At 40.3% G+C, this 283,637-nt stretch overlaps 18 protein-coding genes, 1 long non-coding RNA gene and 20 other non-coding genes across 47 annotated transcripts in view; 12 read left to right on the top strand and 27 right to left on the bottom strand.

Annotated features, from left to right (window-relative positions):
• The window catches only part of LOC128354029 (keratin, type II cytoskeletal 8-like), a 3,144-nt gene extending 1,306 nt beyond the window's left edge, over positions 1-1,838 (bottom strand). Inside the window, exons 1-5 of the mRNA XM_053314274.1 lie at positions 1,680-1,838; positions 796-1,004; positions 647-707; positions 434-529; positions 182-346 (exon numbers count right to left, since the gene is read on the bottom strand). Of these exons, the coding sequence (XP_053170249.1) occupies positions 182-346; positions 434-529; positions 647-707; positions 796-1,004; positions 1,680-1,838 (690 nt within the window). The remainder of the gene's footprint in view (positions 1-181; positions 347-433; positions 530-646; positions 708-795; positions 1,005-1,679) is intronic.
• A 382-nt stretch (positions 1,839-2,220) lies between these two features.
• Positions 2,221-6,100, top strand: LOC128354027 (keratin, type I cytoskeletal 18-like). The gene is made up of 9 exons (XM_053314273.1): positions 2,221-2,589; positions 2,733-2,815; positions 2,983-3,139; positions 3,250-3,411; positions 3,506-3,631; positions 4,355-4,584; positions 4,849-4,910; positions 5,655-5,882; positions 6,087-6,100. Exons 1-9 carry the CDS (start codon positions 2,221-2,223, stop codon positions 6,098-6,100), a joined length of 1,431 nt encoding a protein of 476 aa, XP_053170248.1.
• Positions 6,101-7,147: 1,047 nt separating this feature from the next.
• On the bottom strand, positions 7,148-16,305 carry arpc2 (actin related protein 2/3 complex, subunit 2). The gene is made up of 10 exons (XM_053314738.1): positions 16,109-16,305; positions 14,227-14,261; positions 13,277-13,389; positions 11,896-11,941; positions 11,421-11,607; positions 11,014-11,107; positions 9,828-9,954; positions 9,633-9,733; positions 8,581-8,681; positions 7,148-7,653 (listed from the first exon to the last, which is right to left on the bottom strand). Exons 1-10 carry the CDS (start codon positions 16,180-16,182, stop codon positions 7,632-7,634), a joined length of 900 nt encoding a protein of 299 aa, XP_053170713.1. The 5' UTR covers positions 16,183-16,305; the 3' UTR covers positions 7,148-7,631.
• Positions 16,306-22,892: 6,587 nt separating this feature from the next.
• On the top strand, positions 22,893-23,986 carry LOC128354512 (C-X-C chemokine receptor type 2-like). The gene has a single exon (XM_053314736.1). It carries the CDS (start codon positions 22,893-22,895, stop codon positions 23,961-23,963), a length of 1,071 nt encoding a protein of 356 aa, XP_053170711.1. The 3' UTR covers positions 23,964-23,986.
• A 1,565-nt stretch (positions 23,987-25,551) lies between these two features.
• Positions 25,552-34,416, top strand: slc19a1 (solute carrier family 19 member 1). The gene is made up of 6 exons (XM_053314733.1): positions 25,552-25,598; positions 26,663-27,329; positions 28,768-29,548; positions 30,817-31,012; positions 31,749-31,890; positions 32,666-34,416. The coding sequence occupies exons 2-6, from the start codon at positions 27,027-27,029 to the stop codon at positions 32,864-32,866; spliced, it is 1,623 nt and encodes a 540-aa protein (XP_053170708.1). The 5' UTR covers positions 25,552-25,598; positions 26,663-27,026; the 3' UTR covers positions 32,867-34,416.
• A 3,150-nt stretch (positions 34,417-37,566) lies between these two features.
• LOC128354513 (uncharacterized) lies at positions 37,567-42,769 on the bottom strand. The gene is made up of 11 exons (XM_053314737.1): positions 42,571-42,769; positions 41,144-41,293; positions 40,916-41,041; positions 40,585-40,745; positions 39,639-39,783; positions 39,467-39,565; positions 39,340-39,360; positions 38,782-38,802; positions 38,634-38,657; positions 38,470-38,532; positions 37,567-38,367 (listed from the first exon to the last, which is right to left on the bottom strand). The coding sequence occupies exons 1-11, from the start codon at positions 42,650-42,652 to the stop codon at positions 38,342-38,344; spliced, it is 918 nt and encodes a 305-aa protein (XP_053170712.1). The 5' UTR covers positions 42,653-42,769; the 3' UTR covers positions 37,567-38,341.
• Positions 42,770-44,128: 1,359 nt separating this feature from the next.
• On the bottom strand, positions 44,129-48,721 carry LOC128354509 (cytochrome P450 4F3). Its single transcript, XM_053314734.1, has 13 exons — positions 48,436-48,721; positions 47,982-48,126; positions 47,746-47,799; positions 47,386-47,513; positions 46,879-47,000; positions 46,639-46,785; positions 46,082-46,211; positions 45,935-46,001; positions 45,524-45,653; positions 45,235-45,368; positions 44,634-44,698; positions 44,467-44,549; positions 44,129-44,383 (listed from the first exon to the last, which is right to left on the bottom strand). The coding sequence occupies exons 1-13, from the start codon at positions 48,637-48,639 to the stop codon at positions 44,179-44,181; spliced, it is 1,614 nt and encodes a 537-aa protein (XP_053170709.1). The 5' UTR covers positions 48,640-48,721; the 3' UTR covers positions 44,129-44,178.
• A 14,139-nt stretch (positions 48,722-62,860) lies between these two features.
• On the top strand, positions 62,861-64,292 carry LOC128354516 (uncharacterized). Of its 2 annotated transcripts, none has more exons than XR_008321072.1 (4): positions 62,861-62,897; positions 63,778-63,815; positions 63,945-64,003; positions 64,177-64,292. It is a non-coding gene; the product is annotated as an uncharacterized LOC128354516 (long non-coding RNA). The 2 variants fall into 2 exon arrangements; XR_008321073.1 differs by lacking the exon at positions 62,861-62,897 and adding an exon at positions 63,294-63,309 and having other exon boundaries at positions 63,778-63,838; positions 63,942-64,003.
• Positions 64,293-73,126: 8,834 nt separating this feature from the next.
• Positions 73,127-79,145, bottom strand: LOC128354515 (NF-kappa-B inhibitor zeta-like). Its single transcript, XM_053314739.1, is given in 12 exon segments — positions 73,127-73,484; positions 73,684-73,851; positions 73,979-74,089; positions 74,212-74,373; positions 74,375-74,530; positions 75,656-75,802; positions 75,909-76,014; positions 76,101-76,402; positions 76,601-76,692; positions 78,378-78,522; positions 78,610-78,701; positions 79,103-79,145. Coding segments are annotated over 10 exon segments (1,356 nt in total). The 5' UTR covers positions 78,451-78,522; positions 78,610-78,701; positions 79,103-79,145; the 3' UTR covers positions 73,127-73,445.
• A 1,969-nt stretch (positions 79,146-81,114) lies between these two features.
• Positions 81,115-90,075, bottom strand: gk (glycerol kinase). Of its 2 annotated transcripts, none has more exons than XM_053314397.1 (20): positions 89,958-90,075; positions 88,482-88,555; positions 88,221-88,327; positions 88,020-88,097; positions 87,754-87,833; positions 87,007-87,144; positions 86,795-86,904; positions 86,625-86,691; positions 84,183-84,218; positions 84,006-84,073; positions 83,876-83,918; positions 83,671-83,751; positions 83,511-83,589; positions 83,285-83,381; positions 83,098-83,182; positions 82,888-83,008; positions 82,213-82,356; positions 82,003-82,089; positions 81,706-81,792; positions 81,115-81,432 (listed from the first exon to the last, which is right to left on the bottom strand). In XM_053314397.1, exons 1-20 carry the CDS (start codon positions 90,048-90,050, stop codon positions 81,422-81,424), a joined length of 1,686 nt encoding a protein of 561 aa, XP_053170372.1. In that variant the 5' UTR covers positions 90,051-90,075; the 3' UTR covers positions 81,115-81,421. The 2 variants fall into 2 exon arrangements, with proteins under 2 accessions (XP_053170372.1, XP_053170373.1); XM_053314398.1 differs by having other exon boundaries at positions 81,115-81,426.
• A 676-nt stretch (positions 90,076-90,751) lies between these two features.
• Positions 90,752-90,823, bottom strand: trnae-uuc (transfer RNA glutamic acid (anticodon UUC)). The gene has a single exon. It is a non-coding gene; the product is annotated as a tRNA-Glu (tRNA).
• Positions 90,824-91,250: 427 nt separating this feature from the next.
• Positions 91,251-94,322, top strand: wbp4 (WW domain binding protein 4). The gene is made up of 10 exons (XM_053314465.1): positions 91,251-91,319; positions 91,484-91,556; positions 91,657-91,719; positions 92,146-92,269; positions 92,352-92,546; positions 92,660-92,730; positions 92,835-92,910; positions 93,028-93,236; positions 93,342-93,556; positions 93,643-94,322. Coding segments are annotated over exons 1-10 (1,230 nt in total). The 5' UTR covers positions 91,251-91,317; the 3' UTR covers positions 93,845-94,322.
• An 823-nt stretch (positions 94,323-95,145) lies between these two features.
• Positions 95,146-99,531, bottom strand: mtrf1 (mitochondrial translational release factor 1). The gene is made up of 9 exons (XM_053314272.1): positions 99,147-99,531; positions 98,778-98,875; positions 98,604-98,685; positions 98,414-98,521; positions 97,908-98,080; positions 97,658-97,775; positions 97,442-97,578; positions 97,261-97,359; positions 95,146-95,521 (listed from the first exon to the last, which is right to left on the bottom strand). Exons 1-9 carry the CDS (start codon positions 99,529-99,531, stop codon positions 95,408-95,410), a joined length of 1,314 nt encoding a protein of 437 aa, XP_053170247.1. The 3' UTR covers positions 95,146-95,407.
• Positions 99,532-99,810: 279 nt separating this feature from the next.
• On the top strand, positions 99,811-102,977 carry LOC128354025 (coiled-coil domain-containing protein 122-like). The gene is made up of 6 exons (XM_053314271.1): positions 99,811-99,838; positions 100,205-100,308; positions 101,183-101,581; positions 101,815-101,931; positions 102,457-102,530; positions 102,905-102,977. Exons 1-6 carry the CDS (start codon positions 99,811-99,813, stop codon positions 102,975-102,977), a joined length of 795 nt encoding a protein of 264 aa, XP_053170246.1.
• Positions 102,978-123,976: 20,999 nt separating this feature from the next.
• Positions 123,977-143,640, bottom strand: zgc:65895 (uncharacterized protein LOC393546 homolog). Of its 2 annotated transcripts, none has more exons than XM_053314637.1 (3): positions 140,976-143,640; positions 126,357-126,408; positions 123,977-125,063 (listed from the first exon to the last, which is right to left on the bottom strand). In XM_053314637.1, exons 1-3 carry the CDS (start codon positions 142,964-142,966, stop codon positions 124,794-124,796), a joined length of 2,313 nt encoding a protein of 770 aa, XP_053170612.1. In that variant the 5' UTR covers positions 142,967-143,640; the 3' UTR covers positions 123,977-124,793. The 2 variants fall into 2 exon arrangements, with proteins under 2 accessions (XP_053170612.1, XP_053170613.1); XM_053314638.1 differs by lacking the exon at positions 140,976-143,640 and adding an exon at positions 126,753-126,952.
• A 3,844-nt stretch (positions 143,641-147,484) lies between these two features.
• trnam-cau (transfer RNA methionine (anticodon CAU)) lies at positions 147,485-147,557 on the bottom strand. Its single transcript has one exon. It is a non-coding gene; the product is annotated as a tRNA-Met (tRNA).
• A 702-nt stretch (positions 147,558-148,259) lies between these two features.
• trnam-cau (transfer RNA methionine (anticodon CAU)) lies at positions 148,260-148,332 on the bottom strand. The gene has a single exon. It is a non-coding gene; the product is annotated as a tRNA-Met (tRNA).
• Positions 148,333-148,981: 649 nt separating this feature from the next.
• trnam-cau (transfer RNA methionine (anticodon CAU)) lies at positions 148,982-149,054 on the bottom strand. Its single transcript has one exon. It is a non-coding gene; the product is annotated as a tRNA-Met (tRNA).
• A 777-nt stretch (positions 149,055-149,831) lies between these two features.
• On the bottom strand, positions 149,832-149,904 carry trnam-cau (transfer RNA methionine (anticodon CAU)). The gene has a single exon. It is a non-coding gene; the product is annotated as a tRNA-Met (tRNA).
• A 1,022-nt stretch (positions 149,905-150,926) lies between these two features.
• trnag-gcc (transfer RNA glycine (anticodon GCC)) lies at positions 150,927-150,997 on the bottom strand. The gene has a single exon. It is a non-coding gene; the product is annotated as a tRNA-Gly (tRNA).
• Positions 150,998-164,104: 13,107 nt separating this feature from the next.
• trnag-gcc (transfer RNA glycine (anticodon GCC)) lies at positions 164,105-164,175 on the bottom strand. The gene has a single exon. It is a non-coding gene; the product is annotated as a tRNA-Gly (tRNA).
• A 2,784-nt stretch (positions 164,176-166,959) lies between these two features.
• trnag-gcc (transfer RNA glycine (anticodon GCC)) lies at positions 166,960-167,030 on the bottom strand. The gene has a single exon. It is a non-coding gene; the product is annotated as a tRNA-Gly (tRNA).
• Positions 167,031-168,635: 1,605 nt separating this feature from the next.
• On the bottom strand, positions 168,636-168,706 carry trnag-gcc (transfer RNA glycine (anticodon GCC)). Its single transcript has one exon. It is a non-coding gene; the product is annotated as a tRNA-Gly (tRNA).
• Positions 168,707-169,090: 384 nt separating this feature from the next.
• Positions 169,091-169,163, bottom strand: trnam-cau (transfer RNA methionine (anticodon CAU)). The gene has a single exon. It is a non-coding gene; the product is annotated as a tRNA-Met (tRNA).
• Positions 169,164-173,473: 4,310 nt separating this feature from the next.
• Positions 173,474-173,544, bottom strand: trnag-gcc (transfer RNA glycine (anticodon GCC)). The gene has a single exon. It is a non-coding gene; the product is annotated as a tRNA-Gly (tRNA).
• A 1,802-nt stretch (positions 173,545-175,346) lies between these two features.
• LOC128354024 (transcription factor Adf-1-like) lies at positions 175,347-176,827 on the top strand. Its single transcript, XM_053314270.1, has 4 exons — positions 175,347-175,476; positions 175,620-175,892; positions 176,271-176,384; positions 176,532-176,827. The coding sequence occupies exons 1-4, from the start codon at positions 175,347-175,349 to the stop codon at positions 176,825-176,827; spliced, it is 813 nt and encodes a 270-aa protein (XP_053170245.1).
• Positions 176,828-179,310: 2,483 nt separating this feature from the next.
• Positions 179,311-179,381, bottom strand: trnag-gcc (transfer RNA glycine (anticodon GCC)). Its single transcript has one exon. It is a non-coding gene; the product is annotated as a tRNA-Gly (tRNA).
• A 1,838-nt stretch (positions 179,382-181,219) lies between these two features.
• Positions 181,220-181,291, top strand: trnad-guc (transfer RNA aspartic acid (anticodon GUC)). The gene has a single exon. It is a non-coding gene; the product is annotated as a tRNA-Asp (tRNA).
• An 845-nt stretch (positions 181,292-182,136) lies between these two features.
• trnag-gcc (transfer RNA glycine (anticodon GCC)) lies at positions 182,137-182,207 on the bottom strand. The gene has a single exon. It is a non-coding gene; the product is annotated as a tRNA-Gly (tRNA).
• A 1,386-nt stretch (positions 182,208-183,593) lies between these two features.
• trnad-guc (transfer RNA aspartic acid (anticodon GUC)) lies at positions 183,594-183,665 on the top strand. The gene has a single exon. It is a non-coding gene; the product is annotated as a tRNA-Asp (tRNA).
• A 286-nt stretch (positions 183,666-183,951) lies between these two features.
• trnam-cau (transfer RNA methionine (anticodon CAU)) lies at positions 183,952-184,024 on the bottom strand. The gene has a single exon. It is a non-coding gene; the product is annotated as a tRNA-Met (tRNA).
• Positions 184,025-184,319: 295 nt separating this feature from the next.
• On the bottom strand, positions 184,320-184,390 carry trnag-gcc (transfer RNA glycine (anticodon GCC)). The gene has a single exon. It is a non-coding gene; the product is annotated as a tRNA-Gly (tRNA).
• A 4,907-nt stretch (positions 184,391-189,297) lies between these two features.
• On the bottom strand, positions 189,298-189,370 carry trnak-cuu (transfer RNA lysine (anticodon CUU)). Its single transcript has one exon. It is a non-coding gene; the product is annotated as a tRNA-Lys (tRNA).
• A 349-nt stretch (positions 189,371-189,719) lies between these two features.
• trnam-cau (transfer RNA methionine (anticodon CAU)) lies at positions 189,720-189,792 on the bottom strand. Its single transcript has one exon. It is a non-coding gene; the product is annotated as a tRNA-Met (tRNA).
• Positions 189,793-194,492: 4,700 nt separating this feature from the next.
• Positions 194,493-211,443, bottom strand: LOC128354164 (N-chimaerin). Of its 4 annotated transcripts, XM_053314428.1 has the most exons (14): positions 211,361-211,443; positions 208,944-208,982; positions 208,572-208,627; positions 204,150-204,181; positions 203,784-203,897; positions 202,282-202,408; positions 201,639-201,800; positions 197,847-197,924; positions 197,098-197,182; positions 196,351-196,524; positions 195,370-195,447; positions 195,123-195,260; positions 194,787-194,892; positions 194,493-194,664 (listed from the first exon to the last, which is right to left on the bottom strand). In XM_053314428.1, the coding sequence occupies exons 1-14, from the start codon at positions 211,377-211,379 to the stop codon at positions 194,493-194,495; spliced, it is 1,380 nt and encodes a 459-aa protein (XP_053170403.1). In that variant the 5' UTR covers positions 211,380-211,443. The 4 variants fall into 4 exon arrangements, with proteins under 4 accessions (XP_053170403.1, XP_053170400.1, XP_053170402.1 ...); XM_053314425.1 differs by lacking the exons at positions 201,639-201,800; positions 202,282-202,408; positions 203,784-203,897; ... (2 more) ...; positions 208,944-208,982; positions 211,361-211,443 and adding an exon at positions 198,080-198,203 and having other exon boundaries at positions 197,847-197,998; XM_053314427.1 differs by lacking the exons at positions 201,639-201,800; positions 202,282-202,408; positions 203,784-203,897; ... (2 more) ...; positions 208,944-208,982; positions 211,361-211,443 and adding an exon at positions 198,090-198,203 and having other exon boundaries at positions 197,847-197,981.
• Positions 211,444-212,110: 667 nt separating this feature from the next.
• On the top strand, positions 212,111-212,184 carry trnai-aau (transfer RNA isoleucine (anticodon AAU)). The gene has a single exon. It is a non-coding gene; the product is annotated as a tRNA-Ile (tRNA).
• A 7,145-nt stretch (positions 212,185-219,329) lies between these two features.
• Positions 219,330-269,136, top strand: LOC128354366 (FERM, ARHGEF and pleckstrin domain-containing protein 1-like). Its single transcript, XM_053314602.1, has 27 exons — positions 219,330-219,503; positions 240,414-240,518; positions 241,896-241,938; positions 242,054-242,132; positions 244,460-244,557; positions 246,831-246,945; positions 248,773-248,920; positions 249,669-249,764; positions 249,873-250,042; positions 250,145-250,213; positions 250,357-250,432; positions 250,796-251,006; positions 257,322-257,530; positions 258,269-258,358; positions 260,414-260,547; positions 261,798-261,879; positions 262,004-262,065; positions 263,130-263,305; positions 263,411-263,541; positions 263,654-263,722; positions 263,848-263,937; positions 264,184-264,266; positions 264,766-264,878; positions 266,375-266,535; positions 267,426-267,533; positions 267,657-267,808; positions 268,016-269,136. Exons 1-27 carry the CDS (start codon positions 219,330-219,332, stop codon positions 268,089-268,091), a joined length of 3,120 nt encoding a protein of 1,039 aa, XP_053170577.1. The 3' UTR covers positions 268,092-269,136.
• A 1,152-nt stretch (positions 269,137-270,288) lies between these two features.
• Positions 270,289-272,910, bottom strand: LOC128354471 (gamma-glutamylaminecyclotransferase-like). Its single transcript, XM_053314702.1, has 2 exons — positions 272,849-272,910; positions 270,289-270,785 (listed from the first exon to the last, which is right to left on the bottom strand). The coding sequence occupies exon 2, from the start codon at positions 270,757-270,759 to the stop codon at positions 270,289-270,291; it is 471 nt and encodes a 156-aa protein (XP_053170677.1). The 5' UTR covers positions 270,760-270,785; positions 272,849-272,910.
• A 2,320-nt stretch (positions 272,911-275,230) lies between these two features.
• Positions 275,231-283,280, top strand: arl13b (ADP-ribosylation factor-like 13b). Of its 3 annotated transcripts, none has more exons than XM_053314701.1 (10): positions 275,231-275,397; positions 277,672-277,742; positions 277,902-278,151; positions 278,689-278,794; positions 278,987-279,189; positions 279,622-279,736; positions 279,846-280,005; positions 280,604-280,726; positions 280,898-280,966; positions 281,823-283,280. In XM_053314701.1, exons 1-10 carry the CDS (start codon positions 275,339-275,341, stop codon positions 281,834-281,836), a joined length of 1,170 nt encoding a protein of 389 aa, XP_053170676.1. In that variant the 5' UTR covers positions 275,231-275,338; the 3' UTR covers positions 281,837-283,280. The 3 variants fall into 3 exon arrangements, with proteins under 3 accessions (XP_053170676.1, XP_053170675.1, XP_053170673.1); XM_053314700.1 differs by having other exon boundaries at positions 281,682-283,280; XM_053314698.1 differs by lacking the exon at positions 281,823-283,280 and having other exon boundaries at positions 280,898-281,770.
• The last annotated feature ends 357 nt before the right edge of the window (positions 283,281-283,637 follow it).

Raw genomic sequence — 283,637 nt, 5'->3', positions numbered from 1 at the left:
ATCAAAACTAATCTGCTAATCCACTGCCATCCATATTTCAAATATGCCCAGATTTGCCCATTTCATCACTAATACTATATGGGGTTGGTATATGGGAGATATTGTATAAATAGGTTTAGGGTCAATAGTTGTTGTATTAGCAATCGTAGTGTCTTTTTTTTGTAATCATCCTCTTTCTCACCTTTTTCTGGTTCCAGAGTTCGGCTTCCTCCCTAGTACGGGTGGCCATGTCGGCATACTGCCTCTTGACATTCTCAATGATCTCGTCCATGTCCAGCGACCGTTTGCTGCTGTCACGTATCACCACTGTCTCGTTCTGGACAAGCGACTGCATCTCTTTGATCTCCTTCAGGGAGCAGATGTGAGGACAGCAGAGTTAGGTGGGAAAAACAAACAAAAAATGAACTTAAAATACAATAAATCTCATCATTACCTCATCATAACCAGCCCTTCGGAAGTCCAGCTTCCCCGCCAGGTCTTCCAGCTCCAGAGCCTGATCTACTAAATCCAACTGACCTTCATCGACCTCCTATTACACACACATTAAACACACATGTATGCATAAGTAAAGGATGCCCAGATGGCATAAAGTGAAGAAACTGCTTGCAAAACAATACAACAATTGATCAAGAATAAGCAAAAGTACCTTTTTGGTGACAATAAATTCATTCTCCAGATCAGTCTTCTTTTTCACCTCATCCTCGTACCTGAAAACAAACAACAATAAAGATTAATTTGCTGACATATACTTGGGTTCTTGAAGAAATCAGCCATTCAATCAAATCAGCTGCTGACTTATTTTTGGTGTCCATCACTTCGTCCTGGTTCTTGAGCAGCTCAGCCTTCAGCTTCTCTTGGTCACGCAGCAAGTTCTCGATCTGCTGCTCCAACTCGATCTCCAGCTGCCTCACTATGTCGTTGACCTTCCCTTCGTAGTCCTCCTGCTCCTTCAGGATCTTCAGCTTCGTGTCCAACTTTTGGTTATCGTCCTCCTGCTTTTTCATCTGAGGCATGAAGAGAGAAAATTGACAGGAGCATAAATGCAGGAGGAATTCATCCAATACTTAAAATTAAAATTAAAATATATTATATTCTATTAAAATGAGTCTTACATGCTTCAAGAAGTTGTTTATTGTAAAATATATTAACTACATTATGTCTTTCTCTTTGTTGCCACTCAGCAACAATGAACTGAAGCTTGAGCTCAAATTTGAACACAAGGTGGCGTCCTCCATTCACTTCAAACACTATGTTAACTGAAGTTTGCATATAGAGACACTTCATGTCCTCAGGCAACACATTTTACTACGGACTAAGGCTGGAATCAATCCAGACTCCAGCATCAGAAGTGGGTTTACAAAGACTTAATCCTCTTTAAAGACCTATTCTGGCTTTGAAAAAAACACAGAAGCCCCTATATAAAAAATAAACTTAAAAAAAATCTAATTAAGAATAGGCCTACACAAGTTACATAAAATAATAAGAATGTTTATAAAAATAATAGCTAAAATAAAATAAACTACACTAAATAAACTAAATAAAAAAGAATAGTTTACCTTCTGTTTTTGAATTAATTGATTGATTAGTCAAATTGAAAGTAATTATAATTAATTTAGCCGAAGAGAGACATTTAGCTTGTTATTGATCAATTTAATCTTGATGTAAATTTAAGAACAAACCTTATCAATCAACCTGACGAACTTGTCATTGAGTCCAACCATGTCGTCCTTCTCCTTGGATTTGCCAGAGGTGTCGATTTTTTCAATCGGTTTGCTTTTGACCGGTCCTGAACGGCCGGGGTTGTAGGACTGGCTGCTGTAACCTCCTGGTTTAGACATACTGAAGCGTTGAACAGCGAGATGAAGTCTCAAAGCTGGGTAGGTGAGCGGTGAAGGTACCTCCAGAGCGACACATCACCTGCTTTTAAGGTGAGGAGGACCACCCATCACCTCCCCAAAACTCTGCTGGCATCCAATCGAAAGAAGACAAGTACACAATTACAGTGAGAAAAACAAAACGGTCAAGATGAAATACTTGTATTTCGACCCCGAACCTGTTTGTTCAGGTGTGGTGTTGGGTACCAGGACCAATGGCATCACTTAGGGGCGGACTCGTGCGTAAAAAAACAAGTATAAAAACCCACCTGTATCCTTTACATCCATCAGTTGACTTTCAAGCTTGAAACACTGTGTGTCATTGTCAGCCCATCCAGTAATCATCATGCCTTCAAACACCGCAGCGAGCATGTTTGGTGGAGCCGGAGGAAGGGGCTCCAGAGCATCTGTGGCGAGTCTGGAGGGGCTGCGTAACGTGATGCGCAACGACACGGAGACGGACTCTGCCCCCAAGACGTCCGTAGCTCCAGCAAAACCTGCAGCTCCCGCCATTCCCGCCGCCCCTGCAGATGACAAGCAGACACTGCGGGGTCTGAACGACCGGCTGTGCGGTTACCTGGGCAGGGTGAAGCAGCTGGAGAGGGAGAACAAGGATCTGCAGGACCAGATTGATGAGATTTTGGCCAAAAGGAAAACACCTGCAGCACGCGACTGGGATGAAGTCGAGAAACCGCTGGAGGAGCTCAAGAAGAAGGTTAGTCATCTGATTTATTCTCTCTCTTCATTTTTTACATCCATCCATCTATTCTGTTTTTTTTTAAAGTTCTCTATAAATAAAGATTATTAATAATATTTCATTAATAACAGGCTAAATACATCATACATTTATGCCCTTAGATCAAAGACATTGCCATGGACAATGCCAAGCTGCTGCTGCAGATTGACAACACCAAACTGGCCAATGATGACTTCGAGAATAAGTGAGTTTCATGCAGTCTCCATACAAAATAAATATGGTTTCAATTACACAATGACAGCTTTAATAACTGATATAGTCATAATGAAGTGATTTCTACTTGTACTGTTGAAGATGATAGTCAGTGATTTAAAGCTGAAACACTGAGGCAGGGGTGTTTTCTTTGTGCAGGCTGAATGATGAGAAAAAGGGACGGAAGGCGATAGAAAAAGACCTGGAGGACATGAAGAAGTCCATCGAGGATACTAAGCTGAGCCGCAAGCAGACCCAGAAGGAGATCGACTTGGTGAAGGAGGAGCTGGCTCGCCTCGACCAGGAACACAAAGATGTGAGGCTGCAAATAAACACAAAAACTAACACTTCAAGATCGACTAACAAACAAACAAAAAAAGTATTATGTGAAATTTGAGGCAAATGTGCTGTTCTGTGTGTTTGTAGGAGGTGGATGACCTGCGTGACAAGATCAAGGACTCTGAAGTGAATGTGGAGATCGACTCACAGAACTCCAATCAGGCCGAGATTCTCAACAAGATCCGCAACCAGTACGAGAAACTGGCCAAGAAGAACCTGAAGGAGACCGAGGACTGGTACAAAACCAAGGTACGTTACCTGCAGCATCTTCATTTGTGGTATCATTCTCTCTCCTTTCCTTCTGTGTATCTCATCATCTCTATTGTGTTTCCCCACTTTTTAGTTTGAAAACATCAAAGTGGAGGTGGCCCAAAATTCTGAGGTCTTGCAGTCTGGAAAGGGTGAACTCCAGGATCTGATCAAACAGAAACAATGTCTAGAAATCAAGATCCAGACTCTGCACAGCATGGTAAACCACACACACACACACACACACACACACACACACACACACACACACACACACACAAGTCTAATTACATAAATGACTTTATACATCACCACAAAATACAACTAAGGCTAACAAAAATCCGCAGCCTGCCACAGAGATGCAACAGCTGTGTTTTAGTGGGGTTTTGAATAGCACCTCATTCTCAAGACAAGTTGGGAGCTGCCCATTTTGACATAACTCGACAGTAACTTCCTCACACAACAGTTCATGCAAATCTCTGTGACATCATCGTAAGCCGACCTGAATCCTAGTAATTGATGCAGTCTTTTAGGATATGTTCACAACAAAATATCTACCAAAATCTTCTTTTCACTGTCATGTCAGAAATGATTAAAAAAAACGCCCACAGGAGTGTTTGCCTGTCCTTTAAACAAACATTCCTGACTCCTTTCCTGTCATTATACTGTCAACATGCTGCCTTCAACCAGACAGACTTGTGATCTGTCTGTCTGTGGTCTGATGGGCCACCTGGAGCTGATCTTACATCACAAAATAAGCCATTGAGAAGTCAGAGTGATGTACAATTTCTTTGAAGTTTGTGTGTCCTTGCTCGATGTCCAAAAACAGAAGTACAATTCAGAGTATCCCAGAAAATGTGGGAATCCAAAAACACGCCAAAGAAACTACAATGATGCTTCTCATTTGCGCTCTTGATTAGTTAACTGTATGTCTTTCTCTCAGATCAGTAATCTAGAAGAAACCATGAGGATGACCAAAATGGAGTATGGTCAGCGGCAGGCTCCATTGAACAAGATGATCCTGAACCTGGAGGCGGAGCTCAGGGAGGTGAGGTCCCAGGTAGAGCAGCAGGGGGATGTTAACCAGGACCTGCTGTGTGTCAAGATGAAACTGGAGGCGGAAATCAATAACTACCAGCAACTGATGCCCGCCATGACCAACGATGGTGACAGGTGAGAATACTTAGAAATACTTCATAATGGTTGTAGCTGTTTGATAAAAATCTGAAACCCCAGTCAGGTATTAACGTGTCTCTGCTCAGAGGAAATGTAATATACTGATAATTAGGCACAAAATAATGAGAAAATTAGGACATTTCTCTGATGAAGGGTGCAGATTCCTTGCCTTCATTGTCCCTTTTGCTGGAAAACACTGTCTGAAGTGATTTTGTTGGCACCTATATCACCAAAACACTTGTTTCGCACCCGGTTCGTTAGTGTGCTTATCCTCTTCTTCCCCGACAGCTCGGAGTTTTCTTTAGAGGATGGTCTGCACAGCGGTAAGTTCTGGATCCTGCTGAGAAAACATTGTTGAAATCAAATCTGAACAGCTTCAGCATGTTTGTGCTGTCACCTGTTAAGCAAGTTTAGCTCTATCGCTAAAGTAGACCTGGGTCAATTACTGACTGAGATGTTTTCAGTAGTAGGTTGGTCTTGTAGATTTGAAAGAGTCAAAAAGTGTAAACAATATGATTGATGGCATTCTTCTTTTGATAAATGTGTATTGCAATAAAATGTGTTTTACACCTTTATATTCTTTTCAAATCAACAGGAGAGCTAAAAGCGTAGTGTGCAGAGTTAAACTTGAAAACACCCTCACATCACTTTTGATTGAAATTCAACATTTTGGGAAACACATTTATTTGCCTTCTTGCCAAGAATTAGACGAGAAGATCAATACTGCAGCCATAGTACCAATAAGCACAATTCCCAAAATGTTGAACTATTCCTTTAAAGCTAGCTGCACCACTAAACTCAGTTTTTTATGTCACGTTGCACCAACTGCATGCAATCACAGCTGATTTTAACACCTGGTGGGAATCACAAAAAGGCCTATAATGAATGAATGAAGTAAATCAATCACAAATAAGATGATATAATTTCTTTGATCTGTGTTTTCTACACACTGTAATCACCTGTAGACTATCTGGCAGAAGCACAACAGACAAAATGAGAGCTGAAGGACTAAAAGGAGGTTAAATTCTTTTTAAAAATTTGATTAATCTTTTTGTTTCCTCCTAAAGATCAGCAAAAGCCTAAGAAGGTGCCCAAAAAGCAGGAAGAGGTAAAAGAAGGAGGCCTTGTGAAGCAGGAAAGCACCCCGTCTAATAAATCGACTCCCCCTGAAGCCCCTGCAGCAGATAAGGAGCTCATCAAGGCAGAAACAGCTGTTGACAACAATAAAGCTGACCCGGTCAAGCCAAGCAGCGACCCTGCTAAAAAGAAGAAATCTAAGACCAAAACTAAGAAGGGTTCATCCTCTTCATCATCTTCTTCTTCTTCTTCCTCCTCCTCCTCCTCCTCCTCCTCATCTTCTTCCTCCTCTGAGTCTGAGAATGAAGATAAAAAGCCCAAGAAAGAGATCAACGCCTGATTATGATCAATGTTACTCAATCACTTGTCCTACTGTCAAACCTGCAAAGTTACTTTGACCCTGTTCATTTGTCTTTTCTCAGATGATTATCAGTGAAATAAATATATTTTGATTTCCTCCAAGAATGCCTCATTTGCCTGCTTTTGAGTTATGTGTTGTTGTTTTTTAATTACTACAGTATATAACCACTTATTGCAAACAAGTGCAGTGATTGGGTACATGTAAATATTGGAAGATATACACATATTTGTGTTTAGGAGGAAAGTAGGATCACAAATGGCTGCAATAACATTTCGTTCCATTATTGATCTATTGTATATCACATTATAAAATTCAGAAAAATGCACATTTTCATAATGCACAAGCTCAGTTTTATTCAGTTTATGATCATACTGTGTGTAGGTTAATAAGAAAACCAGTAAATAATCTAGTTTCAAATAGTGTAAACTGGAATCAATCATTTAGTTTGAGCATTTTTGCTTTAAATTTAAATAAGATCATAATTGTTGTAGATTCATCTCTTGTTGGTTGATCAATCCAATGAATAGTGTCAGCTCTTATGTGTATTATATTAATATCAGAAGTCAGTAAACTACACAGGACACACCTCATGCTAACCAGTTTAAGTGTGAAAACTACTTAAGTGAGGAGAGTAATGGAAATAAATAAAAGTAATTGATCAGTCGCTGAAATGTACAACTTATGCCACTCAAAGTTGATGTTGTACAAATGCGAACAGGACTAAACCTACTTTTTTTTTTTTTTTTTTAAAGGGGCCAAACCAAATATTTACAAATCCAGGATCATTATGTCCTGTCCAAAAAGATGAATTAAGAACAACCACTATTATGTAATTCAATAGAATTCATGGTGTGAAGATGGGATTTGGGCTGCATCAGACATCACTGACTGTGAATGAATTAAAACATGTCACCTATGAGAAATGCAGCAAGCACCTTACATAACACTAACCATAACTACTACTTTCCTAAATTCTACTGTCTGACCCAAAAAAATCTACTTTTTACCAGCTGTTGTCTTGTTGGACAAGCCATGCTCAATCAACTTGTTTTTAGTCTGAAATATGTCCCTGAAAGTAGCCTATGACAACAGACACACACAAATGTTTTTTTTGTAAGTGTTTTATTTTATTTTTTCAAATGACAATGGTACAGACGACATGAAAGCACAGAGAGGGGGGGGGGGGGGGGGGGGGAGAGGAAAGGGTTTGAAATCATCCAATACAATGGACATTGCGTGGTGAAGGTTGAGGGGCAAGCAAGAGTACCAAATGGAGTAAAAGATATCGTATCAAAAATTTCAGTTTTTTTTCATATATATATTTATATAGGACTAATAATTCTCTTTAACTATGCAAAGCAAGGAATGCCCTTTTTCATTATCTCGAGCCTTGGCTTTCCCTAAGTAGAGCCAACTTTATTATTCATTTTTTTTTGTTTTAAGAAAAAAAAAAAAAAAGAGTGGACACGTGTTTTGGGGAAGGGGTGGGGCTGGTCGGGGCATTTCCTGTCTTGGAGTCCTGTCCGATGTGGCGTTGAGTCTCAGTGTGGCGCGTTTGGGGCGTGTCCACGGGGGGTTTTGGATTTGTCTGATGGGGACATCGGCCTCAGCGGGAGAAGGTCTTTCCACTGTAAAAAAAAAAAAAAAGAAAGCAAGCAAAGACACATTAGAGGATCAGACACATGCACAGGTTATTGTCATTCCTAACACTCCCCTAACCCCTTCCAGAGGAGCTACAGCATGTCCCAACACACGACTCTGTCAGCTACTTCAAACTAAAAACAACACCATGGAATAAATTGACACCAGGAAGTCACTGCGGCCCCCACACAACACCCTGGTGTATGTTACTTTATTGTGTTTCTTGTTTGTTGGCACGTGTAAGTACATAGAGCGCAACTCTTATCATCTGTGACCATCACTGGCAAATAAACCTGATACTGACAAATCTTTTAATCTGTCTCATGACTTCAGGTATATCAACAATACGTGACTGACACTTCTATTTTCTATTTCTGTTCTGTATTTGAGAATTTACATTACTTTTTGTTCCTTGTAGCCAAACGAACAAAAATGGCAGCCTTTTAGGTTCTCCTTCTTGTTACAGTTACACATTAACCAAAGAACAAATACTCCCTGTGCTCCGACTGCATGGACTTCCCAATTATTTGTTTATAAAACTGTATATGTGCGACTTTTAAAATTCCTCCTGCGCTCACTTCAAATACTGAGAAAACAGCGCTTGTCTGCACACACCTCAAAAACACACAAAGATTCAGACCTGCAGATTGTAGTCGGCTCACAAATAGAAGACAAATACGCCCATCATAGAAAACACAGGTTCTACAGTGTGTTGCATTTTGTGTGGAAAGTAGGAAGGTTATTAAAAAACTGAATCTATTTTGCTTTAAACTCAAAAAAAACTTGAGTATTGCTTCAGCTCAAACTTTGGTCTTTACTGTGGAATGCACTGGATCACAAACTGTAGATGTGGATTTGAGTGTCCAGTAGGTGAGGGTCCATAAGAGGCAGGGCGGGGAGTGATGGCTACTTACGAAATGGTCTTCATCTCCTTCTTCTCAGCGTCGGGTCGAGCGCGGTTCAGCACCTTGAGGAAGTCTGACGTCTTGGCCCTCATGCGTGTGTGAATGTAGGCCTGCAGAGGAGACATGTACATGCCTGAGCCAGAATCTCAGAAGGAATTTCCAGTGAAAAACACCAGTGATTTTATCTTGGAATGACTCTTAAAAAAGGAAGGTAAGATAATGAGATGCTTCATTTGTTTGCTGTGTCATCTCAGGATGGTCATCTAACCTTTGAAATGTCAAACATTTTTTTTCCTTTGATGTGTCAGGTGCAGCATCTTGAGAAAAATGCTTGAACGGTGGGTTAAGACATTTCTCAAACTTAAACCGATCACACCTGTCCATAAATCCATCTGCTGTGTCGCCCCCGCTGTTTCACTGATGTCTGATGTGAAAGCAGCTAACATCTAATTATAAAATAACACAAAAGTATCTGAAAAGCAAGCCATCTTAAAAATGGCTTTGATTGGGGGTTTAGTCATTTGGGGAGCCATTTAATGCATTTCTAAACGCCCACCTGCAGCCCTACAAAACCTGTATGACTACTGAAGGTGGTGGAGCCAGTTCTCGTCTGGTGGGGCCTTCCTTTAATCTCACCTATGGCTGTACACACTGTGGAGAAGGTACTGTGAGACACTAAGATGGAGGGTGGGACATGCTATTAAAAGGGAGGACTTTATGACTTGGTGTAGCTTGTAATTAGAACAACAACAAGACTTTCAGCTTTTTTTGAGTGTTTGACATTCACCTGTGTTGAACTGTCAATTAAACATATCAGACCTAAAATCTCAGCTTAAGTTCCAAAATGTATTTATAATTTGTTTGTAATACCAAGAGGAAAACAATTAAATGTATCACCTAAAAGCCTAATTTGAATATCAGCTTCCTAAAATGTTGTAGATGACATCTTAAACTCAATTTCTCTTTTTGTGAACTATGCCCCAAACAAAACTGTCCTGACCTCCTATTGCATAGAGAAAAAAACATATGTAAAAGAAATCACTCAGGAGGTCTCCACTCACCTTGGAGCACTTTATGTGGTAGTGCAGGTAGTCCCTGAAGGTGTGGATGAGGTTGATGGTGTTGTCTCTGGCATTGGCATTGGTGTGACGAGGGAACAGGACTGAAAAAAGAAATGAACAAAAAAAAAAAAATCATTAAAATCAAATTATTAGCTGTGTAATTAGTGCAATTGAACGATGGTGGTTTTAACTGACCGAAGGTGATGTATCCAATGTTGTCCCCGACGGCAGCGCTTGTATCCTTCAGCTCCAGAGGAGGCTCCCTGTGGTTGAACAGCACCTGTGGAGCTGTGTGGCTAGCTCGCCGACCCTCTTTGAACTCCTAAACAAAGAATGTAAGTGTACAGAACTGTTTTAGCTAATGTTGTTTAAAAGTTATCTCTTAAAATAATAACAAAGACAACATGGTGCAGAATAAACATCACTTATAATTCATGTGTGTAAATGTATGCATTATTTGTAGAATTGGAGTTTTAGCTTAATTTTTCTTTCATGCTAACATAATTTCACTGGTTGAGTTTTTCTGAGAAGTTAGCATTATCATTTTTCTGAAAAAGTTAGCTTTATAGCAAAGAAAGAAATTTGGTTTCTCTTTCATTCATTCAAGGTGAGCATCTTACATACTTAGCTTATTTCATTAGCTACTCTCTGTTATAATTAAATAGAACTAAAGGAGCTCAGCTAAGCCCAGTATTTCCAGCTAGTGGTGAAAGAGCTACATATTAGCTTCTTTCTTTCCTCCCTTTCAGCTGCGTCTAAATTCAATAGTACAAGCTAAGAAACAGTCTAACTTAGCTACTTTTAATTGTACTGTAGCAGTTCTTTAACAAGTCAACTCAGTTACATGCTAACTGTGTATAGCTCATTTTCTTAATTAGCCTAATTGATCAAAATAGAGTTAGTATTTGATTTTAATTAAGCGCTGGTCATTTTTACTACTTTTTTTTGAGGCGGGGGGGGGGGGGGGGGGGGGGGGTTTAGTGGGGGTTTTCCCTCACCAAGTGACAAGTACAAGTACAATTGCTGTGTTGTTGATGTAAACTTTTGTAAAATAATACATAAAAAAAACAACAAATACCACTCAAGTAATTTTGGATGGTGGTTAACCAGCTAATACCACAAAAAAAAAAAATTGCTGTGTGTTAATCACCAACTGCTTTCTCAGGTTGTAGTTTGACTGATTTGCATTAATGCAAGTTTTTTCCCTGTTGGATAATTTTTTTTGTGCAATAATGGCAAAAAAAACCCAAAGTATATTGCAAAGATTACTAGAGTATACACTGGATGCAGTCAGTTTGTAGTATGAGCCCCAGTTCAGATCATTTGAACCTCACCAAATGACCTCATTGACCAACTTTAAAGTTCTTGTAGCCTCACACACCTGCATGAACACTTTGCCGATGATAACGTCGTCGTCGTCTTTGAACACAGTGCTGAAGACCACCGTCACTCTGTCTTTCTTGGCCTCCACATACCTGAGGAGAAGACCAAACATGTCAGACATTTAACAACTTTTGAAAAAGGTCAGGAGGATTACCACAAAAATTACAGTGAGATCTAAAGTATGTGTTCTTTGACAGTGAAAGACATATTGAAGACCATATGCAACCCCCCTTTGTGCTTTCAGAAACACAGTCACACATCTCAGCTGAACAAATACTTTTGTATGATTAGCTAAATCTTCTATTTAACCAGCTTTGCATGTATACATTGAAATGAAATACTTCAAAGTTCTGCCTCTGAAAGAGATCTGAAACTGAAATCTTTCAAACTCTCCCCCACACGTACATGGACTCATCATCTCTGTAGTGGACCACAGCCCTCTGCTCGCCCTCTTTGCCCTCCTCCTGGAACTTGAAGTACTTTTCAAAAACGGAGGCGAAGCAGTTCCTCTTGAGCATTCCCGCCTGGTGGACAACCTCATCTTTGTTGGCTGGTAGAGCGTCCAGGTCGTAGAGGAGGGACACATTGTAGCCTGAGACAAATCATAGTGAGGAGTAGATCAGATGGTGAAGTGAAAAGTCAAACCTAACTTTTACTTATAGTTTTATTAAAAAGGAACAAGTGTGCCACCAAAATTTGACAAATAATGGTAAAAAGATGTTCTAAGATATAATGTGGCAGACAGACCCAATAACATGGGTCTTTACATGGTGTATAACAGTGTCATGATGGTGCCATAATCTGAAAACTGATCTGACGTTGACTATGCGACAGCCTTAAGGTGTTATTTAGACTCTTTGTGAGCTTTGTGAGAACTTACCAGCTTCTGTTGAAACCAGGAAATTCCCATAGACCCTTTTGAGAAGCTGAACAAAAAACAAAACCCACAGAACTTTATTTGTGTAGCACTTCTCTAAATGCAGTATCCAAAAAAAGCACTTCAGAAAAAAAAACATGACGCAAAAGCAAATGAGTAAAGAGTATTAAAAGCATTTTTAAAAGTGAATAATGCATGATGAAAGGTATAAGATAAAACTTTAAGAGCTCATTTAAAATCAGATTATGACTTAAGACTGTAGGTTTTGCTAGGCCAACTGTAGAGAAAGAGCAGAGGAAATAAATGAAGTATAACAGGTACTTTTAAAGACATCAACACTTGAGTGATTTTCATAGCCTGTGGGGACCGACAAGAGTCTAAGCAATGTGGTTTAAGAGAAGGGAAGAAACTAACACAAATGCCAACACCAATAAAAGCAGAGACGGATGAAGAACAACTCAAAGTATAACAAAAGACTTGTTGTAAAAGGAGGAAGGGGGTGGTGTTTTTCTACAGCTAATTATCAGGGTTTTGAGGTAGTGGGGGGGTGTTTTGAAATAGACACCTGTCATTTAAGAATGAACGTAAGTAGACTGACTAACTCAGGTATGGTAATATTGCATCACCAAGTTTCGACAGGAATTCCTCCCATATTTAATCAGTGGAGTAATTCGGCAGCGAAACTGGCAAAAGAAGTGTGAGAGAGAAAAAAAGCCCTTTAAGTGAACCAATTTTCCTCCTGGACTTACAGAATAACTGAATGTGACACTGTGGGGCCATTCATTTATCCCTTTGCTCTTGTGTTTTAGGGAACAAGGAGGGAAGTCATTGGAAGGCAGCCAAGACATTCATAGAGCAGCCGCTGCTCGCAGTCAGCACTTCCTCGCCTGGGGTGAGTCACACAAGCTCACTTCCTGTTTCTACCAGAAGCCTCGGCAGCTGCTTTCTTCCTTACATGGCAACAGAGCTCTTGTGGTGGAGGTGTACGAGACTAGATGGTCATCATGATCTCATTCTGCTTTTTATCATTTCCTATTAACCCCAAAACGCAGCGAGTAATCGACGTAAATGCATTCCTGCATCGACTGCTCGATGACAATGTTTTTATTTTTTCAGTTAATTTCTGCAGGTTTTAAAACTGCTTACCTGCATTAGAAAAGAAAACAAACTATCAGTGAAATCAAGAGTATGACACGTAAGCAGCTGCTGACCTCTTGAGAACATAAGTCTACGTGATGGGTTATTTTCACACCAGTGCATCAGCAAACCACAAGGGTTGCTTGCTTGTGCTGTGTTGGATGATTTAAGATTTAAGAGATGAATCTCTGTGAGGTCTGGGTGCAGAGGAAAATGTATGTTCTTGTTCTCATTGTGTGTGTTGTACCTCGTCAGCACCGTGCTCCTGCAGCTCCTTGTAGAACTTCAGGGAGATGCTGACCATCACTTTGGTCTTGTCCCCATTGGGGTTGGAAATGTGGTACAAGACGCCATCAAAATCTGTGGCAGAGAAGAAACATTAATGACTGATAAGCCTCTAACTGCCTTTACACTTAACCCCCAATTCAATTCATGTCGGCACATCAGACTATTTCACTCCATTTCTTGACTTTGTGTCATCTAGCTGTGATTACTGGAAGGCTGAACATGTGCAACAGGTTACTTGCATCATAAGATGACTGTCATGATGTTGCAGCACTTAAAATCAGTATCACCACCAGAAACAGAAAACTTTATAAAGTAGAGGTAGAGGTAATATTGCATAATGGATACAGCACTAATAAATAAACAGGGTAAAGTGTTGTTGACAGCCTTTAATTGTCTGTTATTAATCCAGTAGAAATAGCAAACAAAAGTGCTGTTACCTGCATTTTAATAACAGTATTTTGTTAAGGCAGTAAATGTAGAGAGGCCCATAACAGCAGAAACACCTCTCTTCTCAGGTATTAAACTAGTAAAAACTACTGGATACTGTACAACATGATATAAGTCACCACACAAAATTACAGGATGGCTCTCAAGGACAGCTGTGATGCAAGTTATACTGTCTCAATTCAGCTGCCGCGCACATGTTGGTGCTAGTTTTATATAAATGTTGGATCTTATTGGCCGAGTTTTAAAGAACCTGTGTGTGACTGAGACATAACACAGCACAGTGGACTGAGAAACTACTAACAATGTAGTGGCTTCACTTAAAATTGCATCATAATGCTGACAGACATTACCAAATCAACACCTAGAAGGTAGCTGTTAAGAAAGTATGTGGGCAAAAACACAACACAAGTAAATCCATCGGTGGGAAACTTTTTCACACTGTAAGGAGATGTAAAGACTCACCTGCAAACGTCACATCGACAGCCTCTGGCTTGGTTCTGCAAGGAGGAAACAAAAATTAACAGATGCAGAATTATTTTTACAGGAAACTCCCAACTCATCACACATCAGATGCACAATACGGCATAGCTCAGATTTACTCCCCTTCACAATGATTTCCAGATTAAAATCTCAGACCTGCTTCATAGACAGTGAATATTGAAAGGACTGCAGCTAACGAGCATTTTCATTATCAATTAATCCGATAATTAAAAGCAATAAATCCTCACATTTCAGGACCTGGATCTAGCAACGTTTATATTTTAGCTTTTAATAACATTAGTTTGTTGCATTATCCATCACAGTTATTGTATTCACAATACTTTCCTTAATGCATGAATCTATATAATTTGACCTTTAATTGCATTCATGTCTTTTGCCATTTTAAAAAAAAATTTTAATCAGATTTAAGTTGGGTGGCTGCTGTGGCATTTTAATTCTCCTTTTGTATAGTGTTTATCTTTCTTTCTGGTACATTTTCTGGTTGCTTTAGTCTTCTGTTACCTGTCACCTTGAGCATTGGGAAACAGTGATAGACACATTTCAACATTTTATGGAACAAAAAACCAAATCAGGTAATCAAGAAAATAATCTGAAGATGAATCAATAATAAAAGTAAGTATTAACTGCAGCTCTAGTTTGTTGATATTATATTTCCGCTACAGATCATCAATATAGGACACCATCAACACCATTTTAGAATGACTTTTCAACTTTAAATGATTCACCCAGATAAAATCATTCTTCCTTTAAACCTGCAAAACACTATTTTGGGGTTGCACAGTAATAAATGACCCTGGAGCTGGATGCTGCTGCGACTTGTCCAGGCTGCATACTGTAATGTGCATGCTGCAGGAAGCTGCAGACTTGACTCAGCTTGACTACAGGAATGCGGAAGTCGGAGAGAGGGGCGATGGCGGCTGTGTGAGCATATAAACGATATTTATTTGGAGTAAATACCAATTTAATGTGTTGAAGCATCAACAAAACGCATATACATGTTGAGTAAGTACGAAAGGACGCCATATGTGTGCAGTTTCTGCCATGTTGACAGACCTGCTGTGTCAAAAACTACAAAATGTATCTCAGTAGCGATTAATCCTGGTATAATCCCCTCATGTATTCATTCAGGTGACATTTCAAAATAAAAATAATAATGTCTACACAATTATTTATTAACTGGATGCTCTTTTAGCTGTATTATGGAGAAACGGCTATATTTCAGCTAACCCTACCCCTAACCCATTTGTAAGCTGTCAAGCTCGTAAAACGCCTTAAAATGCTTGGCTGTATATTTTACAGGTATATAGGAGCAAATAAATGATCAGTGGCAATAATAATAAATGTTTAGACCAGATATTCATAGACGTATCAAACAGGAACCGCCGCTCATTCAGCTGACGTTACGGAGAATTTGGTTATCAGCTATATTTGGGCTACTTTTTTAGCTGTGAAAGCTCCTAAAACGCTTTAAGATGTTTTATTATGTATTTATCAGGTAAAGTAGGAGCAAAATAATCTTGTTATTTTACGTCTCGGAGATGTGGGCGAACCGCCAGAGGGGATGAATTAATCGGGGTTACCAATTCTGTCGTAACACCGCCCGTACAGACACACCGCCCGTACAGACACACCCCAGCTCAAAGCAAAGCAGCCGCGGTGTGTATCTTCGTAGTTTACACCCACAAAAAAGGAACACAGCTGACTTTTTCAACACTTTAAGCGGTTACGCACTGCATCCGAAATCGATAACGCACGATTAAACGCTCCTATCGTCTTGAATTAGACGCTAAAGGGGAAGCTAGCAGTTAGCGGCGCTAGCCAGGTGTAACAAAGATTTTCTCACCCGTTAGAAGCGCCGTCGAACTTCAACGACAGCGTCTCTTCTATAATACGGTTATTGATTTCTAACAGGATCATCGCAGCGGGCGCCGGTGTCGAGGAAAAAGGGGGGGAATGATCGGTGCTATTTGATGGCTCTTTGTGTCAAATTCTGCAAAAAAATGTTCCTCCCTTGACAGATCAGACCGCTTCCGTCGAGGCTCCTTCTTCCGCCTACCACTTCCGCGTATTTTACACTCAGGACCCCAAAAGATGAGGATGCCCGCGATGTTGCCTGTAATAAATTCGTAATGACATTTTTTTTTCATAATTGAGGAACACTGAATAGAAACAACATATATTAGGTCACTGACGTTGTTGTCTATTAACTTATGAACAGTTCAAACGACCAAATAATTATTGTGTGATATCAAACACATAAATAATCAGAATACGATTCTTTCATCTACTAAAATATAGTAAATCTGGTCCAGATGTCAACAGAAAAAAACAAGAAACATGCACATTTAACAATGAACATAAACACACACATCATAGTGTAAGAAAGGGACAGTACTTACATTTCTGTGAAGCAGGATGAACTATGATACAAACTTTGTGTGTGCAAAAAGCAGAATATAAATATAAGTATGAACACCAATGTAAGCATAGCCCAAATATGAATTTGAATGTATCAGTGTGTATTAACAGGATATATATGTACAGTTAACAATAAACTCAAATAAAATCCATAAACATCTACACAATGCAGGACAGACACAGATGCAGGATACACATTAGAGTGAGATATGGAGGTGAAGTGAAGTTGGTATGTTTACAGACTTTTACTGTCCTTGTAAGAAATGGCTTTGGCCTGGGGAAAGAAATATTGGCAGGTGGTCATATTTCATGGGGCTCTCAGTCCAATTTTCCTCTGAGAGGGGATTTTTTGGGAAGGGACTGGTGGCTGGCAGGGGTGACAGGGGTCAGACACACCCACTCCTTTTCTTACCCAGGAGCTGCAAATTATAGGGAGAAGATAGTGAGTCCAGTAACCTCTGCAATGCGCAAAACATTTCTTGTCCCCTTGGGGGAATTTTTCTCAAGTTAAGCTGCATCCCAAAACATGTATTTACAAAAAATATTTGCATGCATACATACCTCACATCAGTCATACAAGACAAAACAGACGGAAAAAAACATCCAAGTTGTGGACCTTAATTACCAACTTGACCCAAACTTAACTGATGGCATCTTGCTTTTTGACAATTTTTAAAATCAGACAAACAAAAATACTATTATTTCCTAGGCTGATAAGGCCTCACATTTTATGATCATAAATGGGTTTCGTGTTCCTCTGAAGAACTCTTAAGATACATTTTCAGCCTATTAAAACCATAGGCCATAATTCCCTTTGATTTATATTTAATTTGTGTACTAAATGTTAGTATAGTAAATGCAGTACCAGTCAAAAGTGACTAGTTAACTGGTGCTGTATTTATCACTATTATAGTTACATAAGTTAATATGATGGCAAATGTCTCATGTTCTTGTCCTTTTCTAAAATGGAAAATATGCTGCACTGAAACTTAAATAAAGTTCAGGGCGAGAGAAAAGAGAGAGAGATATCTGGAGCATCTGAACATGTAATTGTCCTCTGTTCATTTCCTGTTTCTGACACATTTTCTTTTGCAACACCACTGCGATAAACACAGAAGAAAAAAGACCTGCAGGTTAATGTTAGTTGGTTTTCGGTCATTTGATCAACTGTATGTACATGTTGTAAGTTTGTACTGCATCAACTAACGTGGCTCTTGCATTATATTTCATGTTGTGGTTCTGTTTTCTACATGCCTTAACCCGGTTTGCAGACCTTTATTATTTTGGTTCATAATTTATTGGTGTAACATTCTGCATGATCAAACATAAAGTGTGTTTTAATCAAAATGCAGAGGCTAAATGACACAGAAAATCTTCAGCACAGGTGTACTGGTTGTTTTCTGGGTCAGGTGTTCATGGTAAGTTATACCTGATGTGAACTTAGGGGTGACACATGCATGCACAGAGAATGCATGAAGGTCAATGGGGGCTCAACACTACTTTGTTCCCCCACATTTGACGTTTTACAAAAAGCAATGTGTAGTTGGTACTATATTTCAGATGTCTGAATTCAGATGAGTTGTTAGCAACTCCACCAAAGAGTAATTTGTCCCCCTAAACTTCTAACATGATTTCATTTCAAATTATCCAATTTTCCTTCAAAAATCAGAGATTAGAGAAAAGTTTTCGTTTTTGAAATTTCGTCTCATATATTTTCTTCCCATTGTCATGCACTGACCTGGAGGGGGTTACAGGCTAACAAGACTCACTCCCAGCAAGACATTCTTTCACATGTAAGGCTTTTGATTTGTGCAACGGGCCTCATGGTCTTAAAAGTTAAATCTGATTTAGATTCATGATTCATGTGATATTGCAGCTCAAAGTTTTTACATTGAGAATAAATGATGTAAAATAATTTTAAGTTTAAGTTTAATTTAAGTTTAAAAAAGTTAGGATGCTTTGCTTTTAAGAATATATAATGCACACTACATACAGTTAAATACATTATTCCAATCTCATTGTGATGGATTTTTTTTACTGTTGTATTTTACATTTTGCATAAAATATGAATTTGACAAATTTCCTTTAACATGACGAGTGAGAAGCAGTGAAACAAAATATAAGGGCTGACGTTTCCTGCTATCACTGCAAGGTATGTCAAAATTGTGGATGATTTCAACACTGACACAATACAGGACGGTTTGTCTGGTAATTCTGGGTTTTTAGGTACAGTGGTTTGATGGAAGGAGAAGTTCAAGAGTGTGATGAAGGAACTGCTGTAATGTTAAGGACAAAAACATAAAAAATCAAAGGGAACTAATGGTCTCAGTTAGCTTTCAGTTATAACCAAAGACATACTTGACACATCAATGACAGATATAGTTCATGTGTTCAGGTTCACAGCAGCATGTATGCAAATTTATAGGAAGACAAACAAGAGGAATCACATACTGAACATAGCATCAAATACAAAGTACAATTGAGTCATGGAAAATATATGTTCATGTATCCTCTATAATTGTAAAGACACCTGCAATCTCTTTTTATTATCCCCCCTCATTATACTTTATTTCTACTTCACTCCTATTTGAATCTTAAACAACTGGTTCACATGTTTTTAAGTGTATGTTTTCATCTGCTGGGAAGCACAATAGTGGGACCCACTGCCCCATTTCACCACCTAGTGGTGGATGTTATGTGCTCTGTGTGTGTCATATAATTGTATAATCTGTAGAAGCTTGAATAAAAAATAAATATGGAGAAGCACTGAAATTTAGTTGTACAGTTCAATTACAATAAACATATTCTAACTCTAAATGCACAGGAACAAATGAACTGACTCTTTAAACTGCAGTTTTTTAGGGAAGAAAAGAAAATCATAATGTAGGCTACTCATTATCAATGCACATTTTTCAAACTGGTTTAATGATTAAAATCAATGACAGCTATATTATACTTTTATGTTTCACTCTTTCCAGTTTGTTGTTCAGTTTCCTGTTAGAGGTTTTAGATCTGTCCTCTAATGAACATAAATCCATTCTGCACTTCCACAACAAATGATCCTTCATCAGTTTTATCTAGAAAATATCTCAAAATATAAATTATTACAACTTTGGACTTTAAACCTAAAGAACATTCAGAGAAAACAGAGCAGAGAGGATGGTGGGAGGGTGGTGACAGCAAAATTTATACAGACGAGTCAGGTGATAAATTAAAGACCTGAATAAATGAGTGGAGAAACACAGGTGCACCACATAGATAGAGATAGGCAATTAACGTCAAATCATAATCTGTAGTATGTATTAAAATGCTGAGCAGACCCATTTTATTCTGATTTTGATAAAAAGATTTCTAGTTGGTAGTTTTAAAGTGATTATAACCCACAAGAATGATGGAGTCGAACAGGCGATGTTTACAGCCCCAGGAATGGAGGGGACAAATATTTTCTCTTTGCTGGAGGAGGATGAAAAAGAATCCTGATGACAATCAAGGATTTCCAGAGAAGGATGTGTTATCTTAGTTTCTGAAGAATCACCTGCAGATTCACATTACTGTTTACATGTTTTATTGAAAGTCCACGATCCGGGTTTGTTTGTAAGGGGAAACTCAGGTGTGCAACAGTTGGCACAACAAACATGCCAAGTCCCAACGTTCAATAATTCTAGTTTAGTTGCTTTCTTAGGAAAAGTAATGTATTTTAAATTTCATAGCTTTGCAAATATTAACAAGGTATCGCTGTTTTTACCCCTATTTGAATTACTTTTGCACACTTAATCTGATTTATCTGAGAGTTATTCACTTTCTGACGTAGGTTATGTTTATGTGCGTGGTGTTTTTGTAGTGTATGACACAGTTCCACCTCATTGCCAGATGGTAGTATTCATCCATGCAGTTTGTCACGTTTCTGGGCAATTGAAATTGGTGCATGTATCTAGTACCTGTTTCCTTGTGCCCACATGACTCTAGCTCCTGTCTCAAGATCCCTATCTCATCTGTCTTCCTCATTGGCTCAGAAGTACTCCCTGGTCTTTGGATTACACTCTGCCTGGTTCCCGTCAGCCCTGCTTGGCCTATTTTTTACACCCAATTCTCAGCCCCTGCATTCGAGCTATACCTACCCAAGCCCTTGCCCCAGTCTCCCTGCTAATGCAGCGATAAAACTATCTTTCAGTCTACTCACTGCCTCCTGCCTCTGTGTTCTACACTTGGGTTCATTAGGCTCTCAATAACAGGAGGTGTGCAATTTAAGCAATGAATAGTAACCTTTTTGTTATTAATTTGCATGAGCATAACATTATTTTAAACCTTGACTTAAAACAAAACAGCCAAAACTACAAGAAGAGATGAAACTGTAAAAGCAGCTCAAGAAAAGTCTGAAACATTTTTCTTTATGTCTGCTTCACACTGTCTTCTTCATCTTATACTATATTCTCTTTGTAGTATTTTTCTACATTCAACACTTGCATAAGCACATACAGTATGCACACACATATTTGATTGAAGTCAGTGCTCTCCAAGTGTGATATACACTATCACACATACATGACCACACCAATGTTTGCCAAAGCAACCTCTAATTGAAAACAGGCCATTCTTGTTAGGGGACCGTCATGCTTTCTGACAGAGGCGGGCAACTTGGCAGCCCTGTCATTTAGCGTTGTGGAGCCTTCATGTCTGCCTTTTATTTACAGATACATGACAAGGGCGATGATGCTCAAAGGAATGCATGAAGTAATTTATGGAGACAAAGAAGCGGCGGGGAAAATACTTGTGTATCGTAATGCAATTCAGTTAATTTTTTATTTATTTGTATAAAACCATCTCATACAAAGGTGGTTAAAAAAAAGAAACAGCACAGGTTTGTTGTTGAAAACATAAGTTTATGTTCAGCAGGCAAACTCTTCCATTCCTTTGAAAGTGCTTTAGGCTCATGGAACACATAATTATGTAGATTTTAAGAGATAGTTCACTGAATCCCTCCTATCAGCTCACTCTCCTGTGATAAATGATGTGTGATTAAGTTTTTCTTGTCATGCTGACTGATGTTTGTCACAAACATGTAACACTATTGCTGCAGGCCTCATCTAGTTCACAGGAAAATGCTCATCTCAACTTAATATCTGCATGATTCATAATTTTTTTAAGCTCCAAAGATAACAAAACAGTGAAATAATACTGGATGATTGCAGCAACAGAAAGAGTGAACAAATTGTTTGATTTCCAGAAAGTGACCCAGCTGACATCCTGGCATGATGATGTGTAAAACACCTTACCACACACCTCATTACTCAATTACTTGCATCAGTGTCACATCATGTCTTTGTGCATCTGCCTGGCTGACAGCTACTATTCTAATATATATTGCTAATTGAGGCCAATAATAAGTATTCGGGCAATGAAGGATTTTAGATAATTCATAAATTAATATTCAATTCAATTCTTTCAATTTATATTGAATAATAATTCAATTTATATATAAATTGTGGTTTAATAAATCAAATACATTCATGAAATGCTATCACCCTCCTAATTCAAAAGCCATATTGCCATTTAAACCTAGTCCATTTTGACTTGTCATATTAGTAGTAAGCACAGGTGTTACTAATCACATGAAGTGTCCCAGTAAAGCTCTGACAGTGTGACAATCAACAGCCACAAAAACAGGAACCAGAAACTGAAGCAGCTAAATATAATTCACCCATCATTGTTTATAACATTTACACCTGTGCCTTTACTAATGTGCCATGTCAAAACATGACCCCTGTGAGAAAGTACCATTGCAGCAAAAACATGATGACGCAGGTATATGGGTAATACAGGAAGGAAACATGACACATTAGTCAATTCTCTATTTTAACATCGCTCTTAAAAGGATGCTTTTAGACATTGGCTCATTTCGGTGTCTCTTGATTTTATCATCTTCATAAACTACACCGGAGTCAATGCAGAAAGAAGGTGAGTGTCAGAACTTCTTTTTGTTCTTGTTGTAAAAAAAACTTTTTAAAGCAGAAATTTGCTGATTATAATTTTTAAAGCTTTGAAAAGTCATAATACTGGATACATGCCCCCACTGCTGATTTAGAGGCAGAATCTGTGAAGTTTAAAACTGAGATTGCCTGCTGCTGCTTACAATCTTCATTGTTTTGATTGGTGTTATGACAATTTATATTATCCATCTGTTTTTTCAATTTTTTTTTTTATCCGCAGTAATGGCATCATTCATTGTTGATTTTGACGATTTGTATGACCTATCCAATGACACCACTAATGCCACACCCTACGTTCCGGATCCAAATACGTTTATATGTGAGATATCACCGTTGCATCCATCAGCAACTGTGGCCCTGTGTGTCATCCTCATAACCATCTTTATACTGGCAATACCAGGAAACCTATTAGTGGGATGGGTAATCAGTACCAGCCGGCAGTCCCTGACTCCGTCGGATGTGTACCTGCTACATCTGACAATAGCAGATGGTCTGATGGCTCTTACCCTCCCATTCTGGTCGACAGCACTGATCCAAGGGTGGCTCTTTGGAGACTTCATGTGCAAGCTCGTCAGCCTCATCACTGAAGCAAACTTCTACACCAGCATCCTCTTCCTGGCCTGCATCAGCATAGACAGGTATCTTGTGATTGTGCGTGCCAGTGACTCACCTAAGAGTCGCCAGAGGTTGTGCAGCTGGCTTCTCTGTGCATCTGTCTGGGCCCTCGGTGTGGGCCTCGCCCTGCCTGCATTTTTCAATGATGCTTTCAAGTTTGGTGACTCAGACAGGATGATTTGCGCTGAGCGCTTTGACATTGGCAAGGCATCCTCATGGAGGATTGCCACACGTGGGTTTCGGCACATTTTTGGCTTCTTGCTCCCTGTGACTGTCATGATAACCTGCTACAGCATCACCATTGCAAGGCTGCTGCGCACTCGTGGTTTCCAGAAACACAGGGCCATGCGAGTGATCATAGCCGTGGTGATTGCGTTTCTGCTGTGCTGGACACCGTATCATATAACCATGATAGTAGATACGCTCCTGAGGGTTGGTCTGATATCGGACTGTGCTATGAGGAGATCAGTGGACGGGGCTTTGGTTATAACCAACTCCCTGGCTCTAGTGCACAGCTGCATCAACCCTGTCCTCTATGCCTTTGTGGGACAGAAGTTCAGGAAAAACATGCAGATGCTTCTTCAGAGGAAAGTCAGACAGGAGAGGATGTCAGAGAGGATGACAAAGTTCAGCAGGTCCACATCTCAGACTTCAGAGGGCAATGGAGCTGTTCTCTGAGGCATTGGTGGATGCCCAGAAAGGACCCCCCTCTTAATAAAAGAAGTAAAGGCAGGACATTGTGTAAATACTTCCTTCAGCCTGTGCATTAGATGGTAAATGGCTAGAAATGAATGAGAAATACATAGACTTGGCTTTATGTCCTAGCTTCTGCTCAATAAAAGGACTTTTCTGATGTTTCAAAAAGTTTCATAGAACTAAAGTTTTCATTTAGGATGATAGAAATAAGTGGAAACAGATAAAATAGAGAGTGGTTAGACTTCCATGTGCAAATAACCTGTATACTTTTTAATGTTTATAACCAAACCACCTTCAAGTGCATGTATTTTAAATAGTGCAGGTTTTAAATTCCTATTATTCTACCATGTTTCTATGTTTATTTATGTGCGCTATAAATGTTGCTGTCTTTTTTGGGGGGGTAAAAGTCAGGAAATGTCTGAATGCTTCAAGTCTTAATGAGTTAATCAATCAAAAATAAAGGATTTGCACTTTCTCCTGCACTGAATCATTATTTTTGTGTTATTTAAAAACTCCCCTCTCTACAAAAAATAACCAATGATAATTTAACTTTTTGTCTTTTCAAATAAAAAATTGAACATGTATGACAAATTAGTGAAAGACAACTTTAAGTAACTATATGTTGTTGGATTTGGATGACAATCAAGTTCACAAGTCAGATTTTAACTATGGAGATTGAAAGGAAGAGACCTTTTAATGAACTTTAACCCTCAAAGCTAAAGCCTAAATCTACTGTGTAGTTTCCTGATAGCTGTGCAAACTCCATCTGCTGATGAAGATCATGTGATGTGATTGAAAGCTCCAGATCAGTAACGAAGAGCCTTGGGAGTGATTTTTGACAATAACTTTTAAAAAATGTTTTACTTCTGTAGGGAGCAACAGACATCTTGAATACGGATACAGAACATGATATATTTTATTTTAAGTAACATTTCTCAACAGTGTCACAAAAAACGATCAGTCGGCTGTATTATTATTATTATTAGTAGTAGTAGCAGTAGTCATAGTAGTAGCAGTAGTAGGTAATAGTAGTAATAGTAATAGTAATAGTAGTAGCAGTAGTAGTAGGCTAGTAGTAGTAGTAGTAGTAGTAATAGTAGCAGTAGTAATAGGTGATAGTAGTTGTATTATTAGTAGTAGTGTTTAAAAGAGAATTTTATTTTCTACTCTGTAGCACTTTGAGATTGCTGAAATGTAAAGTGCAGTACAAATTAAATGTATTATTATTATTATTATAGTAGTAGTAGTAGTAGTAGCAGCAGCAGCAGCAGCAGCAGCAGTAATAGGTGATAGTAGTAGTAGTAGTAGTAATAGTAGTAGTAGGTGATAGTAGTAGTAGTACTGCACAAACACGTTGTAACATTGTTTGTCCAGCAGATGGCGAGCATAATCTTGCTCAACATATGGCTGTGAAATACAACGTGAATTGTTGCAATTATTTTGTCTTTAAATAATTTCATCTTAGTAAAAACAAATCAAATACTGCTGTGAAAAGGGCGAAAAGAAAAAATATTATTCAGTTATTTATTTCAAAGTGTCAAAGAAGTATGGAAGTCGAACTACATTTCCCAGACGTCAGCGCGAAGAAGCACCCGTCAATCAGATGGAGCGCACGAGGTATGTAACTGCATTAACCTGCTATAAATTACATATAAAAAGAGTGAATAAATAATGCTTTTTAACAGATAGCCAGCTTGTAATTGTGTAAACGGACTGTCGGTTACTTGCTATAAGGATTATGTTTTATGCTTTTGTCAGCAGCAGTTATAACAGGGCTTGTTGTTATACCCATTGCTGTTAGCAGGCTAGCTAGCTGCATTATAGTTTTAATTATTGTGCAGCTTTGCAGCTGTGTCATTAATTAATAAGTTCCAGCTTCGTGTTTGTGTGTTTGGATGTGAAGTTCGTGGCAAGCTTAATACTAGTGTATGGTTTAGTAACTGGTCTGCATGACGACACGTAACTCAGGCCATGTAGGTGAGCCTCAGGAGAAAGTAGTGTGTTTATTGGCCTATTTTTCACTTTTATATCATTAATTAGAAAGTGCTAAAACACTCAGGAAGAATCTTTAACTTACTGAAAAGATAATTGGCAACTCCTGATGTGTCTAAGTATGCCCATTATATATCCGGCAGATACAGTCTGACTTGTTGAACGATTAGCCATTTATTTTGATATATTGCGATTTATTTCTACCAACTTATGATTGACATTTTTCATATTTAGCCATGAGCAGAAATCAGAACACATTCAAATTTTAGAGACTTGAATCAAATAATTTGGACTTTTTTTTATCGTCATTATGTATTATAATAGTTGGAAGCTAATTTATTGATCATTGCAGCTTCACTTGTGTCCTTCATTTGTTGACAGTTATTGATCTATTGATAAGACCAATTACTCTGCAGTGATTAATTAATAGTTTTATAGATTTTTAAGCAATAAAAGTACCAGGCTTTAAAATGTGAATATTCCCTTTTCACATTTTTCTGAGATTTTATTGTCCAAACAGCAAAATAAATAAGCGGCACATTGACAGATGACAATAAGAAGTTACAGTAGCATGCCATACTCTTCCACAGTTTTGCCCCAAAGTAGAAAACACAACATTGCTCGAATGTCAGCTGCAGTGTCCGCACTGTGTCAGAATGATCTAACTGACAACATTGTTATCTTTTCAGGTTAACAATGACACCAGACCCAGCTGCAGGATAACTCGCTGTCGGACATTGTCACAGTGTGGAATGGAGCAAAGGTCAACGTTTTCTCTTACATGCGAGTGACAGCATGTAGCACTTTAACTACCTTGTTAAATGTTTCATTTTCACCATCTCAGTGTTCTCTGGCATGGAGAGGCAGAAGAGTTGAGAGGAAACCACAGTTTCATTAAAGCACCCAGAGCAATTGGGTTCTAGCATTTCTTTCTTTCATCCAAAAAAAGGAATTTGGCAGCTTTTTGCATCAAAACAAGCCCTCACATGGTGATTTGACACCGCAAAAAGTTACACTCTGCATCAGAGAGTGGCCCACAAGCCAGCTGACAAAATGGTAGCAGATAACACAGGGGGCAATGGGGACCAGTCCGAGGAGGAGAAAGAGATGGACCAGACGGAGCATGCATCTGAAGACAACGGTGGACAAGAAAATGGAGACATAGAGATGGCTGTCTCTGCTTCAGAGATGCCGTCTCCCTCTGATGGGACCCCTGACGAAGTAAAGGAGCCAGAGAAACTGAAATGGGCTGTGATATTCTTGTGTTTCTATGGGTTTATGGCATCGATAAAGCCCGGGGAACCCTTCATTACACCATATCTACTCAGTCCTGAGAAGAACTTCACCAGGCAGCAGGTTTGTTGACTCAAAACAGGTTTGCTGTGTTATAATCGTGTTTTTAAAACCATATTTGTCTTGGAATGCTGGAAAAAAACCTAAGTGCAAGCACATTTATACAAAAGGTTGTCCCAGAAAGTGCAGATGGAAAGTTAACATCTAAGACTCTTTGCTCCATGCAGTTATGCACTCATTACGCCGTCAAATTAATGAGTGTCCAGCAGGGAGGTTTGCTGATCCATCTTACTGTGGTCAAAGTTCACATTCCTCCAAAGAGGGTCAGTTCAACAAGTTCAAGAAGATTTATAATACAGGAATGGCTCTGTAGATATCAATGAGCTGACTGGGATTAGTGGAAGGCATTTTGCTTAGATACATTCAGCAGTGATCATGACCTTGTGTGAAGGGTTGGTGACCTGTCAGTGTTTTGGAGCGGGGAAAAAATGACCTGTAGCTCCAGAATTTGTTTATCTGACCCAGCTCAGGGCTGTGTGGGGAAAACTTCATCACATTAAACTGAATGACCAACACATATACTATACCGAACACACATTTCACCTCAAAGTCTGTTTATATCTGAGGCAGTGGTATTGACATACTCCATAAATCTTTCTCTGTTATTGCTCAGATGCCGACATCAAACACAACTATATGTGTGTTGTCAAGCCAAGCATTGTTTTCGTAGGTGATATTGGAGTCAGACAGTCTGTATCTACCAGAGAATTTAAATACTCCAATGCTACAGTTCCAGTCTCAACTTTTCATTATCAAAAAAGTCAAAAGTAATGAAAGAGAGTAGTTGTGACTTGATACATTTTAATAGGCACTGATTATATTTATTTTGTGGGATTGTAACATGACCATATAATGATGTTATTAAAAATGATCTTGTTCAAATTAATGACACCAAACAAATTGTAATTAAAAATGAACAAATGTGTAATCAAATATGAGTTTTAGTGTGTTACTCACAATTTTATGACTATGGTTAAATAGTCATAACAATCTATACAAATAAGTACATTTTATTATTAGTATTCATATGTATATCAAAGTAAATGGAGTTGCAACTTGTGATTATTTTATGTTATTAATTAATTATTTTGTATTATTAGGTTGATATTCTATAAAATGTCACTAAATAGTAAAAAATAACCCTGATAATATCTGAGTCTAAGGTGACATCTTTTTTTGTAAAACCAACAGTCCAAAACCTAAAAATACTCAGTTTACTTTCATAAATGACAAAATAAAGCATTAAATCATCATATCTGATAAGCTGAAGCCAACACATATTCGACTAAAACAATTATTTGATTGTCAAAGTAGTTGCTGATCAATTTCCTTTTGATCAACTAATCGAGTAATTGTTGCACCTCCTAATATTTTATCATATTAATAGTAACTTCTCATCTTGTTTCAAGCTGTATTGGATTAATTTTACTGTCATTTCCAGGTGACCAATGAGATCACTCCAGTGCTAACGTACTCCTACATGGCCGTGCTGGTGCCGGCCTTCCTTCTGACCGATCTTCTACGCTACAAGCCCGTACTGATCATGCAGGGCATCAGCCAGGTGGCCATATGGCTCATTCTGCTCCTGGGCACCTCCCTCATCGAGATGCAGTTCATGGAGTTCTTCTACGGCATCACCATGGCGTGCCGTGTTGCGTATTCCTCCTACATCTTCTCCCTGGTCAGCCCGGCCCTCTACCAGCGAGTGGCCGGCTATTCGCGCTCCTCAGTTCTCTTGGGGGTGTTCACCAGCTCTGTGCTGGGTCAGCTGTGCATGTCCTTCGGCAACATCAGCTTCTACACTCTTAACGCCATATCTTTGGGTTTCGTCAGCTTTGGTCTGCTGCTCTCTCTGTGCCTGCCGTGGCCCAAACGCTCCTTGTTTTTCAACCGCAATCAGGGGCAGAAGGAACTGACCACCTTGGTAGCCAACAAGTCCGAACTGGACAAAATGAACCCAAAAGAAGGCGTCTTGTCTTCGGCAGCGCCCCCGTGCTCTGCGTTGCGCTGGAAGGATTCTGTATTATTGCAGATGCTGCTGGAGGTGAGAAACGTTTTGAAGAAGCCCAACCTGAGGTTGTGGTCCCTGTGGTGGGTATTCAACTCCGCAGGGTACTACCTGGTGCTGTTCTACGTTCACATCCTGTGGAACAAAGTCTATGCGGCCACTGAGAACAAGAATGTTTACAACGGGGGAGTGGAGGCAGCTTCTACCCTACTGAGTGAGACATTTCTGGAGCTACAGAATAATAACACATTTCATTTATTCAGGGCTTTTTAAAGGCATTCAAAGACACTTTGAAACAAATGTTTTCAGTCACACCCAACTCCTGTTTGAATTACATGGAAATACTGAAAACAGCTCCTCAGTTTGGTTTGTATTAACAGTAGCTTCTTTGTTCAGAAATGCTGTTAACTGCAGTTAAGACTCTTTGTGAGGGATTTACAAAACGTGGCCCAGCACACTGAGTAAGCATTTAAAAAAATCTGAACAGGAACGGGGAGTATTTCAGGGTGTCTTCCAGATGCCTTAAAGACATGGTTGTGTTATGAAATGAATAAAGTCTAAGTCAAATCATATGGGACACAGTTCACTAATTAATGAATCTCTTAATCACCTTGTTGCACTGTTCCCATGCAGGTTTTAGACTGAAAAAGTCAAAAATCTAAATTTGGTGATGTGTTTGTTTACTGAAAATTAATTCAGTACAGAAGTTGGCACTTAAATGGTTAAACAAAAGTGTGTTATGTCATTCTGTTTATTTGATTCATTTTTAACTCTCTATGAGTCCATTTATTGACTTTGTTTAAGGAAACAAACATACTGAGCTCATTTAAAAAAACAAAAAAAAACACCCAACTGAAATTTAATGTAGGAGAAATTTGCCATTGTCCTCTTTTTTTTTTTTTTTTTTTGTAAGTGTCTTTTACAGTTGCATACAATGCTCAGCACACAATATAGCTGCTTAGTTCTGATATAAATACAGCTGTCAAAGAACAACCATAGTTTATGGTGTTGAGCTTAAAATCAGTGCAGATCAACAGGTTGAAGTCTGGAAAAGGCAGCTTTCTTGGCACCTGTCTGCAGTTATGTCACTAGTAGTTCAGAGGTTGAATAATAAATCTGCCACCTTCATTCTGTGCAGTGATTACAGCAGCATCAGACAGTAACTGCACCCTTAACAGCTGTAAGGCACAAAGGTAGCAGCTTGTTTAAATCAGCTGTGCGTCATTTCCAAATAGGTGGGTTGTAAAACAGAATCTGATAGTAGGTAAACGATAAGGAGGTAGTACTTAACATTAATGTGGTGCCAGTTTTTTAATAATGTATTGATGATTAAAAAAAGAGTACACTGATGAAAGGGACAAAAAAAAGAAAGATCCAAGTAAAATAAATGACAATAGCTAAATCTTAGATGTTTATGATTTTTCTGAAGTTAAAATTTGATCAGCCTGGAGAGTCTTGATTGATTTTGTATTTGTTTGGCAGGTGCTGCGACTTCCTTTGCAGCAGGCTTTGTGAAAATTCGGTGGAATGTCTGGTCCGAGCTGGTCATCTGTGTCATCACATCAGTGCAGGCGGCTCTGCTGCTCCTCATGGTGCAGGAGACAACGGGCATTTGGGGGTGCTACATCTCTTACGTCCTCTTCAGAAGCTTCTATCAGTTCCTGGTGCCTATTGCCACGTGAGTTCCAACAAATATTTTTCACTTCCTAAATGCTACAAGCTACAAAAGTCAGATTTGAACTGTGGAGGGCAAAGATCAAAGGTTCCCCAGAAGCCATGGGAAGTAATCATGTTATCACAACTTTGGAGGATTTGATCATTTTAAAATTGAATATTTGGCTTGATGCCAGCACTGGAAGTAAACTAACCAAGCTAAACACTTCCGCTTCTTCAATTGCACCTTCTTAACAGAGTTTCATCATACAAAAAAATGTCAACATCACATTTTTATTCAAGAAAAAAAAACAGTAAAGGCACCATGTTAAAAACCCAGTTAAATGTGCAGTGTTTTTGGGGTGGAAGATTCAACATATTTGAGTTTGTAATACTACAGTGTGGTTCTGTACTGATACCGTTCATGAACATAACTTCAAAGACTTTTAAGTAGCCTAATTATATCTAGAAATATGCAACAATGTGCTTCTGAAAAATACTGAATTTGACCAGTGACTTTAACATGTGTGTGTCAGCTGTAGTGAAATCTTACTGAAGGGGTGCTCTTGTTTTAAAAAGTTTAGGGCAGTACTTTAAGTTCAAGTGCTTTAACTTTATTTCATATGTCAATGCAAATAAGGTGTAGAAGTAAAACTGTATTTTAGAGGAAATGCTGCAGAACAACTATTTTCTTAATATACCTCCTAAAGCTCAGATTTAAAATAGCAGCGTCAAACTCATCCGTCTGGTCCTATCTGCAGTTTCCAGATAGCCTCGTCACTCACCAAGGAGCTGTGTGCCCTGGTGTTCGGCATCAACACCTTCTTGGCGGTCATACTAAAGAGCATCATCATCCTGATATTTTCTGACAAGAGGGGCATGGGGTTGGAAGTGCACTCACAGGTAAAATTAAGTCATTGGCACTGTTATTACTTATTGTTATTATGTCTTGATTAAGACAGGTTTATGTGTAGAGTAATAACTAGACTAAGGAGTTTTTTTAATCAATTGTTGGACGTGGCAAGAAAATATGAAATTAGATATATTAGTAGATATGTACAGACTTAAAGGAAAGAATAAAAATATGAAATTGACGACTTTAAACAACAGTGAAGAATAATATGTTTTCAAGTTTGCTTAAATGTCTCACAGCAGTTACTTTCACCTGTCTAACACAGTAATTGCTGCCGTGTGTGAACAAAAGCATTGTAGTGTTAGTGGTTAATAAGGAACTTTTTTGCAGATATTTATCGGATTTAAACTTTTTTTAGACCAACAATTTGCCCATTCTTACAAATAAAATGGGTGATGAGTAAGTTAGTATAGTGAAACACCTTTTTTTAGGACTGCTGTCTGAACTTGTGTAGTTTTTATTATTTTTCATGGTAGTTTTTATTAGATGTAGTTGTGTAAAAATAGTAGTACTCCCTTTTCCTGCCTGTCACCTAGCATAGTGTTTAGGACCATAGTGGAAATAAGTCATGTGACTTTATTGTGATATCCTGATGAATTTTAGGGCTGTATGCACATTCTGTGTGCTGTACTTTAACTTATTGAATAAAGCCAACTAATCAATCAGCAGCAGCACAGGAAATGGTCAGTTTGTCCAGTCAGGTGCAGAAAAAGGATTCGATAATGTTTTATGATACTAGCAACTGTCTCTGCTTTTGTGTTACAGTTCCTGGTCTACTTCGTTTACTTGGCTGTGCTTTCTGTCGTCTACCTTGTTTGCGCTGTCGTGGTCATCACCCGTCACTATAGAAACCAACCCAATGGAGGAGGTGGGACCAATGATCAGACCACGCCCACAGAGCTCAGTCCTGTGGCTGCTAATTCGGAGGAGGAACCTTTGTCAAACGGCAAAAGTGCCAAGGCATAAGAACTAGGAACATGTCTTGCCTTAAACAACCTCTACATCAACATCTTATCTTATCGTTGACCCCGGTTTAGTCTACTTAGCTTTTCCGACACAGTGGGATGAATCATTTTAACCCTCTGATGTTGATGGAGAGGTTTGTCCAGTGTTAGCTGCTGAATCACAGAAGTGCCTCGTTTGCTGCATTAAGCTCCTACAGGCTGGAGGTGTTTTGTATTTGTTTTGATTGATCATTGCACAAAAGAAAAGAAGTAAATTCTTCTTTTTTTATTTAATGCAAAAACAGTAAATGGCACTATGTTTTAGTATTGTGGAGAATCATATTGACTATTGAGCGGGACCATTAATGTGATGGCTGGAGTTTAGCTTGTTTTGTATGTACAGGAAACAAAGAAGAGTAATTTCAGTTGTCAGTAGGTGCAGAAACTACATGCTGAACTGTCCTGGTTCAGTGACAGTGTTTTTCCCCTTCAAACAAAGACTCATGATTACTATGTGATCTCTAAAAAATTACTTTAGTCTGCATTTTCAGGGTCGACACTTTTTAGTTTTCTTATCCACCCTCCTGTTGTACTTAATGTTACAGCTCGATTATTGTATGTTGGTGTCATCTGAAAAGAATTTGACCATATCAGTATAATTGCTTTTTTTTCTCTGTGTTGATAATCAAATGTTCACATTTCACTTTGTTATAAAATCAGATTATTTTTCCATCGGTTCATTTGAGCAGGTAAACTGCACTTTGTATGCAGTTTGTCATTTATGGCACTTTTCCACTACACAGTTCCAGCACGACTCGGGTAAAACAGATAATCAATGGAGGACATGGAGGCGATGGTGTACTTGCTGCTGTATTCTCTTGCTTTCTGTCACACACAAAGCAAGAGAAGAGAGCTGTATGGCTGTTACACTGTTGCTGGTATTTAAAAATGTCGGGTTTGATTCTTGTGTGGGACGGCTCGTGACTCTTCTGACAACTCCTTCCGACAACTCTTCTGACCAATCAGCGGCCAGCAGTCTGTCGACGTCACATTTTAGTATCGGCTCGGCTCGCTTGGAACCTCAGCAGAGCAGGTACTAAAAAAGTACCAGGTACCAGGTACTATGCCTAGTGGAAACACAACAACAAACCAAGTCGTGCTGGAACTGTGTAGTGAAAAAGCACCATTAGTGTGGCTAATTATAAATGATTGTATTCTTGCTGTAACACTGTTAAAGTTCATGTTTTGCTCATTGGAAACTAGTTGTAATGTATTTGATACATTCCAACTGGCTGCAGAAAGTGATGCTTAGGTGAAGTAATGTTTAAGGACGCTTTTATGCACATGTATGCTGGTTATGTAAAAATGTGATATTTCTACTTACTGTTTATTTATCAACAGTATCAAATGATCAGTCACCAGGACGTTTGTTGACTTTGTTTTAGGTTAAAGGACGTCTACTTTTATGTTCATCAAAAACTGTCAGAAGCATTTGTGTTGGTCTTTTAGACAATTATAGGAATCCAATTTTACTTGATGTAACAGGAGCTACAGTGCAAACATTCAGGTTTTGTTTTTTTAAAAAGTCAATTTACTTACTTAAAAGAACACAATTGACCCAAATAATAGACACAACAGTAGTTTCTGCAACTAAGGCCAGAATGTCTAAATGAACATTTCACATAAAGAACAGTTACATAACCATGTTATCTGGATAAAGAGCTTTTACTAGATAACTGGCTAATATATGTGTCATAAGTGAACAGCCAACTCAGCCTTTGTGGATCACCCCTATTTACAAAATCTTTTATCTCACTAAACAAATAATTGCTGAGAAATGATGTGACTGTGAACCTGTCTGAATGCTGTAAAAAGAGGAAAACACTGACTTAAATCAGATGTTAATTTTATATTCACAAATAAATGACATTTGGGGGATAAAAAGGCAAGTTGGTAATTTATTATTGTCTGGACTCAACCACACTATCATCATCATTGATTTATTGACATCTGAAGGAAACAAATTTGTGCAGATATGAACTTCCTTTAAACTTTAAAGCAATGTTTCCCAACCTTGTTGATCGTTGACGATTTAAAGAAGAGCAACATCATCTTTTGACTTCTTGTAACAGATTTTGTCAACTACAGTTTATTTAATGCACCTGACCCCTGTACAGAGTCTCTGTACACTTAACAAGTCAATACAAACAACAGAAAAAGTACACACACATAAAGAGGTTATGATGTTAGTGTTACAACAAGGCTTGGGTCAGTATTTTAAATTTCAAAGTGACTTTCACATTTCAGATATTTTAATTTAAAAATGAATTTAAAGCCCTGAAGTAGTAAAACTTGCCACTGTTTTACCAGATGACTGAATCATTTTTCTTCCTTACCTTATCAGTTATCTCATAGCTCTTGCAGCCTCTAGTTCTGCTTTTAAAAAACATGGAAGATAAGCAGAAACCTGAGGAAGGACTTTTCATTTTCTCATAGAAGGCAGCACATTATCAGCTGAATACATTACTTGTTTTTGCATCAAAAGAGAAACAACCCTCCCGTGTGTGCCAACAACAATGTGAACAGGCTCAAGTCTGAAGATAACAAGACAAAACATGACACGTTGCTGTGTTTAAGGTGCTGGATTCATAGACTTTTTTTTTACTTTGCCACTCCAGGATGAATATTGTGAGTTGTTTGGTCAGCTGCAGTCAGCGCTCGCGGCAGGAAGACATGCTGGTTTTCATTTGTTTCTCTGCAGTTCTTGTCCACAGTGGGGGTTCACTTTTTAATCTGGACTATTTCTACAGCTGCACTCAGTGACGTTCCCTCTCTAGGATAAATGTAACTCTATTCTGAGTGCATGTATGAAGGCATGGTTCTAGTGGAAAAAATGGCTGGTTTTAAATGTCCAGATCTAGAGTAAAGAAACTTTTTTGTTTTGCTTAGCTTGCTGTGGGAAATTCTCCCATCTCACCCTTTAGCTCTGGTGTCAGAGCAGTGAGTCAGCAGCAGCTGCTGTTGTGTTTACTTCAGTTATTGTGAGCCTGAATACATTTAGAGTTTAACTGACATCTCAATACCAAATTAAACTTAACTTTAAATTTAGACTTGTTGTAAAGAGAAAATCATTAAGGTAGGAGTTATGTGTACACAGATTAGATGCAATAAAGTTATTTCAAATATTTTAGTTGCTACAAAAGGATGCTGGGATCTAAATTCACCTGCCAACATCTCAAGAAAAGAAAGGAACATGCTCCAAAATCTGGAGAGAAATTAATCTATCAGAGTAGATAAAGTAAACATTCTTTGACATTCAAAGCATGATAAATCTTTTAGAAAATGTTGTAACACAACCAAAATGCAGAAAACACCATACACATCCTTACTCTAAAGCAATGCTGTGAACTGGGGTTGGAAAAGACAGAAAGAAACAACATTCCTGTCTCTAACAACTGACAGGAGAAGATGTTAGCAGGTAGGCCGTTGAGGAAATCACGACTCATTAGGTCAACATAGATAACTCACAGCACCATGATAGAATGAATGATAGCCCATACTTTTTTTAGGTTGAGATCGGTTCAAGGATTTTTTTGGCACACTGCAGTCTCTCTGCATCTAACAAGGAGGGGTTAGGATTAGGGGTCTTATATGGTCATCAAAGGTCAGCTGAGGGTCAAAGGTAACACCCAAATTAGTGACTAGGGGCGAGGAGGGGGGGTGACCCGGGTTATGAAAGGTGAGATGAGGTTTGGAGGACCACTGACTCTGACCTGCTGTGCCATTAAGGAGAGCTTTAGCTTTGCTGCTGTTTAACTGGAGGAACTTTGTGCACATTCAGGTCTTTAATTATATCAGAATATCATATATCATCATAAAAAACATTCATCTGTAAGGTGCCACTGGCCTGGTCCAATGTGTTTTGGAAAAGTGATTGAACCTCCAGCACGTGACTCAGCCTTTCCTCAATGACAGTGAAATATGTTGATCTGCTGCCCCCAAGTGGTCAAAACAGCTTCAAGCGTGTCAATTTCCAAAATACCAAGCTTCATAGCAGGTTGTTTTTTCATTCTGTTGATTTTTATTAGCCCATATAAACAAATATAGTACAGGTATATATACACACGCATAAACATTCTTTAGGTCCTGGAACACAGCACCAAAACACAATAAAAACTCAGCTAACATAGCATGATTATTCCAATGTGATGAAGTGTTGAAACATAGGAGTGTTTGACTTTTGTTTTTAGTGTTTGGTTGATATTAATGACTTGGTACTGCTTTATAGTTTGCTGTTTTTTTTAACGGCGCTTTACAGACAATTTAATAATGATAGAAGCATGCAATTATCTAATAGTGTCACCAAAAAGAAAACGTAGAAAAAAAGTGTCTTTAGAAAAAAAAAGAAAAGTAAGTGCAAAAGGAAACCCGTCAAACTCATTTTTAAACATGCATCTACTGCATGGACTAACAGTGCATCTAAAGGACACAAAGCATTACATTTCAACCTCAACATTTAAAAATATAGTATGAGCATTTAAAGAGTTAAGTAGGATGAGTGTTTAAAAGGATTAAGGTTTGCAGAGGAGGTTGTAAACATTCAATTACAAAAACCTAAATTAAGGAAAGGAAAAATAACTCTGATTGACTTTGTTCGAACTTGAAATCTCCTTCAACACACATACGCACAAACTAAGTACGAGTAACAATGCAATGCAAACCAGACAATGGCTTTCCTTCCCCGCTCACTCTGCTGTCAGTTAAGCCCCCCCACACACACAAAGAGGCTGCATGGATCCACACCAGACCTGGCTCAGATAGCACTCACATATCCTCCCCAGCCTCTGCTTAAATGTGCTGGAGGTGCCAGCCGATGTCAGGTATGGTGTGTGTCACAGGAAAGCTCACTTTAATGGGCTTCCTTGCATTGTCTAAACTTTAAGGCACTTCATTCTTTATGTCAGTGCTTTTTATTCACTGCAGCACTATTGACTTATAAACTATACCTGAACTGTCGTGCTATTCTCTTATTATTTCACTTTTTAAAAAATATTTAGCTTCATATTTCCCTTCTTAGTGTCTTTTAGTGTTTTCATACATAACTCATGATGGTAACAGCTAGATGAACTGATGCCAGCAGCTGCACCATAGTCTTAAAAACATATTTTTAATGCATCTGTTGATTTAGTGTCTTCACATTAACAGAAAGATCCCCAAAATACCTTTAAATCCACTTTTGGTCAGTTTAAAATATCACTAAACTTAAAAGGTAGTGTTAAAATACAATTTACTGTCACTATCTGCTTTGCTATTAATGTTAGACTGATTTGAAAAATAAATATTCTAAATTACATTTGTTGGACTGATCTCATAGTGTTGATTTTAAGTGTTATTGTTTGTATTATTTGGATACCCACTTGTAGCAAAATCACACTCCACATGAGCACTTTCTAAAACACCTCAGCATCACTCTGGATCTTGCAGATGGTCTTTCCATCTACTCTTCTCTCATCGGTGTTTCCTCTGCCAAATGAACAGACATAAATGAAAGGAAACACAGGTTAACAGAGGAGGTTGTAACTTCAAAATATGTAAAAAGGTCATTTTTTTTCAGTACTGTCTTACCATCATCTATTTGTCTCTTCTCTGGTCGAGCAGTGGTGCCATTAGATTCAACAGGATCTCTCTCTGGATTAATAGTGAAATAATGGATGTCAACTTCTTTCCATAAAAGCAAAGTATTAGATTAAATAAATAATACAGAAAATAGACTGTGAGCTGACACTTACGTTCATTGTCCTTCCTCCAAAAGTCTGCAGTGGTGGAAAAACAGACAGTGAGTTTAACAGGTGTCACAGCAAAGAAACAACACAGTGCCACAGAAACACTTTCAAAGCATAAATATGCATAAAACTCTAAGTTATGTTAGTTACTGACCTGCTTCCCACGGCATAGATGCTGCACAGAGAACAGAAATAGGTTTGAAAAAGTTCATGTTTATCATTGCTTGCTTCATATAAACAAGAAAGAACTTACAAAGTGCAAATCTTCAAAGCTCAGTTGAAATGTAAGTAGATTTAATGCCAATTCAAGTAAAAAATATATTAAATTATGTACTTTGGATATTCTTAGAAGTCTTATATAATTCTTATAAAGAGCAAGTTGTTTGAAAGATGACATTTTGCTTCAGGAATTTTGCCTCTGTGTGTGTCTCAGTCTGCCACCAGCACCTGTGATGTGTATTTTTGGATGTGGAGCCCCAGCTCAAGAGGGAAAAACTTTCACTCATTGAATTTAATTGGGTGAAGTTAAAAACCTGGTGTTCACTGTGAAGGCTCAACATGAAAAATCTGCTGCTGTCAACAACTGTCAGTGAGTAAACACGGGATCAACTTGCCCATTTATAGGTGAAAACACAACTAAAATTCCCTTAAGACTATAAAATACTTTTTCTATCAGAAATATTTCTTTTCATAGTTTTAAATTACTTCTTACCTTTCTGGAAGAACCACATCCCTATAGGAAAATACAGAAAATGATTAAAATCTCATCATCATCAGTCTAACTGCTAATATGAATGAAATGCAAATAATTGAGTGAATACAGGATAACAATTTGTCACCTGCTTTCCATCTGTGAATGAGACCCAGCAGCACTACAGTTGTCAGAAGTGAGATGAACACTGTGAGCCCTGTGTTGATTTTCAGACCTTCTGCAGGCACTGTAAAAGCACAACAAGCAGCGCTGAGTTGCCTGCCACAGAAATTCAGAAACATTTCACTGTGATAACTCACTGTCAGTATTTGGGCCTGGGCCTGGGCCTGGGGATGGGGTTGGACCTGGACCAAGGCTTAAAGGATTCTTGATGGGTTTGCTGATCTCCTCACTTATTTCATTCAGCAGGACACAGCTGAACGTTGTAATGTTTGAGCTGTTCTCCTACGAGTTGAGATAACAGAAAATATTACAGTAGATCACAAAACTAAACATTTCAACACATTTAATGTATGTTCAAATTCCCTAAAGATAACAAGCCTTGGGGAGACACATGCAACCAAGAGGAAGGTACTCAATCACTCACTCACTCAATACTCCATATATTGCCTAACACACTCCTTGGTTAAGTGAGCAGTAACATGAGATCTCATCCCATAGAAGTCATCCTGAATTTAACTCTCACATTGTGGGATTGTTCAAAGTAGTGTACCTGCTACAGAAACCCCTGTTTTTGGGTCCATGAATATGACCGATGACTAAACCTTTTGATCAGGGTAAAAGATAGACAGTTAAAAATTGTTTTGTTTTTTTTCTTTAACAAAGAAAGACATATTTAGTGTTTTTTATCCTCCAATTTCCAAATTCGCTGCTTTTTCTTGTCTTGCATTATAGTGAATTAAGTATCTGAGTTTTGGACAGTTTTTCACACATAACGCATTTGATGACGTCAGTTCAGCCTCAAGAAATTGACATTTTCAAAGTTTTTGATGTGGTAAAACAAATAACTGATTCATCAAAAAATTATGGGAAGATAAGTTGATAATGAAAATAGAGATCATGATCGGCCAATGCAGTGCTTTGAAATAATGCTGAATTGTAATAAGGTTGATTGATGTTTTAGGTTTTCAAAAAAACTATGAGACACACACACACACACACACACACACACACACACACACACACACACACACACACACACACACACACACACTGACCAACATGTACGTCCTCTATAAACAATACCTTTGTAATAGTGTGTATCTTAGACGTCTGGCTCAATGAATCGTCCATTTTCCATTTGTAGGTGACGTCTCCAGTGCCGGTGGTGTTCCCATCACAGGTCAAAGTACATGTGGTCTTATCCTCATTGCAGGATTCAGAGACGGTGGGTGTAGGGACAGGAACTGTTGTTATTTAGAGAAAAAAAAGTCACATTTTTAATATCTTACTCCCAGTAAATGATTACCTTAATGTTTCTCTCTCACGATCAAGCAAGCAGATTATTTTTGACACAATTTAACAGCAGTGGGACAGGAGTGAACTTTGATAAACCTTACTAAACACTACTACTTACAGATGACAACCAGTTTAATTGAACTTTCGGCTTTGTTGTTGATATCTGGTGTGTATACGCCGGTGTCTTGTAGAGTCAGGTTTGTGATAGTCATCTCTCCAGTTGAAACGTTCAGTTTACCTTGTACTATCAACACACATGGATAGGGTTAGCTTATCAACAGAGGTCTTAAACTCACAAATAATTGAAAATTTAAGCAAGACTTAAGCTAATCTCGGCTCAGTATACCTTTAAATGTACGATAAGCGTCGATGTCCGTTCCCGGTCCATCCCACTGCATGGCAAGGTCAGCACCATGTTTCCACGTGATACTTGTGATGGGGCCCGACACATCTGGTTTGAGGACAACTTCATCACCCACCTTCTTGTAGATAGACCCTACAAGGACAAAAAGAAGCTCAGTGTGCTGTTTTTATTAACACCCTTTAAATGCTTTTTGAATGGGACTTTAGACACTGACTGTCAAGATATAGACATAAGTAAGAGGAAGAGTGGACTGAAGAGGTGATAAATAATAAAATCGCTATAAGGCTGCAACTGAACCAATTTATTTTCATGATTGATCATTTGGTAAATATAATGAAAAAATAAAATACAAACATCTGCCATTTCAAGTGATTCAATTCTCGCATTTGAGAGCACTGTTGTTTGACACTTTTGCTTGAAAAATTACTTCAACGATTATTCAATTATTAAAATAGTAGCTGATAGTAGTTGATCATATTGCTTTTTACAGTGGTAAACAACACAACATTTCAGAGGGAAATATTATACTTTCTACTCAATTTATTTGACAGCTTTAGTTACACAATGGATAATATAACAAGGTTTTAAAATACACTTCTCACATGGTTTCATTTCAATAAATATTAAAGTGCATTGGAACTTAGTTAATTTCTTGTTCCATCTCCCATTAATCATCTCACATCCCTCAGATTGATAGGGTGACCTTTTGAGTGCCCCCACCCCTAGGTTGGAACTATAATATCTGTTTTAAGTAGTGTAAACTAGCTCCACCTCCAACAGCTACAACAGTAACATGCTGCTTTAACACTAATGCTTAAGTCTTAATAATCTCATGTATAATAATATATCAGTCAGAGGGACCAAACCACTATTTCAATTCAATTCTTTCTTTATTTCAGACCCAGAGGGATCCATATCACATTAAAAAACAGCACAGTACAGTACAAAGCTTAAAAAAGAAAACAGGACAGTCAAAAAGAAGAAAAAAAAAACAACTTTTACTGCAATACTTTTACTGCAATACTTTAACTACATCAAGCAGGTAATACTTCAGGGTACATTTACCTAGGATGTATTTTTACATTGCTGAATACTTCTTCCACCACTGATACTTCATTGTACTGTTTTCTATTTTTATTTTGTGGTCTTCAAATAAATGTTCAGTTCAGTACTCTTTTCCACGCTGTTATAATGTCCATTCACTCTTCTGCCCTTCATTTATACTTTCAGTATTACTGACAGTTGACACCATTAATGTAAACCGCCACAGTAATTCATGCCAGTCATTATTGGGTGGGGCCATATGCAGCAAGTCAATACTCCATCATAAAGACAGACAGAGAGTTTAAACAGATGCCAAAAAGCTGTAAGTCAGCTGATAGTAAAATACAAACCGCAAACACACTCACCAGAGGCTGCAGAAACATCTCTTAGTAGGCCCAGCAGCACACATAAACAGACGCACAGTATCATTGTCACAGATAGACGCATTAATCCTCGTTAATTAAAAGACCACAAACGGGATAAAAAACAATCTGCTTCGGTCGTGAGCCGAGAAAAAGCATGACAAACAATATAATTTCAACGCTTAAACTGTTAAACGCTGCATAAGTCTCGCTAAAATATAAATGGAGTGATACGAGAGTTTGGAGCAAGCTGAAAGTGAAAGTCCTGTTTATATGGTAACCCCAGATTGGCTCTCGCGAGATTTCCTGCACCGGTTTTAAGTAATTATTTTTAACCTAAGCACGTGTTTATTGTCCTCAAACATAAAAAGATATCAAACCTTGCATTGTCACTTAATAAAAAGGGGAGACTAGAATATTTTTAATTAGCTCGCAAGACTTTGGCAAATCTAGGGTTACCATCCAGACCCTTCAACTGGCTCCCCGCATCCACATGAGGACATGCTGTCATATAAATTAATATCATTATAAATGTATTTTATTGTTGGATACTTATCACAGTAGTGTTTAATACTCATCCAAATCACTATTTTACTTCTCAATAACTGCATATAAAATGTATTGTCCCCGATTTCCCCCCCACTACACATGACACAACCCCCTCCTACTGCCCAATGACTGTTACTGCAGCTGGACTCCTCAAGAAAAAACAAAAGCACTTATCCCACTCCTGGTAAGAGAAAAATCAAAACTCTCCATCATATAATTACAGCCCATTTATAAATTGTAGCCATTTGAGCACTACAGCAATGATATAAAGCTGTGATTAAAAGATGTCCAAATTGTCTGATTCCAGTTTCAAAGCTTTTAGTTGATCTTTGCATTGTGGACAAAGCAAAACATTTGAGGGCTCATTTAACTCTGACGAACCTTAACCCTAACCCCAAATAACTACAAAATAATTGAGAAAATAATCCAGATTAGTTGATAATGAAAATAATTGTTAGTTTCAGCCATAATCTGACACACTGAAAGCTTCATTTGTGAAGATAAAAAGGTTCAGTGGTGTGTGCTGTTGTCTTGTCCCTGCAGAAATGTTTGCAGCCACATACACTGTCTCACTTTCACACTTGACAGGGTCAAACCTGACTTGTAAGATGCTATCGCAGGCCCCTATTATGCATGTTTTATATCATTTCCTTGTTTTACACAAAGAATAATAGACTGGCCTGGAGATTGTGGACCTCATTTGACAGGGCCCAATTCATCCAGGCTCTAATATGGCTTAGGTCCCTTTGGATAATCAAGGTTTTATTTGTCCTAAACCTGTATTTTAACTTCACATGTCTGTTTTCTTTCTATGGAGGAGATTTTAAGGAGAGGAATGTGTTTTTTCAACTCAGGATTTATTTAAACCAAATTTAATACATAAAAAAATAGTTTCTGAACAGTGTGCTGTATACAATATATATGTATTGCCCTCAGTGGTTTCCTTAGAATCTTAAATAAAAGTTGAAAAAGCTATTATACACTGATAAAAAGGACACACTGCAAACTCCAAGGTGTGTGTTCTGTGGTTAATAATAAAGCAAGTGAACATGGCAGCTTTCATTATTTTTCCTGCGGTTCCTCCAAGTTCTCCAGCTGCAGCCACAGGCCTCCCTCTGCACGCAGGACAAGTTGGGGGAGACGGCGAACGGCCCGGGAGCCGCTCCCAATTTCAGGGTCCACTCCCGGGGTCAGGCGGAACCTGAGCAGCGTCAATGCAACGACGACTCGAAGCTCTGCCAGGGCGAATTTTTGACCGATGCAGTTCCTGTGAACACACACACACACAGAACATTTCTAATAATGGTAGATCTTATTCAGCTTAACGTTGTAACATTGAAGATAGTTTACCTGGGGCCTGAGGAGAATGGGATGAAGGCATGAGAATTGCGGCCTTCTGTGTTGGTCGGGTCAAAACGCAGAGGATTAAACTCCTGGAAGAGTTTAAATCACACAGGTCAAACATGACAGATTTTTAAATGGAAAGAAAATTGAAGCACATAGTGTTTATTTCTTACATGTGGATTTGTCCAGACAGCAGGGTTGTGGTGTGTACCGTAGATACTGACCAAACAGATGACTCCTGGGGAAGGTTCACAGCAAAAAAGAAGTATTTAGAGAATAGTTTGCATTCACTGCTTCACTTACTACTCCTTATCACAAACTACTATCACATACTACCTCAAGAACAGTAAGCTGTCTGAGAACACTGTTCCTGAAATTGTGAGTTGGTATCTACTTTTAAATACAGAGGGTTTTTAATTGGTGACCACTTGTCTTTTAAGGCACATGTTCAGTATGTTACAAAAAAGCTGAAGCTGACAGCTGTTACTCGGGTTTTACTCCAGAAACAAGTCCTGCTTTTCTTTGACCTTTTGTTTATATAAAGAAAAGCTTACAAAAACTATTCTGATCAGTTTCACTTCCAGGTCGAGGTTGGATTTATCTGCCCTTCTCAAATTGAAATCTCACAAATAAAACCTCTGAATTATGAAGTATGTGATTTAAAATGGGTTGCTGATATGCAAGATTATGATCAAAACTCTCCTCTTTAAGCCTCTAAAGTCTATTTCACAACATTTTAAAGCCTTCTTTGGAGCAAGAGTCTCTCCCTCTCACCATCTGGTACTGTTCGACCCTCTGGTAGTGGCATGTCCTGGGTGTACTTCCTTGTTACAGCCTGTACAGGTGAGTGCAGCCTGAGAGACTCTCTGATGCACATGGTGGTGAAGGGAAGGTTGGACAGATCGTCCCTGCAGATGCACACATAATGCATATCCACTTTTAAATACTGATTTTCCATGTCTTACAGTGCAGTTTTACAAAGAAAATTAGTATCAAATGTCCAGAGGTTGAGGTTGTGCGTGTGTGTCTGTGCGTCTGTGTGTGTGTGTGTGTGTTTTCTAACCACTCTATTTCGTGGCTGTCTCGTCCCTGCATTAGATCCATCACTTCCTGCCGGCATCTCTCCTGATAGTGTTCGTGGCGTGCTAAATTATACAGCGTCCAGCAAATCGCACTGGCTGTGGTGTCATGACCTGTGGAAGAAGTAGGAGGGTTGTTATTGTGATTAAATAGCTATTTGAACATTTAAGACTGAGAGCTAGCTGCATCTTTAAAGTGACACTATGCAACTTTTGAGGGAAAAATAAGTTATTATTCATCTAAATGAAAAGTGGAATTTATAAGCAGTACACTCAGTGGTTTTATTGGTAATGGCAGGTAATTTGAGCAAAATTGTGGTTAGTATTGTTGTGTACATTACAGAGTCAGCTCGCTAAGTCTATGACTGTTCGCCACTTGTGCTTTCCACCTGTACCTGCAAACATGAAAGTGTGGGCCTCAGCTAGTATCTCCTCATCGCCCAAGCCTTGTCCGTCCTCATCCTGCAACACAAACATACACACAATACAGAATTATATCAATCATTTTAAGCAATATATCTTGTTTTTTTCTTCTGTCCCACTTTTGACAGCAGTATGATGTCCACGAAATCTTTCTTCCTGTTCTTTCTTGTGGTGAGATTAGACTGTGATTGTGTCTCCGCCTGTTGTTTGATGAGGGCACGACGCTGCAGCACCACTTCCCTGGTAAACCTGCAAACACCAAACACAGAATGTAATATAATAAAACAGACATCACTATAGGATTTGCAATATTAAAATAAGTTACTGTACTATATGACAAGTTATGATAGATCATGATATGTTAGGTGCAATATATTATCATAATGTGATACTGCACAATGTAATAAAGTATATTCAGATGCATTTCAATATACTTTAAAATAATGCTTTCAATATGACAGTGAAGTATAATGAAATAAAATGAGATTTTCTATAACCAGAATACAATATAAAAAATATACTGTGGTGACACAGTACATTATAAATCAATTTAATATGACACAATATAATAGATTACAAATAATATTTAATGCAAAAAAGTACATTGTATGAGACTTACAGTATTTGAGCTACACTGCTGCATAAAAACAAGGTCACACCTGTTCATGTACTCTACCTGTGTACAATGCTTAAGGCCTTTTTAAACTGTCTCCCCTGCTGTGTCTTCCAGTAAAACCAGTCCCAGTGGTGTAAGATCCTATGGCGCCGAGCTATTACCAGATCGCTCAACTCAACTATGGCTGACACATACTCACTGGGAGAGCTGGAGAAAGAGGCATAATTAAAAAACAAACAAAACAGAAGTACAACAGAAATTAAATGTATCAGTGGAAAATAGTTAAGTGTGTGTCCTCACTGCTGACAGTTGCTGTTGTAGCTAAAGGCACATTGCAGTAAACTGTCCAGTGTCATCAGGGTGACATGGTCAAACATCTCTATATTGTTTCTGCCTTCTGCCACCAGGTGCTGCCACTTTTCCTAAAAGATGAATACAGAGAGAAACATGTAGTTTTAGCTCTGATTTTGGTAAAAAATCAAAAATCTGACAAATAAAGAATAAATTAGACATTTAGTAACTTCTGGGAAATTATAATATAATTTATACCTAACTTAAGTCTATAATATCTCACAGAAGATTATATTTTTGTGGATGTGACTTCAGTTTTAATAAACTTTGACCAACAATATCCTGAGGCAGCCACATAACTCCACCAAAGCAAACATATAGAGACAGTTGCATACAGTTATTGTTGCAGACACTAAAGGCTGTAGACACATTTTACACTGGCACTGGTGTATAAAATCCATATTGATCATACAACAGAAATAACATAACATTAACATTACATGCATTTTGTCTTACATGCATGGTGTCAGCTGAGGTGTTGAACTTGACAACGTAGTTCTTCAGGATATCAAAATGAAAAGCTGGAGTAAGCAGCCGCCTCTTGCGGGACCACTCCTCTCCATTGCTTAGCAACAGGCTCTGTCCTATGACATGATAGCGATATTATGATTTACAACCGGGGATGGCAGTGAATTGTAATGATTAAATGGATAGCATGTCTTTATTAATATTAGCTTATTAGTCTTAAAAAAACCAGGGTGACTTTTATCAATCAGACAGAAAACCCTATGAAGTGTGGAACCATCATACCAGCATCAACTGTGAGAAACCCTGATATTAGACTTTCAACAAACCAACATGGCCTATTAAACTCACCAAGCCATGGACGCAGATGCCCATAGATAAGCTCATCTTTCACTGTAATGCTGGCTGGATGGAGAGAAGGAGTGAGGAGCGAGAAAATAACATTAAACATTGGGCCTTGGGGAAATGTGGTTTGATAATGCAGTTCCAATAACCACTGATGCAAAAACAGAGAAACTCATACGATAAATTTAAGGAGATAATACAGATATAACCAATTTAATCTGACTGATGGGGTGTTACTCTACCAGGTGCCATCAGCAGAGGCTTGACGTAGTCAGGGTGGAAGAGTCTGACAAAATGATAGAAAGGACCGAAGAACCAGCTGCAGGAGTGTGTGTACGTCTGCACCAGCTCATCCACCTGGAGGAGACCTTCCTCTGTGCTCTGCATCTGATGCACGAATAAATATTACAATACATTACAATACATATCATGACTCTATCTTTTAAATTAAAGGTGAATAAGTGAGTTTGCCGAATTCTTGTGCACCATTTTAAAGAAGATTTAACTTAAAGAGGATATTATGTAATAATACTGTTGTGCAACACAGACCACTTCCTGTACATACTGTGAAATGTGTAGTTAGGTTTCCTGATGTGTTGTTTCAAAATGACAAACTTGCATTTCAAAAGCGACAATATGGAAACATTTGAAGGTAAGGTGCATGAGTGTGTGTTTTACTAGATATGAGTGTCCTACCTGGCCCAGGTGGCCTATCAGCCAAGAATGTACAGGAGGCTTGCTGAAGCAGGACAACTTGTGTGTGTACCAGGCATGTCGTATCAACAGCTTCGCCATCCACGCTGCAACCAGAACGACGAGTCCTGTACTGATCAGAACCAGGATCTGATAGAGGCTGATCCAACTGAGCACCTGAGAGAGGACACTCTTGAGGAGGGACATCCTGGGACAGAAACAGAGGCAGAGTATCTAGATGTCCAGCTTGCTTGACACTTGTCCTACTCTGACAGTGGCTTTGCTTGCAAGTGAGGTTGTTGGTGTTGAAATGTCCAGAAACTGTTCCACCCATTATTGCAAGTACGTCAACGGGAACAAATGTTGTAAGCACTGATTCCTTTCTTTTTTTTTAAAATAACCTTGTTGTCTATAATGTTGATGGAGGTTAGAAGTGAATATAAAAACAGAAGACTGAATGACTGAATGAATGTAAGCTACAGTGATATGATCAATATACTGTTTGTGTGTCACAACCTGATAGAAGGATATATTGGATGCTACTTATTTTTTATTTTTTTTATCATTATCAGAGCCTTGCTGCTATTTTCTTTGTATTATTTTGTGTTGCAAATTTTCATCTTTTTTCATAGCCACAATTGTACCGACTATTTTACTCTAGGCACTAATTTGTGCAAAAACATGTTGGTGTTTGTATTATAAATGAAATTTAAGGCAATGAATGAAGTTGCACTGTTACATGATGTCTTTCCCAGCATTTCTGACTTTCCTGAATAGGAAGCTGGATTTTACGAGGAGCTCCTGAAGGCCTCAGTGATTGGGCACACCTGAGCGGGTAGACGATCGATACCTGTAGCAGAAAGCGACGAAGATGATTTTGAAAAGCGTTGTTTGACTACTGAAGACAGTCTGAAATGAAAAGCAGGTGACTCTGTGCATTTTTCCAGACGTAATAAATACCTGTCAGTTTCAGGTGAGTTTTAATTGAATAAATGTGACTTGGGTTTTGGGGGAGGCGACAAAGCTGGCAAATTTAGCTAATTATCCTAATTTCGAGCCAGCCAGTCGTGGTCCTTTGCATTTTCAAAGTTTACGTAAAGAAATAAAAGCTTTCTTTTGTAGTCTCTTCTGCCAGCTTCGACTGAGCTACTCCCCACACCTAATTTATTCGATTAAACTGTCAGAAAATGGTGGAAATGTTCCCAGGTGCTACATCTCTAATTTGCTTACTTTTCCTGTCCAACAGTCTAACACTTTAAGGTATTAGTGTTATAATGCTATGCCAATTACGTGTTTGAGCGCTAGAAACATACTCCTGTTACTCTTTTCATCAATATAGGAACTCAGGGGCCTTGAAGGTAGAATAAAGGGGTAGAAGGCACCTAGTGGGGAGAGCCCAGAATATGTGTAATATGGTCCCTCTCCCGGATAGCCTACCTGTCAGGAGCCTGGCTGCAGCATTGTGGACCAGTTCCAGGCAGGACAGGGACGACTGATTAATCCTAGTGTGTACAGGGAGTCACAGTAGTCCAAGCGGGTTGATCTAAAGGTGTAGATAACGTTCTTGAGATCTTTGAAAGAAACAGCTTGATTCGACAGTTGTAAAAAGCTAGAAAAGACTGGCTTAACTTGCTTGACAAGCTTAAAAACCGCAATCAAATATCACGTGTAACCACAAACGCTGGTTTAAGAGGTTTAAGAGTCAAGACTGTTGGTACCTGGTGGCCAAATAGGACAAGTTCAGACTTGCCTTCATTCATCTAGATTCATAAAGATTGATGATCTTAAGGAAGTTTTGTGCCACTGTTAAAGTCATTTAAAGCCATTTCTTTTTCATTATAACAAACCTATTTTGTTGCTGTCTTTTCAGCAACTAAATCTTTTTTGTTTCATTAGATGCTTATTTGTTATTCTTTATGTGTGCCTCTGGCAGGTTTTCAGATTGACATGAATGAGATGGCTGATGAGCGGGACAGGTTTGACAACCAAAGGAGGTCTCCACCTACTTCCAGCTCCCCTCTGTCATCCCCCTGCTGCAGCTCCACACAAAAATGGCTGCCAGTCGCATCACCTGTTTTGCGGCTTTCCTGGAGGGATCGTCAGATGGAGCAAGATGAAGATCTAGGGGAGCCTGATGTTGGGATGCAGACAAGTGAGCTTCCTTCATCTGGTCTCTATGAGGAGCTCTTCTGTATCAGCCAGACTTCCATCCCTCTGGTGCCTCTGACAGGTGCCCTCATGACCTCCTCCAGGGCACAGAGTGATGTGGTGAAACAAGGTTACCTGGGGAAGCTGGAGCGAAACCACAGGAGATATTTTGTCCTGAGAGCAGGAAGTCACACTGGGCCAAGCCGACTAGAGTGGTACAAGAGCCAGGAGAAGTTCACAGCACTGGAGAAGTCTACTGGTAAAGCTGCGCTGTTTGGGTCGGGCAAGCAAGGGTTGGTAAAAATATCTTTCACTGTTTTAAGGCTTTAGATATATCTTTACAGATATTGTCAGTCACATGTTCTCAATTTGGAGAAAAATAACTGCACTGGAGCTACCTTTTAGTCATATCACATGGTCTTCCTCAGCAGATGGAGTAGGTGCAATTATAGTTACATTAATGGAATTACAGATGTTCAAATTTCCTACTTTTAGGAACTCTTGGGGGACTTTTTCCCATCTTCAAGAGAAAGAATGAATGTGTGTATAAAAATGTAAAATGTAAGATTTCTAATGCATAATTAATTTTTCATGGCAACTGGGTAAGCTCCATCTATTGAGGAAGATTGTGGGGAATGATTGAAAGCTCCAGAACAGATTCTGGATGGAGGTGGTGGGATTTTTGTGTCTTTTTAAATTATTACAGTATTAGATTTATATTTCCCACCTCAAAAGTGGTTGTTGGCCCAACATGGTAGTTTAAGATTCTTGGTGACGTTGGCAATATTTCCCTAATAAGCACTTCTTAAACTGACTACTGAATTCACTGGGGTGAGAAAATGAGAAATGTTTTCTACATTGACTACAGAAAGATTACACTTTAAAATGAGATTTAATTCATTCCCACTTCCCAGGGTGATTTACCTGAGGTGTTGTCTTGGTGTAAGCCGCATTGGCAGTTCCAGAAAAGGCCATACGGTGGCGTTGTATGCCAAGGATCAGACAATGGTGTTAGTAGTTGGGGACCAGTGGGAACAAGAAGAGTGGTACATGTCCATTAAGAAACTGATGGAGGAAGAGCAGAAGGATGAAGAGCATGTGTTTGATGAAGAGGATGATGGGTATTGTACTCTGCCAACTGCTGCTTTTGTCAAAGAGGTTAGACCTGATTGGTATTTGTTTTTGTTGTTGTTGTTTTTCCTGGTGGATGCAGTAGTTGCAAAGGGAAATTGTATTTAAATCAAAGTTTAGCTCGTTCAGCTATAGTATTGGTATTTTGTTGTTTTGATTTGTGTACAATTTGCCTTTCCTGACCTTTTAGGAATTAGGAAAATATTTAATTTGTTCCATCATGGTCATTCTATATATTTTATTCCAGCGAGGCACTGTTGTGTTATACAGTATAGTTTCTTAAAATAACAACTTTCATAACTACTTAAACTAAAAAGTGAATCAATTTAAACTTTAATTAAACTCTCACTAGCTAATAGCACTATAGCAACAGAATTAAAAAAACCTTTTCAAGCCACAGTTCTTGACTGGATATAAAAAAAATTCCTGCCCAATCATCGCCTAGCTCACTTCATGTTGTTGTTAAGGTTTGGCCTGTCACAGTGAAGCCCAGAGGTCTGGGCCGCTCCAAGTCTCTGGCAGGGGAGAGCCGGCTCTGCCTCACAACTTCAGCACTCCTCTTGGTCAGAGTGGGCGCATGCAATGATTTGCCATCGGTTACGATACCTTTGCTGAGTGTTCGGCGTTTTGGCCACTTGGATGGTTTATTTTTCTTGGAGCTTGGCAGATCAGCACCGAACGGGCCCGGAGAGATCTGGGTGGAAGCAAGAGACCAAGGTAACTTGGAACAAAAGGATGTGTTGAATCTAGTCATTACTGCCTTACCACAGGACTGTAACCCCCTCCTTTTTATGTCTGTTCTGTACAGGAAACTCCACACTGGCCCAGCACATTCACGAGGTGGTTCGGGAGACTGTAAGGGCACTACGAGCTCTTCCAGACTTCAACAGGTCACCAACCTCCAACCATACCAACCACAGTCAGCTTCAAACCCTTATAGCGTCTAAACGCTGCAGACCTAAATACAGAGACAAACAGGTGAATGTGAGACCACTTGATTCTCCCCTGGCCCTGCCCCCCAGGAGCCCTGAAATCCAGACTGGTATGATCCAATGTGACCTTGAGCCCCAAAAACCAGACAAACCTGGGCCAGAATCAACTCTCAGCTTCTCCTCATATCTCAACTCTCAGTGCTCTGGGCCTGAGACTGGCAGCTACATGGAAATGAAGATGGATCATCACCTCCCAGTGAAGAAAGAGAGGGAAAACGACTGCAGCCAGATCACCATGGTGACAGGGGACCACAGCAGTGTTGCACCCTGTAGGATGGAGGGCTGGGAGCCAGGTGAGCAGGAGGGTCCAGGGTACATGATGATGTCACCACAGGTTCGCCACACTTTGTCTGTGCTGCCTCAGGATGACTATGTAACCATGACAAGCCCACATAAACTTGACTGGCCGGCCTACTCTTCCTCCTCCTCTTTGCTTCAGACATCCTTCAGCAGGTAAGTTTAGTTTGAGAGTAGTTTTTGGAAATCATACTGAATTGTTGATACTGAGCATTGGCACAGAGAAGATATAACACTGAAATCATAAATAATTGTTACACTAAGTAGCTCTCAATCAATTTTAGTACACTTTATTGCAGTAAAACACATGACAACACAATTGTTAGTGCAGTCAATAATTGAATAGAAGTACAGTTATGGTCTTTCCAATTTTTGACACATCCCTTCATGGTTTTAGGGACTTTCCCCTGGAGAAATTACATCATCATACAGTGTTTGTGACTGATGCACTCATAATTAATTCTGTTACTTGGCCTCTTTATCTGAGGTAACCATCAAGAGTCACTTATACTTATTAAACTAGTGATTGTTAGAGCTCCATTAAAAGTGATATTTATTGCTATTTGGTAATTGTTTCAAATATGTTCCCCCTCTTAAGGGTGAGATTTTAGAACACATAAATTAAATTTAATGAACTAACAGGCTTTGAAACTCAATTGCTGGTCCACTAGTTACATGCTGCAAAATTATGTAGGTGGGAAAAGTGTCTGATATATGATGCATGCTAAAAACAGGAAGTAAAAAATATCACAAAGACACCAGACTTGGTTTTCCTAAAAATAATAAAAATTCACCAAGACGTTATGCTAACATTAATCTTGTCCACACCCTTCATATTATTTAGACTACAGTTAATGAAATGCTACTTCTCTCTTCTTTGTAGCTCCACGTCTGACAGCTACTCTCCTGTGCACCTGCCACATCATCAGACCAGTGAGCCCAGTCAGTTGCACTGGCTAGTGACCTCAGTCCAACAGTCAGAAACAGAAGGGGGCCAATCACAGAGGAGGATCAGCTGCTCCACTCAGCCACAGGGTGATGCAAGGCAGGAGCAAAAATTATCTCAGCACAGACGACTCCCATCACAGACCAGGGCCTCCTCTTCAACTGTGGGGAGTGTTGATGGGTCTGGACTGATGACTCCGCTGTTCACAGGTGGACAAAGCTGTTCTAGACCAGTCCAAGCTAGTCCACACTCAGGTTCAGCCCGGTCTAAACAACTGCAGGATGTACCAGACCAGTGTGCTGTCAGAAGATACAGACTGTCGTCATGTCTGCCTTGCTGCCGGCAAGCGACGACAGATCCTGAATGTGTGTAATAATTAACTGATTTGTTTAAATGTCCTCAATAACCTGAACTGAAGCTACTTACTTATTCTGGTGCAATCACTGGCCACAAAAAATTAAACTTACTGCACTGAGCTGATGAAAAATATTGTATTTGATGTGTCAATGTGACTTTAAGGTTGTAACATTATGAACAATATGTTTAAGAAAAGAGTAGTCATCTCTGTAGACATTAAGTCTCCTATATATGCTAATGTTCATTTTGCCTCTTATTGTCTGTTTCTATTTTGGTGCAGTTTATTTGATCAATCATGGACTTTGGGCCACAGCACCTGAAGATGTTATACTGTTATATAAAATAATTAAAAGAATAAAGGCACATGAATGCAGATTTTTTCTTTACTTTTGCTCTTCATTTCGCACATTCATATAGTGATTAGTGATTAGTGGCACTATGTGTAACAGCACTGAAAAAGTTAAAGTACTGTGTGACCTGGGACCTACAAGCATGTAAGAGAAGATGACTTCACTCTAAACCATGGCAGAATATATCTGAATTTACCTGTTGGTAAACTGACAATTATAAGTTTTCTCCACATGTTTGGTACTTTATCAGTAGTGGCAGAAGTATTTAAATCCTTTACTCAAGTAAAATGAGCAATACAGCAATGTAAAAATACTACTAAAGTAAAATTACATTAGTCATCAGCTTGATGTAGTTAAAATAGTACAGTAAAAGTAGTGGTTTGGTAGCTCTGACTAATATATTAGTATATATAACATCATTAGATTATTAATGCTGTTGTAGCTGTTGGAGGTGGAGCTAGTGCGAGTCAACCACTTTATATACAGTTTGCTGGTTTAGTTCAGTGTTTCCCAGCATAGGGGTCCAGCCTGCCTAAAGGGTCAATAGATAAATCCTAAGGATGTGAGAGGAAAGAAGTTCTGATACACAAATCTGTTTTTATTTTTTGGACTTTACCCTTATCTTTGATTTTTGGTGAATAAATGTTGAATAATTTGAACATTTAATGGAATGAAACCATGTGAGAAGTTTAGAGGGGAAAATCACTATTTGGAGCTTTTAACAACTCAGACATCAGGAATGTGACCCAGACTAAGACATCAGATGACAGACAGGTTGAAAACCACTGGTTTCATCTTTAACAATGTGTTTTTAAAAGCTTGTCATATGATCCATTGTATCAGATCCTCATCTGAAAAGCTGCCAAGTAAATGCAGTGGACTTCCTGTTTCACTTAATAATTGAAAATGTAGGTTACGAACTGACATAGGTGTCCCTGTCTGTCCTACGTCTGACCTTTTCTGTTTCACTACTACTGCATGATATTGTGAACATTGCTGCTTACAGTATAATCACAATTTAAGCAAGCTGTTGGTGCTTCCACTGTTTCATTCAAGTGGTCATCATGTTTTCATTACTGGATATTCAGAGTTGGATTTAGGTAAATTACCTTTAATGTTCTTGTGGTCAGTTCTTTGCTAAAAATGGTAGTTACTATTTCAAAAAGTGTGCTAGATAAGAAGGTATTTGACTATATGAACAGAACAAGTCCCAATTCATGCCGACATGTTTTTGTCTCGTTGAACTTCCATGTTTTGTATAACTCACTATTATATGACACCTGGATGTATAATATCTCTGTTCAAATACAATGAATACAACTCATATCCCAGTGCATGCCGTTATCTTCATTATAAATGGCCCAAATGAGGACTACATGCAAAACCATTCATGACTGTTGTATTCAACCGTTTGAACAGCTGACTGATAACAGAGTGCCAAGTGAGGTGCTTTGAAGGTGTAAGGGACAGCATTGACACAATGTATTGCAATGTGTGGGCTATTACCAATTGGATTTGTTCTGTTGTTTTCAAAAACAGAAATTAAACAAAATGAATGACAATATTGATTTGATATTCATTGTAAAATCCAAAACCATGTTTTATTCCCTGGTCAGAAACCACAGATACAAAGCTTCTCAGCTTTGTCAAACAAAAAAAAACAAATATGAAGGTGCTTGTTCCACACAAGAGGATGGATAAGTAAAATGGGCTTTAAACATATTTTCTGTCAACAATATACTGTTATTATTTAAATGAACCGTATCTACCTCTCAATACCTCTGTGCTTTCTTATTAAGAATAGTGATGAATATCTAAATGAAGTACTTTTATGAATGTTGTAACAAACGTTTCTGACCACAAACTCTATTTATCATATTTTTAAGCCATATATGGATAATCCAGCCCAGTCCATACATGTAAAGGTCTTTAAGTCCCTCACTGTGACTTAAAGACACACAGTCAGCACTCACAGTCAAACATCATAGTCCATTTCAACCCTCTGTTAGAAATTACATTCATGTACATCTAAGTTGCAACAAATAATAACAAATAAAACTATACAGATCTGTTTTGTCCCTCATTTGGACTGCACCTTATGCTGACCTTTTCTTCACTCTGTGATTTGCCTATCATGCTTTTTTAACATTTTTAAATACAGAGCCGTGTGTAGTTTGCCCCTGTTCAAAAGGTGTATGTCTTTACTCAAATTAGTTAGATAAGTAGGTGGTGCCCATGGACCTGGACACTACAAAATGAACTCACTGTAACCAGGTTGTAGCTTCAGAAAATTGACCAACGGACTCAACTGACCACATCGAGTGAACCAACCAACCAACCAACCTGCCATTAACCCAGCAAGAATAAGGTAAGGCAGCTCTTAAATTTCTTGGTCGTCTGACTTTTCCTCAGTGAACTTTACTCAAGTTTGCTCCATCAAATTTGTTAAATGAATAAATGAACAAATGCACATTGTTAGTTTAGTGCCTGCTGACAGTAGAATGTGTGTAATATATGAATTTACAGTGGGGTTTTTTGTATGACAGGCTCAGACAAAAAAAAGAGTGATGAGTTGATGAATGATTGTTATTGGAAAATAATCTTTGGGGTCGGATATGTGCTATGCAACATTGACAATTAATTGATTAATTGGAGCCTACATTTACAACAACTATTTAAAAAGATTTGCTCTTTCTGAATACACATATAGTATTGCTGAAGTCACTGCAACACTATCACTTTAAATTCAATGAGAACAACATCCCTGTTTTTTTTTTTCTTCACTAGGGAATCATGAGGATCCAATTTGCCTGTTTGCTGCTGGTGCTGCTTTGCGTCACTGGACACACTAAGTTTCTGGGCTTCAATACGAAGCACGTCCGCCAACAAATGTTTCAGTGTGCGGGAGAAATGGAGGAGTTAAATGAAGAAGATCCCAATGCCTGCGTGCGCGAAAATCTCTTCGTCATCAGTGATGAAGCATCTGTTAAGGCCGTTTGCAATGGAAATAAAGGGACTGCAGTAATAAAAAGTCCTAAAACATTTCAATTGATCATATGTACACGTGAAAAAAAGGGTGGCTGTTCCTACAATATGGAAAAAATTGCCAAGGCCCACATTAAAGTTTCATGTAGTGATGGCACTCCTCTCGATGTAAGTCGAGAATAACATTCCTAAACATTTTGACCAGTGTGTTATTTTCAAGTTTTTTTTTCTGTTTTATTGGACATAGAGAATTAAAATTTCAAGGCTTCAACAGATACTTTCACTTATAATGAAATCATGTAACTGTGCACAACTGTGTTAAAAGCTTCATATATTTAAACAGGCATTTACTGTAATTTAAAAGAATGTTCCCCTGCTGTTAACAAGATACTAATATGAGATTTTGAAAATGCTAAAGAAAATGTATAGAATAAAATTATATGTTATATGATGTTAATTCAAGAAAAAACAGAATAAAACTGGAAATGTCTTGTCAGCACTTGAGCACTGTTCTTCTTTTCTTTCCCCTTTTTGACACACGTGTAGCTACGTCCTCATTGTTTAAGGATTTCCTCCTGCATATTGTGACAGATGCACCGGCATTTCATCCAGTTACTAACTGACCTCTTTCTGTACTTTCTCAAGTAGCTTTGAAGCATGGTGGCCCCTAAGTTCATCTTCAAATTCAAAAACGTATACATTATAAAACACAGACATTAATGGAAATATATTCTAAGTGTGTCTTTAAGTGTGCGTGTTAGGTATAGAGATGTCAAAAAGATATTTCCTGTTTGAAACTTATAGAACACAAAGCATCCAATATCTCATGCCTTCAGAGCCGATAGCCCCCCTTATTGTTTTCATATTTTCTTTGCATTCAGAGACAAGTAGTTCTTTGTCATAGTTAATACATACTGATAATCACATCTTTGCAAAAGTTCAACTCTCTTCCATGCTTTTACACTCAACACACAACTTGTTGTTTCCATAATATCACACACAGCACCACATTATCATATGAAGCAAATAATAAGATACTTCATCCCATTAGCTGATACTTTAACAGTTTTCAATTCATAGCATATATTTACAAGTCCCCCTTTTGGTCTCATGAAAATTAGGCCAACTAAACATATTCATACTTCACCCTCATCTTCGGACAGGTATCCTTCTCCCCCCACCAGAGCCATCACCTCCATCTCCAACTGTGGCATCTGGTATGGAGGAGGAGCCTTCCCTTTGTACTAGAATATTGTCCGCAGGCTGCTGAAAAGAAACATTTTGTTAACAATTCTCCATTATACTCCTCCTTGTCTTATCTGTTCTAGAGTCCTTATAGGCGGGTCTGTGGCTGCGCACTGGCTCCAATGATACCAGCTGTCTCCTTTTCCTTGCAGCCTGACCGCATGAGATGTTCTTTCCACCACCTTGCATGGTCCTGTCCACCTTGGCTCTGACCACTTTCGCTTGATGACTTTCAGCAGGACCCAGTCTGTGGTGGGTGTGACCTGACTCAGGATCAATCCCACCACCCTTAAAATGTAAAACAGCTGTCTAACACACTCAACCACAACCTCACTCTAATTCCACAAGTCTTCATCGGCTTTTCAGTCTCCAGCAATACATATGTCACATATGTCCCAGCTGAAGTACCAGATGGGTGGAAGTAGGAGGGAGGAGCAGGAAGGGGGCGGTGGACCCCCTAGGTTCAGAGAAGTGGAAGTAGGGGGTTATGCAGCCATAGATAGCTTTTAACAAGGTTTCATTAAAAAATTAAAATGCTACTTTCCTCCCCTCCCATGTGCTAGGTCCACTAGTTCAGGCATAGAGACGCTGTCACATTTAGGATGATGTTTTTGAGGTCATGGGTTCAAGTCTGCTTGCAGCAGTGAAAGTTGAAATTGAGTCACATGACCAAAGGTTGAAAAGGCGACAAAAGCTGACATTGCGTGTAAAAGTGCAGCTTGTTGTGAGGAAGTTTTATCAACTAAGATCAATGACCCTAAATGCAGATTGAACTAACAACCTTACTTTCAAGTATCTAATGACTCACACTTATCTCACTGAGCTATCCTACAGACTGGCTCTCAAGAAGTTTATGTTATACAAATGTTGTTGTTTCACCTTTTATACTTTATAAATAATATGAATGAACATGATGTAGTTGTCATTAGGGAGATTCCAGGTTGTTTCTGACAGCGACCCTGTGGAGTAGTGGGAGTGAGAAATGTGCATTTATTAAAACCGCCAGGAGCCGTTGACTTTAAAAATTGAGGTCAGGCTAGTCCTTAGTAATGTGGTTTAGACAGTCTGTCTCAATCTTTACATGTTATTCATTTTTAAAATAAAATGGCCCGTTACTGAATTGAATCCACAATCTTAAAACTTGAGTGTGGCTGTCTAACACTTTGAGCTACAGAGTCGATTGAGACGGACTGTCTAAATCTTTTTAAGGACTTGGTCCAGTAGTTTAAATAGTTTGATCAGTTTTTTGAGTGACAGGTCTTCAGTATCAGTAGAGTTGTTGGTTCAATCTCACTCAGGACTGAAAACATGAAATAAAAACACAGAATCAGTGTGACTCTGTAGCTCAGTGTGTTGCACTGTGAGTCTGAAGTCACAAGGTTGTGAGTTCAATTCTGACTGTGTTGGTGAAGTTTTGTATGTCAGACAAACTGCTGGAGACTGAAAAGCTGATGAAGACTTGTGGAGTTAGTGTGAGGCTGTGGGCCCGGGTGTGACTTTTCAGTGACATCACAGAGAGGAGCGGTTGAAAAGCATTGAGAGAAGAGGTGCAAGTGTGAAGGGGACCTGGTGTAGTGACGGAGCTGTTAACACAGATCTCAAATATGTCTGCAGACATGAGGTGGCTGGTTTGATCCCTCTCATGCATCAGTAACTGGATCATACTAAAACTGTCCCATGTGGAGTGGGTGACCTCCCCCAATCTTTTGGAGGAGGTCTGTCCGCAGGGGGTTATGAGGAAAAAAATCCCATCCAGGTGACATTTTAGTGGAAAGTGCGACTGAGTTTTTAAAACAGTTGAAAGTGTCTTGCCATCACATGTTTGTTGCTTATTACACACAGTCACCATAACCATAAGCCCACCGCCTTCCTATAGGCCTAAAATTCCAAATCCTGAAATGAAAGTGTGTATGTGGTTCCTTTCCTGTGGCACTTTAACCTGAGTGTGTGTAGTTAGTGAAGCAGCTGGTAGGGGGCAGTATGACTGGCGTGTAAACCTGAGTTAACAAGAATATTTCCATCCTGCTGCAGGGATTGAACCAACAACTCTACTGACACACAGAGACAAGTAATTAAAATTAATGATGAATTAATATCAATAATTAATTAATCCTTAATGCTAATTGAATCAAGTAATGTTTATTATTTCTTACTTATTAATATTAATAATTAATTAATTGTTAATGATGAACAATTGATGGATTCTTAATGTTAATTGAATCAATTAACAATCTAATAATTATTATTTGATATGAATACTTATTAATTAATAATTATTAATATCTATTAATTGGTTCAGCATCACACTGAAAGCTTTACAGGGTCAACCATCCCCTACATTCGAGGACTGTGTTGTTAATAATCAGTTGTTGTGATGTTATGAGTCATCCACACATTGGTCTCATCAAGGTAAGACTATAGTCTTACTTATATGTAGGGGCTGTAGTCAGGCTATAGTCTTACTTATATGTAGGGGCTGTAGTAAGACTATAGTCTTACTTATATGTAGGGGCTGTAGTCAGGCTATAGTCTTACTTATATGTAGGGGCTGTAGTAAGGCTATAGTCTTACTTATATGTAGGGGCTGTAGTCAGGCTATAGTCTTACTTATATGTAGGGGCTGTAGTAAGACTATAGTCTTACTTATATGTAGGGGCTGTAGTAAGACTATAGTCTTACTTATATGTAGGGGCTGTAGTAAGGCTATAGTCTTACTTATATGTAGGGGCTGTAGTAAGACTATAGTCTTACTTATATGTAGGGGCTGTAGTCAGGCTATAGTCTTACTTATATGTAGGGGCTGTAGTAAGGCTATAGTCTTACTTATATGTAGACTAATCATTTGTTGTGATTTTATGAGTCATCCTCACAGGTAAGGCTTCATTAATTGTTCATTAACAATTAATTAATTATTAATATTAATAATTAATAACTAATAGAGTAACAATACTTGATTCAATTAACATTAGTAATGATTAATTATTAATATTAATTAATTAATTATTAATATTAATCATTAATAGATGAACATTACTTGCTTCAATTAATGTTAATCTAATGATTATTAATAATTATGTATTAATAAATTAATTCCTTCATTCATTCATAATCATTGCTCCAATTAGAGATTAATTAGGTTGACAAGTTGGAGCCTCAGGTGCAAGAAACCAAACCTTGGCATCTCAACTCTAACAGCTCAGCTTGTTGGGAAACCTTCTTGAACTTCTGATTTTGCTGATCAAATCCCAAAGGGAATAGCTCAGTTTGTTAGCTGTTTGCTTTGAATCTTAGTGGTCGTGGGTTCAATTCTCACTATGTCCAATTGTTTTTCCAAGTCAGACACATCTAATGCCTTAGATGACTACTTGGGAAGCTATCAGGTTGTTGGTTCAATTGTTGCACAGTTTTTTGAAAGTCAGACAAACTGCTGGAGTGTCAAATACTGATGAAAACTTCTGGAGCCAATGTGAGCCTGTGGTTCAATGATTTAGACAGCCGACTTGAGTTTTGGAGGTGGTGGGTTCGATTCCCGGCCTGCTCACATATCTGTCTGCGTCCTATCGGCCTAAAATCCCAAATCCTCCAAAGAGGATTGTGGATGTGTTTCTACTGGTTGCCTACAGGGGGCAGTATTCTAATTGGAGTTTCGACCAATGCTGTAAAGTAACATTAAAGATCAATGACCCTAAACGGGGATTGAACCAACAACCTTAATTTCAAGTGTCTCATGCCCAACACTTATCTCACTGAGCTATCCTAAAGACTGAATTCGAAAATTTTATGTTGTACAAATGTTGTTGTTGAGCAGTCAACCTATAATACTGTATGTTTTATCGTCCAGGGGGAAATAAACTAGTGGTCGCTCTGTTTAAGAGACGACCTTTGGAAGGGCGTCTCTTCCCATAATGCACTGCGACAGCCGTATGTTATAAATATGAGCGTGCCTTTCGCGCTGGATCTCAGTCTAGAAGAAAGACGTGTGGGAGACGTGACTCTGATGTCTGTTTAAACGTGGTAAGAATTTCAGCTTTTTTAAAGAAATATATTATTTTACTAAATTCGTGAAAAAGTTCAAGTACTTTTATAAAATGGCGCTTATGAGTCGTTTTTTGGCGGTTTTTGCGTGACCTGTTCACTTTACTGTGCTGCCGGCTAACGTTACTGAACGTGTTCAACCAGGCAGCTGAACTTGAGCACTTATGTGCACATATTATGTCACAAGGATTACCTGACTTTAGATATATAAACCAGTAATTAAATCAACTTTTTGTTCATTGCCTGCCCTCCAATTTCTGTGACACTTGGTGGCTCCATTGCAGCACGTTATGACCTTTATGTTTTGTTTCAGAGATGCTGGGTCCCCCATGACAGAGCCGCTGCCATGGGATGAAACTACCAACCCCCAGCCTTTTTCTTTGGAGTAAAGGTAAACAGAGTTGTGATGGTTCACTTTAAGATTCACATTGCATTCAAAGCATTCAAGTCATGTCCCAGAACTTTACATTTCTTTATTTTTCACATCAAATTATTTTTTAGTGATTTTTAAAAGACAGCAAAATGTTTAAATTGCAGTAGATACCACATCATGGTGGCTGTTTCTTTCACTCCAGTGCTCAGTCAGCTGTCCAGGCAGTGTGTGTCTGGCTCAGTGTTACAGTGCTGGTAGAGTATCTCTGGATTTGGCTTTGGCTTTGGCTGCAGGTTCTGTTTTAGAGTCTGTCGCTGAGCTGCTGCAGAGCTTGGCCCAATGGGAGTACAAGGCTGCACACTTCAGACTCACTCCTATAAGGAAGCTTTGAAGTTGAACTTTCATAGGTGGTAGAAAATAACAGTTTTCAATCAAAGTAGCCATATGACTTGATGATGTGAAGTAAATTTTCCTTGACTGTTGCAGGCAGAGCTACTGATGAGCTGCTCAGTGTGGAGATGAAGGTCATACTGCAGACTGACTGAAGGTGAGTGATGCAAAACCAGTAAAACTTATATTAATGTGGTGATAATCAAACCCTGAGCAGTGACCAGTATTGTTCCTGCTTTAACTGACTATTTTCTCTACAGCAGTGTGTGGAGCAGCTGGCCTATAGGGGGCAGTACACAGCAGGAACCAAGACTGATGTCAGGTATGTATCCCCAGTCCTGTACTGCCATGGCAGACTTCTCTATCTGCAGTGGGATCTTAGTATTGGGAGAGAAATGTCAGGACTTTGGCACAGATTCTATTAAGCTAACATGTGAATTGCAATTTCTTTTCAAAACTCAAGTGCTCTCTAGTAATGTGTTCTCTTTTTTTTAGTGTTGCTTGACTGGTGTGGAGAACTGGAGTCCACCTGCTGGGATGTGACCAGGCACTTCTGCTCAGCCTGAGTTTGAGGATGAAATTTAAACTGTCAAACATTGAATGTAAGATCTGTGATGGTTGAATAAAATTTGAAAAATCTGCAGCAACTGTTTCATGGTTTATTAGGCTTTTTTCCCCAGATTTGGCCACATTATCAGTGTATTCAACAGATAGTGCAATATCTCACAACTACATGTCAATACATTGTAGGTATATCAGAACCAAAGCAAGTTTTACCAAATAACTGGCACTAAGTACACTGAAGATTTAACTAAATGAGGTGCTAGTAAACACCATTTGTTACTTCTAATAAGGAAATGGTGCATTTGGACCATACAAATGAACTGCTGTACATTGTACACAGCAGTGCTAACGGTTGGAAAGTGACTAGATGTGATACACCACTTGGAATTATGGTACATGAAAAGTCAGTGACTCCAAAATAGAGTTCAGATCAGACTGGTTCTGATACATTTTTCAAGAATAAGCTGACACAAGTAAATTAAAGACAATATTCAGTTGTAATGTAAAAGCATTTTATTACAAATTCAGTTTAAAAATTACAATCTGAATATACTACCAATAGTTAAAAACAAAACACAAGTGGACTAGGGCTAGCAGATCTCTAGGTGTGCCAACATATACTCACTTGTGAAGAGACCTCAACCAGAGGGACAGACCTGTCCCAGCAGACTGGCCCACAACTCCACTAAATCTAATAAAACTATAAACTACAAAGGTTAAACAAAAATAGATGGTCCTAATCTCCAATATTTATAAGGCTGTACTAAAGAGGGCAGGCAAAAAGCAGCAGCAGATGGTATCCTACAAAAAGAGACAGAGTTAGTTAGCCACCTGCATACACAATAGAATCAAACTGTCCAGGCACCACTTTCCACCATAGTAGGGAAAAGGGTGTACGAGCTGGAGACACCAACAGAGAAACTAAGCATAAAAAACCAAAGCTAGCTCTCAGAAACAAGAACTTCTGGCAGTTACATCTCAGCATACCGACCTCCGTCCAGACCACATGGCAGCAGAAAAGGAAGAACAAATGTACACAGGTGTCTTAAATAACCTTACCTTGATTAGAGGCGGGGCCAAGCCTGGGGTTGCATTCAAGATCTACTGAGCTGAGGGAGCATTCAGTGTTTGACCAACAGTGGCTATATGGCAGGCTACATACAAATGCATTAATTCATTATTGGTTTGGACCTCCTTTGTGGAATTTGGTGGAAAATTGGATCAATGTGTTGGAGGAGACTCTATAGAAAGAAAGGATGCTAACATGACAGTCCAGATATACTCCTATTCTGTTAGTCTGCATTGGTCGTAACTCCAATTAGAATGCTGCCCCCTGTTGGCAACTGGTAGAAACACATCCACAATCCTCATTGAAGGAATTAGGATTTTAGGCCTATAGACGCACACGTATATGTGAGCGGAGCCGGGGATCAAACCCAGCCACATGGCCCTTTGTGGAATGAGTTTGAGATGCCTGCTGTCAAGTAACATTAAAGATCAATGACCCTGACCGGGGATTGAACCAACAGCCATAATTTCAAGTAGGAGGTAACTGTTTGTGGGGAAGGGAGCTGTGCACGAGGAAAGAAGTATCTTTTTTTTATTGCACTAAGTGCCATTCGCCGAAGCAAATGGCACAGTCAAGTTTAATATAACCCCCTAGTTCCAGGTGTCCGAAACTTGGGGGGGCCAGTCCCCCTACGTTGCCTTCCCGTCCTCCTTTGCGTATCTTCTCCTACAGCTATCCTGGATTTGAACCAGGTGCTTGCACGATTCACTTTGACCCTGTTATCTGGGACAAACCCTCTACACCACAGAGTGTGTCCACACTAAGAACTTTTCTCCGGGCGCATTTATCTTCTTAATTTGGATGTTGGACTTTAAAACTAGTGGATTTGTCACAACGTGTTTACCAGCAATGCTGGGATTTGAACCAGGCATTCTATCACAAACACCTTATGATCTGAGACAAACCCACTACACCAGGGAGTGTGTCTGCACTCAGACCTTTTCTCCGGGCGCATTTATCTTCTTAATTTGGATATTGGACTTTAAAAGTGTGAAAGAATTGAACCAACAACCTGAAGCTTCCCAAGCACTCTTCTAACTGCCTGAGCTACCTACACTCACACTATAATATGAGTTTTTTTCCGAGGTTTTCAGTCTTTATTTGAACTTGCTACCCTTAAAAGGAACAACCTGCTATTGAACTGACAACGTCTGACTGAAAGGTCAAATGTTTTACTCACTGAGCCACTGGCTCTTCAATGTAGACAAAGATTTTCTCACACTTTTCACTCTGTCCTCCTGACCTTCTACATCTGCAGCACAGTCTTCTCACAGCCTGAAGCACCACAACCATCATGCTGCTTTCAGTTTCTTAGAGCTTTTCCGCCTTTTCTCAGAGTGTCTGACTTGAAAATGAGTGTGAAGTATAAATGGTGTGTAAATCTGAGATAATAATATATGAGGAACATAAAGCGGGGCTATTGTGCAAGGTGAAATCCTGAGGAGCAGCAACACCAGCAGATGGCACCAGAGAGTGTGATGGTGAGAAGACTGGTGCTCAAACTGCATACAAGCCAATGCCTGTTACAAGATGGTAATTTGTGTTAATTTCCCTTATATTTTCATTTGTTGATGTAACATAAACGTTATGATGTGCATAAATGTCACCAAGATCTCGTGTTTTTTCAGATTAAGATGCTTCAGATACAAATTAGCATCATCATTAACTCAAATCTAGCTGTAATTGACACAAAGTCTAGACATAATGAATGCAAGACTCTTCTTCCTTGACTTCAACATTTATCTGAGCAAATGTTAGGAACAAGTTTTTAAGAAACCTTCAGTGAAAGAAACTCTCTGAGGCAGCAAGTTGGTTTTAGTGAGTTTATTCTTTAAATGTGGCAGGAAAGGATTGTTTGCTATAATATGAATGAAGACATATTTTCTGCTATTCCTTCTAAAATCATATAATTATTTTAGGTAAAGAGATGGTAAATCATAAGAAGCATATCCAAAACCACAATAAGATTTAAACCAGCACACTGCAGATTGTTATTTTTGACAGCAAACTGAAACACACAGCTTATGTTATAAATTATTCATCAATCCTATTTGTATGGAAACAATCTTTTTACACCAATAATGTCCACAGCTCCATTATTTTGACATCTGACTTTAATTAATGCTTTGTCAGTCCTACTTGTAGAGACAATCAGGAAACTTACTGCTCAAACTGAGGCCACAATAAACTTGTTACAATGTAACTGAGCAGGGTCCAGTTAACTCACTTCTAGCATAATTGTAGGCATTTCACACAGACTTAGATGAACAAATATTAAAATGACATGCAAAACAGCTGGTAACAACAAACGAGCAACGTTAACTTAACGTTACAACAACAGGTGTTTAGCTACAACAGCTAGCAACTTTACCTGCAAACAAAATAGCATTGTTAGCATTGGCTATGTTCTGAAGTTAACAGCTAACTACGTTGCTGGCAGGTCAACAAATTTAAACAGTGTTTTGTTGGAGACGTTTGGTAGATAAGGTCAACAACAAAAACGTTTGACTTACTTCATTACTACTGCATCAGCAACTCAGTCTCCGTCTCAAACATGGTGTGTTTACTTTGAAAATCCTGGTGATTATCTCTCTCAGTTGTGGGAAAGTGGCAGAAATATCACTGTATAACAGTTATGAATTATCTAAATTATATAGTAGTATAGTATATATAGTATAGCTACTATTTGTTGTTTGGTTGTATTTATTTCATTTCGCTCTCCTTAAACTGACAGCTGCGGTGGTGCTGAACTGCATTACACCCACGACAATGAAATAGGAAATACCCCCAAAAATGGGATGTTTCATTATACGACGTGAACAATGCTGTTAGAAACACACAGTTACAGTCATTATCTTGAAGGGACAAACGGCACAAGCACAACTATGGAAGATTAACCATGTAAGGTGCTCGGCATTGAAACCGTTTTACAACTTATTTGATACCTGGAAGATGAAACACTGAGGTAATTTGACTGAACAATACTCACAGGCATCACATTTGAATATAGATAGACTACAGACAGCTCTGTGCAACATATGCAAGTAAGTAAGGCAAGATATGCAAGTTTACTATGTCTATGGGTCAAAGACTACCTTCATTTAAAGTTTATCTTAGTTGTCCAACACATTTTTCTTCCTTAAAACGCACACTGCACTATTGGTCAATGGGGGATGCAAATTCAAGCTGAGAGTCCATTTTTTAATCTTGTGGTCGTTAATTCAACTGTCAGCAGAATAGAGTCTTTGAGGCTACAGCAGCAGCCATTACACTATTATCTGCTATACACCTTAAACTGTACATAGGCCTAATACAATGAACAGAGACCATTTATCTTTTTTTTTCTTCCTCAGTGTGTTATATTTTATCTCCACTCAGGATAATTTAGTTAGAGTTTTAGTTACAGTCATTATCTTGAGAGCACAGAGTACACAACTATAGAAGTTTAACCATTCAGCGTTCAGCAGTGAAACAGTTTTACAGCTCATTCAGACAGAGTTTGATACCTGGTAGATAAACACTACGCTGATTTGAATAAGGAGTACTCACAGACATCATATCTCAACGGGTATGTGCAACAACCAGCTCTGTATTCAAGATGTGGAAGTAAGTTATACAAAATATGCAAGTTCACTGAGCTGAGAACTTTGTGCACTGTCCTTATTTTCAAATTAATATTTCTCCCACAATTCCTCTTTCTTCTTTAGCAACCAGATGATAACTCATTCAGAAGTACTCTATCCAAAGGTATTATACTACACACACAGCATCATCCACAAGAATCAAGACTTTGACAAAGCAGTACTGTATTCTTCAAAGCAATGTGTACAGTAGCCTGGTGTGTTCAAACAGACCACTTAAAACTTTTAAGAAGAGCAACAAGGACAGAGTGTGAAAATGTGCACCAGTGTTCATCAAAGTCAAAGTCAGTAAAGTTTCTATTGAGCACACTATTTACAGTGTTTAATGTCCAACTCACCCTTGTTCGGGTTGTGCTGTGGCCTCATAGACTCTCTGCTGCTGATAGTTTGGTCATTAATGATGATAAGAAACAATGACCACAAGATTTAAAAAACTGACCTTTTAGCTTGAATTTGCAAACCACCTTTGAATGAAAACTAGTCTATACTACTATAATCGTTTCACACGAAGGCTTCTGAGTACTCCTCAGTCAAATCAGCTCAGAGTTTCATCTTCCAGGTATCCCAACTCTCTGAATAAGCTATAAATGGTCCCTACAGTTCATGGTCTTATTAGAGTTATAGAAGTTATTTCTCATAGTTCTTCTGTATTTAAGGATATTGAGTTTGAATAAGACTACAAGGTTAAATACTAACGTTACCAGTCCCAATTTTAAGGGAGAAAAAGTAAAATGAGAATAAATAAAGACATATTCAATATTTAACGTCAGATACTTATCATCATAGACTTGGTATCCATGATAATGCCGAAGCCTGTATTGCAGTCACTTCATGATTATTTTATTGTTTCAGGAGTTATTTGCCTTCAGTTCTGTCTTCAGCACATGAAACACATGCTGACCAAACTGAGGTCACACTACAGACTTTGGCAGTTAAGAGAACTGTAGCAATAAAGAAACCCCCCCTTTGTTTCATAGTCCTTGTGCTGTAGCATTTTAACCTCAGCTACTGTTCAGATTCAGTCTGCTGGGGTTCAGAGCCAAAACTGCCTCATTGCCCATATAACGGCTGCACTGCATGGTATGACCTTAACTGGACTTACTTACTTTACTTTGCATAATCTTTGCAAATTCAGTCCAGGTGGTGCGTATCCACCTGGACACAATATAATGGACTCACCATAACCAGGTTGCAGCTTTAGAGGGTTTCCTTCACTGAAGACACTTTGACCAACGGACTCAGCTGAGTTGACCAACTTCTGCCTGGACCACAGCGAGTGAACCAACCAACCAACCAACCAACCAATCTGCCATTAACCCAACAAGAATAAGGTAAGGGAGCTCTTAAAATTTCTTGGTTGTCTGACTTTTCCTCAGTGAGCTTCACTCAAGTTTGCTCCATCAAATTTGTTAAATGAATAAATGAACAAATGCACATTGTTAGTTTCGTACTTGCTAACAATAATTTTCCATCCTGAATCTGCACAACTTTGATCATGTGGCTAACAAAATAATTATGTATGTATGTGTTCAGGTAAAAATGAGTCAGCTGATCAGCAAAAATGAGCTAGTCAAACTGCAAAGAGAAACATTAATTTCTGATAAAACAATCTAATAATAATATTTATTTCAAAGCACATCTGCATAATACAACATGTGATATGCAACTCTTTCACTTGTGCTTTAAATTCAATTTTTGTTGTTGTTTTTTTTCTTCTCTAGTGAATCATGAGGATCCAGTTTCCATGTGTGCTGCTGGTGCTGCTCTGTGCCGCTGGACTCTCTGAGGCTCAGTACTTCTTTGACACGCACGTCCGCCAAAGAATGACTACGACTCGATGTACTACAGAATTGACTCCTTTCAACGACCGTCCCTCTAGTAGTTATCGCGATGGCTGCAAGCCTAGACATGACTTCATCATCACCAACGATGAAACTCCACTCAGGGCCCTATGTCGTGGAAGACAACAGGATGAACGAGTGCGAAGTACTCAAACTTTTCAAGTTATCTCATGTACACTTAATAGGGACAGGCTGCCAGGCTGTTTCTACACTGGTTCAAGTAATCCCAATGCCCACGTTACAGTACAATGTAGTCACAATGTTCCTTTCCACTTAGTTCATACAGATTAACATTCCTAACAACTTTGACCACTGAGTTATTTAAAAGTTCTGTTTTACTGGATATAGAGAATTCAAGTTTAAAGGCTTAACCACATGATAATTTCATTGTGTTAATGATAATTAAATCTTCTATTGATACTTTTAACAGAATTGTCTTGGAATTAATGTATTTCTACCGTTGTCTCTTTTAATGTAAAAGTGCACAACTGTACTGTGTTAAAAACCTACATATTTAGACATTTACTGTAATTCGAAAGACATTCCCTGCTGTTGACAATGGTGTTACTAATAAGAGATTGAATGATGCTACAGAAAATGTATAAGACGATAATATATGATGTTAATTAAAAACAAAAACAACAATAAAACTTGAACTATCCTATCAGCATGTGAGCACTATTCTTTTCTTTCCCCTTTTTGGCACACAATTTTTTTAGGGTTGTTTAAGAATGATGCAGTCATTCACTAACTGGACTCTTTCTGTAGGCATCTCAAGAAGTCTTGAAGCACAGTGGCCCCGAATATCAGCTTCATATTCAAAAACGTATACATTATAAAACACAAACAGTGAACCAACCAAACAAGTGTACTTCTCAGCCAAGCAAGATGAGGAAACTTATCTTGCTGAACAAATATTTAGGGCTGCAACCAACAAGTATTTCAATAACTATCTCTCAGAGCCCTTCTTTTGTCCTGACCATCACTCATCAACCCAAAGATATTCAGTTTACTGTCACAGAAGACTTAAGAAACCAGAAAATTCTGATCGCTGGTTGTTTGTAGTCCTTTCATTACTGATTATTGTAGATAAATAATCAGACAGGAAGGGAGGTGCCACCTGCAATAGATAATAGCTGTTATAACATATTTAGCATTTAACCCAAAATGTTAAATAACCACTTTGCATAGAATCAATCAGCAGTGGAGATCACAGCCAAAATCTCCTTTGCCTGTACATCTGCATCATTTTTCTGGGCAACAAAAATTACTAAATACTTGAAAGTTGCATAAATGAGCATCATTAATTCTTCTCCTGTGATCTGGCTCCTCCTGGCGGCTTGTTGGAGAAAGGTATGTCTACTAGTTTGTGTGCAACCCTGAGGCACTGTTTTCAACCAGAGGCATAGCCTGAAAGCTGACTGAGACGGCCCCTTAACTGCACTAGACTCAACAGCCTGGCAACTGGACTTAACATGGAGATATTTTAAACAGCAGGAAGCCAAAATTACTGAGCAGTAGTTTGAAATGTTTAAAATGTACACCCACATTACATACGTAACTTTATGTAATGTGTACATGCAGTTACGTATGTATGTGTAATGTAACAGACTGTTAATTTGAAGTCACTCCCTTGGCATAAATGCAATTACAGCTCTGATTTGGTTTAATATGTTATGATTGTTTTAGGGCCACTGCTACCAAAGAAACAAAAATCAGATCTCAAAATTGTATCTGAAAGTTTTAATATTGAGAAGAAAAAAAAGTCACAACATTCCAAAAAACAGACAGACAATCTTAAAGGACCAGTATGTAGTATTTGGTGGCATCTAGTGTTGAGTGTGTAGGACATGCAAAAGCCAGTGTTTGGTTTGCCTAGTCTGCACTACTGTAGAAACATGGCGTTGGCAATGTAGATCTAAAGGGCTTGTGCACAAACAATGATTCCTATTTCCAAGGGATTATACATTAATTGAAACATTTGTGAATATTAGATTCCATTTCTTACAAGTCTGTTCCAAAAGATGCCACTAAATACTTCACATTTCACTTTTGTCAAACATGAAATATTTATATCTATGACATGCTGTATACAATTTCAACAACTTTCATAAGCCAACACTTTTTTTTTTTTTTTTAAAGTTACAACTTATTAAAATGATTTCACCAACATTTTATATCCCCCCAAAAACACACTGCACCTTTAACTAAGTATTTCTACATATGATATGCTGCATAACATTTCCATCCTCTACTTTCATAAACATAAAAATGCACTTAAAGTATAGTGTATATATATAAAAGTATAACAGTTACAATTCTTCAAATGATTGTTTTCCATTTCAAAAAAAAAAAAAGATTTCCAAACCCATGATTAAAGTTTCCCTAAATATGTAGAACATCTGTGCGATAATGCTAAGATACAAAACATTTAACAAACATCATAATTTCTCATCATACAGCAATTCTAATGTATCTAATGTAAAACAGTTAAAAAACACAAAAACTCATAGCTAAATTTTCTTTTAAAGCATTACAAAGTAATGAACATTTGGACATGTTTCACTGAAACAACCAACATCTGCCCTGTATAGGCAAATAGTATTATGATAGATTGGACTGTCTGACTGACAGTGTTCTTGAGCTTACTTAAGCATTAATATATTTCCCTTTCAGGATCTGCCGCACCTGAAAGAAACAAAAACATGTTATTCATTTTTTGCTGCTTTTTGCTATTTCTGCCATTTTCTTGTTCTTTTTTTTTATTCAATAATTGATTTAATTTTATTACATTAATTAAATCATCCTTGACACTTTGGTAACATCTTTCGTCTGATGTTCATGCCAATAAAGCCTATTGAATCACAATCATCTTTTCACATTCTACCTTTTCACCAATGGGTCCTTCAGGCACCAGTTGAGCCGGCAGTTCGTTTTCAAAGTTTCTGGCCCCGGGGTCAGCTCCTTTTCTCATCAGCAACTTCACGGCTTCCACCTGAATTTTATGATTTGGCAAGGAGCTGACGATGTGCAGGGCCGTGTTTCCACTGAACGTCTGAAACATGCAGACACAAAATAAGTCAGTATGGCCAAAGCTGATGAGCAATGAGATTGTTGTGAAGTCAGTATCTTCTGAGATGCTAATACACAAAGTACAGAGTGAAATGTCAAAACTGACTAACCTTAACATTCACAAAGGTCAGTGATGAAGGGTGTTCAAGGAAAATACTCAACAGCTCCACATTTGCCTCCTCTGAAGCTATGTGAAGACAGGTTCGTCCACTTTTTAGATCCTGCAGATATGAGAAAAAGATTTGAAACTCACTTCTAATATCTATGTTAATTTGTTAGTGGAAATCCTAAACAGTTTCTTGTTTCTTTAGAATTAAATGCTGTTAAATAGCTGTGAAGTCACCTTTGTCCCATAGGAGGCGCCAATGAGCAGCAGAGTCTTTATACACTCGATGTGCATCTGTCTCCTCTGCATCAGCTCCGTTGCCATGTATGAACAAGTATTTTTCACACTCCTCAGCTCTTTCATCACAGTGTTGTGAGACCAGACGGCAGCATGAAGCGGCGTTAAACCTCCAGAGAGAGAGAGAACAGAGCAGTATTTTATGATTGTTATAGGATGTATAAAGCTTTTTGGTGAAAAAAAAATGGCACCCACCATCATAATTGAACATTTCAACATCAATCAATTGTCCACTTCCTAACAGGGTCTTCCAGATGCTCTGTGGAAACAAGTGTGAGAGAAATAAATTAATATAGTGCAGAAAATACTGAATCTACAAGACTTCTCACTACTTCAGCGAAAATAGATGTACATTAACAGATAGCACTCCTTGTTTGACTTAAATGAGCACATATGACTTTTGCAAATATGTGGATTAAAGTCCAGAGTTTGATTTACATTTTCTAAGCCACGTGATGACTCAAAGGTCTGACACAGAAACACTTGATAAAACTTAACAGGCTCAGTGTTTCATTAACAGTGTTATAACGCAGTTAAAAATTAACAGGTCAGATAAGGTGCATCACTGAGCATTGTGACACCTTTAGGAGATTCATAAAACTGATACCAAAGTGTTATTGACTCAACACAATGTCAAGGATTATTGGATAAGTCAGAAATCCTGTCAGAAATATGAATAGATGACTTTGACAGCAAGTCATCAGCTAGTTCTGCTAGTTGTTTCTCTTCATAGGACAACCAAGTTTGAAAACCTCTGACAAAGTTCACTGATTACAGTCTTCAACTTCTTCAAGGTAGATTTTGAGGTTGTGATTACATGAAGAGAAAAATTTGAAACTGTAACAAATTAAACAGCTGAAAGTGTGTTTAATGGTTGCAGTTAAGCTTTGAGATAAACTGGTGAAGTTTTATTATGGTGGTTTATTGTTACATGAGACTTACTTTGTACAGTTTCACACCCAACATCTTGGTTAAAGATTGAAATATAAATATAAAACTGTAGCTCAGCTGTGATTATTTACTGCACTCAAGTTTTAAAGTTGTGGATTCAATCTTGACTCTGTAATGAATTTTGGAAATCCTGTGAGTTCATTTACTCACAGTGACCTACAGCGGCAAGTCATTTTATTATAGACTTTGTCAATCAAAAATCAATCAGTTGTTTGATCTGCTGTGATTAAGTCATAAGTTGTATAAGAGGCTGCTGATATTAACAAGGAAACACAGAGGAGTGTAATTCGTTATCTGATCTCTCACCAGATATGAAAAATAGGAGCCAAACTTATTAAACAAACATATTTGAACACATGCTGCACTGACATTTTATCAGGTGAGTTAAATCAATTACCTATTAATTCTTTAAGCATGATGTGTGTTTTATTACCTGAAGACTGAGATAATGTCCTTTCTCAGCACACACATGCAATGGAGAGCGGCCCCATAAGTCTCGGGTGTTGATTTGTGCTCCTTGCAGCAGCAGGTCTTGGACAATTAAGTGCTGATTGATGGCAGCTGCTAACTGAAGTGGTGTCTGTGTAACAAGAGAAGAGCTTAACAACACTTTAAGAGAGCAGGTCAAAATGCCACAAAGTGTGAAGTAATTGATTTAACCTTTATAACCATGTTAGTGTTCATACCTGTCCATTGTGCTCTTTTATGTCCAGTGAGCCACTTTCCGCCATTTTTGAAGCAAGCACATAAACCAGAGCCCTTTTACCTTGTGCCACTGCTATGTGAAGAAATCTGGTAGTCAGAAATTAAACAAGCAATTACTTAGTGAACAAATGCAAATAACATCCAAATAATGACTTTTTTTTATGAATACATACGTGTCACCATCTGCGTCTTGCATCTGCATTATCTCAGGAGAAATTCCTTCAACCTTTTGAGCCTCATGTTGTATTTGCCATTGAAACAAAGTCATTTTGAACTCAGAAGTCAGAGCCATTGGTCCCTGCAGAGGTGCATGTTGCATTGGTGGAGGGGTGATGTGGTTTTGTTCAGGCACAGCAGGGGGGAAATAAGGAGTCATATTGAGGTTCGCTGGTGCTGGAGGACTCAAGTCAGGGGCTTCAAATTTGAGAGATTTACATTTATGCTCTGAGTTGTCATCGTGGCAGTATTTCCTTTTCTGAAAGAGAATAATTTTCATATTCTTTCTTATTAGAGTTCAGTTCAGGTCTATTTTATAAGAGACACGCCCACATTTGGTGCAGCCTTGACATGTTTTGCATACGGAAAACCCAAAGAGGAATGCTCAACTTCTTCCTCATACTAGAGGAGTTCAAAGTCTGTCTTTCCTTATAGATAAAAAATGAGGCTAATGTACCCGTTGACTCTGACTGACCTGGCGGCTCATTATTAGCAGCTGCTTCACCGTCTTTTGCATCACTTCTGGCGGCTTGTGATCAGTGAAAAAGCCTGGGGGGAAAAAGAATAGCTGAATGTGAATTTTTCCTTAGTTCAAAATGAAAAACACTCTCAATCTAGGATCAGTATATTAAATGACCTGGGCTGTTGTGGCTAGCAAAGGTGCTATCTCAGATTTAGGGTTAAAGAGGATACATTTTGATTAAAATTGATTTGACCTGAGCTTGGAAAAAATATAATCTTTATCTGGAAACACGGCCATCATATGCGGCATTGAAATGACATCTAAATTCTCAGTTTCATGTCTCTCAGGTCCTGTTTTGTTGCATTATATGTGATTGTTGTAAATAAATGATGTGTGTTTTTTCCTGCAACACCTATTTTACACTGCCATTTTAGTCACATCTACTTTGTATTAGAGATAATGTATCTCAAGAGACTCCCTGGACTCCTCTGGTACCTTCAACAAGCCCACATTTTTTGATTTATTATTTTTTTAAAAACCTACCACATCTGTACTTTCAGTCTAAAGCAAATTAGCAAATGTTAGCATGCTAAACCAGGGAGCTAAACATGTCAACATTGTAATTTTGAGCACTCTTTTTGTCTTGTTCACAAGATATTACCTAAAGAATAGGATCTTCCTAGAGATTGTATATTTTTAGCATATTTCTTTACATATTAGTTGTATATTGAAATGTAAGTAGAATGAGTGTTTAAAAGGTTCACGAAAAACAACCAGATAAGTGGTTTACTGTTAGCAGCAGAGTTAGCTTTACAGGACTCCAACTTAATTCCTCATCCTGATAAAGTGTGCCAACAGACAATAGTTTTAAAAAAAATTATTTGTGCTTAAGAAATAGCAAAAAATGTCTGACAATTAATAACAGGGTCCTTTTGCAATAATAAAAACGCTGAAATAGGTTTTTCTTGCTGGAATCATTCATCTTGTTCATATTTAACAGTAGTTTTTAATTGTCTTTAATGTTCTTATGGCTCAGGGAGTGCTATATAAATTATGTTACATTGTTGTCTGACCCTCAATATAATGACAATAAAGCTATTGAACTGAAATGACTAAACTAGAAAATTAAAAAAAAAGTCATTTAAGTCAAGGGGGACAAAACCTACAGTCTTCCCTCTGTGAAAAAACTGTATTTAAAAGTTTATCTGAGGCTAATATGAAGCTTCCGCCGTTCAAATTATTCAAATCAAGATATCTTTCGACTTTACAGTCTTTCTAGTCATTGAAGCTCAACAGGGAAACACAAAGAGGAAAAATCATGCTAATAAGACTGTAATTGTGGCAGATGTCCACTTGATAGGACTAACTCAGACTCAGATATATTTTTAAATGACATGCTGTTACTGTAGATTTCACTTACACTGAAAGCATTTCTGAAGAGGCTCTTTTAGCCAGTATGATTAAGAGGAATGATTACAACGAGGAAAACCTCACAGGCAGGCTTGACAGATTGTGAACCTATCGTTTAAGAGAAGTAAACTACATAGTAAAGTGCTGGCTTGAGCTTTGTTCTCTAATGTCAAAATGTGACAAGTTAAACAAACACGTCAGCAGCATAGCCTACTGTACTACTGTACATGAGGAATCAAAGCTTGAGGGAGAAGTAGAAACACAAAGAAAAGAAAGTGTGTGGGTAGAATTTCATACTTCTTAAAGAAAGTCGTGAATGGGGAGCATATCTGATGTCAAAATTATAAAAACAGATCTTTACCATTAGTGCTGGAGTTGATCCCCGCTGGCAGAAACTGGCCTCTTCTGGTCTGACTGTGAATTTGATCCAACATGTTTTTTAAGGAGTCATTTATTAACACTCAACTCTACCTGTGAACGGACGGGTATCTCCACCTCTTGATTTCCTGGGAATGTAAACTGGGTGTTAGCTCAGTGCATTGACTTTTTAATGACAGAGTGAAAGAGAAAAAAATATGCCAGGAGTGACTCACCTGTCTGCACTTTTCTTCTTGTTAGTGTGAGATCAGAAATGAGGAACAACCGCCACACAAAAGGTGGTACTCCTGAGTCCTGACACCACTTCCTGGTTGAGAGGGTTGTAGATAGGATTTACGTTCAGTTTCAGGCTGACTCAGAGATGTATAAAACATATATGAGGACAGGATCATTTAAGGAAAAAATAATTAATTCAACTCTGTATCTGACAGAATTTTAGTTAAAGTTCATTTCTTAACTAGAAAAACAAGCTGTCAGTTGATATGCAAGTAACATGAATGTGATGCAGATATGCAAAGAAACTGAACAATAAGGCCTTCATGAACTAATCAGTAAACAAACCTGAAATATAAATAATGAAATTTCAAGTGGAAATATAAACATTTAAAGTTGTGATATTTCATTGACAAATACACAAATAAGATTGTGTGAAAAACAGCAACAAAAACAATCATATTCTTTAGTTTAACACATCTGTCTGAGACTTACTTGTCAAGCTGAACAACCCTGCTGGAACATCTGCACAACCAAGCTGAGAGAGACACTGCACACTGTATAAAAGTGTAGGTATTAAATAACTTGAAGTTGTTGTTGGCACAAACCACGCCCTCTCCAACGCTCCTATCTTTTGTGCTTTCCCCCCTAAATGAAAAGCAGGTTATTCTTGGATGTCATCCAAACACTGCATGTTTGTTTTTAAGTTTGCCTCTGCTATCTGATCATTACAACCAAGGAAATGAAGGTTATTTTCGAACATGTACTGTGTGTGGTTTAAATTCTACAGTCCTTACACAACAAAACAGGTTCATGTTCACCTGGTTTTATATGTGATATGTGATCAATTTTAGTCTCTATTTCAGTATTTAAATGTGTTAGTTATAATCTTAAAGTTGCACCATACAAAACGCAGCTGCCACAATGAAATTCAGAACTAAGTGAGTTTATTTTTCACGGCATTTATTCTCCCATAAAACCTGTTTCCATACATGAGAGATAATGACATAAACTCAACATTTCCTCATTTCAAGCCTGTTACATTTACAAAGCTGTGCCTGTTGTATAATTGTTCCTGTTTGTTCCTCTTCATAAAAGTCCCGAACCTTTCAAGGTATGGACGACTTAAATAGGATTGTACACGTATTAAAACAGGGATATAATAAGCTCACAGCAACATGCACAGTCAGTAGCAAAAGGGTTGCATTTGTTTTCATTGTTCAGTATGTCGTAATGCATTCATACATATTGATTTGCAACTTGTAATTTCAAACCTTTAACAAGCTAGGGCAAACACTAAACCATCTTTCAAACCTGTTCTGCCTCCTTCATCAATCATCAAAAACAAATACCTTCATTTTTGTTTCAGATTCACACGGAAGGTAAACATATCATGTTTGGCAAGAAAATAAATACTGGCTCACTTCTACTTCCTCAATTCTTCAAACAATGGCAGTTTATTAAGTGGAACTACTTTAAAAATGGATTCATATTCCCGTGGGTTTCCTCTTTAATTTAGTACTTAGGTACTTTACTCACATAAAATTGCTCTTTCATTTCAGTGCAATATAGTTGCATTGGCAAGGGTGTGTATCAAATGTTTTGCATAATTTGTATTTTTTTGTGCATTTCAGAACCATAAAGGAAAAACTGCTGATGGAAGCATGCAGTTTTCCCTGATAAATGATTATTAATAACTTGCGACCAGAGTCAGAACCAGACCAGTCTTGTGGAGGCTAACTTTGTTTGTTATTATCACAACCCTATAAAGCCAAACTGTCCAGAATGTTTAAACATTATAATCATATATTAACTATGACAGTCCTCAAAACCTATTAGACCACCACAAAATGAATTAGTTATTAACTTGCTGCTTCACATTTCATCCCTCCATGGTGCTTTAGGTTTTTTTGGCGTCTAGCTTTGAGAGAATTTTGAATGCTTTTAAATGTCAAATTCACATAATTAAGTATCTGATTATTCCTAGAATATCTTTCATAGCATGTGTGAACACAGAAATCAAAAATTGTCTGCCAATTCATCATTGCCCTTCATTGCATGCTTGCACATTAAACAACATATTTTCACTGATTCAAGTATGTATGAGAACGTCACTTTATGCTAAAAAGCAACCTTGTCAATTCAATGTCTCTCTTACCCTAAACCTGATCCCGTCATGTTTTTTTTATTCCACTACAAACTAACTGTGTATTAATCCCAACTGTTAGAAAATATATATATGTACACTCTTCTAAGTACACAGCTCCCACAAGACAAAAAAAAATAAAATAAAGTGCTCTAAAAAGTCCTCTGTAGCGCATAGTGGCCAGTCTCACAGGATTGTGAAGGTAACAATGAAGTGAAAAACAAAGTAATGTAAATTAAACAGTCAACTTCACATAATACAGAGATTAGAACAATTGGCTCTACCATCAGCAAAGTTTCTAAATAATCTCAGAATTCATATCATTTCAACACTGTAAAAAAAAAAAAAATACTACATTGTAAATCACGTCTAATGTACCAATGTGTTCTTGTCAGTCGCAGACAAAAAATATGAAGGGGAAATAATCAAGAAACAGTCTCGTTCGTTAGTTCAAATTTCACCCTGATCTTCCAGTCAGCTGTATGTGTCAGCAGGAGCGACTGACACGTCTTTCCTCTGGAATGCCTTTTGAAAAAAAACAAAAAACAACAACAAACAAACCAAAAAACCCCCCAAAAAAACAGAGTGCAACAAAGAGTACAAAGTGGTGGTCCGGCACAAAGAGTTCCCGCTGTCCTCTTCACTTTAACGCCTCCAGGAGTCTCAGTCTAGTCTGGGCCTGATGGATGGAGACAGAAACACATTTCAGCTGAACACAGGTTAATGATACATTTGATATTTTAATGAAAAATGCTTTACTTCATTAACATCAGTGAGTGTCTAACCCTAACTTAAAGCTATCAAATACGTCATTCTACCACTATGTTTTTAAAATGCCCTATTTACTCAAAAGTCAAAACAAGATGTTATCATGTCATGTCATATTCTGGTTAAGCGTCTACATGTGTTCTTAATGCCAAACAGGATATTTTGTCGTCATGTAGACACTGACCTGCAATGTATTTCGCTCCGATTAACATCAACATGCTGCCCATTATGTAAAAGCCCAGTGGCACGCTGCTGAAGATACTAGGTTCACCTGATGGTTATCCGAAACCAAGATTACATTAACATAGAAGGGGAAGACAGAAAAAAAGAAACAACTATATAAAAAGTCAGAACACAGGAAGTAAATATCAGACCATCTCACAAAAATCTAGCTGAATATGATGTCCAGTGTAAATTAAACTGATCAGATCTAACAAAAATCATCATGTCTTTAATTTTGTGCAAGTTTTGTTTGGTGTACCGTTTCCATTACAAACAGGCTCCGTCGTCTCCCAGTTCATGGATTTCTGCACTGCTCTCTTCCACCGTGCATACCGAAACTCGCTTTCTGTCAGACACATAAAAAGAAACTCCTTTTAAGTTTTAAATCAGCAGGGGGAAAAAAAAACTCAAACACACAAGCCCTCATGTTGCCTGGTGTGTAAAGATTGACAGGCTCAGCTCGCAGCACCTTCAGGGTTGATCTGAGGCTCAAACTTCTCCGAGGTGACTTCACTCAGGTCCTCCGGGTTCAGACTCCACACGCTCACACCCTCTGCTGCTCCGGCTGCCATCGCTGCCCCGAGAGCAGTGGTCTCAGGCATGGACGGCTTCACTAAAAATGACAACAACAGAATTATTATATATATTAGATTATTATTAGTTGTAATAATGACAGTCTGGGCAAGGTCTGGGCTTTTTCAATGACTCTTTCCTTTTGAAATAATTATTTTCTTTTCTTTAAATCTTAATTGTTGATAGGCATGAGTGATACTGGATGTTTTTAACAGTTGCTGTGAATTTCCTGTTATTTTTCAACACACCAGCAGAGGGAAGTATTGCTACAGAGTAAGATTGACTTAACCCTTAAACAGGTGACGTGCACCAGGAAAAGGTTTTTAAAATGATTGTGAGATAACTAGTAACATAAAAGTAAACATCTCATTTTCCACTGCTGCCTCTTTAAGACTTCATGCTTTTTAACACATCGTAGGTATGCATGTATATTACGTTATATAGAAATATTTTATCATATGAATGCAAAGAAAATGTATAAATATGCAATGTTATGTGCTACCATGGTCCCTACAGGCACACACATCACTGAATACCTACAAATGTGTTCAGATGTGACTGACAATCTTACCAACAGGGATGCAGAGTATGTCAGCCTGCAGCTGCATCAGCAACCTGTTGGACGTCATTCCTCCGTCCACCTGCAGCTGAGTTAGTGGGATGCCGCTGTCCTGATTCATGGCGTCCAGAATCTGCACCCAAACAAACATCCTAAATATTACAAACATACCTGCATCCTATTAAAATCTATATTTTTGAAAAGAAGTACAAAGGTCTTTACCTCTCGTGTTTGAAAACAGACGGCTTCCAGTGCAGCGAATGCGAGGTGACTCTTATTAGTAAACTGAGTCAACCCACAAATAATCCTGTGACACAAACACAGAGTGAGAGATTTAGTGAATGAGAGATTATAAACACCTGATTACATCATTTCAGACATGTTTGTGGTACTACAGAGCAGCTCTTACCCTCTTGCGCTGGGCTCCCAGTAAGGCGCATAGAGACCCGAAAATGCAGGAACAAAATAACAACCGTAGGATGTGCCGACCGATGCAGCCAACTTCTCTGCACGGGAAAAGATGGAAAAAATGGAAAGAAAAGGAAAAGTTGACACCATGACACCACATCATCTAGAGATTAAATGACTGTAGCTCATTGCATTAGATTTGTCTTCAAAAGACCAACAGGACGTACCAAGCTCTTCAGAAGATCCTATTATCCCGAGATTGTCCTGTAGCCAACGCACCACAGCTCCTGCAATGGCCACGGAGCCCTGGGAATGAAAGGATGTCAGGAATGATTGTTTTTAGGGCAGGAAATATTAATGTCAATGTGTATTTTGGAGATACTCTACCTCCAGTGCGTAGCAGGCGGGTTTGTCTCGACCTAGTTTGTACGCCACAGTGGTCAGAAGGCCGTGGTCAGACATTACAGGCTGTAAAGTAGCAGAAACAAGAAAAACACAAGTTATTAAATGCAATTTTGGAAGCTTGTGACAATTTAAAAACTTAATCTAGACATCATGCGACAGATAATAAGAAGAGCATCATTGAGTTTACCTTGGGTCCAGTGTTTCGCAGTAAAAAACAACCAGTTCCATACCTGAAACACAAAACTCTTTGGTTACATTTCTAACAAAGGAGATCACACTCCTCTCAACAACATGATCACAATGCAAATCTTTCTCACGTGTTTTTAGCTTGTCCATCCTGGAAACACATCTGTCCGACAAGTGCGGCTGATTGATCCCCGAGACACTGGTTTTAAAGAGGGAACACATTTATCAGACGATGTCTCTGCCATAGTCAGTACATGGAGACAATGCTGGCGAAATAAAACATTAAAAAAAAAGAAGATAAAACTTACCCCTGAAATGGGGATACCTGAAAGAGCTCCTGATTTCTGCCAAAGGAAAAGATGACAAGTTTAGTGGACTGTGCTCTTCATTTTTTTTCAGTGTGTTTTCTTCTATAATTTGTTGTATATTTAGCTTTTAACAGCATGTTGAACTTGTGGAGGAACTACTTCAATATTTACACCAATTAGATATCAATCAGAAATATTCAATTCTTTATCAGTTCACTTTCATAAAAAAAAGAAAAGGAATAAATTATCTGTGAACTGATGATTTTCCAGCCAAAAATGACCTTTAAATTATACACCTGAGTATAATTCAAGTGTGAATATTTGCTGTTCAAATATCAAATCAACAGCAATACTTTAACAGAAAATACAATCAGTAATCAACAGAAAAAAATCTTCATGTTTAATAACTATGAGCAACAAACTTGCCCAGTTAAAACAAAAAAGGGAATTACTCGTATTATTTGACTACATGGAGCCAAATAACAACAATATCATGTTATTCTAGCACATAATCCATATATAAAGCGTACTGCAACAATGAAAACACAGTGAGGGGAAACAGGGGCAAGTGTGAACCTGGATAAATCAAAATGTCTTCACTCCTATGTGCGGCTGCAGGTCTGGTTAGACGTTGGTTAAATAATGCTGTGCTAAAGAGTGAAGAGATTTAGGAGCTTTTGGATGGGACGTTGCAGAGGATGGTCTGTCAGGAAAGCTGTGGGCGACCGGCCGGGTAGCATGCCATGACAGAAGCAATGTGGGACAGGGACCACCCAGTACATTTCCAAAAGAGACACTGTGTGAGTGTGTGCAGGGGAGCTGAAAGGGATTTTGGGCCCCATGAAAATATATCACATTGGGCCCCACCAATCATGCACAACTGCTGTAACCACACCTCTACCTGTGAAGGCTTGCAACTCTCTTATAGTCCAATACTAAATTCAATGTTTTCTGAAGTTGAGCTGTGAAAATAGGACACAGGACTGAACCAATTCATGTTAATAGAGGGGGGTTTATGGGCAATACAGAGGCTTTGGGTGGGTCATTTTTGTCAATAAATAAATAAATAAATAAATAAAGCGTTAAATAAAATACCGTATTTATGTCTATTGAGGATTGTAAGCTAATTAAAAAACAACAACCCATGTTGTAATGTTTTTAGGGCACTTCTCAGTCATGGGCCCTTAGAATGATCCTAACTTTTCACCCCCTTATGGCGCCCCTGAGTGTGTGTGTGTGTGTGTGCGTGGTAACAATAATGAATAATGGTAACAAAAAACAAAAACACTACTAACACAAACTTTTCTTTTTGTTTCTCTTTTTGTTTCTCCGCTGCTCAGGATCATTAAGAATCATGTTGATGGAAATAGTCAATAATCAAAAATCAAATAAATCGTGCAAGTCTGTGGGCAAATATTTGCGTTACATTACATTAAAAACTAGAAATCTGTTTAGATGTTTTTTTTTAAAGCTGATCATTTCCACAGAAAGCTATCATAATTAACTGGGTGATGTCTTGTTTTACCAGCCAAGATCAGTTTAATAGTTCATTTTTATTGCAGTTGACTAATTGATGGAAAACAGCAAAAACATAAGTAGCCCAATTTGTAATAATAAAATGTTGAAGTTCTGTCCACATTGAACTGGTGTCGATATTTATTTTTTGGTCTGTGTTTCTTGTTATTGTGAAGCGACCTTGGATTTCATGAAAGGCACTATACAAAATAAAGTTATTATTATTATTATTTTATTTTGTAATTTGGTAAATTAATTCACACGTTCAATGCCTAATGTTGACTGGAAAATATATCAAATACCGAAAAATATCATGTTATTTATGTACATCTTAATTGCTACACTTTAACATCATGGCTACCTCATCTAAGCAAGTGTGTTTGTGTTTTTTCTTAATGCCTATATTAAATAATGGGACATGCGGTACATTATTAGAGCTAAAATGACAGCTGGTATTTCCTAAAATCTTTCCTAAAATCTCTTGATACAGATCTTGGAAATGCACTGTGTTATGTTTATTCACTTTGGCCATGGAGAAGCAGGACAGATTACTTTTGCGTGATGACTATAATAGTGATGGGGAGGATTACTTACCCGGCTAGAACATATTTTCTACCAGTGAGAGAAGAGAGACAATGGCACACACAAAAAAAAATGCCTAAAAGAATTTCTCAGTCAAACCTTCATGCACTTTAAAACAGTCTGGAAGCACACTAATGAAACAAGAAACAGCACAAACAAACATAAAAATCCCTCTTTTATCTTATTAGTGACCTGTTGCATGAGACATCCCACTAGAGTCACACTAGACAGTAGACACACACATGAATTCATTAAAAGTTAAGAAAACATTTAACATAGTGAAACTGGAAGTATGGCTTACACTTGGCTACATAGAGTGTAAGCATAATTTATGAGGATGCTTACCATGAGGCCGTATATTTCTGAAGAACTCCTCACCCTGGGCAAGATCTCCATAGGAATACCAAAATATCTAAACCAGACAGAGGAGCAATGATTTAAATCAATACTGCTTTCTACAGATTTCATCTTTTATTATTAGGGATATTTTTCTAAATGAGTTGCTGTTGTCATACTTGCAAAGTTCTGGGTCCCAGTCCATAGTATGAATGTTAAACAGCATGGTCCTGCTGGCGTTGGTCACATCTGTGCAATGAACTCCGCCAGACTTCCCCCCAGTTAAACACTGTTGAACAGCAATGAAAAACACACACAAAAAGTCCATTTCCACAACATCAGTCACTTGTATCTCTTCTTATGTGAAATATGAGTAAGTCTACGATCTTACCCAAATGAGCCAGGCGTCGACGGTGCCGAACATGGCGCGGTGAGAAACGACGGCTTCGTGCACCTCGCTCACGTTGTCCATCAGCCAGCGAAGCTTCACCGCGCTGAAGTACGTGCTGATGGGGAGCCCCGTTTTGTGCTGTGAGATGACAATGACATTAACAACTCTGCCTGTGCAAAAGAAAGTCAGTAGTTTCTTGAAAAGGGGACATTTTCTCTTATTTTTATACTGTAATGATGCTGGATGTTAAACAAAAGATCAAAAGTCCAAAACTGGTGAACATATAAATATAGGCCGTCTGTTTTGTAGCTTTTGTTGTTAAGATCATTCACAGATCTGGACTCAAACATGTGCTGTAATGTAGCCTTCTGATCCACAGGAAGTCTGTAGAGGAAAGTGAGGGGCTGCATCAAGGGTGTAAATCATGCAAAGTAATCCCTGTAGAACCCAAGAATAAAAACATAGACCTAGAAATATGCATTATCAGCCTCCTCTCCAAACTCTCTAATCAGAATCACAGTCAAGTATGATTATACATAGAAGGAATCTGACACTCTCCATCATCTAGAATACTGTTGATACATTTCATGATAAAGTGATTAGTGACCTGCTGATGTGTGCAGTTGAAACAAATAAGGAAGATGGTAGTTTATCTGCACTTCCAACTTGCTGTCGAAGCAGAAGCAGACAATAAATCCACCTGTGGAGCTTCAGAAGGCTCTGAAATTAAACAAATGAAGGTCTCACTTTTAGGTGGTTCTTATTCCTTCCCGGAGTTTTGTTGATCAGACGTTCAACTGTTGATTGAGTCCTCAGGTCCAACCACACTAAAGAAAAACAGACACAATCGAGGTCAGTCCAGTGTTTGTGTTTTTGCTGCTATTTCATTCAAATATTCAATATGAGTTACATTTAAGCTACATTTACACTGCTTACATGCTGCTTCTATGGTAATAATGTACAGTTAATGAAGCGTGCACAAAGGCTGACAGCACACAGCTGGAAAGCTTTACCGATGGCGTTGTAAAGGGGCTCTCCTGTCTCTTTGTCCCAAACCAGCGTGGTCTCTCTTTGGTTGGTCACTCCAATAGCTGGACAGTTTAAAGCAACATTGTTAATTGTATACATCTCTGTCATAATGTTTAAATGACTATGTTGGAGTGTTGCTTTCAGAGTGCAGGTGGCAGCATAGTGTCTGTTCAGCCTGTGCATACCTTTAATGTTTGAGATGTCTATGTTGAGCTGGGTGAGTTTTTCACACGTCCGCTCCATGCACTCGTACACCGAATGCAGAATTTCTTTGGGGTCCTCCTCCACCCATCTGAAAAGCACATTGTAAAAGAAGAAATTAGCACTTTCACATTTCTATTTTTTTTGTGTGCAGCTTTTGTAATTGTATAATGTTTATAGACAGCTCAAAATACATCTTAAAATACCTTTTAATGGTTGTATATTAAGACAGAGTTTTTACTTACCCCTCTTTAGGGAAGCTCTGTTTGATTTCAACTTGATGATGGCTGAGAAGCTCTGCTGTTTTTGAATTAAACACCTTCAAAAACAAAAACAAAACAAGAGCACAAGAGAGAAGGAATGTAGCATCAGCTGATTACAGATTGCTTTAATCTTTATTCATCCAGGGGAAAGCTGACTGAGCATGCAGTCAATCTAGGCCTCCTCGTGGTAGCTCTTCATGACTGCAGGAAAGGATTTTTAATGAATTAAGCTGTCCAGCAACTGTATTATATAATGATTACCAGGAAGAACAGACACACCATCAATAATTAGAAATTGCAATTTAAAAAGAGCCTAAAAAGAGTGACAAAAATCCTTCATTGTGTACTTTAATGATTAATATATTTGGATACACCGTAATTTAAATTTTAAACTTTAAATTGCATTGCAGCAGTGTTTCACTCTACAGTATAACAGACCTTTTAGCCTCACCCTCTGTGCTACAGCAATGTTGTTAATCTGCATGGCCAGTATCAACTTTTTATAGTTCACTTATCACGGCCAAAAATACCTCTGCACATGCTGCATTTACCAGAATTAGCTGTCACAGTTTGTGGTTGTAGAAGTTACAGTTTGTGCTTAAAAGATTAAGTTTACTGCATTAAACAAATTATGTCATGAATCAGTATTGCATATAATTTTGATCCAAAGGTTAAGAGTGCTTGACTCATGCCAATAAAACTGTTGGCTCTGAACTGTCAGCACACACACAGGAAATTAAAAAAACAAACATCTGTTCTTAGTAGTAGTTTTTTTATTACTTACTATTCCTTTTGTTATTTCCTTTTTTCCCATTCTTCATTCTTTCTTACTTTGGGATGTACAGTAGATATTGTAAAGTTGTTTATCCTTTCTTTTTTTTTACCTTTTTTTTTAAGTTAGAAGTCATCATTTTAAGTGATCACAATTAAGAAATAAAGAGTATTGAAACACCTTTAAAAAAAGAAAAAACAAAACAAAATCTGGAGCCATCTATTAGATAACTTACTGTCTTTGAGGTTAATCAATGACATTTCTACTGCTGTTGTCACTAATTTTCTTCTCCTCTCAGTCCTTTTCTCTCTCTCTTACTGTGGTATGTTGGGATATACAGTAGTTATTGTAAAGCTGTCCTTCTTTTTACCTTTGTTTTTGGGAATGACCTATTTTAAGGGATCACAATTAAGAGGATTAAAATACCTTTTAAAAAGAAAACCTAGAGCCATCTATTAGATAAATGATTGTCTTTGAGGTTAATCAATGACATTTCTTGTCTTGTTGTGTGCTGCCTTCAAGTGCTGTTGGAAATAATAATGTATCTATTTTAAAAGGTTTAGCAGGACAGAGGCTAACAATGAATATTAATAATGTTATATATTTTTTTAATAAGCTCAATAATGAAGACAGGTGTTGTAAAATGAACCCAAGGACGCCGCCAGCTTTGATTTGTGATGTCTTACCAGGAACCGGGTGGAGCTCGTCCCCTGGTCGATAGCAGCAACCAGCGGCCCCAGCATTATCCGGTGTGAAGAGGCGGCCATGGTGCCGTTCATGGACAGCCCCGCAGCTTCGGCACCAGACCGGGTACTGCAGAGGAAACCGGATTAGCACCACCACAACCCGGTAAAGCAGCTCAGGCTTCACCAAAGAAGGGCGCTCGGTCAGTCGCATCCATAACGCGTCAACAGTCCTCTTGGAGCTCGATGATGACGCACATATTGCCGTCTGCTATCTTTCCTAGGATGGCGCAGGAAGGCATTACCTGACCTACCCTACCACAAGATCGATTAGTACTAGTGACTTCGCTATCCTAGGAAACAAAATATGGAGCGTCGTCCATAGACTGTATAGAAGGTGCCGTCCTCTAGTGACCTAGATTTGCCAAAGGGATCATTTTAAATCAAACCCTGACCTTTTCTAAAAGCAAATTTATGAACTACCTTTTTAATCCGGCTTTCAATTGAGCTTTATTGTATGTATTCATCTGTGTTTTTATTGTAGGATTTAGCCTAGTACTTGGGCTATCTGTTTTAATTTTCCACTTTTTATCTCCAGTTTTACTTCATCACATTTACTCTTTGTTGCTTTATTTTATAGTGACTCGTGAATAGTGATTTTTTAAATTATATTTTAACGTTTTTCTTATATTCTATCTGCAATAATGTAAATTTCCCCACTGCGGGACTAATAAAGGAATGTCTTATCTTATTTAACAGAGCAATATTGTATATATAATTTTTTGGAAAAGTAGTAGTTCCCATACCGGGAGTCGAACCCGGGCCGCCTGGGTGAAAACCAGGAATCCTAACCGCTAGACCATATGGGAAACTGTTTACCGTAGTACGATAGCACGATTTAAATATTATTTTACATATATGTTTATTGTCGAAACACAGTATTAAATTTTCCTGTTAAAATAAATATAAAAAGTTTTTACTATGATGTGATTTTTTGTCCTTTTGGACTTTTTGTAATGTCTATTTCTACACTCGGGCTCAATAAAACATCACAACAAACCCAATTATCGCCCACTTTACAGTCATAGACTGTATAGAAGAACAGTCTACGGTCGCACATAGCAACAAAGCCTCGCCCTTATAAAAACTGTCAGAATATTTTTTTCTGGCTCGCCGGTGTTATGTCCAAATCTGTTCCCCCGTCGATATGTTTTCCCCGGTCCCAGACTCCGATACATCACCGGCGGCTGATGTCGTCATCACTAATGGACAGTGTTGTCATTCTTGAAATGTGGAACGCGGTTGTCTTTTAGTTTCCTTCGTTTTCAATTCTTCGCTTCCTTTTTAACCACCAAGACCTAAAATGTTAGTAAGGAGACACACTCAAAATATTTTATCTGTAATTATAAATGATTTATTCGGCTCAGGGTTAGGAATTCAGGCAGTTAGCCACGTTAGCTGCCCCAGGCTAAAGATAGTTTTACTCATCTATGTTGTGGTTTCTAACAATAGTTGTCTGCCTTTTTCAGGGCTGACTACTGGAAGTCACAACCGAGGAAATTCTGTCAGTACTGCAAGTGTTGGATCGCAGACAATAAGCCTGTGAGTTTGCCAGAACGTACAGCAGATGTGGTCCATGTTGCTGAGGACTATCAATGGGATGCTAATATAAATAATTCCTCACGTGTTTTTTGATCTGCAGAGTGTCGAGTTCCATGAAAGAGGGAAGAATCACAAAGAAAATGTGGCTGCCAAAATTACTGAGGTATTACATTTAAAAAAAAGACGTTTCCCTTGTGTTTAAGTACACAATCTTGCATTTGCAGTTGTCTGCATTTAATATGACAGACATTTATGTTTATTTACATTTCTCATTTGAGTCACTAGAATTAAAATTCACATTTCACATGAATTCTACACTTTTATATTCTGAGTCTGCTTGCTCACTTACAAACATGGAATACAAATTTAAATAAATAATACACAGATTACACATACACTATATTCATCTGTGTGGTTCTCAGTTACGTAAGCATGAATATTAACAGCCAAGAAAACCTGGCCTGTTTTGGCAGTGTTCTCAGGACTGGCATGAGAGATAAGGTCCAAACATGACGGTCTGACTTTAAACCTGTCTTCTTATTGGCTGCAAGCAGCTGCCACTCATCTCATCCTATCTGTCTCTCTGCAGATTAAGAAGAAGAGTATTGAAAAGGCGAAGCAGGAGCAACGTATGTCTAAAGAGTTTGCAGCGATGGAGGAGGCTGCACTGAAGGCATATCAGGAGGATCTGAAGAGGATGGAAATAGAGTCAGGTAATTGTTTGACATTTTAATTAAAATAATAGGAACCATTGCTCTTTGATTGCACTTTAAATGAAATGTTTTTGTTTGTTAGGATCAGGTTCACAAGCCCAAACGACAGCACAGCCACAACCTCAGGCACAACCGCAGGCACAACCGCAGACCAAAAAACCACAAAAGAAAAAAGGAAAACCCAACAAGTCGCCCAGACAACAAACAGAAGTGCCAATGTGGATTGAGGGAAAAACGGATGATGGAAATACATACTATTACAACACATTAACTGGAGGTGAGGATGACCTGAAAACACAGCAATAGTCAATCCAAATGCACCATATTCCTAAAATATTTCCATTTATTCTGGTAAACTTGTTACATGTTGTGTATGTGTTGTTATGACAGACTCTCAGTGGGAAAAACCAGACTGTTTGAAGGATGAAAGCTCCGACTTTGCACAGCCTGCACAGACTGAGGTCATTATTATTTTTGGTTGTCATGCATTAAATTAATTTCATTTAATGTACTATCATCTGTTGGTTGGTGATAACATTAAATATAATATTGTGTTTCTCTGTAGAGCTCCTCCTGCAGTGCCTGGATGGAAGGTGTCAGTCCTGATGGTCATATATATTACTACAACACAGAGACAGGAGGTGGAATCACTTTTGCTTAATTGTTATTGAATTTTTTTTTTTTCAGGATTACATTTTACCATCATTATGGAGTTTCCCTCTCTTGTAATCAACACCTCTATCCTCTTCAACTCTCAGAGTCCAGCTGGGACAGGCCAGCAGACTTTCCCTCTAATGAGGAGTCTGGATCCAGCAAAAAGGGTCAGGAGGAGCCATTGACCCCTCAACCGGAGCCACTCTCTGGAGAAGAGGAGAGCTCCAATGGGGCGGCAACTCTGGCAACTCAGGAGGCTGAAGTCACTGAAGAATCCAGCCAGCAGCCTAAAGTCCCAAAAATCAACTTCAGGGTGAGAGAGGAATCCTTTACAGTATTTACAAATGTAAAAATTGCTGTGAAAAATAATCCTCAGTTTCAGACTCAACTAACCCACGTCTTTGTTTGTTGTTTTCAGAAAAGGAAAGCAGAGCCCGAGCCCTCAGAACAGCAGGGAGAGGATAAAGCTAGCGGTGATGATCGTGAAGAGGATGCTGAAGAGACAAAAAAAGAGGAAGAGGTCCAAAGCACAACAACTGAGCCTAAAGAGGAAAAGGAGACACAAGTCAAGAGGAAGAAAGTAGTTAACCCATATGGGACATGGGAAAAGATCCAGCAGGAGGAGGATCCATAGTAAGTGTCCCACCTGTAAGTGAGGAATTTGAAACTGTGCTAAAATGTTTCTTAATGTTCCTTTTTTCCTCTTCTTTCCTCTCCAGTGCCAGCGTGGACTTACAGTTGCCCCAGGTGGAGGGAGGTGCAGCCATCGCTCCAGCTGAGCTGCCACCAGAGCCCAAACCCAAGTTCAAGGAGCGCATCATCACCTCCCTCGGAGATGAAGGTGGACCCGCTTCATTCAGGAAAAACAAGGCACAGAACAACAAATCCAGGAGCCTCCGACAGAGAGACAATGACGACTGACTCAAAAACATACTGACTTCATACTTCTGCAGGAAGATTTACACAAGTAAATACTCATTTTTGACAATTAGATGTATCATTTTCATCATTGTCTATTAAGATTTTGTTGACAAAGATGACCAGCCTTTTTTTTTTAAATCATATTTGGACAAATTGGACTGACAAACTTGAAAGACAACGTAATCAAATCGAATGCTGTTTTTTCCTGGAAACCCAAACCTATTTTTTTAAAATCCTTAAATTGTCTGGCATTGGAATTAATTAATTTTCCTTTGTACAGAAGTCTATCACAATAAAGGTGTGCCAGTTTTATACAGAATAGGTAGTAAGTATACAATATTCAGCTTGTCAGCTTCCCGGTGTGTACATTTATACATGTGTCTATAGAGAACAATTCAAATAACTTTTTGTATTGTCCATATCTGTATTTTTTTTTACCAGTGTGCGCTAGTAAAAGCCAGTGGGGCATCTGTGTGGACATGTCATTGCAATGTTTGTCTGTTAAAATGAACTACTGGTATTCTTTCATAAAGCAATATCAAAAGAAGTGATTAAAGATGGGAAATTATCACAATTAAATGAGAACTGTCAGGGTATTGATATATAAGACTTTTTAACCACAGCTGAAGACAAGATGATCAACATTCATTTCACAAGGACTGACACTGCTGAAGGGTGAAGAAAACATTAATTTATAATAACAGGCAAAATGACTGGAGAAAAATAGTGGGGCTGCCAATCAGCTGGCAGACACATGCAGGGTGTAACAGGCTGGTGGGGAGCATGTGTGTATAAACATGATAGGTGATTTCACCGCACCCTGGCTGGCACAGAATCATCAAGGACACTTACTGAGTTCAGAATATTTACACTAGAGTATATTGATGTTTGTTTACTGGCAGTCAGTTACAAAAACACATGTGTTCTCTCTAACAGAGCCAACATTTGGCGTGTGGCTCAAAATTATTTTCATTAACTGAGATGCAACATTTTCCTGGAACTCAACTTTATCAAATGGGTAAAATGTTAAATATGATCTTAAAAATCAAGGATAAATAAAATGCATGAACTCAGTAGATGCAGCTTAAATAACTCTATTTTCAAAGAATTTGTCATCTCTGGGAAAAGGCAATTTAACACTCAATCCAGGCCATTAACAATAACAGAAATTTGAATGCATTTAAAGAAGAATAAGAATAAAGTCTTGTGAATAAGTTAAATGTAGATGAGGTCTAAAATATATTTTAATTTGTCCTCTGGCTTATATTTATAAAGCTGCTGTGTAAATGAATATGCAACAACATACATCATTTAAGATTTTATTTAAAAAAATAACAAGTGATAACTACAATTTGTCTCACACTGCATAATTTACAGGATTACTACTGCATACATTTTGTTCCAGTATTATATCAACAATAGATATCTCAACTTCAGCATGTGGTCGGACTGTCTAGCACAAATGCGCTGGAGAAGAACATCCACCAAATGATGTACTGTATGGTTAGTCCACCTGAGAGTAAGCTGTGGTGGGTGTCAGTCTGTAGATTGTCCAGACTCTGGTCATTTCAGGCTGCTGTTGCTGTTCACCACCATCTCCAGAAGAGCCTCCCTCTCTGAATGTTCAAGTACATCGGAAATCATCTCGTCCAGGCCCTCCCCTCCTCTCATGAACTCCTGGATGTAGATCAAAACACACACATTTAACACTTGAGGTTGTAAGATGTTTCTTGGTGATAAAGAGTTGGAGTAGCAAACTGGTATAACCAGGGTGTATACAGGTATAAACAAGTTAAATTTAAGACTTTTTAAGACCTTTTAATACCACTTCTAAATGAAATTTAAGACCAAACGTACGATGGAAATACAGTAATATTTCCAAGTAAACACACTGACAGTATGGTAAAATGACAAATGACGGTTGAGTTTAAGAACATCGGCTAAATGTGTGTCATGCAAAAAGATCACAAAAATGTCATCACTGTCCTAAATTAAATTACTGCGGCTGTACTAAGTGGTGGTGGTGTGACTCCTCATGTATGTTAATGGAGTGGACAAAATATTAGGAACACCTTTCAATATAATGCACCCTAATCTCTCAATAATGAACATAAAGCTGAATTTTCACCTTCTTGTCAAAAAATGTATAAACTTCATAAATGTAGAATTTATAGCAGAGCTGCTGTATTGGATTAAATTAGATTGGAAGCCAGTGAGTCTATTTTATGTAGTTAACTTATTCTCTGAACTATATTTTATAGTAATTACAAGTTATCTAGTATTATACAGTTAAGTAGTTATATTCAGCTTCAGTAGCGTCATGTTCTTGTTGAATGCCTCACTCTCTCTCTTAAGGTCTGTTGAATGAGAAACCTCTGAGTGACTTAAAATTGATGTTGTGTAACATCAGCTGATAAAACGCGCAGCATCACAGCATAGTGTATAGTAACGTCACGGTTAGCCTGAAGCTTGTTGCTATAGTAACGTCACAGTTACCTGTTTGAGGATTAACGTTGTTAATGTTGACATCGCATGGTGCTGTTTTCATTAGTTTTGCGGGCTCCGCTGTTTTTTTCTGAGCAGGTTCTTCCTCAGATGATGTAGATTTATGTTTTAACCAGCGGTCTGTGTTTGTTCCTTAAACTTAATATCACTGTTAGCTTGTCTGTGTTATGCTAGCGGGAGGTACAGAGAGCTACAGGTGTGTTCAGGGTCGCAGTCAGACAGTCGGACACAGCGGTTCTGGCCCGCTGCAGACGTTGGTTGAACATTAATACATCGCTGTAAATGTGTGCGGGAATTTCCCACATTATAAGTGTTGGATTTGCGGGAATCAATTAAATTGTGCGCAATACCCGCAATCCCGCGCTGAAATTCAGGCCCTGATCGGTGCCTGGCAGTGTGTATGAAGCTGCTTCATACACACTGCCAGGCACCGATCGTAACCAAGAGTATTCATTCCTGTCTAGCCATTTGTGATTGAACTTGCATTTCCCCATGTTTAAGTCGAGTGGCTATCAGTGCTGAATTAGGCCCACCTGTAGATGCTTTACCCTACGCCATCAAGAGCTGCGCAATACGAGCTGCGCAGTAGACTACGCTCTGACCTAACCATAGACAACGCAGCACAACGCAGCACCGGAGAAAAAATATTCGACCTAACAAAACAGATTGCCCGCATTTTCGCGGCGACGAGACTCACATATTTAAGACCCAAGCAATCTGAATTTAAGACAATTTAATACTTTTTAAGGCCTTATTTTCATGAAAATTGATTTACGACTTTTTAAGACTTTTTAAGGACCCGCGGCCACCCTGATAACTGCTACCTGAAGCCTATCAGTTTAAAATACAGTAATACATGTTTAATAGTTTCCCTTTTTTCATGAAGAGTTTGGGGACTCCTGTGCTCTAACCTTAATATCTCTGGTAACATAACCAGTCCTGTGGTCTGTGACTCGATCCTGGCTGAAATGGTAGGTGCGAATCCTCTCTGACTGAGAGCGTGTGCCCACCTGTGTAAGAATGAATAAAGAAGTGTGAATACTGCAATCATTTTTTGTTGAGGGCAAAAACCTTTTATAGGAAGTCACTCACCTGCTGTTTTCGTGTTGTTTGCCTCTGCTCAGTCTCTTTACCCATCATGCTCTGGTAAAGCCTGGCCTTCAGCATGCGCATGGCCGTGTCTCTGTTCTGCAACTGAGAGCGAGTCTGCTGACACTCTGCCTTCATACCTGTCAGGAGGGAAAGATCACCATTAAAACAGAAGCAGCATATGTTTGGAAATGTTAAGAGCCTCTGTGAATGTTTTACCTGTGGGAAGATGAACAATGCGCACTGCACTGTCTGTTGTGTTGACACTTTGGCCTCCAGCACCCCGAGCTCTAAATGTGTCAATGCGAAGGTCCTTTGGATCAATGTTGACATCAAACTGTGAACACAACCACAACCAAAAAAAGGGTTAGGATTAGGGTTTGGGTTGGGGTACATAACATAAACAGCATATGAAAAGGCAACCCTAACCCTAACCCTGATGAAGAAACAACAGTAGAGAAAGGTGTACCTCAATGGGCTCAGGCAGGATTATAACAGTCATGGTTCCAGTGTGGATACGCTGCATCCTGGAGGAGAGGCCCACCTCAGGGATCCTCTGCACCCGGTGCGTTCCTCCTTCATTCTTCAGATATCTGTACACGTTTTCCCCGACTATTCGTACCGCTGCATGGTGCAAACCACCTGAGGAACACAGACAATTTCTAAAACTACTTATAAATGTTAAACCTGCAACAACTCTGGACAGCTGGGTGCGTTTATGAAGATAAAGTTAATGGAAAAACACTGGCTGATTTCCTCAAGACGGAAACATTATCACCTTACTGTCAGTAAAATTCCAGTGTATTCAGAATATTAGAAATTTAAGATAAGATTCCCACTTTTGGAGTTGTTAATGTTCACTAAAACCAATAAAAATCACTGAGGCCACTGAAACAAATACAATATATGATAACATTCTTGGAACAACAATTCTTTTTTCTCCATTTGACTGAAAGACAGATGGACATGACGTACCATACTCAGCAGATGTGTAGTTCAAAACCTCAAAGTCCCAGTTCTTGTAAAAGGCAAAACCCTGGTACATGTCAAACATTTCGGTGGTGAACTGCTGACAGATGTCCCCTAAAACAACATAAACAGGTATTAGAAATGATCAGAAAGCATATGATGTTGTTGATGCAGGCATTTGGCGAGTGTTATTTACCTCCTGTTGTCCGACCTGACACAACCTCCAGCAGAACATTACTGGGGTCGAGAGGATCAGTCGGCACCAGAGCTTTGATTAACTGGAGAGAAAGAATATACACTTAAATGCATTAACATAGGATGTTTTGGGACCCATTTCTGCACATATTTGATCATCTATTTGTGGTCTTACATCTTTTCTTAAGCCTAAAATTCTGTGGGAGATCTGTGCTTCCTCCTCTTTCAGCAGCTGGGTCAATTGCTTGTCTTCATCTTTGGAACCATCTGAACCTGCAGTTAAGGGAAGAATAAAACATTAATTTGCATGTTAAGATATTTTAATCATTTAACCAAAATTAACAGACAGATAGTGAAAACCAGTTTATTATGTGATAAACATTCTGATTAGTGTTTAGTAATAGAAACTGGAGGCATGTTGAACTACTACCTCTGGTTTTGATTACAAATATGGGAATCGATCATTATGTGTTAAGCTGATCAATTTATACATATTTTCAGAATTACTACTGGCACCAAATACAGAATTAAAACATCTACTTACTATTGAGAAGTGATTTGACTTCCTCAAGGTCTTTCAAAGCGTGTTCAATATTCTGCAGGATATTTGCCAGTGGCAGCAGCTCTGTGTGCTTCATAGAAAGCTCTTTTCTGTCTGTCTCGTTGATGTATGCATGCTGTAACTTCTTGCTGAGGTCCCTGTACTCCTCCATGAGCTGCTGGAGATACTTCTGCACGGACTCATTCTTGTATAAGTCCCCCAAATCACTGTGACAGAGGCGTTTTGATAACACTGTGCCCCAGTGTTGTACCTGTGTACTGTTGAGAGTTGTGTGTCCTGTAAATGTCCTCCTCCATCCTGCTCCTTCTCTCCTGCTGCTGTAAACTACTCGGCTACAGAAAGAGCCCAAACCAAACCAGCGACGCATTTGACAACATATAGAAAAATAAATAAATAAATACAGTAACCGTATATTCAAAGGAGCTTTAGTGACAACTGACTGTCACCACTGACACTACTGTAACCATGTCTGTAGCCCGCGCAGCCGCAGTAAGAGAAAGCGGATGTAGTTTAGGAAGCGAGGTCGATGAGCTCAAGGAAGTGCATTCTGGGAATTGTAGTTTATTATCTATGGGCTGTAGTTGGATGACTTGTTTTACCTTTTCATCAGACGTTAACTTAATTAGCTAGTTTAATTGTGGTCAAAATGTCGATTTTCAAAGCCAATGAAGATGGTAAGATTATTTTAACTCGTTTAACATAATTATTTACCAACTGAAGTTCGTCAAATTAGTACTGAATTGTTTCAGCAGCAGCAATATGAAATACATTTTAAATATAAATAAACCATAGCTATGTTCGTTAACCTAAAGCTAATAGCTATCGATAATTTAGCTACTTTAAATGCGTTGTAGGTCTATTATCTGGTGGTTTACTAGCTATTTATTTAAACCCTAACTGTTTGTTCTGTGTCACAAGTATCTGGCAGCCTAACAAAATATCAATATGAGATTTAAAATAAATACTGTTAGCAGGACATGACTGTTAGAAATAGGCTGGTTTCATTGACAGAAAAGTGAATACATTTTTGTGATCCTCAGAAACTCAGTGTTCACTAACCAAGGCAGTGGAGGATGTCACCCATCATGGATACACCCAAACTGAGGCCTTAAAAGAGAAAGAGAAGATACTCAGCTCCCTGCAGGTTCACCTTTACTCCTAATTAAACTCAAGCTAACATTAACTTGACCACCAGGGGCCACATACAGTCCAATTTGATCTCCAATGGGCCGGACCAGTAAAACCATTGCATAATAACCTGTAAATAATATATATATATATATATATATATACCATAGGGTTGCCTTGGTAAGAAATACTGATGAAATGTGTCCAAACCCACCAAGGAAAAATGTGTCCTTCAAATTTGAATCACATTTCAAATCAATTATTTCAAGTTGAATGTCCATGAGCAGACCAGAAGCCATGACTGTGAAAATTGGTGAATAGGGCAGTGAATTTTATTGAAAAATTGCAATTAGGCCTACTTTTCTGCAATTATCATACATTGCAAAGTTGTCCAGTGGGCCGAATTGGACACCCCTGATGTAGGTAGTAGTTGTAGAGGTAAAAGTTGTTGACATCATGGTTTTGGCGGTACTACAACGATAATAATTTGCCATATTATGGTTGAAGATCTTTACTTCTGACCTAAATCTATTGTTTGGTCCTATTTTGTATTTCAGTCAGTAGTTGATGTTATATTTAGTCAGGAAACAATAATAATACGAGCTTTGTTTTTAAATCACATTTAAAACAGAGTTCACAAACTGCTTTGACAGACAAAACAAAAGCAGGATACTCAGACGGCAATATAACAACAGGAAGCCAAACAGTAAGGTCAAAACAAAAGCAAGGTTGATTGTCTAACAGTAGCTATTACTACTCTGGAGTCAAATCAATGTTTCTGTAGGTGATCCCTGCAGTAAAGTTGTTTAAAATGCACAGAAGGTTGACCACTCTGTCTTAAAGAGCTGTGAGAATGACTTTTTGGTTTAAACATGTAATGTGTTCTTTAGGTGAGTCTGTCAGATATCGAGAGGAAAGCTGAGGAGGCAGAGCAGGAGCTGAGATCTAAAGTGAGGGAGCTCCACATGGTGGAAGGTGAAGTGGAGCACCTGGAGCTGCAGACACGACTCCTGCATGATCGCTGTACATCAACCAGCACAGACAACACAGAGCTCCAGGTTCATATTAGTGAGGAGGAGGAGAGCGCTTGCAAGGCACTGGCAGGGTTCAACACTTATAGAAACAAGATTAAGAGCCACAGGGCAGCGGTTTCACATGCAGAGAGCCAGACGGAGGCCCACAAAGACCTGGAGGAGAAGAGAGAGCTGGTCAGGATGCTGACACAGACGAAAGAGGAGCTGAAGAAGGATTTGGAGAATCCAAATGGAAACACAGTGCAGATGGCAAAGGTGAAGAAAATTTAAAAAGTGCAACATGGTTCTGATTCTTTATTGGATTTTGAAGCTGAAGAAAGTATTTTTTATTTTATTTTAGGTCTGAAGGACAAAACATTTTCCTCTCTTTTTTCCTGTTGTAGAGTATCAACTTTTTGTCCTTCCCTGTTTCTTAATTTCTTTCTCAATTCCATCGAGTTCTGCAACCTGCTGCATATTGATTTCATTTTTCTGCATTTTTTCAACAGAGGGAGATTGATGCTCTGAAGGACGAGATTGCAGCGGTGAGGACGACTGTAGCTGAGAGGAGAGAACGATTAGGAAAAGAGATTGACATCCAGACCCAGATAAAGAAAGACATAGAGGTATGACACACAAAATGTGAAACTAACAACTGCTTATAGATATGTTGAAAATCATAAAGCACAATAAATGAAGTAAAAACCACTTTGTCTTGAAATACCAATCATCCACACCACTGGGGATCGAGCTCTCTACTCTGCTTCACCAGGCTTGTGGAACAGCCTTCCTAACCATCTGAGGGCAGCACACACCCTAGTCTCTTTTAACAAAGGGCTTAAAAATGTTCTTAGCTCTTCACTCTTATTATTTTCTTCATGGTGTGTATCCTATGTTAATAATACTGCAGCACTTTGAGTTTCACTGTGAGCGTGATACAAATTAAATGTATTATTTATTATTATTAATGTTTGCAGTGTTACAGATCTGACTCTGAAATAGAAAACAAATAAAGACATTTAGATTTCAACCTAAGATCATAATTCAAGTCTCTGATGTCTGTTAGTATGATGCTAACCTGACAGTAAATATCGGTCTTGTCTTTGTTTTTTTCCACTAAAAACTGAACATTTATGTTTCCACTCTCTAAGATCCAAAACAGGCGCTATGAAGCCATCATCAAGCGCCTCCGCTGCCAATTGAGCAAGGCCCAGGCTGTCCACAGGTAAAATAAATACAAAAACAACACCACTGATGGTGCAAACTGTATTTGTATTGCTATAAAGTGCTTATGCTTGTTAATTTCTCTGAATGTTTTGCATGGATGTTAAATCTACCTTAGCAAACTTACAGTTTTTATTTCTCCACAGTAGCTTTAAAAGACAGGCAGAGAATGAGGGAGAAAGACGGGGAGAGATCTGTTTTTTTGTTTGTAATGATAATCCCCATTACTATTAATACTACAAATATTTCATATATATAACATATATAATTTTTCATTTATTGTAATGTAACAGGAAGCTCTTTGGAGGCAAACTGCTGCAAGGGCAATAATGTCCCACATATAAAACTCTACTGACGTGTGTCTGCTTTACACAGGCAAATGTCTGGAGATATCTACCACATGGAGAGGCAGATAGCCAAGCTCAAACAGCAGCTGGAGTCATCATAGAACTCAGCGGTCAGTGGTCATTAAACTGCGGTGTCAGACATGCCTGATGGGTTAATACAGTTTATGAAACCTTTCTTGTCGGAATGGAAATGATTGTGTTATCAGCTGCAAAGTAAAGCCTGTAGTGTTGCTGTTACTACATTTGAACAGCTGGGGGCAGAAGTGTCAACAAAATGTTTAACTTTATCTTCTTAACTCCCATCACAAAGCCCTCATCTCCACTGTCTTTGATACCAGATATAAACAACACTTATCACTTTATTTGTTCGTCTTTATGAAGAGGTGTTTTTAGAAGAAATAGAATAAAATAATTTGACACATCTGTTTTATGTAAGAATGGATCAGGGGCAGCATCAGCTGGGCATGGGATGATATTTCAGGTCTGGTGGTCTGGTATTTTAGGCTGAGTCACATCAGCCTGTCCTGTCAATGTCCACTACAGTGACCCGTCCAGAACAAAAGCCAAATGTCCACTCCAACTGTCGATGAGATGGTGTTGTTTTGGTACGCGATGTTCCAGCTTCCGCTTCACCGGGTCGGTTGATGGAGTGCGAGGTGACATCCTCACTGGCAGCTAACAAGGGCGTGACTGTGCTACTTCAGCCATATCTCAAAAACTAATTAAACAGCAATGCTGCTATTCCAGAGCATTGCTCCAAATCAGAGTGAATTGCATCAGCCTCAAAATGAGTGTCCTTATAGTTCACACATTTTTCCATACCTAAATGTATTAGAAAATGTATGTAAAACTGAGGAAAGCCATGGAATTGCTTATCAAAAGCCTGGAAAGAAAATTGAGACCAAACTATAGAAAATTAGATTTTTTGTAGCATTATAAAGCTTAAAAAGATGAAAAATACCCTCCCACACATTACTGTCTTCTTCCTAATACTTCTTATCTTCTGCATGGTCATGACTTTTGGATGTGTGTGTGTGCGTCTCATGATGATTTTCAGCTTTCCAAAACTTACCTATCACACACTTAGTCAATCACTAGATAACAAATTAACAAGGAACATACAGTGTACAGTGTGCAGTAACCCACAGCTTTACAATCAGGAGGTCTGGTTAAATGTGTGGGAAGTAACAGACACCGTGTGATGAATTATCTGAAAGTATTTACATTACCCACTCAACCACAAATTATAGTTTAAGGGTCTACTTCCTCAGTGGTGCACTTGGGGAGTCCGTCCAGTCAGTGTGGGATGTCTGCTTGGACTACAGCTCTGCTCTGATTGACCTCATGAGCATTTTCCCAGTCTGCTCAGCCCAGAGCCTCCTTTGCTCAAATGATCAAATTACACACTCACAGGATTACACAAAGATAAACAGCAGCAAAATGCCCAAAACAACTTCTCTTAAAGGACAGGCAAGTATATATATATAGACGTGCTGCGGTGTGTCACAGGCAGAGCGAGTTTCTTTCTCCCTCTGACCGTTCACATTTTACAGTGCAAGCACGTGCCTGTACACTCGCCCCCACAGCACCACTGCTAACAGTGTGACCTTTTGAAGTACACGAGACATAAATATTCCTCTTCATCCCTTCTTTAAAAAAAAAAAAAAAAAACACACCCTTTTATCAAATTAACTTCAAATGTAGACTAATGATGTCTTATATGCTGTAGTACAGTGCTGTTAGAGTGAATCATTTGCTTACCACAATTATGCAGGTCATGCATTGTTAAGTGCACTGTGTTACATTTACAGAAAGAAAGGGGACTTCTTCTAAATGCATTTCCTTGTAGTTTGTTCCTGGTTGTAAAACCTTTTAAAATGCCATCAATTTCCTCTCAGTCCAAGTAGATTCAGTCACGCTAATTAGAAAATTAGTTTAACACCAGTCTTCAACCACATGCTGGTTTTATTTATCTGGCAGTGACACATTTGTCTGTTCTTTGGCACCGGTTGTCATTTCAAAACATACTTGGCAATGGCTGCTCAAATGGAGAAACTAGAGGGGGAGTTTGGGGATTTACCAGCCAGAAAATAACAAATGTTTTACACCATCAAGAAGTACCTCGACATTCTCTTCCTGTAAAGAGATTATCATGTAGTGACATGATAAATGGATGTGTGTGTTCTATGACCTTTTAATAACGACCTTCAAATTTTTATCATTTTTAAAAATATTCGTTCAACACAGCCTCTCCTTATTGCAATAAACATGAGTCGGACGAGTGTGCCAAGAAAGTACGCCTGGCAACATTTCAGATCAACTGACAAGCTCTCTGCAGAAAGGCTGAGCACATCTGCTTTTGCATGCAAGATTATTATCTTCAATAGATGCACTACACTATGAATTATGAGTTTCTACCCATCCAACTAAGCAGCATCCATAGGAGAAAGCAGAAGAATTCAAAGCTTATTATCCAGTATCCAGTGTAATAATAAATAAAACACTATAAATGTCCTTAATAGGCAACATTTGGACTGAATACAAATGCTGATTTAGCACAACATGCAGTTACAAAATGACCAGATGCACCAAATATTTTGTGGGTCAATGAAAAGGATTCAGGACAGCTATTAATAACATCTGTTTTCCTATTGATGAATCATGAGGCTTTTGTGTTTAGTCAGTGAGAAATGACATCAGTTTGGTGGGGAAAAAAGTACTTTGGTGTTAAATCTGGTGTTTATCTGTGCAGCTAGATCTAATTTTGGTGTTGTAATCCCGATCTTTTTTTAGTCTGTTATTAGATTTTATGTGTTTTAAAAGTCCACCTGCTCCATCTGGCTGTAAACATATAAATGCAGGAAGACATGGTGTGTCTTTTTGTAGATGTGCGGCTGTAAATCTTTGCTCTAAAGGAACAGGTTTTGGATGTTGGAAGCTGAACAGAATGTGACAGCCTGTAATTTAATATCTCGCGCTCTGCTGTTTGTTTTGCACAGTCACAGCTCTGACTGCACGCCTCCCTTCTGAGCCTACTGAAGTATGTCTGACTGGCAAATTTATAGTTGTTTTTACCTCCTCTGGCCAGCTGCCTATATATGTTGCGTGGAAGCAGAAACAGCTGACCTGGAGTGTATGAGAAATCGTTGCGTTCAGTGTTGGGTTATGTGTAATAAATTCCTGGACTCTTTCTACAGTAGGTTGAGGTTTATGTGTTGCAGAGTTTGGCTGAGCTCTGTTTAAACATGGCAGTAAGGGTGTAGGAAAAAAAAACAGCTGATGCATCCTTGGAGCTTGTGTTTATTGTGCTGGTTGTGTGGGTGTGTTCGTTATTTCAACGTGATGAAACTCTCATCTGATCTCTGATGTTTTCATGTGCACGTGTATGTGTTAACACTGCCTGATTTCCAGTAGTCAAATCCAATTTTATACAACTCATCTCACCTCTTGTTACCTCTTACTCCCAAAATAATCCTCCATTGTTTCCTCTTTAAGTGTCACTCATGTACTTTGGACTGTTTTGACCAGCAAAGATCCTTCATGGCTTTTTCCAAGAAGCAGGGATTCTTACATACTTAAAAATTTGGCCATTTTCACAACTTTCAACTTGCTAAATAGCACATTCCCAGAGCCCAAGGTGATATCTTGTTTCAGCTTTAATTCACATCCCCAACAAACAAAACACCATGCTGATATGTTATGGTCATAAACAATCATTACAAATATCTTTTTATATGTGTTTAACGCCTCTTCCTCTCTCTTCAGGTGTATTTTTGCATCTGGCTAATGGTAGGTGGCTCACAATTAGTTGGGCTGATGTACACATAAACAAACTAGAGAAAAGTTTTCTCAGATTCACACCTGAGAAAAGGTGGAATGATATGTCCACGAAAACATGCCTGAAGTAAGCTTCAGCAGACTCACCTTCGCTTATTATCACCTCCACCCACACATGTTGTCACACAAGCTTAACGAGTCAGGAGAAAGTGCTGGATTTGTTTGAACCCAGTTTCAGATGTTGATTGCATGCGTATCAATTTCCAGAGAAACCTGCATTTCACAATGACTTTAAGAAGCTTAGACACCCCTGGGCCCCCTGAGGCGTAAGCTTGAGTATGGATTTACCTAAAGAGACCTGAGAGAGTTTACTTACCTTCTATTGTTTGTACTAGTAATTACTGTCTCTGTATAGTTACCCAGACAACTCTAACAAGTTAAGAGGTCTGTCTGACAAAGCAGTAGTCCTGATTCATGAGACAGCAGCTCCTGGCCTCTGTCAGATTCAGTGTGTAGTGTGTGTGTGTGTGTGTGTGTGTGTGTGTGAGGGCGTGAGGGTGTTGCCAAATTAAAAAAGATGTGAGGATGGGATACCCCTCGAAAGATAAGCTGAGCACACAGGGGAAACCACTGTGACTCTTCTGGCCTTTAATTGCTCCCATCGCTCCTTGTTAGACTCAACAACAGAGTGACAAAGGTCTTACTCTACCTTATTTAACTTTATATGTATCCAATTAAATATACAGTAAGAATTGTCAATATATGAGTCATTGGTGACTAAAATTTTCCCCTTGTTCTTTTTTCTTTTTTCGCTTAAAAACCAGCCTACTTGTTGAGTCACGAGGGTGTTCATCAGGTTTCTAGTTTCTAGAGGTCAAGAGGTGTGCAGCACAGAGGACACAAGTTACAATAAAGGTGTTCAGAGCTTCATATTTTAGGGCGAGGTTTAGCATTCGCCTGGGCAATGTTGTGGTTTGCATGGACACGAATAATCCACAGATTAGTCTGACTTTGCATGATGAATGAGGGATGAGGGAATTAAATAGCATGACGTGGCTAAAAAGTCTCTCCTAACCTCAGACAAGCTTCCCGGATAAAAATAGACGTAATAAAGCCATAAAACACGCCCATAACAGAGCCACACCCTGCTATGTACCTGAGCAACGCAAACAAATACTCACACACATACATCCACACACACTTAATGTCATGGTATTCATGGCACACACCAGTCTTTGTTTTAAAACTAGCTTACATCATATAACACATGAGAGTGTTGTATGATTTACTTACTCCTGTGAACACACACATACACACACACACACACACACATACACACTATACTGTATATGATATATATCAGGACCTCTGCAAAATGTACATCTGGGAGCGTGAGTCAGTGTTTCACACCCACCCACCCACACACCCACCAATGAGTCATTTTTCTAAATGCTCTTCAGTGTTTTGCCATCATAAATCCTCCAGAGCTAATCAGATGGCTACAGCTTCTGTCCCAGAGAAAGAAAGCATTTAAAATCACGTCACGAGCCAAGACGATCAGTCGATTAACTCCGATTATTCAAACCAAAATATGCTGAGGTTGCAGCTTCCTAAAATATGAAGACAACCATTTTTCACTATTTTTGACATCTTACACTATTTAAGTTATTGTTCGTTGCAACCCGAAATCATCCATCATGTTATGCTGAAGCCTCAAATCGATTCAATATGTAGGAACGTCTGCTTCTTCTGTCCAGACTGATTCAGCATCTGTATGTGTGGTGAAGAAGATATTGATATTGTTCCTTCTAGTAAAAATCTTTGTATAAAATATAAAAGAGAGCTTTAAAGGTTTGTACATGAACACTAATCTATCTGGGTTCTGTTTAAAGAGTACATGATGATCTAGATTTTTACAAAAACAGCTTGATCCAAATCACATAAATGACATTATTTTTCCAAAATGGCCTAAATGTGAGTGCACACACCACTCTAGTTATAAATAGTGAGGTTCCGGTGTAAATAAACAGTGCAATGTGGGACACTGGATGCTTTATGCCATCTGCGTGCGAAGCTAAACCGTGAAAAGCTCTGGCCTCCCTTGAAACTGCGACACAAGGCATGAGGAGGCTGATTTTGTTCCTCCGCATTCAGAAAGTAGGACAGCTAGGGGGAGCAGCGGGGAGTCCCGGGTCGTCCATTACATCATGAGAACAAGTGTGCAGGAGCAAGAGGAGGGGGCTTTGCTTTAGCTCGTTTCCGCCCCTCTCTGTATCCTAATTGCAGACAGAACAGTGGAGCAGTAAATTATGAATGAAACAGAGGAAAGCATTTGTGGGCAGGAACTAAAAACTCAAGTATCTCCTACTCTCTTTCTTTCTCTCTCTCTCTCTCTTTTTCTGCCCCCCCTCCCCGACCCTTTTTCTCTCTCGCATGCAAAGATGGAAAAGCTTGGCCGTCCTGTACATACTGTTCCCTGTTTATTTCCCCCCGCGCACAGGCACACTGAAACCACAGCTGCAGTTTTATCACTCTACGGTGATTTTTTTTTTTTTTTCTTCACAGGGCATTGAACATGGCCAATGAAAAACATTAACGTCCTCCTCCCCTCTTACTTGAATGTTCTTGCTCCCTTTTGTATGACTAAGAACAAAAAAAAGGCTTACTCACATTTTAGATTCAACCAATCTCTGTACCAACCAAAATATTAGAGCCTTGACTTTTCACATTTTAAACACTGGAAGAAACAAATACCTCCAAAGTCATATCTCAGCTGAGGAAATACACTCTTTTCCACAAAATGGGGAAATCACAGTGATAATAAAATACTTTTCATTGGGCACGAACACTGATTACCCTGTGAAATATCTCCAAATCTAATAAATGGATTGGCATGAAATTTGGTGCAGATTTTCATGGCTCCCAGATGATGTATCGTCATGGTGACTTTTCCTGTAGTGCTACCATGAGGTTGATTTTGAGTTTCAAATATTTATTGTCCCACAAGAGGGAATTATTTTTGCAGCAAGTCAGCAGAAAAACATAAAACCACGAAAACATAGCATTACATTTGCCAGTTTTGTACACATTATTCAGACAAGCAAGGAAATTTAGTAGAGACATTCATTTCTCCCTCAGGATGAGAATCGTTTTGGTTGATTTTTCATCCAAGATCGGCTGAAAAACAAACACCTGCAAAACTGACATCCCCATTAGCCTCACCTGTACGTTGTGATCAATAGCAAACATCAAGGGATCACCAAAATAACTGTGATTCACCCCTAAGGGAGGAATGAATGTCTCTTCCTGCTAACACAAGATGGTGAACATGTTAGCATGCTGACATCTGCATTTAAGCTCAAAGCGCAGCCTCACAGAGCTGCTAGCGTGGCTGCTGACCGGCTGTAACAAAGACAAAACATCCTACCATGTCGCTAATATCCTCTTCCAGAGTTTTATCATGCATCATTCAAGCTTTTGAATAAATTCCTACAAAGTGAAGCTACGTAAGCAAAATCTGTCACTCTTGTTTTTATCTCTAACAAACCCCCATTTGAAGCACAAGTAATGTAGGTTAACTACTGCACATTTGCAACATTGCTCTTATCCCTCATGATAACAAAGGAAAGGTCAAACTCTAAAAAAAATGGACTCAACATTCATCACTGCTCTATTCCTCCCATACCACTTCAAAAAAAATTAAAAAAAGAGACTCCCGGCTGAGATAAACACTTCATGCAAACAAACCCAGCAGCCCTTTTCCAGCTCCTGCTTATTAAGAGTCTGCTTGTTTACCTCTCAGTACTGTAAACCAGGTGCGTGTGGGTGTTTAAATGCCAATATTTCCCTTTTCTATGCTCTGGGTGCACAAAGAGCATACATAAAAATCTCTCAGTGTACATTATACTAAAAACACTCAGCCAAGTACATGTTTAAATCACTTTGGTTTTGTCAGTATTTCAACCTTTTGTCATCGCCTCATTGTGCTGAAGCAGGTTTTTCATTCCAGCGTGTCAATCATTTAAACACCTACAGAGAAATAATCCCTCCAAACATGTCGCATTACAAGCTTTACCGTCAAATCATCTTCCTCTCATTCGGAGCGTCTTTTGTAAGCCACAACAACCTGATGATAAATTATGTACAGTTGCATAACATACAACAATCATTGGGTAAAAAATGTGAAATGATGCTGTTTTTTTTTTCTTCAGTAGTTTACACATTCAGCCCACGCTCTGCTGTATCGTGACTGCCGCTCAAACACTGACCCCCTTCCCTCTGCTTTTGTTTGCCAACTCTCAATTTTCTTCCTCTATGGTTGTTTTGATTGCGTGCATGCATCAGTCTGAATGTGTGCATGCGTGTGTGAGTTGTACCAAGCTTTTTAAGTTCCCACATTTCTAAAGTTACAAACACACAGTATCCATGTAGTTGTTGGATGAAGGGAGAGAAATAGAAGATGTTCTCTGAGAAACATTTGAAAGTGAGAAAAGGAGATGTGATTTAATCTGGAAAAAGTTGCTCTATAATTAGAGGCATTATATCAACGCTGCCAGACGACAAAGCACAACATTGTGTGACACAGACGATTCAAGCATGTGATAATGATGGGAAAGCATTTGAGTACTAATGTAAGTGAGGAGAGACAGTTAGGAGATATAATTAAGAGTAGTTTAGCACTAATAGATTTAAATGATCCATTTGTTGGTCAAAAATCATTAAGTATAGAAATATGAATCATACATCTTGTGATCTTTCATATAATTTCTATTAAAAAGGAAACCTAGGATCCAGACTGTGAGAAGCATTTGGTATCATTTCATTATAATCACACCCCCCCCCCCCAGTCCAACATGTGAGGTGTGTATTAAATATATTTTGTGCAGTTTTCTTTGTGCTCGAAAGCTAAAATCACAAAGTAGATAGTTGTGTATTATGTGTGTCATCTTTTCATTTTGTCTATACTGTTTATATTTCCCTTGTAATTACAAATGACATCACTTTTTCTAGAAATGACTAGAAAACATACAGTTCTGTAAAGTGTTGTGATCTTTTTCCACACATTTTGATCTTAACAGTTTTGAATGCAGATGGACACTCTATAGATGTAGCTTCTATAGATATTTTATAGTATTTCACACTTTATCTGATAGACTGTGAAATGTGTCTGATGTAAGGATTAAGAGTAAACATGCGATCTGCTATATGAGGAGGAAAGAGTAATAACCAGAGCATTTATCATCCCACACTGGACACACAACTCCAAACAGGAGAGCTTCATCTGGATTTTACAACACACGACACATTCTATATTCACGCTACAATCCCATGAAGTGCAGGTTTTTTTTCTTTTCCCACGCCTGTCGCTCATATTAAATGCTGCCCTGCACCTGTTCTGTTAAAAAACAGACCAATGAGGACAACATGTACTGTACTGTATGGATACACAGATGGAGAAAAAAAAATGCAAAGAATGGAGATGTTAGTATGTGTGTGTGTGGGACAATACGAGCTGAGGCGGGCAAATTGTTTGCGCGTGTGTGTGTGTGTGTGTGTGTGTGTGTGTGTGTCTGAATACATATGAGTCTGCTCTCTTCTATATGTACAGACTGCGCTGGAACACCCTGTACTTCTCAAAGCCTAATACCCCTCGGCTAAAGAGAGGAGGAGGGGTGGTGGTGGTGATGGTGCTAGTGGGTGGGTGGGTGGTGATGGTGGGGATTCATTCAGTGTTGCCCACAGTGGAGTTGACCTAAATATCAACTCAGCGGCCGTACCTTTTGTATCAATTTACATGATTTTAACTGTGATTAAAAGATTGATTGTGTAACATTTAAGATGATTCCTTTTTTCTTTTTCTCTACTTCACTCCCTCTGTTTTCTCTCTCCGTCTCTCTTCCTTTGCCTTGATGGAAAGATTTGAGGCTTAATGAATAAATAATATCCCTTATATCATCTATCAGGGCTACATTGTCCTTGTGAGTCTTACTTAAATGCATAAAGAAACAGAGGAAATGTAGAAGAAAGAGAAATGTTAGAAAATAGCTGCTAATCTTTATCATTTTAGATTGTGAGTCCAGTTATGACACGTGACATTGTATATTTTTATCCTACTTCTACATAAAAAACATTTCAAAACAACCACTTTATTTTTATTTTTTTAAGACAGTGAAGTTACCAACATCCACTCTAAGTTTAAACTACCTTGAATTATTTAAAGTCCTCCTCCGCTCAAAAATGTTTTTCCTTTCCTTCTTCTCGTTCCTTCTGTTGCACATGTGAGCTTCACCGTGCAGAGTTTGACAGTAGAAGAAGCCACGTTCACATTAATCTGCCCAAAGTGGAAAGTTTCTCTGTGTTCAGTAGTCAAAATGTGTGAAATCGCAACTAGTTTGGAGCCAGTTTTTGTCCATTTATTAAACTTACACAAGCGTGATGTGGAAACTTGAAGCCTCCAGTGCACCAACACTGAAAAATGAACTTTTTTTTTTAGACATATTTCATCCAGCGTTATTTAATACCAAGCAAAGGATTTGTATACATCTTAAAACATGACTGGAAGGAGTCTTCAGCTACATTTCATCACGTTAATCCACAAACCATGAAAATACTTGACAACTGTGATTTCTGTCCAACTACATTAGCTGATGATAATAAATCAGTATCAGCTGGTCTTATTTAACTGACGCTCACATGTTTTATATTTAATGCATCCACTGTACATAGTGTACAACATATCAAGTGATACACACACATGCAGCCAAGTTACATAATAAGGTTTGACGTGTAATTTCTAGCACCTGGCATCATTTTTTCACTCCTCTTTGTGACTGTATAACCTTCTCTTTCATGTCAACCTCGGCCTTCGTGTGTCTCTCGCTGCTTCACTGTGTTGTGTTTGTCTGCTTCTCCTCTCTGCTTCTCCTCTCTGCTTCTCGGTTCTTGCCTCTGCCTGCATTTTCTTCCTGCTGATGTTGGCACCACGTGTCACTGCTCTCTGCCTGGAGCCGGACTGAAAACGTGACAGAGACCCACGGTTTTGAAAAGGAGGGAAGAATTTAAAGAAACACATCAGATATTTTTAAAAAGGAGATTGTCCCTTATCTTGTCAGTCAGGTGTGAGATCAGAAACCAAATTATTTCACACTTTGATTGGCACTGAAGAATTTCCCTACACTATATTGATTAAAATGCAAATAATGGTAAAAATAAAGGCTTTCTTTCAAGGTTAAGTGGTTATATTTTAATGTAGCCTCAAGCATTAAAAGTAATTTTAGATGTCAGGCATCACCGAGCAGCAGTGGTCCAGTATTTTTAGTACATTTCTTCAAGCTGTTATATCAGACAGTCACCCCACACGTCAACAAATAGGGAAGAGACACAAATAATACAGTGATGTCAGACGATTTGTGGTGGACTTATTACTCATATATCTAAGTAACATGCACACTTTGCTGAAATACTGGGCCTCATGAAAATAACACATTATAATGCAAACAAGCTTGACTCATTCACTGTTCATTTTTCATACTGTCACATAGTAACAATGTCAAGTCTACAAAATAAAAGCATCACAAAAACAGTATTCAAAAAAAATAAAAGTAGATATCACAGCAGATGGTAGATGTGCAGTAGTTCAGTGTAATAAATGTAAAAACAGCTGGAGACAAGCCTGAGAGGAAACACAAGAATAATTGTCTGGTATTTCTTGATGGAGATGAATGAGCTGACTGCCACCCAAAAAAAAAGGAAGAAGAAATTACAAGATGTCCCACTGCTCCTGTTAAGAAAAAAAAAAAAAAAAAAAAAGTTGAAATGAGAGCGAGGTGAAAAGTGAAGGACAACACGAGGAAGAAAGAGAAGGCTGCTGATTTCATCTTCCTGTCTCGAACATTGGAAACAAACAGGAAACGGTGCTGTGATGGAAACTGACCTCAGACTATGCGTGTTTACATTCGCGTGTGTGTGTGGTTGAACACTGTGTACCAGACGTAGGCGAAATCAGAGCTCGAGGACACGGAGGATGCATAGAAATACAGTTTCAAATGTGCTGAGATGTGAGATATTTTTTTTTAGTTTAAATGTGGTGTCTGTGCCTGCGTGACTGACTGACTGACCCAGATCTGCACCATCTATCTCAGATAAATTGTTGTTTATGGTGAGCTGAAGGAGAGCAAAACACTAAATGACTCCCCTGTTAGCGCTACTGCAAGATAAAAACGCTGCAGAGGAAGCCCAATGTCCGGCTAAATTAGGAGGGAAGATGATCTCAGTGTAAATATGCCTTTAGGGAAAGCTGGGGTTTCTTTTAACTTAGCTGTGTCAAATTATCTGCACACCCACTCTACCGGCCCCGCAAACAAAACAAAAAAAAGTGGGATTTGTGAGTTTCTGAGAAAGGGCTTTGCACGTTCTTGCAGTGTTGGGTCAGTACAAACAGGCAGATGTCAACCAGATGATTCCTCTAACTTTCCGTGTACTCACACCAGTATCTGGGCTGCTCCAGGTTCAGGTTTCCACAACTTGAGATTTATTTTTTTTACCTAAAGGCCTCAGGCTCAGTTCTCCATTTGGAGCACACCTGCTCAAATAAACTCACTGTGGTGAATTTTCATAAGTAAAAAAAAAAAAAAAAGTGTGGATGTCTCGTGCATTGTAAATACACAACACTGGATCGGTTCACCTTTAAAGGTCATCAATCATGTTCTCTTCAATCAATCAGATCACATCGATCAAAGAGAGGAGAAGCATCACAGACGCCTGCCGAGTGTGCATGCTATTTTAGAGAGCGCTGTGGTTTTAGGTCACGGTATTGTGCCACACAAGGTCGAGACTTCTCTTTCCTGCGGTCTGAGTGCTGAGCCAACTCGTACATGTAGAGGCATTCAGAGGAAGGATGTGTTTAATGCTCACGCTGGCACTGCGGCCGCCGAGCGTGCCCTCCGATTGCTGCTGCTCAGCATATCATCTGCCAGAGAACAGACTGTCTGCCCTTTACTTCATGAAACAGTTGATGTCAGAGAGTCTGTAAGGAAGGAAATCAATTATTATTGATGTCACAGTGTGAAGCAATTATCTGTTTCCCCCTTAGTCACCGCTGCTACGCCTGTCAAGCACTGCATGTTTACAGTGCTAATGGAAGATTTATCACTTGAAACTATTAGTTGTTTTTTTTTGACAGAAGTAAATACAAGCAGCTTTTTGTTTGTGGCCAGAAGTGATGATTTTATCAGCCTAAATGACTAGTTGTATCAGCTGTAGGTCGCTGGCCACTGAAGCTAATAATAGCTCCATGAATGGGTTGAAAATGTGGCCTCAGGCTGACTTTTAATGTTTCCACTTGACTTAAACATGACCCCTGTAAAAAGAGTCTTGAATATGCACTAGTATAAGTATTTGAAAAATGTAAAATATCATTCTAATGTAACTGCTTAAATGACATAATACTAATCTCAGTTAATGTTTCAGTGTAAACCTCCCCATATTTAATAGAGAGCAGGTAATGTTAGCTTTCACACAGTAGGAATGTATTATGTATTGGATGTGTTAGCTGTGAACAAAGCTTTTTATAAATATAACACATAACCCTACAAACTAACGCAGCTATTAAATGATGGGCCTCCTGAACTTTGGATTAACATTGTAGCATGAGAAGAGGAGGAAATGGAGAACAAAGCAGGGAGTACAAACTGAGGAATAGTTCTTTAATAAGGAACACAAAGCCAGACAAAATAGCACAAATAACCAACCACACCGAACGGAAAACAAGAACTTAAAATCCAAACTAAACTAACGAGAAGATGAGGTGCAGGTGAGGAGACGGAACAACAGTCAGGGGAGGGAGGTGATTGGCTGCAGGGGAAACACAGTGAGCGGAGCAGGCCTGACGAGGCTGATACAGTACAGGTGTGGGTGAAAGCACAACAGGAGGAAAAACAGAAAACAAAAAGCCAGAATTCAACATGAAAATAACTCAAATCACACTCAGCAAAAACAGCATTAACAGCTAAGGATATTACCAACCTACCAACAGCAGTGTATGAGAGTAAACATACACTGCTGTTGACATAAACACCAAGTCAGACAGTCATTCCAGTGTTGCTTAGTTTCTACGAGGGTCATTGTGTTAAAAAATAGTATCTAATCCTTCTCCCACTCAGTCACAATATGCTCAGTGTAGGTAGTAAAGTAGTTAGCTTGACATACACACTTTAATGAATTACACTTTTTCTCTCAGGCTTAAATAAAGACACCACCTTCCAGACTCTACATATAATGAATAAAATAGAGATTACATTAATAAGACAACCCTATGAATAAGATGCATTGACTAGAGCTGCACACTTTTGCACCATTGAGTTGAATATTGGATCATTTGTTTTGTTTTTGTGGTGTTCTCGTTAAAGACTGACATTTAGGTCAGTAACCATGTTGAGTCAAACAGGATGTTGTGGTCAAACTGTTCAGATATGAGTGTGTGTATTTTATAACATCTTAGCAGCAGCAGTTTTTCTTTCTGTTTTCTAAAGTTACGTGCAACTTATAAAAACTCTAATCTCCCGTCTATCCTGTTGAAGCGCAGATCATTTAAATACCCGTTTTGACACAAGCCAGTTTCCTTCCTACCAGACGCACGTTATACTTCACAGTATGGCCAATAAACTTAAAGTCCTTCAAGCGTCCTTCTAATAAAGTGGAGCAGTCTGTGTGCCATAAACAACCTGATTAAGAGGAAAGCTCTTTAAGGGAACGTAGCGTTGTTGGGCCTGTTGTTGTCTCTCCTGCTGTGTCGTTCAACAATGGCGTAATGACTGTCTGGCTGCATGGGAACAATGCTCACACACACACACACACACACACACACACACACACACACACACACACAGTCTCACAGTATGCTAGCCAAAACAAAGAGTTATAGTGAAGTGCACTTAAGGAGAATCCAAGGAAAATTTTGTAAAGTACAGCAATCATATTGAGTCTCTCTATATTTATATATAAATGCAGATTTGACGGTGTTAAACTGTGTCTGCTAACAAAAATGTCTATATAAGAAGGCAAAAAGGTGATAAATTCATGGATTTCGGTGCCTCTCACCTGAATTGAGCTTTAAGTTCATTAGAAATTGTGTCACAGATGCTTAACAAACATCAGGAATGCAACTTCTCTTTCAAAGTGACAGTGACAATTAAAATAATGGTGCAGACATTTAGGGAACCGGTCCAACCACATAGTGAATGTTGACTGAAGAAAAAACATTAACTATGATGAAGTATCCAGGTCATTACACTTCAACTATGCATACAAAGCATCTGCTGCCCATTTAAAGGTTTAAACGTTTTTAATCAATGTGTGTCTTAAATCACTTTTTTTTTTTTTTTTTTTAAGGAAATGAAGTGATGACTCTCCTTCATCAGACTGAGTGTTATAGATGGAAACTTTACTTGTTTTGACAGCTCACAGTGAGCGAGAGAAGGTGGTGAAGGGAGGAAAAGTGGAGGATAAGAGAGGGCTGTAATCCCCCATAATCCCCTTCTCTCCCCCAGTGGGGCACGAGCCCTTCGTGCCTCTTTCGGCGCTTCCGTCTGCAGTTTGTTTTGAATTTTCAGAGGGCTCTCTCGCTTGCTCTGCGGGGCACGTGCCGCTGAGAAATGTGACTTTGGGTAGAGGACAAATGAGGACACGCTGAAGAACAGACCTGCTGCAGGAAAAACACGCATGAACAGACACACGACCCTGAGCTTCACACCGAAATATAAAACCCCCTGAAGCTTGAAAAATCACTCTGCCATCAAAGATACTAATACTTCTAATAATACTAAACTACTACACTGGAAATTGAGGATAAAATGGCAGCCGAGTCATAGCATTGAATGCATGTTGATGGGTTTAAATTGAGTTTATGATTATATGACACATCTCATCTGAACTATATGAAGCCCTGATGTGTTTAAGCCAGTCAAACCTGTCCTCTATTGCTTTAAAGTCATTTGTTGTGCAGTTTGTAAGTGAAAAAAATGAGGTTAGAAGTAAATATGTTTGGTTATTGTGGAAAAATTAACAAGTCTCTGTATGTGTCCAGGATCAAACAGCAAACTGCTCTCTCTGGAGTCTGTCAATGTTCCACAATAAAAGGATGGCAGGAAGAAATCCAATTCACAGCAGAATAGGGAAGCTGGAGAGATACAAGAACAGGAGACTCTCATTTTCTACAAGACCAGAGTGTGTAACAGCCATGATATAAGCTGCTTTTTGGGTAAAGATAGAAAAATGTGCCAAAATCAACTTCATAGATTTCATAGAACTTTCTTTGATTTCATCTTTGGACAGCCTGTAAGTGCTGCTGAGATTACATTTTTCATTTGGATTTTGCCACTGAAAGCAACAAAAGACACATTATATATATAGCTGCCATTCTCAAAGGCAACGAGGCATAATGGGTCTACTTTTTGACAGTCTCTCCTCAAAGGTGGTCATAATGTCCCCTCTGTTGGATACCTATAAAACGTCCTGTGTAGCTGCGTGATAGTCTCCTTCAGCAGGCAACATCTCGTAATTCAAGACTGTGCACAGGTGAAGGAGCTCATATGTTCAGCGTGACTCCACCTTCGACTATCATGTGCTCTTAAAGTACAGCCGCGTGTTCATACCTCCCCTCTGCCTGCTTCCCAAACACACACACATACATGACCCAGTTACAGCCGCTGGACATCCAATTAAATGTGACCAGTGTAGTAGAACTGGTAATTTCCTGGGAATGGCCACACGAACACACACACACACACGAACACACACACACACACACACACACACACACACATACATACTTCGAGGGTTTCTTCTATTGGCATCACATGGTGCATCAAATGAGTCACCCTTCGTCTGTATTTTGCGTGTAACCGAATGTCCAGATCGGTGTAGAGATGCATTCGCAGGACTCGTAGCAGCAGCTTACTTGAATTTAAAAAACAGCTCTGATTGAGTGCACATGTGCAATTCTGTGTGTGTGTGTGTGTGTGAGAGTGAGTGTGTGTGTACATGTGACAGAAAACAAGACTCCACATGCGCTCCATTTGTGTGGCGGCCTCAGTCATATAGGCAGACCACCGAATCAAGCGATTACGTGTGGTTGTGTGGCATCAAAGAGTAAAAACAGAACATCAGATTAAAATGTCAGATTGAAATTTAGACAAAGCATCTCTGACCTAGTAAACTTTGGTGCAGTTTAAAGGGTAGTTTCACTGTTTTACAGCACAAAAATGGTTGTTGAGTCCTCTAAACAGCAAGTTTTACTCTGAATTTAACTAAAAAATAATTGTCTCGGAAGTTCATCTATATTATTCCTTTTAATTACATTTTCCAGGAAACTTGTAAAATAAGGCATTGTAATTTTAACATTCTCAATGCTGTAGGGTGGAAAAATATTGATGAATTTATTTGTTTTGTTAGCATCAGCCTAATAAAAGACCTAAATTCCCTGAAGAACATCATCTGTAGCGTCAGTTTTGAGAAACTTTACACAATCTATCATGGGGACATAATTCAGTGCTTCAAAAACCAGGAGTTATCAAAGAATAACATCATAAGGTCAACGGAGCGTGTGAAGAAGTATATACTACCATGACAACCATGACTACACTTATGATACATTACATAATCACATTATTAGATTAGATGACAACACTCGATGCCTTACATATATATTTTTGGAGGCTGTATTTGTATAACTCACACTTGAACGTGCCAGATATCTCTATTTCTTTCAGGACGTTGCACAAGTGCAAATAATAAAACATAATGTTTTCCATTTGGTTTCAGGGTCTTGTTGGCTCACTTTAACACTATCATGGCTTATTTGGAAACATCACTAAAGAACATCGCTAACATTATTAGTAACACCTGTGCTGTTTCCTACAATGACAAGGCTGTGATAAAGCCCTGATGGTCAGCCAGAGTTTAACTCAACACAAAAGAGCGCTTCTCTTCATACATTGGCTGTGATACCGTCCCCTCAGCTCAGCCACTACATCAGGTTTTAACTTCTGTTTGGGATTTTGGAGGTATGAGTGTGCTTGTAACAGGTTTTCTTTGTGTGTGTGTGCAAACATGATGAGTATTTCTGGTGCCCGGTCACCGGACAGGCTAATCCCATGTAGCAATGTAGCGTCTCTGGAGGAGGAGGGGGGAGGAGGAGCCTTCCTTACAGTCTGGACGGCCAGGGTTTAACCAGCAGGCCACCTGCTTTCTCAGCAATAAGGAATACATCAACAGCACAGAGGGAGGTCCAGCCAAGGGGGCGTAAAGAGGATTTTTAGGGGTCGATTTTGTCGCAGATTGTTTTTGTGTGTCTGGGAACAGTAGGACAGAAGCTGAGATTAAGAGCATCCTTGTCAATAAAAACTTTATATGTATGTGAGAAAACAGCACATTTATAAAATAGGTAATATTGGCACAACAATCAGTCATGCAAATTCTGCCCTCTGTGTTTGTGCCTCCAAACATCAGCTGCAGCACAAATAGATGAGGTTAATCCACATGTGATCCCTCGGCCTCAGAGTACATCCTGTACCCTCGGCGGCGTGCTTGAAGAAAACACCTTTTGTCAATGAAATGGGATTTGCGAAAGTGCCATCTGGACATGAGAGCAGGAGCTCTGTCTCCGCTCAGCGTCCGATCCGCCTAGTCAGTCAGGCACTCTGAGGTCAGTTAGCGGGATCAGACTGACCTGAGGGGGAGGGGAGTGGAAGTGGGGCAGGACATTTGGCAATGGACCACTATTGATTCAATTCTGTTTTTGGGACATCCCAAAATGAAGCAAATGCATTTTCATATAACAACAAGAAAAAAGAAGCTGCATTGATTTGAAAAGAATACATTGATTAAAATGTAGAAATGTATTACTTTTGATTGACATAAGTAAAAATCTTCCCCAAAAAGGGCCCTCATTTTGATTCTCTCTACTCTGCAAAGCCATGCATGTGGAAAAATGTAACCCAGAAAAAGTTTCTAAAAATACCAGACAGACACAGCGCTGTACCTTCAGGTTAAAATGCGGCCCTGAAAGAAATGTCACTCACTGAAATATTAAATTGGACGAGCTTAAAGATTCATCAGTGACTTTGGAAACGAAAACTTCTCAGCACAAGGTCTTCCTTACTGGAGTTTGTCTGAAACTTTCACCAACAACCCCCCCATGACCTTCATGAGTGGACGCCATGGAAACATTAACAGCTGAACCATCTCCTTGACAATTGAGTACAATCCACTCACGGACGAAGGCCAAGGAACATTTCCAGTAAGTGTACATTGTGCTGGGAATTTCTTTATCTTATTATTAACATTATTGATTCATATGTCAATTATTTTCTTGAAGAATTCATGTCCATGATTCAAAATATATTCAGTGTACAGTCACAGCAGACTAAAGAAACCAAAGAATATTCACATTTGAGAAGCTGGAATCAGAGAATTTGGACATTTCTTCTTTAAAAAACTACTAAAAATGATCAATTATCAGAATAGTTGCGTGTCATTTCAGTTTAATTATTAATCTGTTTTACATTTGTTTAACTGCTCTTTTTCTTTAAGTATTGAAATTATTAAATTAAATTGAATCACTTTTACATGAGTTACTGCTAAGTGTTAAGCTTTATTCATTTCTGTAGCATTTGAGTATGTTGGGAGGAGATTACAAAAAGATGGATCCTAATCCCATCATAATGTTATATTAATACTATGCAGACATGGTGGCAGAGTTTGCTGTAGGAGATTAAACATATCCTCAAGTATATAAATCCACACTAAAAGCGCACTGGAAGGAAATGTAGGGATTTATATTTTCTTTACAATCTTTTTATGTCAGAACGTGTAAACTAGAAATAGTTTTTTTTAATCTGCACAAATCGAGCTAACTGCATTTTAAAGCTGTTTTAACGACACACAAACTCCACCAATTAAATCAAAGTCAATACATATCAAACAGCCTCTGTTATGTATACCGTGGCACTCAAATGACGTCGGCCTACATTTTCGCGCGCTCCACTTTTCGCGCGTCCTCGCCGGCAGCGTGCACATACAGTCTATGATGCACATCCACGTGATGGAGCGGTGGGCGGAGCCAACATAGGGATGGCTTCAGGGAGGCTCGGCCACCCATAGCCAATAGGAAGAATCTCTATACATCAATATTTACATGGTGGGTCAGCTCTACACATGCGCAATGAAGTCTGCTGGATGAATGAGGGTGTATATGTGGAATAGGAGGGTTTAGTTGTGGTTTACCGACATTTTTGCTCTGAAGCTCTGGCTTAGATCTTAACTTTTAGGGTTAAACTGGTTCAATGTACTTCTTAGAGAAAGAAAAGACAGATTTAAGCCTTTTATGTACACTGATTCTCATTTTAGCTTTCTATCTCTTCATAAATCTAATGAAACCAGTATAGATCAATCAGTACTTTGTTTTTTTAAGTATTTGACATTTTTAAAGAGAACACCAAACAGTCCAGTTTTGACTTTTTTGTTTTTATTTGAGGTGCAACTGTCTAGTGCAATTGTAACGTCACATTTGTGATGGGCTGAGGAACATGCACAAAACATTGACATACTTCTGCTAGGCATTTTCCATTTTTTTGCCAAGTGTCTCATTAATAGTGTTCAGCATTTCGGTTGCCCTGCGAGCAACTTCAAAACACTTGGCTGTACAAAAAGACAAAGAAAAAAAAAGAAAGAAAACACCATCGTCATTCATTTAAAAAGGGAAAAAAAAAACTACACACGTCCCCAAATGGAAAACCGTCTAGATCATTTGAGCGAGTGAGTTAAGCGACGGCGGAGGAGAGTTCACATACAGTACGAAGCCGTGTGTCACTGCAGGAGAGACAGCATCTTAGTGTCGAGGTAAAAGATCCTCTTCTGTTCCCACCCTGAGTACTGACATCACAGGTAGTTCAAAACCTGGCAAAACCATAGATATATATATATTTATTTATGTATATACATACAACTCTATATCTGTACATTGAATAAAACAACTAAAAAAAGGTTTTTTTATATATGTATCTATGGTTAGCAACCAGGCACTTGGCAGAGCTGAATTGGAATTTCTTAAATCTGTACAAATTCACTACCTAGAAACAGTCATGTCCTATTTATACGCCTTTCCATTATTTATTTTTTTACACATCACTAGGACATTAATTACATCAACAAGAGCAAAACAGCCAAAAAAAAAAAACAAACAAATTGCAAAATGAGATCTTTCTTAGCCCTCCCTAAAAAAACCCCTCAGCAAAAACAAACATTGATTCCCTGCATAAATGTTTAATGCTCCATCGAAGACGGGGAGAGCGCGCGTTAAGGGGCGGGGACAGCAACGTCAACCTCGAAAAAGGAACATCAAGTTCTCAAAGTGAACAATGAGGCGCTGCTAATATATATTTCATTATATTTTAAACCCCCTCCTCAACCCAGACTAATTGTTTCCCCCATTCCAGATGGGGCGCGCAAATCTTGTGTTTTGTCCTTTTTAAAAGTTAAGTCCGCTGTCGTCTTTGTGAAAGATGTGGCTGACGAAAAAAAAAAAAGAAAAAAAGAAAAGTGCATTAACCACAGCTCTGAAAACACTAAAAAAATGAAAGAAGAGTAAAGTGTGTGCAGATGGATAGCGCTGGGTTGAAGCGGGGCAGGGCAAGACGATGGCACACTTTTCCATGGGTCACACGATGAGGGGATTCGACAGCACTGACAAAAGCGTGCAGCGTGCAGCTCCCCCCTGATTGGTGGGGCCCCGTTTTAGCTCCTCCCTCCTTGGATGGGCCCTGAACAATGGCGGCGGCCTCCACCGCTGCAGGGTCGCCTGTCAGCTCAGTCCTTTCCCTCGTTACCACGACAACAACGATTGTCTTAAGCAGGTAAAAGTTGGAGACAAAATAGACACACGCACGCCGGTGCAACTCCACAGTTTCTGAGTTAAATAAAAATGTGCAACAAAATGAAGTTGTTTGTCGTTCTCCGGGTGATTGTTGTGTGTGCTCCTCGAGGCGGTGGCATAGTCGGCTAGAGTCAGTTCACAGTATGGCGAGCCTTCTTCCTCCTCATCCTCCTTCCATCTCTAATCCTCAAGTGGCTCTTCTAGTTCCGGGTTACGCTGATGTGCCGGAGTTCTGTGTAGGGGGGAGGGCTTGTGTTGTTCCCACCGAGCCCGGGACCGGAGGCTGGGAGTTGCCGGTTGGGGAGCCGCCGGTCTGGACCTGAGCCTGGAACTGAGCCATCTGCTCAGGGCTGGCCAGGTTCTTGAGCAGGTTGTTCTCCTGCTCCAGTTGAGTGTTGCGCTCCATCAGCTCTTTGATCTGCTCTTTCAACACCTCCACCTCCTCGCGCACGGCGTACATGAGGTGACTCTTCACCAGGTCCTGACAGAGGGAGAAGGAGAAAGAGAGAGATGGTTGGAATCCTTTTTCTGTACCAACATCATGTTTTATTCTTAAAATTAAATCACATTCATCACTTATCACATGTACTTCTTCCTAAAACAACCCTGCTTCCCTAAAATGTATTTTACTCATCTGTGTTTGCTCCATTGGTAAATATTTATAAATATACGACTAATCTTCCTACTTATAAAAATAACTGCTGTCTTACTGTAAAAAATAAACTCACAAAGATCTACAATTAACTGTTGGAAAAACTGAGCTGCTCCAGAAAAAATACATGACACAGCACAAGGGCTGAATTTGCAACACAAATCACTTTGCCGCCTCTCACAGCACCTGCCAGCTGTCATTGTGACTGACTGGAGGAGACACGCACATTCACACACACATCACTAACTCCTCCAAAAAAAACACCCATCAAATACTTCTTTTTTTTTTTTTTTTACATGCTCATCTTTGTAGTGCATCTCTACGATAATGATGATGCCTGATCGCTGTGTTGTGCCAGCCTGCTCGAGAGGGGATTATTCAATCTGAGCATCCCCTCCTTTGTGGACCGCCTCCACCTCCTCCTCTTTCTCCTGCTCCAGCAAGCAGCGAGGGAACAAAATGTTCCTGCACCGGGTGGGAGGAGCCAATCACCGGCGGAGTTATTTATACCTAGCGGAGGGGAGGCTGCTGCTTGCCTAGCAACACAGCACAGAGAGGGGAGAGGGACTATGTATATGCATGAGAGAGAGAGATAGCGTGTGAACCTTTAGCCTGCCCCAAATCAAGTTGCCAACAAGCCGGAGGTCATCAGTACAAATTGTGACGGAGCCGGAAGCTCCTGTTGCTCCTACCTCTAAATTCACATGCCAGCAGATGCATAGATGTGGAAAATAATCTACTTTTATAGAGCATTAATACACTATATACAAATAGAGATTTTCATTCATTCATTTGAGGAAGCTTTTTGTTTACTTAATAATTTGATCCCCCCCCTCCCTCCTTTTCCTCCTCCTCCTCTCCCCCTCTCCTCCTCACATAACATTATCATGCATTTAACAGGCTCTAAAGAAACTATACAATGAAAGCCGAAGAATGGATAAAAGGTGTGTGTGTGTGTGTGTGTGTGCTTTGAATGAGCCCAGCAGTGTTTGGGTTACATAACAGCAGAGGCAGCACATACATGTCAATGATGAGACAGGCCTATTTACTAACATTGCAGCAGCTTTATGACTCCATTTAAAGTGATGTTTTTGTTTACATGAAAACAAACTATGTCCTTACCATTGCTTGCTCAATCTTGTTATCAATGGCCACCACACTTGCACCAGAGGAGCTGAAAGACACAAAAAAATATATACACATAAATAAATAAAAAAGCTTATATGATGCAACATTGGCTGAAAACTAGTGATGTAAATTTGTCTCCATTAAAAAAAAAAAAAAAAAAAAAAAAAAAAAAAAAAGGCAGATTCGTGATATTTTTGGCATTTGCGGTTTTCCTGGTCCTAACACCCCCCCCCCCCCCCCCCCTCCTCACCCCCCCACATAATATCACCTCTAACAACTGAAATCTGCAACAAAGAGGAGCAAATGGAGGTCGACACGGCAGCATTTGGACTCTGATGGCGGTGAATCGTCTACTTTAAAAAAGGAAGGGAAATAAGCGGTGACATTTACCTACTGTCGACCCTGACTGATGCACTCTCCTTCCCGAGCACAGAGGACAGAAACGATATCGAGAAATTCCTCAGTTGACAAACGCCAAGGTCCATCGCCACTGTGTAACACTGGGAATTCATGCTACCCCGTCCATGAAAACACCCTCAAAGACGACTCTTCAGCTGCACAGAGCGAACGTCCAGTGGTATAAAAAAGTAGAAAAATGGAGCATTGTTTTTAAAAAAAAAACGGAGGATGTGTGTGAAGTGGAGCCGTGGAGCCGGGGGAAACGTCTGCTCTCTCCGGGCGACGCAGAGCTCGCAGCCGGGACTGAGCACAAAGACTGAAGCAGCGGGTTGCAGCTCCCTGTGTGCATGACTAGAGAGGGAAACAGCACCCTGATTGGTCGAGAGGGCGCTCATTTGCATAATGTATGCGTGAAAGCGGCGCGTGATTGGAGGAGAGCTCGCCTAAAATGATAATTTATTTAACAGCTCTGTACCTGGGGTTGCTCTGTCCTCTATAAAAAACCCCGCATACAACTTTACCCGCCACATCTCAGAAATGAAAGGAGGGGCAGTAGAAAACGCTCCAGCTGTGCTTTTCTGCTCTAAAAATATGTGATGTTTCTTCTGTGAGTTAAACCTGTCTGTGCATATGTGGTGGTGGTGCTGCAGGTGATTTTTTTTTTTTTTTTTTTTGGGGGGGGGGGGGGGACTTGGCTCGAAGCTGTCATGTGAACCAATACCTCCACCTATCGGTTATAACGCGTGTAATAAAAAAAAAATAAAAGTGAGCAGAAGCTGAGCTCAGCAGTGTCCAGCTGTCAGTTCATGTGGAGGTAAATAAACAACCCTTGAAAGTGCACCCAGTGTCAATAATAAGAAGTGAGGGTCAGAGATGGCACGATGAAACGCTCCGCTTTGTTCTCTGTAGATCATCAGTTAGACAGTGAGGTGGGAACACATTGTACTTTACTGTAAAATAGGACCTGCCCTCTGCTCTACATGAGAAGCGGAGGAACTAAGGCTACGTTATAGATTCGGCACCTGTCTCAATCTTGATTTTATAATTTTGGGATGTGTGAGAAATCAGGCTGATATTTTTGCTGCAGTTTTCTCTTTTTTTTTCTCAGTTTAAAATGTCAGCGTCATCACAATGGTGATTGATTCAGCTTTAATCAAGCACATGATATTGTTTTGAGATTGTTAAAATTGTATAATATTGCAATAGGACAACTGCATATAATATGAGAAGCTGGAAAGGAAATAAAAGTAAGAATAAGGAGCCCTATCAATCAAATTAAATGTCCTGTATGTTAAGTCTATTATATATTAGTAGAGAGATAAAATAACAGATTTACAATTGTTTCTGTTATTTTTACTGTGATCACAGGGCTGTAAATGATTCAAGCACCTGATCACATCCACGCTAATTACATCACATACAGGAAACAATGTGGAGTCCAGATAAAATAGCACTGAAACCACACACATCACAGTTTTTTTAATTGAATTGTGAGATAACAGACTTGTTGCTGCTGTTCATTCACACCTTTTACTTGACTGGACCTGAGGGTCACATGGAAGGAGCTTAAACAAGCTGTGGCCCGCTCTTTGACTACATCAGGACACCCCGTCTCACTCTAAGCACCTTAGCTGCGTTATATCCGTCTCTCTGTGACCGGGACATTCATGATCAATCAAATGAATGGGCGAGTGAGAAGTCTGCTGTTGAAGGGACAAACACTTCCTCAAAGACATGTCTGTAACGACTTCTGCTTTTCTTCTATCCGAAAAAAAAAGGGCTGTCATATGTCTGCAGTGTAGTAGAGGCCTTATTCATAAATGAATGCTTATGCAGGAAATATATTTTTTGAAAAATGGGAGAAAAATGGGGCAAAATAAAATATAGGTAGTAGAAAATGTGTGCTTTTTGTTGGTTGTACAGTTGGTTTATTGAGTTTGGGACACTGGCGACTATTAGAGGTCTGATACCTGAGCATGAGGAACCAACGTATTTTATCTCCCGCCAGTTGAGATCGGATGAAAAAAAAAAAAAAAATTAAAATTAAACTGAAAGCAGGTGAGACAACGACCCCCACCAACCACGTGAACACCAGCCAACCACAGCTGCTTACACACAGTCAACATAAAGAGACGAGCACAACGACATGCGTGTGCAGAAGTGAGAACACAGTGTCCTGATACAGTGAGCTGAGCTGAGCTTGGGGCTGTTGTTTTTTTTTTTTCACACGCTGAGGTGTTGCTCCTAACTGCAGGAAGAGGAGGGCACCGATCCCACATGCTGATGCTCTAAAGTTCGATGTTCATACCACATTTAACGACTTGGACAAAGAAGACAGATCCTATACAAAAAGCGCCCCCCTTTTATTGGTATGTGTCCACCCTCGTTAAGGCCGCAGTGGACCCCCCCCTCGCCATCCCCTTGACAACGTGACAACACTACAGTCATCGTTACCTCTTCAGATGCTTCTCCAGCTCCCAGAAGAGCAGCTTTAGAGCCATGGCGTTCCTGCCCTGTGCTCCTCCTGCCCCGGCCAGCCCCTTCTCTCTCATTGATGCTCCAAAAAAAAAAACCCCAAAAAACCCTCACACACTCCGATCAAGCACCCCTCCTCAAAAAAAAAAAACCCTAAACAAACACCACCGCCCAACTCCTCCGTCCTCCTGACCTGCTGCGCCCTTTGGCCCCTCGACCCCCCTGTGCTCCCCTCAGCTGTAGCAGCCTCACATAAGGTGGGAGGGGAGAGACTGAGCAACAATGGGGGGACAGGGAAGGAGTTCGATGGGAGTGGGAGTGTGTTTGTGTACAACGGGAGTGCGCCTCGCTGTGTTAAGTCCTCCTGATCACCCCCCTTTGCTAAGCCGCCCCTGTGCCTGAATCACATATAGACTGTAAGGCGATTGGGCGCATAGCGAAGCGAGATAGGAGGGTGGGCCTGTGATGTCACCGCATAGGGAGTCATGTCACCTCCTCCTTCTGTTGTTATGTAAACTGTCAGCTGAGATTAAGGTGATCCGTCCAATGGGATGAGCCATTTTTGACCACATACCCCCGTTAGCACACTCGCCGTCGCCTACAAGCCACTCCCTTCCTGTCTGCAACATCTTCTGCAGAGGTGGTGGTGGTGGGATACTACACTGGTGCCCTCACCCCACCCATTCCCACTCAGTTTTCCATCACATACAATCATGACCATCCACCTCCTGCACCCCTCCTCACGTGATCTCAGGAGGAAGTGTATGTTGTGCCAGGCATGCTTTTAAACTGTCCTGTCACTCCTAATTAGCGGATGCACACTGGGCGCACACACACACATACACACACACACACACACACTATGGATGTCCACTGGAGTCCACCTCACGTGTACCTCCATGCTAGCAAAAAAAAAAAAAAACACACACACCCACACACACGCAGGCGACTGTCTGAACAAAGACGATCAAAACATGATAACGAGAAAGGTCAAATCAGATGAAGTGATGACAAAAAAAAACAACAAATACAGCTTTAATTGATAAGTGGATGAGCTTTAGAGAACAACGAGGGGGGGATGAGAGGAGTCGAACGTGCGGCGGGGTTGCAGGAGAGGCACAAAATGGCCGCGGCAGGGACTGTTGGGGGGTGAGTTTTGTTGGTAGGATTCAGCTCTGTGCGTGCGGTGAAATTATTAACCTCATTAGGTCGAGGTCACGTCCCCTTTTTTTCCCTCCACTGTATGTGTTAGTAATCCAAAGGAGGCGAAGAGGCCCAAAAACAAGATGACGGCGGTGTAAGCGGGAGACCAAGGAAACTGTAAATTGCAGAGAAAGGCAATAAAAAAAACCTACGACTCGCGGTTATTGATTCAAACTGAAAACACCCCTCACATACTGTAAATCTGTATATTGTGTACTTGGTGGGTGGGGGGTGGGTGGTCGGTCTGGGGGTCTGGGGGTCTGGGGTCAATGTGCGCATGCCCACTTTTAGAACAAAAGGCTGGAAAACTGGTCCAAAGGGAAGCATTCACTGATGTGGAGACACAGCCCTTTTACGTTCAGCCAATTGCGTGTGGCGCAACGGCTTCCGCTCAGCCAATGGCGGGGGGGCGAGACCTCGACGTCATGACATCACACATAGCCCAGATGGGATGCTTTTCATTCATTGTGCATCCACATCCATCCAACGCTCATGTGTATGTGTGTGGCCTGTATAAAGAGTTGACCCATATATGACCCAACCATCATGTTAAAGCTTACTGTATATTTAAAAAGACACAACACAGCTAATTAAAGTCTTCCTCATTGGCCGAGCTACCTTGTTGATGTTCCTTTATGGAGCTTTGTTATAGTTAATGAGCTTTTAAAGCATCTTTAAAACTGAGCATGAAACTATTTAAAACAGGCAGAGCTCGTTTGAACTCTATATCTGAAGCTTGGAGCATCTTCCCTTCACTCCTCTATCTGAGACAATCGCTTCTCAAAAAATGGCCTACGTGTTGAGAGAGAGAGTGAGAACAGATCTGAAAAGAGAAAAGAAAAGAAGTGGTAGCGGTGTATATCTTCACCACACCCTGTGGCGCTCAGAAAAAAAGGGCGGATGCGTGGCAGCAGATGGTGCTCGCATTGACCGCACAGTTAAAAATATAGAGTTTCACCCCAAAATAAAAAGTGAGAGAGATGACACTTGACTTTAAGATTCTCATTGTCCTCTTGTATATTTCAAAAGCTTTAAAAAGGAGCCATGAAAACTTAACTAAACCTCAATAGCTTATGTTTAAATTCAGACTAGAAGAGATGACAGAAAAGAAGAGAGAAAAAAAAGGGTGCAAACAGCAACTTGAATGTCTTCTAGTGTTTCCTGCTGTACATTTATTGTCTCCATCCTTTCTCTTTTTACACACGTTCCCTCTCACAAAAGCTTCCAGCTGAGTGTAACTCTTCACTACATTGTGCGGTTTTGACAGAAAGCAGAGCCGTGCTCGTGGGGAGACGTCACTCAGCCTGCTGTGTGTGGTCCTGAAAAGGATCCAAAATCCACCGCAACAACAACAAAAAAAAAAAGCAAGAGTAATCGCCGCGGAAACCACGACACAGCTGGACCAAAACTTCATGTTTAATTAGTAGACACTGCTCACTTCTTTTTAATAATCACTCTCCATCTCTTTCCCTTCATCCCCCCCCCCCCTCTCTCTTTGAATTCTCTTCTATCTGTGGCGCCCTCTGCATCACTTCTCCTCGTGCAGTTGGGAGACACGAGCTTGTGTGTGTGAGGCTGTGCATACAGACTGGCAGAATCCGGTTTCGGAGGGTTTTTACACGTCAGAAGAAGCGAGGCTGACAGCGAAATCAACCCCTATGCGCACACACACACACACACACACACACACACACACACACACACACACACACACACACACACACACACACACACACACACACACACACACACACACACACACACACACACACACACACACACACACACACACACGTTACATGAGCAAAAGGAAGGGTTTTATGTCCTAAATATAAGAAGAAGAAGAAGAGAAAAAAAGACAATTGAATCTGTGACCTGTCATTATTTTCTTAGCTATAATTCATGCAAGGTGCACAAAGGTAGCAATCAAAAGCAGCCTTCTGGTTTGTTTGCAATCACCGATCTTCGCTTTTTGCCCACAGACAAAACAAAGACGAGGGGGGGAACGCCCCAAAACTCAAACAGCTCTCATGGCATCTGAGAGCTTCGGGGCAGTGATTCTCTGGAGCGTAAGTGAATCGCTCTCTGCCATGCACGCAACGCCCTTACATAACCAGCCCCGATGCCATATGGGCTATGAGAGAGAGAGAGAAAGAGGGAAAGAGCGGGAAGGACGGCAGTTAGCACCCACGTCTCTGCCAATTTAATGACAGTGCAGACACACCTTGTTTATCTGATGGATGAGGTATTAACTTTCAACACCCTCGCACTTCTTTTTTTTTCCCCTCTCCACTTTATAACACAGATAAAAATAACGGGGAGGTTTCAGCAGCTAGCCAAGAATTTCTGATATATGATTTAGAGTTATTAGAGGACGCTATGTGCATACATGCATGTGCCTCACACACACATATTGTACATAGGGAAGAAATTAGGGAGGCAATGTAGGATCTATCATTTCCTTTTACTGCTGCATAAGTTTTTAATCACGACTTATTTTACAGTCAAGTATGAGTATGAGAAGTGAACAGTATCTTCTGGGTTAAAAGTACACTACACGTGACATAAACGTCTAATAAAGCCACACCTACTGGGCAGATATGAATGGATTTAAAATATTTTATTAAGCCGTTGAAGATTAAGTCAGTTAATAAGTGGTTAAAAGCTAACTTGTATGTGGTGGTTTTGGGATTGTCAATGAATAAACAGCACTGTACTGTTTCTATCTTGAGTGGGAGGAAGTAAAATACTGAAAAACAATATTGTTTCATTTCTATATTGTGTATTCAATATATTAAGTTTTAAATGGTTCTATATAGGGTTAATATAAATGTTTAAATATCAAACCAGGTTGTATTTCTTTCACAATCTTAAATATTTAGATTTTTACTTGACAAACACATTATGACTCTTGATCTCAGAAATGTGACCTTTTGCAAATTTAGCTTTTTTTTGTTTTGTTAAAAAGCTCACTGACAGAAGTGATGTAGGGACGCTACCCACTTCTCATTGACCGTTAGACTGATGGACCTTCTTGAAAACATTGGAGATTAGAGGATTACACATAAATTGAGCTAAAATCTAAACCTCTCCTTCCTTTAATGGCTTTCTAAATACCTCAAATGTTAGCAAAGAGGTTCTTTATATACACTAGAGCATCCAAAAATAATGTTTGGCTCTCTCTGTGTGCTGAAAAGTTTCACACACAAGTCCACTTTGCATGGTACCCTCACCCTCTTAACTCGGTGTGTTCAAATAAATCTTACACAATCTAACATTACACAATCTTACGATGCATAGACAAACCGGGAGACGTCACAAGTTAGGTTAGCGACCCCCCCCCCCCCCTCGAGTCACATGGACGTGCACAGTGTTTCTGCTTTAAAGCCTCGAGGTCTCACTGTCAATGTAAACAAACTGAACTTGCAGTGGGTCAACAGCGAGACGGCGATGTGAGGCTCCTCTCAGTAGTGGTGGAGAAACATTGCTCCATGCCTCTCTGCGGCGGGGCTGGCTCCACGCAGAGCTCTGAAAGTGCTTTAACAGTAGGACGGGGTTGAGGTTTGGACACTTTACACAGAATTACTGTTATTTCTCTTTACCATGAAGTCTCTGTGTGTGTGTGTGTGTCACTTTGAGGGTAAAAAGGAGGGGTGGTTACATTCCTCAGTGGTAAATGAAAACCATCCAAACTGCTCAGGAACACATGAAGGAATATTGAAGGCTCAGCTGGCTACTTTGAGGTGTTTTGGCAGCCGAGATCCAATTACAGGATCCAAAACATCCCCGTTTCTCTCCTCTCCTGTTGTTCAGTGTAAGTGGAGGCAAGAGAGGGTAACATAGAAAAGCTAGAGGGGTTACACTATGTTGTGACAGAGAGAAAGAGAGAGAAAGAGCATAGAGGTACAGCTTTTAGGGAAAGTGATCCGGACACAACCACTTAAAACCAAAAACAGGTTCCCCTCTCATGATTTTCCCCTCCAGTATAAAAGCTTGAGGGGGAAAAAATAAAAACAGTTCAAAACGTTTTAAAAGAAAAACGCCCCTCCAGTAAACACCCACCATCACAAGCCCGTTTACGACTTCACCCATCACAGAAACGCAGGCAGACATGTATGGACACATATTACATCCTCTCTAAAGCCTCGAAAGAATCCGCGGCACAAGGCAAGCAAACGTGACACCCCTCCAAACTCTCCACCCTCCACCCTCCACCCGTGTGCCTAAAAGCAAATCTGTCAGAGGCGGATGATGTTTTCTGATCATGATGCATTAAAATCTTCACGTACTGAGAGGTCAAGATGCACTGAAAACACTCTGTCCATCTAATGTTCAAACATATGGTGTCACAGTAAAAATAAAACATATGACACAGGAATGAATCATGAATAATAAATACTAAAAGTCGGACCTCTCACTGACCTCAAACAAGAAGCTCTTTTCATTATCAATTAATCTGCTGGTGATTGTCTCCATCAATGTATTAATTTTGTGTTAAAAAGCTGATTGAAAAAAAAAAAATCTTCTGACATCCTCAAAGTGTTCTCCAACGCTACAAACAAAACATCAATATGACACATGTCAAAGCAGATAATCAAGATGCTGGGTCAAGAAAATGTTAACTCGTGCATTTAATGGATTATTATGACAGTTGGCAATACTGTTTCAGCTCTATAATCCTATATTGATGAGATTTCTTGTGGTTTTTTTGGCAACTAGAAACAATACCTGTGCTGTGCTTCATAGTCAGGATGAGACTTTGACATTAGTACAAATTAAGAAGCAATCCATAACAACTAATTAACCACTCAGACAAGTTGATACAGACTTCATAGTACTGGGCAAACACTGGGAACAGTCAACCCATTCCTTAAATCAAGCCTGAGGTTATATTATATCAATCACCACAGCGCTAGAGCCCTGTGCACCGCTAACTGTGTTTTATCAAAAATCATACACCCGTCACTGAGTTTTCACAGAGAAAGACACTTGTTTTGTTGGCGGTCCACTCCTTGCGTGCAGGAAGGCCATTTCCACTTAGCTCCGAGGCACATTTAGGTCAGTGATTCTCTAAAGCACATTGAGGTTATATAAACTGCAGTCCAGGCTGAGGAGGGATTTGTGTGCGGAGGACTCCACCTTGTGGTGAAACGACGGCATGAGAGAGAGCAGAAATATGAAGCATGATTTCATGTCACGTCTCATTTACTGACGGATGACTTAACTACTTTCAGCTGTGATTTATTCTTCGTGACAACAAGGAATTTCCTCCAAAGAAATTAAAAGCACTGCTGAACTTATTGCTTCAACCGAAAGATGAACCAAACAGGAAAAACAACACAGGAGAAGACAAACTCAATGCTGCAATAGCTGTACTTAAGAGCACTTTAAAAACAACATAGCAGGAAATTGGGGGCAAATTAAATAGACCTAATTTGTTTAGAGAGGCCAAGTTGTGATCTTAAGAAAGGCTATCATACATTAAGGTTAATCTCATTAAATACTCAGCATTACCCTTAATTTGTTTATTCTCATTCCAGAAGAAACCCGTACTGCTCCAAAGTCTGAGGGGATCTCGCCCCCAGACTTAAAATCAAATGAGTTTGTAAAAAAACTGAAGCAGATGTGGGTCCAACATACAGTTTAAGAGATTCTGGGTGTTAAAGAGAGTTGAATTTATCTAGAAAATGTCTGATACCAACAAATAAGACTAATATGAAAGAGTAATTTTACCTGCACAAACAGCAACATAAATATACAGAAACATGCCTTAAATACAAAATCTGCACATTAACTAGGCTTTATATTTAGCATTTTATGCAATTTGTGAGATCGGCTGTCAAGTCTTAATTCACCGATCCGATCAATGTTGTCATGTTGAAACTTTTTGCAGATGTTCCCGTTGCATAGATTGCAGACGGCTTGTGTTTTATCAGTCTCATATACTCTGAAGAAGTTCCACACCACCGACATGTTTGTTTCACGATGTGACCGATGATAAAGTTTTTTTGAGTCTTGAATCATGAGCTGTCAGATTCAAACTACCATGTGGGTGTTGTGGGCAGACAGATAAAACACAAGCTATTTGCAATCTGTGCAACACTAAAGAACCTCGGGGGGGAAGCATCTGCAAAATGTTTCAACACCACAAATGTACCTGGATAGGGAACACGAGGAGGAGCATGCAGAGTTTAAGAAACAGAGAATATCGTGTAAAGCCCAACATTAACTATCTCATACAGAGTAATATAAAGTGAATCCTGTAGTTTCTTGTTGTGAGAAAACGTTACATATTCTATAAAGGATTCAGTTTTAATCTTTAAGCTTACTTTATTCTTTTCAGCTTTGCAGTAGTGTACTTAACATTGTTGTTTTTTGCTCTGTTCACAAGAGCAACGGCTCACAATATTTGTTGTTAGGTATGACTCACTACTTATCTTAGTATCTGTTCATGCCATAAACAGAAGCAGAGAAGTGTACTTAGTTACACTTCTCTGCTAATCCTAAATTCCATGTTGTTTAAAATTGAAGCTTCCTCTTTAAAGAAACTCAGCTGCTGTTGAACTCTTACGTCACCAACAGAAATTCCAGCATCCATATTTAGAGTTAGCTGCTGGGGATATCTTCAGCCTCGTAAAAAGTTCAGTTTGTGATGGATAACCTTTAAAAAGATCATTCATCAAGGGGGTAAAAGCCAGTAGATTTGCTGTGTTTGACAGGTAGGTTATTATCACAAATAACAAATGAAAGATCAACAGAGAGGGACAGTTTACAAAACGCCAAACCTCCCCACGACTAACTTAACCACCTCCGAATCACTGAAAAACAAATCTGCATTCCTCAGAAAAAAAAATTAATAAATAAAAAATAAAAAAATCACACAGCTAACACACCGCCAAAGCTTCAGCATATTCACATCTCCATGGCAACGAGGCTCCCAACCAGGCCAAGTTTTTGTTTTACAAGGCACAATAAAAAGTTTGAACCCTCTTACATCTATCATCTATCATCTAATCTATCTATCTATCTATCTATCTATCTAATTCAATTGTTTGCCAATAGATCAATTTATGTGTAATTTTGTGTATCATCTCCACAGAAACATTTTTAAAAGTTGTAAAATATTTCCATTTTTTTGTATATTCTGGGTCACATGAGAATAAGTCATCAAATTTCTAGCTAAAATAAACGTTTAATATTTTTTTCCCTTCTCTTAAATGTAAAAAATGTGTAAATTTAGACTCTGAACAGTAGGTAAGGTTTAATTAAAGTGCCTATAAAGCAGTAAAAGAAATGCTGCTAATATTAAGCTGTCAACAACAGGTGTATAGTATGTTTTATAGGCCAATCATCACAACGAATGCTGTAACTTTTATGGCTTTTATAGGGTGATGTCATCCCTCATAAAAATCCATTAAACATACTTTGATCCTTCATGAATCTGTGACAGTTGGTTATTTTCACACTTTATATAAATAACATAAATACACCTGTGCACCAGAAGTATTTATAGCTTCTTTGCGGTGGGGGAAATATTTGAAAAGAAAATAAACTTCGTCATGGTAATTGACTCCAGAGTAACGCAAACATAATCACACATAAGCGTTGGTAAGCTGTAATTTTGGTTTGGGCTCAGCGCCAACGTCACGCTGCACTGGAAGAAAGACACCAACTGTGCTGATATAAGCAGCCTCTGAGCTCTAAACTCTCTTCTGTGTCGTTTTGTGATATTATTATACTGGATTTCTGCCCCGAAACAGGTCGTACAAGCTGATATCATTCAGTTTAAAGAAGTGCAAACTGTAAAAAGTCTCTGCAACTTGTAATAGATGCTGAAAAGAGAGATGTGTGTGAGGACAGCAGGTATACATTTACCACTTTTCTCTCTCTAAAGTCAGTGCTGGCTATTGGCAGCTGTTCAAAAAGTCAAATTATACCAGCAGTGACATGCAGGATGAAATTCCAGCCAAAGGGTGGTGGTGGTGGTGGGGGGGGGGGGTGGGGAGGGGAGGGGAGCGCGGAGACCTGATGAAAGCTTTGATTAACGCTGCTGTCCTCGCTGCACTGACAGATATACAAACAGACAGCGAGCAGGTCAAAAAGAAATAAGCTGAATTCTACTAAGCAGACACACCCGAACATCTCCTGTTTCATAAACCTGACAGCTCGCAGGCATGACAGCTGTTACATGCAGTCAATACCAATTCACAGTGAACACGTCTGATTTCCTTGTTGTTTAACTCTCTAATGGATAAAACAGTGACACACAGGGCTGCAAATAACCATTATTTACATGATCAATTAATGCTATTGGCTGTAAAATGGCAGAAAATGGTGCAAAAATAGTGAAAATAGCATGTTATAATTTATTGTGTATGACATCAGTAGAGCTGCAACTAATTAATTCTCTGTTGATCGACTAATCTTTGCAGCCAATGCAGAGTTTTATAATCCTCACGTCTGAGCTGCAACCAGTAAATATTCAGCATTTTGCCTTGAGTTGATGATTCATTCCCTGTCAATCAGTTAATCAGCCATTTGTTGCGGCTTAAGCCAAGTCGCTCTCTTCTTGTCAAAATCGCTCCCACTAAATTTGTCATTTAGCATCGACCCAAATAACTGCCCTTAGAACAAAGAAAGGATTTGGCTTCAATGCAAAAACGCCATTCAAAGTCTATTAATTTGTCAATCTGATGTATGATTGTCATCTTGCCCTCTTCAAAGCTCTTAAATTTTGTTAAGAGGAGTTCCTGAGGTTAGATTACACACCACACACGCACACACACACATGTCATGCTCTCTATTAGATAGTAAATATGCGTGTAAAATCCCAAACACGCTGGCACAGGACACTAATTAACTTGCAGGAAGCGTTGCATGTAAGCAGTCGGAAGGGAGAAAGAGATTTTTGAGAGGTTAAAAGAAAAAAGGCCTGTGAGGGGAAAAAAAGAAAAAGAGAGTGACAAAGAGAGATAAACAGAGGATAAAGAGAGAGAAAGAAACCAGACATAATCGTGACTGTAAACAAAGCAGACACACACACACAGACAGAGGCTGATTCATGGAAAGAAAACGACCCGACAAATGGACTTAAACACAGAAACACACTTAGAAAAGGGATGACATGCAACACACACACACAGTCATGATGGGATGCCACGAATCACTGACAAAAGCCTCCACTCTGAATATCAGGATATATAGTGCTGCTCTGTCTGCAGCTGAGTATGACTAAGACTACGTCAGGATTAAGCCAGCGGTTGTCACTCCTTGCAGTCTCCGTTCCTTGAGCCACACACACACACACACACACACCGACGGACACGCACACACACACACGTCAAGTCTGAGCTGCTGAAAATACAGAAACGTCAGCCTCAGCTTAGCAACGACGGAGTGAATTAGAAGTAAATCATGAAAAAGACTCTGATAAACTTGAATGATAAAAAGCTGAATAACCCCCCCCCCCTTTTCCCCCAATATTCATGAATATCTTCTGTTTTTTGTTTTTTTTAAATGGCTGCTCGGGTGACGTAAACCCAGGAGGTATTATTGTTGTAATCACAACACGAAAATCTCCTGCTCAACCAAAACACGGGGCAGTAACAGAGGTAACAGAGGTAACAGAGGTAACACTACACTGCTGCCACAACACTGCTCCATTTCTCTGCAAATTCAACTCTTGATCCGGGGCCTCACAGTCTCTCTACAGGACATTTCACTGCATCTTCTTCAAATAGGGCACGGGAGAGAGGGGTTTTTTGCTTCTTTTTTTTCCCCTTTTCCAGGCCATCAGCTGTATTTTTAAACCAACCTCACATTTTTAGAAACCACCTGCAACTGCAATAACCACATTCGCGGACAGCATTTACATATAAATAAACTATTGCGCAGTTCCCTCGGGATGGTGCTAATCAACAGATTCAGTGTCTAATAAAAGAATAAACCTTAAGGGAGGAGGTGAGGGGGGCAAACACTGAATGAGGAGGGGAAGAATAGTGTGAGGCAGTAGAAGAGGGGAGAGTGTAGTCTTTACTGACACACACAGAGGCCTAAGCTATAATGGAGGTGAATGGTAGGGGGTCTGCTAGGGTAGCGCATCTGCTGAGTCACGAGCTGCCTCAGTGACTCAGCAGCTCCACCGCTTCTATTCAAGCCATCGATATTTTTAAAGCATCAATGTGCGCAGAGTTGTTTATAACCTGCCGCCGTCTTCTCAAGGTTGACAGGGTGACCTCAGGGGGACGAGCGGAGTCGACCTCTAAATCTGAACGAAACTGCTGTTCTGCAGTTTAAAAACCAGGCAGATCTGAACCTTAGTGTTATTTAGGTGTTGTTAATTATGATTCATCATGGTTGAGTCACTGATTGTTGTGTAATTAAGAATGGGGAATATTTGTGATGCAATGTTGATGAAATGTTGCACAACCTGCAGCAAATTAATAATAACTTCCTCTACTTGTTTGCTGAAAAAACCCCCCCCAAAAAACAACAACACACAGTTTATATAACAAACAAACAACCGTCTGTCCTCACCTGTCCTCGTCTCCTTCAGCATGCTGAGTCCTGAGGCCTGCAGCAGCCACAGCCATGAAGGCGCTGGCCTCAGCTGACATCCCCATGTGCACCAGGCTTCCCACAGCGCCAACGGCCTCAGCAGAACCCAGTTTGGGCAGACCCAGCAGGGTTGGGTGCTGGAACAGAAGCTTTTGGGCGTCCTCCAGGTGAGAGGTTTTTAGGGAGCTCATTCCGACACCCTGGGTGAGGGTCGCGCCTGGGGTGAGGATGGGCTGGAGGTCAGCTTGTAGTGCAGTCAGAGGCATGTATGGGGTCGTGTGGCTGGGTGGTCCTGGGACTGGGGCAGTGGATGGGGGCTGGGCTTGGGGCTGTGGGTGATGTTGTTGGGGCTGAGCTGGCAGGGTCTGTTGAGGAAACGTCAAAGCAGATGGAACCACCTGACCTTGAAGGGGTGGCTGCGCTGTGACCCCGGGACCTGGAGGTATAGCGATCCCCGTTGTAACGTGCGGCAGCGGAGGCTGGACCTGCGTCTGGAATGGAGCAGTGGGCTGGATAAAGTCTGGCTGCCGGATGCTACCCTGGGCCACTACCCCTGTATGGAGCTGAGGTGCAGGGTAGCCTCCCTGGGGTTGCCCAACATAGGGTAACTGCTGGGGCATCACAGGGAGTGGCTGATTCACACCGGCCTGTGCTGTCACCTGTGGCGTTACAGGAGGGACAGTGACAGGAGCAACTGGTTTCTGAACGTGAGCTCCACCCACCACCTCCTGCGGTGACACATAGGTGAGCGGGGTGGTTTGTGCTAGTGCCTGTGGTGGGCTCTGCATGGCCTGTGGACTAGTGAAGTCCTGGCTTGGCAGCTGATAGGGCTGCAGCGTGTGAGGTGGTTGCACAGCAGGTGGTCCTGGACTAATACCAGTGTTACCTGCCTCAGTCTCTGCAGCAACCTCTGCAACTTTTGGAGCCTCTGATGTAGTTGCAGGTGGAACTTCCTTTTCATAAAACTCTGTACACGTCCATCTTCCTTTGCGGAAAGGCTCAGAGTTAGTGTCTAGTTTTACCACCCTGAAACGAGAGCCGGTGGCTGTCTGAGTTTGGGTGTGCTGGGGTTGAGTGCTGGGGGCAGCGGCAGCAGGCTGACCTGTTCCTGCAGGAGCTACTTGCCCACTCACACTTGTATTGTCAAACCCTGGTGGCCCAGAGGGAGGAAAAGCAGGGACAGCAGACACATTAGAAATGTTCACACCACCTTGTAGATCAGTGGCTGCCCCACCAACATTAGCTGGTGACTGGGTTGACTGACTAGTCCCAGCTTTGGAAGCCATAGCTGGGCTGGAGCTAGCCAAGGGAGCGACAGGGAGAGCTGGCAATGGAGGCTCACCTCCTCCCAAGCTGTCAGAGTGATGATGGTGGGGCTGGCTGTGCTGCTGGGAAAAGTATTGATGCACGGTCCCGTTTACCATGGAGGCATGCTGCTGGGAGCCGTGGGGGATTGAATGAGGATGAATAGGCTCGTTGGGGGACACAATGCCGGGTGTGTCAACCCCATGAAGACTGTTTAAGGTCTCATCGGAGGAGCTTCTCTCTGGCAAACCAGTGTCTGTGGCCCTGGACACAGAAACATCCAGCATCTCAGAGGAAGAGAGGTCTTCAGTGTGTGACTCATCCATATCATCGTAGCTCTCAGTGTCATCAGCTAAACTGTTGTTGCCACTCACGTTAATCTGAGCCGAGGTGACACTCGTTATCTGGAAGCCACTTTTCTTCTTCACCTGAGCTCCAGACACTTGGGATTGAGCCTGGTGCTGCTGCTGCTGGTGGTGGTGGAGTCCCGGAGAAGAGGACCCAGCCTGGGTTGAAGTGTCGTCCACCACGTTAGCTCCTCCACCTCCACCTCCACCGGCTGCTGAGGAGGAGGCAGACGCACCACTGCTGCCCCTTCGGTAGTGGAAAGCGGGTTTCCTAGTCCCGGTGCCGGGCGGATCGCCAGGAAAGTCCTGATGATGCATCTTTTACTTTTGGAGAGTTAAATTTCTTAAATAAAAAAAAGGCCAAGAAGTGTCTGACGGCTAACTTAGCTGCAGTAGCGTGATACTAACGAGCCATACGTGACAAGTCAGATGATTTATGTCCTTTAAAAAAAAGAAATCAAGCTATAGTTAAGAGAGGCTCAAGCTTGTAATCAGCGCCTATATACACACACGCAACAACACACACGTATTAATCCAACTTAAAGAAGATTTAAAAAACGACTGTATTCAACAAGGTGAAATCAAATTAAACAGCGAAATCCAGCTAGCTCCGTTGGTTAGCTTAGCTGTTAGCCACAGTCCTCTGGCACTTGGATGTATGTTTTCCCCACTAATTAAAATGACTTTGCAGATATTGTAGTCACAAGCTAAAGCACACAAAAGATAGACTGGACAGTTTAAGGGGCACTCAGGTGGGTCTTTAGAGGGGAATGTGGAGGTTTCCTAGCTGGCCGGTGTATGTCGCATGAAATCAGCCGTCGCATCCATTCCTCTCACCGCACACAGACTCTTCCTTTTTACCCGAAACAAATGTGAGTCTGGCAAAGATAGAAATATAAATCCACGTATCGTTAGTAGGCTGTGGCGTCAAAAATAATCTCCGTCTTTGTTTATGATGAGAAAAGTGCTCGCTAAGTCCATCTCGTCCGTGTTTGCTGTATCATTGCCGGTGAAGCAGCAGCAGCTAACGGGGCTGTCAGTCTGCAAACACTACAACTGCGCATGCGCGTAGCTGCCCACTTATCAAACTGGTGTGGCGTTCAGGCCCCGTCGTAAACTCGGGATTTGACCTGGTTAATGGGTTCAAGTTTCGCTTTTATATAGGGTATAAAAAATTCATTTATTTAACCAATACTCGCCGTTTAGATAATAAACATTGTAGAGAATTGTTGTTTTTGTTGTCGTCTTTCCTTTTTTAATCGTGTGTTTATGTTATTTGTTTCCTTTTTCCGGTTTCTGAATTCTCAATATGAATTGTTAATAAGCTATTACTTCTTACCATGTTACCAGTAGCGTGTGTTTTGCTCCAGAGGAGTCAGATGGGAGGAGTTGGTGTGGGTGGGTCGGGTTAAGGAGATAATATGATAAGGTTGGCTACCATATTTGTTTTACTTTTGGCAACACTTCCTCTTTTTTTTGATGCATTTCCATGGCTTTTTATGTTTTCAAAACATTTTCCAAAAAGGTGCAAGAGAATTAAAACAGTTCCCGCAATGTTTATCAATATATCAGGTCGACTGAAAACAAAGTGTCCGTTGTACAATATTTGCAAAGCAACTGAAGGCAGCAGAGGTTCTGGGTTTTGTTTATTTTCTCTTCTAGCCCCCCACCCCCACTGTTTGAGAAGTGCTACTATACATGTATGTGAGCTGTAGCAACCAAAACAGTATTGACCGATGTCTTTAACCTTTTCAACTCCACTACTGCTCTGGAGCAAAAACTTAAGCAACACACTAATATTAAAATGACTGTAACACCTGAACCACAGTGACTATTTACAAAAATAAGGTCCTGCCAAAAAGGACACCTCCCAAAATTTCTTGTGAAAGCATCAGAAACACACATGGTGATAGAGAAGCAGAGCAGAAGGTTTTTGAAATCATTCCACGTAAAGTAAAAATGCTTTTCAGTCCAAAGAACCGCCTGTGGGTTTATCTGCAAGGGTGGAGGACAGAAAGTGTGAATACCTGCCTCACATCCAAACAACATAGCATACAGCCTGTTAACTCTACAGTGTTTTTCTCCATGAAAAATTCCAGGCAGATTTCCAAAACGGACATTTGTACTCCATATTTTTGTAAACACAAGCTCTTTGTGATAACAGTACAACCACAAGTAAGGAAGAGAGGAACTCTGTGCTCACAGAGTTCATGAGGTTAACCCGGCTTCCTGTTACTTGTTTATATGCTTGTTATTGGTTAATATTTAACAGTTTTATCAAACATCCAAACCCATCCACATAAATTGTGAAGTTCAAGCAACATTGATTTTGGAAGAAAGTGCACTGTATTTTAGAAAAGTTTTAGCCTCTATTTTCAGTGTTGTAGTAACCTTTTCATGGGTGAGATAACATGCCAATCATCTTTGAAAACATATTGTGCGGAACAAGTCCTGACACAAAGACAGTTCATCCTCCACCTCCTCTTATAGGGACAGCTCGTTATGCCTGTTTGGCCCAACTATGTCAGAGGATCTATATAAATCACCACATATATACTCCCCTCCACTCATACACATAAATTACCCATCAACAGCTCCAATTGATTTAGCTTCACCTGTCTATTTTGGTGCCTGCCTTCTGGCGACAGATTTTCATGTTATAGATAAAACTGCAGGGCAACAGGTTATGACTGATGTGCTGCCACAGTTAAGACACGCCTGCCAGAGCTTCTCCAACATGTGAGCATCAATGCTATTCATAAACACATCACATGCACCTGTAGGGGAGGGCTGGGAGCAATGGGAAAGTTCCACTCTGAAGTCTGATTCCAAAGGTTGCGTAATGTTGAAACCGCAGTTGTAAACAGAGAGACATGAGCCAAGCTTTCTGTAAACATTCAAACTGAATGTCAAGACTGTTCCTGGACCATCACAACTGCCACCAATAAGGAGTTTACATAGTGTTTCATTAATTAGGGATTGACACAGGATAGTTAGAACCTCTTATTACATTTTATGGATAGAAAACTCTCATTTTTAGGACATTTGTAAGGTATTAAACATATAATATTAAAAAAACAAAACAAATGACAACTGTGTAAATATGAGGAAAATGCTTATAGATGGAAAAAGATGTAAAAATACACCATCCAGATTTCCAAAAGTGTTATGGATTATCTGCATATGTAAAAACAAATACTAAAAAAACTTTTGAGGTTTATTATGGTTCAGGCAAACCAGGTGTGGACAAAATACTTGCAACACCTGATCATACATCATACTGGTGTCACAACACAACACAACACAAAGACTCTGTTCATTTGTCTGTGGTGTTTGCTTCACTTCCATTTTCCATTCATTCATGTTTTCTGTTACATTATATAGTAAGCTGTCCTCATCGTTTTACAAATAAACAAACAAAATGAATGTGGCCTTGTTGCTGTCTGTTATTTAATACTACTGATAACTATGGATGTGAGTATTAACAGTAGTATTAAAGCAGTCGGTGCAGGTCTTTACAGGAGAGTAAGAGTGATCCTACAGAAGAAAACAAAAACACCACAAAGTCCAATGACCTCATTATAAACTCAGCGGTGACTCTGTGTCCCTGTGTAAACCTTCATTTTCATGACTATTTTTGCAGCAGAGGGAGGAAATGTTCTGTTCTGAGTGCTGTTTAAAAAGTGACTGTACAGTAAATTTAAAACCAAAAAGAGTAAACAACAGTTCAAAATGTATGAATAAACAATCCCTCAGGTTATTAGTAATTTCCTGTCCTGTGTATATCTCAAATAGTGATGACTGCTGCTGCCTGGATCTGATGTGATTTCAGGCAGGTTGTAGTGCACACACTTTGATGTCATCTTAGTCCAGACGCAAAAAAATGTCCAGGCTGAAAAAATAAAGTACAACAGCTCATACAAGTTAGAAGTCAAATGTATTTACATAGGCCAAAAAGCACAAACTGCTCTCAAAATGTGACGATACTTAATCCTTAAACCCTATAAAGACACATGAAAGAAGAACATATATTACATATTGAGTCTTTCATTTTATTTATCAGTATATGACAGTAACTCAAACTTTATTTTACAGATGTCACTTCTTGTCTTCTGCAGCCACCTATGCCTCTTCTTGTGGATAGAAGAGTTCAGGGTGTGTTTCTGGGGCAACACAGTCTACTGACCACACTGGTAAGACACTGGAGTGAAGCCTCTCTCCTCTCTGGAACCAGTTAACACGCTTTGCAGATGTGGACAGCTGTAACACAGCAGAGAATCCTGTAAGTGTTTGCACTTTACAAAGAAAAGTAACCTTCCTCGGGGTGGGGGGGGGGGGGGTCATCTCTCAGCTGTGACACTATTTACATCTTCTCTTAGCAACGTCCAACACATGAACATCAGCAGAGGCTCTATTATGGAAACAGAGACATGACATTTGAGGCCCACGTTCATAATGTGATTGCCAAAGAGGGGAAACACACAAAGACATGTCGTGATACTCCAACAAAAATCTATTTATGAGTATCAAAGACTCACCACCTGCTCTACAATAATGGCCAGAAAAGTTATTTTTTTCCTTTGTTTTACACAATATTGCAGTTGTGTTCAGTTTGAATAGCCGTGGATTACAATTACAATAGTGCTCAGAAGTTCTTGGAAATTTTTCAAACCACTCCTGCAGCAAGTTTCTTTTCTTTCTTAATCTGTGTGCTAAGTCAACTTCAAACACTGATTGTTTGTGTTGCAGATCCCACGATGGGAAGATCCCGTCATCACTCATTGTTTATCTGACCTTAGATAATTCCTAGCAACTCCATGTTTTTATCTAAACAAGTGCCCCGTGTGAGGCTCGAACTCACGACCTTCAGATTATGAGACTGACGCGCTGCCTACTGCGCCAACGAGGCTTGTGACATAGTGGGACAAAGGGATTGTTCTTCAAGCCTATGCCCTCTGTTTCCGTTTCCTTTCCTGGGTATATTTAAACTCAGGAAAGGAGGATTGTCTCAAAAAGCATTCTTGGAAATCTCCGGAAGAACAAACTACGCAAGAAAGCCTTTTAAGTGGAGCCAAAGTGGTTCATAACATTCAACAGAGGCATAGTGCCACGGGAAACATACTTACTGAGCCTCTTTTAGGTCCTTGGATACCATCACAGTTTATATGTCTGACTGTATATACAATATCTCAGTTATGTAGCATAACATATGCCGATGTGATGCTCCGACTCACAATCTCCAGATTATGATGCCGCCAATTAACAACACCAATTAAATTCCGGAGAGAATCACTTGGTTTCCTCCAGGCTGGTAACATAATACACAATATATGATTTATTGGAAAAATTACCTACATTAATATCATATGTCAACATGAGCATGTATGATTGTGTGTACATAATCCTTTTAATATTCTAGTTCAACTGAAATTCCTTCATTTTTTAACTGGACATGGTCATACTGGGAGAGTTTGGGATATTGGAGGAAGGTTATATTCACAATGACCTGTCGCAACCCTATTGTTTTAGTCTATACATGTGAACAAAGCGTACAGGCCTGTATGTCTAACAATACACGATTTAGTTGAAACCATCGATGTACTAAAACACCTGCCCCGTGTGAGGCTCGAACTCACGACCTTCAGATTATGAGACTGACGCGCTGCCTACTGCGCCAACGAGGCCCACAAACCAAACACAACTGAGCTTTTTTTTTTTTAGGACGTATGCTTCTATTTACCCTCAAATTCATTTCTTGTGGCACAGTGGCTTTAGCAGTGGACTCAGGAACATTTTTCAGACTTTGTTTCCCACTAGTGTTGCATCATATGAGCTCAAAATGTTTTATAAACCCAAGTATCTTCTAATGTGTCTTTCCTTGGAATAACAATAATTGGAGGAAGGGTTGGGGAGACGCAATATCGTAATGCCGCATATTATTAGACAATTTCTCTTGGGAGGCAGTCATTGTGTTGCACTCAGCTATTCAAACAAAAAGTGACAGAAATACTTGAGTCAATAATGAAAAAGGAGGGCAAGATATAGAAGTTCAATCTTTGGCTCCTTTCTCATCTCTCTAGAGTTTTGAATGGATGTTAATGTCATGTTGTTCATTTTGGAAAGTGAGAGAAATGGAGGAGGCACTTCAACTACCTGACAAGCATATCTGAAGGAGTCTGTAGCAGTCTTTACGTTACATGGCTAGCCAGGGTGTTCCAGTCACAAAGAGCTCATAACGTACTCGTCATTCAACACCACAACATCCCTGCTGGTACACCCTAAAGACTGGTGTAGCAGATGCAGGATTTCATACGACATATCTACTAAAACATGTGCCCCGTGTGAGGCTCGAACTCACGACCTTCAGATTATGAGACTGACGCGCTGCCTACTGCGCCAACGAGGCCTATGATATGCTCCAAATGGGTGGTCTTTCGTGCACAAACACTTCACGTGCTAGGATTTTCCAACATTATCCTCTGTTGTCTCTTTGATTGCTTAATCTACATTGTGCCCCATCACAAATTGGGCTGCACAACCATAGAAAAAGAAAAGGAAGTAACTTAAAATAAGAACCTAAACTAACAGTGGTGCAGGTGGGTGCATGAGTGAGAAAGTGTGTAGGTGTGTTTTATGGTGCAGAATCACCAGCTAAACAGCAACCAAAAACCAAAAGATGTCTCAGAGAGGAGAGTACCAACGAGGCCCAGAGAAAGGGCAGAATTTATCATTTTTCACAGCTTCTGTTTACCCCTAATTCCTTTTCCAATATCATGTCCTTAGTGCAGAAACACAGGAAAACAATTGATAAGCATTCATCTCTTTTCCCTTCTGGTGTAATGTCAGTGAGTCTGAAATGTCTCACAAACCTGACGCACTGCCAATGAGGCCCAGAAATCATACCAAATAGTGGGGTTTTTTTTAGGCTTATGGTTTTGTTTACCCTCAAATCCTTTTCATAATGTAGGGTCTTTGGTTCAGAAAAAATAATTAATCTCTGGTGTCAGCCAGCAGGAAATGTCCTTCTGATGCATCTCTCCTGGAGGAAACCCTTTATGTGGCTGAGCTATCTGGCATCTACCCAAATGCCACCAGCTCTCAACACAAACCATTTAACACCCCAACCACTTTGGTTTCTCACTGTATGTGACAACAGCTTGAACCACAGCTAGAACAAAACATGTGCCCCGTGTGAGGCTCGAACTCACGACCTTCAGATTATGAGACTGACGCGCTGCCTACTGCGCCAACGAGGCCTGTAATATGCTTGAAATGGGTGGTCTTTCGTGCACGGACACTTCATGCGCTAGGATTTACAAAATAGATGTTAGTTCAAGGCTCTACATAGTGTCCTGTTCTGGCAATATTATTTCTCAAGAAGCACAAAGTCGTTCCTTGTCTTTCTCTAGTTTATTCAGTCGTCTGCAGACGGACTCCTTGCTGTCTGAAGCGTGAGATTGCACAGCGAGCCCGAGGCAGAGGAAATAGTCAGATTATATACACAATACATTATCTCGTGAAAGGATGACCTTGTTCTATCATCAGAACAATATAAGCACAATAGGCCCGTCATAATGTGTGTACAATCAGGACAATAGTTAATCAGTAGATTATAACATACATGATGTTCACTCAATGTTCAATGATATTCACTCAATCAGCATTTCATGTAACGTAAGTGGTGTCATGGTCAGCAGATTATGACACACACATACGCCTAATCATATGACATAGTTACTCATTTGATCAGAGAAGATGAATAATAAGAATTCCCATTACAGTCCTTAGCATCAAAACTCAGGCTCACCCCTTTAAGACCAATTCATGTTTTGCACGTTCACATGGGTCTGCGTGATCTAAACTGTACACCAACATAAATGAACTCCTCAGCAGCATTCACAATCAAAACAACCATGTGTAAAACTAGAAGGGGATGTGTTGGCATGTTGTTTAAAGTGCAGGTGAGACTATGAAATATAACCCAACAAGCCTGCTTAGAGTAACAGACTGCGTTTGATCAGAAAAAAACATTACTCAGTAGTTTTGTAATATTCAGACTGGACTTTACAACTCTGGAAAGTTTTCAGGCTCCAACCCTGTGAACTCGTGCACACATGTGAAATATATCTGTATCTGCAGACCTCCAAAAAAATATGTACCGTAAGCACATTAGTGGTTCACATGCAAGTCCACAGCTGTCTTTAGAACACGGAAAGTATGAATTCATGGACGGTTACTCCTTACAGATTGCTGGTCGAATCAAAATTTAAAAGCTTGTTGCATTGGCCGGGAATCGAACCCGGGCCTCCCGCGTGGCAGGCGAGAATTCTACCACTGAACCACCAATGCTTACATACATGATTTTTTTCCCCCCATTCGGTCGTTGGGTATTTTTTTTACATTCTGTTGCATCTGTATAAAGATTCCTTCCAGTGTGGTTTAACTTGGAAATGTCCCACAAACAGTACAGTAGGTCACGCTAACATTTCTTTCTCGGTGGTGGCAGACAGAGTAGTTTGTTGGTGATGGTGACATTAAGCCTCTTTTGTTGGGCACATCCCTCCAATCTCAACATCAGAAAGGTCTAGAGTGAAGGACTTTTACGATCAGAGAAGTACTTTAGTTCAAGCAAACTGATGCATTAAACTCAGGTTGTGAGGATGGGAACAAGCTGCCAAAAAATGTTTCACCATGTTTAGTTCATTTCCTTTCCCATTGCTCTATATCTATAGCACCAATAAGCAAGATGAAAATGAAATAATTCACTGTTATATATTCCTGAAAAAGTTGCATTGGCCACAAATCAAACCCTGGACTCCCTCCAAACTAAACCACCCTAAACCCAGTCAGTCATTCTCTGTGGTAATGCCAAACCACTATGGAAATAATGTACTTTCTGGCCACCGACACTACCATATACACATGAGTAATTTAATTTGTGGCATTCATCAATTTTCTCTTAAGTACCAAAATTTCCGACAGCGACTTCATTTCAATAGTTGTAATAAGTGTCTCTCACTATGACAGCTGCCTCCCTGTCCAGTATCATGTTGTGTTGCAGCTGAAAGTGTAACATCACCTACTGTAGGCTGTTAATATCCTCTCCTCTAATATTTCTGTGACTATCACATGACTGCCTCCGCCGTGTTTTTTTCCAGCATCTAACTTCACATGAAAGCATTCTCTCTTTCTTTCTGTCTCACTGCAGAGCTGCTCAGATTGCACGTTAGCTGGATTCACATTTTCTAATTGTTTTGTGTCTCCTGCTGTCACTGCTAAATTTGTTCTGTGCAGGGCTTGAATTTATGTGGTGTTTTTAATATTTGGGAATATTTTGTTTATTAAACAGAACACAACATGGAGCCTTTTATGGTGATTCTAGGGGAGTGGATTATACTCATGATCACATCTCATGAATGCACAAGGCTGAAACAAGTAATATACCACAGTTCAGGCAGACACGGCTAGGTCTTCTACTTGTGTTCCTCCACTGATACTGAGATCAGATCAGGATATAAGCAGTTGGACCTGTGTGTGGATGAGGTCAGAGCTCCAATCTCTAGCACTGTGGCCTGGGTCCCACCTTATGCTTAAGCCAGGAAACGCCCTTTCATTATGGCGTCTCTCTGCACAGCCAGAATTCAGCGACACAGTGTAGCGCTCCCATCCCGCAATTTCTTTCACCTCCATCCATTCTTTATCTGGAAACCAGAGAGTGACATCATGGTGAGACTGAGGATTAATTACATACCCCCATATCTTCATGGTTGCCCAAAGCCAGATATAGTCTCAGCTGGTGTGGGTAGGCCAAGTGATTTTTGGCACCAGTGGACAATAACACATCTTTGCTTCACCCCTTTACTGCAGGATGTGCAAGCATCAATTAACCTTAAATGGATGGTTACTCCTTACAGATTTCTGCTCCTTTTTTGAGTACACTGAATAAAAAATTAAAAGCTTGTTGCATTGGCCGGGAATCGAACCTGGGCCTCCCGCGCGGCGGCCGGGGATTCTTTAGCTAAACGCCCTAAAACTTTTTCCATTCATTCTCTATGGTAGTGCTAAACCACTACGGATGTAATATATTTTTGGCCACTACAACCCGCTGGCGCTGTTCTCGACTAATCTCGACTACCTCCGTTGTTTCTCGTGAGCTGTCATTCATTCTGCGCTGACATCTGTTGGAGACCAGTCGAGTCCACTGCGAGAATTTAACTTTGAGCTCATTTATCAAAGGTAAGGCACGTTTGTTTTATTGTACATATATTAAAATTTAATACTACAGGATGAGTTTACTGTCATATCACCGCGCTCTTTCAAGCGTAGCGGTGATGTGGTACGATTTGTCTCTGTCAAACGAGTTTTGCGTAATTATGGGCAAAACTATGAATGAACTTACTATTGTTTATATATATATATAATAAACGTGTGTGATATAATGCTATTACATGATATTAACTACAGTAACAGCGCCAGCTAATTCGTCGCCGGTTAGCCCGCTTCTTTTTCTTTCCCCCGGTAAAGTTAATTCAACAAAAAGGCGCTCGTAGTTAAACGCCGCGCAGAATAAACAATGAAACCCGGTGGTTTGACATGATTTGTGTGTAGGCTACTGTTGTTGTTGTTGATGATGGTAAATCGTTTCATCAATAAAGTTATGGGCGCGTCTTGACATGAGCTCAGCGCTATTCCTGTCGTCAGTGCTTTGAAGTTTACTAGGAGATGTACGGTGAAGTTATGCGTCAGTTTATGAATGAACGTACTTTTTTCTTTACATTTCACTTTACATCTGAGTAGTGTCGATGTTGACAGGTCATATAATTGTGTATGCTGCTTGTATGATAACTCGTCTGGTAACTACTGACAAAGCCAACTAGATATATACACACACACACACACACACACACACACACGTTTATTGGTTTGACCTCTTAATTAATACACACTGAAAGAGGTTACACACATACACTGATAGGTGTAGTCTTCGTAGGACCAGTAGTTTTCCACCTCTTCTGTAACTGTTACCCTCCCCCTCCTATTACCCAATTACACACCAACACACATGCACACACACACAACACACACACACACAGGGTCATGACCTGGGTGAATGAAGTTCATCAAAGATCAAAGAGAGATCAAAGAGGATGTACTACAGTAGTTTCTAAAGAACATAATCTGGAGCAGCAATAGCAAAAAAAAAAAAATTGTACATGTCTGGTCACTTAGGAAACATAATTTAATTTTCTGCTAAATGAATGTAGTTTTAACTATTTGCCAATGCCAAAATGGGTAATAAATAAATTAATATATACATCTAATACTGTTTTTTTCTCTTATGTGCCACAGGTCAACATGCACAAGAACTTCAGCTTTTTTCCTGGGAGAATCCGAGTCGTTTTACGCAAGGGACCTCGAGGATACCTCCGTCAGGATCCGACTGATGCAGCTAAGCTGGTGAAAGACAACCCTTCTCTGCAGGACAAGTCTGCACCCTTGAAGGAGGATGTTGTTAAGCAAAATGCTCTCACTGTGGTCCGTCAGAGAGGAGGGGATGTGTCAGACAGGACAGAGGTGCTGGGGGAATACACCCTGCAGTTTGGAAAGTATAAAGGGAAATCCTTCCGGTGGCTTCTGGAGAATGATGTAGGCTACACCATCTACCTCATCAACCACACAGAGAAAGAAGAGGCTGCAGGAGTGGTTACGACTGAGGGACACAGTAAGACCAGCTTGTCGACCTATGTGAGTTATGCCCGTAGCTTTGATGAGATCCGGTCTCTTCTACAGTATGACTCAGAAAAGACCACAGCACGGGCAGCCTCTGAGGATGACCAGCTGGTCGGTTTCGGCTCTCGTGCCAAGAGCACCTGGCGGGAGGTGTGGGAGAGCAGGGCTGATGGCTATGCAGCCTTCATCATGAGGACCAAGTGTTTCTCAGGGACTCAGATGTACAGGCTGCAGCAGTACTTGAGAAAGAAACAGTCATCCTCAGTCTCCTCTGCACCAGTTCTTCCCTCCAGTGCACCTGATGAAGCCATGAGTAGGTTTTTATCAGTATGCACAGCATGTGGTTTTTTCTTTTTCCCTGTATACATTTTTATCAAAGTATATCTTAGCCACAACATATATTCTTGTAACCACATTCATTAAAGTACAATGCAGACATTCTTTTTTTCTATAGCACACTAACACTAAACTTTCTGTCTGTGTCGCAGTGATGGATGATGACGACGAGCTGGAGAAAGCAATGCAGAGCATATCACCCACCAAAGACCTGGTGCAATGTTGTACGTACATTTTTGTTTAATTTTATGCTGACTACATATTCACGATTGATTTGAACGCAGACTGTGCTATTAAATGGAAGTTTGCTATACCATCAGATCTTTTCTTTTTGTTTCCAGCTGCTACTTCGTCATCATCATCATCATCATACTCTGTGCCAGGACAAGCCACAGGAAGGAAAACAGGTTTTGTAAAAGTTCACAAATGATGGGTCGAACCCCGATGAACTTCTGAACAGAACCATGAATTAATCTGTTCATTTTATGTGTTCTCTGTGTTCTGGCCATGTTCAGGCCACGTTCCACTAATGTTATGTTTGCATGCTCCACAACGATGAGGGTAAGTACCAGTTTTTGTTTTCATGCATGTTATTTCAAGTAAGAAAAATCATATTGCATCCCCTGCTTTGGCTAATAATGGCTAAAGAAGGGGGGGTTGGAGTTGTTGTGTCTACTAACACTTGCATGCTTGTTTGTTGAGTCATATTGCTTCTCCCACTTAGGTTAGTGATTATTATCTGATGTATTGCCTGCCATGTAACTAATCAATTTAACTATATGAAGTTATGAGAAGTGGGAATAGCAAATTTATGCCTGTTTGAGTTTCTACTAACACTAACATCTGCTGACACTATCGATGCTGAATATCCTGTTAGTGATTTTTTTTTTCTTTTGTAGTTCCATCTGCTGCATCGTCTGCCCCCCCTCTTGATACAACTACTGAACTGCAGGCATCTCCAGCTTCTGGTAAAACACAGAAACCCAGTCCATGTAAACAAATCATGTGATAATTTGGGTTAAATACGATATTATATGATAATAATTGTTTTGCTTTTGTCGCTCCAGTCACACCAGGAGCTAAGAGGAAGACACCTGTGTCCCTCCCACCACAGTTAGAGTTCTCCTCAAGAGTTCCTCTTGAAGGAGGAGAGGATAGAGGAGGAGAGGACTGAGTCAACTGCAGGTCAGTTTACATTGTAGTATACAGCTGACATTCAACTATGTATCTCTTCAGTGGATAAATAAACTATTATTCTACTCTATGTTTATCCTGTACAAATGCATAATAGAAATATGTTTTTCAGAACCCAGCAGACGTCCTGCTGTCAGTGCTGCAAAGAAGGTCCTGACTTTTGAGGACAGAGGAGAAGATGGTGAGACAGCATGTAGACAAGGCCTCTGTAATCATATGCTGTAATCATTTCAAAGCCATTCACACTAACTATAATGATCTATGTTCTTTTTCTCCTCGTTTCATCCAGTCCCTCCAGCACAGCTCCCCGTGCCTGTTACACTGCTTGGGCCTGAGCAGTACACAGTCACCTGGAGCTGTTCTCGGCAGCAGAGGCTGTGGATGAAGACGGAGCTGCAAGATCTGGGTCTGTGGCCAGGGTCACGCCCAGTACGTAACCCGGGAAACAGCATTTCACTGTGGCGCCTTCCTCCTCAGCCGGAGCTCATTGACACGGTAGCTGACCTCCCATCTCCCAACTTCTTCCAGTTACACCCATTTTTCATCTGGAAGCCCGAGGGTGATATTATGGTCAGGTTAAGGAACAATTACATCCTTCCATGCCTCCATGACTGCCGTCATCCTCGGGTGGTCTCTGCTGGCGTCGGTAGGCCCCGGGTGATCGTTGGCACCAGTGGCCAGTATTACATCTTTTCCTCCCGACTCTGCTGCAAGGCCTGTCGCAGGATTTGGCACGCCGACAGTCCCCGGTGGCTGGAGAAACTACCCAAGCGCTTCACCAACCTCCTGCCTGCCTTTCTCACATACAAGAAGGCCATCTGTAAGTCTGTGATGGATGAGCTGAGGCGCACTGGCAAGTCCCCCACAGACATGGCAAACCAGGTGAACGAGCTTATGCACATCAAGTATGAGCGAGCTCACCTGGCGTACCTGCATGCCATTGAGAGTGAGAGGAATGCTGAGGCGGGAGTGCACGGGCAGAAGACCATGGGATTGTTCCTGAGGAAGGAGGACACACCACAGCCTTTTGGAACTTATGAGGATCCAGATGGCTGGTCTGGGGTCTCTGTGTCAGCCCACTACCTGACTGACTGCCTGCTGGACGAGTACAGACGTCAGGAGCCGTCTATGTCCAAACTCCTCCAGGGAACATTTGGACAGGTCTTCAGGTCTGACCACACCAGGAAAGTGGCACGGAAGGTAACACTGGCATCTGGTGTTATGTCAAGTTACGCCGTGATGAATGAGAACTGGCTCATCACTTCCTGGGTGATGGTTCAGTCTGAGACTGAAAAGGCCTTGGAGCCGATGTACCAGGGACTGCAAAAGAGGTACACTGATGCTGGAGTGGAAAAGGCAGGCTACCACTGGATGGACAGGTGAGAACAGACATGTTCTCTTTTCACTTTATAGAAAACTACAAATGTGATATATGTACAATTAACAGAAATAGTCTCTTGCATTAATCTAAATTGCACTCCATCTTGCTTTCTTGTGTTGTGTTTAGGGACTGCTGTGCTCCGTTTAGGATCCCAGAATCTGCTCTTGGGGAACATCTGCACTGGGACGCCTGGAAGACCACCCCCTCCATTATTGCAGAGGCCACCACTGGACCGCTGGCAAACTCTTGTGCATCACGCTCATTAGGCCTGCAACGGATCATCATTGGTCCGTGATCCGTTCGGACCATCTATTTCGGTTCGGCACACGCATGATACGCGGATTGATTTATGAAAAAAAAAAAAAAAAAAATGTGCGCATGTTCAGTCCACACACAGCTGTAACCATTCCTGCTAGTTCCAGGGACAGAGTTACTTAACACGCTCTGGGTAAAAGTCTGCAACAGTTCCCTTTTCAATAAGCAAACTATGGCTCGTTGTGATTTATTGTCCTCAGTGTACAACATGTAGAACAGTGGGCATGGAAAATAAAAGTAGGCTAGACTTCGGTGACTACTGTAACGATAACTGCTGCCTCTAGTGCTACGTCTGTTTCCTTATACTCGCGCTGCCACACAAACCAGTCGCCTAGGTTAGCCTACCACACAGACGTAACACTAAAAAAAAGACAAAACATGTTTATTTGTCTTGTCTATTTTTTTTTGGCTGATCCGAAAAATGATCCGATCCGTGACTCTGATCCGAGGAACGATCCGAACCGTGAGTTTTTTGATCCGTTGCACCCCTAACGCTCATGCTACAACAGCAACATCGTTGTGAAGCTGGACTTGTTCCACTGCATGAGGCGTTTTACAAGAGAGTGCACATCTGAACATCACCCGCTGTTCAGCACGTTTTGCCAGCTCCTCTCAGCTGCCTTCTCTGTGGTGGACCAAGATGACCTCAAGAAGCTCCGGGCTGCCTATGAGTTCTGTGGCATCCACCCACCCAACCCCACCAAGCAGCACATCCGTGAGCACTGTAGAATGAAAGTGCCCCAGCCCATGGAACTGCTGGACAGAGTGGAGAAAGTGCTGCAACACTTCCACCTGATGACTGACCCCAACAACGTCCCCCTCTTCAAGGCGTCCATGTTGAAGACATGGCGTATTCAGCGCGTCCATGTTCTCCGTGGTTGCCTGAGTGACCCTGAACTCAAAGAGGGCATCATGTACAGATACGGTGGCACCCTGCAGCTCAACCACGTATCTGGGGAAGGTGCAGCAGTCCCCATCTGGATTCCTGTCCGTGGTACATCACAGCAGGAGGGATTTCATTTCCACCAGGCTCACTGGGTCACCGGCACAAAGGTCTCCCCTGAACTGTTTCAGGCCCAAGGCATGACAGGGGTGGCGCGCTGGAACTACCAGCGGCTGGTGGACATGAAACAGCCAGGTGTCATCCTTCCTGCTGTGTTCGATCCAGCACTGATTGCTGAATTGAACTCCACCTCTCAGCACGTGACAGGCCAGCAGAAGTACCCTGCCCTCTGCCTCACTGACAGGGACACTGGTGAGAGGTTCGGCCTTCAGTACAGAGAGCCAGGCTGTCGCCCAGTGCCCCTGGAGATGGATAAGCACCGTACACAGAGGAAAGACAAATCTGTCTCTCCTCCACCTCTGTCCACTGTGCCGACACCTTCTCCTGTCCTAGCACCCTCAGCCAGCGTCTCACAGTCCTCTGGCCTGACGTCTCCTCTCCTAGCAGCCTCTGTCAGTCCTCTCCTCTCTGCTGGTGTGCTGCTGAAGCAGGACATGCCAGCAGGAGATGATGAGGATCATCCAGCAGTACAGGGTAAGTTGATATCATTCTTTGTGTAAAGAGGTTTGTGTTATGTTTTAATGTAATGACATAACTGATGATGTCTTATTGCTTTATAATGTTCCAGAAATACCACAGGCCCCGCTACTGCCGGTGACATCCTCGCCAAGGAGTGCGCGGACTGGTCCTGTGAAGACAGGTGGGCGGGTCTTTGTGCTGGACCACACGCGCTGGACTGCACCTATGAAGGCAGCAATTGATGGCCTTTTGCAGAAACACCGTGGGGGGAAGGACATGTTGCAGCAGGTGGATCATGAGTATGCAGACATGGTCCATCAGTCTGCCTCTGACCCCAACAGCTTGCTGCACCCCACAACCAGGCAGCACATATCAAGATATGTGAAGCACCAGGCAAAGCTCCTTAACACCAGCTCCTCTCTGAACACAAGCCAGGAGAAGCTGCAGCAGACTCAGCAGCTGTGGCACGCTCTGTCAGAGGGGAGTGAGACTGCCTGTGTGCCTGTGGTTACTCTGGAGCCAGCAGTCATCAACCCACCTGCCCCCTCCACACCTCTGTCCCAAGACTCTATTGAGAAGATTGGTGGAGAGCATCCTGGAGAAACAGAGGCAGCAGCAGCAGCAGCAACAACAGCAGCAGGAGCAGAAGAAGAGGCAGACAAAGACCTGTCTGGCCTGCGGACAGCCCAAGTCCCGTTATGAAAGTGACGGGTCTTCGGTGCACTTCTTTTACCAGCAGGGGCCTGTCCGCTTTTTCTACTGTTCAAAGAGAGTGCACCAGACATATGCTGCTGATGGACTCTCCGACTCCAGGATGTCCTTTGAAGAATTCCAGGGGACAGAATTCTTTCAAAGGGAGCTGCAAGCCGCCACAAAACGGACTGAGGAGAGGGCTCAGGAGAGGGCTGAAAAAAAAAGGAAAAGGCCAGAATCTGTGCAAGCAGGCCGCCTCTGCAGGTTCTGCCACTTGCAACTCAAGCAGGGACCAAACAGCCCCCACATCCACACCAGCTTCCCTGGAGTGACAGGGAAGTATATATACTGCCCCTCCAAAGTGTTCTCCCTCTATCAGGAGAAGGGCATGGCCAAGGAGATGACCTGGCGGGAGTTTCAGGCCTCTCCGTTCTATGAGGCAGAGAAACAAAAGATGGGTGGAGGACAAGAAAAAATAATGTACATATGCAAAGATTCAATCATGTTGTAAATATGAATCTACTGTAAATGTTGTTCATGGTTTGTGGTGTAGATAGATAATAGAGAGAACCAAGTTGCTGTTTTGTTTGTTGACATCTTCTCTCTATGTATCATTATGTACAGTATGTATAGCAATAAATATAATCATTTGTAAATATGTAAATTGATTACACAAAGTTTGGAATATTTCATCACACACATGTACATAGCAGTCTTGTGTTTGCAGTCAGTGTGTTTGTCACATCCTGTCAGTAAAGAGAATTTAAAAACATCCTGACTGACTAATTCTTGCATGAAAGAGTTACCATTCCATGTGTCATTTTGTATGTTGCAGTAAATATTGATTCACTATAAATATTAAAACTGTCAATATGTTCAACACTTTAATTGTTGTGCCTAATCATTTTTTCATTCATCTATCATCTATCCATCTATCTATAAAGTCAATAAGTGTTTTTCATGTAGAAAAAGCCAATATAATAAGTACAATAATAAAATATATAAGCACAATTTAAAAAAATACAAGTATACTGTATATATACATAAGAGAAGTTTGGCTGTATCTTTGCACAAAGTTGCAGCCAAAGCAACAACAAAGTGTCTAGGTGAACATAAGATAGTAGGATGTAGACTTTTCAATAATAATAATTATTATTTTTAAACTAATGATACATTTCCAGATGCAATCAAGCATTTCTCAAGCGTTTTCAATGCTTTACAGTTATTTAGACTGAAATTTGACAACGCCCCAACCGGGACTCGAACCCGGGTCTGTGAAGAGTTTGGGGGAAAAAAAGAAAAAAAGAGCCTCCTTCCTATTGGCTGTCTCTGTTACGCCTATTCACGGCTGGCCTCCTTCCTATTGGCTGTCTCTGTTACGGCTATTCACGGCTTGCCCCCGCGTGGCAGGCGAGAATTCTACCACTGAACCACCAATGCTTACATATATGGCTTTTTTCCCCACTCGGCCATTGGACTACACCAGGAAGGTGTCATGAAAAGTGACCTTGTCATCTGGCACCATGTCAAGCTATGTCGTTATGATGAGAATTGGATGGTTAAGATAAGAAGTCCCTTGAATCCATGTACCAGGGTATAGCCAAGAGGTACCTGGTGTTGAGGGATTGCTATGCACCATTCAGAATCCCTAACCTTCACCATGGAGGACCACACTCAACACTGAGCATCCTGGAAAGGCAGCAGCAGCGGCAACAACATCAGCAAGTTAACCATGAAGTTAAGTGGACCATGACTATGCTGCTCTCGTTCACAGCTCCTGTAGAGACCCGAACAGCATGCTCCATCCAACAACCAAATTGCACATTGCACAATATGTAAAGCACCTGGCCAAGTTGATGAACACCAGCTCCTCTTTAAACACGAGCCCAGAAAAACTCCAAGAGAGGCAGCAACTCTGGCACTCTCTGACCGTGGGGAGTGAAACTACTACTGTGCCAGTTGTTACCATGCCTGTTGCAGTAGTAAACCCACCTTCACCTGCTCTGACCCTGGCTACATCTCTAACGCAAGACTCCATTGAGAAAATTGTCAAAAGCATCATGGAGCGCCAGCAGCAGCATCAGCCACTACAAAAGCCAGGACAGAAGAAGCCACAGACAAAAACCTGTCTTTCCTGTGGCCAGCCGAAGTCCAGGTATGAGAATGATGGTTCCTCCATCCACTTCTTCTACCAGCAAGGTCCTGTCAGATACTTCTACTGCTCCACTAAGGTTTTTAAAACTTATGGTGCTGAAGGTTTGACAAACCCAAAAATGCCCTTCAAAGACTTTGCGGAGACAAGAGTTTTTTCAGCGGGAACTGGATGCCACAAAGAAGAATGTGGAGGATAGAGGACAGCAGAATCGCAGCACACAGGTCGAAAGTGTCGATTCTGTAAAATGGAACTGAAGCAGGGCCCAAACAGTCCTCATATTCATGCAGGCTTCCCTGGAGTGGTGGGGAAATACATTTACTGCCCAGAGAAAGTCTTTGCAGTGTACAAGGATCAGGGCATGGGGAAGGAGATGACCTGGAAAGAGTTCCAGGAGTCTCACTTTCATGAGATGGAAAGACAGAGATGAGAAGTCGAAAAGGGAAAATGAGACAGGGAGAGACGGAGTGTTTCGTCATGTGTATAAATATATGTATATATATTTTGCTTATTTCATCCTTATATAAAAGTATTCCATTTTCTATTTAGTATTTTATAAGATTTATATTTGTATGTGTTTTCTGTATATAGAATGAATCTGGTTACCTTTGCTAGACCCTCTGGTGGCTCACTCCTTTTAATTATTTGTGTTGAACTTTGTTCAAAGCCCCAGAAGTTAGTTTTCCTCTGTCAAAGGACCAGCAGAACCGGAACCTTTTTAATATTGTAATATATTAGCGCTGCAACAATTATTCGATTAATTGATTATTAGGTGTCAACTATTAAATTCATCTATTAATAGTTTAAATTAAACTATTTTGATAATTGAATAATTGATCATTTGGAGTCATTTTTTAAAAGACATTTTCTTATTCCAGTTTCTCAAATGTGAATATTTTCTGGTTTCTTCAGTCCTCTAGGACAGTAAACTGAAGATCTCTGTGGACTGTTGGTTGGGGCAAAACAAAACAGACATCAACATCGTGAAAATAATCAACACATAAATCGATAATGAAAATAATTGTTAGTTGCAGCTCTATCATATATTCTATTTTTTATTTGATTTTTTGTGTGTGTGTGACCTAACATCATTGGTTCTTCAGTATTATAACTCATAAAACTGAGTGTTTAATAAACAACATTTCATTCATTAATGTCTACATGTCTCATTGATAAATGAATAATAATTGCAATTTCAATTTAAATGTGTTACACTGAGTAAGAAAACTCTAACATTATTAAATAGCCATATGTAAGTCAGGTATTTGATATAACTATGCCATTATATATCAAGTTTTCCGGGCTCATTTGCATGGGGAATTATATGTTTGTTTTTCTTTTAAATTACTAGATAGCCATAAACATTGCCACTTAGCTCTCTGCCACTACAATCTAATGATGATTGAATGAAGAAAACGTGCAGAACAAACGGTTATCCATGTTTATTGATTCAAAATAGCTATTTATCTTTTATAATATATGACAGGCTTTGTCCTGACCGGGATTCAAACCTGCGTCCAGATAATCATTCTTTGATATTCAGGTGAAAACTGCTGCACGACGGAGCAGTTCAGCACCTCGGACAGCGCAAAAAATGCTGAAAACTGTGCCACCTATGCACGACTTGCCGCTAGGTCTTCTACTTGTGTTCCTCCACTGATACTGAGACCAGATCAGGATATAAGACAGGATATAGGACCTGTGTGTGGATGAGGTCAGAGCTCCAATCTCTAGCACTGTGGCCTGGGTCCCACCTTATGCTTAAGCCAGGAAACACCCTTTCATTATGGCGTCTCTTTGCACAGCCAGAATTCAGCGACACAGTGTAGCGCTCCCATCCCGCAATTTCTTTCAGCTCCATCCATTCTTTATCTGGAAACCAGAGAGTGACATCAGGGTGAGACTGAGGATTAATTACATACCCCCATATCTTCATGGTTGCCCAAAGCCAGATATAGTCTCAGCTGGTGTGGGTAGGCCAAGTGATTTTTGGCACCAGTGGACAATAACATATCTTTGCTTCACGCCTTTACTGCAGGATGTGCAAGCATCAATTAACCTTAAATGGATGGTTACTCCTTACAGATTTCTGCTCCTTTTTTGAGTACACTGAATGAAAAATTAAAAGCTTGTTGCATTGGCCGGGAATCGAACCCGGGCCTCCCGCGTGGCAGGCGAGAATTCTACCACTGAACCACCAATGCTTACATATATGGCTTTTTTCCCCACTCGGTGATTGGACTACACCAGGAATGTGTCATGAAAAGTGACCTTGTCATCTGGCACCATATCAAGCTATGTCGTTATGATGACAATTGGATGGTTAAGATAAGAAGTCCCTTGAATCCATGTACCAGGGTATAGCCAAGAGGTACCTGGTGTTGAGGGATTGCTATGCGCCATTCAGAATCCCTAACCTTCACCATGGAGGACCACACTCAACACTGAGCATCCTGGAAAGGCAGCAGCAGCGGCAACAACATCAGCAAGTTAATCGTTGGTGCAATATTACTTTGCTTTTTACCTCCAAAAGACAGGTGAGAATCATTTGTAAGTTCCAAGGAGTTGTCTTTCTGTGTAGTGCTCCCATCCCGCAATTTCTTTCAGCTCCATCCATTCTTTATCCGGAAACCAGAGAGTGACATCATGGTGAGACTGAGGATTAATTACATACCCCCATATCTTCATGCATGCCCAAACCCAGATATAGTCTATCTAATCTACATGGCGGGCAATGGGAGGCTGAGCAAACGAGGATCAGCTGAGGCAGCTGCAGGTGCGCCAGGTGATCATCGGGCCGCTGCATGGAGACGCTGAGGAGTTGAAGCCCACCCCAAAGCTGAAGATCTAAGGAATTTTTCTTGTTTATCTGGCTCACTGGAATATAAATGGATGGACTGCATCAAATTGTAAGCTAAGAACTTTGTTACTACAGTCCCTTAATCCTGATATTATTTCATTAAATGATGTGCACCTATCTGGAGATGAAGTAATTGAGTTAACTGGCTATTTTTGGTTTGGGAATAATAGAAACAGGCATATAAGAGCCCCAAAGGGGTCGGGAGGAGTTGGACTTTTGGTTAAAAATGAACTTTTTGAACATTTCAAGATTAAAATTGTGGATAAATCTATGGACGGTATTATTGGGGTGTTGTTTGATAGCCGACGTCTGCCTTATAGTGTTGTGGTTTTCTCTTGTTATTTATCCCCTGAAGGGTCTGTAAGAGGAAGAGACTGTAATATATTTTTTGGCAATTTACTTGCTCAAGTGTGCGCAACATACTACATATCATGCGTGGAATCTGTAAGGGGAAACCCAGACAAATAGAGTGAGAAAATGTAGACAGGCTGAGATATAAATGTACTAACCCCTGCTCCCCATTGAGCCCTTATATATCAACATCTCTTATAAAAACAATGCCTGTCTATAATGTATAAAAAGATTAAATTGTTTTCCTCATTACAGGTAAAATGCACAAACTACTTTTCTTCCCTGGGAAAATTAGTGTTACATTTCGTAAAGGACCACTTGGATACCTGCGACAGGATCCTACTGATGCAGCCAAACTGTTAAAAGACAACCCGTCTCTACAGGACAGGTCTGCACCCTTGAAAGAAGAGCTGGTCAGAAAAAATGCTCTCACAGTGGTCCGTCAGAGAGGAGGGGATGCCTCTGACAAAACGGAGTTTTTTGGAGAGTACATACTGCAGTTGGGGAAATACAAGGGGAAGTCTTTCCGCTGGCTCCTGGAGAATGACATTGGGTATACCATCTACCTACTCAAGAGTCATAAAAAGGAAGAAACTGCAGGAGTCTTCGTGGCAAAGGGGCACAGCAAGGACAGCCTACTGTCATTTGTGAGCTATGCCCTCAGCTTTAAGGAAATCGAGTCTCTTCTCAACACTGGCTATTTTTGGTTTGGGAATAATAGAAACAGGCATATAACAGCCCCAAAGGGGTCGGGAGGAGTTGGACTTTTGGTTAAAAATGAACTTTTTGAACATTTCAAGATTAAAATTGTGGATAAATGTATGGACGGTATTATTGGGGTGTTGTTTGATAGCCGACATCTGCCTTATAGTTTTGTGGTTTTCTCTTGTTATTTATCCCCTGAAGGGTCTGTAAGAGGAAGAGACTGTAATATATTTTTTGGCAATTTACTTGCTCAAGTGTATTCCCTTGATGTGGACGCTATTTATGTATGTGGAGATCTAAACAGTCGGATTGCTGATAGAGAAGATTCTATTGAGAATGTAGATATTATTCCAGAGAGAGTAGCAATAGTGTCTCCCTCCACAGCCAGAGCTCATCGATACTGTGTCAACTCTCCCATCAAGGACCTGAAGAAACTCAAGGATGCATATCTGTGGAATTCAGCCACCAAATCCTACAAAACAGCACATCAGAGAGCACTGCAGGACCAGAATTCCACCGTCAACAGAACTGGTCGACTGAGTACAGAAAGTTCTTCAGCATTTGCACCTGACCATTGACCCAAACAATACACCACTCTTTAAACCCTCGATGCTGAAGACATGGCACATACAGTGTGTGCATATTCTCCATGGTTGCCTCAGTGACCCTGAACTCCCTGACAGCATCATGTATAGGTATGGTGGAATCCTTAAGCTGAACCACGTACCTGGTGAAGGTGCCAAAGTCCCTATCTGGATCCCTGTCAGAGGTACATCACAGCAGGAGGGGCACCACTATCATCAGGCTCACTGGATCACTGGGACTCAGGTCTCCCCTGAGTTGTTCCAGGCCCAGGGCATGACAGGCGTGGCGCGGTAGAACAACCAGCAGCTGTAAAGGATGGACATTTACATATTTTTATTAAACTTTTAAGCCAATAAAGTTCAGTTCGAAAGTTAAGTCCTTAAACTCTGAAACATGGAAAGCTAAATATCCAAAATTCCACAAAAACTTAATAAATTGATTCTGAACGTCTTTTTTGAGTACACTGAAAGAAAAATTAAAAGCTTGTTGCATTGGCCGGGAATCGAACCCGGGCCTCCCGCGTGGCAGGCGAGAATTCTACCACTGAACCACCAATGCTTACATATGTACTTTTTTTCCCCCATTCGGGTCGTTGGGTATTTTTTACATTCTGTTGCATCTGTATCAAGATTCCTTCCAGTGTGGTTTAACTTGGAAATGTACCACAAACAGTACAGTAGGTCACGCTAACATTTCTTTCGAACCCGGGCCTCCCGCGTGGCAGGCGCCACGGATGCATTGCTGTGACAGATCTTATGGATCGTTGTGACGCAGTTCTTATTGATCTTATCGGAGAAAGATGTCACTTACCAGACCACTCTCTATTAATGTTAAATTTTAAGGCTGAGATCCAAATGAGAGAAGATCACACACCTGTCATTTACGGCCTGTCATTTACAGGCCAGCATGCAAAAAATGTTTAGCTTTTTTCCTGGGAGGATCCAAGTTGTTTTCCGCAAGGGACCTCGAGGGTACCTCCGTCAGGATCCAACTGATGCAGCTAAGCTGCTCAAGGACAACCCTTCTCTGCAGGACAAGTCTGCACCTCTGAAGGAAGACAGTCAAGCAAAATGCCTTGACTGTGGTCCGTCTGAGAGGAGGTGATGTCTCAGACAGGACAGAAGTGCTGGGGGAATACATCTTGCAGTTTGGTAAATATATGGGGAAATCCTTCCGGTGGCTTTTGGAAAATGATGTAGGCTACACAATCTACCTCATCAAGCACACAGAGAAAGAAGAGGCTGCAGGAGTGCTTATGACTGAGGGACACAGCAAGGCCAGCTTGTTGTCCTATGTGGGTTATTCTTGCAGCTTTGACGAAATCCAATCTCTATGTTACTACGTACGCCTCTGAGGATGACCAGCTGGTTGGCTTTGGCTCTCGTGCTAAGAGCACCTGGCGGGAGGTGTGGGAGCGCAGGGCTGATGGCTATGCAGCCTTCATTTTGAGGACTAAATGTTTTTCAGGGAATCAGAAAGAAAGAGTCAGCCTCTGACTCCTCTCCACCAGTTCTTCCCTCTGTCTGCAGTCCACATGCAAATCCACAGCTGTCTGCGGACGAGGAACACAGAGAGCATGAACTGGCCTTAAATAGGCCGTTACTCAGTAGAAACTGCTGGTTCATTTTGTGGTGAAACAGTTTTGTCAACCACGTTATTTCCAATGTTGCAAGTTCCAATGAACTTTACATTCAACATAATTCAATTACACTCTTAAGTCAGCAAAGTCAAGAAGTCAGTACATTTCATTTCACGAAAATCTTTCATTCTGAACTCCTTTTTTGAGTACACTGAATGAAAAATAAGCTGTTGCATTGACCGGGACTGACATAATATTGTCTGCTTTAGTACCGTCTGCATCACTGTCCAGACCACCTGCTGAAACCCAAAGGAATCTGCACGAGCTACTAGAAGATGGTTATTACATTATAGGTTGTTTGTCCATTTGTAATGTTTTTCTGTTAATCCAATAAATACATGATCTTATGCACTGTGGTAATATGAGTAATATTTCAGTCATTTACTGATGAATGCTTTTTGTTAGCCGATTGTCTTTCTGTCCCGCCTTGTACAGTGACGAGACCTGTGTCCCTTCCTCCTGAGCTACAGTTTCTGGTGAAAGAGCTTTTTTGAGTACACTGAATATAAAAATTAAAAGCTTGTTGCATTGGCCGGGAATCGAACCCGGGCCTCCCGCGTGGCAGGCGAGAATTCTACCACTGAACCACCAATGCTTACATACACAAGTTTATTTTAGCACTGTCACGTCAAACTAATTTTCTATTCCTTCCCACTGCAGTTTCCATCTAATGTGGTATGACTTGGAAATGTCTAAATGAAACTCCAGCTTACTCTGACATTTCTTTCTTGGCAGTACCTGTGGCAGGAGTTTGGTATGTGTTTGATGTAATTGTTGAGTTTCATGCACTAGTCTTGTTGCTCTTTGCAAAATCTTTTAAGTTCTGTTAAAATCAAGGACCACCATAAATTCTCCCAGTAAAACTGGGAAAAAGGTCACTAAAAGTCACATGAACCACTGAATCTACCGGTACACCCTAAACACCTTCCTATATGCCTGTACATGTTTCCAGGCAGAAACATCCATAGAATAAAACACTTGCCCCGTGTGAGGCTCGAACTCACGACCTTCAGATTATGAGACTGACGCGCTGCCTACTGCGCCAACGAGGCCTATGATATGCTCCAAATGGGTGGTTTTTCGTGCACAAACACTTCACGCGCTAGGATTTTCCAACATTATCCTCTGTTGTCTCTTTGATTGCTTAATCTACATTGTGCCCCATCACAAACTGGGCTGCACAACCATAGAAAAAGAAAAAGGAGTAACTTAAAATAAGAACCTAAACTAACAGTAGTGCAGGTGGGTGCATGAGTGAGAAAGTGTGTAGGTGTGTTTTATGGTGCAGAATCACCAGCTAAACAGCAACCAAAAACCAGAGTACAAAGCAACTGAGGGTTTTTGAAGGAGCTCTGGCATGCAAGGTCCCAGGTGTTGCTAGTATTGCTAATGACACTGCCACACCCACACGACCTGTCAACGTAACAAAAGCCAACGAAAAAAAAACATGTACACAAAAGCTGAATATTACAACTTGTCACTCAACATCCTGCCAGTTCACAAGCCATTCCAACAACAACCTGTCATCAAGAAAAATTACTAGTGCATTCCTTATCCCAAACATCACTTTATAGGAATACAGAGTGCAATTGGTCTCATAAGCTGCAACACACAGCTATAAGGACGTTGTGCTCTCATACGCACTGCATTGATAGTCACACAAACACACACACGTACAGTCACTCACTAACGCGCACTCTTGCTTGCTCGATCCAGATTCCGGGAGATTATAGCTCATTTGTGGGCGTCAGGGAGCCACTATCAATATATACACCTGCATTGAACGGTGAAATGAAATTAACCCATACCAGAAATTTGAATGAAGCCGGTGCTTCTTCAAACTTTTCTCTCTCAAGTCCTTCACTAGTGCTGGCCATGCCTCTTTGTTTTCTTTTTTCCGCTTCTGTGTGTGAGCTGCACCTTGAACCTGGCTCCAGTTACAGTGTGAGAGGGGGTGAGTGAGTGGAGGCGCACACACACACACACACACAGACACACACACACACAGAGTGGCCTGTAAAGCATCAATGCAAAATGAATTGCAAACCTGAGAAACCGCGGTCCATAAGGTCGTATTGTTCCGTGCCGAGTGGATCGGACGGTTCAGTATTTTACCAAGTACCGTTGGATCCCTAAAATAAACGACACGAAAATTCTAAATATTCACCCCACGTGGGCCTTCACAATCAACAGCTGTATAAGCAGATTAAGCTTAGTTGATGCTTTTATTTGTGTGAAAACTCGACCTTGTTCCAAAAAAATAATTATTCTGGTAAATATTAAAGAAACTTTCAAATTGTTGAGTCTACAAATGTTTCAGCAGTATGGTCCATACACTCACGGAATTTACATGCCAGGACATGTTCAGCTGTTTGAACGTTTATACCTGCATAGAGGTTATTTTACTTTTTAGGATAAAGTCCTGCCATTAATATTTGACTGAAATTCAACTGAGGTGTGTCTCTACTGTTAATACTGCTGCTGTTTTTGTTTATGGTACAATTAATTGAACCCTTTTCTCATTATGTGTCTGTGATGGCTCCAAGTGTTACCTTTGGGGTTTGATATACTATGAACCTGCATCACTCCGTGTTCTGCAGGTGATCATTAGTGTAACCTGGAACATCTGAGCACACACAGCGTTTCCAGGTAATTTAAGTCCTGGCTGCAGCACGACTCACGCTCTCGTTGACTACTCCACTCTTAGCTGCTGCAGTTCTCCCCTCGCCTAATTTAGTTCTTGGTTTTATTTTCTTACATCTTACAACACTCACACACACATCTGTTAAAATTACATGAGAGCTTATGTTTGCTGTGTTTCTGATTACCGTAAATTCCGGACTAAGGAGCGCACCTGATTAAAAGCTGCATGCTCTAATTTTAGAAAGAAAATCAATTTTGTACTTGTACAAGCCACACCGGATTTTAAGCCGCAGGTGTCCCACGTTGTAATATGAGATATTAGCTAGGGTTGGTCCGGCGATGCCTGACAGCCATCACGCAACTCCCCAATTGTACCGTGCCCAAGCACGTTTGCCCCCTAAAGTCCGGATTATTTGGCTAGTGTGCTGTGAGTGCAAGTGTACCCTGCTTGAGGGAGGCAATTTTCCAGGGAATCCCGGGAAATCAACGATTTTTTAAAAGGCAACACTAGCTGAGCCCTGGTCATTTCAAGCAACACTAAATGCAGTGAGGAGACATTATGCATATGGGTTCCCAATCCAACCATTTTTTTGTGTATTATTTTGTCATTATTAAGGCAAAAGAACTCAATTTATGTCCATGGACATTATAATGAATAGGCTATAGGCGTAATATTAGTTTACATCCAGCCTGCTGCGTGGACTTCATTACATCTGCTGCACCGCTGCTACCACAATTATCAAATGCTAAGTTTATTGTCTGTGACTGTGACCCTCATAAAAGTAATATTTTACAAATCTGCATTATACAAACTAACGAAATTCGTTAAAGTAAGTCATTTGGAGACTTCTAAGTCATCAAACTAAGACTTACTTTTACTGGAGTAATCTACCTCGTTCACACCTGTCATTGTAAGGTAAAACTTACCTACTGAGCAAACTCTCCCGTTCTCTCCTATGAACGAGTCGGACAAGAACGCGTATCAAACATGAAGCAAAGTGAAAAAATAATAAAGTACGTAACAGCCGCATCATATGCTTTTCTTCGAGTATTTTCCATGTTGATGAGAGTGAGTACAAATGACTGATTTACAATATAAAGAGCGCTTGATTTATCACACAATTTCATTGGACCTCTGTGAACTACTCATCAATTTTATTGGTCTACTGTTACAAGGCAAAATGTTTTGGGCGCCACGAAAAAAAAAACATGCATTAGCTGCACCGTAGTACAAGCCGCAGTGTTCAAAATGTAGGGAAAAAGTAGCGGCTTATAGTCCGGAATTTACGGTACACTAAAAAAATATAATTTGGAAACTGATATTGTATCTAGTTTTTACTTTTAGTTGATTTCAATGAACCTAAAAGTTCATCATGTAGTTAGAAAACCATATTTTACGGACCACTATACGTAATCAGTGACTTTGTGAACGGCTTCCGAAACTCTGACAACTTTCCAACATCAGATCTGGAGACTTCTCACTCAAGCTCCATTACTGACAGTTTTCTTGTTTACATCTGAGTGCAATAATACTTGTTTTGAGAGACTGTGAAAGTCTGAGCTATTAACGCCATATTTAAACAATCATCAAATCATTCAACACAGAAAGATCCATCCACTGAAGCAACTCAGATCCTCAAAACAGGTGTCAGAGAAGCAGGCAATCGAGGTGAGATTGGACTGCAAGAGACTTCTGAAACCCCCCCCCCCCCCCCCCCGACTTGAAAATCTGCTGAAAAAGGCTCCATTGCAGCACACATTAGTGAGAAGCATGCAGTGCCTCGACCCAAGACGCATGGCTACATCCAAGGAACAATGTGTGAAACAAATGACAAGAATGTTACACATACTTGTTGAATGTAAACACATAGATGATGCAGTGTGTGATGATATCCTCAGAGAGTTTAGGGAGGTTTGTGATATGGCTCCTTGTCACGCTGACAAAGAGTCAGGTTGGAGTAACACATTTTTGTGTTTAAAAGCTGGTCAGAAAAAGTCTGCACAGTGGTCTGGAAAGTTATCATGCTGCAGCCCTGTTTACGATCCTCTGAAAAACTATGCATGGAATTGTGTGCATGTCTGCAGTCCACATGCAAAACCACAGCTGTCTGCGGACGAGGAACACAGAGAGCATGAACTGGCCTTAAATAGGCCGTTACTCAGTAGAAACTGCTGGTTCATTTTGTGGTGAAACAGTTTTGTCAACCACGTTATTTCCAATGTTGCAAGTTCCAACGAACTTTACATTCAACATAATTCAATTACACTCTTAAGTCAGCAAAGTCAAGAAGTCAGTACATTTCATTTCACGAAAATCTTTCATTCTGAACTCCTTTTTTGAGTACACTGAATGAAAAATAAGCTGTTGCATTGACCGGGACTGACATAATATTGTCTGCTTTAGTACCGTCTGCATCACTGTCCAGACCACCTGCTGAAACCCAAAGGAATCTGCACAGGCCACTAAAAGATGGTTATTACATTATAGGTTGTTTGTCCATTTGTAATGTATTTCTGTTAATCCAATAAATACATGATCTTATGCACTGTGGTAATATGAGTAATATTTCAGTCATTTACTGATGAATGCTTTTTGTTAGCCGATTGTCTTTCTGTCCCGCCTTGTACAGTGACGAGACCTGTGTCCCTTCCTCCTGAGCTACAGTTTCTGGTGAAAGAGCTTTTTTGAGTACACTGAATATAAAAATTAAAAGCTTGTTGCATTGGCCGGGAATCGAACCCGGGCCTCCCGCGTGGCAGGCGAGAATTCTACCACTGAACCACCAATGCTTACATACTTATTTTTATTTTCCACTCTGGCGCTTGACTATATTTTGCTCTAGTTACCCTCTCTGACTTGGATGTCAAACTCCAAGTTACTCTGACATTTCTCTCTTGGTAACTGGTAGAGTAGTTTTGTGGTGATGGTGAAGTTTAGCTTGTTTTGTTGTGCACAGTCCTTCATTTTCTAACTTTTCACTGAGTGACAGAGATTAATGATCAGAAAAGCACTTCATTTCAAGTAAACTGATGCATTAAACTCTGGTTCCCTTTGTTTCCCGGTCAGTGTTAGAGACTCCGTGTGGGACGCTTCAAGACATTGCTTTTTAAAACGGATTTCGTGGTTACTCTCAGTCACGCAAGAATCCGTGTATGGTTCTTTCACCACTACACATGAGTAGTAGCCCACAGGTGGTGATTAAGCAGGATTTCTTTTATTTTAGTCTATATTTAGGTTTTTAGGGAAATCCAAATTGCCCTCTAGGAAAAGTACCTGTACATATGATGCAGGTAAAGGCATTCTTCACAGCTGCAGCCCGATTGTCATTGAGACAAACTGTCGTGTGCGGGTTGGTCTGCATAAACTGCACAAGGTCTTTTAAGGTCCTGGAGACAGACCAGTGGTTCTTAACCTGGGTTCGATCGAACCCTAGGGGTTCGGTGAGTCGGTCTCAGGGGTTCGGCAGAGCCTCATTTTTTTTGAAAATGACATGAGAGTGGCACTTGCCAAGGTGAAGCCACGCATATCTGAACTGGTCTCTCAAAGGCAACAGCAGAAGTCACACTGATTTGCAGGTATGTAATTTGTTGTGAGTTTATGCATTGTGTTGGTTTTGTTCTTTGAACAAGGTGATGTTCATGCACGGCTCATTTTGTGCACCAGTAAAAAAACATATCTATGTCTTGAATTTGAAAAAAAATCATATTTTATTTTTCACTAAAGAGGGGTTCGGTGAATGCGCATATGAAACTGGTGGGGTTCGGTACCTCCAACAAGGTTAAGAACCGCTGCTATAGACCCTGGTTTTTATTTCCAAAACAGAAAAACGCAGTTTTTTCATTTTCGGTTTTTTGTTTTGGTTTAAAATCTGGAAAAACTGACCCATTTGCTTGTTTTTCTGATTTTGTTTTGAAACGGAATAATGAAAGAACGAACCATACACGAATTTGCAAGGTACCAAAATTTTATTTAACTGAAATCTGTACACAGTAGTACTGACATAATTCTAGCTGAAACCCGTGTAGATAAGGTCCTCTTACCAAATGGATTGAATTTTCTTTTAAAATAGCTGCAGTTTTCAACGTGGCATGACTTTCACTCCTTTTAATACTTTTCTTGGCAATATATATTGTGTGAAATGAGAGATGTATTTCACTGAGTAGTTTCACACAAAACAAAAACTTCAGAAAGCGTTACGTAACGTTACTTCTCATGTTTACAACCAAGAGTTATGTTAGGATACCTGGTGAGAGCCTATAAACCACTCGTTTGACCATTTCCCTTCCGTTACCTTTCCCACTATGTTGCCTAAAGCCGTGTTCACACCAAGAGCGTTGGACGCGATTTTGCGTCGAGATTACATGTAAAGTCAATGCAAACACGCGATTGACTGCTTTGCGGCGCGATACACGCGTCACACGCGACGCGATGGACGCGATGCTGCGAAAATCGCTTCAACGCTCGAGTTGAAAATATTGAACTTTTGCAGCGACATCGCGTGACGCCATTCCGCAGCAGCCTATCAGCGTTGAGATTCTCCTGACGTCGCTGACGTCACTGACGTCGCCGTCCTGGATCACTCTTCTACAAGATGGAGGACAAATTGATTATTGCCGTTACAGCTCACCCCGTGCTTTACGACACGTCCTGTCTCCTTTACCGGGATCGGTATAAAAAGGAGCAGGCGTGGAGTAAAGTAAGCGAGGTGGCTGGATTACCTGGTAAGTTCTGTAAATATGTATTTGTTGCGTGTTTGCAGCTATTGGTTAGCATTAGCATAGCCCCAGTTAGCGTAGCTGGCTTTCCCGGCATAAAGTTACTGGTTTACTAGATTCAACAGTTAATGTACGTGTGTTCTTGTCAGTTGATGTGTGTCGCAGGAAATGGAAGAGCCTCAGGGACACTTATATGAGGGAGAGGAGGAAGGTGACAGAGACGAGGAGTGGGTCAGCAGCAGGGACAGCGAAGAAGTGGAAGTACTTCGCGGTCCTGTCTTTCCTCGACCCCTTTGTTGCCCCCCGTGAAACAAGCGGGAACATGGGGGCAGGGGTCGAGGAAGATGGGGCCGTGGAGTACAGTGTAGGGTCCATGGAGGACGAGGGAGAGACAGCAGGCTCATCAGGGATTACCATCGGAGGTTTGTTGATGAATGAACACACACACAGAAACGACATGGAAACTAGTTTATGTATAAAATGATAACTGACTTGTATTGATGTGTCAGTACAGATACTTTTTTCACAGCCTGCACTAAAAAAATGTCAAAATAACTAATCTGTACTCTCACCTATACCAAACCTACAAGTTAAAATGTGAAGAATGAAGGGCACTAAAACATCATTTGCTTTAAAGTGTTGTGGAGGATAGATATTGCTATGGCTAGAACAGTATGTTGTATTAAATGACTGCATCTGTAAAATGCTTTATGTGCTGTAATTGTTAGAATAACCTAGTCCTAGTCAATTAATATACTGTATGAACAAAAAAAACTAAGACATGTTTGTCACTACTACAGCCCAAGCAGATTCTGACATTGAGCCAGAGTCTGCTGGTGCTCCCCCTGATGATGGTCCAGCTGTCTCTCCCACTGCTGTCTCTGCTGCTTCCCCTGCTGCTTCAGTGCCAAGAGGTATGTACAAGACATATTTAAGATAGTTTAATAGATAATTAATTTAAGATATTTAAACAAATATTAATTTGGATATTGAGTTACTTCTAACTATTGCATTTTTTGGACAGTAGTAGTTTCATAAACTGTTTTTTCTATTTCATACAGCGACAAAGAGGTCCAGGAAGAGAGCCAGGGAGGAGGAAAACTCCGCCGACTCCAACAACAGACGGGCGGAGTTGGAGACTCTCGTCCTGGACACCCTGAACGGCCTGAAGCAGCAAGCTCAGCAAGCTCAACCTGCTCCCCAGCCTCCCCCCTCAGAGGATGAATTATTCCTCAAAAGCCTGGTTCCTTCCCTGGAGAGGTTGTCACCCCAAAGGAAGGCATTTGTAAAATTTCAAATTCATAAACTTATTTATGAAGCCAGCACTGTTGTGCTCAATTTGGAACCTGCCGAGTAGCTATTTAGCAATGGGGCAGCAATCACTGCAGGGAACGTATCAGACTTTTGAGGAATCATTCATTTTGTTCATATGTGTCCCTGAGGCTCTTCCATATGTTATTTATTTTTTATTGTTTTTGTACATATATATTTTTTATTTTTTTTTATGACAATTTAATTAATAAAATATAAAAATCTCAGCTGTCTTTCGTCTACTCTTACCTACAGTGAACATTCTCACCAGACTTCAGATATTTGTTGCACACCCACATTGTGTACTGTAAACTTTGATTCAAGCTGTGCAGAGGTTATTCACATAAACTAAACAACTTATTTTAACCTCTTAAAACACACTGTTCCATCTACGGGACGGGTCAGAGGTTGGGAGGTAGCCACAGCATTATGTGGGACACTGACTAATCATTTACAGGACAAAACAATACCAAATAATATCAGATGGAACCACTGATATGATAGTTAGCATATTTATCATGTCATGCACATTTTATGTTTATTGTATTGTTGCAGACATGCCAAATTAAAGCATTATTATCTCACAATATGATATGAATTCATGAACACCTGCATATTATTTTTGGTGCTTATATACATCACATTTTTATTTCTGTGTCAATATATAGTATTACTGCAGGATGTTTGTTCAATAGCGATGTGTGGGTGGCTCTTAAAAGAGCCGTTGGGGGAATGCTTGTGCATTAAACGCTGGGTTGCCATGGGACCGCTCCCTCTGCGGAGAAGTACTCTGCAAAGGTCTCCCGAACCCGGACGGCCTCTCTTGCAGCGTTGTTTGCTGCAAGTCTTCCCAGACCTGGCAGCGGCTCCACCTCACAAGCTGGTAGGTTGCCCATCGTCCCAGGCGTGGTCTTCCGCAGGAAGTTGTGCAGCACACATGTCGCCTTCACACACTTCTCTGCAACCTGTGTACGGACCTCCAGGGAACGCCGGTACATCCTCCACTGGGCTGCCAGGATGCCAAAGGCATTCTCAACCACCAGCCGTGCCCGGGACAGCCGGTAGTTGAAGATCCGGCGGTCTCTGGGAAGGGTGCGCCCGGGGAATGGCCTCATGAGGTTTCTCCGGAGTGGAAAGGCCTCATCGGCAACCAAGACGTGTGGCTGGGGTCCTCTGTGGTCAGCTCCTGGTAACGGCCGGTCAGCAGGCAGATGAAGGGTGCCAGAGCGGAGTGCTCTACCAAAAGCCGAGTTGGCCAGGATACCGCCGTCGCTCGTCCTTCCGTAGCCCCCGACATCAATGACCCTGAAACAATACTGGGCATCGACAACAGCCAGGAGGACGATGGAGAATGTCCCCTTATAATTAAAAAATTGGGACCCGGAGTTGGCAGGGGCTTGAATGGCGACATGCTTCCCATCCACAGCTCCACAGCAGAGAGGAAAATTCCACCGCTCCTCAAACCCCTCTGCGATGGACCTCCACTCCTCTGTGGTGGGCACAGCCATGAACTCCCCCACGAGGCAGTCCCAGATAGCGGACACCACATCAGCCACGATCATGGACACAGTGGAGACCCCAACACGGAAGCTGTTGGCGATGGTCCTGTAGGAGTCACCAGTGGCCAGGTATCTGCATCATAGAAAACATTAAATTAAGCTGAGTTGTAGCATGCAGTGATACTTTATGTGGCAGTTTATATTTTATAGTATATATTTTATTTAGATCAGAAAATACACAAATACATAGGCCTACAGCATGCATCAAATCCATACTCAAGACTCAAAATACAAAACATATTATTGTGTATTTTTAAAGGATTAAACTACAATCAATGGCTTTTTAAGAGAGTTATGAGAAAGTCACCTATCAACACGGTAACCAGTTAAACCGAAACACCGGCTGTGAAGCAACATTTCTCAGCAAAGCAGCAGCAGCTAAATCTCTCCGTCAGGATAAAGTGAATATTTATTGATTTTAACACAACAATACACAGCTACTCACCGGAGACAGATGGACAGGCGCTCCGCAGCTGAAATGGAGCGCCTGTAGTTGGTGTCCTGCCTGGAAATCCTGGCGCCAACCCTCGCTAGCAAGTCCTCAAATTGAGCTACGTTCAGCCTGAAGTACCGCTGGAAACGGCCATCATCCAAACGGAGCTCCTGAATGAGCCGGTGGTACTCGCCGAGCTCTGTGCGCCTCCGGAGGATAGTATGCACCCAGAAACGACGGCGGCGGTTGACCCTCCGACGGGTGTCGGACGTCCAAAGTAGGTACAGCGCAGCGATGGTGGTAAACGTTGTTATCTCGTCCATGGTTGAAGAGAAAAGAAAGCAATGTTGCTGTGTCGTCAAAATGGGCGGGCTCGCGATGGCGCGATGACGCGATGACGCGAATGTACACAAAATGGTCACGCTTCAAAACTTGAGCGACAGCGCGACAGATTTTCATTTGTCGCGCCGCAAAATCGCGTCCAACGCTCTTGGTGTGAACACGGCTTTACAGTGCCGCCAGCCTAAAAAAGCTTGTTGCATTGGCCGGGAATCGAACCCGGGCCTCCCGCGTGGCAGGCGAGAATTCTACCACTGAACCACCAATGCTTACATACACAACTTTGGTTCCCACTGTGGCGAATGACTATTTTTCCCTCAGTTCCATCCTACAGTAGTTTCTTTCTCGTGTGGTATGAGTTGGAAATGTCTCATAGAGCAGAGTAGTTTGGTGTTTATTTGGTATAAAGGTTGAGTTTCATGCATTATGCTTGGTCTTCCTTTACTGGCTGGTGGAGCTCTCATGTATTTAAAGCTGTAGTTGGTAACTTTGAGGAGAGAGAGGACTTAGCATCAAATTTAAAGAAGTACAACTTTCAGATCCCTCCCCCTCCCTCTCCACTGCACTCCTGCCCTACCTCCTATGTCCCTCCCCCAGAAGAGGCTGACGTGCGCTCGACGCCACGTGCACGCGGTGGTGCTGGTTAGGTCAACTGGGAGCACCTGGCTTCGGCCTAATTCCTAGTTATTTGACTTGGTTGTTATTATTAATCTTGTTTTGTTATAAAATGTATTTATAAGTTTTCACATTTCTGTGTATCTCCACCATTTTGTCATGGCACACAAGCCGGGTCATGACAACGTGAGGGCTCGTCTGGGATTTGAACCTGAGACTTCTCGCACCCAAAGTGAGAATCATACCCCTAGACGTATGCACTGCTGCACATTGAACGAGGACTGTAGCTAAGACAAAGTCATTCGGCTAACCTTTAAGTGCTAAACAGTCGTCGAGCAAAATTGAACTTCATCGATCGCGGATAGTTTGCCAGAAAATACTCAGCGGAAGTCAAGCTAGGATCAAACCCTGTGTTTAGACATGGAGTTTTTTACAAAGAGCTATACTGATGTATGAGCCAACTAACTTTTCTTTCCTCCACGGTGGTAAAAACGGTTGTGTCATAGTGGCATGCATTAGCTAATGTTAGCTGCCAGCCCAGCAGTGTGCTACTGACCGTGGGAAGGACTTCACATCTAATTCAACTTTGTTAATGACAATGTCGTTCATACATTTTGCAACAGGTAGACCTTTTGCAAGCATGACGCCGCAGCAAAAACCATATGAAATTTAGAAACTTTGCCGATATTTGCCGAGGTGTAGTTTGTCTTTTTGACTCGTGTTTTCCGAAAAACGAAGTCACCCCAGTGCTTGGAAACTGTCAAACCCCCGCTACCGACCGACCATGTTGGATCATACAGAATAACACCAGAGTTGGACAGGAACAGGAGACGAGCTTAAAGTCGTGCATTTTTGATCCATATTTTTGTTCTTATGTGAACAGTAGGAACACACAAGGAAAAATTGGGCCCGATTCTGTTTAGCATGTACATTAATGACTTACACTCAGTTTGTCCATGTGTTACGTTCGAATGTAAGCAGATGACACTGTTCTTCATGTACATGCAAAAAACAAAGAACGGGCTGCAACTAAACTCACTGCAGCATTGGTCCATGTCTGTGACTGGCTAAAAAAACTCATCTTTACACTTGAATATATATAAAACAGTTTGTATGTTCCTCTCCCAGAAATCATCAATCACAGCATCCTGATGTTTTTATTGAAGGCCATAAGCTCATGGCTGTATCTGATTTTAAATATCTTGGCATCATTTTGGATTGCAATTTAACTTTTAAAAAACAAGTCAAAAAGGTGGCTCATACTATTACATTTAACTTGGCTAACTTTTGACATGTGAGGCCGTATCTGACCACAGAGGCTGCCAAACTTTTTATGCAAGTAAATAAAAAAAAAGAGCAAATGCCAGTCTGAATGCCACCAAAATCCTCTTCCTTATGTGACGCACCCTGCTCAAATTTGCTCAAAACAGAATAAAAACCATTGTTTTTCCTATCAGAGTTAAAAAGGGGAGGGGCCAAAAGCTCCAACATCTCCTCGTTAGTATAGTGGTAAGTATCCCCGCCTGTCACGCGGGAGACCGGGGTTCGATTCCCCGACGGGGAGTGCACATTCTTTTTATCCACTTACTCGATATATAACTGTCTTTAAACATTTTCATACAACTCACTTGGTTCTGTTTTTATTTCCAACTGTGGTATTTTACTATTTTTCTGTCCGTTCCTTCCTTCCACAGTGCTTTACCCTGTGATACCTCCTCTAATATGTCTCTTCTTTCTGGTGTGGTATGACTTAAAGTTCAATTTATGGTCGTTCAAAGCAAGCTGTTATGGCATGTTGTCCAACCAGGAAATCAGAAATCAAATGCATTTATAGTCATTCCTAATGGCCTCATTCAAAGGCAGAGTGAAAGCAGGCTGTCACAGGAGAAGAAGGAGGGGGGAGATGAAGATCATTTTCAGACAGCACATATTTTCCAGCAGTGTCTCCTGGAAGACATTAATAGTGTTACACTTGGCTGTTCACAGTAAAAGAGATAAAAATAGTGGTGTCATGAATGAAAAAGGAGAGTTAGAGGAGAAATTCAAAGTTTGGCTCCTTTCTCACGTCCACATTGCTGGCAAATTACTGTGTGAAGTGGGCGTGAATGTTGGCTTGCCTTTAGAAAAGGCACAGGAATGGCCATGCACACCCTCCCCCAAAATCAAATGTTGGAAAGGTGTGGGGGAGGGGGTTTAAAGGGCTTTTTCCACCATCTAACAAGCATGTCTCAAGGACTATACAGCTACCCTTAATACTGCAGTAAACAGCAAGAATAAAAGAGGTTGAGAGTAATCAAAATGTTCCAGGAATTATAATAAATTTCAAGGAAAGGAAGTTCTTGTAGAAAATTCACAGTACAAGATCACCAAAAGTGAAAAAGTATTCCTAAAGAAAAGTTAAAAGCTGATTGCATTGGCCGGGAATCGAACCCGGGCCTCCCGCGTGGCAGGCGAGAATTCTACCACTGAACCACCAATGCAGACATGCTGAAGAAATTTTTGGTACTGGGGTCTTGATCGATTTTCTCTTGCTTTCTCCCATGGACTGTCGAAAAGAAATGGACGTATCATCCGTGACGTCACCCATTGGTTTGTGGACTGCTGCTCGGAAGCCAATAGTTTCGGATCTAGGCACCGCCATCTTGAAAATTTCAGGTGCATGCCAGGAAAAAAACTAAAACTACTTATATGGGCATGGCGGAGCCATGGACAGAGCAGGGAGGTTGCGATAGGTTGCGAGTGCTGGATCTCGAGGACATAGGGCAATCAACCTGTCAATCACGACATAGCCACGCCCTAATGCATACCCTGCTTTATCGTCAAATATAAAATCAGGGAGGCCAAAATGTCACAAATGAACATCATACTGCATTGAAGAAGGCTTTAAACTAGCGATTGAGACCATGAACACATTTTGAAAACGTTTACTGAGGTTAGACAGCAAGTGAGAAGTTGGTGAATTCTCCATTGACTTGTACAGAGATGGAAGTCCTTTCCACACCAAAACGGTCGTCACTTAGTGGCCTTTTGATAGAATGCAGTTCTAAGTTACTTCCGCGTTGGCCTCATTTCAGAGGACCGGAACTCCCCGCCTGCTTTCACCATAACTTAATCTTCTAAGTTGAAACTCTTCTTTTTGGTGTGATATCTTGAACGTTCTGTGGTTCTTGACAGAGGAAGATGGGTGTTGGCTGTGATCTGCATTTCTGTGGTTCGAAGCCAAATGTCAGTCATCCTTTTTCAGATGTGCATCAGCTCTTTCAAAGACACAAGATAAGGAAGGCAGCAGGCCCAGATGCCGAGCCAGACTCCTGAAAACCTGCGCTGACTAGCTGTCACACATCATCACACAGATCTTGAACAAATCACTGGAGCGTTGTGAAGTAACCCCCTAATTCAAATGCTCCATGATCATATTGGTCCCATGGAATACCGCCATCAATGGAGTGAAGGACATCGGACACTTTACCCTGGTCATGAAGTCCTATGAGAGACTGCACTACACCGGCTGTGCAATCCTTTCTGGGTCTACAATCTTCCAGTACCTTAAGCAGCAGTCCAACCTCATCATAGTCATCACAGAACACTGTTGTTACTCTGTGTAAGTACACTGAGACCTACGAGACCAGATTCAAAACCAGTCAGTTTGGAGAAACCGGTCTTCTTCCTTGTGTGAAACATTATGTTTGCTCAAAACACAGCAAGACACAAACGTTTTGCATGTTAGGATGACTGAAAGCAACCATAAGCTTACTTGTAGCATACTTTGTCAGCGAGTGGTAATTCAAAGAGCTTTCCAAACAACTCCCACCATTAACAATGGTTCCTATCAGTTAAAAAGGGGAGGAGCTACCCACTCTAACATCTCCTCGTTAGTATAGTGGTAAGTATCCCCGCCTGTCACGCGGGAGACCGGGGTTCGATTCCCCGACGGGGAGTGCACATCCTTTTTTCTTTTTTTTTTAATCCACTCAATCAAGTACACGTCTTTCTTGAAACATTAAGAATATCTTCACAAATGTCTTACTAATGGCCTCAATTTATTAATAAACATCCTTGATACAATGTGCCTTTAATTTATGTGAACACACAGGAAATGTCACTAGGAAAAAGCCTCTACACACTTTACAGCTTCTTCTCTGCACTAGTATTCAAGGTAGTGACTGCACAAGTGTATCAAGCAACAAATCATTTCAAATTAACCTGTACAAGCAGCAAAACACCTGCCCCGTGTGAGGCTCGAACTCACGACCTTCAGATTATGAGACTGACGCGCTGCCTACTGCGCCAACGAGGCCCACAAACCTTTACTAACGAAAGAATAAAATGCACAATACCTTTTATGCAACATGAATGAATATTGCTAGTTGTCTTGAACACAGGAATGCACCTGAATCCTGCAAAAAAAAAAAAAACTGATGTGGACAAACCCGGTACACAACTGTGGCCAACATAGTGCTGTACTTGTGCTGTGTTGCTGATTTTGGCCATTTATATACATAAATTTAGCGATTGTTATATTAAAATCTCACAAGGTCCAAGATTTAGTTTAACAAACAATACATTCAAATTTAAAAGTGAAAAAAGGGTGTTGCATTGGCCGGGAATCGAACCCGGGCCTCCCGCGTGGCAGGCGAGAATTCTACCACTGAACCACCAATGCTCACATATGACCTTCTATAGCCCCTGTGTTTAAATAAGACTCTCTTCACAGACACACAATGACTATGACTATGGACAAGACGACAGAAATTGCACAACCCCACACATAACCCACAATTACATCAAATCTATCAGAAAATAGGGTGCTTTTGCTTCCGCAGAGTCTAATGTTAACTTGTTGTACACAGATGACAACATGAAAAGTTCGGTTTAGAACCTGCTCTATGTGTAAAGTGCCTTGAGATGACTTTGTTGTGATTTGGCGCTATACAAATAAAGATTGATATATCTCAACCACTTCTACCTATGCTAATATATGTATGGCTTGTGAATCAATGGCTACAACATATACACTGAAGTACAGAGCGAAAAGTAGAGTCTTCACAGACACACAATGACTGTGACTATCGACAAGACGACAGATATTGCAACCCCACAATTACGTCAAATCTATCAGAAAATACGGTGCTTTTGCTTCTGCAGAGTCTAATGTTAACTTGTTGTACACAGAAGACAACATGAAGCGAGGCCGGCTCTACGCAGGGGCAAGAGGGGGCAGAGCCCCCTCAAATCTAAATTTTGGAAGTTGAGAAAGCACATTTTAATATACTAACAAAATTAATATACATTACAAGTTGACAAAATAATCTGCAGTAGCGGAAAAATCCGCCAAAAAAGGGACACACACGATGGCCTCCAGTGTCGGCTTCCCTCTCATCTCTCTGTCTCTCATTCCCTCCGCTGTGCGTACACAGCGCAGCGCACACACACACACCCGCACACACCCCTCAGACCTCAGAAAACATCCAATCACTGTTGCATTATGCAAATGAGCCACGACGTAGCCTGACAGTTGGTGTCAGGTTTCAGCACAGCTTCGAAGGAGTAGCAGCGTTATAAGCACAGAGATGAGTGCCCACGTCCACTGCATGTGACAAACTGAAGACAAGTGACCTGTGTCTGACGGACCTCTACGTAAAGCCCCGCCCCAGGCTGTAGTTCTGTACTGTTTTTTTTATAATCACAGGCAGCGGTTGTTTTTTTGTTTTTTTAACAAAGCCAACTTACTTATTTTCTGCTCCAGCTTCCAGCAGCTCACAAAGAGAAAGTTAATGCTGTGTAATGCATCCGTTTTTCAGGGCTTTTAAAAAGTGTAGTGCTGCTCCTGCATGTAGTAGTAGCAATGATGCTACTACTAGTACAGCAGAGACAGCAGCTAGCACTGATTCTCCTGCACCAGCTCCCTCCATCCCCCCAACAAGTGCTCCCCCAAAGCAGCTTGCTCAGCTACCCAGTGACTTAAATGGCAATGCACCATCTCAGCCAATACTGGGTAGCTACCCAAAGCGTGCATTTGGTACAAAATTGAGATCATTCAATCCTGCCTGGTACCGCACACGACCATGGCTAGAGTATTCTGTGGTGCAAGACGCCTGCTTCTGTTTCCCCTGTCGGAAATATGGCAGCGCTGTTAATGAGAGGGATGTTGTTTTTACCTTAACTGGTTTTAACAACTGGAAAGCAGCACTTGATCGAGACAAGGGGCTACAGAGGCATGTGTCCAGCCACAACCATGTGCATGCTTCAACTGTATGGACTCAGCACAAAAGCAGAGAAGCTACAGGGGCATCTGTTGACTCCCTGTTTGTTGGTAAAACACAACTTGAAAAAAAAACATGACCATGTCAAGAGTGTGGGCAGTGCTGTTAAGTTACTCTGTGTAAATGAGTTGGGGCTCCGTGGGACTGCAGAAACTTTGAGGCATGATGCAGCTGATGACGACATTGCTTCAGGTCTCTTCCTAAAGCTGATGGAGTACACCTTAGAGAAGGATGAGAAGCTAGCAAGCATTGCTAAGGGTATCCCAAAGAATGCAAAATATACATCTAAGGATATCCAAAATGAAATTATAGAAACACTGGCAGACATGGTGCTTGGAGAGATCAGGAAAAAATATGAAAATGCAGATTCTGTGGGGTTCTTCCTCAAAAGTGATGGGACCAGAGACAGGTGCAATGTGGAAAATGTGTCTGTGATGATTCGCTTTGTCAGCAATTCCATGCCAGAGGAGCATCTTATTGGGTTGCTTGACTTGCATCAACTTGATGCAGAGTACATCACCTCTGAGATACTGACATACCTTTCTGATGCTGGCTACAGTGCTGACAACATACTTAGTCAGTGTTATGATGGGGTTTCTGTGATGAGTGGGGTAAGAGGTGGTGTACAAGCTCTGATTCAACAGAAGCTTGCTAGATATGTCCCATATATCCACTGCTACAACCACCAACTGCACCGAGTAGTTGTGCATGCCATGCAGAGTGAACCATGTGCAAAAAGATTTGTTGACCTTTCTAGTTCACTATACAAGTTTTTTTAGCACCACCATGTGTCCAAGAAATATGATGCACCCAATCTTAAAAGGCTGCTTGAAATCCGATGGACAAGCCACTATGAGGTGACAAGGTGCATTGTTGAAAATCAAGACCATATTCTCAGTATCCTATCTGAGATGACAGAGGATGATGCTGCTGCTGCAGTTGACCTGTGCACTGAGGCATCAGGCCTGCAATGTCAAATTAAGAGGCATCACTTCTTTGAGACTGGAAAGTTTCTAGTGCGGGCAGGCAGTACAGGCTCAGTCTGTGGACATGTGCAGTGCTTCTGAGGTTGTAGGTGCAGCACTGGAGTCGCTAAAAAAACATTCGGGAAGATGATTATTGGGCAGAGTTATCTCAGGTGGCGGCTGGAGATGATTCACATCCTCCAAAGAGAAGGAGAACAATGAGCAAACACCTTGGTCAAAGTGTTGTGCTCTCAACTGTGGGCCATACAGACTCTTACTGGGGATTTCCACTGGGTCCGTCAGCGGCGCGGAACGGCTGTGCTACGGTTTAGCTCCGTCCTCTGCCCGGCGTCAACTCACACCGGGAGCGTTACAGCAGCGGACCGGAGCATGCTCTGGTAGAGAAATCTGCCTTTTAAAATGACGTTGCACTGTTAATACAGTAATTACGGCAGCACAATCAAACCCGAACGAGTGTCTTTAGTCTACAGTAATTACTGTAGTAGCAGCACAACTAAATGGCCCGGTTTTGTTAACTTGCTCAATTTTGGTTGATTTGGTAATTTTCTTTGATTTATGTACTTATCCCATCTGTCAGTAGGCTACGTAGCTAGATGGAGTCTTTATCTGACTGTTTTATTCATGTTTGTTGCTGAAATACGATCGGGAGGCTGCACGGGTTGTTTTATTTTGAAAAACGGAAGTTTTATTTTGCTGATTCAGTGTCGGACTTCCTGTCTGGTGCAATCTGCTCTGTTGAGCTTGTCGCGAGTTGGCAACGGCTCCGTCAAAAATAGAAATGCTACCTATTGATAGCGCTGCGGCGCGGGAGCCGCTGCTGGGACGTTGCTGACACGCTGCTGAAACGTTCCCGGTGGAGATACTCTCATTGATTATAGTGTTACCTATCAGCTCCGGTGACCGCGGCGCAGCTGTAACGCGCTGCTGCCGGACTCAGTGGAAATTGGGCTTTATGATTCTGCCCTTAATCCCCATCAGTCTCTGAAAAGATCTCTGCTCAACATCCTTGACAGGGCCATTTCAGAAATGGAAACTAGATTTTCACAGAGAAATGTTGACCTGATGAAAGCCATATCTAGTCTTGCACCCAAATCTAGTGCATTTCTGGATTCAACCCAGTTGCACCCTGACTCTGGCTGTGCTGGCTGGCACAGTGGCACACAATGCAAGTCTGAAAAATGAAATCCTTGTAGCAAAACAGATGTTGCTCAAGAAATGTCCAAATGAAACAGACCTGTCCACTGTGTGTAAACACCTGCACGAATACAGGGAAGCCTTTCCTGAGTTGCATAAATTGTATGTAACAGCCCTGGTAATTGGTGTGTCTTCAGCAGCATGTGAGAGTTCCTTCTCCACATTGTCACGAGTTCTAACCCCCTACCGTTGCACCATGTTACACAAGAGAAAGAGGAATCTGGTGATTTTGGCCCATAAGTCCATAACAAATAACTTGGACATGGATGAATTTGTGAGAGTTTTTGCAAAAGGAAAAAGGAAACTGTTGTTGTAGAGTGGAGTGGAGAGAAAAAAGAGGAGTGAGAGAAATGTGTTTTTCGAGCTGTTAAATTGCCAACAAAAAACAAAAAAACAAAACAAACAAACAAACAAACAAAAATGTTCTGCTGTATATCTGTTGTGTTTTATAAAATAGTTTGAGAAAATGTTTTATTATTATTCATAAGACTACCTTTCAGTTTTGTAAATATTAACTATAGTGTGTGAAGTCCTACGTTAGGTTGAAATGTATTTGAGAATTAGGCCATCCAGTGAAGATAAATGTTATGTTGTTGGTTGACAAAATTTGGATGAAGGATGTTTTATTTTATTTCATTTTATTTTATTCATTTATCTTATTTTATTTTTCAGTTTCCCCCCCTGAGGGATTGCCACCTTATTGTGGTCAGGGGGTTTGCATGCCTCAGTTAGTCTTCAGGTGGGACACCCAAGTTGGACAGGTCTGAAGGCAGAGGCCTGACAAAGTGCAATCCACTTCTCCAGGTTGGGGTTGGACACATAGACCCCTTTCAATGAAGAAAGCATCGATACTATAAGCACAGAAAAAAAGTGCTGGAGCATGATGTGTACACATGATGCCCCCTTCACATTTCTGACTGCCCCCTCATATATGCCTGCCTAGAACCGGCCCTGACATGAACAGTTTGGTTTAGAACCTGCTCTGTGTAAAGTTCCTTGAGATGACTTTGTTGACATATCTCAAACACTTCTACCTATGCTAATATATGTATGGCTTGTGAATCAATGGCTACAACATATACACTGAAGTACAGAGCGAAAAGGAGTCGGGGGAAAAAAAGATTATGCGCCCAACGTGGGGCTCGAACCCACGACCCTGAGATTAAGAGTCTCATGCTCTACCGACTGAGCTAGCCGGGCCTGATGCAAGATGGAAAACCTTGAATTTTTAACTCATCTCCCAGCTGTATAACAATGGAAATTAAAATTACTGTCACCTTTTGTTACTACAATAACTATCATTCAGACTGTTGGATCCTCCAGAAAAACCGAACTTATTCAGTACATGAGCCGAGATGACACAGTAAACGAACATCATCAAAACAGAACAGTAGTAAATTGTGATTTAAATCCTTCCAAAAGTATATTCATATATCGATTTGCAACATCCTATACATACACAGCTTTCTACCAACAAAAAAAATTACCTCAAGCGTATTTATACATTATAAACCGATAAATAAACTGTAGTAAAAATAAGCAAAACATGTGCCCCGTGTGAGGCTCGAACTCACGACCTTCAGATTATGAGACTGACGCGCTGCCTACTGCGCCAACGAGGCTTCGGACATCTTCAATGATATAGCGAATATATAATAGTACTCAAAGTTCATCAATTCCGTTAGGGATTCACGTGGTAGCTTAAACTGTCCAGATTGCTAATCAACACTACTGTTTACAACACTTCCTGTCCTATCTTGCAAGCTGCAGTAAATAGCTTTCCGATCATTATACACGACTCTAAGCGTAAATTCATTTTGTTTGTAATACTTTAAATGCAGGATTGTTTTCCTTGTAATCAAGACAAGTCATTTTGATATCATGATATTGATAAACTACTTTCACTTGAGTAAAGGATCCTTCATCCAACACTGCAGGACATAGAATCTAATGGGTCACCAAATCCGTTGTAACACTGGATTTGCAATATACAGGCGGTGACCCTGTTACTTCTCGACACCATAACCGGTTATATTGGAAGAAATAAATGTGATGTGGGCGTAAACACAACGTTAACCACTAGCCTTAATTACCTATAATGCCCTAAAATTGAAAAACATTTATATGAACATACTGCTTGTGGTTTCTCTCTTTGTCCACTGGAGGGCTGCAGAGTGGTTTTCACTGCCCGCCTCTGAACTGGAGTTACCCCTGCATGACCTCTCCACCATCCTTAATCTGTACGGAAATTAACAGTGCGTATTTTTTTTTTCTAATTTATGTTACACAAGTATACAACAAAGATACCTTACAAGTCCCATCTTGATGCACTGAGTCCCATTTCAAGTATTTATTTGCTATCTGGAGTTCAGGAAAACCACTTCAAAAGTGTCCACAGGAGACATCAGTTTTCTGCTCAGATGCAGAAACCTTCAACCTAGCTTCAAATAGCTAACATCCAACTACACACGGTTAAAAAACAGTCATTAAATTAACATGTAGTTAAAAGTTCACTCACCAATTAGCCGCAACAACCTAGCTCACATTTTCCTCCGATGGTCAAACAAACTCTTGCGTCGCCATCAGGAATTGTTAAACTTCCTCTCGGATATTTGAGGCAAGCTTTGAAGCATAAACTTAACCAACAATGTAATAAATATAAGATAATATATGTGTGCATCCTTCATCAGCGTCGTCGATGCGTCGAAGTCACTGGAGACACTGAGGCGCCTTCAATTAAGGCAGCAGCCAGTAAGGAAGCGAAGTTACGATCACGTGATGTTCGCCTGACATTACATCACCGTGAAAGACTGCTCACACTCTGAGCACACTATTTAAAACACTATTTGCATCAGATAGTTACTTTTCAGGATATATTTTTAAGTTTTATGTGAAAACATTGGTTTACAAAGTACTATACACATTTATACACAACCACCAAAACAGGATAATCTGTAATTGGGGTTAATTTGCTGTCATTTTTGCCATCTGGGCTCATCCAAAGCGTCTTAAAACAAGTCTGAGTGGTCAAAGAATTGGAGAAATAAAAAAAATATGTATTTCTGTATCACACAATTATGCACGTTTTCTCTAATCTTTGTCATTATTATATGAAATGCTGCATAGGGTAACCCCTTCAGGACTAAAAATGTCTAAAACCATTTTTAGAGGGGAAAATGGTTTCATTTTCATGTCATAGTGTAAAAAACTGGGGAGAAACAAATCTAAACAAAAAAAAGTAAAGTTCCTCTAATGCATCTATAAAACAGTACATTTAAAGTGATGAGTTGGCTCACGTACAAACTCTCAAACCACAATAATTGTTTTTAGTTATGAAAAGAAATTCAAGATATGCACTGAAACTGAAAGCCATATTTAATAATTTAATTTCACCATGCATAAACCATATAGAAAATACTTTACAGCAATGACAATATAAAAAAAACACATTTCATGATGCCAAAAAAAAAAAAAAAAAAAAAATCAAGTGTCACAGATCACTGAAGGCTCACAAATTGTCATCGGGTTAGGCTGACGATAGTTAGTACATGGTTAAATCCACAGGGTTACATTTCACCCTGCGAGGAATGAACAAACTAAACTGTTAAGATAAAGAACACATGAAAAACATAATGAATAAACTTGTTAGAAAAATGTTGATGTTACTTTTGTTACATCCATTTAATTAATTTTTTTTTAACAATCCTAAACTCCATCTTGGTTTTAATGAAATAAATCTTAAATTCATGGCAGGTTGTCACTACTTTGCAAACAAAGCTAATAGTTAATCAGTGACCCCCGACAGAAATGGGGGTAGAAATGAATAAAGAGGTGTAAGGGATGGGGTATAGTGTGTATTAGCTGAGGTGGTGGGGAGGGGTTTACATGCAAAAGGCATCCTTTCCACACATCCAACCTTTTCAAAATGGCACTAGTTTAGAAAATAACATGGCAAATACACTCCTTCATATTACAAATGATTGGCATCATCGTCCCATGATTAATACTGCTTTCATCGCATCAGAGCACAGTCCAAACATCACAGCTAAACTCTCTATATGCGATGTTAAGCCAGTACCTGATCTTCAAATATCTGGAAGAATCTCAGTCATCTGTATGGCATCTGATTCAAATATCTGGAAAAATCTCAGTCATCTGTATGGCATCTGATTACGCTAACATCTGATTACGCTAACATTTATCTCACTTTATGTTTTTTTTTTGTTAGTTTTTTTTAAGCTGGCCGAGGTAAAAGAGAAAAAAACAAGTAAAAAATATGAACTAAAAAAGTGTAAGCATAAGTATTTCTCACATTTTCACAGTTGAATAACAGCGACAGCAGGCTGGGATATGTTTCATTTTTTTCTTTTTTCTATATCTTTTCAAACATGGCTTCAGAGTCAAAACACTGCCTCACTATCAAATAGCATATTTAATTGCAAACCCTGTTACCAAGTAATTACGGTAGAAAGATCTTCTTTGCTTTCATTTTTGGTATGGGATATTACATTACATTTTCAAATTGTGTTATCCCAAAAACCACTCTTAATCCCCGCTGTGAGTGTTTGAATTATCCTACTTAGTCTCTCTTATTTGCCTCAGTAGGAGGATCATTCAAACACTACCTTAGAATTATTTCAATTTACTTTCAATATGTTGAAATGCCTTCAAGCGAAACATTTCAATTTGTATTTTAACATCAGCTTAATTACAAATACTGCTTCACACGTGTTACAAACCAAAGCAAAAAACAAAAAAAAAATTTAACATAAAACACGGTTTTACATGTTCATCTTCCAAGTCACTTCCTCTCTTTGCCGTCTGGTGTGATGTACAACAGCTTGAAGCTGTGCAAATAAGATCTGTAATGAAAACCAGCCACTCGCAAAATGCTGGTAAATATTGGTTGTTTTCTGTAAAGTCTGTCGGCTCTAACGGCAAACAATCTGTGTTGAATTAGAAACAATTATTTGTTCTTTTGTGTTTAACCACGAACAACTCCCAAACCTTCAAAAGGGATCCCATGACACTGAATTGTAAGTTTTACTTCTAACTAACAAAGCTTAAGGGTATCGCCTTCAGAGGCAAAGCAGGCAGGTGGAGAAGTGAGAGAGTGCAGGATTGGTTCAAAGACAGCAAGGAAGAAAAAATTGAAAACCACTAAATTTACAGCTCTAACTGTTCTATTATTGGGTGTAATAAAATACACAGTAAGAAAACTGTTCTCCAGAGGGCCGCTGGGCATTGATTTTCTATGTTAGCCGCTGGAAGCCTATAGTGTTAAATTACTGTGTAGTTACACTTCACCCAGTGGTACAGAAGAGGGAGCTGTACTGTAAAGAAAAAGCACTTAAAAAAGGAATGAAAAACACAATAGGTCCAAGTCACTTCAGTTCCATTCAGAGGAATAATTGCGGATGAGTGATTCACTTTTTTCCCCCCATTCATTCATTCATTCATTCATCCAGCTGTCTACTGTTTTGAAGTCAGTGCTTCTTCTCTTGAGGAAGATTAAAAGGATACCTTGACACTACGAGAGAAATAAAGTAAACAAAAGACATTTCTTAACACCAGGGCTCGAGGGAAAGGTTGCTCTTTTAGTAAATATGTTGGTTAGAAACGCAGCATTTAACACTGAAACCTCCCCAGCTTCTTATTAGTATGTGGTTTAGCAGTATCATTTGGTTTCTGTGGTAAATGTTAACAATGCTAACCAAACTTTTTTTTTTTTTTTTTTTCAAAGTAGCAGTCTGGTGAAGAAAAAATAAAATGCCACAGAGAGAAGTCAAGGCATCGATTTAAGAAACAAAGAGAGTAACACAAAGATGGATCCCACAGTGTTTCCTCTACGTAGACAAAGTAGTGTCAATGCTACTGTTATTAATCCCCCTTTTCCCCCAGCTCACTGAAATCCCAATATTCAATATTCCAGAAATGCCATTGTATACAGTTATTACATTAGCAGTTAAGAATCTTCTGTAGAAGCTTCAAGTTTGATGACTAAAGTTTTGCTAATGTACACTAGAAATGTAGGGAAACACTGCATCGTTCCATTCACTTCAATGCAGAGTCACTATGGGTTTTTTTTAAATTCCTTCAATGATCCTTCAATCCTCTGCTCATATAAACAGGTAGTGTCTTTTCTGTCCGCTCTAGCAAGACACAAGTCTCATGTATCTCCTTCGTTTTCATGTAAATAAAAAAAAAAAAAAAAAGGTCTTCCCTCTTTTCACAGGAGGACGACACATATACTCCTGATCTCTCTGTCCTTCCTCGCCTCACTAGGAGAATCATTTCCCTCCTCGTCCTCGTCCTCCTCCTCTCAGAACAGTACGTCTTCATTGGTAATGAGCGTTTCCACCACCAGTCTCTGGTATCGGATGTCGTTGAGCGCCGTCATAGCATCCAAATCGGGGGCTCGCATCAGTGTCGGACCGAAGACAATACCCAGGTTCTCGCTGGACATGAGGTTCTCCTTCTCACACTGGGTGACTCTGAGTGGAAGAAAAAGGTGAAAGGGTGAATAATCAGAAGGGGAAAAAGGGAGACAAGGGATAGAAGAGCCCTATACCAAAACAATAAAGATGATGTGAAACCGCAATTTGTGTGTTCGGACCTCTTGAGGTGAGCCATGAGGTATCGCAGTGACTCGCAGTGAGCTGGTGGCAGCAGCTTCAAGGCCTCGTGGATCGACTCCAGGCGTTTTTCTGCATCTGTAATCTCTGCAACAAACAACACACACAAAAACAAATATTGAAAAACATCGATTAAAAGGAGACGCATTTCAGGAACCACACACAAACACAGAAAGAAGGATCTATTGTCATATAAAAAAATGTAAAAACCCTTAAGGCATATACCAGACACACTGTGCTTTTTGCTGAGTGCCTAACTGCTCCTCCATTCATTCTTGCATCTTATGTAATGAGGTACAGAAAGCCTGAAAACCTACTTGCGGCCTCTATGAAGCGTGGGTAGGCATCATATGTGATGATGGGAATAGGCAGCTCTCTGAAGTAGAGTTTGAGGGCTCCGGTGATAATGTTGATGTCCTCGTAGGCGCTTGAGGAAATATCTGCCTTTTCTCCGTCTGTAGAGCAAATCCATTGGTAAATCAAACAAAAACACAAAGGAGATGAAAGTTAGTCAAAGCAGTGAGCGAGTGTAGTGATGATTTCGTGTTTTCTGTGCATACTAACCTCTATCAAAAGCCAGCTTGACGTCTTCAATCAGCTCACTGAAGCCTGATATTCTGTATAAACCCTCTGACTGAAGACCTGGAGGCAGATAAGGAGAATTGCATTAATAAAAAGCATTGACTGCACTTAAACTGTAGTATGATTAAACATTTCTTATAGTGCTGAAACAGTTAGCGTCAATCTTAAGACTTTTCTCAAGGGAAAATGCCAAAAAAATTCTATTTCTAGTTCGTAAATGTGAATATTTGCTGATTTTCTTAGTTTCCTATGATCAGAAATTGGATATATTTGGGTTTTGGACTGTTGTTCGAACAGAAAGACATTTTCAGACATTGTTTATGGGCGTTGGGGAAATGTGAAATGCATTTATTTTTTTTTACATTGCCTGACATTTTGTAAAAGAAAAAAGATATTAGTTGCAGCTGTTGATGAATGTTGATGCACAGCAATAGTTTCTTTCCTGTTGTGCCAGTGGATCAACTCAAGTAAACTGAGCTAAAGTGGATAGAGGAATTGAAGATATAAACAGTAGGAGAAGGAGACAGTGAATATTGATCAGAGGACAAAAGAAAACATGACAAGCGAGACAGATTGGGGGTAGTGTGGGGTGGGGGGTGGTGTCAGTTGGCGCTCCTGCTCCAGTCAAGTCCAATCACTTCACAGTCAGGTGTCTTTATTGATTTCATGTGTTAGTTTCACTCAGGACTTGAATTTTAGTCAATAAAATCCAGTCTGTGGCAGCTCTCTTATGACTGCTCAGGTCCCTCAGGGGAGGAATTGTCGCTCTCTCAGTCTATTACACACACATATACACACACACAGGCTTACTGACAAACACACACATTACACTTAGATGCCAGCATCGTGGGTGTTCTCGCTTATGGCTGCAGCAAACAATACTTAGAGTCTTGTTTTTTTGCCAACGTTATATAATCACTGACTCACTCACATTCATTCACACTCCTGCTTTCTCTCTCTCACCTCTGGCCTCGATTTCTTGTATGCACATGTCCACCACCATTGGCCTCTTAGTGTTGTGGGCTTTGACCAGCGTGGTCAGGTCGCAGCTGTACACCTTCTTGACGTGCCGCAGATCCGGCTGGCAGTCGTTGGGCACCACCTTGGAGCACTGCTTATGGACGTTCAGCCCACAGTCTGACACAAAGAGAGACACAGAAAGGGGATCTGAAAATGGCTTTTCTGTGGCTGCAGTTACGTAAATGTATATGTCAATGTAAATGTATGACTTTCCCCTGCTTCACACTGATTAGTAGCGCCAACAGCAATATTACGACAATATGAGTTTGTCCATCGAAATCTGATATTTAATGTATAATAACTATTTGGTATGGTAAAAGTCTCAACTGCATCTTTTAACATTTAAATCCATGAAAGTGACTAACTTTAGCCTGATGTCCCAGTTTCAAGTCACGGTTTAAAAGAGGGTGAGGGAGAGGGAGAGGAAGAGGGAGAGAGAGAGGGAGAGAGAGAGGGAGAGAGACAGAGACAGAGAGAGAGAGAGACAGAGACAGAGAGAGAGAGAGAGAGAGAGGGAGAGAGAGAGAGAGAAGGCGCAACATGTCGAGCACAGCGGTGGCGGCAAAAAAGGCAAAGATTAACAGCAGAGAAAACATCAATGACTGAAAATCAGCCAGCGTGAGGAAGGTGTGTTTGTGTGTGTGTGTGTGTGTGTGTGTGTGTGTGTGTGTGTGTGTGCGCGCGAGTTACCTGCACACTTGACTCCCTGAGCGATGAGACCCCACATGAAGTTGGCACAGTATTCACACCAGTGGGGGCCTCTAAATGTATGAACCTGGTTAGAGAGACGGAGAGAGCGGGAGAAGGTAATAAGATGATAATTAAAAAAAAAGAAAACAAATACAGTCACACATAATAATAATAATTGGAAAAATACATGAATTGAATAAAATTGTATACTTAAAAGGAAAGGATGAGAAAAATATGACCTTCTCCAAATGGAAATCTAGTCTGAGTACTAGCAATAACCTTTATTATAGACTATCAGGCTCTCACAAAAGAATGATGGACAGTGAATGGGAGGGCTCTTATAGTGAGAATAGAGTTTTAATCTGCTCATTTATTGTAGAAATTGGCTGCACATAATGAAATGCTAATAACCTCCACACACACTCCTGCGCTCTCTGTGTTCATGTGTGTTCTTCCACATTTCTCCAGAGCTCAGTCACTGAGGTTCTGACCTTTATGCTCTTTTCTTAATGGCCGCTAATAATGCTGAAATTTGGGAATTGAAGCTTTGTTGTGTAGCAGTAGAAATGCATGTGTGTGTGTGTTCACTGTGTGTGTGTGTGTGAACATCCGGTGGTCTCTGGAGGTGAATTTGAATAAGACCTCACGAGCTGAATCAGCGCTTCTAGCACACACACATGTGCACAACACACACGCACTCGCATACACACATGCATGACATGATTTGAGGAAGCGAAGGAGCGGCTCACCTTGAAGTTGTGCACCTTCTCGTACTTGGGCGCCAAGTCGCTCTCCCTCAGGGTGGCCCGCCGCACCAGCGATGTGAGCTGTGAAAGGGCAAAAGATCGGATTGGTTGCCAGAAGGTGGAGGCGGGGGAGGTGGGCTTGGAGGGGGCCGGCACTCGGTTGAGACGGGTCCCCGGACCTGCTTTGCCGGGTGAGTCTGAGGTGCTGCTGGTGATCGGCAGCGAGGGAATAGAACCGCCGCTGACATTTAAACTGAGAGCGGCGGTAAACAAAGAACCTTTCTGACTTGCCTCCTTCTCAGCTCGCCTTCCTGTCTGTTTTTTACCTCTCCTAACGACGTACGACTCTCGGCTCGGCATTGTGGTACGTGTAAGTTCTGACGTGGATTTAGCTCCACCTGAGTTCAAATCAATTTATTTTAAAACTACAATCTCATAAGACTTTAAAAAAAAAAAAAGGAAATTCTCTTATAAAGATGCTGTTAGAAATGATGAAGTTGAAAAGAGCAAAACAAGCAGACTCTCATAGAGAAATGAAACCTGTTTAAAAGCTCAACAACAACAACAAAAACAAAAACATCCCAAACTGAGGAGCCGTCACACGACCGATCCAATCCTGCCGTCTTAGCACCACAAAGATCAACCAATCAGATTAGCTCTGCATACTGATGTAGCTGCACTGTGAGATTCCAGTTCAAAACAAGAAAAAAACACACACACAAAAACAAAAACCAGCCAGCGAATAATAAATCTCTAAAGAGAAGAAAAATCCTGAAATGAGTTCATTTGATGTGATTTGATAAATCTTCTCTGCAGGGAAGGTGTGCCCAAAATCCTCCAGACCAGACTGATGCGGCAGAATGTGCATTCCTGGCTCTCGGTCTCGTGTAGGTGAGCGCTTCAGCCCACATGGTCAGTGTGTGTGTGTGTGTGTTAATCCGCTTTCCTCTTCCTCTACACACACTCGCTAGGCAGAACCAGCAGAGAAGGAGGAGGAGGAGGAGGAGGGAGGGATAGAGGCGGAGAGAGAAAGGAGATGAAGAAGGAGGAGGAGGGGAGTCGGGACAGAGCTACGACGCAGTAATGGATGAATTTAACAGGTCACATTGAGAGGAGAATGAACCAATAGGAAGGCAGCGATTGTTGTTGTTCGTCACCAATTCTGCCACCTCGATTGTCCCAGGAGGGAGAGAGAGAGAGAAGGAGCTGAAAAACACACTATTATTTTATTCATTTGTTCACACTTTTTGTTCCTGTTTGTTTTTAAATTTAAATTTACATTTTTAAATCATTCTTGTCTTTAACATCCATCAGCTCTTCCTCCTGTATGTTCCTAATTCTCTAACACTTGTCTGCTGAGTAAACAATAGGAATTATAATAAACACTGAACTGTCATATTCTGCTTTATGTGTGTGTGTTTTTATCAAAAAAATAAAATTTGCACCATCTTATATCCTGATTTAGCTTATTTTGATCTTAAATTTAAAGGGTTCTCGGTTATTTTAGATCATAAGTATTAAAATGTGTAATTTAAGGCGGAATTTTTGTGTTTTAATCCTTTAAAATGATTTTTTATAATACAAATCTTATTTTGAGGCAAAGCAACAACAAATATGATTTCAAAAAAACAAAAAAAACAAAAATGCTATTATAAAGGCACAATTCCATATTCATGTCACTAATCCTCAGCTCATATACACAACAGAGTGAATATGTATGACTGTCCATGGATATTTAATGACTGTTTTCATAGCATGGAGATGGGGGGTGGATGGTAGATGGTGGAGGGTGCTGCTGGGTGACTAACAAAAGACGTCCTCATAGAAAGAGAATAACGGAAATAATGGGAAAGAACAACAGAAAAAGAGGAAAAAAACTCATATATTCATTAGGATGTATTCAGATTTTCTGATTATAATTTTTTGTATGATCTTTTCAATATTTTCTATCACATTGAAGTTGGATTATGATCTTTACGCTCTTGCCACCTCATCTCACTGCCTTCTAGTCACCATCCAGCGAATTCAATCTTACCACCGGGCCTTTAAAATAAAAAATTTAAAAACTCATCACCACGGAGATGTCGTTATGACTCTCAGAGGGACTATAAAACCGCGTTAAAGCGGCAATAAGAGCCGATTAGCTGCTCGGACGTATAAAATATGTATTTCTCACACGTCTTCCCATAGAGAGCCACCTCTGCTCTCAATGTCACAGCCACAGCCGTACTGCTTTGTCTGCAAATCCAGCCAATTACGAAAGCACGCACGTACACGGGACCACCCCCACTATACACACACACACACACACACACACACACAGGCAGGCAGACACACACACACACACACACACACACACACAAACAGGCAGACAGTGATGTATGAGTTGCAGTGTAGGTGGTCATGCACTGCAGGTCATACAAGGCCTCAGGAGGCTCGGCACTGGTGTAGCAGTTTGCAAACACCACACCTACTTTGCTACGAGGCTGTTGGTGTGTGTTATACATGTTTGTGTGTGTGTGTGTGTGTGTGTGTGTGTGTGTGTGTGTGTGTGTGTGTGTGTGTGTGTGTGTGTGTGTGTGTGTGTTTCATTACATGTGTTTGTGGGAGTGTAGTTCTGCAGCAGGATCTGCATCTCCTGTCTCATTTTCCTGCATCCATCTGCAGACACACACACAAGCGCGGCCACAGAACTAAAATGTACATTAAATGCTGCTCACTGTGATGAGCATCGGTGTCACGCAGGAACCTTGCATCTCCAATTTGCGTCAAATCGGTTTCAATCCTCTGAAAAAGCAAGTATCCCCACCTCAAGGAAAAAGTTTCTAGCTTGTCTGTGAGATAAAAACTAAACACGGGAAATGAAATTACACGACAAACTCTGAATACTTTTAGGAGATAGAAGGTTTCTGCAGGCAAGCAGCTGTTATGTAATTTTACTGCAGAGCCCTTGGCTGGAGGCCATCTCTCCTCTGCATCCATCCTCCTCTTTCTTCATCTCCTTCTCCATTCAGCATGTTCCTCAACTCTCATCCTTCCATCCTACGGCAGGGTATCTAAACATTCTGTTCTTGTATATTCTGATAGTCAAATTTGATGCATTATTCATTATATAACTTATTTATGCAGGTTAAGTTTAAGAGATTGATTGATTATATGTTTATTTAGCACATCGCCCACAGCAGAAATGCAGTCATCTTCCTCAGAAACTGACATTTTCTAACACTTCATTCTTCTATCTTCTACATTCAGTTGCAGATGACGCAGATTACAGAAATAAATCCACTCAAAAAAACCCCTCATCTCCCACTCCTCTTCTGAGTCATTGCATCCTCAACACCAATGTCCATCTCAGTGTTCCTACACATTTTTTCACTGTCCTGATACCAATCTGTTCCTCACTTTCCAACAGTTTTCTACTACAGGCAAAGAAAATGATGAATACACAGATGTGTCTACAAGTTGCGAACAAGTCGGTTTGTCTTTAGAAAGTGAATTTTTAAGGGTTCCCTGATTGGGGAATGCTTTTGTCTGTAGCTCCGACGAGGCATGAAGCCAAAACTTCTGTGCCAACAACACAACATAAGTGAATGCTTTTGGCTGGGGTTCCTACACTGTTTCCATTGTGATTTCATGGAGTGATGAGTTTTGAAGATATCGATTGATATTCAGTATGATTTCTTATTGTGCAACATCCAAAAACAACATCATATCACTCTGTAGCGAGAGATTCTTCCTCCAAATGACATTCAATTGATTATTGAAAATCAAAAATCAGTGTATAGTTGTCCTCACCCTCTCCTCTGTGTTGTGGTCGTCTTTGGCTGGAGCAGGTCCGTCGGGTAACTCGGGGCTGATTGGCAGGTGTTTCTTCAGAGTGGGCTCCTGGTTTAGGGTGGTGTAGCCCACATGTTCATAGATAGGGTTTATGGTCATCTTAGCGATGTATTCCGCTGCCTGAGAGAAGAGACAGTGACTGTAAAATTAGCAAGTCCCTTTTTTCATGCACTTTTTACACTTTAGATCACTTCTATGTCCGCTGACAGTATAGTTATTATTTTACCCTTGAAACATTTGACACTGTTGGCCCTGGACTTAATTTTCACTGGTTTGTCCCAGTTGGTGTGATCCTATTCTCTAAATAAAGAAATAAATACTTAATGGAGACTGTGCTCAAGAAAAATGCAGTTTCCTCATGAGGTCACTCAGGCTGAAAGCTTTAAATGCTGCCACTTTGACAAGTTATCATACATAATCAGCAAAGGGTCACAACTATGTATCCCTGATTAGTGGGTCCATCTTTGCTGCCCTGTTCTTGGTTATATGAAAACTAGAACACTACCAAATAAAAAATAAAATATCTCTCATTTTTTCTTTGAATGTCAAAAGTGACGTCTATTTATTGCTAGAGTAGGTATAAGAAGAAACAGAGACACACCTTCGTCTCGATGTAGAGTGTGATGAGGCCGTCTGTGACCAGGTCGTGGATGGACTCAAACCTTTTCTCTCCAACAAAGTGCTTCCCGTCATGGTAGAGGCGGAAATTTCTAGTCTGGTTCCCAAACCTGGATGAGATGGAGGGAAAAATAATATATAATAATATAATAGACTCTTTAAACACTGTCTAGGCATTATTAGAGGAGTCTACAACCACTTTAACAGCTGTGAAAATGATCTGCTGATGTTGGAGTAATCCTCTGGACACCATGAATGCCTGCACTAAATTTATTTTAAATCCACTTGATAGTTCATAGTTCTGATAGTTATTTCACTAAAGATAACTTTTGCTGCTGCTAGATGAACTGTCAGGGGATCAACAAGTTATTAGGATTCATCCTGAGGGGAGCCTGTACAAAGTTTTTTAGTAATCCATTCAGTGGTTGTTGAGATATTTCAGTTTGGTTTTTGCTTCTTTGTCCAAGATTATAAAATCTCACACACACAAATAGTTCGGCCCTTTAAAAGGATAACACAGAGTCAGAGGAAATAGCACAAACTCAGAGCGACAGAACTGTGACAGGCACACAGATCCTGAACTGGGCCAACGCATTTTCTCCTCCTTAGTGGATCACAATGAAACCACTGTTGAGATAAAACAGCACCGCTAGATCATTAACCCAAAATCCAACCTTTCCTTTTTCTGCCTGCCTGGAGTGGGACTCTAGTTTATGAAGGAGTATTTATGGAAGGTAATTATAACCACAGGGATGAGAACGAGAGAGAGAGAGAGAGGGACAGCAAATAGAGAGAAACATGGTCAGGTGGAAAGAGTGACACGACTATGAATAGAGCACACTGACCCAAAACCAAACTGTGCTCCACTTCAAATGAAGCAATGAGCCCATTTAAAAAGTGTGATATCTACTCTGAGAAAATGATAGCACATACTGATGTAAGACTGACACCAACAGAGGTTGTTAACAGGGTAAAAAGGTAAAACGGGGTCATTTTTGCTTTCTAAATACTGTCCACTAAAAATCTAGTAGCTATAGATTAGATTAAACTAGCTTAAACTATCACTCCCTCACGCTCTGATCTGTCCTCACGAGGAGCAGATCCATGCGTGAAGCCATGTGAGTTCAGAGATGAGCACCTCTGAGCAGCTTAAAAGTTCGACGAGCTGTCTCTAACTTGAGGGATAAACCACCTCACACCACATAGTGACCCCGCGGCCTGGACACACCATCAGGCAGTATCACACGCTCACATTTCTTTGCCTTGTCATACAAAGAAATATCCCAATATCACATCTGGTGAAAACTTTGATGACAGGTAGATAAAATGTAAATGCTGCTAAATATGACTGAGTAGAGGCATTTTCTTCCTAGCTTAGGCAGATTTTCTGGACTTTTTCTGCTTGTGGTTCATTTTCTAATAAATGCATTGAAGTCACTGGCTCAAAACTAAGTAATCCAATCACTGTAACTTCCATAAACATACCTTAGAGCCAGCGTGTATGTGCCCGGCTGTCTCTGACTCTCTCTGATGAGGTAGCTGCCTTCGGCCTGACTCAGCAACTGGTCGGCTTCTTCTCTTGAAATCATCCCGTGGTACCTGGACATAAAAAGAAGAAGGAAAAACACTGTATCATCAGGAATCTTTTTGGAATTTGTTAGATTAATGTTTGCTTTGATGTGTAGACAGAGCGCTGTTGGGTATGTTTGCTTCCAATTTAACAAATAAGTACAGCAAATACTCCATATATGTGAGAAGCATGACTGTGGATTAAAAGGTGGAAAAAGTAAATGTAAAGTAGGTGAAGATCCAAAATTACACAAATCACAGATAAAAAGAGGGCCAACTTACTCTCTTCCATAGTATTTAGGTCGGTTGTCCACCTGCAAGAAAAAGAGAAATATTCTTTTTTATAAAACAACTAAAAAGGTGGAAGAATTACACCCATCTGCAATAACAAACAAAAGAAAATGTGCCAAAAGTTTCAACTGGTAAATGTGCCACAAAACACAATAATAGATTATTAATCCCTCCAAAGACAATGGCTCAGAAACTAAACAAACTGTGGGCCCTTTGAGACTTTTGGGACTTGAATGTAAACCTTGCTTGGCAACAAGCGTGCAGGAGTGTGAGCTGGCAAGCATGTGTGGGCGCGGAAAATATTGCACGACTCAGATAAAAAGCAGCACAGAACATTCTGTTGTTCTCGACAAAACTGCTGTCGAGCCAATAAATCAACAAAGAGCCAACAAACAGCAGTGAATATTAATTTAGACGCTGTGTATGTGTGTGTGTGTGTGGAGGAAGGAGGGTAGGTGTAGGTGTGTGTTTGTGTGTGTGTGTGTGTATGAATGAAAGAGATGAAATCGGAGGCAGAAAGTAAATTTCAGAGTCTAAGAACAAGAAAATAATCTGCCTTGTACGTATGTTAGTCGTGCACGTGCACCTCTGGACACCAACCAATACTGCTCTGAGGCCTGTCAGTAAGCCATGCATGGAGCACACAGACTAACACCCATTACTAATGCTCAATAGTTGTCCATGACCGCACATTACGCAGTGCTGGGCTCAAGAGAAACACATTTCCAATCTCTGCTGCATAGTAAATGAAATACATTCATAGACAGTGAAATGGAATAGTTTAAACATCCATTTAGATAAATAAACTGCCCATAATTCTTAAATATCACATATTAAGCACTTGTAGCAGCTTTCTTAGTTCTAATTCATGTTAATATAAAGTATAAAGTTCACTTAGACACTTATCAGTTATTTAAGAGGCAAATGTCAGAAAAGGTAAGCTATTATTCCTCAGGTTTCCGTGAATCAGAGAGACGTCAGGTCATCTTTACTGTATCAGTCCAATTCAATTCCATTAATTCCAATAAACAATAAAAGTCCCAAATACTCCGACAGTTATTTTCATTATCTATTCATCTCTTCCTGTTAAATTTTAGAAAATGTCACCAAGATGAAGTCTTAAAGTATTGCCCAACAAATAGTTTGAAAGAATTTAATGATCAATTCACACTCATTTTCAGCTCTAACTCACCATATCTGACATTCTGTCTATAGGCTGCTGGGCTGTAAGTTACTGGCTGTGTGAGCCTTTAGCACAATTGCATTTGCACTTCCTCCACTGGCACATATTCAGTCTGTAGCACTACCGATGGCTAGATAATCACTTCACTGCTGTATTTTTATTCTTGTATTAGTGTTTTCTATGTGTCGTATAAGCTACTGGATGCCTAAATTTCCCTTGGGATCAATACAGATTCTTCCTTCTTTACTATCTATTTACTTTATTCCTTGCTTATTTTTGGGATTTTTATGTAATTTTACTGTTTTTACAATAATCTACTGATTTACTGGCTCTAAAGCACAGTCACTCTACTCATTTATGTAACCATAAACACCCTGACATGCCACAAAATATAAAAAGCAGCAGTCATATTTGAGTGTTTATTGGTGCTTTATTAAACCACATACGGCTGAAGTCCCAGCAGACAATGTTGGGATGCTGGTAGCAGGGGACGGGAAGGGGGGGGGGGGGGGGGGGGGGGGGGGGACGGGGGGCTCCTCCACTCTGTCTGTCTGTCTCCCAATCTGTGTGCTTTAAACTGGGTCAGCACCGACTACCTGACCAGACCAGGGCATTAAATCCAACACATGTTCATTTTTCAGCTTCTATAAACACACACACACACACACACACACACACACACACACACACACACACACAGATATCACGCTATCCATCCCCCATCTTTAATCCCCCTTGGATTCCCCAAAACACACACATCTGGTGGTTGTCTCCCCTGTGGGCAGATGTGCTGGTATCTGGGCTTTAAATGGGCATCAGCAACGTGCCACCTGCGTTCCCTCGGCTAGGACCGCAGTGTCCTTTCTGGGGAATAAATGGGTACTCGTATGTCACCATGCAGAAATAATCTAACCACTAGTCACTAAGCAAGCTCTATTTTTTACTCTTGTACTTGTTTCTCTGCTAAAACCTAATGAAGGAGAACAAGGTTAAACATGACAGAAGCTGAGTGCTTCAAAAGAAAAGTACAAATATACTAAGTTAAACTGTCTTTAGTAATAGCAGTGCTACTTTTCAACATGACAGAAAAAAAACCTTCCTGTGTTTCTCAGTTTTAGATGCAGACTGTGGACGATTTAACAGATGCCTTTGCTGAGGACAATGGATTGTTGAACTACAGCATAAACAATCAGCCCTGCTACAAGTCAAGTCAGCAAATAAAGTCTCTGAGGAGGCACAAACACATGCACACACACGCACACGCACACACACACACACACACACACACACACAGTGAAGCATTTAACTTACTCCAGGATTCATTAATGCATTGTTGTTTCTGTTGGTTAACATCACATTTAAGCACTGTTGGGAGCAGCAACTGTATGTAGCATTGAGAAATACATATTAGTACTACTAGTATATTTAATTTGTTCCGCACTTTTCATTCATATTAAAACTCAACATAACCAGTAGTAAGAATTGAAAAAGCTTTCCTGAATAGAAATGTTTTTAAGATACTAGGCTCTGTGCTGCCCTCAGATGGTTAGGAGGGTTGTTTCAGCAGATCTGAAGGCTCGGACCCCCATGGTGCAGAGCTTAGTACTGGGCTCCCAGAGGAGCACGATACTGGCAGATCAGAGGGTGCAGAGGATTGTGGTATGATCAGTTCCTATAGGTGGGGAGGTGCATTTCTGTTGATGAATATTTGAGTAGAAGGACTTTGAAATCAATCCTGAAGAAGACAGGGACCAGCGCGATGAAAACAGAAGTGGTGGTTTATGTTCATGTTTTCAAAAGTCAGCTGAAACCCTACACCCAGATTAGTGACTGAGGAGGAAAGGGGGATGCTAGGGCTATGAAAAGTGAGATAAGGAATGAGGGATGATTGAATCTGGTGTGGAGAGCCAATAAGGAATAATGTGTGCTCATCACAGTTGAGAGGAAGCCATGTTGAACTGCATCCAAAGGACTAAAACCACAAGTGCAGAGTCTACTGGTCCAGTGGTGGTGTGGATGCGATCTAAGACAATAGCGTGATCCATAGTGTCAAATACAATGCAAGGATCAAGGAGAATTGGGGGAAAAGGGACTCTGCATTAGCTGCCATCAGCAGGCCATTCACAACCCTTAGCAAATCCACAAACCCCAGTAGAGAAAGTAGGAAGCACTTTACACTGAATAATCCAAAATCCCAGTAGAGAAGATAGGCAGTACTTTACTTTAGTTAATCCAAAATCCACCAGTTTGATAGAATGTATTTCATCTCAGGGAGCATTCACAACACGTAGACAGGAAACAGACAAACATAAGTAGCTGAAGTAAAATAGAGGAAGGCCATGTTAATCACAAGAGCAGTGACGTTCACAGTCAATTGCCTACTTAGCAAATTAGAGAGGAAGCCAGAATGAGCCAGCAATCCATCATAATAAAGAATAACATTTTTCTCCTACCGCAACATAAGCCCCAAAACAAAACTTGTACTTTTGGTTGCCATGATAATCCCCCAATATGTTTAGATACAAAGTAATGGGATTTCAAACTTAATGCCAGACCTCCTGAGGGTGCTGTGGGTCTAATTCAAATATAACATCTGGCAAGGGACGTCCCCACCAAAAAAAAAAAAAAGTGGCACACTGACTGCACCTGTGCTCAGATTTCTCCTTCAAGCTACATTTTTGTGTGTTGACCAAAAATAGCACAGATTACCATTGTGTGATATTACACAGAGGAGCAATTATAACAAGTGACAGCACATCCACTTGGAAGATGGACATTTAAACACACAGAACTAGTATACATTATGTAAAGTCTTTATATACCATGCATGAAAATGTGTATCTTGGGGGAAGTTCTAAGCTTTTTAAATGTTATTTTAGAAATTTGAAATGTAACCCTTTACATACTGATCATATTCTGACTCATAATTAGTCTCTACACCATAAATTCCCTGTTAGTCAATAATAAACGTCTAATTAATCCTTAATAAAGCTCTCAAATGTAAAAATGGGTCAAATTTAACCCCAAACAGTATGTAAGGGTTTAAAAAACGTATTTTTTATTTCTTTGTAACTATAAAAAGGGAATAACTTTTGTCTTTGTGGATCAACAGAGGCAGAATGCTCTGACACTGCCTCATACCTATGGAGTTCATTTATTGATGCTACCTCACTGCAATATCAAAAGCATCAAAACTCGACTTGGCTGATGTCTGGGAAGTGTGTTCTCACCTCACAGGTACAGGTGAGTCTGCGTGGGTGAGGTGCCTCCTGCTGGAGCTGGTACACTGTGACAGACAAACACGACAGCACCATCAGTATAAAGCATGTTTAGTAAAGGGTTTGATACCTTACGGGTTCTGTGATGAATACATGTAATCAGTGATTCATAGTGTGATGCAGTTACATAAATTTGCAGAACTGGTGCAGTTCTCCATTTACAAGAGTTTCATTTCTACAATTAATGTGATAAAGGCAGTATTGGTCAATACTCAGCATAAAGCATGTTTATAAAAGGGTTTGATAAGGACAACAATGGAAAAGAAAATAAGCAATAATTCCAATCATGGAAAATAATAAGTAGAAATATTCATAGGTACTTACAGTAGGACTTCCACACTGGTGGTCTGTATTCATCATGATCTAAAGGACAGAAAAAAAGCACATTTATTCGAGCTTAATTTCCTTTGCCACAGCACCCCCAGGTGGATAAAACCTGGTAATGAACATTGCTGATTTTATCTGTCTCAATTTTGATATGAATCAGACAAGACAGGATGAGGATTCTCTGTCACATTTCATCTCTTTGTGATGTTAAATTAATGAAATAAGAGAGCATCTAATTGAGAATTCAGGGAGAGCTTTATGTAAAAACAAAAGCAGACATCTTACATTCAATCATGATTACTCTGTTCAACTGATTAACGCTCGATGCTGGGAAGTAACAACAGGAAATCCCGCCAATCACACACAATTGAATTTTATGACTAAATATGGAAAACACTATTAACGCCATACAAATAGTTGTTTAATAAAAAACAACAACTGAAAGGTTATAAAGACAGCAAGATACATGAAGTCAGCGCTTTTTATTTTCTTTGGTTTGAGTGCAATTACTTTGGAATATCAGACTGATTAATGATGCACTTTACCACAATAAAACACTGCACTTAAGCACCTTAATAAATGAATCTACTCTGCGGAGCATAAAAAGCTGTGAAAGATTCATTCATGTTGAGACAGAAAACGGATGGCTTGTAAATTACCTCTCCGTGCGATGTTCATCTTTCTTACACTCAGACGGGTTCTCGCTTTCACCCCCCTCAGGCGTACGCTTCTTAATTGGATAGCAACAATATAACTGTGTTTCAACACTGCCTGCTCAGCTGTAGCACACCGTAAACAACACTGGCATTAATATTAGCGTAACTGTGACTCAGAGAGAGCTAGATTAGATACAAAGAACAGAGTTGTTTTCAGGCTCCAGGCACTCATTTGGAGTTTGGATGAACTCTGCGAGAGCTACTGAGCACTTCCCTTAAATATCCTCCTCCCTACATGATAACTGTGAAATCCTTTCGTGTTCTGTGCTGCATGTATTTCATCAGTAACTCATAATATGATGTAGTTGTATAAATTTGCAGAACTGGTGCAGTTCTCTATTTCCATTTTTAGTATAACTGTAATGACAGCAGTATGGGTCAATAGTTAGTTTGTGTTTCTGTTCCTTATATTGAGCAATGTCTTCATCTAGAAAATACAAACAATATTACAATAAAAACTACAATTAAAGTAGAAGCATGCATCCAAACTGTGGCCATTCCTACAGTGAAAAGCAATTCTAACTAATCCTTGAATCAGCCAAACATTAAATCAAAACTTTATTCGTGCCTCTTAAAAAAAATCAATATTAGAGTTATTATGTGATGATATCCTATACTTTGGCCAACATCTCGCAAATTCAGCCTTAAGCTGTCTTCCACCTTCTCTGCAGCGGTAGAACTAAACAGCCTGTTTCCTGTCTTAGCGTACTCTGTGTTCACTCCACAAGCCTTATCTATTCAACACTCTTCGTCCCAGTATCCTGTCTTCAAAATAACTTCCAAGTCCTCCCCAGGCAAAGCTTCTCAAACTCCTACTCAAAGCAGCGTACCCTCAGGGATAGACAAACTCACAAGATACCAGACAAAACATATCAACTACACACAGTGTCCGCAGACAGAGAAAGTAACACAGTCAAAAGCCTTTTCACTGAATTGGGCAAGCACAATTGTGTAATATATTGGCACTTCAGCTGAGCATATTTATTTGTGTGTTTTGGTTTTACCCTGCTACAATAGAAAGAGGAACATCATCATATTCTTCCTGCAGCTTAAATTCGTCATCACATTGTAGACAAAGGTTTTACATTAAAATGCCCTAAAAGGGTCATAAAATATTATGCACTGTCATAGTTTTAACTGTGGCTTACTTGGCTTAACACCAAATAAGGAATACTGCTTGCACCACTTATATCTGAATGAGATCATTCTTTATAATGAGTAATGTTTGATGCATTTTACTGCTAATAATCTGTTGTATATTCTAGAATACAATCATCTAAGACCACAATATAAAATAAACCTAAAAGCCCTGCATTATGTACTTAATTACTACCGCTGATGCATTATTGTGTAAGCATTTCCATACTGTAGTGGGCTTTTTCAGGGTAAAGCTTATTTAATTACTTTATACAGTATGTAGTCTAATATATAAAATGTATTATATTATATAAACCATGTAATATGTATTTAAAATCTGAATCTGTAAAGTATAATTGTTAAATAAATGTAGTGGAGGAAGATGATATTTCACATGTGATGCAGTAGAAGTAGCATAAAAAGGAAAATACTTTCATATGCAGTATGCATTCATCATGAACCAGCCACAAACAAAGAAAATACACACACACACAAAAACACAAAATTAATACACACAGATAAGGAAACAATAGCCAACATCTGAGGTGTCATGCTCCTTACCAAACACATTTAGGGCCATCTTGAGTCTGTGATTTGATGATGATGAACAATTAAAAACAAGCAGATCCACTTAGTTTAAAATCCTGAAAGAGAGCAGACAAATAAAAGAATAAACAGAGAGGATTAGACAGCTGCATGCGGTGAGCTACCTTGGCTAATGTGTGAAAACAGCTGAGTAACGTTAAACAATAAATGATCTGGCAGCAGATTAAACGAGAGCTAACGTTAGCGCTTACTTTAGTTGGCAGGCTGCTAAGGGGATAAAAAAAAAACGAGCTGGCTGCTGTTTTAACGTGTTTAAGCCTTGGAGGATTTTTCTTTTTTTGCAATAAAAATAAAACAATTGGAAACAATGCACTGGTTTATTAATTTAAGCGTTAACTAATAATACGTAGTACTCACATTCACATCCATTCTACATTGTGATCGCCATCTTGCTGTGTCACGTGAATAGTCTCGCCCTCTCTCTCTCCCTCAGTCTCTCGCTCTCCAGAGTAACTATAGCAACGGACCTACACGACGAAAGAAAGACGTTTATTCCCGATTTAAAGCGATTTTTACATATTTATAAGATAGTTAGCTTAAGTTCGGTTACGTGGTTATGTCATTAGTTTACTTGGCGGCGTGATTTAAAGTTTTATTTGGTTTAATTTCAAAAGAGAAAGCGTACAGGAACATCTGGATAATTACCACGTCTGGTCAAGATAAATGTGACGTATAAAATTGGTATAACTTTACCCGGGAACTCATGGCCGGTTAGCTCAGTTGGTTAGAGCGTGGTGCTAATAACGCCAAGGTCGCGGGTTCGATCCCCGTACGGGCCAACTGCGTTTTTCCTCTTTTTACAGCAAAATGCGTTTTTTTTTGAGCGCTATACTGAGTAATTAATCGACAATACACAGTTGGCATTATATGTAGATCGTACTGTCTATAAAACACTCAGTACAGTAGGTATAACTAATATAATTTTAAAAGTCAAACATAGTATCAAAGAATGGTTTGTTTATTTTGTCCATGTAACAAATAAGAATTACAAGTAAATTGAATAGTGCACATTTACTACAAACTCTCAAAAGAGCAAATTCACATAAACATATCAATATATATTAGCCTACGTGTCTGAAAAGGAGTAGGGGGCAGTATACACTCCTAAATGGCCTATATGCAAGTAACTCGATGATTATTATATCACAACCAACTGCCCCAATACTATTTATGTACAACGCAAATAGCCTATACACCCACTGTCAAGCAGACATAAGAGGACATAGAGACATAGAGACCATTGCCTCAGTATTTATTATAGGCTATACCAACACTTCCTCTTCACTAAAATTCTTAAAAATATTTTTGTGTGCCTATCCTTGAATTGATTTGTATTTGGACTTTGCTTGAGTTTTCTATCTAAACCATCCCATCAACCATTTTGAAATAAACAACACATCACTATGTTGTGGAGCTTTTAACATCTGAAATATGACCCAGAATACAAGCTTTTTGTAAGACATTAAAAGCCAAAAAAGTTGGAAACCACTAGTTTCATCTTTTAAAATGTGTTGTAGCCTACCTATTTTTTTAAAGCTTTTCCTAAGATCCATTGTGTCAAATGTTCATCTGAAAAAAGCTGTCAAATAAATGTAGTGGAGAAGAAAGTACAGTATTTCACTCTGAGATATAGTGGAGTGGAAGTATAAAGTAGGATCAAATAAAAATACTCAAGTAGGCTACACATACCTCAAAATGTAATTAATTATTATTTAAATGTAGGCTAGTCTACCCTACTTTTCACCACTGCCTACTGGTAAATTTATGAGGAACTATAGCCTATTAAATAAATGAAATGAAAATACACTAAAAAGGCATTTAAACACAAGAGCAAATGTAGTACTTCTTTCATGCTTGCCTAACTAAAAATTCCCCCAAACCACCGTGAGATTGCGCTGTTGAGCCGCCCTCCTCGCACTTTCTCCCCGCCTGCCTCACACTGTAGCGCCCGGCTGCCTGCCTGCCTGCCTGCGCTGGAGGCGGTGTGTTACCCTTTTTATTGTTCCAGCAGAAAGCTCACTGCTCGCTTTCCCCACATTTGTTTCAATGGCTACCACGCAGAAACCACGTCCCACCTGAGCTGGGGGAGAGCTTCAAGCTGTTTTTAAAAGGTGCGGAGGATTTTTACCGGCAAGCGTTGGAAATAAACGCTCCCACTGACGGACTATCTGTGGATCCTGAAGAAAGAAGACAGAGAGAGAGAGAGAGGGGGTAAGGAAATCATGCTATCCGGATTATGAAGCGAGGTTACACGTAGCCTTTTTGGTGTTCCTTGTATAGTAGAGTGCACACTTGGGTTCATTGCATTACACATTTCCAGTTTAAACACGCACAGTCTTTCTATAATGCAACTATGCGTGATGTTTGATGAGCCACATAAACTCGCTTTGCTCGATTGCAACCAGCCTGTTCGTTTTCCTTAATCTCTTGAGCTTTAGGAGGTCCAGTAGGGCTTCTTCTACTGTAAGCTTAATGATAGACAACAGCAACTTCCTCTAATTCATTTCAATCTTAAACAAACAAACAAAAACTTGCAATGCGCATTTTTTCTTCCTAATCCATATCTGATGTTAATTATTGATTTTTCTTTCCCTTCAGTTTCTCTCCTCAGCTGCTCCCCTGCAGTTTATTAGTCAATGCCTATCCATTCACCAGAGCTTACAATAGGCTGAGCTTGTCATTGTCAAAACGTCACCACATGCACATTAATATTAAGCAATACACACACACACACACACAAGGCCTGTCTCATGAGGTTGCCTTAGCCTACTGACATCTTTACTCTGGCCTAAAGGATTACTCTGCTAACCTACATCCAGGGGCTTGCACTTAGTCAACTATAGCCTACTCCTTATATGTGTGTCTTTTTAAGAACTGTGCCCCAGACAGGGTTGTGTCTGTTTTTATATCACTTGACAAGGATGTTTTTATGGTGTGTGTGTGTGTGTGTGTGTATATAGCAGGTATTTGGTATTGACACAGGCAAACCTTGACCAAGTACCCACCCATCCACCCCCCATGGAGAAAGCATGTGTGGCACTTATTAAGCAACAAATAAATCCCTTCCCTTTATTGATCCCTGGGGGGGGACACGCTCCTTTTTTTTCTTTTTTTGCACCCCCCCACCCCCACCCCCACCTCCACCCCATTCAGAACGAGGGTCAGGGCACAGAGTCAGTGGGGAGATGGAGATGGAACTTGGGTGTCCAGGCTGGCTTGTCTCCAATTCACTTCTGCAATCAATATCACACCCGCAACACCAGGAGAATTGGTGTTACACTCTCTTTATTCCTTACACACACACACACACACACACACACACACAGATATATATACGCGACCTCACAAAAGGAAGTCTCCTGAGGGCAGTAGAGCAGCTTAATGGCTCTGCAAGTGGATAGTGTCACCTTGATAAAACGTGGCACTGAGCGCGCCCATTGATCTGCCGAAGGCGTGCTGTGTTGTAGCCTTGATCTCGTCCTCACCTGAGCTTGTCAGGTTATAGCCGATGCTCAGTGTGGATGTAATTTCTTAGCCGTTGATGTTGGAAAAATGTCAACTAGAAAGAGAATCAGTGTGCTCCCTTCATGGGGCTTTAGCTGAGGGTTAGATTTAGTCTTTTTTTGTCCAATAAAAGAAATTGCTTTTTTTTCTTTCTCATTCTATAATGAATCTACATCCTGTATTTTCCCAAATTAGCCACCTTTTTTCTGCTCTTTTCCCTCCATTTTCAGCCAATTTCTGTGATTTCAATGCCAAACCTTCACATATTGAAGCAGGTCAAATTACATAGAGCTTAAACTGAAATGAAAAGGACTAAATCTCCAATACAAACACTGCTACAAACTTGAATGTGTGTGGGTAAAATATTTCTTCATGGCAGTTCGCCTAGCAGTGTAGCCATTAAACCTCTTGTGTACTCTGAAGTATGTCCATCACATCCTTTTTGTAGTGGCTACTGACCACTGAACTTACATCATTATTGAAGTGGTCTCATGTTGCTTTGAAAATTCACAAAACGTCAAATTTCCAGAACTGTTTTATATCTCACAACCACCATGTGTATATTCTTAGCAACACTGGAATATAATGTCAGATATTTGTGGCTTATTTTCACTTTTTTACTTATTTGTCTCTTCATTTATTTAAGAAAAGTGCCAATTTGCTATTACAAAATGATTTGAACCAGATTGTGCCTGCATAAATTAAAGCTTTCCCTGCACTTGTATACACACACACACACACACATACTCACACATACTCACATCTGATTCCCAGGGCCTGGCTTCCCTCTCACAAACTCTTGGGAAATTTTCAACTCACACCAGTTCAAAGGCTGGTTGAGAGGCCTCTGTCCCTCACAGTTAAAGCCCCTCTGCTGGAGGCTCCCACAGTAGCTTCCTTTGTGCCTGTGTGACCAGCTCGCTCTGTATTCCTCTCTTGCTCTCCTCTGTGTATAATCCCCCCCCAAAAACGCCTTACTGAGCAGATGATGAAACTTCTGCTTCCAAATTTCCACTCGTTAAGATTCATTTAGTGATGTGAAGTTGAAGGATGAGTACTTGCAATTCTCAATGTGTATGGTTTTGTTGTAGGAAAGCTTATTAATATTCAGTATGCTGTGCATTCTCATGCGTTTGTTTGTGTGGCTAACAACAGTCACAAATAACCTCACGTGTAGCTAGCTGAGCCCTCCAGGCTTCTTGTTGATGAGCTTCTGTTGAGTGAATGAAAGCATCAAACAAGCCCTGCTGTCTGTACAATCTATCTACTGGTGTTTGTCAGGGTAATTGGCACATGCTTGTTAGTGAATGATTAGGCAGAGCTATAAAACTGACTCCCAGTTGACACCACCCTACTTTTGAAGAGACTAGAAGGTAACCCAAGCCCAGCGTGGCTTTCAGAAGCCAGAATATTCAAGCATGTTGTGGTTAACCTCAGTCTTTTCCTTGTCAGCTACTCTCTCAGGCTGACCGATACTGAACTGCTAATAAACAACCAAACTGAGGTTTTAGTTTCAGTCCGGTGGGGGAAGCAGCGCACAGGAACAAGCAAGCGTTCCCACAGGTGTAATGAGTAACTTGAATATCAGGTCCCTTTTTTTTTATTGTCAGGTCACTTCCTTGGCCGAGCTCCAGTTTCCAATTTCAGTTTTTTTGTCACAGAGGTGAGGAGAGGTTAGTGTGTGCAGGTAGAGGGGTTAGTAAAGGATAGTGTTTTTTATGTGGAACCTTGCTGTGAAATAAGGTGACAAAGGATTCATTCAGTTTGGCAACAAAAAGGCTGGATTAAGGCGTGAGAGAACAAATGGAAACCAATGAAAAGCTGTGTGCAGAGTTTCTTTGCAAATACAGATTATTGCATGAGTTTTTCTTTTGTTTAAATATTACATGATTCATATTTTTGTGATTTCGAGAAGTCCACTTTAAGAGGGCAGTCAGAGGTCAGCTACTGTCATTTCCGGGGCCTCCTCCTACTCTTTGGATATCTTGCCTTCAGGAATGCTCTGTAAAAACCCTGAAGCTGTGACTCCCATTCAGATTAGACGGCAGCTTCAGCACAGTCACTCGTGTCATCGCAACTTCCTGTTTTAACCTCACAGAAAAAGAAATGTGACTGGCACTGAGTGGATTCAAGGCTCGTCTGCAGGAGACCGCTAATTGTACACTAGATGTATCCTCCAGATTTGGGGCAAAAAAAAAAAAAAGAAGAAGAAGAAGAGAAAAAAAAAGCAGCATTTGAGGAGCCTTTGGAATTGGACAACCCAATGACATACTGTATTTTGTCTTGAAACATGGACCTTACATCTGCAATGGTGTGAGAGTCTTCTTCCCCCTTGCACACGACCCCACCCACCAGCCTCTAAATATTTACAAGGTCTGTTTAGTCAGTTTCAGTGTTATTTTAAAAAAAGAAAAAGGAAAAAAAAGCTGCGTGTGGTCCCCTTTAAATGAGAGGATTTTAACCTGTGACTACAAAGGAAGTAACTGCAGAAAGGTTGCTCTCCTAAAGACCTAACAACCTGTTAATCAGCATGATGTCCTATGGGTCCCTAATGACATATTGATTTAACAATATATTGACATGATGGATGTTTTCTCCCTGTGCTTTAACACGAAACAGCAATTCCAGAGAGAAATACAGAGAGACAAAAGGGATCCAGACACGCACACAAAAGGGATCCTGTAGAAGACTGATGCACTCACACAGACACACACACACACTCACAAGCATAGTCTAGGAAGATTGGAAACATTAGATCATTGATCTTAAGTATGTACGTATGATATCCTCATCCCTGCATTCCCCTCTTCTAAAACATTCCTCAGCTGTGATGTCACCAACCGTCTGAGAGGGTATTTATTGTCTGAGGTCGAGGTTTATCAAGTGTGGGGTGGAGGTTGGGGGGCGCTGCAAAGTTTGTGTGTTTGAGCCTGGCAAGAAAGGGAGGGAAGCATAGGGGGGGGGGTTACTGTCTTTGTGTTCTCAGAGCGTATCTCATCTGCCCCACTTCAGAATCCTTGATTCAAGTCTGAACTGGTCTTACACAGAGCTTGGTTTGTCTGTAAATCCCACCTGCGTGTGCTAAAAATTGGTGTGATGTGAGTGTCTAGCTACGATTTAAACACCTCTGTCTGCTTTTCTGTGCACTGGCCGAACTTTAACCGTAGTCGTCATGCAAGCCGTGCATATCCTGGTCTGTGGTTTATACACTCATTTCATTTCATCATCCTCCAACCTATTAAAAAAACTAACCGGCTAAATCTGTTGTGGTGCTCACATTGTGTAAGGCCAATTTAACCTAGACTGAATAATGTGGCGAGACTTGTCACACATTTCTGGAACAAATTCCAGCAAAGGTTTTTCTACATTACCACAATAGAAAGCCCATCTGAGGCACATGTTTTATTTATTTCCACACTTTTCTAAGAGAAGGCTGATAGAGCCTCTTATTTTCAGCTACTTCCTGCTTCACTTTCATGTAGTTATTCTGGTTGCATTAAAGGTGTACTGTGCAGGAATTGTTTGTTTCTGTTTGTAAACACACAGCATTCAAAATTAGCCTCTCCTCTCCGGCCTAACGAGCAAGAGAGAAAGAGAGAGAGAGCAGTGGCCGAGTGAGCTAGACAATGAATGAAAAGAGCAAGCGGTGCTGTTGAGAAGAAAGCTGTGAATCAGTAATAAGATAAAATGTTGCATGTGTGTGTCGGTGCTGTCAAACACACACTGACAGCAGATGAGCAGCAGTCTACACACACACACAGCAAAGGGGGGAAACTTTGAAGCAGGGGGAGGCACTGAATCAAATAAAAACATGAATCCGGACCTCACACCCTGCCCGCTGTTATTGGCTGGGGGCTACACACCCACTGCCCAAAGGTTGCAGCACAGAAACATCTCAAACACAGTAAAATAATAAGAGAATACAGAGTCTCTGCAGATAGACATAAGTGGTAATTGAGTGGAATTACTCGTGTGAGTGTGTAGATTGTTGTTTTTTTTAGTAAAATGCTGCATAGTTGGCCTTTTAAAAAAAAATGTGTTTAATTATGCATCAAACACCCACAGCAGGCACTTGATGATTCCCAAAAAGGAGTACTATAATAATTATGTGCATAAATTTACCAAAACACAGGATGTGATGTAACTGTGCTATTTAGGACGAGGGCTGATACAGAAGCATGGAGGACATGCCTCAATTTGCTGCCTGCTATGTATTTAAGGGGCCAAAAATCAAAAAATACACTAAATCACAGACTGAAGAGGTTGTTGGCTTTGCTGAATTGAAGCATCTAAAAGAACACAAAATGAAACCCCATATTTTGAAGCGTGGAATCAAAAATCTATCCTTCTTTTTTCCTCTTTTCTCCAAAGAACAGAGGTCCCTGAAGCTTGAGAGCTCCTTACGGTAGCATCTGTCATCATGGTCGAACCAGGCGACAAGCCGTCTACAGCCGGCCAGAGGCTGGGCGCCCCCGAAAGTTTCGGAGTGTCCACCCTAGAGCCAGGCCTACGCCCTCCTGCCCAGCAGCCAGGGAAACAAGTCTCCTTAAGGGTTCAGATGCTTGATGACACGCAGGAAGTCTTCCAGATATCGGTGAGTGAAGTCTGATGTAATGACATAATGTAGGGGTTTTCCTCATTGGTCTGTCTCGCTGTCAATCAACTGTTTGGAGCACTATCAGCTGTTACGCTTAGTTGTAACCGCTCCTTGAATGTTGCAATCCCAGCAGCATGTCCTTATCAAAGTTTGTTTGTTTTCTTTCTTTTCACATAAATGGGGGAAGAGGTTGTTAAGACTTGACTTTAGTGTTATTTGTGCTTTCTGTTGATGCTTTCATAAACTGTTCACATCCAGGTTGTTGACTTTCGGCCCATGTAAGACAGAACGGTTAGTGACACTTTACCGGATTAAAAGCAGAAAAAGAGTTTGTTGTTTAACTTTATCATTGTTTTGGCTATTAGAGCAGCAGTGAGAGGGAGTTAGACATTTAGGTGATTGTCAGATAATGAATCCCCATCTACTTTCAGAACTGATTCATTGTTTTGAGTCGCTTTTTTAAGAAATATTGCCAAAATTCTTTGGTTCAAGCTTCTTAAGTATGAATATGTTCTGTTTTCTGTAGTCCTCTATGATTGTAAACTAGGCGTGTCCAAACTATTCCATAAAGGGTAGTTTCCCTGCAGGTTTTTGTTCTATCCAAATCAAGAGCACACATGATCGGACCAATCAAACTATCTGAAGATTGAGATCAGTTGATTAAATGAGCCTGGTGTGCTCATGCTTGGTTGGAATGAAAACCTGCAGCCACATGAACCCTTTATGAATTAGATTGGACATTCCTGTTGTAAACAGAATATATTTGGGTTATGGACTACTTCTAGGACGATCAGACATTTGAGGTTGCATCCTGGGCTTTGGGCTACTGTGACTGACATTTTTCACCATTTTCTGACATTTGACAAAACAATTTATCAATGAATCAAGAAAATAACTAATGGATTAATAACTAATGAGTATATTGTTAATTCCGGCCTTATTGCTTGTGTTATTGGTTATACATACAGTACACAAATAACCTCATAGATTTAATTAGCAAGTTGTGTTACTGTTTGGCATCAGCTATCATATTCTCATATGTTCAGAACTTGAAATGCATTTTGAAACTATTTTTTGTCTGGGACCTAAATTCTACATGCAAATAATCCAATAATAAATAAATCTTGAATGCAACTATTCACATCAAAAACCTTCTTTGATTTCAAACGGTCGGGTGACTCTGAAAAGGGAACGTTCAGTACATCCAGATTCAAAGCTAATTAGAGACCTTGAGAGGCTCATAAATGGAAGAAGAAGGGCTTGTTTTGTTTGTTTTCTTTGGACTGAAAGTGACTTTATGAGAATGTTTCATCCTGTATCAGCAACAGGAGCTCTTGTACTTGATCATCCTGTCATTTCCACACAAATATACTCTACTTAAACCTGTTTGATAAGTCTGTGTCATTTATGTGGCACTTTATATGACACTAAGAAGCATTGATTTGTTGACAGTGATGCCTTGAGGGCTCAGCCTAGCTGCATCTCATCTGCTCTGTTTTATCTAAGGGTTTGTCTGCTTGTCAATCAATCTCATCTATCTATTTATCAGCCTCCCGCTGCACCCCCACATAAATGACTGATGCAAATCTTCAAAAAGGCGTGATAAAACACAAGAGATGTGGCTTATCGGTGGGGATATTCAAATATTTTTTCCCTCATTCCTTCCACAATCCAACTGCAGTCGGTGGCTGTAAAAGGAGAGCTTGATATTTAGCTTTTACCTTGAGTCTTATCTGAGAGGAAGCGGGATAGAAGCCAGCTTCCTGTCGAAGCACACCACTCCTACAGACCCCTGAAATACTGAATATAATGCTGATTCATAGACAGAAAAACACTAACCTCTCTCTCTTACTGTCTCACTGCTATTCTCTTATTTTCCTGCCTTAATTGTGCTCTTGTTCGCATCCAGAAATGTACATAACTTACATATTCTGTTTGTAAATCAGACATCTAAAGTGTTTGCATGTGCTTTGTGTCTTCAAGAATTGGTGTGTGCTTGCATAAAAGTGAGCCTGAGGCATGTGTTTGTCTACAGCAGTGCTCTAGCTTCCTAATGCTATTTAGAGAAAGGGGTCCTTTGAGAGGCTGCAGCCAGCAGCTTTAATGACATCGGTGCTGCGGTGCTTCGGTATGTCATCTCTGGGTGTAGTCTCAGCCTCTGAATTAACGGCTGCTGCAACTTGCACGCCTGTGGATAAACCCAGCCGCCACATTATCAGCTTTAACATTACGGGGGGAGTTTTTGTGATGATAATTAAGAAAGAATCCAGCGAGTCACTGTCTCAGCTGGCTTGTGGAACATCCTGAGCTGCCAGTTCAGGAGAGCTGTAATTGGCTCTTGTGAAAATGCCAAGAATGTATGTGGTTGTTAGTGCCTGAGGATGTGTCTGTGGTTGAATGGATAGTTTGACAGAAGTCTAGGATCTGGTATCTGTGTGTGTGTGTGTGTGTGTGTGTGTGTGTGTGCGTGTGTGAGGGTGTGTTTTTCAATTTTTCTGAGTATTTTTCAAAATCCTCCTTTCCTAAATTGATGTCTTGTCAAAGTGATATAAAAACACTGAGCTCGTGGTTCTCCACAAAGCTGCTCCTCATGACAGGGATCTCTTGCACTTCTCTCCCTTTCCCTCCTGCTCTTTTTTTTTCCCCCAAACGCAAACATGCACACAAATGAAATGACATACCTCCGCCGAGCATCTTCAGACGTCACCACTCGGACCGCAGGAGAGCATCAGCTGAGAAAACACCAACAACAGCACCACAAAATACCAATACTGCACCCACACAACCACACACATACCATTTGTTCAGGTTGAGATTGATAACGGAGTCAGTTTTCAAAATCTGAATCGGTACAGGACTAGATTGGGAATGATAACAAAGGGAGAGGTGGGGATGAAATAAAAGACAGGAGAGTTGAGGTCGAGAAGGTATGAAGAATGAGGAGAATAGAGAATAAAGGGAACTGACAAAATTAATGAGGATTCAGTGAAATAAGGGAGCCATTGTCTTCTGAGCTTGACTCACCTAATCAGTCTTTTTTTTTTTTCTGGTACAATGCCCTGCAGTGTATTTGTGCAGTAGGTGTAGTCTAACGTGTGAATCAAGAGATAAGCATGCAGCTCACACTTGCGTAGGTATTCGACAGACCATTTTTTTCACTACAGGGAGGTAAAGTGGAAGACAACCTCATTAACCGAGCCAGTTATCTAAAAACCTAAGCCAGCCAGGGAGGCTGCAGGATATACTGTAGGAGCAATACATTTTATAGATCCAAAACATAGGGCTCTTTATCATTAATGGACCCTTTTTTTTAGTTTTAGTAATAATGTTGGCATTATGTGGCACAATTGCTGAATTTGAGTTGAAACCTTTTTCTTCAGTGTTTTAATTTTGACCCAATTGCTGCTTATTTGGGGATCATAAAAGGCTCACCAGTACAGTTTTTGTTCAAAAAAGATAAAATGATTTGAAATGGCACTTTGTTTATATTTCAACAGTGTAGATAGGGATGCATAATTCACTTTTTTCTCTCTCTGCACTATATCTAGCTGTGTAAAAGATGTGATAAAATGGGTTTTGTCCATGATGCAATGTTTAGAAAACTACGTCAGACAATAGCTCAATGCAGCAGTATTTTTAGAAAGTACTTTAAGTGTGGATTGGTCATCTCTGGCTGAGTCGTGATCCGTTTTATAATGTAGATGACTCTTGGTTGACTTCCACTTAAAGTTTAATCTGGGATCATGATGCAGCCAGTGTAATGTAAATCCGGAAGGAGAGGTTTAGTGTTTGAATTAGATTCCATAGAGAACAAAGCTTTGCCTTTTTAGAGCTTGAAATGGTATATTATAAATGCCAAATGGGTCAAGAAATGAATGCATAACGTTAGAAATGTTTTGGTGCAACATGTAATATTCAGATCTTGGATCCAGGTGATTAAGATTGAGGGGCCCGGGCTTTCATCCTCAGAGCTGATGTCCTCATGTTTATATAATCAGCGGTGTCCTCGGGGTTCCAGTCGGGAATGTGCACCCCCGTCAGCCCCGTGAACGGACTCAATTATCCGGATTCCCGTGAGCGGCAACGTGGAATCCATTAGATCAAAAAGGAGAGCCTACGGAGCTCTTAGCCGGACTCTTGTGTTTTTAGTGGCACGACGCCTGGCCGTGGCCGCGCACCAACACACACAAACTTGCGTGAGTGCAGAACATCGTCACTCACTCCCACCTGGTGAATAATTGAAGGCTGAGCGGATCTGGGGTGTGTATGTGTGCATTTACATTACAATTATAATCTGTTTAAGCCCCAGAGTTTACTTGCATGTCAGAGAGAGAAACTTGCCTCCACATGTAAAGCCTCCTGCCCCAGATTATCTCAGTTTATCGTGAGTTGGCACCATCAGTGATTGAGGAAATTTCTGTGCCCGTTAAGGAAGGAAGGAAACCATATTGATTTGGGGGATGTAGATTAAAAAGAGAACAAGTGACGGCAATGTCATTTATCTCTGACCTTTTTCTAAATGAGGAACGAATGTACGCCATTCAAATAATGATTCAACAGATTTAAACATTTTCTGAAAGTCACTGGTGATACTGAAAGCCACTGAGTGATTGATAGACTAGGTTAAAACTAGTTTGAATGCATGCACTCAATACCTGACGGACTGTTTATTCTAATAATACAACCAACAAAAGTGTGTGCATAGCTGCACGGTCAAATACTATGTGCCCACCCCAATCCCCAATGAGCTCTCCTATATACCTTCCTGCTCCCCTACACCACACACAATGGCTGCAACAGGCATGTTGAGTGGTAGAATTGAAGTGATCAAATTGGGTAATCTGACCAAAATAATTGGGGTTGAAACTGTTGAATAATTGGATAATCATCGGGTCTATAAAATGTTCATCACTTGTTCATGAAACTCAAAGCAATGTCTTAAAATTGCAGGTTTTTTCCGACCAAGAGTCCAAATTCCAAAAAAAGAGTTTATTATTGCATCACAAGAACAAGAAAAGCAAGCCTTGAAATAGAGGATTCTTTTAGCTTGTTGAATTGACTGATTCTTTCAGTTCTTAAAATAATGTAAAATCATAGATAATCTCCAAATCCAATAGAATAAAAATGGGCTTGGTTTTCTTTACTTCCCTGTAGAAAATAGTACAACACAGTACAACCATCTTTAGCCAAAATCTGAACAAGAACAAAATAAACTTGAGCCATACAGAAAAACAGGACAAGTGTGGGAAAAGAAGTAGAATCAATAACAAGAATGAAACCGTTTTGATCCCATCCGTTCTGGAAACATTGCAGCCAACATCTGAACCACTGCTGGTTTTTACATTGAGTCGTGATTTACTCTCCAGCGGATCTGCTTGATGGCCCCTGCAGCTGTAGCATGCTACACCTTTGTCAAACATCTGCAATATCTTCATATTTCAGTGTGGACTTGCCCTACATGATTGTGACACGATGATGAAGTCTTGCTGATTCCCCGGAGAGCAGTTGAGCTCGGTTAAGACCGCTCCCCCTCCCGCCCCCTGTGGATCTAACCTCGCTTTGAAAACCTCATTGGTGCAGATGATGCATATATGAAGCCACATGTGACCTGCCAGACATTTCACTCTTGCATCACATTTAGTCTGTCTCTTTTTTTTTCTCAGATGATAAATTGCAGAGGGAGTACGCTGTCCTTTTTTGACCTTTTTATCTAGCCATTGCTAGCTCTGATTGGTCAATATTTTTCTTGGCTAGCACGCTTACTTGACCTTAATCCCTGTAAGACCATCCAATACAGTAGATCCTCATCGTGATTGACTTTCTCAGTGGATGTCAGAAGCTTTGTGTCTGATACCAGAAGAGAGGATAGGGTGTGTGTGTGTGTGCAGTAAAATCACTATGTGGGGTTTTGTAGCATGATCGGATTGTGGCTTTATGATCTGCGGGGCTCCTGACCTCGTGTTTGTCTAAGATACACTGTTGGGCAAAGATACAGGACCGCAGGGAGGAAGGGTTATAAGGATTAGGATGATAGAACTGTTTTATAGACAACATCACTTGATGGACTGGCGGTCCCCAAGGCCCCCTGATAAATGAGCTGCAAGTCCCCCTGCCCCATTATGCACACACACACACACACACAGTCACTCCTTTGCTCCACGGTGAAGCAGTTGACATTTCAAACGGATGAGCCTTTGTGCTGTCGGCTGCCTCAGGAGTAAATGATACAAGTGGAAGTAGCAGATATAAAAGGAATGAGAAAAGATTATCAGTCACACCTTTTTTTTTTTTAAGTGTCTTTAAAGATAGAAGAATGACTGAAAACAGATAATAACAGACTGCCTAAAAATGAAATTTCTTTCTACCTCTTCAAAATGACCATTTAGTTTCGCTTTCCTTTGCTCTGATAGGTATGACTGCCTCATTGTTGGCCTGAACACCGCTGAGACTTCAGCTATTTGGCCCAAACAAGAGCAGAGGCAATTAGTTTTAATGCAGCCGGTCATTAGTGGATTAGTATGCATGAACCAGTTCCAATTTCTCAGTCTCCACACTAAGTTATTTTTAAAACTTTCAGCCGTGCAGCAAACTTCTTTCTCATATTGGATTTTGAAAAGATGTTTTCAAGTCTGAAATCTACTGCATGTCATTACACCGCACTGCTTTCTCTTTTATAGTCCAGCCAGACATTTTCACTCAGTGAAAGAAAAGAGAGAAAGACAAGTACAATGTTAAAAGAGCTTAGAAAATGCATATTTTTGAAGATTGTGTGACTTTACATCTTCTAAAGTTGGCAGGAGTCCTGGCAGTGAAGTTGTGGTTTTGGAAGTGTGGGTGAAGCCAAGGTGATGTTTAAAGACAGTGAAATGTACTTATTTCAGGGTGAGGCTGAAACCCTGGCTTTGTGATCTGTGCAAGTTTATGACTCTGTGTCACAGCGTGGCAGAGAAGATCTCCTCTCTTCTCCTCTTCCAAATCATTTCTTTCTTACTCTCTTGGAGCGATTACAGCACTAACATTTGGCAGGCCTCATTCATCACTGTCTGCAGAGACCTGCTCTGTGTGTGTTTGTGTTTGTGTTGTGTGTGTGTGTGTGTGTGTGTGTGTGTGTGTGTGTGTGTGTGTGTGTGTGTGTGTGTGTGTGTGTGTGTGTGTGTGTGTGTGTGTGTGTGTGTCTTAAAACCCCCCAGTCTCTGCTTGACCCAGTGCTGTAACACACTAAAGCTATTTTGACGATTCATGGCCTCACAAGGGCCACATTAAACCAGGTTACATGGATATGTGAGTTTATTGGCCCATGTGCATGGACATATATTCACCAAGTGCATAGTACAACCTGCCATGCAGTTCAACAGTTTCCTAATTACAGTCCTCTTAAAATAAACCTATACTTTTTTTGATTTGCAGATGTAATGTCCTTCCTGGTGCTAAATGGGAGTGTAGAATGAACATGACTAAATAATGCATTGTGTTTTTTTAAATAATTTAAATTCATTAGTGATGCATCATACTCCCCAAGCACTAAGTTGCAAAGTGAACCTACATCAGTATAATGTGAACATCATGGTTTCTTGGCCTTTTCTAGTTTGTTTGTAGGCCCCATCAATGATGGTAGAAAAATCCCTGTTCATAGCTACTCTACTGTGTTGAAAGACCAATTTTTATCTTGTAAAAGTGAAACAAACTATTTGAAAGTATGAATAGCAAAGTATACCCTGTGTTCTGCTAGAACTGGCAGTCCACCCCTACCATCACAAAAGAAGCGAAAAAACTGATGATTAACAAGGGGGAATAAAGTGTGACTGGTTGGAAGAGGAGGGAGATGAGAAATGCCCCTCTGTGCAGCACCAACACCATCTTTCATGACTTTCAGCTACCGGAGCCGAATATCAATCCACCAATCTTAACATAGAGCAAATAACATTGTAGTTGCATTTTTATTTATGATACTGTACTGTAATGGTATAGGTCTATCTGTAAGCTAAAATGCTACCATTTACTTTAGAGGGACATTCAGCATTATCCTCAGGATTTTAGTACAATATCATAAATGTAGCCATCAATTAAATATTTAGGACCATTTTACAGGATTTTTGTCCCAAAGCAAGTCAGCTAGAGACTGAGTTACCCACCAACATACAGTTAGCATTAATTAGCTAGCTAGCTACCTAAAGCTGGTAAGATGTGACAAAATAGATAGATAGTTATAGGTCTGAAATGAGACGTCTGCCTTTGTTTGCATCTGTATAAAAATAGAACCCCCCCCCCCCCCCCCCCTTCTTTTTTTTTTTTTTTTTTTTTTTTTACAATAACTATGCATTTTTTTGGTAAATCAGCCACCTGTAACTGTATTTGTGCCATTGCTAGCTCCACATGTGTAGCAACAGTAAGGACAGGGCTTAGGCTCAATTATGACCCTAGCAATTAGAAAGAGTGCTGTGCTGTATTTTGTGTTTTCCGTCGTATCCATGTATAAGTGGTTTTCTATGCCCTCCAACTGCATATCAAGTGACCAAAGTTCAAGAAACATGTGGATCCAGCATGCCTGCATAAAGAGTCTCACAGAGGAACAGTGCTGTATTATGTAATGGTTGGCATTCCCTGCCTCATTCCTGTGGTCGAAGACCTCGGAAAGGGACTTCTGACTGGGAACTGACTTTCCTCTCTGCAACTTCTTCTTCCTTCAGTAGCTGAGCTGCTTGCTTCGACCCACCTGTGGAGCAAATTGGGGAACAATGAAGTATCATACTCATAAAATATCAGGTTAAAAGAGGTGATAATATTTTTTAGTCCAATATAAGTGTGTGAGACATGAGCAAGTAAGTGCAGAAACACAGCTGTATTGTTTCAATAAAGCTAAGCATTTTGTTGCTTTGCTATTAAAGTGGGTGTGTATGCGCATAGAGCCACGTGGAAGCATTTAGACGTGCTGAGTTCAAACACGGTGCCACAGACAGAGCTGCCTCCAAGCTAGGAAGGAGGGTACAAGCGAGCGAGACAGCGAGATTATTACTTTGTGAGTAGAAGACTGTTGCTGATGAAGGGACAATTATTGAGAGATTGTTTCTGGAAGGGAACAGGATGGGAGTAGGAAAAAAAGAGAGGGCCCCACTGAGGGACGAGAAAAGAGACGTGGTGTTACACTCGCTGTGATGGCAAAAGAAAGGGATTGCACGACAGAGCGCGAGAGAAAGCCGTATACAGGCACACATCCGTCTCCCACAGAAGCCTTTTGCATCACGCCGGCAACCAGTGAATGAGCAAACACTGTCCCCTCTGCTCAGCTGCAAACGAGATCCTGTTTTGGGTTTTGTTTTTGTTGCAGTAATTGCAGTGAATGAGGTCCCCAGTGAGGAGGCTAGTCAAGCCAACAGTGGAAGAGTTGGGCCCCATTTAGGGTTACCTCCATTTCACTGTGCTACAAAAAAACCACCATACCAAATTATTAGTTTTTGTGGATTACTTGTAATGGTTTGGGGCAGCTTGAAGTAGCTGTTGAGGTGGGCTTGCGGTGAAATTACCAGGGCTGTTTTTACAACTTTGTCTTGTCATTCCATTCCTAAAAGTGGGATATTAATAATTTCCTGTATTTGATAGAAGTTATAATACTCTGATGTTCAACGTGCTACAATAATATCTTGACCAGCACTCAAATTTGGCACAGTAATACCTTGATTATTGTTGTTTTCAACACAATGGAAAATGAACATCAGCTGCTAGCCAAATGCTGGCAGGTTTATCATCAGTACCAGACACACTGGCGGGTGGCCAAAACTCATTTTGCAGCTCCTGTTGTTGTATTTAAAAAAAAAAAGAGAGAAATCTGGCTGCTGAAAGAGGGAAGAGGTTATTGGGTAAAATATAGAAGTGGTGGTTTTTGTGATACATGTTGAGGTTGGACACAGTGGTGAGTTTCGCTGATTTAATCAGCCCTCAGTTCTGTTTTTCCTAATCATATATTTTTTTTACTGCATTACGAGGACTGATTGTGATATTTTCCCCTCTCTTTCACCTTAAAACTCATGTGAAAGAGCGAGGTAATGGCAGAGGTGGCCAGTTACACAAAATGTCACTCAAAAACCAACAAAATGTATCTTTTTACTGTTACTTCTCTGGTGTAGGTACACAGGTCTATGTTGTAACACTATGTGACTCCTCATTCCTGCTCACTCTACTGCTATAAATCTTCATCTGATGATGGAGGAGAGTAGTTTGCTTGTGACAGGGTTTTCCCTCAATAAAAGTGGTAAAATCCCTGCTAAGGTAGGGGAAGGATGGCTATAATTTCCTCCCAAGAACACATCACTTATTAGATAATCAAAAAAGACAAATGGTTTGTACAAGAGTGAACAAAACATGAATGAAATATATACTGAAACTGAGCGTTTTCCTCTCATCATAAGAGTCTTGTTATCTTTAGTATGGGAACCAGTGCTTTAGATTAGAAAATAGAGGCATAAGTGGGCATCCTAAGAGTTTAGCAAGCAGCTTACACCCTCAAGTGTCAGCTTCAATGTTCTAAATGAGATTTCTCCCCCTGGCTAAGTGCAAACCATGGCTCCTTATTAAACCTTTTCTGAGGCCATAAAGCTGCCTTACTCAATCTCTGTCACAAATCTGGACTTGTATCTTCCCTCTCAAGACTTTAGATGTTGTTGGGTGTGTGTATCTATGTGTGTGTGTGTGTGTGTGTGTGTGGGTGGGAGCATGGTGCACAGGGTTTTCTTTTTAAAAGGTGAAGTGTTTCTTAATCTCTTTCCTCGCTCACTCCTCGCCTTCCCTCTTGGATGTTTTCCAGAAGCCTCAGTGGAATTCAATGGCGTCTCCCCTGCTGTGTCCCGAGTCTCCAGCCGTTTGTTTCTCTGAGAAACAAGCAGAGGAATGTAACCCCGAAATGTGATGTTTAGGGGGGAAAGAAGTAGTTTTGTTTTTCACTGCAGCTTCCTGCTTTTTCTCTGACACTCTTACTTACTTTACTTTATTCTTACTACTACTCCTTTCTTTTCCTCTCAGACTTCATGCCTCCGTCAAACAATTTCGCCACGCTTAAGTCTCATCATTCTGATGGTGTTCAAACACAAACACATCGTAATTCACTTATAATTGCCAGTTTTGCGTCCAATAATGAATCACTCTCACCATTCTGCTGCCTTTTGGCTGTAATTGATTGATTAGCTTTCATTTTAAAGCCTCAAGTTGCTCAAATAGATTGATTGAGCTTTTACCACTCACACAAATACGTTTACCACACGCCTTGTGTAATCACTCAGATGTGTCTATGCACCTTTTTGCTCATAAATCTTCACAAACAAAAACACTTCTAGCTAAGGCATCTGTTACCTGCTTTCAGAGCTGTAACATTTGGTCAGTTAATTGATAAGTTGCTATTTTGATAATCAATTAATCGCTTGGAGTCATTCTTTAAGAAATTGATTCTAGCTTCTCAAATGTGAATATTTTTTGGTTTGTCTGACTGTAAACTGAATATCTTTCAGTTGTGGATTGTTGTTTGTGATAAAAGACATTTGAGGTAGTCATCTTGGACTTTAGGGAACAGTAATAGACATTTTTCACAATTTGTTTGACATTTTATTGACCAAACAATTAATTGATTAATCGAGAAAATAATCAAATCCCAAACCACAGCCCTGCTTGTCTAATATACATTTTCCTTTGTTACAGTTTCACAGCTAATCTCACAGAATGTACAACCATGTTAGCATTCATGACTAATAGTGATTGATCTTTGGGCAAATTGGCCACCAGCACTGAAAGCAAAACCATTGATATGCATTGTGTGCCTGCTGCAGCCAACCATACTACTATAATACCATTTGGTTAAAAGCATCTACTCCAGTTGGTCGACCATTTTCATTTTTTCATCCTGTTTCTCGATGGAGCTCCAGAGGCTTTTAGGAAACAAAAACAGCCCTGTTGTGAGATTTACAGACCTCATTATTGCAGGAGGCGTAAGTACAAACGTACCAACCGCCATCCTACACAAGACACTAATTACTTTTTTTTTTAATAGTACAACACTGTGCATGTATTTTCCTCTGCTGTTCAATTTAATTGTCTGCCTCAAGTGTGCTGTGAGCCATGACGTGCACTCACTCGCACACACACACACACACACTGCACAAAGAGACACACTGCTGTCTTCATTGCAGCCTGCAGGCATTTTCATCCTGAGTCCCATCACCCATTAGGGGAAGGTTGCCAGTTTGATTTCCCACAGTGCTTTGCTGTCACTGCTGACAATTGCAGGTATTTTGCCAACATGTAGTTTATTCAACAGTCCAGTGAAGCATATGTGTGTGTGTTTGTGTGTATGGGCCCTGAGTCCTTTCCCTTCTGTTGGTGCGGAGGAACTTGCTTTGACGTCTTGCCAGGAGGTTAAGCCATTTAACCTAATCTGAACAAGAGGATGTGATTGGTGGACAGTCGAGGAGGGAGGAAGCCTCTCCCAGCTGTCGTGCTGTGTGTTAGCCAGCAGCATTCTTTAGTGCCGGGTGGTACTGAATATAGTCAAACCCACCCAAATAACCAACTGTGTTGGGTAAGTGGTAGAAGGCGTGTATTAGTTTTGCATGAATGTTGCAATCTGCTGAAACAAAAGGTCTGGAAAACTTGATTTCTCATCCACATCCCAGATTTCACCTTACACAACAGCATAGAGAATATATTGTTGTCTAGGATTTGGATCAAGTAGTGAATGCATTAAGAGTGTAACTTAGACATATTACATGTAGATGCAAGGCCATTTCAAGGGTTTCAGCATCAATATTGACAACTGCACTTAACTGCACTTAAAAATGGTTGCCACAACTATATGTATTACAAGCAGCAACTGCCACATCTTGTGACTAAAGCAAATGCAGAAGTTCCTAAAAGTGCAACATCACCAACAGCTGCTAGATGCTCCAATTGACTCAAAAAGGGTCAACATTTCTCTTGAAATACTAGTCATTATGGTCTCAATAGTTCATTTCAGGCCTTCGTATAAGTGTGCTGGTGGTTATTTTAGAAATAATATATCTGTTAATAAGATTTGAAGACTAAGTACATGGTAGCATTGATGTCTGCTGTTTCGGAGCTGATTGACAGCTGTGATTGACAGTTCACTCACCTGCAGCTCAAACCGGCTCCAATGCAAACCAAATGGGTGATGTCACATCATATTTTTTATGATCTATAATGTATACCAATAGGCTGATAGGCTCTATGATGACAGAGTTGTTTAACCATCCAACCCACCCATAGCTGGTGATAAAGATATCAAAACAATGAACAATTCAAAAAGCATTATAATCACAAAGAGTGGGAGACAAAACTTCCTCAAATATATCAAAATATCCAAAATCAGCACGTCCAGTAGCATGCTAGGTGTTGTTGGTACTTTTAAAGTGTACTGCTTCTATCCTTATGTGAGCAGTTGCTGGGTTTAGCACGGTAACACTGTGGGGAATGAGCAACACCAGTGGGGGGTGTTTGTGATTTGTTTTCTCACTTGAGAAGTGACAGTATTGCTTCAGGCAGCATGAAAGAAAGCGGCGCCATCAATTCAAAAGCTAAAGGACTTTCACCGTGGAAATTACATTAACATGACACTATTAAACCAGATTTTATGGACTGTTGTTCTTGGTCCTCGCGGAAAGATATCCTGTGTGTTTAGGCTATTAAACATTGCAGAGATTGTTAAATGCATGAAGGAACAACCCCCTAACCCCGTCTACTTGTCCCAGTAGAAGATCTGGGAGTAGGATAAAATGATGAAAGCATGCTAACACTTACGGTAGCTAGAAATACAGTACAGCACTTTGGATTAAAGTGATAATGTTCTTCTTCGGAGAGGTTTTTTTTGCAGCTGTGTCATATTGCACGTGGGTGTAAATCAACCTGGGTCTGCTCTGTTGATCTTGGCCCACTGACCTGCAGTGTTGGAGCAGGACGCAGCATGCTCTCTGGTATGACGCCTTCAGTGCTTAATGAGAAGGTTGGCCATGAAAAGAAAAAAACATATACAGGTTTACAACTCAAATTACTGCTTGGTGAGGTCACGCACAGTTAGACAGGGGTTTAGCTAAGGTTCAGGTGATTCCCCGGCGCTCTCTCAGCTGGGTTACGTGTTGACTGACAGTAAAATATCTCTGTCTTTATCTGTTTGCCTTTCCATTCCTCTCTGTTTGTTTCTCTTTTGTCACATAGCCTTGAAGTTAACCATGTTTGATTTTAGTCAGACAGCACGACTAATTATTGGATTCCCTTCAATTCCGGGTATTTTTCTCCACTAGAAAGGTAGGTTTTTCGGACATCAATGCCAAATTGTGAGTAAAAAAAAACATGATACAGTTTAAAAGTAAGAACTCAAAGTACTTTTTCTCTCATCTGCCTGACAAAGAGCTGCACTGAGGGGATCCCTGCTGGAATTCATAGCAGGGGGACTGAAGGAAGAGAGTGCACAGCTTTGAGGTGTTTTTTTTCCTGCCTTTTTCCCCCCGTTGAGAGTTCTTATCATCAGTCTCACCCATCTGGTTTCTATCCCTGTCGACATTAGTCAGAGTGCCGCAGAACAGACCAGAACTAGAGAGACGTACCTTTCAAACACCCCCCCCCCCCCCCTTTACTTCAGACCAATTTTCCTCAAGACTTTTTCTATCGTTTCATCTCTGAAATGAGAATTGTGTTTTTGCCAGATATCTTGATTTTGAATTTCCGTAAAAAACTTAATAAACCCTCGCTAAGATTATCATTTTTGCAGTGGACCGAACAACCGTAATGAAAAAACACCCATAATCACAACCCAAAATGCTACAAATGACACATCCAGTCGTTTTTTCAATGTCATCGTTCATTTGAATCAGTGACGCTGTGGGGCTCTCTGTAAACCCTCTGCACACCACAACAGATGGCGTGAATATTTTACTTGGCCGTGAGCTGCGGCACTGAAGAAAGGGAGACTGAAGGAAAATAGTGGAAAATAAAAAGAAATAATGAATAGGTAAAATGTTTGTAATAACATGTATGGTAAATGGATGGCAACGGGAGTGTGAGATACAGATCATAAATTAAGAGATAGCGGTTTATAAAGGCCACATAGGGATTGTTGTGGCTGTTTTATTAACGATAAACTTTCTTGGAGAGAAAGACAGATGGTTGTTCTTTGCTATAATTGATGACTTTTCATTAACTGTTAATCTAACTTAAAGGGAGCTTTGACCACAGAGAAACAAAAAGAAAAGTGAAATATATGTAGGTTTTGTTAGCTATTGGCCTCAAGGGGCAAAAGGCGACTGGATAGTAGGAAAGAGCAATTACTTTGATAAACCGCTTCCCAGTTTAACCAGGCACTGACCGTGTCAATGTGAGACATGTCTGGAGATGAAAAGAGACGAGGGAGCATGGGAGGATTTGTGTTATGCAAGTTTTTTGTGTTTTTGCTGGCTAATGAGTTCGCTGGGCAGCAGTGAGGATGAGTTTAGCAGAAAGACGGACAGCAATGAGCGGACAAGCATGCTGACAGCCAACAGGCAATCGTTCCAGATAGACAAAGAGCCGTGGGTTAACTGGATTTTGGATGCTACATAAGGGTTATAGTGAGTCCAAAAGAAATGCACAGCAAGAGAGGAAGGGATGGAGAGAGGACCATATCTTCCTAAATTGCAAATCGCATCATTAAGTTCAAACACGTAGATCTTCAGCGCTCAATCTTGGAGCATTTTTTGTAGGGTTTTTGTAGATATACCATGGATTTTTGTTTTTTTCCGCTGACACACTCCAGCCATGTTTATTGTAAGTAACACAAACCGGGAACCCTTGCTGCGTGGGAGCCACCACAATCAACCTGCCAGCTGACCATAGTGGATATTTTTTCACTCGGTTGTGACACATAAGCCCCTAACATGCATTTTGTCTCAGGAGCACCACTATAATTTAAGAATAGTCATTTTATAAAAAGTAAACAGAAAGAGGAGGCAGTTGCCACAACTGCACACAGGCTCAGTGTTTTATTGGCAACTTCTTTTTCCGTGCCTCTCACTTGCTGAAAAATAAGCAGCTATTTCGTTGCCCCTTGCTGTCAAATCAATAAGAAGGGGTTGTTTTTCCCCCATTAGCTGTGTCACAAACAAGAAAATTGTATATACACTGAAACCCACTAGTTTTTGTTCCTTTTCTCATGTCTGGAGCTTTTTTAACGACTTCTTCCCAAGTTTTTTCGCCTTGGATGGTTGGACAACGGTCACCAGATTACAACATATTTCACTGATGGACAGTTGGTGGTTAAGGCTCACTGCTTTAGCGATGAAGCTCTCTAATTATCTTTGTCGAGGGGAGCCGCGGTGGTATAAGGCCCAAAAGGACAGCTGTGTAAAAACTGCACTTTTTTTTTTCTTTTTTTAAGGACCCAGACTTGGCCGTTGCAGGTCGCTTTTTACAGACCAGTGCTGGAGCAGGAAAAAATCTGACCTCAACCGATCTCCAGGCAGTTTAATTGTGTGTCTTCATGCAACAGATAAAATACTTAATATGTCCTGGTTTGCATAACGTCTTTCCACATCTGTGAGATAAGACAAAAATCACGCTCCCAAGATGAGATAAAAACGTGTGTGTATGTGTGTGTGTGTGTGTGTGTGTGACCATCTGTGTGAGCGTGTGCAAGTGTGTGTTTTTGGCCCGCTAAGAGAGGCTCATTGATTAGAGTTACTGAATGAAGTGATTGTGATTTTGAAGTGAAAGAAGCTCAGTCCGGACTCGGCAGTGCACAGTCAGCTGAAAGACTTCAACACATACACACATTTAGTTATTTTTAGACTGTCAGACCTTTAGAATGTGAAACTTGTTGAAATGTCTATAAAGGGCTTGACCTCTTTACTATCCTTATCCCCATTGACACCAAGCCTATTTTTATTCGCCTGCATTATTATAAACAAAGTTCATATATATATATATCACATGTGACCTTGGCCCGGATGACCATTTCCTTTGCTGAAATTGCTGCCAAGATCAGAGAGTATCATGAAAGCAGGCCTGGCTGTTCCATTTTTAAATGCCACTTTCATTTAATAAGCGGTATTTCCTCCACATTTGCACCATTGTTTACTTAGGTGTTGCTTCAGAAGGTGGAGAAGTCTAATTTGTAGATTTTTGGTACATTAACAAATGTTTATGAAAGGTTTTACAGCCTGAAAATATAAATCCATGTATCACAGAGTGTCACATGTTATCAGGAAGTGTAATCAGATGATATGCAAGGAAAATCTTTGGAAATCTTTTTTTTTTAGTGCAGCAGTTCGCCACTGTGTTATAAATAGCAGCTTATCTCCTGTAGAAATCTGGCAGAGGCATAAAGATGGCGTCACCCTGTGAACTTGAGGTGAAGCCGAAGCCTCCACAAATCAGGAGAACACACAACAACAGATTTGCCTGTTATTTAACCTCTTAGTATTTCAATAATTGCTTGAACTGAGTGTGGCATTTTAATACTAATATATCTGGCAGATGATAAGCTCACAAACATGACCAAGGCTTTAGTTTCCCTTGAGCAGATGAGTTACAGCAGCCTTGACCATTTAACACATGACCATTGCGTGCTACAAAGCGACTCAGCTGACGAACGGGATTAGGAACTGAGAGGTCTGACTGAAAACTTGCAGGTATTATCAGATGAGAGGAAACAGAACCTCTCGCTGAAAGACACTGATCCATTAAGGTTTACACAGTTTACAGAGTCTTCTGCATCTGCTGGCAGTGGCAGATATCCAGCACTCTGTAACAGGATGAGAGAGTTTTTGGAGTTTCACATCGTCCCACTTCTCTTTTTCATTTCCGTCCTCTTGAAAACAATCCAGCAAAAGCTAATGCAAATCTAAAATCAACAAAAACAACCCAACAAACTCCATAAACTTACATTAAATGTGACTAAAACTATTTGCCATGTGTCATATCTACGATTGAAAAGTTTCTCTCCCTGAATTTCAGTGAATTTGGTCGGCTATGTTGCTTTTGGAAGTTTTTGCTTCAGTGTCCAAAAGAGCTGAATCTGACCACGCCTGTTTGGGTTAAGGAAGGGTTGGGATCCTGCTCTCCTAACTTCCCTGCACTTCTTGTCTCACCTTCTCATTAGGAGCTCTACTCTCACCAGTTTCACGCAAATGAAGTCTTTGAGTTTGCTGGTATGACTTGGAAAAAAACTGAATTCCAGCTAAGTTGGCTTCCCTGAACCAAAGAATCCCTTAGTGAAGGTGTTTAATTTCGCACACGACTGTAAGAAGATACGGCAAACCTTTGCAGTGACTCGTCATGTGTTCGCGAGGCTTGTGTTATTATAACTGGGATTGATATTTAAAGGTTTCGCCACCATTACTTCAGTGACATTCCAGTGTCTTACATTACTGGAATGTGATATGAGATCTCTCCCGATGCATGCACGCAGGCTTACCGAAGTTATTGGAGAATGACTCGCTGATATTGAAGGAAATTGGTTTTGCCCAAAACATACTTGGAATTTCGCCTCGGTTTTATTACAGTACGTTCTTCTTGTATGAGATGACATGCTACACACCGCACCATTTCCCAACGTCTCTCCACTCTTTTTCCTATTCTTTCATGTTCAGAAATGTGATTTTAACATAAAAATGTGTGTGTGGGGATGGAAGACAGGGCTATGGGTGAAATTGACAAGAAATATAAGAAAGTGTGCAATCCTAGTCCTGTCTCCTCTCTGTATTTATTTTACAGAAGTTAATCTTGAAAAAAAAAACAGCATGTTTATCATCTTGCCTGGCAGCTCATTCATCAAAAAGACAGAAATCATGATTTTTGTTTGTCTTATTCTCTCCTGACAGTCTTCTTATCACCAGTCTAAATATCTAACACCATACTCCGCCATCCCCCCCTCCACCCCCCTTCATTCTGTCTCAGCATGTGTGCCGTGTGTGTTTTTTGGGTCACATGACAAAGCTCATGTGCCTCATCCAAGCCCACCATTGTTTTGCACTGCAGAGATCTGGATCCTGTGTTGTTGTCGTTGGACATTTCATACGGGAGTTTCCAGTTTCCTTACAAGTTTTAATGAAGCACGTTTAAAAGAAGCACGGTTGACTTAAAGTTCTGTCTGGTGAATGCTGAGTCAGTTTGAGGAACGAGGAATCAATCGGGTGAATGAAATGATATTTGGTGAGGCTACAGGTTGAGGAAGGAAAGAATGAGTTGGGTGGAGCAGTAGCTAGATATTTTGCTATCATGGTGTTTGTCTTCTTTCCTGTCTTGTAATCAGGTCCTGTGTTGCTTGCGGATTCCCTTACAACCTGTTCCCTCACTTCCTCCTCTCCCTCTCCACTCTTAACCTGCTTTGAGTCAAGATTACCGCAACCCAGAACTGGATCCCGTCCAGACTCCATGAGAGATCCTTTGGGCTTTTTAAATGACTGTAGTGTCTGTCAGTCATTCAAGTTTCTGTATGTATCTTCACTATCTGACAGCGGGATTTGTGTCCATCTGCAGAGCATGTTGTGTTAGGTTAGTATGTGTTTGTGTGTGTGTGTGTGTGTGTGTGTGTGTGTGTCTGTGGGTGTGTCCCTACAGACGTACTGGCCACACAGAAACAGATGGACACACGGTAGCCAGATGGTGACAGACTTGGCTCACACCTTGGCCTTCAACGCTCTGATTCCTCTTTTCCTCATTTGTCTTCTCTCTCTTTTTCTCACTATGACACATGCTGTTGCTTAAACAATATCTAATAAGTGCTGCTATGTGTGCCATTGTGGCCTCCATCCTGTTTGTATCCTGAAATAACAGCCACTATGTCTGTTTCTATTACCTTCAAGCATTAGTGGTATGGAGTCCCAAAGTGTTCAGTATAAGAAAAACATTTAATTGTTATTATTATCTATTTTTGTTCATGTGATTATTTATTTTATCATTATTATATTGGTCTTTTTTTTAAAATTATTTTAATACTGGACACTTGTGGGACACCATATACAAATACTTATGATTCCAGCTTCTTATATGTAATGATTTTTTATTTCTCTTTGTCATATATAAGAGTGAATTAAACATTTAACATGGCCTTTTTTCATATGAAGATAATCATCAGTTACAGCACAACATACAGAAACACAGACACATATCTTTTCTACAGGTGAAGTGTGATATAGTTGTAACAATGTGTTTTTGCTTGTATGTGCCTGCCAAAGAAAGGAATGCTTTTCATTATAACTACATATTTAACTTGACTGGAGCCTTGTCAGATTCACTGAATGTATAATAGTACGTTGTAACTCTAAAGCTGTGCAGTCTGACAGGGTGGTACCAGCTTGCTTGAGCTGCGGAGGAGAAAATTATCCTGGGCTAATTTTGGGTTTGGTTCCATGTCTGCGTCTTTTTTGGCCCCGACTCTTGTTACTGGAATCAAAGCAAAAATCAGATTCTGGAGACGAGGTTGCTTGTAATGTTCTCTCGCTAGCTGAGTGAATCCAGAGGAAATAATTATATGTAATGTATGGACACAAAACAGTGATTACCCTGCACTGACATCACCAGGTCGAGCTACATCATTAGACAGAACACACAGCTGATGCCAGTGTCATGTAGTAGACACATGCACACCTTTCCTGGGGCGTTGTGGTTGTTTCTGAACACTACCAGCTGAGCATTTGCCTGTAGCTATTCATTAGACTTAAATCCCAAGCCTAGACCCCACATTAGGGTTAAAGGTCACTAGCTTGTTAAGCATGGTGAGGCTGATGAGAAAGAAATACCATCTACAACTGAGGATTTTTGGGTTTCTTTCCCCACGGTTTCTTTCTTTCTTTCTTTCTTTCTCTTAAATGTCTCAGTCTGTTGTGTAACAAAACATAATCTAATTTAGGTTTTGTGTCCACCTCTGTCTTTCTTTTACAGCAACGTTCCCCTGGAAAACTGCTATTCGACCTGGTTTGCGCTCATCTCAACCTGGTAGAGGGGGATTATTTTGGGCTGGAGTACCTGGACCAGCGCAAGATGACGGTGAGTTGTATTAATTAGCACTGATTCTGGTGTGCTGCTGGTTATTTTTGTAGATTAACATGTAAAAGCATGCACGGTAAAGCATAATTACGTCAAAAGTTCAAATGTTAGTTGCTTTCCTAACCACTATGAACTATTTTCACCCTTTCACTATTTTTACTATAGTATTTCTCACAGTAGCTCGAGCTAGAAAGCCTGATTTTCCTGTCTTGCTGTCATTGTGCTCTATCATGTGCATAATTCATATAATAAATTGTAATTTTTTGCGAGCCAAGAGGGAAACTTTGAGCTGAATCTCTTCTTGTTTGTTGCGACTCATTTGAAACCACATGACTTACGCTGATCTACTTTTAGCAGCTGAAATGTTTGTACATTTAGGGGATTTTCCTTCCCGCGGTTGGGAAGATCTCCTTCAATTTACCAAGATCTTGAAGCAAGGTTGCTTTTTTTCCCCGCAAGTTAGAATCACATGGTTGGACATTTTGTGCTCAAAAGGTTGGGACCGGCCATGTGGAAGTGTGGTGACTCTGCATTAAACGATCTTTGATCTACAACTAAGAGATCGCAGCTTTCACCTGGATTCACTTGTTCCACCTATTTCATGAAAGGACAGCTGGTTGTAATAGTTTGCACACTTGCTGTAGAGGCCATGAAGTGTGTCTTTTAGCTTGAAAGATAATATCGTCTCTACTGCTGCTCCGGCAGATCAGTGTCTGCTGGTAGAATCTCCATCAGTGCATGGAAACCGCTAGAGATAAAGAAAAATTTAGCTGAAAGACAACAGTGAGAAAAAGAGGACAGATGGATCTATTTATCAGTCTACGCATGCACGTACAAATACTCCAATGTACAACACAGATGCCTGCTGTACATTTTGGAGCCTCGGGCATACCAAAAGTTGTTTTGAAGAGGACCAGTGGAACAGATGATGCAATGCTGAAGAAATAATGACAATATTGTCAGTACACAAGAAGACCCAGAAACACAAATAAATGCAGCTAGTATTTCTAATCTATCATATTGGTCCAGTAAATAAGCTAATACATGAGGTGTTTTTAGTGGTGATATATTAAAGACAGCTGTGTCATCATTTGAATGAGCCTCATCATGTTTAATGTTGGTGAGCTTGCTTACACATTTACAGCTAAAATGATTTAACTTGAAGTTTTATTGTTTCTGACACATTAAAATGAGATAAATGAAAATAAGATGCACATTAAATCAGAGTTGCTGTTGCAGATATCTTACAGTTTAGATTGGTTGAAGTGTAGTTGTAGTGTAGCTATGAATCTATTACAGAAGCACCACAGTCATTTTGACAGTTTTAGTCAGTGCTTCGAGGCAGTGATGTTCATGTTCCGCTCTTTTCTGTCTCAGGTGTGGCTGGATCTGCTGAAGCCGACATTGAAACAGATAAGACGTAAGTACCTCTCCAATTCATTTCAGCCATTGCACCATTTAGCTGAGTGCATCTCTAGCTTTCTCTGTCCTTCTCTTCCTCTTTAACCACGTCCTTTCCTCTCTCCCTCTTTCAGGGCCTAAAAACACCATCCTTCGTTTTGTGGTGAAGTTCTTCCCTCCTGACCACACACAGCTAACGGAGGAGCTGACTCAGTAAGTCCTCTCGACACAGAAACCACACCTATCCGAAGAAGAACTATTTCTTTTAATTAAAAGACATTTTGTTTTGCTATTGGTTTTTTCTGTCTGGCTGGAGTGTTTTCAGTCCTTCACGTAGGTCTTGGAGGATTTATAAGCAGCGTTTATGGTCGTCAGCTGACTCCAGACATAAAGCAGAGACCTTGTTACTATATGTTTGAAGCTCTTTTTGTGTTTTTGTGTTGACCTTGGTCAGCCACTTACCATTTATAACACATTTACACCCACATTTCATAACATCAAACAAGATTTTTTTCTGTTTCTGTACCCTAATAAGACTTCTTAGTTTGTCATGTGGGAACCAAGCTCATAAAAACAGTGTTGTTGTTCCAAACCAGCTGAAAGGAAGTGAATGCTCTTACCACTTTTCAGCTGTGTTTATGATAATGGAAAGTAGTTTTGCTGTAAAAAAAAAAAAAAAAAAAAAAAAGACTGCCATTTTTACTGCAGAGGGCAAATTTGAATCTGTCAGGTATCTCAGACATCCAGCTGTATCTGGAGAAGCATCTTTTTTTTTTTGCCTTGATAGATTTAAAAGATTATATAGAACGAGCATTCATGTTCCCACCTTTTGCCTCACTTCTTTTTAACTCCTTGTGTAGAAAGTGTAAACTATCAGCCACCATCTTGTCTGCCTTCTCGTCATGTTTTGTTTAGTCTCACAAAGCTTATCGGAGCAGACTCTTGAGCCTGAGCCCGTGTAGGACTTGTACTTTCAGCTACAGTAGAGCGCCCTTCTGCATCACGTAACCAAAACATAAACATGGAGAATGATTTGACCTTTCACCTTTTCCCATGATACTCTCTCTCTCCACTGTCCATCTGGATTTACTTGAAACCAGAGTCAGGCAGGAAGCGAGCGATGTGCCTCTCATCTGTGATGAGACTGAAGACTTAATTTCACAACAGAACATCATCACCAGTTCAGAAAGCTGCACATATTTTTCATTGATGATTCATTGATGTTATGAAGCTTCACATCTGACCACATTATTCCACTGAACTCATATTGTCTCGTAGCATGCCAGCTGGCTCTGGAGTTGAACAGCAAGTGGGCACAGGCCCTTTTTTTCCTTTGTTTGTTTCTCACAATGTTTCACTGTTATGTCGATGGGCATATTAGGCTAATATCAGCCCTCTTTGAATAATGGGGGGATACACTCCATTCAGTGGTGGATGTTTATATTAATTGTGACCAAAGTGTCAAATAAAGGGGTTGAATGTATGTAGGAGTAATCACTGGGAGCAAAAGACAAAGGCTAAGAGAAAGAGGTTGAACTGAGGGCTAGTGTTAGATGAATATGTTTTTTTTTATCTGTGACTCATGCAAAGCTATGCTAGTGGAGTCCAAGAATAAAGATATAGAGCTTTAAATGAGCATGATACGTCCCTTTTAAAGAAAGACATTGTGACTCATTCTCCAGAGTATCTCCTAAAAGTTTGAATTGGCATGGTGTTAAAATGTTCAAATTCCCAGGTGTTCTTTCACTCCAGGCTAAAATAAAATCATACTGGAACTCAACAAAGCCTCATTAACTTTATTAGATGTAATCGTGTAGCTATCAAAACGTTGAATTATTGCATAAAAAAGGTGCTGTGGACCATTAATCACGCACACACTCCTGCACAATTTGTCCTCATATAGTGAGTAGAGGACTGGTGAATCAGCCAAGCTCTGCGTTTTAAAAGCACTCGTGGGAAAAATAAGACGAAAAAAAATAAATCATAAATACGACAAAGAATTTCTGGAAAATATGTGCAAGTATGTGTACATGTGCTGGAGTGTGCATTTTTTTAACTGGTAGTAGTTTTTGAGGTCAGCTGTCTGAATGCACTCCAGTCTTCAACACACATCACTCCTCTTTATAATGCTGGCTCTGCTGTTTTTCCACACTGAAACGCGTTGTCATGACCTGGCATTATGTACATATGTGTGTGTGCCAAATGCAATGTCCAGATCACACTATAAGTAGCGCAATAATGAACAGAAAACAACTGCGGAGGGCATTTTCTCAATTAGAAAGCAGTTTCAAGTCAGTAAATGTGTATATTCAGCAATGTGTGTCTGATAAATGCCAACACTTTGACGATAATGGGACTGCTTCCAACACTGTAAGCTGTTGAGTTTATGGAGTGTGCATTAACCTAATAACCCCTCGCTTTCTGTCTCCCTACTTCCTTACTTTCCTCTCTCTCTCTCTCTCTCTCTCTCTCTCTCTCTCTCTCTCTCTCTCTCTTCCATGTAACTCTAAATCTATCCGTTTCTGTTTGCCTTTCTCCAGGTATCTGTTTGCCCTGCAGATAAAACGTGACCTTGCCTGCGGTCATCTCATCTGTAACGACACCAGCGCTGCTCTCATGGTCTCCCACATCATTCAGTGTAGGTGCAAGACACACATGTACACACATACACACACAGAAGGCGTGAATCAAATAGGAAACAACATGCAGCTTGTTGCGTCTCATCTCTGAATATATGCCTGAGTCACTTTTGTGTAAAAATCACTATAGCAATCAGACTAGGACGCAGAAATATTATTGTAACATTTTCAACGCGGCAGAAGTCTGATCTGGATGCTATCAGAATAATGTAAAAGCTGCAGCAGCACAAGGTGCAGTAAAATATTCACAGAGAGAAATGAATCACACATTGTCCATACTGTAAAAGCATACTCTATAAATATATCACTGTTTGCACAAAGGAGGGAAAAAAAGTCAGTTTAATAAAACATGAAATAATAGACTGTGAATGAGACAATTTTACAGTCTTTTCCCCCTTGTGATAAAGAACCAACAAGCTTTACAGACAGCATGTAAGTAAGTAGGAATTTAACATCTTGTCATTCTATATTTAGGTAAAGACAAAGACAACAAAGCTGAAAAATAGATAACATAGATATAGAAACAACAAATTAAGAGAAAGAGACAAAACAGTTTTTCTATGTTTGTATTGTGTATGTGTACACAGGGTGAATGGAATGAGGAAATGAATAATGGGTAATAAGTTACTTTATATGCAATCAGGTGGTGGTTATGCACAGTACGTAAAGCCTGCTTAAATATATAATTAAAGTAATGGATGATATCTGTACATGTTATTGCTCATTTTGTGTTTTAAACTGATATAAATGTGTATTATTTGTGTACCAGATTACATTGAAATGCAAGCATGTGGCTCTTTCTATAAATGTCTTGTCATGTCTGAATAACAAAAAGACATTATTTTAAGAGGCAGATTAAACCAGCAGTGTTACATTTTCCATGCCTGACTCTATAAACACATGACAGATTATTCCTTCGAGGTTATATTCAAGCTGCACTTATCATGACCACGGTGTCGCTAGTTTAAGTGTAACCCAGTCAGGTTGAAAATATCCTCTATAAACCACAAATATAGCAATTCAATAGAAAGCTGTCTTATATTACATTTAAAAATAACAATAATACTAATGGGGATTTTTTTTATTTTGTGATTGAACATCTTGCTCACTCCAGCAGGGCAGATGCTCACCAGCATGAGATCATGATCCCAGATGATCCTGCTGAAGGACTCACTACATTACCCTCCTGTCACTTTTTCTTTATTCCATTATCCTGTCAGCTACATAAAGTACCAGTATCCCCTCATATTTAAAACCAGTAACATTCATGACAGTTGAATGAAGTGAACACTGTATGGGAGCATCTGTGTTCATCTTTGTCTATTGTTATTCAGCACCATATGTGGAGGATATAGAATTTATGGATTCACAGACAGTGGCGGGCTACAGCGCAGCATGCTAAAGGATATCGCTCGGTCGCCGTGGTAACCATCAGTACTATGCTGGTGCACCTGCTGGTGGTACAGTATGAGGGTGTATTATTACTGATACTGGACCAACGGAGACACGCTTCATCTGATCTACATGGGGTGTTATGCCCCAGTCTAGGAGTGCCTCGGACATAACATGAATAGGCCCAATCTTCCCCAAATGCCAAGTAGTCACGAGCAAAATTGGGTTGTAAGGAAAATGTATTTACACAAATATATAAATGAACCTATAGATATAAATAAAGTACAAGACTGAATTATTAATCTTCAGGGTGGAATAAGGCCAAAATAACAAATAAAACAATCCCATATAGAAAGTAAGAAAATGCCCTAAGAAAACAAATGACAAAAACCAGTCCATCCTTACTACTCAAAAGAAACTATCAAAACTATATCTACTCAAAACAAGGTTCAGACAGAACAGAAGTGTGGCCGGTTGGGAGAGGAGGAGGACGGGGAAATGCCTGCTGCCACCAGACGGCCGCCATCTTGGCTGTTTTATATCAGGTGCCTCCTGGCTGCAGCCAACCACAGGCCAGGGCATGAACCTCTTCTGCCAATCGTCGCGGCGTCATGGCACACTCCTATCTGCATGTAAAAATCAAAAGAAAGACACAGGGCACACAAACGCACACACAGCAGACCGAAACAAATGACCACTGTCATAACAGGGGAAAAAAGATTAGAACAGAGTAGAAATGAAAATGTACAGATAAAATAAAGTTAAAAAATGTATATCTTCTTTTCGTTCAACTCACCTTGCTCCCGTCTCCTCATTTTCACATCAACTAAATATTGAATATTCTCCCTCTCCTCCCACCTCTCTTTTCTTTCCTCATCAGCCGAGATAGGAGACTTCGATGAGACCCAGAGCTGGCAGCATCTCCTCCACAACAAGTACCTGCCCGACCAGGACGCCATTAGGGACAAGATCACTGACTGCCACCGCAAGCATGTGTGAGTTTTTGAGTTATGTGCACACACAACCATATGTGTGAGGTTGAAAATGGGATTACATGGACAACATGAGGCCAAGACACAGATGTTACCGATAGTGGAAACACTACAACATTGACTTTATTTATGGTGGATTGGTCAGATACTGTATTAATATGCAGTGTTTTAATCACCACTATAAGGAAAATGTGTACTTCTATGTTAAGAATGTAGGTCACTCTATTGTTGTTTACCTTGAAATAGCTGATTAAGATTATCCCTGCTTGGAAAACAATACTGATCTGCTTTAGTCTGATTGGGGATCAGTTTCTGGGTGGCATTAAGCTGTAAGGTGTCCGGAAAGAGATTGTTTTTATCATCAACACAGGGCACACATACTGTACTTCCACAGCCTCACACCAGATAGTTATCTGTTTATTCACACTAACTAAAACACACACCCTTAACACAATTACACCCGACCAATTAGTCTCGCTTCTGCAGAGATGTTTATCTTTTTAAAGGGTGGGTCCATTATTTTTCTTTTTATATCATTCTGTAGCTTCCCAGTAGTGTTTATTTGTATTCATATCTGAAAATTCCAATTTTGGTCAAAGTACGCATGTTTTGGTGTCAAAATGCCAGTTTCCTCTAAAAAGTTTAGCCAACGTGACCCTACGCTAAACGTGCTGACAGACACACAAACAGAAGGAGCACACACTGTTGCTGCTGCTCTCTCCAGCTCTGCTCCTGACACTCAGCAGCTCTCTGTCCCTCTGCTCCATCCAGTGCCTTTTTAAACAGACTTAGTGCTACCACATTGCTCACAGTATATCTGGACAATATTTCATGCTCTAACATTCAGTGAGCGAGTATGTCAGGACGACACTGTCAGTGAGCTGCTTGTGGATGTTTCCATTTCAACAACTCAGAAAAAAAATGCAGCTGGAGTCATCCTTTAACCACAACTGCACACATACTCTCACACACACACACACACACACACACACACACACATACTCACACACACACACACATCTAATCTCTCCCCTGCAGAGGTGGCTATCTGCAAACACACTGCTTGATGCTCCCTGTATGCCCCCGGGACCACATACGCACATACAACACACACAACACACACCACACACACCACACACCTCTCCTCATTTACATTTTAACTGTGCTTTCCCTGTCGCTGTTTGGAAATACAAGACAAACACTTTGTTTTCTCAGGATGTAAATTCCCCTTAAAACCATCAACCGCAGCTAAGAGCTGGAAACCAAACCACTGACTTGTTGGTTATTAATCACGGTCACTCTGCAGGCTCCTTCTCTTCACAACCCATACCTCCAATCCCTCAACCTCCCCCTAGCCAACACAGGAAGGAAGTGGCTAATTCAGCAGCTCATACAGGAAACAGGAAGCTATTTTCAGATTTGTGAGGAAACAAACTTCTTTTGTGGCAGATTGTTGTTTTTTTCACCCTCTGTGGGCATTGCGGACCCTGATGTATTTTGAGATACTTACAGTAAATTCATGACTTAATATACTAAAACAAGCTGGAATGGGCCACATCTAACATCTGGCACATGCAAACAATGGCACATGACAGCTTATTTAAGGATACTAATTTCCCTAAAGGAAAGTGCACTAAAATATCCCCATGGCTGTTGCCTTGGTAACAAGCACCCACCCACCTACAGCTGAGAGAGTGTTGTTGTGGAACAAAGAGAGGATAAACAGTTTCTTTTCTCCCTTGTGCTTGACAATAAATTAGATGACAGGCTGCTGATTAATTTGTACGTTGATTTATGGATAATTGACTGATCTCCTCCCTCCCTCCCCAGCGGCCAGACCCCAGCAGAGTCAGACTACCAGCTGCTGGAAATTGCCCGGCGGTTGGAGATGTACGGCGTTCGTCTCCACCCGGCCAAGGACCGAGAGGGCACTAAACTCAGCCTGTCTGTGGCACACACTGGGGTGTTGGTTTTCCAGGTAAAACCAAAAAGAAGCGGCTGCAAATCTCTGTTTGAACACACCAGCATGAGTTGTTAACTTCTTCCTGAGAATGGGAATACATAATGCTTTGTAGTGGTTTCTTGGCTAGTCTTGTTTGGCTCCAGTTTTAGAATTGACTTTAAATTTATCTGCTCAAATCATTGTTTGGCATTTGATTCATGTACTTTGAGTGAATACAGACACATGAACTGAGACAAGGTCCCAGAAAGCTATGAGACTGCACATTCAAGTTTAAAAATAGTCACCGCAAAGCTTCAGTCAGCATTTCATGGTTTAATGAAGGCCATGCCTTGTTTGAGACTGATCTCACTTATGTTTGTAATCAAAGAGAAAATGCATCCTCGTTTGACCAGGCTGACTCCAATTATGTCCTGACTGCACAGTTTCTTCACCCTGAAGTTTTAAAAGACTGCTGGGATTTTGAAAATTCAGCTGATATGACAAGTTGGTTAATTAGTTCATGAGGTTTTGTGGTGAGCCTCCACCCAGCTTCCCTCACCCAAGGCAGAAGAATGTACCTAATGGTAGTATGTGCCTGTACTCAGCTAAATTTAAGTGTGGCACAGTTCATATATAATGTACTATGTGTCTTAAAATTCATTTTGGGACATAAATGATTTATTATGGTTTCCTTAGAAGATGTCAAATGATTGCACTTCAAACTTGCCCTTTTTGTTGTAGTGTTTATGAATATTAACCAGTAATCTCTTCTCCTTTTATTCAGGGATACACAAAAATTAACGCATTCAACTGGTCCAAAATTCGCAAGCTCAGCTTCAAACGTAAAAGATTCCTTATCAAGCTGAGAGCAGACCCTGCTGTAAGTTACTTTCTCTCATTTCTTGCTTCTTTTTCTCATACTTTTATTCCTCCTTTTCTGCATATATCCACTTATTTAAATATCTGTCCTCTCGTATGCATCTTACAGCAAAACGCCCCCCACCATGACACGCTGGAGTTTGCCATGGCCAGTAGGGATTGCTGTAAGATCTTCTGGAAGATTTGTGTCGAGTATCACGCCTTCTTCAGGCTCTTCGAGGAGCCCAAGCCCAAACCCAAGCCCATCCTTTTCACCCGTGGCTCCTCGTTCCGCTTCAGGTAAAAGCTTAAAAGAGGACAGGAAGCTACCACATTTGCATGTATCTTTTACTCGTTTTTCATCATTTGCCTTTCCTCTGTTTGCGTCCCATGTTTTTGCAGTGGTCGAACCCAGAAGCAGATCATTGATTATGTGAAAGATTCAGAGATCAAGAAGGTTCCATTTGAAAGGTGAGTCATTTGTGTGGCGCTGACACAAATAACTGCATGAGACAGACCCAATCTAGCAAGAACACAAACCGTGAATCTGATTTCTCAGTTTGTGGATTCATTGGACATGGTTTGCTCTTATCTGTCCCTTCTTCTTTTTTCAGGAAACACAGTAAGATTCTGTCCAGTGGCAGCATGACCCCTCAGTCGTCTTCCTTCAGATCACAAGTGCCAAAAGAGGTAATACACACTTTAACACCAACAGACAACTATCATACCATACCTACCTGAATTTTACAGTCCACAGTTGTTTTTTATATGCACATATTTACAGACTCTCTATGTCTGTTTTCATTGATTCACTTTATCTTTCTTTTACAATCTGGAGCTGCAGTGTGGCCAAAAGTACAAACCAGTTTTTGTCCTAAGCAACTCCAGGGAGCAAGTGTGCGTGAATGTGTGTTTTCTCTCTGCTCACTGTCCCCCAGGCAGTTCTCGGAACTACAAATGTATTCAGACTCAGTAACTCAGTAAGAGCCCAGTTAAAAAGCTTCTCTTCAACTCGCTGCTTTAACCCATCACTCCCTTTCCCCTCATTTGCAGAGTGCCACATCTGTCCCATTAGTAGACCAGCCTGACTCAGCCAGACTGGCCCATCAAGTTGAATCTAATGGTTCAGAGGAGCTGGCAGCAGCTACATCCCCCACCAACGGTTTCCACGATATACAGGTGGCGCCCCGCTCGGACCCGACTCAGCCCCGACAGAACCACCACGGCACCGGATCAGCACCGGACCAACAACTCCTCAACCCAGGTCCATCCTGCAGGGCAAACAAAGGCAGCAGCTCCTCTATTCCTTACATAGACTGCAGCGACATAGACAGTGAATGTGATGTGACAAAGAACAACAGGTTTACCAGGGGCTACAGCAGAGCAAATGACAGCAATGAGGATGAGCAGTGTGCATATAAGCATGGGGGTAGTATCGGTTGCAATGGGGGACAGCCTGGAAGTCTGTTTGGGGTTGTAAATGGGTTCTACCACACTAATCACCAGGGGCTGATGCAGCAGAATCAACAGCAGGTTATGATGGGGCTGCAGCAGCAGCAGCAACAAGGTATGCTGGGTAACAGAAATGCAGTAGATCAGTCTCCAGGGTCAAACAAGTTAAATATGAGTCACGACTTGACAGATGATGAAATTTTGTCAAACGGTGGTTCTTATCAAGGTCGCCTGCCGCTCCACAGCACGCGTCTGGATGAAATCTTTCAGGGCTTAGACAAGCGAAGTGTTGCGGTAGGGAGGCCGTTAGGAACCGGTACACGCAGTCAGTGCTCCAGTCCGGTGATCAGTAGCTTCCACCACCGGACGAACTCGCTCAGTCACGCCGAGATGACGAACGGTCACGGTCAGCCTCGCTCATCCCCACGCTGGGATGACGGTGGACATTATTTCAGTAAACGTCCAGGGGTGATGCCCGTAGAGACGCCCACTGTCCCGCCATCACCCCACCCGATGCCGCTAAACCACTACGGCAGCTACTCCCCAATCACCTCAAACCGCACGCCACCACATTTGGCCAAACCGTACAACAACAACAACATTCGCAATCGCTCCGATACTGATCCATTCATTCTCAGCCAGCTGACATCCACCCCCGTCCACCACCATGATCCACATCGTTCCGGGTTGCACGCCCAAGCTCCTTGTTCTGCTCCGATGGAGCGAAGAATGATCATAACTAACGGCAACCATGCAGGGAACATCATAGTTCCAGGTCAGGCACGGTCCAATACAGTGCAGCGACTGTTTGGCCGTCATGGAAAGCCTGGTCACAGCATGGCTCATAACAACCACAACAATCTAAATCAGCCTGTCCAAATGATTGACGGCTCCACCAGCAGTGGCACTGACACCAGTGACACAGAGTCGGACACCGGGAGCAGCGCGTACAGCCAGCCATTAATGTACGGCAATCCCGCTGCCGTCAGCTCCATGAATTCGGTTCACTCGAACGGCTTGAACTCGTCCCCGATGGCTCGCCCTAAGTTTAACTTCGGGAGTCTGCAGCTTGAGGAGGGGGGCGACGTTGAGGTAGAGGAGGAGGAAGGGTGTTATCGCTTCACTGAGGAAGATATAGGCGGACGTGTTTTCAGCTGCTGAAGGAGAAGAGATCTATGATAATGAATAGCTGAAGGTCACATTAGGTGTTATGATGCACTATAAATATAAAGAATTGTAACATGTGAATCTCGTATATTACAGATGAAGGCTGGTTTTGACTTCCTAGAGAATTGTCTAAAATGTATCAGATAGCTACAATAATGAATAATTATTAATAGCTCATAATTAAAATAGAGAACCTTATATAACCAAACACACATTTTAAGGTTCAAACATATTTTAGAAGTATGGGAATTTACATTTCTGACAAATTTCATGGGCTAATTAACCTACTTTTCAAAGCCACAGAGGCTTATAATTATATTTTGTTTCTAAGCCCCATGATCTTTTGTATTTAGTATTCAAATCTATTCACAAACTGGTGACTTAAAATGATCTTTACACATAGTAAAAGTTTTGCGCTGGCTGTTTGTCAAAGGGAGAATCCGTTTGAAAAGTTTTGGCACAATTCTGCCAGAAATTTAAAAGAATCAGCATAGGAACTGTTTTAAGGATTATAATGTGCCATAATTTAAGAAGGATTGTATATTCAGTGTAGATGTGTATGTGCAGATGAATAATACAGATTGTGTAGAGAAGTTAGGATATTGTAGATTTTGAGGGGAAGAATATTTCTACAATTCACCCTCATTTTTCATTAAGGTAAACACTTGATAGTATTGGTATTTCAGTCAATTCTTTTTTAGGAGAAATTAGGATTTTTCAGACTGTTTTGTGAATGAGAAAAAAAATTGTTATTGCTGCTGATGTGTTGAAGCAAAGAGAGATCAGTTGATTTTTCAGTGGCGTTGACTGAAGGTGAAATTTGACCGAAAGCTGTCAAGCTGAGGATCTTCTGCCTTCCTGTGTCACTATACGCTAATAGCACGACAGTACGTTTGTAGTAATAAAGTTTCCTAATGTAGCATTTTCTCTAAATCGACCTTTTCTAATTATTTGACTGTTGTCTTGTGCAATAGAAGGGCTTTAAGATAATAGCTGATTAAGGGATTTCAGTGGGAAGTTGTGGAGTTTTAAAGGGGAACACTGTTTTATGTCAGATGTGATATACAGTTTGTCTTAAGAGCAGCTGTGAATCGTTGAATTGGGAGATATTCCTCTTGAATTGTACAGTAACGTTCTTGGTAGCAAATGGATTGTACTTAGAATAATATACCTGACTCGGTAGGAAAAATGTGTCTAATGTGTAAGCTATTTGAATCTGTTGGAGAAGGAGTAGTGCTGAAGCTAGCAGCCGGTAAGCTAGTAGCCGGTTAGCTGACGTCCTTTTCTTCTTCTGAGCACTTTTTCATACTTTCATCCGGTTTCTCTTCTCGTGTGGGCAACTTGCACTGTAATTTGTTCGTGGTAGAGACTTTTTGTAGTAAATCTCTTTTGTATTCACTATTAGGGAGGACAGTGTCCCAAGAATTTGCATAGACTTGTATCAGTTGAAACAAACAGGATCTTCTAATCTTTATATCTGTATTTTTGATAATATTTCATAATATTTGAAGCTGGTCTTTTTTCAATCTTTATTTCTTTCTATGTTTCTTTCTTTTCTGGTCTTACACACACTTCTAAACATTATAAGGAACAATCAAATATGCCAATCATCGTCCTTACACTTGTGACCATCCACAGCTGTCTGCTTTGCTTGGCTTGTGCTACAACCTCCAGCAAAAAGATAATTCACTGTTATCTTTCTTTGGATGCAGTTTTCTCCTCTGTTACAGTTTTATTGTAGTTTTCGACAAAGACAAGCTGCTGTCTACATTCCTGTCATTTGCTGGCTGTCTGCTCACATGGCTTTTTTATTTTTAATGCAGTACCCACAAGCAGTTCAAATTTATTAAATTACAATTAGCACACATGCTTTTCTGAATTTGGAAATATGCCCACAAAATATCCAGAATCAGGGCTAATTTCAGAAAACTGTGTTAGGAATCTACAAGGTGACATAACTTGGACTAAATCATCTGTATCTTATCAAACGTTGTTACTCTCTTAAGCCAAACATCCTTTTCTTTCCTCAAACCTTCTTCTTGAAACAAATGTTCATGCTTCATGCTTTGTAAATGCGCTGTTTTTAAGCATGTTTTCTGTTAGCTGGGAAGGGGGGGGGGGGGGGGGGGAATGCTCCTCAACACTGTTTTCTCACAATTTCCCTTTCTGTTTTTTTTTTCTAAATGCATGTTAACCAGGCAAGGCTGCTTTTCTGTCATTCTGCGCTGTTTTTGCTCACTTTGCCACTCAGTGTTTCTGTCACGGGGCTCAAAATGGTTCCAAATGTTTGAGAAGCATTGGGTGCACTACCACACAAACTAAACAACTCTAGAAATGTTTAGTTTTTCTTGGTATTCATCTACTCACACCAGTTAAATTGTGGTAGATTACAGCTTTTATGCCTTTTTTGATACTACACCCTCATGATGAATTAACTGCACCCTGTCTTTTTCAAATTTTTAGATACCATTTGTGTGTTTTGCCCCAGATTTCCTCACTGTACACAAGGAAGAAACAACATTGACTCAGCTCCAGTGCTCTTTTAACAGCGAGTGAGAGGGCGAAGCTAGACAGAAACAAGTAAAGTTAAGATTAACGCATAATGTAAGTGCAAAAAAAAAAGAAGACTTTTGAGAGTTAAAGCAATTTTATTTTGTGAGGAAAGTTTGAGTATTGTCAGAAGATGGACACACACACACACACACATACATACATACATACACACATACATGAATACTGGAGCTGAGTCCACCTTGTGTTCCTTTTCCACTGCCTGTCACCGAATAGCACTTGCAGCAAATCACTTCCATTGATGCGTTTTTGTGATATTTTTAATGTACTGTACATACAGTATCAGACTGATAGATTGTGATTTTGTACTCATAATGTAATTTGTATGTTTATGGAGTTAATTAAATCAGAGCCAAATTTGCTAGATTTACTCAAAAAAAAGATTGTAGTCTCTTCTGCGGTGTTCACACTGTTATGATGTGATCGTATTGGACTGACAGGCTGCTTAGGCTACAGTAAGCCTGGGTGTTAAAAAGGTGTAAGCTTGCATTTTGGCATCACATCTATGCTTCTATTTCTGTTTACATAACACACTTGGTATGACTTATTTTAAAGGAATACATGGCTTTCTGCCATTTGGTCTAATTTTGCGATTTTTGAGGATTGAGATGGCAGCTTTACTTTTTTGCAGCGTCCTGTGTTTATTTGATTTTTCATGCATGCCGAGGCCGTCGCAAGAAGTGTGTGCTGAGTGCACGAAGCATTAAATCACAATAAATACTGGACATGCAAACTGCTGCTGATCTAGCTTGCTCTAAAAGTCTTTATATTCCTGTACAAAAGAAAGCATTGAAATGACTGAATATATGGCCTAAAGACGCACTGACTCACTGGTTTTCTTTGTCACTCTTGTTAACACTTTGTATTTCTGCACACCTGTCCTTTTTTTTTCTTTTTTAATTATTTTCATCCGCAAACATCTGGATTTTTATTCTTGTCTCTTGAGGTTTTACTCTTTTTCTTTACCCTTCATTTCTCTTTTTAACACTGTAACTGATTGTGTGCACTAGTGTCAATAAAAACAACGACCTTGTACGTTCGAAGAAAAAGGGACTCCAGAATTTTCTGTAGATGGACACAGTGTCCAACGACCCTCTGCCCCACCCCTCATCCACCTGCGCCCACCTGCACACCCTCATCCTGCTTGATCTGTGATCCCTCCCTGTGTCTTGTGTCGTGGTAGCTAGACTGTAGAGTAGTGGTTGTTCGTTTCGTGCTCCGCCTGATGCACCCGTAATTGTCATGTTTTCTAGCTTGTGTTACCTCGTTGTGTGTCGCCTGTTTTTATCGCTGCATTAGTTGTTTTTTATTTCTGTGTGGTGGTAAGTTCTTTTATAGCACCCGTCACAGATCCGCACTCAGTGGTTGCCATGGTTTTACCCATGATCCAGTTTGGTGCATAAAGCCACCAATCAGTGGACTCTTTGGAAACTTTGCACCTGGGCAAGTATGAAGTCACAACTTAGTATTTGACCATGTAGTTAACCTCTGTAGTGAATCTAGCTGTAGTGAAAAGTAGGTTAATATCTTTATTCTTCTGTCCGGATGTTGGTATTTTCTCATGTTAGTTACTTCAACTGCAATCATTCCAGACTTCTATTAAAAAACAGGCAATTTTAGCTCAATATCAATGGATAAGAGATCATATCTGTGTGCATTGTAAGGGAACTAAAACGGCATATGTGGTGATAATACTATTTTTCTGTTACATAAACTAGTTTACATTGAGTTACAAGGAGTAAAGATGTGCTCATAACCTTATTTATTGCATCGGTATGTCTTTTACACACCCTTATAATGCACAGATATGCCCTTTATTAAAAGTCTTGCAAGTAAACTGACTTGTATAATCCATAGCTTCTTACTAACCTCTACTACTTTTCATTTTCTTCTTTGTATTTATTCCCTTTCACTTTGGCTTGTGAACCTTTTCAGATGGAGATCCACATAGAGAAATAGAGTAGACTGGTTCAGACACAAGGGACCCTGGTACTGTGCATGTCATGTACCAAACTACCGGAACATGACATAGATTGATTTTGTAGGGTTGCATAATCCTGAAATTCATTGCCATAAAAGATGTTTACATATGGAAGAATTATTAAGGGGATATGCTTTTTAAATGGTGAAAATATGTATGGGGGTGAAGGTAGAGAACCTTTTCCACCACTGGAAAGTGTGTGGAAAGAGTGAAAATGTCTCTGCAGGAATTAAATGATAAGGAATACATTTGTTGGCAGTGAATTTCATCAAAGTAGCTGATTTACAATCTGTTTTATCACTTATCCTCTCCTACCATCTTCTCCCTTATCTCACTCTTTGTTCTATTCCTGTCCCCCATCTCCATCCCCCCTTCTATTTTTTTCTGTTTTCCTCTCCTCCCCCACAGGAAGCCCCGGTTCAGAGGACTCTCCACTGGGAAGTCCCTGTGTGGTAGTTAACGGGAACGGCTCGGTAAATGGACAGGGCATGGGCGGCACCAGTGTCCTGGGTCCATGTCAGAGTCCCGAGGGACGCCAGCTATCGCCGCTCACCAGCCCGCTGCTCACTGACGCAGGATATGTCCGCAACGAGGATGAAGAAGAGGCGAGGAGGAAGGTGGGTGTGCAGTCGGGGATTACAGATGCTGATTTGATTTATTTTTTTAATTTCGTCAACCAAGTTACAACCCATACATCCATTTTCCACTGCTTTTCCAGGGCCTACAAAGTCATACACATGTCTATTCTGTTTACATAATAATTACACAAGTAAACTGATTTATGGCAAAATCAGGAAAAGAACATGATTAAAGTGAGAAATGCACCTTGTTTACGTTCACTTCTGCAAGAAACTCTGAAAGCTTTTTAGCTCCGTACATGTGCCAGGAACAGTGTTGTTTTCCCATTCTATGCCAAAAAGCAATCCAACAGATTTCCTGCTGCCTCCAAAAGTAAATGAGGACTGGTGGCAAAAAGTAAACAATCCCCTAGCCCACAGCAGTGCAACAACATCAATAAGAGGAAAGATACATATTTAAAAATTAATTTAAAGGATAAAAACATGTAAATCCCAAAGAGGAAAAACAAACGAACAGTTAGCAGCACAGTACATTTGGAGAGAATTGCATGCTCAGTTTGACGTTGGCAGCTGGTGAACCAGACGATCATAGACATATTTTCCTTTGCGCTCCATATGATGACACAGATGTAAAAGAAAAACACCACATAGTCAGAATGATCAGTAAGACATCTACAGTATATGTTTGAAACTGTTTTATGTAGAAAGAAAATAGAGATGTATCGATGGATTGATTGATGGACAGATGGATCGATCTCTCTGTTGTTTTGTGTCCAGAAGTTTCCCACAGACAAGGCCTATTTCATAGCCAAGGAACTGTTGACCACAGAGCGGACCTACCTCAAAGACCTGCAAGTCATCACAGAGGTAAGGAGGACATTTCTAAACATTTCTATAGTTTTCCACACACACCCCATCATATATCCATCTCTGCCTCGTCTGTTTCCGTGTCCTCTGCTAAGCGTGAGGCCGTCCTCGTGTGGCTGAGATAGAAATATTCATAAAAGCCATCTGTGTTAAGACCAGGAGCTAGACTGGCCAACTGTAAACACATTCTCTGAAGTAGACAGTCCTGCATAGCATGCATGCAGGACTGGGAGCCAAAGTTGGTCTCTTTAAAGATTTAGCCTTGAGTCAAAACTGGTTATTTAAAAGTCAGATGGGGACAGTGAACCGAAGTTGGTCGTTTTAAAGCTTATGTGTTGGGACAGTGAGTCAGAGCAGCTTGACTGTTGGGATCCAGATGTGAACATGGTGTTTTTTATAACCTGAATATCGGGAAAGTGAGCTCATTTTGGTCTTTTTGAAAGCAATTAAAGTTGATCGTTGTCTTTGTTGTCCTGTGACATTAATATTACATGGTGGTTCCAGTATTTGGATTTTTTTTATTCCTATCCCAAAAATTGGCTTTTATGTTCATTTAGCTTGGCCCTCGGGGGAAGACCCAGGCTCAACATCGGCAGGACAGATGACAGATAAAAACATGGCTGCCAAGTTGAATACACTGGATTGCCTTGTGCGAGAAAGACTTTCATCCTTTTGTTTTTCACAAGAGAGCATTACAAAAGTGTAAAATGAGCTTCTTTCAAGCTGTAAAATGTGTATGTTGTTTGTTCTTTCCTGCTTTAAATCTCCATAAACATGACGTCTGGATCCTAAATCCTTGGATAAAAGTGCAGCTTAATATGGGTCAGACGTTGCTTTTTACATGATTCCACTTTACTGTCTGTCTGTTAACAATAAACGAGAGGAAAATCAGCAGCAGGAGTGTAAAGAATGGAGACCACCAATTGAGAAAACACAGGTTCCAGCCCTGTATGGTAGACCCCATCACCTTGACCCCTGACCTTGCTGTGGACTGGAGAATGAAATTATATTTCCCCTGTCCTCTGTCTTTTCGTCCCTCTCAGCTGTTTTTCTTCTCGACAGTAGTTTCCAACTTCTTTGATGTGGTAGGAAGGCGTGTGCTGGTGCTTTTTTAAAACCTCTTAAATATTTTCTTTGGCTGGCACCGCAGAGGCCTGAAAATCCCACACCCCTCCCTCTCTCTCTCTCTCTCTCTCTCTCTCTCTCCCTCTCTCTTTCCCCTTCTGTCACTCTTCCTCTCTCTCACTGAGTCCCTCTGTGAAACAGCTGGCCGGCCTCCTGTCTGCACTAGCTGTCATAATCGTGCGTGATTTACTCCGAAGGGGAATTCAACACCTCAGTGTCAAGGGTTGTGGTGTAGTCGCTCGGGGCCATGAGGATCACGGTGTGTGTATAAGCTCACTGATGGTTATCCCTGGTGCAAACAAATGTCAGGATGCTTTCAAGTCAAGCCACTCGTTTTGACCTCTGACCTTCTACTCAGGGCTCTGTTGGGATCATCATAGTATATTCTGTGTTTTGTCTATTTCCACATACCCATAGGATCACTCAGTGTCTGTGTGGATGGATTTGGATGTAGAGTATGTACAAAAGCTTATATACAGTGTATTTTTGTGTAGTTAACGTAAAACTGTTAAACTCCAAAATATAAAAGATTTTATTACATAAGAGAAAGAAAAGCAATAAATCTTCAAGTGAGAAGCTGGAAAATTGAAAATAGATGCTGATTACTGTCTTGGGCAGGGTTCTCTGATACAGTCATAAGGAATCCTCCAAATGTAAACTTAAAAATCACTCAACTTGAACCTTTGTGGATGTTTTGATTACTTGCCCCGAGAGCTACACCCAGACAAGACACACAGGCAGCCAGGAAGAGAAAAGGCTTGGTTAGAATTGGAAAACATTACGTATATCAAAGGTACAGCAGTTGGAGATGAGCCCAGAGATGAACTTAATTTGTTGCAGTTTAGTGCTCTGATTCACTGATGTAACTGATGTTTGTGTGTGTGTGTGTGTGTGTGCGTGTGTCTACGTGTGTGTCTTTGTCTATCCCAGTCTTTCCAGGGTGTTGCAGGGAAAGACGAGGCGTTCCCAGACTCCGTTACCAGCCTGATCTCCACCAGCTACGATCCGGTCTACAAATTCCATCAGGGATTCCTCAAAGAGGTGGAGCAGAGGCTGGCACAGTGGTCAGTGTCTCCGTGTCTTCCCATTCATAAAAGAGAAACGCCTTTTTACTTTTACCTGGTCATCAACGTGCACATACTTGCAGCAAACACATTCATTCTGGTCAGAAAGGAGGTCAGAGGCCATTTAATACATATTTACTGAAGATTAATCTAAATACATAATAATAAATAAAGAGATGAATATTCAAAAATAAATAAATAAAACATTAATTTAAAGATCTTAGCATCATGGCTGTACAATGTTTACGCAGTTTGTCTTTTACTGGAACCATTTGATAGATATTAAGTTGATTTATGGTCTTTCAATGCTGGAAAATGCTGCAGACAGTTTAGTAATGTTGGAGGAATTGCAAGTTCAGTTGAGTTGATGCAATGAAACAGGATTACTGGATGTAAACAAAACACATTCAGGAGAAAAATGTGAGGCATTTTAATACCAGATTAGTGTTTGGTAATTCACTGTCGTTGCTTTAACGGTAACCAATGCCTGCTGAGAAACCCCAAAAAAACCTCAATGCAGAAGGAGAAATAAGGTGATCACACAAAGAGTCTGGCTTGCTGATGTGACATGAAGTCTAATGTGAGGCTCCAAGTCCTCTTTTCCTCCTGCAGGAATCTTGTGTGTGTTATTTCTGTAATGACAGACAGCAGAAACACACACACACACACACACACACACACACACATACAAATGAACCACGCTTTTGGCAAGGGCCCAAGGACTTGCTGGTAATGATGAATTGGATTGCGGGGGAACATTTTCCAGTCCAGTGTGTGTGTTGCATGCATGTTTTTGCTACTCTTTGGGACCTTTTTCGGTATGAACACAACCATGTCGGGACCAGTAGTCCTCATGGGAACCAAATCCCAGCCCTGATGAGGCAGAACGTCATTTTTGAGTTCCTGGTTTAGCTTAGCGTTGAGAGTGTGTGTGTGTGTGGGCTGTCATAGGCTACTTTTGGGAATAAAATTCAGACATAGGACCAGTTAATTGGAGACAGCTTGTCCAGTGGGGCTGATTTTTGTGTCAGTGGTTAAGGTTAGGGAAGTAGCGGTAATGGTTAGGATAAGTCTCCAGGAAATTAATGTAAATCTATGTAATGTCCCCAAAAGTGACCATGAGCTGATTGTACATGAGTGCATGTGTGTGTGTGACAGAAACTCAGCTCTGGTCTGACATCTACTGGTGAATAAATGTTACTGCATGTGAAAAAATATCTTCATTTCTTTCCCCTCTCTCTCTAATTCAGGGAGGGTCGCTCCAACGCTCACATTAAAGGGGATTATCAGCGAATCGGTGACGTTCTACTGAAGAACATTCAGGGCCTGAGAGTAAATAAACAACATTTCCTTGTTATTCTACCGTAGCTGTAAAAAACTGGATTACAGGTGTAGAAAGTATCTTTATCTCTCATGTATTTTTATTAACTCTTTCTCATCTCTTTTGCATCTGCAGCAGTTGACAATTCATCTCCAGAAACACTCAGAGTGCCTGGTGGAACTGGAGCGAGTCTGTAGGTAGGTGCATGACATAGCGCAGCACAGCTATAAGAAAGCAAAGGTCAAAGGTTACTGGGTGGCATGAAACAAGAAAATAAATGCACGCAGCTGTGTGTTTAGCAGTCCAAACACTGAACTGAGGTCACTAGAATGGTCAACATTATTAAAGTGAGACATTTGCTTTCAAAAGTCAAATTTTAAAAGAAAAGCTACTATTCATCTTTACTTAATAATGAAGTTTATTTTTATATTATCAAAACCACAGATTACGTCTTACAAGGAATAAAGGAAAAGAAAAAGTACACTTACAAATCCATATACACATACAAACAATGAATGCTGAACCATAGAAATTTAGATCTGGTCATTAATATATAGCATATATTACATATGCATTCATTATTATCAATTACACACATGCAAATAAATAGGAATAAAGGATTAAACAGTAATAATCATAAATGTTATGTTTATTTACGATTTTAGGTGGTTGCTTTGCATGGGAAGATATTAAAACTTTCTTCTCTCTAAAATGAGCATGTTTATAGCAGTTATATTATTTAGGACTGTACCAAATACAACCGAGAAAAATTTAAAGGATACCATGTTTAATACAGTGAGCTAGGTGGGACACAATGTCAGTTTATTGAATAAAGATATGACAGACAGTTATTAGCCCAATAAAGTCTCCTTTCATACATGAATTGCAGATTGAGTTACTTCACATAAATTGCATAAAGGCATTTAAAGCACTTAACAAAACAAGCAATAAAATGCAATAAAACTGAGTGTAAGTAACACTTCAGTCAGATACTATCCTGTAGTGGAGGTGATAACTCATTCAGGGCCTTGTAAACTAGAAATAAAATGTTTAAAATCGATTCTAAAAGAGATGGGAAGCAAGTGTAAAGATTTTAAAATGGGTGTGATGTGCTCTCTTTTGCTTGTTGTGGCTAAAAAAAAAGTTGGTTTTATTAGTAAGAACAGGTGGAGTCAAATAATAAAAGGGAAAACTGATATTAAATAGAGAAAGTACTTACAGAGCAAGTAGTAGACCCTAACCTCTCCTCTCTGCACCTCAGGTCCAGTCGGAAGGCAGAGGCTGTGTGTCGGGAGTTTGAGCAGCAGAGGGTCTGCTACCTCCCCCTTAACATCTTCCTCCTCAGGCCTCTCCACCGCCTGCTGCACTACAAACTCATCCTCGAGAGGCTCTGCAAGCACTACCCGCCCACCCACGATGACTTCAGGGACTCCAGAGGTGATTGTGTGCCCTTTCTTTTTACTACCTCCACCTTCCCTCAGTCACACATGTGTAGTATTAAAGTGTGTTAACTTGAATTTGTCCCTGTTCCTTCCTCTCCAGCTGCTCTGGCCGACATTTCGGAGATGGTGCTGCAGCTCCAAGGCACCATGATGAAGATGGAGAACTTTCAGAAGCTCCTGGAGCTGAAGAAAGATCTGACCGGCATTGACAACCTTGCCTCACCCGGGAGGGTAAGAGTCTTTATTTTTATTTAACATAGGACAGGAAACAGCTTGATGTTGTTAGTATGAGTGACTTCTATGCTTTTAATGGTTACTCTTTGTGATTGTGTTTGACTTACAGGAATTTATCCGGCTCGGTTGTCTCAGCAAGCTCTCAGGGAAGGGCCTTCAGCAGAGAATGTTCTTCCTGGTATGACATTGAAGCTACTTTTCAAGCTGGGTTTAATATTTGTGATGGGAATAATGTAACCCCTGCTTTTTTCTGGCTGCCCCTTCTTTCCTTCCTCCCTTTTGATGTCTTTGTCTTCTCTCCAGTTCAGTGATTCCTTGTTGTACACCAGTAGAGGGATGACCCCGTCCAACCAGTTCAAGATTCATGGCCAGCTGCCTCTATATGGCATGACGGTATATAAAGACATCTTTTTTTAAAAACTAGATTGTATTTGAAAATGTATCCAAAAAATCCAAATCAATGTCATTTTCTCTTTTAGGTTTTCTCTGAAATTGTGCTTTATTTTGAAATCCAAGCTTGTTTTCACATCTTATGATGCTAAAATGAAAAATATTTTCCACAGCACATCCTGGGAAAAAAACCTTGGCTGGTATTTGTGTGTGTATTGAAGCTTTGATGACGTTTGTGTGTATTTGCAGATCCGAGAAAGTGAGGAGGAGTGGGGAGTCCCTCACTCATTCACCTTGTTTGGACAGCGCCAGTCTGTGGTGGTGGCTGCCAGGTATGCAACCAAACACATTAAAACATGAACTTACTCAAAATGAAGATAACAATGATACAATTGAACAAAGATGTTAAAAAATTCCAGTAAACATAATCATTTAAAATGAAGGGAAAGAGTGAAAGCATTACATGAACAAAGAGATCAAATAAACCATAAATCATCCATTTTTAATGGAAGTGATGTGCGTCTTAGAATAACAGTTTTAAAGATTAATACAGGTCAGCCTCATTAAAAATAAATTGTCTTCTTTGCAGGACTCTGCTCTAACCCTGCCACAGTTCAGTTGTCCTCCAATTAACTTGGACTGTGTGACCTATTTTCCATTCAGTTACTCATTCACTGATTAAAAAGTTTCATGTGTGGCTGTCGAATAGAGATTTTGTACTTTTCTAATTTCTAACTTCATTGGAAAATTTTAGGTTACTATTTCCATAGCATGCCGCTACATAACCGTTCTGCATTAAAACTCTTTCTCTCTTTCTTCCTCTCTGTGTAGCTGTGCATCAGAGATGGAGCGGTGGGTGGAGGACATCAGGATGGCAATCGACCTGGCGGAGCAGAGCAGCAGTCCTCAAAGTGACCTTCTCTCCACCAGCCCCACTGACAACAGTGAGTCTGTGCTCAAATCACAACCTTTTAAATAAATCACTAATTTGGCACTCACAATAACAAAATGAAGAAGTTTCTGTCTGACCCTTTAGTTATAGTCTCCTTTACTTCTTTAGATTTTTCCCTTAGACAAGACAGACGGCTGCTTTTTGCACCTCATGAATTGTTCCAGGTTTCCTTTCATCATATTTTTAATGTCACCTGATACATGGAAGTCTCTGCACCTCACTCTCTCCTCTTCATCTTCTCATTCTTTATCTTAAACACCTGTCACCATCTTCAATGAAGTCTCCGCCTGGTGACCTTTGGTTTGACGTTTCCATTGTCCTGCAGCTAAATCGCCCCTAATGTACATTTTAAACTCAAACTGTTAAAGAGTATTGGCTTACAAGTAATAACAAAGGGGTATTTTTTCCTTCTTTTTCTTCCCCCAGTTTGTATTGAAATTGCTTTGATCACAATTTTGGCACAGCTCTTTGTCAAAAGAATCAAAAGAGCTTCTTCTTCTTTGGCTCTGCTTGTGTACACATTTTTAGACTTTTAAGAACTAAATCTTAACATTTTATGCATCTGTCAGGATTTAATTTGTGTCCCGGTTTTTATATATGTCTGTTTGCTGTCAGAAATCAATAAAAGTCACTAAAATAGCAAGCAGATTTGTAATGCTGAATGTCAAGGCTATAGCTGTCCTAAATAATATCTGTTAAAACCAGATTGTTGTTACAAGTCCAATAAAAGGTTCAGCATGTCTATAAATAGTGCAATCTGACCAGAAAAAAGCCAAAGCCAGAAGCCCAAACCATGTTTTTGTGCAAATGTGTCCAACAGCGCAGACTGGAAATGCTCACCTCCAGCTGCAACCAGTTACACATAACATTAGTCAGCCGTGCGTAACAAAGCAATCATCAGGAGCTTGTTTCTCCAGAAGTTTGGTGATGTGATGCATCAGTCCACAACCAGTTCTTCAACAACCGTCGTGAATGTAATTGTTTTTTAGCTTTCTTTAAAGCGACACTGTCCATCAGCAATGAGGTGTTGAGTTTCACGAGATAGCATACGAGACTCTCACAGTACTTCTATTTCACCAAAATCAAGAATCTGAGACATTGTTTGCTGTTCAGATTGTAAAGCTCTGTGAGACAGATGTATGATTGTAGACTATAAAAATGAAATGGAGTTGAAACACCAAACTCCAAAACCCCTGTGTAATGGAGTGTTAAACCAAGTACAAAGCATTACACTTTTTATTTAATTTCCCATCAGCTGGTAAAAATAAGAAAAGCATTTTATGTTTTTCCCCCTTTTACTACCAAATTTCCCAGAGGCAGAAATAATTCAGCCTCAACTGGCAGAGACAAAGTTAGCACACTGACAAACCCAAATGTCAATAAAACAGCTCCAGTCAGAGTATAATACGTAACATGTGCATAATAAATATGTGTGAATTTTCTTAAGGCTGCAGTATATTATATTTGAACTCTCCTGTTGTTCTCCAGAGCTGTCGGAGGACGGTGGAGCCGAGCAAGAGTCTGAGGAGGAGCTCTGCGGTTCGCGCTCATCTCTGGAGCGCCAGGGTCACCGTGGTAACACCACCGTGCACGTCTGCTGGCATCGCAACACTAGCGTATCCATGGTGGACTTTAGTGTTGCTGTGGAGGTACCAGACTGTGTTTGTGTTTCTAAATCGCCTTCTGTCTAAACATCACATCTCTGTTTCTCCTCTGAAGCTTGTAGCTGTGGAGTCCAGTCGTCTGTTTTTGTCCAGTGTGTACTTTCTGTCCTGGTCTTCTTCCTTACAGGCAAAGGAACATTGAGTCAATGTCCTTTGTCTTACTTTTCTTCTCATGTCTGTGTTTTTGGCCTTTTCTTTCCTCTCTCCATCTTTACCTCCATTTGTCTCTCTGTCCACTTCACTTCCCCCTCTGTCTGTCTACGCTGAGGCCAGTAGTCCGGCCAGTGAGTTGATGAGGCCCTTCAGAGGCAGACTTCAGGGGTCCGAGTCTTTCTTCTCTGTGGTTTGCTGGTACAGAATATACAGCCTGTCCTTTAGAGACACCTGCTGGAGTAGAGAGGTACTGTAATAGTCACAGCTGAGGTCTGACTGTACCAAATCCACCACAAACCATAACCTAGCCAAACAAGTTAAATGTTAAAGAGACTATTTTCTGAGCCTAAATTAATGTTTTTTCCCCCTAAACTATACTCACTGTCATGACAACTTGCTCACACAAACCAGACAACCATTTTAAAGTGGATGTCAGAATGTAGTTCATGTTGTAGGACCACAATCTAAATGTTCTGACATTTTACAATCTAACATCTATGAATTAAGTAAATAATCATCAGATTAATTGATATTGGAAAAAATCGTTATGTGCAGCTCTATCATATTTCTTCTGCATGAATGTTGTGTGTGAATCAATGCTGTAACCAGACCAAGTTTAACATCTTTTTTCTACCTTTAAATGTTATAATGGGATCAGCTGTGTTTGTGTTATTTGAATCGGTTTTCTTCCTCCTGTCTTCTCTCCTCTTCTTTGTTTCCAGAACCAGTTGTCAGGTAACCTGCTGAGGAAGTTTAAGAACAGTAACGGCTGGCAGAAACTCTGGGTGGTCTTCACCAACTTCAGCCTCTTTTTCTACAAGTCGCACCAGGTTAGATACTTTTTAGTAGATTTTTTTGAGCTGCTGTGTCTGTTTATCCCCGGTTTAATAATGTAACATTAGTTTGTCAGTCAAGTTAAACAGTTACAGATGTTAATTGAGGTCTGCCTGCAGGATGACTACCCTCTGGCCAGCCTTCCTCTGCTGGGCTACTCTGTCACCGTCCCATCTGAGTCGGAGAACATCCACAAGGACTACGTCTTCAAACTTCACTTTAAGTCCCACGTCTACTACTTCAGATCGGAGAGCGAGTACACGTTTGAAAGGTACAGAGTCTAGCTCTACAAACTTAATCTAATCTGTCCCGTGTTTTATTTGAATACAGTGTTGACATTGCTGACAAGTCTGTAGGTACCCTTAAACCATCGGTATAATAAATAACTCAAAATGGGTGGAAAAGTTCAGTGCTTTTGGCAGTAAAATTACTTACCTAAGTTTTTTTTTATGTTCTTTTAATTTTTTCTCATCTCAAGGTGGATGGAGGTGATCCGCAGCGCCACGTGCTCCGCCAGCCGCTCCCTGCCGAGCACTAGGAAAGATCTTTACTGATGATACCGACGCCCTCGGCTCTCCTTAGAGACGCTCGGCTGAGTGAAGATCTAGACTTCAGACTGCACAAACACCTGAAAAGACTCTTATGATAGTGTTTCAGACAGCAGGTGCTAATTAATACCTCTGAATAGCTGATTCACTTCCTCTTTACACATCACTCAGAGGTCCTCCCACTTCACCTCGGTCACCTCCACCTCCTGCATCCACCTTCTTACTACACAAACTGCTTAAAGCCACTTTCTGCACCATTAGTGTCTGATTAGGGGCAAGCTGTCTGTGATGGCAGTTCATTCATAAATAATTATACTTTTTTTTTTTTTACTCTGAACTGGCAGCAGAGTCTGTGTAGCAGCGTTTTCCCAACTGACTTTAAGTTTGCACCATTGAGTGACGTTCACATGCACACATGTTGACATGGATTTACAGTAATATTCACGCCAATGACCTAACCTGTTTACAGTCAGGAGGATTTGATCTTTCTTATAAACCTGAATGAAATACAAAGAGATTTTCCAGAAGTATTTAGGACACTGACACGTGTTTGTGCACCACATCCCATCACTCTGTAATGTTTCCTTGATTTGTAATGTTCTTAATATTCATGTATGATGACATATTTGTGATAGGGATTCAATAATGTACATAATTTGCTTAAATGTGGAGAAGTGTGGGCATGTGAACACGCTCAAGTCTTTTTTTTTTTTTTTGTATGACAATCTATAAATAATTTGAATTAGAGTAAATGTGATGCCAGTTTGGACACAATTACAACACACACATCTGTTTTCCTTTTTTAAGGCAACTTTTTGTACAATACTTTGATACACTGTGAAATGTTCTACTCTCCTTTTTTTCTCTTTTTCTCCTTTTGTTTTTTTTTCTCATTTTAAAAAGACAACTGACTTCAAAACTGCTTCCAAACGCCAACAGAGATTTCAATGGTTCATTGCCAAATATCTTTCTCTTCTGTATCCCTCCAGGTTTTCTGGATTTTAATATTTTAAATAAAGATGAGAAAAGATTGTGTTCATATGAAATAAATGAGACCATTCACTTGTTTTTATTGTTGTTTTTATGAGCACTAGAGTCAGGATGAAGTTAAGACAAAATCAGTAATAATCAAGATAAACTATTGTATTTCAATGGAAAACTCAAATATACATATATAAAAAATAATGTAAAGTCACGGGTGCAAAAGTAGAGCTATAGGGAGTTTTTATTGGTAATCATCATTGACAAGTGTATCTAAGTAATGTTAAGTTCTATCAGCTGATTTATCTCCCCATTGATTCAAACCTTTGTGGTTTCAAGATTTAAGGCTGGGGAAATTTCAAAATGCGTCAGTGGACCAATCTCACAGCACGCCACCTCTAACAGCTTTGATATGATATCAGCATCTACAGAGCTTAAATTGTAGCTCTAAGAAGTGGTTTTGAAATAAAGACGCCTGAGGCAGTAGCTTCACAGGTCTGTGATAAATCTGACTCCATATCTCTGCAAGGAAACCTGATCAAGCTTATATTTTCTTTCACAGCAACACCCGGCTTCAGTTACAGAAAGGCTGCTGTCCAGTATGACCGTAATCTCGCCTGCTGTGAATCAATGTTGGCTACTGACTAGTCAAGTGCCAGAGAGGCTGTTAATGATTCTGTTAATCCAGCGATTGAAACAAATTCAAGTCAAATGAAGCATGTTTTGAGTGCAGTGCTTTCTTTCACATCTACTGCATTGTGGTGCCGTTTCTGATGCCTTAGAGGTTTTGTTGACCGAATGCTGTCACAGAAATAGCACTTTAGCAAATTAGTATTGACTGTACTCTTTAGTGTCACCATTTACATTACAATCAGAAGCCTTTCTCTTAATGAAATAATACTATTGATTGCAATATCTCCCTATACTTTTAAGTTTCATGGCTGATTACAGTCTTGCCTCCAAGGATTCACTGCTTCGATAATTAATAATGTCATTTTTGTTTTCTTTCAATTTCAGCACATGAAAAGGAAGCTACATTGAACCAGACTATACATAATAAGTCATTCCTAAGATCTTAGACACAGAACATGCATTCAAGTATGATTACCTGCACCACTGATTTGTACAGAGGTAGAAAGGGGGCTTATGTACTATGGAGATGCTTGTAATCTTTGTGGATGCTATCTATTCAGGATCTACTAATCTCATCCTGCGAGTGACATCAGTCTCGTGCTTCTCTGGTGACGTACTCGAGCCCGTGATCCCCATATGAGTCGTAGCTCTCGTAGCTGGGCAGCGAGATCCACTCTGGCTTGTACGTTGTTGTGCTGTACACAAAAGCCTCTGTGATGCTTCCAGGTGACGGCTTCTCCTCGTCCTCTGTTGGTCCCACCCATTCCTTCACCTCCATTTTGATCAGAGTCCGCTGGTACATGGTGGGAATGCCCTCAAAATCATCCAGGAATTTCAGCATCTGCTCATCCACTTTATAGATCTCACCTTGGATTTGGTGACCCTGGCCGGGGATGTTGAGGAGGAAAGGGATGTTGTTCTCAGTGGCGATCACCAACGGGTATTTCTGAATGGTGTAGGCTGAGGCGAGGAACTCCGTCTTTCCATTGGCGCTGTCAAACATACGATAGTAGTTGGGCTGCCCCTTTTTCAGGGTGCCATAGACGAAGACGTTAGCCATGTGGACACAGGGGGGCGGAAACACCTCTGAAATGAGATGAGGTGGAACTGTTATGGGTCAGATGTCAATCAGACATGATTAATCTAATCTAGTCATGTTTTTTTTTAAATAACCTATGTTATTTATTAAAGGTGTGTGAAAATGTTCAGAGACTTTGCTTTGACAGCACATCTGCAAACCTGACATGCATTTCAGCCATTTGGAGAGAAACATTTTAACTTTTTCTCAACCACCTTTTTTGGGATACAACAAAAACAAAAAAAAGACATAGACCTAGAAAGAAAGCAAAGCATGAGTTGCTGAGAAACACCCCAGTGTGAAATAAACTCTGCAATATTCATATTCAGTATCTTATGTCTGTAACTTTATATCGAACTGTTTTGACAGTTTCTGCTCAATACTGGGTTATATAAAGAGATAAAAGTTGATTTTTTTTCTTGGCTGTGGGTGGTGACATACATGTGAAAGAATGCGGATATATAGACGAATGAATAAAATGCCTCTGCCTCGACTTTCCTGTCACATTAAGGAGAAGCTTCCGCCTCTTAAAAGTTCATCTGAGGGTTTGTAAGTTATTACAGCAGCACAACAACATCCCCGCGGGAAACTAGATAATACATTTTCTATCAATGTGTGACTGAAAATCGTGTCTCTGTGACCTCCAGGCCCGCTCTCATTGAAGATCTTTGGACTTTGGATCAGCTCAATAATGAATTCACTGTGACGGCCTAAATAATCTTCAAAAGACATTGTGCTGATTAGACCATAAAAAATGTGAGTGCAGGATGAGTTTGCACAATGATACAGTATGCATGCATGAGATTGGCATAACAAACACTGCATTAGGGCTGGGCAATATATCGATATATCAATATGGTGATTTAAGACTAGATATCATAAGGAATGGAAAAAACTTGTCCAAGCATTTATCTTCAGTAGACTTGACTACTATAATGGTTCTTTATAAGTCTCCCTGCTGCTTGAGTCCTCACTAAGACCAATAAAGTGGAGCATATCACTCCAGTTCTCAGATCTTTACACTGGCTTCACTTTTAAAATACTAAAGTGCTGAATGGTTTAGGGCCAAAATACATTCCTGATCTTCTGCTATGTTGTGAACCATCCAGACCTCTCATGTGATCTGGGAACAGGTCTGCTTCCTGTCCCCAAAGTCAAAACTAAGCATGAAGAAGCAGCATTCAGTTTGTATGCTCCACACATCTGAACTGCAGGTCTCAGTTCTTTTAAATCAAGGCTGAAGACTTTTCTGTTTGTCTTTTATTAAACAAAACTTGAGGTTTTGTCTTTCTTACTCTATTTTATCTTATCTTTATTTCCAATTCAACACTTTTTAATCGTATTTGAATGTCTTTTCATATATTTTACATTCTGCCTTTATATTTATATATGTAAATTAACTTGTCTTGTTTTGCCTAAAAAGCTGCATTACAGTAAAGTGATGTAATTTGATGCAATTTTCTAAACTAACCAGACATTTTCATCTAGCTGTTTTATTTGCCTTTACTCACTAAGTCATTACCTATATCCGCATTACTGATGACTATTAATTAAAAACCTCATAAATATTTGGCAAATGCACAAATAATCATCTCTATAATAGTGTTGCAGTATTGATATCGAGGTATGTGCAGTCAGAAATATCGTGATATTTGATATATTCCATATTGCATATCCATGCCCTAAATAAGCTTATAACCCTGCAGTAGCTACTAGTGGGCAACGCCGTTTAGGAAGTGCTTTATGATGCTTGTGTTCCTCATTCATCCTGCAGGTCCCTCATACTGCACTGTCACTGTTTATCTGCCATTCATTATACATTTGAATGTATTATATATACAGATATACGTCTATGCACATGTCCCTGTAATGTGTTTAACTATCTAACTTGTGCAGTATCTTGTTAAACTTGTTGTCTTGTTTTTATCATGTTTTCTATTGCTGCTTGTCAAACATAATTTCGTTGCATGTCTACAGTGACAAGTAAAGTCTCTCTCATAAAATCTAAATAATATATGTATAACAATGTAAAACACGGCTTCAAAATGTAGCCGCAGGAGCACAGTCGTACCTGAAGTGAGGTGGAGATGATTGATGAGAGTCCTGTTCACTAACTTCGTCTGTTTGAAGAAATGAATGGATCCGATGATCCGACCAAACCACATTGAGAAACCGGTTGAGGAAGTGTTGACGCATGCGCAGTAAAACTTGAAATGGGAGCCAACAGATGGCACCAAAGTGACGATGAAGATGGTTTATTTTTTATTTTTTAAATATCAAATTAGTCTAACATTGTGTTGTAATTAGTCTAAAAACACCTCAATTATAGTTATAATTAATGTTAACTGAGCAGAAATATCACTTAACCCCGAGAAAATATTTGAAATTAGGAATTAAATCATTTATCCTAAAGAAGGCTCGAGATTTTGTAGAAAAGTAATGAAGTGGGAAAAACATTTTATGACAGTTTTAATGTGTATTACTGAATTTCTGAGTGAAAAAAATATTGTAGCAATTATACTAACAAAAAACGGCTGATAAAATATTGTAGTGACATGTTGAGTTGTGACCGGTTGTGACTAATAAATAATGTTTATACGTTCTACTTTTTAAAATGTGTTTCCAGCTTCTGTAAAGCACTTTGAATTACCCAGTGTATGAATTGTGCTATACAAATAAACTTGCCTTGCCTTGTGAGCGTTCACTGAAATAAATAATAAATTATTGATGTATTACCAACAGAGACTATTCAGTAATAATATTGTCATAGAATCAAAACATTGAAAATAATTACATTAAAGGCTTTAGACTTCAGTCATGAGTTCAGCTGCTCTTTAAATTGGAGCCAAAAGGACAACGGCCTCATTACTGTCTGTCTAGTCATCTTCTACACTCACACTAGATCCCAGTAAACAAATAAAGATGATTGCAATGAGACCAGCAGATACATCTCATAAAAACTTAGCTCAAGTTGTCTGAGGAGGAGGTAATATTTCCTCCGGCGGTCATTCTTCATCCTGCCTCACTGCTCTGGCTGCAGACTCACCTGTGAGCACTCGCTGAGATGAATAGCGACAATAAGTCAGGCCAGGAATTAAAGTGCATCTATCTTTGCCTTAACAGACACTTGATACTCAATCTAACAACAAAATAGCCTGCAGACTCAGTCAAGGAGAGCTGCTGTCTTCTAATGTAGTACCTTTCACTAGAGTAGAGAGGAGGAAATTCACTGATTCTGGTGAAGCAATAAGTGAAGTAAACACAGCCTCTGTGGCTGAGTGTGTCATTCTCTCCTTCTCGGTTCAAGACAGTTCAGTTCAGTGGTATGGAACAAACAATTGTTCCAAAACTATATTTAAAATCATACTTGAGGCTAAAATGAAGGGAGTTCAAATGATATAGTATTATAAATGTGTGCATGTTCAGTGTTCTCTCTCATTTCAAGACATTTACAGACATACTTGCTGCTATGGGACTATTTCATGAATAAAAAACAACTTTTCAGTCTTTACTTTGAGTTTTTATCCACACAATTTGTACACTTAGTTTTTTTGGTGCTTTTCCAAATGCTCTATATGATTCTGTGTGTGTGTGTGTGTGTGTGTGTGTGTGTGTGTGTGTGTGTGTGTGTGTGTGTGTGTGTGTGTGTGTGTGTGTGTGTGTGTCATATGCTGACAACTTTTTTTAGTGGATAATACAGTTAAAGTCATATATCAGCACTGATTATAGCGGCATTGATTTGGAAGACAGCAAATATGCACCATGACATATAAACATATAATATCAATGATGTTGTTGATAATGATGATAATGAGTTAGGTACAGTAGCTAATAGATAAAAAGCAGGTCCTACCAAATGTGTCTTAAAACAGCGCATTTGGAGGAGATCTTTTAACAGCCAGTATGAACAGGAGGAATGATGACAGCAAAGAAAACTTCTTTCAATGTCCATATGAGCACTGATTTATGTCAGGGGGCGCTCTTTCCCAGCAGTGGTCAATCTGGACTAAAACGACGCAGATTTGTTGATTACGGGAGATGACGTCAGCACGCCCGCAGCCTAGCAGCAGAAAAGACGACGTAAACAAAGCGGGCAGAGCCATAAACCAGCTAAGTAGCTAAAGCTTCGTGAGCGATACCTGTTTATTTATTTATGACAACATATTATAGTTCACGGTTTTAAAAAAATATTCCAGACAGTAACTTGACGTGTGGCCTGTTGTGTGCTGAAAACCAAACGAGTTAAAGGGCTGCCGTCACCGCTAGGCTAACTAGATAAGCTAACACATCAGATAACGGGACACGTATTGGGCTTTTTTTTTTTTTTTTTTTTGAAAATTGATGTCAACTCAAATAACGTGTGCGCATATAACATTCAACAGGCGCTTTAATAGTTAGTTTTAAGAGCTGGCAATGCGTTTGGCAAGGCGTTTGCTCGCCATGTAACTGTAGTTAAGTTAGAGGAAATCGGCTAGTTGTCGCCACTAATCAGGGCTGGAAAGTGTTGAGACGCTTCTGGCTAGATGAACACTTGAAGTCATCTCTCCTCTCTCGGATTGCGATGTTTAGCCTGATGGCGAACTGCTGTAACTGGCTGAAACGCTGGCGAGAGCCTGCAAGGTAAGTCAGAAGATCTCACGAATCACAAATTGTGTCATTATTGTTATTATTATTATTACTCTGAAACTTTTTTTTAATAGCTCTTGTTTAAATTGTGCCATTAGTTTTGGGAAAGTTGAGGTTTTAGCTGATAGTTGGAAACAGGTAAACTCATTGTAATCCATTAGTGTTTTTACACAGAGAAATACAATTATCTTCAATCACAGAAAAGTTCAATAGGTAGATTTTTAAACCTTCATTTTGTTATATACCTCGTGGTGAACAAATATGACAGGACAGCTCATATTTTAGCTGTCTTGAATCATCACAGCCACATAAATAAACAGAAAGCACTCTCTGCATGTTTGCCTTTTTATTACAATGGCCGTGATTTATTTAAAAAAAACATATGTATTGGACTATTTTACCCATTTACAGATATTAACAGAGCGGAAACAACAAGTCAGTTGACAGAAAAATAATCAGCAACTATTGTGATAATAAGTTTATCATTAAATTACATTTTCACACAAAAAAAAGCCAAACATTCCAGCCTCTTAAATTTAAGGATTTGCTGCTTTTTTTCTTATTTATTTCATTGCAAAGTAAATATTTTGGGGTTTTGGACTGTTTCAAACAAAACTAGACATTTGAAGACATCTCTGTAGACTTTTGGAAAGTGTTTTCACCATTATCTGACATTTTATAGAACAAACAACCAATTGCTTATAGAGGAAATAACCAGCACACTGATATAATGAAGATATTATTTCAGCCGTTAACTTTCAAAGAAATCAGAAATCATACAGTGTTCCTTTGCTATTCTGTGCTCTTTATTGACATGTCCTCAGCTCTCCAGTGTATTTCTTTTATTTCTGAAAGGCCTTAAATGACTGAAGAGAGCAAAAACGTAACTGTGAGTGCTTAACCCACGTGATACTTGTGAGGCATCTGATCCTTTGGATTTAGGCAGAAATCCTTACCTAATCCCACAGCCAGGTCTGTTCAGTGGGTCTTTCTGTCTTGGCCTGTTTGCTGCGCTGGGTTTGTAATGCTGTGCTGCAGACAGAAGGTGATGGGTTAGCGGACAGGGGAGCCAGCCAGTCAGTATTGCACCTTTTTTTTTTTGGAGAGTTTATATCAAGAGACTACCCTGATGAAAGCCCACTGGCTCCAGAGGACAGTTAGATGGATTGTGCGCTTGATGTCGTTCCGCCGAAAGTTTAAAAGTTAAGTATGGAGCCACGAGACAAAAGTGGGTCGTGTCCTGGATGACTCCAGAGTGCGTCTGGTTCTAGGTCATTGTGGTCTTTGGTGTTTTTCATTGTGTATTCAGTGGATTCAGATCTTTTCTTTGTTTACTGTTGTGTTTATGTGTGTGAATATTTATCCAAATGTCTAAATTTGCAAGATGCTGTCATAACTAGAATATAAACATCATGAGTTAAAAGGTGAAAAATGACCTAAAGGATCCAGTCTTAAAGTGGCTCCAAACTCTATATTGTAAAATGATATTTAAACCTTCAACATCTTCATATGTATTTTGGACAGAATAATCAAGGATGCATGAAATCAAATTGTGATAAAGTCTCAGGTTTTAGCATAAGTGTAGCAAATGATGGTGCAAACCACAATAATTTGAATAAGTAGTATTTCTGGATCATTTTGAACAACTTTGTGGTGTCTGTTGTAACTTGCAGCTCAAATGTGTGCAAACAAAGCTGCAGAGCTCTCTGAGTGTGTGTCCACTCCTGTGTGTCTGCACGGGACACACAAACAGGTTTTTTTGTTTGTTTTTTAGAGATGATGACTATAGCTGAGAGTGTTTTAATCAGACTGGCTAATGTCAATTTTAGATTATTTGTTTAATAGAAATGTATAAACAATTATATCTTCTCAGGGAAAATGAATATAGACAATCAATTTAATCAATTTGGCTTCATGTTAATAGTAAAAATGATATTTGATCAGCACTAATGTTGCATTTTGAGCTACATCAATAGGGTAAATATAGTTAGGTAGTTGCAATCAGCTGATAATCGCCTACTCACTCACTCACTCACGCCTATCAAATTCTGATTACATTGGTCATTCAGATTATTAATTGGCTTATGTGCACCCAAATGCGTCACGAGAGATAATGCCAGTGTGTTCCTCTGGCTCAGTCACGGTGCCATAAACCAACCGCTGTCTCTCCTTTTGTCCTTTGTTAACAGGCCTGGACCATATCTCTGAGCAGGGATGTCTGGGCACTGTGCTTCATCTGTATTCATTTTGTACTTTATTATCTTACAGGAAAGTGACTCTGGTGATGGTGGGACTGGATAACGCAGGGAAGACCGCCACAGTACGAGGAATCCAAGGAGGTTAGGACTGTTTGTTACACTTTTTTCTGATTTTTGTCCACCTTTAAAATGCTGAAACATAATAAATTGTGCAGCAAAAGTTGTGCTAAATATTTTATTAACATCACAGACTGCTTTCTCTGCTAAGCTGATTCATGTTTGCTATTTTTTGTCCCTTAGATAATCCCCAGGACGTGGCCCCAACAGTCGGTTTTTCCAAAGTCGACCTGAAGCAGGGCAAGTTCGAGGTGACCATCTTCGACCTAGGCGGTGGGAAGAGAATCCGCGGCATCTGGAAGAACTACTACTCGGAGTCGCACGGCGTGGTGTTTGTGGTGGACTCCAGCGACGTGCAGCGGATCCAGGAGACACGGGAGACAATGGCCGAGGTCCTCCAGCACCCGCGCATCGCTGGCAAACCAGTACTAGTGTGAGCGATCATACTTTTATCTCCATTTACATGCTGCGTCAAGAAGTTGTACAGTATGTTCAAACTGTAAGAGAAAAAAAGGCCTTTGACCCTCAGAGATACAGCAGGGAAAGTATAAAAGATGAGGAGATAATAAAGAAATTGCCCAGGCTAAACATCGGAGACCTCAGTCCAATTAGCTGCTGAATAATGCACACTGCAGGTTGATTCATGGATGCATCGGCCCAATCAGTAATCAGGACACAAACCACAGGTTAGGGCACTAAGAGTTTTTAAAGTATTTCTTCAGGTATGCAGAATGTAGTCAAATCAAAACTCTACATTCAGAGCAGAATCACATTTCCATAAGATTTCCATCAGATATTTCAACCACTATAACTGCAAAGATTGAATATGATCACTGTACTTAAAGCTAGGAGCCAGTCCAGTCTAGGAAAAGTACAGTTTTATTTATTTAGCTTGAATTACAACCTTTTTTTCCCCCCATTTCACAACTGCAGTAACTCACTTCTTTTTGTTTTCCCTCTCTGCTTTCAGGCTCGCCAACAAACAAGACCAAGAGGGAGCGCTGGCTGAAGCAGACATCATCGAGAACCTGTCGTTAGAGAAGCTTGTTAACGAGAACAAGTGTCTCTGTCAGATCGTAAGTGTCTCTGCACCTGTTGTGGACCGGCATTGAGTGACATTAAGGGCAACTGTAGTTTCACCCTTGTATAGAAAGCAAAACAGCAAGGTTTATTTTTGAGAGCAATTGGCTCTTTTTCTTTATTGTAAGAGACGTGCAGAATTGAAGGACTTTTAAAGCTCCATCTCTTGATTTATATCCCTATTCCAGGAGCCGTGCTCTGCAGTGCTAGGCTACGGCAAGAAGGTCGACAAGTCCATCAAGAAGGGCCTGAACTGGCTCCTCAGCAACATTGCCAAAGACTACGAGGCCATTACCGAGCGCGTGCAGAAGGACACGGCCGAGCAGCAGGCTCAGGAGGAGCAAGACAAGAAGGAGAGGGCAGAGAGGGTGCGGCGGATACGAGAGGAGAGGTGAGGACAGGGGGGTGATGGAGTGTGACGGGGAGGAAACACAACTTAACCTTGACTGTAAAACTTTCTTAGCTTCTGTCCTGATGGTAAACAACATTATTTGAACGACTAAGTGGAATACAGAGAAGGAAGATACGGAGAGAAATGTATTTTTTATAGGAAGATAAATTAGAAAGAAGATTGTCAGAGTGGAATGAAATAAGGGAGCAGAGGAAATGTCAAAAGTGTGCACCTTCAAAAATACATTTGTCCTCGCTTTCTTAGACTGCAGTAAAAATCAAATGTGGCTTTTATTACAAAAGTGCAAACTCCCACTGAATACCACAAAATACCAATTTTTTACAAATGCACCCTTGAATTATATTTGCCCCCTGTCACCGAGGGAGAAGTGTATCATTATGCCAAAAGGTTAACATCTCATTCTGTTCACAGAGAGAGGCAGGAGCGGGAAGAGGCAGAACAGGAGGGCAGGCAGATCCAGGAAGAGGAGCCCGACGACGAGAACATGCCCAGCCCCTTCCAGCCAATCGGAAACGTCGTATCCGAGGTGTGTAACGACTGCGTACAGACACAGAGATCATCTTTGAAACTTCTTTATGTTTTTTCTATTTAAGCCCTGTTTTTAATTTTAATTTTGGCCTTCATGGTGCACCCAGAACGAGGATAAAGAAAAGGAGAGAAAGAGGCAAAAAGAGCCGCAGGAGGACCGGACCAACAGTTTGAAGGCTGATGCTGATCAAGAGGAAGAGGACTACGAGGAGGAGGACAACGACGAGCCAGATGACACGAGACAAACGCCAGAGAATGCCAGCTCAGGTGAGTGTGTTAAGATCCTTAAATCACCCCAGACATTTTAGTTTAGTTCATGTGTAAATACAATTTTGAAGTAACAACTCAGAATAGCTTCGGCAAATAGTTCAGTAGCTGTGTGTAAAATCAGCTTGGTGCCAACATGTTTATTTTAAAATGATGTAAAAATTAAAGATGTGAGGGCAGCGGGCACCTTTGAAGATCCTTTGCCGGCAACTTGTGGTTTCATCTTTGCACCACGAGAAGAAAGTCAGAGCCTCGCAAAGATATTGAATCTGGTTTCAACTTTGAAAGCAAATGATTAAACAAACGCCCAGCGACTTCAACGAATATTTGTTTGAGATATTTTACATTTTTAAAGAGACATCTAGTCAAGTTAACTCCTTGATATTCACCCTGTGTTCTTTCACCAAGCTCGGAGAATATCCGATACAGATAATTACACATTAAGAGCCTGATCGCACAATGAATTAAGGGATGAAAAAAGATGGCAATAGTTGAAAGTTGCTCGAGTCCATTAATCGTGTGATCACATTTGAACATGACTGTAGAGAGGCTTCATTTAGGGGAATGTACATCCAAAATGTCTCCTCATCTCTCGCAGGCACAACAGGCGAGCAAAGCAAGAAGAAGACGAGGAAGCTGCACCTGAAGAGGAAGCACCGGGTGGACCCGCTGAGGACAGAGGACGCGCCAGCAGAGAGCCCCACCCCTCCTCCCCCTCCAGGTCAGTCTGTGTATCATCATGAGCTGTGAATGCTTTTAACACAACTTTGATTGATCCTGCTTGAATCGACTGTGTGGATTCTGCTGCTGGTGCGAGGAGGCAGCCTGGGCATCACGTCAGATTTTCACATTTATATTAACAAATCTCCTCCCTATGTTTTCTTTCTTGTAGTCGGATGGGCCACACCCAAAGCTTCTAGGCTGCCAAAACTCGAGCCACTCGGGGACTCGAAACATTCTGGTAAAACCGCGTCTGACGTCCTTTCGTGTTTCATCCCTCTCCAATCCGTCTGCCATCTCATTTCATGCATTACCTCCTTTTGTTATATCGCCAAATCATCCATTAACATTCTCACTAACACAGGCTTAAGTGCAGATTAACTCGTTCACTAACTGTCACGGCAGTGAGTCAGTGTTTCCTCTTCACAGTAGACGCCTAATTATTCAATCAGCTCTGGCACGCGCTGCCGTTCAAAATGTTTTAATTGGAAAGTTTATCATAAAAAAATAGACATTTCTGTTTGTAAGAGTGAAGTCATGCAGACTTGTTTGTTTCCCAGCAGCAGCAGTGGTACATTTCTCAGTGTGGTCGGCGTTGCAGCAGAGCAAACACTGAACTCTGTCTGCTTCGAGGTGTGTGTGTTGACTGTTAATTAGTATCACATCACTGTTTCTTTCCCTCTCCTTCCTCTTCACCAGGCATGTGTTTGAATGTGTGTGGATCCTTCATGGCGGCAGACGTCTTAATCAACTCAAAGGCTTGTCTGTGTGCTCATCCATGTTTTTCTCTCATCCACCTCTGTGCAGCAGCATCTTCCACACCTCATGTCTTTCTCTTGTTGCTTTAAGTTTGAAATAAATTGAATGATTTTTATTTATTTATTCCAGGGCTCAGTGTAGTGGATGTAGTTTAACTAACGCAGTCAACCCTTTTTTTTCCTCCTCCCCTTTCGCAGACTTTTACAAGAAGCCGCTGCCGCCTGTCGCGAATAGGCCGCGGCCTAACGGCGACACTCACAACATCATTCTTTAACCTCATTTACTGATTGAGGTCCTTCAATCACGGCTTTCCCCTTTTTTTTGCTTTCTGTCTCAAGCGAGCGGTGTGTAGACAACCAAACACACACAAAGACACCGCAGCGGAGACGGGGGATACGGCAGCCCGCGAGCGTGACAGAGGAGCAACATGGGAAACGAAGTCCTTGCTCAGAGGCCGTAATATTGTACGGTTTCACAGACTGACACAGTTCAGTGTGAAACATGGAGCCTGCCTGAACAGTCTGTCAGGTTCTGTCTTCACTTCACAAAAAAAAAGCACATTTAGTGCTGAACTCTTTCTGCTACTATAGGCTGAAACTTTGTGTTTTTTTGTTGTTGTTTTTTGGTTAATATCAGTGTTAGTCAATTGTGTCCACCTGCTTTTAACTGACAACGAATGTAAATATGTCCAGTATATAATAACCTCAAAGATGTGTATGTTTCTGAATAATGGATCTGTACACACACCGCCATTAAAATGACACTTGTATTTTCACATTTGCTTTTGCACCTTCAGTTTTGTAGTGTAAACAAAGGTGTAAAGCAGACAAATATGATTTATCAGGATATGGATGAAGAGGTAGAGGATTTAAGTGGCTTTTCACAGATGAGTGCTTTAAATTTGATCGTTTTTTGTGTGTATGTGTGTGTGGTTTTTTAAAAGTGGAAAGCAGTTTTCCAGGTTTTTTTTTTTTTTTTTTTTTACAACAGCGTTGAGTCATTCCTTGAATTGTCCTCTAAGGTGAAACAGGTGAAGTGTGGGCGCACATGAAAAACACTACATCATGGTTGTTAATTGGTCAATTTTACTAATGCTATGTCTTGACATTTCACTTATATACCGTAAAGGTTTTATGGCCATGAAAAAAGAAAAAAAAAACTTTTTAAAGCTGTAATAGGGAACAATGTGTGGCCTTTGTCACACAGCGTCATAAAGGATCTTTATTTATTGTTTTAAAATGTAAACATATGAGAATCTATTTGTCTTTATTTGTCTACAGGGCTACATATTTTGTACATGTTCAGCTGTTTACACTGTGCATCTGTTTTTAAAGTGATATTTCTCTGGAGGCGACAATCAGCCTCAGACTTGCTGCCTCTCAGGTGGCCCTGAGGTGTGCCAGCACTGTTGTTGTTCTAGCTCTCCTGGCTCATCTTCTGCAACCATTCCCCACTTTGGAAATAGCTGAAATTGCATCTCAAAAAGCACAAACACAAACAACAACTTGGAACCACTCCATTGCCCCAGTTAAGTTTCTTTTTTTTGGTGTGCGTTAGAAGAGTCCGCAGTGGGATGATGAGGGAGGAGACAGTATCACTACACCTGGAACAGCCCATATTGGGTCAGAGCACATGAGAATGATGTGTCGCAAAAGTCAAAAAGTGAAATATCACTTTAAAACTGCATTACTGTATCTCAAATATATAGTACAACACTCACTCTCTTGTTAATGAGCTAGATGTTTAAGAAAAATATTTTTTCTACGCAGTTTGAATTTTATAACCGCACAATTAAAGATGTTTTAAATATATTCTTAACGGAATCGAATCTGTTTGTGTTTTTGTCTTTGTGTTCGCAACAGGTTGGAAATGTTTGATGCTCTTTGCTTTTTTATTTTTGGCTTACCTGTGGGTGTTTATCACTTCTTGATTGCTTGAATCATTACTTCAGGTAATGATTCTTAAAGTTGCTGGATTGTAATCAGGTTTTATAATCTAACAACTACAGTTAAAGTCGCTGCATAGTTTGCTAAACTCGTGCCCTCAAACAGCTGTTGTCCACTCATAGTTTAGCAACCATAATTATGCACAGCAGGCTGGTCAATTTTTGAAATATGCCATTATTTTCTAAGACGTGGCTGACAATTTGCACC

The sequence above is a fragment of the Scomber japonicus genome, chromosome 24, assembly GCF_027409825.1.
Source record: "Scomber japonicus isolate fScoJap1 chromosome 24, fScoJap1.pri, whole genome shotgun sequence".
NCBI lineage: Eukaryota > Metazoa > Chordata > Actinopteri > Scombriformes > Scombridae > Scomber > Scomber japonicus.
This window is presented reverse-complemented; position numbering and strand designations above follow the sequence as displayed.

What these genes read in the sequence shown, in the direction of transcription:
- LOC128354027 (XM_053314273.1), top strand. Translation starts at nt 2,221, where the DNA reads ATGCCTTCAAACACCGCAGCGAGCATGTTTGGTGGAGCCGGAGGAAGG. An exon ending in TGGAGGAGCTCAAGAAGAAG is followed by an intron (nt 2,590 to 2,732) that starts GTTAGTCATCTG and finishes TTATGCCCTTAG; the next exon opens with ATCAAAGACATTGCCATGGA. An exon ending in AGGACTGGTACAAAACCAAG is followed by an intron (nt 3,412 to 3,505) that starts GTACGTTACCTG and finishes CCCACTTTTTAG; the next exon opens with TTTGAAAACATCAAAGTGGA.
- arpc2 (XM_053314738.1), bottom strand. Translation starts at nt 16,182, where the DNA reads ATGATCCTGTTAGAAATCAATAACCGTATTATAGAAGAGACGCTGTCG. An exon ending in CCTGGTTTCAACAGAAGCTG is followed by an intron (nt 11,608 to 11,895) that starts GTAAGTTCTCAC and finishes GATTTGTCTCAG; the next exon opens with GCTACAATGTGTCCCTCCTC. An exon ending in AAGGAGATGAAGACCATTTC is followed by an intron (nt 7,654 to 8,580) that starts GTAAGTAGCCAT and finishes TTTTTTTTACAG; the next exon opens with TGGAAAGACCTTCTCCCGCT.
- LOC128354512 (XM_053314736.1), top strand. Translation starts at nt 22,893, where the DNA reads ATGGCATCATTCATTGTTGATTTTGACGATTTGTATGACCTATCCAAT.
- slc19a1 (XM_053314733.1), top strand. Translation starts at nt 27,027, where the DNA reads ATGGTAGCAGATAACACAGGGGGCAATGGGGACCAGTCCGAGGAGGAG. An exon ending in AGAACTTCACCAGGCAGCAG is followed by an intron (nt 27,330 to 28,767) that starts GTTTGTTGACTC and finishes TGTCATTTCCAG; the next exon opens with GTGACCAATGAGATCACTCC. An exon ending in GGCAGCTTCTACCCTACTGA is followed by an intron (nt 29,549 to 30,816) that starts GTGAGACATTTC and finishes TTTGTTTGGCAG; the next exon opens with GTGCTGCGACTTCCTTTGCA.
- LOC128354513 (XM_053314737.1), bottom strand. Translation starts at nt 42,652, where the DNA reads ATGCGTCTATCTGTGACAATGATACTGTGCGTCTGTTTATGTGTGCTG. An exon ending in AGATGTTTCTGCAGCCTCTG is followed by an intron (nt 41,294 to 42,570) that starts GTGAGTGTGTTT and finishes TTGTCCTTGTAG; the next exon opens with GGTCTATCTACAAGAAGGTG. An exon ending in CCCAGGCCCAAATACTGACA is followed by an intron (nt 39,566 to 39,638) that starts GTGAGTTATCAC and finishes GTGCTTTTACAG; the next exon opens with TGCCTGCAGAAGGTCTGAAA.
- LOC128354509 (XM_053314734.1), bottom strand. Translation starts at nt 48,639, where the DNA reads ATGTCCCTCCTCAAGAGTGTCCTCTCTCAGGTGCTCAGTTGGATCAGC. An exon ending in GCCTCTGCTGATGGCACCTG is followed by an intron (nt 47,800 to 47,981) that starts GTAGAGTAACAC and finishes CTCTCCATCCAG; the next exon opens with CCAGCATTACAGTGAAAGAT. An exon ending in ACATCATACTGCTGTCAAAA is followed by an intron (nt 46,002 to 46,081) that starts GTGGGACAGAAG and finishes TTTGTGTTGCAG; the next exon opens with GATGAGGACGGACAAGGCTT.
- gk (XM_053314397.1), bottom strand. Translation starts at nt 90,050, where the DNA reads ATGAACGGCACCATGGCCGCCTCTTCACACCGGATAATGCTGGGGCCG. An exon ending in TCTGTTTTCAAACACGAGAG is followed by an intron (nt 83,009 to 83,097) that starts GTAAAGACCTTT and finishes GTTTGGGTGCAG; the next exon opens with ATTCTGGACGCCATGAATCA. An exon ending in GCCTGTTTGTAATGGAAACG is followed by an intron (nt 81,793 to 82,002) that starts GTACACCAAACA and finishes GATAACCATCAG; the next exon opens with GTGAACCTAGTATCTTCAGC.
- wbp4 (XM_053314465.1), top strand. An exon ending in CACAGCCTGCACAGACTGAG is followed by an intron (nt 92,731 to 92,834) that starts GTCATTATTATT and finishes GTTTCTCTGTAG; the next exon opens with AGCTCCTCCTGCAGTGCCTG. An exon ending in CAGCAGGAGGAGGATCCATA is followed by an intron (nt 93,557 to 93,642) that starts GTAAGTGTCCCA and finishes TTTCCTCTCCAG; the next exon opens with TGCCAGCGTGGACTTACAGT.
- mtrf1 (XM_053314272.1), bottom strand. Translation starts at nt 99,531, where the DNA reads ATGCGTCGCTGGTTTGGTTTGGGCTCTTTCTGTAGCCGAGTAGTTTAC. An exon ending in CTACACATCTGCTGAGTATG is followed by an intron (nt 98,081 to 98,413) that starts GTACGTCATGTC and finishes TGTGTTCCTCAG; the next exon opens with GTGGTTTGCACCATGCAGCG. An exon ending in CATTGTTCATCTTCCCACAG is followed by an intron (nt 97,579 to 97,657) that starts GTAAAACATTCA and finishes CCCTCCTGACAG; the next exon opens with GTATGAAGGCAGAGTGTCAG.
- LOC128354025 (XM_053314271.1), top strand. Translation starts at nt 99,811, where the DNA reads ATGTCGATTTTCAAAGCCAATGAAGATG. An exon ending in AGATACTCAGCTCCCTGCAG is followed by an intron (nt 100,309 to 101,182) that starts GTTCACCTTTAC and finishes TGTGTTCTTTAG; the next exon opens with GTGAGTCTGTCAGATATCGA. An exon ending in ACACAGTGCAGATGGCAAAG is followed by an intron (nt 101,582 to 101,814) that starts GTGAAGAAAATT and finishes TTTTTTCAACAG; the next exon opens with AGGGAGATTGATGCTCTGAA.
- zgc:65895 (XM_053314637.1), bottom strand. Translation starts at nt 142,966, where the DNA reads ATGCATCATCAGGACTTTCCTGGCGATCCGCCCGGCACCGGGACTAGG. An exon ending in GCTGAAGGAGACGAGGACAG is followed by an intron (nt 126,409 to 140,975) that starts GTGAGGACAGAC and finishes TGTGTCTTTCAG; the next exon opens with CTCCTCTGGTGCAAGTGTGG. An exon ending in ACAAGATTGAGCAAGCAATG is followed by an intron (nt 125,064 to 126,356) that starts GTAAGGACATAG and finishes TCCCTCTGTCAG; the next exon opens with GACCTGGTGAAGAGTCACCT.
- LOC128354024 (XM_053314270.1), top strand. Translation starts at nt 175,347, where the DNA reads ATGGAGGACAAATTGATTATTGCCGTTACAGCTCACCCCGTGCTTTAC. An exon ending in CGAGGTGGCTGGATTACCTG is followed by an intron (nt 175,477 to 175,619) that starts GTAAGTTCTGTA and finishes TGTTCTTGTCAG; the next exon opens with TTGATGTGTGTCGCAGGAAA. An exon ending in ATCAGGGATTACCATCGGAG is followed by an intron (nt 175,893 to 176,270) that starts GTTTGTTGATGA and finishes TCACTACTACAG; the next exon opens with CCCAAGCAGATTCTGACATT.
- LOC128354164 (XM_053314428.1), bottom strand. An exon ending in ACGCTTCATAGAGGCCGCAA is followed by an intron (nt 194,893 to 195,122) that starts GTAGGTTTTCAG and finishes TGTTTGTTGCAG; the next exon opens with AGATTACAGATGCAGAAAAA. An exon ending in CTCATGGCTCACCTCAAGAG is followed by an intron (nt 194,665 to 194,786) that starts GTCCGAACACAC and finishes TCTTCCACTCAG; the next exon opens with AGTCACCCAGTGTGAGAAGG.
- LOC128354366 (XM_053314602.1), top strand. Translation starts at nt 219,330, where the DNA reads ATGGTCGAACCAGGCGACAAGCCGTCTACAGCCGGCCAGAGGCTGGGC. An exon ending in AAGAAGGTTCCATTTGAAAG is followed by an intron (nt 250,214 to 250,356) that starts GTGAGTCATTTG and finishes TTCTTTTTTCAG; the next exon opens with GAAACACAGTAAGATTCTGT. An exon ending in CACCAGCCCCACTGACAACA is followed by an intron (nt 264,879 to 266,374) that starts GTGAGTCTGTGC and finishes GTTGTTCTCCAG; the next exon opens with AGCTGTCGGAGGACGGTGGA.
- LOC128354471 (XM_053314702.1), bottom strand. Translation starts at nt 270,759, where the DNA reads ATGGCTAACGTCTTCGTCTATGGCACCCTGAAAAAGGGGCAGCCCAAC.
- arl13b (XM_053314698.1), top strand. Translation starts at nt 275,339, where the DNA reads ATGTTTAGCCTGATGGCGAACTGCTGTAACTGGCTGAAACGCTGGCGA. An exon ending in GCTGGCAAACCAGTACTAGT is followed by an intron (nt 278,152 to 278,688) that starts GTGAGCGATCAT and finishes CTCTGCTTTCAG; the next exon opens with GCTCGCCAACAAACAAGACC. An exon ending in TCGGAAACGTCGTATCCGAG is followed by an intron (nt 279,737 to 279,845) that starts GTGTGTAACGAC and finishes TGGTGCACCCAG; the next exon opens with AACGAGGATAAAGAAAAGGA.